At 47.4% G+C, this 286,566-nt stretch overlaps 4 protein-coding genes across 7 annotated transcripts; 3 read left to right on the top strand and 1 right to left on the bottom strand.

Annotated features, from left to right (window-relative positions):
- The first annotated feature begins 83,197 nt into the window (after positions 1-83,197).
- Positions 83,198-142,500, top strand: TAF1B (TATA-box binding protein associated factor, RNA polymerase I subunit B). 3 transcript variants are annotated; one of them, XM_029232605.1, is made up of 15 exons: positions 83,198-83,270; positions 84,645-84,743; positions 88,258-88,345; positions 90,757-90,854; positions 92,563-92,658; positions 95,460-95,613; positions 101,401-101,557; positions 111,335-111,434; positions 123,898-124,045; positions 128,676-128,853; positions 129,422-129,468; positions 131,971-132,061; positions 136,046-136,116; positions 136,671-136,893; positions 141,748-142,112. In XM_029232605.1, exons 1-15 carry the CDS (start codon positions 83,253-83,255, stop codon positions 141,950-141,952), a joined length of 1,773 nt encoding a protein of 590 aa, XP_029088438.1. In that variant the 5' UTR covers positions 83,198-83,252; the 3' UTR covers positions 141,953-142,112. The 3 variants fall into 3 exon arrangements, 2 of the variants coding, with proteins under 2 accessions (XP_029088438.1, XP_029088439.1); XR_003794991.1 differs by lacking the exon at positions 136,046-136,116 and having other exon boundaries at positions 83,210-83,270; positions 141,748-142,500; XM_029232606.1 differs by lacking the exons at positions 136,046-136,116; positions 141,748-142,112 and having other exon boundaries at positions 83,210-83,270; positions 136,671-136,914.
- Positions 142,501-157,502: 15,002 nt separating this feature from the next.
- GRHL1 (grainyhead like transcription factor 1) lies at positions 157,503-203,605 on the top strand. Its single transcript, XM_029232172.1, has 16 exons — positions 157,503-157,626; positions 160,859-161,045; positions 163,554-163,624; positions 165,534-165,924; positions 166,973-167,049; positions 168,496-168,652; positions 168,838-168,949; positions 169,924-170,018; positions 188,593-188,751; positions 193,001-193,052; positions 194,327-194,466; positions 195,545-195,582; positions 197,677-197,768; positions 198,106-198,191; positions 200,737-200,801; positions 201,980-203,605. The coding sequence occupies exons 1-16, from the start codon at positions 157,607-157,609 to the stop codon at positions 202,092-202,094; spliced, it is 1,857 nt and encodes a 618-aa protein (XP_029088005.1). The 5' UTR covers positions 157,503-157,606; the 3' UTR covers positions 202,095-203,605.
- Positions 203,606-239,512: 35,907 nt separating this feature from the next.
- On the top strand, positions 239,513-251,182 carry KLF11 (Kruppel like factor 11). 2 transcript variants are annotated; one of them, XM_029232721.1, is made up of 5 exons: positions 239,513-239,654; positions 241,255-241,524; positions 242,805-243,765; positions 246,790-247,073; positions 249,511-251,182. In XM_029232721.1, the coding sequence occupies exons 1-4, from the start codon at positions 239,613-239,615 to the stop codon at positions 247,068-247,070; spliced, it is 1,554 nt and encodes a 517-aa protein (XP_029088554.1). In that variant the 5' UTR covers positions 239,513-239,612; the 3' UTR covers positions 247,071-247,073; positions 249,511-251,182. The 2 variants fall into 2 exon arrangements, with proteins under 2 accessions (XP_029088554.1, XP_029088553.1); XM_029232720.1 differs by having other exon boundaries at positions 246,790-251,182.
- A 2,207-nt stretch (positions 251,183-253,389) lies between these two features.
- On the bottom strand, positions 253,390-278,999 carry CYS1 (cystin 1). Its single transcript, XM_029232197.1, has 3 exons — positions 278,676-278,999; positions 260,707-260,759; positions 253,390-256,161 (listed from the first exon to the last, which is right to left on the bottom strand). The coding sequence occupies exons 1-3, from the start codon at positions 278,997-278,999 to the stop codon at positions 256,056-256,058; spliced, it is 483 nt and encodes a 160-aa protein (XP_029088030.1). The 3' UTR covers positions 253,390-256,055.
- Positions 279,000-286,566: the final 7,567 nt, after the last annotated feature.

Below are 286,566 nucleotides of genomic sequence, written 5' to 3'. Positions count from 1 at the left end.
TCTTGGAAAGCCTGAAGTCACACTGGATCTGACTGTATCCCCGTCACTACACCAGGGTCCCACGCTCCCTTCTGGATCCCACCCTTCCCCCTGCTGTGATTTTTATTTTTTCACAAAGCAATAGTTACTTTTGTTATATGCTGTGCATCCTATTTCCTTAAAAATAAATGATGGTCATGAAGCAGGGCAATTAATAGGTTGCACATTTTCAGTAGGTTAAAATTAGGTATATACCACATTTGAACGTGCAACATTGCTTTTTAAGTTTTAAATTAAAATGCATGACACCTCGATTTTAGCCAATAAGATCTGTGTCAGACTTCCAACCTACAGAACTAAAAGGTAATAAATTTATGTGTTTTTTTGTTTTGTTTTGTTTTGTTTTTTTGCAGTACACAGGCCTCTCGCTGTTGTGGCCTCTCCCGTTGCGGAGCATAGGCTCCGGATGCGCAGGCTTAGCGGCCATGGCTCACGGGCCCAGCCGCTCCGCGGCATGTGGGATCCTCCCGGACCGGGGCACGAACCCATGTCCCCTGCATCGGCAGGCAGACTCTCAACCACTGCGCCACCAGGGAAGCCCAATTTGTGTTATTTTGAGCCACTAAACGTGTGGCAATTTGTTACAGCAGCAAGAGGACACTAATACAAGTACCCAAGAAACCTTGGGTTTCTTAGTTGCCTCTGGGAAAGGGGAATAGTTAGTTGAAGGACAGGAGTGGAAAAGGTATACAGTATGAATTTTTGAACTATGTGAATGTATTATTTTAACATAAATAAAAATGTTTTGAACGTTTGGGGATCCCCTGCTGTGATCTCCAGGGCCACTCCCTCAGCCCACCGTGGACGGGCCTCCACGCACCTGTGAGTTTCCTGTCTTCTTTCCTGCAGCAGAAGAGAGGATTCAAGAGGGAGCCAGTAGAGATCCTGATGAATCCAGAACCGCGGCCTCCTCCCCGCACCTTGGGGAGGGCTGTGCTACGTCCCCACCCTCTCTCTGACCCCTCCTGCCCTGCGGGAAGCAGTGTGGTACGGTGGAAAGGCCACTTAGAATCCAAAGACTTTGGGTTTGAATTCCTTTTCTATCACTCACTAGCTTTGAAACTGGGCAAATTCCTTTACCTCTGACCCTCAGTTTCTTCATCCAAAAGTGAGATGAACAGCCACCCCTCACAGGGCTGTTGTAAGGATTAGGTACATGGTACTTAGTAAGTGCTCCATAAATATTAGATAAACCTGGATCCTATTAAAAGTTCTTAATATTTACCTTTGGGAGAATTTACACTGAGAAGTGCACTTAGCAGATGTGAGATTCGTATTCTCCCTGGCCAGAGAGCACCTGGCGAAAATGATCACAAGCACCGTTCTGTAGCAAATCGTATTCACCTGGAGGCCCCCGAGCATCCCTCAAAGACGCCCGTCCTCGGTTACTTCCAGAGGTCCTTAGCAATGTCTGCCTGTGCCTGGATGTGCTGGGTGCACACAGGGATGGTGGCCCGGCACTCCTGAGTGCCCGGGGCTTCTGCGGGAGGGGTAGTGAGAAATCAGAGGCTGATGTATTATCTACCGATCCACAGTTTATTCTCTCCCACCGTTTCGAGGGTCAGGAATCCAGCAGTGGCTGAGCTGGGTAGTTCTGGCTCAGGGTCTCTCGCGAGGCTGCAGTCAAGCTATGGGCCAGACCGGCATCATCGAAAGTCTTGAAAGGGTTCAAGGACCCACCTCCAGAGGGTCACTAAAGTGGCTACTGGCTGGAGTCCTCAGTTCCTTCCTGAGCACCTCCAGACTCCACGTAGAGTCTCTCAGGACAACTGGCTCCCCCAGAGTGAGATATCTGTGTGCGTATAGGTGCACGAGATGGGGAGAGAGAACAGAACAGAGGCCATAGTATTTTCTATAACCTTACTCAGAAAAAATGCATCTGGGGGCTTCCCTGGTGGCACAGTGGTTGGGGGTCCGCCTGCCGATGCAGGGGACACGGGTTCATGCCCCGGTCCGGGAAGATCCCACATGCCGTGGAGCGGCTGGGCCCGTGAGCCATGGCCGCTGAGCCTGCACGTCCGGAGCCTGTGCTCTGCAACGGGAGAGGCCACGGCAGTGAGAGGCCCGTGTACTGCAAAAAACAAAACAAAACAAAAAAAGCATCTGCAATTTCCCTAATCTCAAACTGAAATTTGGCATTTATTTCAATCGTACATGTGGGCAACAAACCAAAGCACTTAATAGTGCATTATTCGTGTCTTTATCACCGTGCAGTCACAGATATGTTCAGATAGCATGACAGTTGTTATGGGCGGCTCCAAATCTAGGGTACGTGCATCATCACACAGTCAAACCAAGGCTGACGTCTGCTGCTATCCTGTTATCTGATGTTTCCCTAATGACACTCCTATGCTACCATACTGCGCATTCTCTGTCAAGTGTCTTTCAATATAATTGGTTTCCTTTTAAATCCTATGTATTTTATTTCATTCATTCAAAAATAATATTGGCAGTAACCAGACTACTAAAGGGGCCCGTGGCACAAAAAGGGCAGGACTGCTGAGGCCAGGGGATCTGCACTGGCTCCTCCATGATTCATGTCTTACTGGGCAAATCAGCCCTTCCATCTCTACTGCCAAGGTGGGATAGGAACAGGCTGTGCTCCCTGCCCCCATTAATTCTGTAAATGGCCTTCTCGTGGATTTGATGCTGTTTGCTTTTCCTCATGGTGCCGGTTGTGTCTGGGCCGGGCTGGTGACTCAGCGCCTGCGGCCTTGATGGACTGGAGGTGTGTCCCCACCACCCCATACTCTCTGTTCTTGGAGAAACACCTGCTGGGAGTTCCCTGAATATGTGTCAGGATCTAATTTCACTGCGGAAAAAAAATCTATGAAATTCTTTATGTAGATATGAAAGCGCAGAGGGGAACTCATCTCCCCTGGCCAAATCCACCTGCTTTGTCCTCACCCTGCTTCCGAGGCAGCTCAGCCAATGGACACCTCTCTACAGAGGGAAGGAGGGGACATTTGCTGAGCACTTACATGCATCTCCCCATTTACTCCTCCTAGCAAGTCTGGGAGGTTGTTTCCTATCTCCCCTTAACAGATGAGGAAAGTGAGGCTCCAAGACTTTACGGGACTTACTCCAGGTAACCCTGTTTGCAAGTGCTGGAGCTAGGACTTGACCCCTAAGCCTGCAGTACACTGTTCTCACTTACTCTGTGCCGGTGAAGGCTGGTGGCCTGGGATGGATGCGTGCCAGCTTGACTGCCAAGTTGAGCAGTTAATGCTTATTTCAGTAGGTTACTGGGGAGCCCCCAAAGGCTCTTGAGGTGGGGAAGCAATACAGTGAGTTTCACTTTAAGAAGTGAATTGGGAGCTGGAAGATGACTTAGGGGGTCGCAGGCCTGGAGACAGGAAAATTGATTAGGAAGTTATTGCTGTTCAGGTAAGACATGCTGAGGGCCTCAGGTGATGGGGTGGGAGCCAGAAGGTTAGCATGCAGGGGGCACGGCAGAAGCATGTGTGGGGTTAGGGCTGGGAGGACCCCGTGGAGCATCTGGGCCAGGGAGAGGTCACGGGAGGCTGACATGACCAGCTACACTCATGTTAGGGTGGCCGTGGGGAGTCTCGGTTCCTTCATCCCTTGGGTCCTGCAGGTCCCTCAGGGGAAGTCAAGCTGGCCTGTGCTAGAGGCCTTTCTGGAGCCCAAGCTCCCCGGGCGGCTCCTGGTGCCTAGGGAGAGACCAGCCCTTCCTTGCCCCACGCCTGCTGTATGGTTTTTCCCTCTTCTGACAATTTAGCCCCATGAGTGGTGGGAGCAGATGCTCTGACCGCAGGCTGGAGCCTTGAAGCTAATTGTGGCTGCGCAGAAGAAGCTGCCTCAGACACGGGGAAGTATTGAGTCAGTTTATGGGAGACCATCCGAATAGTGGTGGCACATTTTCTCCCCCTTTCCAAATGGCCAGTCACCCTGAGTTTTCTATTAAAGAAAGGGCAACAGAGGGTGATGGTCCAGCTTTTTGACTCAGGGGCCCAACTACTTGGGCCCAAATCCCAGATCTGCCAGTTACTCACCAGGAGCCTTGAGCAATTAATCTCTGTGTCCCTGAGCTTCCTCATCTGTAAAATGGGAGTAATACTGGTACCCACTTGGAAGGATTGTCGAGGTTAAGTGGGTTGAACCATGAAGCGCTACTAGTGCCTGGTATGTAGTTGGTGCTTAATAAATAGGCGTTGAACGGATGAGTGTTTTAGAAGAAAGCTCCCCAAGGAGGAAAATTAGAGGTGATGTGTTTTTTTTTTCACGTGAAATGGTAAAATCTAGATAAGGAAAGGCCCCACTTTGTTCGAGCTCCTTCCCAATACAGTCCATTAAAGGGGGATGAGGGGAGAGTTACTGGAAGAAGTAAATTAAAAACCCATGAAAGGATTTTCCTGGTGGCACAGTAGTTAAGAATCCGCCTGCCAGGCCTTCCCTGGTGGTGCAGTGGTTGAGAATCTGCCTGCCAATGCAGGGGACACGGGTTCGAGCCCTGGTCTGGGAAGATCCCACATGCCACAGAGCAACTAGGCCTGTGAACCACAATTACTGAGCCTGCGTGTCTGGAGCCTGTGCTCTGCAACAAGAGAGGCCGTGATAGTGAGAGGCCCACGCACCGCCATGAAGAGGGGCCCCAACTTGCTGCAACTAGAGAAAGCTCTCGCACAGAAACGAACACCCAACAGAGCCATAAATAAATAAATAAATAAAAAAGAATCCGCCTGCCAATGCAGGGGACACGGGTTCGATCCCTGGTCCGGGAAGATTCCCACATGCTGTGGAGCAACTAAGCCCGTGCACCACAAATACTGAGCCTGTGCTCTAGAGCCCGCAAGCCACAACTACTGAGCCCGTGTGCTGCAACTACTGAAGCCCGTGCACCTAGAGCTTGCGCTCCACAACAGGTGAAGCCACAGCAATAAGAAGCGCACACACCGCAACGAAGAGTAGCCCCTGCTCGCCGCAACTAGAGAAAGCCCGTGCACAGCAACAAAGACCCAACGCAGGCAAAACTCAATCCATCAATCAACAAAAAATTTTTTTAAAACCCAAGAAAACTTATTTCCTTTCTCTGCTTATTGACATTCTCCCTTCCAGGCCCAGTGTAGACGCCACCTCCTCAGGGGAGCCTTCCCTGGTTTCTACTCTTCCCCAGCACCCTCAGACATGGCTTCCTCTTCTATTCTCGGGCAGCTTCCATCTTGTGGGTTTTATGGTAGCACTTACTTAATCCTACTTCATTTTAGCTGCATTCATGGCCTTCTCCTCTTACCGGACAGGAAGCTTCCCTCTGAGGCAGACACACGTGGGAGCTTTGAGTTGGACAGGTCTGGGTCACATCCTTCCACCACTTACCAGCCAGGCTAGTCGCACAGGTAAGAGACCAAGGCACACCTGTCAGGAGCTCTTCGATTGGCCTCGTTTCTTCAGACCAAAGCAGACCAACACGCCGCATGAGCTGGACTCGTGGGACGAAACCACCAGGCAGCGTCTCCTCCCTCTGTCCCCTCTGAACACTCCAGTCCTGTGGCCTTTCTGGTGGCTCTTCGTTGATAAAATGGGCTCAGTCCAGGAATTTCAAAGGTCCAGGCCTGAATTTGATTTAAAATGGGCACCTCTCGCCTTTCGTCTTGAGCCCTTTCCGCAGGTAGGAGGCCGCTGGCTGGGGAGAGGCGCCGTGCGCTTTCTCCTCCCACCTCCCCGACCCACTGTCTGCATCTCCCTCAGACCTTCAGGGGCCTTTGGCCCAGCTGACCGCGGTTCCTCCTCCGCCACCAGCCGGGTCTGAGGTGGCCCGCCGGCTGAGGAGGCCTGTCTACACCCCGAGGACACCTGGGCCGCGCGCGCCTGCGGACCCGCGGCCTCCGGAGACGTCCCAGCGGCCTGAGCTCCAGGAGGCCTGGCTCGCGAGCCCGGAGGCGGAGTGTACGGAAACGCAGCGGCGAGGGAGCCCTTCTCCGCGGAGGGAGGCAGCCGGCCGGGCTCGGTGCTAAGTGCTGACGTGTGTGTTGCTCCTGCAGACGGAGCCGCGGGGGGCCTGGCTGACTCGTCCCCGCAGACGGATCCCTTCCAGAAGCTCGCGTGCTCCGGCCCTGACTGGAGGCCCAGCCGCGGCTCAGAGTTCACGGGGTCACGGAGGACGCGCCGGCGCAGGAGGCAGGAGCTGAGCGGGAGGGACGAAGGGGGCTCTGACGCGCAGCCGCTGGCTACCACGGGCGCTGAGCCGGAGCTGCCTCCGTGCCTGACGGGGTCAGCCTGCCCAGTCCCCAGGCCAGCCGCGGGGTCAAGCCGGACAGTGACGGCGGAGCATCTTCCCCGACCCCCGGGTCACCGGGGAAATGCGGCCGGTGCACCTCATGCCCGTTGCGGGGGCGACGAGATGGACAAGACTGATGCACCTCGAGGGCTGACGGAGACGTGGAGCCCCTGGAAGCCTCCCACACCGCAGGCGGGAAATGAAAATGGTGCCGCCACTTTGGAAAACGGCTTGGCGGCTCCTTAAAAAGTCAGACATCACCTGGCCGGCGTCAGAGAAGAGCACATGCTGCACGATTCCATTTGTCTGAAATTCTGGAAAATGCAAACTAATGTATAGTGGCAGAAAGAAGTCCAGTGGCCGCCTGGAAATGGAGGGGTGGGGAGGGACGAGAGGGACCGGTGATGGAGAGGCACGGGGACATTTTGGTGCTCATGGTTTCATGGGTGTTTATAGGTCAAACTCGTCAAATTGTGCACTCTGAATGTGTGCAGGTCAGTGAATGTCAGTTATACCTCCACAAAGACGTATCGGAAAAAAAGTCTTAGAGACAACGAAGTGCATATTTCACAGTGAAAAAAGCAGACAGACAAAAAAGGGAAGCATCTGGGATACGCGGTTGTTTAGTGAATGCTGATTCGTTGGCACAAGCCTGGATTCTCACTAAGTCTGTTCATTCACTCGTCGTGGTTCTCACAGGTCCAACCCCAGACGGAGCGATGGCAGCATGGAATCTGCACACCATGGTGGGCTCCCCTTCAGGACGGAGGGGCCTTGCTTCTAAGCCTGGCCCAGCTTACACTCCAGACCCTGAGAGATGACCTCTCTCCTCTCCGAGTGCTGCCTCTCTGACTGTCTGCCTGCTCGTCGGCCTTGCCTCGGACGGTTTATTCAAGAATTTCTTCTTCCTGTTTTGTAAATAAGTTCATTTGTACCATTTTTTTTAGATTCCACGTATAAGCAACATCGTATGGTATTTGTCTTTCTCTGTCTGACTTACTTCACTCAGTATGACAGTCTCTGGGTCCATCCATCTCACTACAGATAACTCAATTTCGCTTCTTTTTATGGCTGAGTAGTATTCCATTGTATATATGTACCACATCTTCTTTATCCATTCATCTGTTGATGGACGTTTAGGTGGCTTCCACGTCCTGGCTATTGTAAATAGTGCTGCAGTGAACATTGGGATGCATGTATCTTTTTGAATTACGGTTTTCTCCTGATATATGCCCAGGAGTGGGATTGCTGGAGTCACTGATGTAGAAAACAAACTTATGGTTACGAGGGGGGAAAATGGGGGAAGGGATAAACTGGGAGATTGGGACTGACATATACACACTACTCTATAGAAAATACATAACTAATAAGGACCTACTGTATAGCACAGGGAACTCAATACTCTGTAATGACCTATATGGGAAAAGAATCTAAAAACAGAGTGGATATGTGTATGTGTATAACTGAAGCACTTTGCTGTACAGCAGAAACTAATACAACACTGTAAATCAACTATACACCAATTAAAAAAAAAAAGAATTTCCTCTTTCTCTTTAAGCCTCCAAATGGTTCAAATCCCAGCTTGCCCACCTGTCAGACCAGTGACCTTGTACAGGTGACCGAGCCTCTCCCAGCCTTAGTGGAAGGGAAGATGCCCATGTCCTGGGTCTGCTGTGGAAATGAGCCAGCTTGCAGTTGGGCCAGGCCCCGCATGCTAAACCACAGCTGCCTGACACTTGGTAAGAGTCCCCGCACCCTACACCTTTCAAGACCCTTGAGGAGATCTGTCAGCGCCCACTCGGGCTGCCCGCAGTGATGTTTGGTGCCCAGTCTTCCTCTGTCTCCCAGCCCTGGTATCTGAGGCTCACATTCGGACCCTTTTCTCCTCTCCCCCTCCCCCAGAGGCTCCTTCCCCTCTGGACACCATCTGGGGCTGCTGGTGGGAGGTCCCAGTGCCAAGGCCGACGGCGCCTCATCCTCTGGGGTGGTCGGCACACTGTGGCCAGTGCCCCTGCCCTCTGTGGCATTCTACTGGGGACCAAAGCAATATGGGCTCTGGCCCTGAAGAACTGTTAGTGACCATGGCACATATGGGTCTTCCTCAAGGTCACTACATCCAGGGGGTTCATACCTGAGCCCCCAAAGCCTGGGCTGGAGGCCACACTGTGCAGCTGTACTGCACCCCCGGCTTGGAGTCAGTCCTTCCCAAAGACCGGGTTCTGTTCCGGGCCAAGCCTGCCCGCCTAGTTGGGGTTCCCTCAGGATCCAGGGGTTCCTCAATCCCTCCTGCCAAACAGGTGCGTCTTGGAGCTGCCTCTCTAAGTCTCTGAAGTGTGCTCTGAGTAGCAAGGGCACTCTTTTGGCTCAGGCTAGAACCTGCCCCCATGTACACACATGCATGGAGGAAAGGGCTTAGCACGGCACCTGGTACACAGTAGGTGCTCAGTGAACATCAATACTCTACCGCTCACATGTGCACACACACACAGAGCATGGCGCTCTTTGAGCGCATGAATCTAACAGGACTGCGGTGAGTCTCACCTGAGATGTATGAACTCTAGAGCACGTGCCTACGTGAGGCGTAATTACCACAAATACTAACCCCTTTCCTTTGCTAGATCCAGTTATACGCTGGAGGATAGGGGAGGACGGGCTGGGGAGTGACGAAGATACGTGGGTGCAGGATGGAAGAACGGATCCCAGGAAAGATAAGATGGGAGCATGTCCAGCTAGAGGGACTGGGAGCCAGGGCGGGAGGTACTCTGTCATGCCGGGCACCCCCTGCTCAGAGAAAGACGGTGTGGGCATGGAGACCAGAGCAGACTCCTGCAGGGAGAGAAGCAACCTTCTGAGCCAGAAGAGACGCTTTAGCCAGGAGAACCTGTCGGAGGTGCCGTCCAGGCTGACGGGGTCACAGCAGCCGCAGCTCTGGGCCATGCTGCCCTGCCAGGAGGACTGCGGGAGCTCAGGGCAGGCGGGAGGGGCTCCTGCAGGAGTGCCGGGCGGGGAAGAAGGAAAGCTGAGTGTGGATGGTCACACAGGAGCCTGAAAAGGCCCCAGAGAAAGGCCTTTGACCCACAATTTAGAAACAACAGCGAGGAAGCAGCTGTGAGTCAGAGTGGTAGCTGAGGCCAGCCCAAGGCCATGAGCACACAGAGTGGCACTGTCTCGGGAGAGAGGCATTCCCCCTCCCCTCCTGATTCCCTGCCCTTACCGCTGGTCTTAAATGAATCCGGGTGGAGAATAAGGCTGTGTAGGTAGCACAGCGTAGAGGGCCGCCTGTAGGGTCCCATCCGTGTGGTTTCATATTTCGGCCCTGCCTGCTCCTAGCACGGTGACTTTGGGCACAGTACTTAATCTTCCTGGCCTCTGGGAGACTGGCTGTTGTTTTCATTTGTTCTGAATCATCTATAATGTCTAGCATGGTCTGTGAGCCTAATGGATTCATTTCTTTATTCATCTGTTCATTCACTCATTCAAACAAACACTCTGATCACCTGTCAAATCAGACCAGCTCACTCCCAGGCCTACGGTCACCCATTAAACCCCAACAGCTGGACCTGCTTGGACTCCTCTCCCCACGCTCCCTCCCTGTGCTCTATCATGTCACCACCTGCAGTTTCCGGAATGCACCAGGCTCCCTGGTGCTTCAGAGCATGTGCAGGCACAGCCCTGACTCCCAGCCAGCCCTTCCCTGACCCAGGTAGAGCTAGCTTGGTCCTCTGGGCTCTCATAGCCCCTTACATTTGGGCCTGTAGTTTGGGGTCATCAGCCGTGCCACAATCATGACCGGTCTGCCTCCCCCTGCAAACTGGGGGCTCCTGAAGGACAGCACTTTGGCTCTTGGCTTCTCTCTGTGTATCCCCAGCATCTAGCACAGGACCTGGCACAGAATGGGAGCTGAGAAAATGTTTGAGGCTCGAAGGAAAAAAGAGACCGTGCTACATGATATATGTCATGGGTTGAACTGTGTCCCTCCCAAAAGATACGTTAAAGCCTGATATGAGCTGAATTGTGCCCCAAAATTCATGTTGAAGCTCTAATCCTGGTACCCCAGAATGTGACTGTATTTGGAGACAGGGCCTTTAAAGAGGTGATTCAGTTAAAATGAGGCTGTTTCTGTGGGTCCTTATCCAATCCAGTGTCCTTATAAGAAGAGGAGATTAGGACACACAGAGGCACCAGGAATGCAAAGACAGAAGCAAGTCCACTTGAGGACACAGAGAGAAGACGGCTGTCTGCAAGCCAAGGAGAGAGGCCTCTGGAGAAACCGGACCTGCCGACACCCTGATCTTAGATTTCCAGCCTCAGGTACTGTGAGAAAATTAATGTCTGTTGTTTTAGTTGTGGTATTTTGTTATGGCAGCTCTGGAAAACTAATACGAAGTCCTAACCCCTAGCGCCTCAGGATGTGACCTTATTTGGAGACAGGGTCATTACAGTTGTAATTAGTTAAGATGAGGTCAGTAGGATGGGCCCTATTCCAATATGACTGGTGTCCTTATGAGAAGGGGAAATGAGACGGTAAATTTCTGTTGTTTTAATCCATCCAGTTTGTGGTACTTTGTTACGGCAGAGTTAGAAAACTAATACAGGATGGGAGACAAAAAAAATATTACTTTATGACAAGTTCATCAAAGCGAGAGGTTTTCTGCCCATGGCAACACAAGGCTATGGTGTCGAAGCCAGATGACTGGAGATGAGCTTCCAGGGCTCTCTTCTCTTCCATTCCTGGTTATTGTCCGCTACCGCCCCTCAAGCACAGACAGCTGAGTTACATTTCTCAGGGCTGGCCCGAGCCCCATCCACCCCCAGAACTGCCTGCCACGTTATCAGTCCAGGATCACACCTGCTCCCAGAAGTTCCATCTTCAGGAAATCTGGACCCAGGCCACGCCCAGCCCTCAGCAGGTCCCCGTGCAGACCCCGGACACCACGTTTTCTAACCTTCCTCGTTTTTCCCAACTTGCCCACACACAGCTGGCTTTTATTTTTTACCTTTGCTGTTACCTGTGCCACTACACACCTGTCCACACCCCAGCTCCCAACAAGGAGTGAGGGAAGGAAGGCAGAGGCGGGGAACTTGACCCCACGCGGGCGCTCAGACCCCTCTGAACCCAGCCTGCCTGGCCCTGAATGCGCCGAGGAACCCGCCCTTGTTTAGGGTGAGTCTGGGCACAGAGCCCTCCCCACAGACAGTGGCAGCGCTGAAGGGCAGGTGGAGGCCAGGGCAACCCTCCTGTGGAAATTCGGGAGCTGCCACCGTTCACAGACACGAGAGATCTCAGGCAGCAGTGGGAGCGAAGCTCAGATGCGACAGCAGATCTGCTGTGTCTGCATCGCTCAAGCCCTTCCCACTCTGGCCCACCGCTTCCCTGATCAGTTCCCCTGTGACTCCCGTTACTGGGCTTATTCACTGCCCCGCACAGGCCTTTCTCAGGCCTTTCTCGTGCATTTGTCCGCTTCTCCCTGTACCTCATTTATCCCTGACCGCTGAAATCCTACACAGCCTTCAAGGCCTGTCCCACATGCCTCTTTCTCTAGCAAGCTTTCCCTGATAACCTCAACCAGAAGAGGTTTCCACTCCTGTCTTTGCCAAGTGCGGCATCGGGCATGGGGAGTCAGGAGCTGTGTTTTCCCCAGCCTCTGGGGGCAGTGCTGTGCTAAGGGTGTAAGTGGACAAATCCCAGCTCTGCTCCTTACTGGGTAGGCGACCTTGAGCAGGTTCCTCTTCTGTCTGGGCTTTAGTCCCGCATCACAGTCCTCTGTGAAATGGAGATTGTACTTTTTATTTTATTGATTTTACTTTTTAAAATTAATTTTTTGGAGTATAGTCGATTTACAATGTTGTATTCATTTCTGCTGTACAGCAAAGTGCTTCAGTTATACGTACACAGATATCCACTCTTTTTTTAGATTCTTTTCCCATATAGGTCATTACAGAGTATTGAGCAGAGTCCCCTGTGCTACACAGTAGGTCCTTATTAGTTATCTCTTTTCTAAAGAGTAGTGTGTATTTGTCAGTCCCAATCTCCCAATTTATCCCTTCTGCCGCTTCCCCCTTGGTATGGAGGTTTCAACAGGGTCTCAGGTTTAATGAGATAATACATGTTAAGTCCTCAGCAGTCAGGGAGGAAAGGGCAGCCCTTCCACGAGGCCATTCCCAGGGACTTGGCCTCATCAAAGACAGTCGTTCCTGTCTCTGTCCCCACTCCCTCCGGCCATCACTCAGCTGTCGCTTCCTAACTCAGCCTTCCCTCACAGCTCTACTGAAGATTTCACCCCCGCCCACGTTCCCTGGCCAGCCCGCCCTATTTACTTTCTTGGTACAATAGCATTAAGTCAGTATCTGGTCCTGAATGAACGCGTGAAAAGGGAGACTGGGAGGCCTGGGGAGGAGTGTTCAGCAAGTGGGTCCGCACCGGGCTGGCTGGAGGGGCTGCATCAGCGTCCCCGGGTTTGGCAGTGGGTTCGATAGCTCTTCCAGCCGTCCCGCCGAAGACACGAGGCTGCCTCTGAGGTCGGCCAGCTCCTCCGTGCTTCAAGCACTGGCTCCTCTTCCTACTTTTTCTCTCCCTGGGACATAATTGAAAGAACTCTTCCTAAGCCGGGTTAATTTGTTCTCTGTCAAGAGAAAATAAAGAAACCATAGCGACCGATTAGCAGCATCTCCTAAATCAGTCCAATGAGAAATAGGTTTGGAGCATCCACCTGGGAGGGCAGCTGAAATCTCCAAGGCCATAAGCACAGATTCTGTTTCAACGGGCTGTGAGAAGCAGAGCTGTGATTAAAGTGCCCACCTCAGCCGTGGCTGCCCTTCCAGTGCCCTCCCCGGCCCTCATCTCTTAGGGACCAGACAGAAAGACTGGACCTTTGACGTGGTCCCGCAGAGAGGCCAGCCTCCACGCCATTCTCTTGTTTCCTGTCGAGGTAGCCCCAGGAAGTAGGCGGTATTCGTCTCTCCTATCACAGGTGAGGAAAGGGCGGCCCAGTCCCAACGGCTTGCTCATGGCCACGGAGCTGGTCCGTGACGGAGGGATGGAGCTGGGGCTCACGCTCAGGTTGGCCTCGTCCGCACAACTGTGCCTTGTCCATCGTGACCACATTTGAGGCTCTCCAGCCAGACACAGACGGAGACCTGAAGCACTTCCCTCGGTGGCCCGCCTTTGACGTCCTGTGTCCCTTCAGCAGCCTCTGTGACACCAGCTGGGCCACTGGGCTCCTATCCCTCTTGACCTCTAGATACTAGTTTGGGTAAATAATCCTCGATTTACCTCTCACGGACATTGTGTCACTGCGACCTGATCAGAATTCTTTGAGGTCAGGCCCACCGGCTGCAGAGGTGGGGTGTAGCTGCAAGTGGCAGAACCTGGGGTTGGGTGACTTAGCCAGCGGGTTAGGGCAACGGGTGTTCCTGGCCGTGAGCAATTCCTAAGATCAAACATGGGTAATTACGCAAAAGAGGTGTGCTTACTTATTTGCTTTAGGATTGCATTTCACGAATGACATTTGTTTAGTGCCCATGGTTTACAAACTGCTCCCACATACATGGTAACCTCGTGTCACGGACTGTATAAAGGGACTGTCTGGCTCCTATTCTAGGGGGTTCTTTACATCAACAGGGCTTTGAAACCAGGGAGCAAGGCTTCTGAAATATTTACATTGGATTTGATTTTTAATAACTCTATTTACTTATCATAAATATGACTTGTAGTAATATGAGATCCAAGACACAAATATTACTAGAGTATTATTGGGTTGGCCAAAAAGTTCATTCGGGTTTTTCCAGCCCAATACTTCTACTCCCTTCTGTTATGTTAAGTTCACATCTTGGTTAAGAGCTTGTCAGGGTTCAACTATAGCATTCCTGTTAGAGGCAGAGGGAGCCAGGAGACTCCCAATCTCCAGAACTTCAGTAAAGTCTCAAAGATAGATAGATAAATACATAAATAAATAAATAAACAAAATTTCCCCCTTTCCTTAGAATTTTCTCAGTGTTCCCGCTAATCAGATACTGTTAGCTTTATTCTGCATTCATTCATTCACTGAATGTATTTCAGGCCCTGTGCTAGGAGCACAGTTAAAAGACTGTCCTGTTCTGGGGCACTCCCAGTCTAATGGTGGTTCAGGGGCCCTGGCAGATACATAACACATAACAGACCTCTACAATGTGATAGGGAAAGTGTAAGGACAATGGAAGGCAGAAGCAGGTCTGGAAGCACAGAGTAAGGACAACTAATCCATGCTGGGCATATCAGGGAAGTCTTCCTGGAGGAGGTGACATCTGAGTTGGACGAGAGAAGTGGAGGAAAGAAATCCAGGCAGCAGAGAGAGGCTCAGGCACGAGAGCATTGTATACTCAGAGAAGGGGCTGTTTGGTGAGACGGCCCTTAAGTAGCACAGTAAGAATGGGAACAGCTGAGCTTTAACCCTCAGCCAGGAGTCTTGTATGTGAGCTGCTGGGAGATTTTAAGCAGGGAAAACATTCTCATATTACCCCTTACTTCTTCCAGGTATGAACCACAGTTTATTTTTATCTTTTGACATCTTTATTGGAGTATAATTGCTTTACAATGGTGTGTTAGTTTCTGCTTTATAACAACACAGTTGTTATTAAACAACTACTGGGAATTCCCTGGCCGTCCAGTGGTTAGGACACGGTGCTTTCACTGCCGTGGCCCAGGTTCGATCCCTGGTCCAGGAACTAAGATCCTGCAAGCTGTGCAGCGCAGCAAAAATAAACAAAAACAAAAACAAAAAACCTACTGATATAGTTTGATGTTTAGCATTTCCTCCGAGCAAATATTAATATAATCTCTAAGAAAGCAGAGACTAAGATGTCTTTTTGTTCCACCCTATAATTCTCTAGACCTAGAAGAGGTCCTGGTTATAGTGGATGGTTAGAAAATGGGGGGAAGGTAGGGAGGGAGAGAAAGGCAGTGACCAGATCTGTTGTGCACTGGAGAAAAATCATTCTGGCGGCAAATAGAGGAGAGATGGCAGAGAGGTGAGACTTGGGGTTGGGAGGGACTGATTAGAATACTATTGTCATAATTCAGGTGAAAAGTGCAAACTGTCTACAGTAACGGCAGAGGCAGAGGCGGGAGGGAGGGGACGTAGAGAGGAGAAAAGCCCAGGAGGTAAGGTCTACGTGACCTGGTGCCCAGGTGGGCAAGTAAAGAGAAGTAGAGAGTCACCTGGAGGGGTTTTGACGCCTGGGCCCGGCAATCAGTCTCAGTGAATTGGTGTGGGTGGTGTAGGAGACGCGGGTAATTCCTAAAAGGACCCAGGTGACCCTCCCGTGCAGGCAGGATGGATAAGCACTGACCGAGTGAGGGGTTTATGAGGGCTCCGAGGGTTCCGGCTTTGGAAGAGAGAACACAGGAGGGAGAGCGAGTTTGGGAGAGTCGGGAGAGAGAAGCAGTTCAGAAGGTACTGAGTTGACTGAGTTTGAGGCATATGAATTAAGAAAGAAAGATGTCAGGTGGTTCTTGTTTGTTGCTTAAAGAGTGAAGGTGAGGATAAACAATTGGACATTTTGGTTGGGAGTTGCTTCATAATTAGGATGGTTTTGTGCAATGGGGGTCAGAGAGGGCTCTTTGGAAACTGTCTGAGGAAGTCTGTGTTCTGGCTGAGCACCACGTGGTGAGAGACATGAACATGAGCTTGCAGAAAATCACAGAGCGAGCCGTGTAACTGGGTTTCCACCCTTGTTTTTACCTTCTCTGCTTCCAAGTTTCTTCTCTGCACAGCTGAACAATGCACCAACTTTGTTTCATAGCAAATTTCTTATGGTCTCTGGCAGCGCCGATGCAGCCTTCATATTCCATTTGTTCCTTGGATAATGAGCTTAGCCTCAGAGCCAAAGGAAAAAGCCCCAGTGCTTGTTAAATCTACTGGCACGGGCTGTTGGCTCCCCACAACCTCCATCAGACGTTGCGCTAAAATCATCCAGCTCGGTCAGGCCGTTTGCATCTAGGCAAATGGCCCTTGGTGACTAATAGAAATCCAACTTTATATTGATGAGGAAGGGCCTTGATAAGCAGCATTAATTTTGTCTGCACAGTGGAATGGAGCTCATCTCTACTTCCTTCTGGGGAGCCTGGTTTATGCTTCCCCCAGACAGCACTTCCCCGGGGCTCCCAGACATTGCATTCACTAGGTGTAATTAATCTCAGAGGCTCCCTGGTCCGGCTTTTGCACACGGCACACAACCTGCCTTATTTTTTCCCAGCCTCCCAGCTCAGAGAGAATTGTGATGATGGGGCAACCTGAATTCTAATAGCGCTTCAAGTAGTCATTTGGGCTTGATGCATGTGGCCTGGTGCAGACAGAACCGTAACAGCTGGGAGGACTCTGTCCGGCTTTTCCTCCCCCCAGGGGTCTGGGAATTAAGGCTGTTATTGTCCAGTTGGAGTCCTGGGAATTGGGTTGTTGTTGCCAAAGACAAAGGAATGCGTTTCCAGAATTATCACTTAGAAGAAGAGTGCACCGGAGAGAAACTCTAGATGCTTCCAGAAAGGTGGGCCGTGGGTATCTCGGCAGGGTAATCTAAATGTGAAACATCTCTGCCAACTACTTGGAAACATCTTGCAGTGGGTGGAAGACTCCTGGACACATCTCTACCTCGCATTCAGTCCATCTGGAAAGGCAGAAGGACCACTTCGCCTTCAGGATTTTACTGCACCCTTTGGGAAAAAAATCCCATAACCTTCCGGGGCTTCCAAGACACCCATTCAGTGAGGATGTGTGGTCTCAAGCTTCCAGAATATATTCAGTTCGATGCAAACAAAATTGTTTAGGACCTACCTGTGCCAGGAGGGAAGTGGGGGGTGAAGACGAGAAAGGATGCCCTTGGTCATGCAGCCACCGACTCGCCGACAGTCCTTGATCAAGCATTGGCTTCGTACCAGGCTTTTTTTGCCATGAGGGATGCAAAAATGAAGGAGGGGGTCCCTGCTTGCCGGGAGCGCTTCTATTTGGGCAGATTGACATGGGCTACCATTAGAGCCACAGAGTGACGGACACTGTCCTGGGAGCTTTGATAGAGACACTAGAAAAAATGTAAAACGAACCCAGAAGACACTGGAATTGATTCTGAGTGTGGAAACCGGAGGAGGCTGGAGAGAGGCGGAATCAGGATTTCAACAAGGCATTTGACCACTTTCTCCTCTTGGTCTGGTCACCAGAGCAAGAGCTAACACGCCCACAGCATTGACCATGTTCCTGGAGTGGTTTCAAGAGCTTTACGTATATTCACTTTGTCCCCAAAACAAGCCTTTGAAGTAGGTACTATTATTATCCCCATTTTATGGATGAGGAAACTGAGGCACCGAGAGGTTAAATGACTTCTCCAAGATGACCGCTAGTAAGTGGCAGAGTAGGATTTGGTCCCAGGCAGTCTGGCTCTAGACAACTCTGGTGCAGTTAGGTAGATCTCTTCTGGTTAAACAACCCTACCCCAAAAGGGTATTTCTTTATGTTTTGTTTGGCTTAGTCAAAATAATTCAGGTTGGAAAAGCTATATGGCATTATAGAAAGTTTGGAGAAAAGAATAAAGGTTTCCCTTTGTGGCTGGCATGATGTTGGCATGAGGTGCAGAGTAACCCTTCTGTGTTACAATAGGCAGTCACAGCCTTGTACAACAGAATAATGCCATTTCGGTGTAGACCCCCCATAAGAATCATTGGTCCAGCCCGAAGCAATTTTAAACAACCGTCTTGGGGAGATAATACCGTCAACAAAGAAAATGAGGACTCGGGGCCCTCACCCCAAAGAGCAGCCCAGGGAGCTGCAACAATAGGTAGCCTTTCCCTGAGTTAAAGCCTAAAGCCAGCAGATGCAGGGTGCAGAGAATAACAAGGGGAAACCTAGGCCCAGAAGAAATCACCCGAAGAAAGAACCTGGGATAAAGGGCTGAGCTTGATGCCCAGATAAAGCATTTTCTACAGTTAAAGAATTTTCTTCAGTGTCCGTTTCCTGAACAGCTTGTGTGGTCCGTATGCAGAGACGGCACATACAGCTGTGCAGGTTGTCCACTGCACAAGGGCGCCCACCTGAGGGACAAGTGGGGACTAGAATCCAGTCTGCCTTCTACTCACCACCCTATGTGCCCATGGGGCTGTATCTGTCCAGAGGGGACACCCTTCCCTAATTCACACAAAAGGCCCCTGTGGGCTAGCTGGGGCCCAAGACTTACAGAGAATGAAACACCCCCAGGACAGGACCAACAAAATGTGGGACATAAGAACAGGACTGCATGTAGAAGAGAAAACACCTGTTTCACCACACTGGCTACAGTTGCCTTCAATTCTTTTGAAGGGAAAAAGCAGGAATTGCTAACAAAATTCACTCTGTTGTACTCTTTTTTTAAAATTTAATTAATTAATTTAGGCTGCGTTGGGTCTCTGTTGCTGCATGCGGGCTTTCTCTAGTTGCGGCGAGCGGGGGCTACACTTGCTTGCGGTGCTTGGGCTTCTTACTGCGGTGGCTTCTCTTGTTGTGGAGCACGGGCTCTAGGTGCGCAGACTTCAGTAGTTATGGCACGCGAGCTCAGTAATTGTGGCTCACGGGCTCTAGAGCGCAGGCTCAGTAGTTGTGGCGCACGGGCTCAGTTGCTCCGTGGCATGTGGGATCTTCCCAGACCAGGGCTCGAACCCATGTCCCCTGCATTGGCAGGTGGATTCTCAACCACTGAGCCACCAGGGAAGGCCCACTCTGTTATACTCTTGATGTGTGTACATATTCATACCCACATGCACAAACTCTTATGTTTCCTTTTGGAGTTTGGTTCAGTCATTCCCTACGAATCCCCCGAACGTGTTGTTACAGATAGCTCTCTGCACAGGGGGGTTCTTCTCCGTAGCTGGAGTCAAGGTTACGGTGTCCAGACTGGCTGAAACAAGCAGGCAGGCCTCTTTCAGAATTCTGCCTGCTGTGCTCCCAAATAATACAAATACAGTCAGCTGGGCCGGGCTGAGGAGTGGAAGCGGTGAGCGGACACAGCAGAACCCAAGGACCGCAACGCCAACTACCAGGCCCTCCCAGGCCACCTCCACTTAGATCTGCCTCGGAAGTGTCCGTCCTTCCTGCCCCTTCTCTCTTTCCGTCCCTCCCATCCACCATTTCCAGACTCCGTTTCCTCTCTCACCCACACCCCTCCTGAGACAGCCTCACACAGCTCCCCCAGGCCCGGCCACCACCTCCAGCTCAACTCCCAGCAGCGCCCAGAGGAAGTCTTTCCAGTGAGACTTTGGTCACGTCACTCCCCACTTAACACTTAACAGCGACCCACTCTCCACAGCAGAAAAGCACATATTCTCCCGCCCGGCATTGTAGAATAATAACACACTTACCAAGCACCATCTACGGGCTTTGACACAGATTAACAAAGATGAACTTCTGAACCCTCACCACCGCTTCCCTGAAGCAGGTACTATTATGATCCCCACTTTATAGGTGAGGAAACGGAGGCCTGCTGAGTTGGGAACTCACATGCCCACTCATACAACGAATTAGGGCCAGATCCAAGTTCAAACCCGGCTCATGTGACCTCTCAGCCCACACTCAGGCACTCAAAAGGCGGTCCCAGACCATGGGTAGCAGCAGCAGCATTACCTGGGACCTCGTTAGAAATGCAGAAACTCAGACCCCACCCCAGACGGGCTGGACCAGGACGCGCAGTTAAACAAGTGTCCGGTGACCGCTTTGCCCTACTGCCCTGCACGGAGCCCGGGGCCTTCTTCCACCACCTGACCCAGTGCCCGCCAGCCCTTCCCACCTGCCGGCTCCAGCTCTGAGGCTCATCCCCACACGGCCCTGGAGCCGAGCCCTGCCTGTTGATCTCGGAACTCCATGCATCACTACTCACCAGCGCCGGGCAGCCTGATGGCTTTGTCTTTTTCCTTTGCCTTCCCACACTCCCCTCTTTGATATCTGGCCCTGTCCACGGTGAGGGTGAGGAGGGGTCTCCCAGCAGGGCCGGTGGGTGCCCTTTGTCAGTGGCAGCCCCCTGCCCTGGTGCCCGTGGGGGGCTGGCTGTGCTGTGGCAGGTGGCACAGAGGGCCCATCCTGGCCCTGGAACCTGCGGGCAGAGCACGGGGGGCAGTGGGTGAGAGAAAGAGCAAAGGCTCTGGTCAGGGTGATGCGGCTGGGCCCCCATCCCACCAGCATCCTCTGTGCTTAGTTTCCTCCTTATCGTCCAGGGATAATAACAGGCGACCCACAGGGCTGTCGTGAAGACGAGAGGAAGATGTATTGGGACAGTTGCCATTGGATGGAATTCTGGATGGTACGGATAGAAAGTCCACAAGAAATCATTAACAGGCAGGGAAACGGAGGCCCAGAGGCACGGTGTCCTGCGCAAGGTCACAGGGCCAGCTGTCAACAGAACCAAGACTACGTGTTCCTTCTCCCAATGTCCAGCCCGGGCCCCTCTCCACAGCTTCTGTGTTTTGCACAGGAAAATGGAATCAGGTGGTGCCCCAAGAGATTATGTGGATTCCAAGGGCCAAAGTCCAGTGTAACTGTTGGCCCCAGGGGAGAGCCCAGCAAAGATGGTAAGTGGGTCGCCCCCATCAGCCACTGCTGGGTCCTGAACGTCCTCGGAGAATGGGCCAGAGGAGAGGGCGTCCTTCTCCAGCGGCTGGAGAAATGTAGTGAAAGGAGTTGTTGTCCAGAATCTCTGACACATTCCCTTCCCCTCCCTGGCCTCTGCTGAGACACAAACACAGACAGACAGACACGCAAAGGTGATGAGGTGCAGGCACACAGACAGAGACTCCCCCCAGAGGACCCATGACACACAATTAGGCGTTGCCGGCAGCCCCCGAGTCCCACAGACCAGAGTCGGATGAGCTGTCAGTGTTTTCCACACCTGCGCCTATACGTGTGCACACGTATGCCTGTGCACACCCACGCACACCGTCACTCTGGCCTGTGGGGGGAGGCAGGAACACGAGTGAGCTCCGAGTCTTGGCCTGAGCGGGTGTGTGGGTGTCTCCCGACCCAAATGGGTGGCCAGTGGCAGGAGACAGGCCACGGGTTAGCTGAGCACAGTGGTCCCGCACGGGGGTGGTGAGTGTTGCCATGGTGATGAGAGCTGGACATGTCAGGCTGGGAGGCCAGCTCCGTGTGGGTGGTGGAACACCATAGGCCCAAGCACAGATCCATCGACTACAGGAGGGAGGGAGGGCGGGCGTCTGAGGGTCTGGGCTGGGAGGCAGACTCCTGGGGTCCAGTGGGGGTCTGAGGTGATCCGGGATGGCAGGACCAGCTGCCCCCGTGGCAGGCCTGGGCACGAAACGATGAGCTTGTTAGCTGGTCTCCGGCTGGCTGCACAAAGCCAGACCATGGGGCCTCTGTCCCTGCCTCAGGGCCATGCACCCCTGGCCCTCTTCCCTCACCAGCAGTTGTGCTGAGCCCACAGATGAGGCAAAGCCCACAGGGAGAGCAGAGCAGGTACCTGGCAGTGAGAGGTAATAACTGGCTTTGGGAAAACAGCCGTGCAGGGGGGACGTGGACAGACGGAAGTGGTCAGAGTCTGACAGGTCCCATATCCGTCCCCTGGGCCACCACTTGTGAGCTTGGGCGAACTCACTTCACCTCTCTGATGGTCTCAAGGGCCAAGCGAGCTCTCAGTCCTCGGGCTGGACCCTCCACTGACCAGCCAGTGCCCCACATGCACACCAGGCGCTCTGCCCGTGCTTCCAGAAGGGGCCATCCACCCCGTATCTAGGTGGGGAAAGTGGGTTCCCGCCTGGCCGGAGAGTGGGTAGAGGCTGGCCTTGTCACCAGAGAGACCAGAGCTCGGATCCTGCCTCTGCCACTCTGCCACGTGTCTTTAGGAAAGCCACGGACCTCTCTGAGCTTCTACCACCAAGTGTCTTTCCATCCTTCCTCACCACCCCCAGAGGCTCAACCGGGATCGCAGGGCAGTGGGTCCGGTGCTCGGCAGGGTCTGAGGCCGGATACCTTGTAATTCTCGGGCCTCTCAGCTTCTGCCAGGTGAGCCCTGTGAGGCCCCCTGACCCCAGGGCCCTGGGGGAGGGGGAGGTGCGGGCGCCCATGTCTGAGGGGAGGAGGGGCTTGCAGATGGCAGCGCAAAGCCAGAGCAGGGGGTGGGAGCCCTCTGCTTCCCCAACCTGGGCCGAGGTTTCCCGTCTGAGGATGGTGGGGCTGGACTCCCTAATGCCGACAGCCTGGGGCCAGGGCTCCCCTTCATCACCCAGAGAGGGTGTGGGGCGAAGCTGGCATGGCGGCAAGCAGCTTCAAATAGGGCAGTTGTGAGAAACCCAGTGGAAACCCACAGAAGAAGGGCTGGCTCTGGGCTCAGAGCCCTGCGGAGGCAGGAGGGGTGCAGGTTGTGGGAGGAGGGGCAGTGCCCACTGCACCCACTGGCATCTATTGGGATTTCTGTGGAAATGTTTGCTCGGGCAGACATGGAAACCCAATGTCTTCTCCGCCAAGCTGAGTCTCTTGGTGGGAGAACAATCTCAGGGATGCCAGGGATGGCAAACTTAGGGGTCTTCCCAGGGCCAGGCCATAAGGCAACCCGCAACCCTCCCCCACGGGCAAGGGAGTCACATCCCTTCAAACACTCACTCGCTCGTTCATTCAACAAACACCAGCCGGTCTACATCAGGCACCGTGCTGGGGTTGTGGAAATTCATCCAACACGGTACCTGAACTCAAGAAGGCCACAGTCTGGTGGGGAGACAAGCGTGTAAATGAGGACGATTCGGCGGGTAAGGGCTTTCACAGGGAAGTGGGAGAATGCTGTGGAAGCACAGAGGGAGGATGGGAGGGCTTCCTGGAGGAGGTGACATTTTTGCTGTCCTGGGGCAGGGAGGGCACCCCAGGCAGAGGGAAGAGCAAGTGCAAAGGCAGAGAGAACAGGCACGGCACCTGCAAGAAGAGTCATCTCGGGAGGTTCCTGAGGGCCTCACTCACACCCAAGGCGAGGCCGTGTGCTGCAGTAGTCAGTGCGGGAACCAGGCTGCCTGCCCTTGAACTCCAGCTGTGCCACTTCCAAGCTGGGTGATATCCGGCAAGGCACTTCTCTACTCGGTGCCCAATTTCCTCATCTGTAACCTGGAGATGGTAACATTATCCACCTTAGAGGGTTGTTGTAGGATAAATAAGTTGGATGTATAAACCACTGTGCAGGGCTGGCCCGTACTATTATTATTAATAATAGCTCTTCCCCTTCCCACCCACCTGAGCTGCTCAGGGAAGGTCTGATCGTGAAGGCCAAGGATACAGGATGAAGAGAGATGAAGGGAACAGACAGGCCTGCTCTGGCCGGTCTTGGGCTCCCCCCGGCAGGCTCCTCCAGCACCTGGGAAGCCCAGCCCCCTGCCGGCCCCTGGCCCATCCTACAGAAGAGAACGCCGAGGTCCTTGGAGGGTAAATGACTTGCCAGGACACTCAGCAAATTCGTGACAGTGTGCTGGTGGGGTTAATGTGCGTGAAATGAAAGGCTGACCTGAATAAATAATTTATTTCTGGATTTTAATAATTTAAAAGCCTTCATTTCGTTGGTGTCTCATCAAAAATAGAAACTTTCTTCTTTTTCATTCTAGATTTTTTTTTTAAAGTAGCACACGGTAGCAGGAGCCAGAGCAAGGGCCTTTGAAGGGTTCTGTGGGAGCCGCCCCCCGGACAGGCCACAAACCCCGAGCATCCCCACCTGTCCTCAGATCTGCTGCATGAGGGGACAGGACCTGCTGGGAGAGCTGGGCCAGAGCCCCAGGGCCATGGGCGACATGGAGAGGGGGAGACGGCCAGATCCCCATCCCCCAAGTCCTCTCCTGCCTCGTGGGCACACGGGGGTCATGACACCTCCTCTTGGAGCTGTTGAGAGAATTCAGCGAGTCTGCGTCCTCGGTGGTCCTGTGTCCGTGTCCAGACCTGACACACAGTGGGCCCACAACCTACAGAAATGTTTGTCCCTCTGGGACAGGCCTTAGAGAAAAGGCAGGAACCAGGTGGCTGAGAGGCACAGAGGGAGGGAGCACAGGGTGAGGGGAGGCCTACTCTCCTCCTGGGGGATCTCGGGGCTACTCGAGTCTCCACCTGTGCCCTAAAACTCGAGCATTCGGGGGCTCTCCCCGCCCCACGACAGCCCCCACCTTGTTCCTCTGTTACCTCACAAAGCACAGCTCCCCCAGGACCAGCGTCTTGCAGGGAAGCCAGCCAAGGTGATGTCTCAGAATACAGCCCTCCGCACAGGCCCAGGCAGCCTTGCAGAGGCTCTCAGCTACTGGCACTGTGCATTTTCCCTGCTCATCCAACGACCGTTCATGTCTGGTCCCCTCCCTGGAGCTCACCCAAAAGGGTCCCCACAGCTCAAGGTCTCCTCCCAAACCAGAACCCACCCCCATCTGGCCCTGGCTCCTTCTGCCACCCGACAACCCAGAGCCCGTCCTTAGCATCTACATCTCCTAAGGGCTTCATGCCCTGAGCCTTTGTCCGGCCCTGAACCATCGCGCTGTTCAGAGCCTTAATCCCTCTGCTTGTTCCGCTGCTGGGACCTTGTCACAATAACCCCTAACACAGCAGCCCCCTGGGGAGCTCAGCAGCCTTCAAAGTGCTTTCTATCAAATTAACCCCCCTGACCCCAAACAATCCTAGCAGGTGAATAGTATTTATTATTAAGTAACCTGCACGAGGCCACTAGGCTAGTAAGTGGCAAAACCAGGGCGGAAATCTAGGTCTACGTCGCCACCTAGAACCCCGCACCCTTCCCCCCTCTCCCTGCCTCGTCTGTCCTGTTGGATCTGGACAGCCCGGGGAAGGGTGATTACCGCGCTTTGTAGGCAGGGAGGCCTAGCAAAGGGAAGTAATGAGCCCAGAGTTCTAGAACAAAGGCTTTGGCCTCCACGAGGGCTTGCTGTTTGTCCACCAGGGGCCAGAGTTGTGGTCCCCCTGCATCTACCCTGAGAATCCGCTGCTGGTACAGTCAGCCTGGCCCCAAGAAGTTGCTGTCCCCACCTGAGAACGGCCCCATGCCCAGCGCCAGCTAGGCTTAGCTTCTCTGGGTTAAAGAAATCTCTCCCGGAAATGAGGTCAGGTTGTAAGTTCACCCGAGCTTTCCTCCCTGGAATGGGCAGTGTGGGAACCGCAGGACGGCCCCAATGACAGGGCAGTTTAGAAGCCTCCAGTGTGGTGGCCCAAACGCGGATGTGGGGTTTAGATCAGAGGAGGGGAGTCATTTCTGGTGTATTTAGGGGGGCCCTTTGCCTCTTCCCTGGGGGTGGGCAGAGGGTGGCATGACCGGAGAACTCAAAAAGGGACACCCTGGCCAGGGACCCCAGCGGAATCAGAACATGACACCATTCTGACTGCAGTCTCCGGCCTCGTGGCCGCAGAGGGATGAGCTGGGATTCCAGACCAGGACACGCCACTCACTGACTCAGCGACTTTGGGCCGACGACTTTCTCTCGCTCAAACCTCAGTTCCTTCATCTGAGAAAATGGAGATAATTGATCCCGCCCTGCCTCTTTCACGGGGTTATTGATGATCAAAGGAGGGGTCCAATGTGAAAAGATACCTCACCTGCAGCGAGATACACAGGAGAGTCAGCTTTGGGTGAGGTCACCGGCACCACAGGTGACAAAGGGCTGCAGTAACCATTTCGATTACAGATGGGGATGCTGAGGTCCAGGGCGGGGAAGGTGTTGTCCAGCAGGTAGGGAGAGTGTAACCAGGGCTCCCAGGCCGGCCGGCTGTCTGCCCAGGCCTGGCTAAGCTGACCCTTTTCCTGGACCCAGGGGGAGCCCACGTTGCACGGCAGAGGTGCCCCTGAGCCCACAACCTGGGAGAAAGGCCCTTTCAGCGAGGTGTTTGGGGACATGTCTTGCTGTGAGTTGATTGACAAGGACAGGCCAGACTCAGCACCGATGTCCTAATGAGAGTACCACCAGCAGGGATGGAGGATTGCTTCTAGCTCCCGAGAAGTCTGGCATGCTTTTGGCTGGATCTTGTAAGGCCTCCCTCCTCACCCCAGAGGCCGGTTCCACACTCCTATCCCCCAGGCCTTGGCCAAAGAAGTCTCCTCAGCTGGCTGTCCTTACGTACTCCCCTGCCTGGGGATGTCCCACCCACCCTCCATTGCCCACGGCCCCCTGCTCCAGGAAGCCTCCCTCGATTGCCCAGTGAGAACTAATTGTGCCCTTCTCTCCCTCCTCACGAAGCATGGAGCAGTATGAAAGGTTAGACCCAGCTCTGGAAACCTGGCTTCATCTCCCAGGTCACGACTTACTAATAATGAAACCGTGGGCAAGTCACTTGGCTTCTCTGGGCCTGCTTCCTTATCTATAAATGAAGGCTAATAACACCTATTCCCGGGGTTGCTGCAGGAGGGGGTTAGATTCATACATTGAAGAAACGCTTTCAAGCACCTCTTAAGTGCCAGGCTTGATTTTAGAAGTGTGGATGCAGTGGTGAATAAGACAAAGTTCTCATGGAATTAAAATTCTAGTGGGGGAGAAAGACAGCGAACAGATGAACAAAGGCATAAATAATAGCACAGCAGGATACGGGCATAGAGAGTCATCTACGGGGATGGGGTGCACTCTTTCAGACATGGTAGGCACTTAATAAATTGTGGATGGATGGATGGATGGATGGATAGATGGATGGATGGATGCATGTGTACATGCATGCTGGATCATGTCTCCCCCACTTTTCATAACCAACAGTGACCATGGTTGTGGCCCATTTCATCTCCAACTCAGAGCAGCTCCCAAAACCCCAAGGCTGACCAAGGAGGGACCAGGAGGGCCATGTGGATCAGAGGCAGGCCTGGCTTCCCTCCCACACCGCCTCCTTCTCTTGATACCATCTCAGAGCAGCCTCCACTTGCAGGGAGACTCGTGCACACGGAGGGCCAGGGAGGCCTGGCCGGCAGAGACGGCCACGCACGGCCCTGAAAAGAGCCACTAGAAACTGATAGCAAGAGTCCCAGACGCGGTGCCAACAGCTTTCCCTGTTTCCCTGACTGGGCCTCACAGCAACCTGGCACGCGGGGCCTCATCTCCTGGATTTGATGCCGAGAGGCTGGCTGAGGGGGAGAAGAATAAAGACCAGCTCATGGCACTGAGGGCCCTGCGGGCCAGCAGGCCTATCCAAGTCCCCGATCCAGGCTTCTCGTTTCTGTGGCCCTGCCACTAGCACCCCTCACCTGTCCCCCATAATCCCTGTCACCCAAATCCACAGGCCACTCTGCTTGTCTCCCATGTCCTCAGGCCTCCTGTCAACTCCAGTGGTTATGGACGCCAATGGGTGACTCCAGCTCGTGGCTTAAGACAAGGTGCAACCCCACCCCAGGTGCTTGTCTCTGGAGGGCTCTTCAGGGAGACCACAGCCCTGGGGGTGCTGCTCCAGCAGGTGGGCGTGAGCAGAGTGGGTGACGGGCCCTGGGTCACGAGCACCTCTCAGTTCCCCCTGAAGGTTGGGCTCTGCTCCCGCCTCAGCACTCGGGCACCTGGGGCACACGGGCGTCACACACTCCGCATTATTCCAGCTGCCTCCGGGATCTTCCCCACCTGCACGATCCCCATCTCAGCCACCTCAGAGGAAGGTAGAGGCCCCCCAGCGACACCTGTCTGAATAGAAAAGACAGAAACAAACAGCCTTTCCTCAATTCCCAGGAGAAGCCATGGGCCAGGGGTTGGCAGGAACTGTTCAGCAGAGCATATGAATCAGAGAATTTTAGAGTTGCCGGGTAAGAGGTTCTGTGAATCACCAGATCACACAACTGGAGAAACACGGGCGTTTCACGTCGTGGGATCGAGGAATCATGAATTCTCAGAATCACTGAATCGGGGACTTCAGGAATCACTAAGATGAAGGATTTCAGGCTAAGAGAATGGCTGAGCCCGTCACTGCTCAGGGAAGAGGTGCCTCCTTCCTGGCTCTTCCGCAGACGTGTCCCCAGATCTCCAGTGGCCCCACCTGGCTTCCTGGCCCTTGCTGCCCCGGCCCCGTGACCTTCCCACTCAGAGCCACAGGGATCACTCCCAACCCGCCGCTCAGAAACTGCTCAGGCTCATTCTTGTCAATAGGATAAGTCCCCAGGCCTGAGCCTGGCTTCTGAGGCCCTTTGTGACACCTGACACACCCCATCCTATCTCCCCCTGCTCCCCCAGAGGGGCCAACAAACACACTTAGTGCGACATAAACAAAAACAGAAGACGCAGCCCTGAGCCATATCTACTGTTTATTTTGACCACAGCCACGCCGACCCAAGACGACTGGTCTTCTCATGGGGCGGTCAGGGCTCCCGGAGAGAGGGCACCACGAGGGCCATACGGAAGCCACTGGTTTCTCCAGGCTCGGCGCAGACACCTGGGCAGCTTTCCTCCTGCTGTGATCCATAGCCAAGCAGTCCCAGCACGTTCCCAGATTCAAGGAAGGGGATGCAGACTTCACTCCTCGATGGAAGAAATGCCAAAGGATGCCTGGCCACTGCTTCGGCACCACAGATGCAGGCTGCCCTGGGGACAGGACCTGACCTCCTGGCCGCTAGGGACTGAGCACTCTCGCCCTGGGACTCAGATGGGGGGATCTAGGCACCCAGGCAGCGCGTCACTACACACTGTCATGCTGGGAAATCCTCCAGTAATTCTGGTCCGTTTCCACTTGCTCCATCAGAGCCCACGGACATCACTGTAGATCTTAGGCCTCCGATAACTGATGCGAGAACTCTTGTCAAGGTCCCAATTCCCAGAAAGGGCTCGAGGAATCAGCCATTATTACTGTTGAAGCATTGCATGTATGAACCACCTCAGAGAAGCACACGGGATCCCAGAGTTCCGGGCAGGATTCTCCATCCATCAGGGCTCTTGGCTGCAAAAACAGAGATCAATTCTGACCGCCTGCAGCAAACAAGGGCTTTTGTTTTGGTTTTGCTTTTTGTTTTGTTGGTGTTACTTTTTGAAGGACGTTGCAGGCTCACAGAATAGATAGGAAGCTAAAAGGCAGAGGCAGAAATCACCCCCAGTGAGATCAGCCAAAGGCAGTGGTGACCACCTAGGCAGACCCGCTGCTGTCACACCACCTAGGCAGACCCGCTGCTGTCACACCACCTAGGCACACCTGCTGCCGTCAGACCACCTAGGCACACCTGCTGCTGTCACAGCCTGCATCTCCGGATCTGGGCCCCAGCACGGTTACCTCCACCACTGATGACACAGTCACGGTCTGGACCACAACACAAGCCCTGCAGCCAGGGGCAGAAGAGGGGGAACTCTGTCTCCCTGCTCCCATAGCAGGAGGCAGGCAGGAAGTGGGGACCACTCTACATGAAAGGGGGACTCATGACGGAAAGCCAAAACAGGACCTCTGTCTAGTACTGGAACCCAACTCAACTTCATGGAAATGGCTCCTCAGCTACTGGTTCTGGAAGAAAGAGCAGAATTTTTCCAGGACAAGCAGGGGGAAGGTGTTCTGAGCAGGACAGCCCTTGGATACTGGTGTGAGTGAGCCCCTCCAAACAGTCCAAATGAAGGGTTTGATGGGATCTGAAGTGTGACTTTGGAGTAACCTCAGCCCGACTCTCTGCACCCATCCCTCCCCTGTAGCACATCTTGTCTTAGCTCAGAGCAAGGCTGCCTGCAGGGGGGATGCTGCCTGAGTTGCATCCTGAAAGTCATGGAAAAGTCAACCACGCACATAAGGTCACTCTGGAGGGGGGGCGGGGAGGCAGTACAGCGAACAGGTGAGCGTTTTAGTAAAACGAGGAACCCAGCTGGTAACCTGGGTGACCAGGAGCAAGCGCCCGTCCTTGGTCCACAGCGGGGTCCACAGCGCTCCCCAGGGGTGCAGACCATGATGGCGGTTGGAAATCTACTTTCCTGCCTATTTTAATATGTGTCCCCCAGGAAGGGGTCTTTGTGGGTCGTCACATGTCCCCAACCACAGAAAGCATCCCTGCTGCCGGCAGATCAAAATGGGGTCCCTGTTTCAGGAGGAAGAAACGCTCCTCATCAGAGACAGGGAGTCAAGCCAGGGAGGATGGCGCACAGACGGACCTTGTTGAACTAACTCTCCTCCTGTAGCCTCCCCAGATGTTTTCGTTCCTTTTCCACAGTTCCCTTTCTTCATCCAACCTAGTATATAAGCACTTAGGTTCTGCCACATCTCTGGGCCTTCGTTTTCCTGTAGGGCCCCCATGTACAGGGAAAAATCTGCATGCTTTTCTCCTGCTAATCTGTCTTAGGTCAGTTGAACCCTCAGGCCCAGCTGGAGACCTAAGAGGGGAGAGGTCAAGCCTCCCCCCTCCCACCTGGGGGTGCAGCCAGATGCCAGGGGCGCATATGGAGCCTGTGGAAGTCCAGGAGGGGCCTTGGGAGCAGAACGGACCTCGGATCCTGACTGAGGGGAGAAGGAACAGACACAAAGCTCCAGCCCCAGGTGTCGTGCAGGCCGAGTGGGGACAGATGACCAGTTCACCAGCCCCACCCTGCCCACCTCACTCAGTCCGTCCCCTGCCCAAACCCTAGAGATTCCAGGTCTCCAGCCCGTGGTGGACAGTTGGGAGACAAGGGAAGGGAGAGTTGGGAGCAAGAGAATGGGGTTCCCAGAAGATGACTCAGGATCTAGCCCCCAGAATGTGCCTCCATCTCTAATAAAGGCCACGAACAAGCCTGTGCCCATCCCGTGGGATGACAGTACCTACACAGCGTTGCTGTCAGCAAGCCAGACCTGCAGTAATGCCAAACCCCTAAAAGGCAACCAGGACTCCAGCCAAGTTCAAGTCCTGCATTGCCAATAAATTACACAGACTTTGGGCAATCAGCTCTCCTGGAGAGGCTTTCCTTTTCTCCTCTGGACAGTGAGATCCGGTGGGATTTCCTACTGATCTGTAACATCCCATTTTTAGGATGTCAGGCTAATACTGCTGTTAAAAATAACCTCTTCAAATGGCAAGGTTCTCCCCATTAAGTCCTTATAGAGTATAAAAAGAAAACTAGCCAAGCGAGCACGGAAATCCTGTTTTTAGGACAAATATCCTTTGGGTTATAAGTAAGCAGATCTTAGCGGAAAGGAGCCCCAAGGCCGGGTCTACGAGGCCCAACTGCTTTGCCCCTTCACCTGGGCACACACATATCTGGTATAAAGGACGTGACAGGCCCGAGGGGAGGCAATATTTCTGTTGACAGCTGTTGCCAAGGTAACATCAGGCCAGGCTGCAAACACGTAGAAAGAGCTGGCTCTTTTTGTAAAGCAGCAGGAAGCTGATTAAATTTTCTTAGAATTACAGGTGGGGGCCGAGAAGCCTATTCTTCTCGAGCAACTCGCGGCTCAAAGCTGGACTGGAAACAAACAGACATGGCGCTCGTACCTGTGCTGTCGTGAATTTCCCAGGGTTACCCAGGGAAATCGCTTCTCTGTTTCCCCACCTGCAACGTGAAGGGTTAAATCCGTGGAAAAGCTCCGGGGCTTCAGGGCGCCCCTCAGTAGACACCCTGGGCAGGAGCCCACTCTCATCGTTTTTTTCCCCAGAATATAGAAATGGATTTATTTTTCACGCGTCTCCATCTCGGCGTGTCCAAGTTCAATTACAGGTTAAGTAATAGTGGACCTTGTGTTTCAATCAAAATGCAGTACTTATCCCACCTAGCTCTAGAGGGTCCAATGAAGTGGAACTAATGTATTCGTAATGTTTATATCAAAATCATCCATCTTTGAAGAATACTGTATACTGAAGAATACTGTCTTAGGAAACACAATTCTATTAAACTTCAATAAGAGCAGGTGCGGTTCAATTAAACTAAAAACTATTGATCAAAATTGCTTTCAGGAGAGAAAACGGGTAAAGGTCTCTGGGCCCGTGGGGCTGCTGCTGCGAATGTGGCATCACCCCCGCAAGTGAGCCGGGTCCCTCAGTCCTGGAGGCTCAGCGGCCTCCTGCCCCGGGGACCTGCTGATCCACGGCCCCGGGCCTCTGCCTCCACGACCGGTGTCCGCATCCCCCCCGCTTCTCACTAGCTGGGCTTCCCCTCAGTGGGAAGAGCTGGCGCCCACTTTTCTCTAGCTTCCTTCTCAGAAGAGATAAGACGTTTCTGTTGCAGGGAAGGAGGTTGTTCTCTCCTGTCCCCTCTCCCGTCTCCTCCTGCAGGAGGTCACTCCAGTGACTGTGAGGCTGATGTTTCCACGCACGTCGGGGAGCTTCTTCTCTACCTCCGCGCGGTAAATTCCCCCCTCCGCGACCTTTCTGCGAAGTTCCAGCACTCGCTCTGGGTGAGGTGCAGGCAGGATGTGAGGTCTCGGCGGCAGCCCCGGCACCTCACCGTCCAGCTGTGGGATTTCAGGCTGCAGCTGTGCCCACTCACGTTGGAGGCTTCTCATCTGAACTGTAAGTGCTTTGTTCATCTGCTTTTCTTCACAGAACGTCTCCTATATTCCTTGTTTTCCCCCTTCAAGCCTTTGGAAGGAGGGGAGCGTGGTGGGCCCTCTATGTGGAGGACAAAATCATCACATCTCCTGACTTAAAGCCTCCTTCTGCAGCTGGATGCCCTCCTGCCCACCAGGGACACAGGGTCCTCCTCTCTCCTCCCTCCCTCCCTCCATCCCCGAAGGGCCCTCCTTGTTCACGCTGTGCCTCCCGCCGCTGGGCAGGGGCAGAGGACCGCAAGCCCTCATCCAAGGGGTTCACTCGTGACCCGCTTTTCACTCAGAAGAAATGCATCCAGACGGGCAGTGTGCCAACACCTCACGGACGGAGCCAATGTGTCCCTTCCAGTCCAAGCGCGCCTGATGGGGCTCCTGGGGGCTGGCCCATGGCCAGGCTCCTTCCTCCATGGGCCTGTGTCTTGAGCGCACAGCCCCACGGTTGCCCAGTCATCTTAGAACTGTGCCTCTGTGGGCGGCTCTGCCAGCCAGCGGGTCCTTCCTGGCACTGAATGGGCACCCTTAGTGCTTTAGACAGCATCTCGCCGTCCTGGTCCCTATCTGGTAGGCTCAGGCCCAGCATCCCCTCGTCCATCACCCAGACCTGCCATAAGCCACTGTCCACAGTGCCTTGACCTGTGGCTGGAAGTCCCAGTGGGCACTGGGGAGCAGGCCACGAGTCCCCGAGTGGACGGGGTGTTCACGGGTCAGACCAGGCCTGGAGGGCGAGGACGAGGGGGCCAAATGCCTGATGGAGAGCAGGGGCGGTGGCGGGAACGACGGCCAGGGCCGCCTCTGTCCTCCGTGCCCTGCACTTTGCTCCCTCCCAGCTCCTGCAGGGGCTGTGGAGGCCCAGCCCTTCACGGGCCACAAAACGTGGACAGTTTTATATCAGGCTTCTGCTGAGAATTTCATTTGAATGAATGTTTCCTCAGCTATAAAAATCAGTCACCACTGAACGGTACACTTACACATGGTTAAAATGGTACATCACGGTTATATTTGACTACAATAAAAATGATTTTCTGATCAAGGGCTGGATCAGATCATCTCTGAGGCCCTTTTTGGCACCAGACTCTGTCCACTGTCATCTGAGGTGTGACCGACGCACCACAGTGAGAAGACGGACTCCACGCAGGGGTTGCCTGTGCTGCTCGGGGAGACGCGCTCACCAGGGAGAAGCGCAGAGAAGGTCTGAGGTTTTCGCGTGAGGAACAGGAACCCCGAGGCGCTTGGGAACCGGGCACACCTGGGCAGGACCATGTGCCTCCACAGGCCTCAGAACCAGGAGAGCCCAGAGGAGGTGACCCGTGCATCCAGGGACCAGGAGGCCCACCTGGCATCTGGCTCACCCCTAGGAAAAGGTGGGGTCACGGGCCCTTGGCTTCAGGAGGAGGGCAAAACTTATGCTGCCTCCCCAGCCCCGCCCGACACTTGAACCTTGGCCGTGATACGCAAGCCGAGGAAGTGGGGGTCTGTCACAAGAGGGGAAATCCTGCCCCACCCTGACACCCCCTGGATGGCTCTGCTGTCTCCAGAGGGGAGAAGAGGGGACCAGTGGGAAATAGGGGGTTTTCCCAGGCGCTTCCGTGCTGGGTCCTGATTCTTCCTCAGAAATAAGCCACCAGATCAGCACAGCTGCGGCCAGGCCCCTAATGACCTCCAGGCCGGGGCTGGCACAGCCTCCCTGCTAACAGTAGCTGTTAGCCGCTGTGTCAAGACAGGGTACTCTCAGTTCACCCCTGCAACAGCCCTGAGGTGCAACCACTTATCATCATTTTACAAAAGAAGTGGCATAGGCACAGAGAGGGTTATCTAGCAGCCCAAGGTTACACAGCTGGGGAGTGGCAGAGCCAGGACTCAAAACTCCAAAAGTCTGGTCAAATCTGCTGCCCCAGATGTTGCCTTTTCCTCCCTCAGAGCCAGGAAAGCAGTGAGCGCTTGATAGTTTTACTTGGGCAAGTCACCTCTCAGCCTCATATTCTCCTCACCTGAAAAGTCAGGTAAGAGGCCCAAGACATGGAGGGGGGAGCTGCCAATCCTCGTGGGTCTAGATCCCGAGCTGGTGCAGCGTCCCTTCTGCTGTACCCTGCTGGTCAGAGCAGTCACAGGCCAGTCCAGGCTCAAGAAGAGGAGAAACAGATCCCGTCTCTCAAGGTAGGTATACCTGTCTCCATTTCACAGATTCATCAACTGAGGGTCAGAGAGGTCAAGCACCCAGGGTCACAGAACTTGTGACATGGAACCAAGATCCACACCCGGGACTGTAGCCTGGTCTGTCTGATCTAAAGTCTGGACTCTTCTGCTGGCCTCAGTGTGTGCTGGGGCAGAGCTGATGGGTCAGGACTGACGGCCAACTTCACCACCTGACCCGGCGGTTCCCCGCCTGAGCTGCAGCCTCACCTGAGTTACTTTAAGATCACGGATTCCCTGGCCCTGCTCCCAGGGTTCGGCTTTAATTGGTCTGAGGTGGAGCCTGGACGCTGGGAACTTTTTAAGCGCCCAGGTGGTTTTCATGGAAGCCAAGGGCTGGGGACACTGTTTCAACCAAACAGGTTCCCTCCCTGCCTGTAGCCTGTGTGTGGGACCCTCCCCTGGACCCTCCTTCCCTGACCCTGAGCATCTCATGCCAGTCCTGCCCCTGTCCCTCCCTCCAACCCCCCCTCCAAGTCAGAGGGACTGTCACCAGGTCAGCAGGTTTCCCAGACAGAGGAGAGATGTTCGGTCCCTATGCAGTTAGGGGCTGGAACGAGCGGCCCCCAGCAGAGCAAGTCTAGGCCCAGCTCTGCTGGCGGGCCAGGGATTTAAATCCCAGCTCTGTCACTTACTAGTTGAGGCATCTTTGATGTACAGAGTGTGATCTCTACTTCACAGAGGGTTTTCAAGGCTCTGAAGAGGGAATAACTGTAAAAAGGCTTTGTAAATAAGTGCAAGGCTTTTACACAGAAAACTACAAAACACCATTTGAAGAAATGAAAGCCCTAAATAAATGGAAAGATATCCCTTGTTTGTAGATTAGAAGATTTAACATCATTAAGGTTTAAAATTGTCAATATTGCTAATACTATGTAAATTGACCTATAGATTCAGTGCAACATTAGGCTTAAAAACACTCTCACAGCCAGGGAATCAGAAGGCTGCTGGACATCCAATGTAAGATGCACATTTTTTTTTGTTGTTGTTGGTGGGAATGTAAGTTGGTGCAGCCATTATGGAAAACAGTATGGAGGTTCCTCAAGAAAACTAAAAATAGAGTTGCCATATGGTCCAGCAATCCCACTCCTGGGCATGTATCCAGAGAAAACTATAATTCAGAAGGATACGGGGCTTCCCTGGTGGCGCAGTGGTTAAGGATCTGCCAATGCAGGGGACACGGGTTTGATCCCTGGTCCAGGAAGATCCCACATGCTGCAGAGCAACTAAGCCTGTGCACCACAACTATTGAGCCTGCGCTCTAGAGCCCAAGAGCCACAACTACTGAAGCCCACGTGCCACAAGTACTGAAGCCCGCACACCTACAGCCTGTGCTCCGCAACGAGAAGCCACCGCAATGAGAAGCCCTCGCACCACAACAAAGAGTAGCCCCCCGCTCACCGCAACTAGAGAAAGCCCACGTGCAGCAATGAAGACCCAACGCAGCCAATAAATAAATAAATAAGTAAAATCTATTAGAAAAAAAAAAAAGATACATGCACCCAATGTTCATAGCAGCACTATCCACAATAGCCAAGACATGGAAGCAACCTAAATGTCCACTGACAGATGAATGGGTAAAGAAGATATGGCACATATATACAATGGAATATTACCCAGCCACAAAAAAGAATGAAATAATGCCATTTGCAGCAATATGGATGGATTTAGAGATTATCATACTAAGTGAAGTATGTCAGAAAAAGACAAATACCATACGATATCACTTATATGTGAAATTTAAAATATGACACAAATGAATATATTTACGAAACAGAAACAGACTTACATAGAAAACAAACTTATGGTTACCAGAGAGGAAAGGGAGTGGGGGAGGGATAAATTAGGAGTTTGGGATTAGCAAATACAAACTGCTATATATAAAATAGATATACAACATGGTCCTACTGTATAGCACAGGGAACTATATTCAGTATCCTGTAACAAACCATAATGGAAAAGAATATGAAAAAAATATATATATATCAGTTATATACACATAACTGAATCACTTTGCTGTACACCAGAAACTAACACAACGTTGTAAATCAATTATTCTTCAATAAAAAATTAAATTTAAAAAAATGCACATTTTGTTGACATTTTAACATCCCTGAAATTAGAGTGTATCTTATAGAGGGTATCATAGTTTCGTTGTCACAGAGCCTCTCCAGCTGGCGTGCCCCCGATGGGGTCAAGGAGACGCCCTCCCAGGGTCACCCTCCTCCAATTCCAGGAACTCCGAGGGCTTGCTCCTGGGGTCTGTCCTCCTGGAGACCACCTGAGGCAGCTGTTTGTGGGGCAAGGGGTGTGAGGATGGGCAGCCTGGACCGATTGCATGCGTGTGCCCGTATGCATGTGTCCTCGTGGTGCAGGGTGGGTGGGATCAGAAGGGGCGGGCAAAGCTGGCTCCCCCGCACCATCACGTTTTGGTGTGTAACTCCAAGGAGGCCCAAAATTCTAAATTTGAACCTGGCTTTGCAGGCCCTCGTGAAGGCATATTTGTCAAAGTAAGAGTCCGGAACATACTTTATTTAATAGTTTATGAGCTTGATTTATAGCTTTAAAATATTTAGCCACAGAGGATGTGGGCCTCCGATTGCCCCAGGGCTTGACGGTGTTAGGATGAGGTCTGCGAAGTCCTCTCCTCTGAAAACGCCAGCCCTGGAATCGGTACAGGTTGTCCCCTTTCCTGGAATGCCCTCTGCCACTCGTCTGCCTGGCCAACTGCAATTTTCCCCTCAAGTCTCAGCTCGGATTCCTGACTCCCCCTGGGCAGACTTGGGCTCACAGGGGCCTGTGTGCCTCTGTCCCTCTCAGCACTTGCTGGTCAGCGCTGCCCGGGCTATGTGGAGGCCAGGACGCTCTGAACCTGGCCAACATCCCTGGAATTTCTGGGCCCTGGCAGGGGTGCTGCCCACGGAAGGCCCAGTGGGCACGTGCATCACCCTGCAATTCCTTTGCCCCCTTAGCCCCGTTGCTTAAGACACTCTTGCTCCTCAAGGTGTAATGAGCACGTGAGTCACCTGGGCTCTGGTTAAAATGCAGGTTTGGATTCTGTAGGTCAGGAGCGGGGCCTGAGAGTCTGCACTTCCAACCAGCTCCCACGTGATGCCGATGTTGCTGGTTAGCATGACACCACACTTTGAGCGGTGAGGCTTGAGAGCTTGCCCCCAGAAAGACAAGTTCAATAGATGTGTGGCTTGTAGCCAATGCTTTCATGCAAACTGGACGATGCAGCTCAGAAATAAGCCTGCAGCTGCCCACAGGACCCGTGGGAGAATCCAGAGCAGCCCACCCAGAGGAGAGCAGTTCCGGGCCTCGGGGAATCACACGAGGTCGCTTGGAATCAGGGCACAGTCTCTGCAGCACCCAGGCCTGTGCCCGGCTCTTGGTTCTAGGCTCAGCAGAGCCAGCGTCCTCGGGCGGGACACCTCTTTTGGGGTCTCTGCCCCATGGGCACTGTCTGGCATCAGAGCGAGAGAGGGGACACTTTTATTAGTTATTTTTAAAACTTCTGGCCGCACCGCGCAGCATGTGGGATCTTAGTTCCCTGACCAGGGATCAAACACGCGCCCCCTGCATTGGAAGGTGGGGTCTTAACCACTGGACTGCCAGGGAAGTCCCGAGAGGGGACACTTTTAAAAGAAAGAAGGACCGGTGTAAACAGCACTTACCACGTGCCACATACCGTTCCATGTGCTTTTCCTGTGCCAGTGTCTTTAACTCCCATGGCCACCCTCTGAGGTGGGCACTTGCCTTCTTACTACCATCTTACAAATGGGGAAACTGAAGTTCGGAGAGAAGGATTGCCCAAGGTCACATGGTGCCGTGAGGCCCCAGACAGTCTGGCTCCGAAGCCCAGGTACTTAACTAACTGGCCCCGAGGCCTCTCTAGTGTGAGGCTGGGCTCAGACAGGGAGAAGGGCTGGGATCCTCTCCACCACTCACGCCACAGCCCCAAGGCTCCTCTGCAGACATGGTCACAAACCTCTTCCAGGCGTCCCTTCTGGCTCCGGGGCTCTGGCCGCAGACAGACCAGTACTGGAGAGTACCCCTGGCGCCCTCCCACCCCTCCTGGGAAGCCTAGGGCCTCCGGAGTGGAGGCTGGCAAAATCTTCCCGGACCTGGTGGTGCCTCCTGCTGGGAAAGGCTCCTACTCTCAGACACTCTTGCTCCTCAAGGTGTAATGAGCACGTGAGTCACCTGGGCTCTGGTTAAAATGCAGGTTTGGATTCTGTAGGTCAGGAGCGGGGCCTGAGAGTCTGTAACACCCCAAACTTCCCCAGTGTAAGTCCCTTCCTCGTTGTATTATCATGGCCTGTTTTCTCCTCTGTCTTCCACCCTAATCCATGCGCTCTCAGAGCTGGGGCCATTTTCCTTTTTCTCTGACTACCAGCTCTGCGCCTGGTGCACAGTAGGTGCTGAATGGACTTGCATCCTACAGTGGTGGTGCACTTGCAGATCTTGCCACCAGAGGGCAGGCGCACACAGCAGCGGGAACACAGGCCTAGCCACTGGGAGAAGGTGGGGCTGTGTGGGTCCCTGAGCGCCCAGCGACTGGACCTCTGGACAGGAGAAGGCCAGGCGAGCCGGCTTGGGGCTTAGGACATCTCTGCAGTTCCCCTGCTAATTCCAGCCTCAGCTCCAGAGCCTCCCTTTTCTCTTCCTTCCCCTCCTCTTTCCCCTCCTTCTTTCCTCTCCTCCCTCCCCTTCCAGGTTCCTGGGTCAACCTTGACTCTGAGTGACTCTGGGCCAGGCACTTTTTTCCCTCTACGTCTTGGTTTCCTCATCTCAGCTTTTGCGCGTTTCTCCTACCTAGGGACTTGGGATCCTCGATGTAAGGCTATACTTCCCTCAGCCTGGCCCTTCCCTGCTCTCAGGGCGGAGGTCCAGGCTGTGCTGAGGCAGAATCGTGTCCCCCTTGCTGTAAGTTGTGTCCTCATCAGGCCTCCTGCTCCATCCCTGGTGGACAGTATCTCAAGGTCTGAGTCTGTGGTGCTGCCTGGGGCTGGCTGAAGTGGCTGGACTGGCAGGACCACTCCTTTTCCAGCCCAGGAGCTGCCGCAGCCACATCTGCGCTAGGATGCTCGCCAGACATCAGCTGGGCCAGACGAGCAGGTGGGGATGGATGGATGGATGAGAGAAATTCATGACTTGCTTCAGAGCATTTGTAGCAAAGGGCTTTTCATACCCACTGCCAGCAGAACCCTAAAGCCTTCTTAAGCCTCTTGGAGCCTGGCTCCAAATGAAGTCAGTTGCGAGCCTGTCCCCCTTTTGAAGCTCCCTGTCCTTTTGGGATTTCCCACTGGTGGTGGCCCTAGGGCACCAATAGCCCTGGTCTAGGCTGTCCTGGGGACAGGGCGGCGGGGGTGGTGGTGGTAAGGATTCTACTAACTGTGAGGGTTTTACTCCTTTGTCCCGGGCTGGTTACAGCGCGAGTCAGCCAGCTTCCGAGGAAGTCCCTGGCCAGAGGGTCAGCCAGGGGGACCCCGAGATGCTCCAGCCCAAACCCCAGGGAACCGAGGGCTCTGTGACAACCCACAGCGAGCCTTCCAAGCTCCGGCCCTTCCCTTACACCATGCTGCCTCCAGAGAAAGGGTTTCTGGGCGGGCCCGGAAACGAGATGTGTCATGACAGTGGGTTCTCGGTCCCCAGCTGAGCTCATGCTTTCTTAAGTCTCTCCTGGCACTGGGGCCACTTGTCGGGATTTGCCCGTTGCTGACCCAGGTTTCCAGGCCACTCTGTCAACACCTCCAAGGCAGGGCAAAGCGCAGCTTCTCAGAGGCCCAAACAGAATCCATGACCAATATCGCAGAAACTTGACCGGCCGTGGGAGGACACCTGCCTATCCACCCGTGGGCTTCCTGGTGTCAGCCTGGCTCTGTCCCTCCCTGCAAGGCTGTCCTCAGGGCAGTGAGTGAAGATCCGTGTTAGGTAGTGGGTAAGGGGTAGGAGGTGGGCAGCACCCAACGGAGGCATGCAATTTACGTGCCTGGAAGGAGGGGCTCTGCGTGTGTCTGGGGCCGGTTTCTTCTTTATGGCTCTTGCACAGTCCCTGCTGCCCTGGGGATCACTCAGAGCCTCCCAACTTCTGCTGCAAGCCCCGCCCCCAACCTTGGCACACCCAGTTCTCTCAGGATGGCTGATCTTGTTGCCACACAGCCTAGAAAATTCTGCCTCTGGCTTGGCTCCAGTTACTGAGCCAAGATGAGGCATGAATCACAGGGCTGTGTCAGAGGAGCTGCACGCCCTGGAGCTGCCGGGGGCTGGCGGGGGCTGGTGGGAACCGCAGACCTCAGACCTGCAGAGCCGTAGGCCTGGCTCCTCTTTGGGGCTGACCGCCTTTCCCTCCCTGCTGCCCACCCTCCCCAGCCGGAGGCCATGACATCATCCAGCTTCTCGGGGTCCTTCTCTCACCAGCCTGCAGTAGTTCAAAGAGCCCCCACGTGATCTGGGCCCCAGACAGCGCATGGCTGTCCCCCACTTATTAGAGGTTTGTCAGGATGAGCCAGAATATGCAAATCGTATTCCTTTTAGATTTTTCTTAGGTTACAAACACCCAATTAAAAGTCTTTGTAAAGAATTCCTAGACTCCCAAGCAGACCCAGGGGACCCCAGTTTGAGGAACTCTCAGAGAGCAGAAGTTTGAAGGTCAGGAACCAGCCCAGCGTCTGGTTTGTCCAGTTGTCCAAGTACCGCCTTTCTCGGAGCCTTATTTCCTAGCTGAAGGCTCCTGTAGCTTGGACATCCTTCTCTCTGTGATTCCTCAAAGACATCCCAGTCCCTGTGGCTGTTCAGACACCGGGCTTCAAGTTTGTGGCTGCACCCAGAGGTGGCAAGCTGGCTGCCAGCCGAGGGCCCTCCGGGCAGAGGTGGGAACGCACCCAGGGCTGGGGGGTGGCGGTCTCTACCCCACCTCCGCTGCAAGGTCATCTCTCACTCCCCAACGCCATCTGCATGTTGGTAGCTCGCCACTCAGAAGAGTTTGGCCCAGGCCTCCCATCAGTGACCGCATGGGGGTCCGGGCCGCACGGGATGCTGACCTTGCCGGGAGGCCTGGCCTGAGCCAGCGGGTGGAAGGTCCGTGTACTCAGGAGGGATGCCCACTGGTTCCTCTCGGGCCCTGCGGGGAAGTCCCAACAGATAATGATACCGAGCAGGGCCCTGTGGGGCTCCTGGACATGATGTCTGTGTTCCCCATTTCTTTGATTACAGGAAACAGGCTTCATTCAGCCTCCATAACCTTCCCTGAGTTCCAAGGGGCAGATTCAAGCAGTTGTTAGTTAGGGAAGGGAGGGAATGCAAGACAAGGGAGAAACGAAGTCAAGAGAGCAATAGTTCAGCCTTTGGGCAAATTGCTGGTGCCCCATCAGTGGACACGCGCGACAGCATCTCTGAGCTGTTCTGCAGATGCCGCAACACCCTCCAGGTGGGAGAAGTTATGCTGCCTACAAGCGCCGTGGGCCCCAGACCGGCTGGAACCAGAAGGTTGATGATGCCGACTCCCACTTACCTCCCCGCCAACCAATCAGAAAAATGTCCATGAGCTGATCACGCCCTCTTTGAACTATTGCTATAAAACTTCTCACTACCCTCTAGAAGGGTGGGGGGCACAGCCTTCGGAGGCGCTAGGCTGCAGTGTTCCCTCTTTGCCTGGCAAAGAGTAAAGTTACCCTTTCTCTTTCCTCCTAAATTCCGTCTTCGTATTTCTATTCGGCACCAGTGTACAGAAGCCGAGATTTTGGCAAAAATAGCCTGGCACGTTCCCCTGGCCAGCCCTTCTGGAAATATGGCCCCAGCTCCCTCCCTGATGCTGGGAGGCTGCTGCCTCAGTTTCTTAGGAGGAGATGAGGACGAGAGGACGCAGGGGCTGTAGAAACTGCTCCACACACACTACCCGTGCAGACATTTGGGCTGTAAGGTGTTTAGAGCTCACCTGGCCCAAATGCTCCCCATGAAAGAGGGCTGGCCCAGGGCTCCCCGGTGGAGTCAGGGGCACCTGGGTCTCCAGGCTCCTGGCCAGACCTCTGAGCTTCAGAGTCCACATCTGTGAACCTTCTCTGAGAATTAGGCTGTGACATCAATGCACACAGATCACAGCAGAGGTGTGAAAGCCACTTAAAAGAGGCAGGGCTGGAAGGCCCCTTCCCTCTTCCCTGCCGCTCCCCCAGTACACGCTGGAGTGACTCCTCCACGTGGGACACGGTCTGGAGGGCCCACCTCGGAGGGCCCTGTCCTCAGCTCCCCACTGTCTCCTGCCGCCCCCTTGCAGGCTAAGGGGTCAGGCTCTTGGCTCAACTAGAGCCACAACTACTGAGCCTATGCTCTAGAACCCAAGAGCCACAACTACTGAGCCCATGCGCCACAACTACTGAAGCCCGCGTGCCTAGAGCCCGTGCTCCACAACAAGAGAAGCCACTGCAATGAGAAGCCCACGCACCACAACGAAGAGTAGCCCCCCTTCGCCGCAACTAGAGAAAAGCCTGTGTGCAGCAACGAAGACCCAACACAGCCAAAAAAAAAGGTTGGTCCGTATGACATTCATTATTGATAAATCGACATTTTATCAATCAGTCACGTGAGCTTGGTCAACGTGAGCCCTTCCTCCAGAGATGGATCCATCTTGCCGAGTTGGCAAATCCGGTTCCGAGCCTGCAAGGCTGACATCCAGAGGCCTGGTGGGTAAATAAATCCTTTAGGGTTCGGAGGCCCAGGCCCTGCAGCAACCTTTCTGGGACAGAGGGGCCTGCTGGGCACTGCCCCGCCCTGACCTACCTGCGATGGCGTTGGCTGAAGGCTCCTTCACCACAGGCTGCCTCTCCCCACGTGGCGCCCTCAGAGATGAGGATTAATGGCACTCTGACTCAGTTAGCCCTCCTCTGAGAGCCTCCCCTGAGTCCCCTTGTCTCTGGGCTCCTCCAGGAATGTGTTTTTTATCCACTTGCTACTGGGCGGCTTCCTCCAGAGTGATGCTCTCGCCAGCCCTCGGAGGGTCTGTCTCGTTTTCTCTCCATTCTGTGACTCTGGGCCCACTAGCCTCTCCACCCTAACCCAGGGCCCTTGCCTAGCCTCCCCCCCCAGGCCACGGTGCTGCGGCCCATCCTGACCGGGGGCCACGGACAGAGAGCTTCTGGTCCAGAGCGGGGCCCACCCTCAGCCCGGACCACAGTGGGAGGCGCCACTTGCCCTGCCCTGGTGCCTGGACACTGCCTGCCATGCCCACCGGCCTCACCAGCCCATCTCTCCGGTCTTCTCTGATGCCCTGCCTTCCGCTCCGGGGCCCTTGGAGCTCTGCTGCTTACCATCTACTTCCGGGCCTCCTGACCCTCTGAGGCCAGCCCCGCCCGGTCACCCAGCTGTAGTCAAAGCCCCAGCTTATGTGTGCCCTGCCCTGGCCAGCCTGCACAGCCACTTCGCAAGCGGGCCTGGCAGTCCCCTGGAGCCTCCGCCCTCCACCCTGACTTCTTACTGAAGCCCTGTCTCTGCTTGAGTCAGAACCTTGGCTCCAAGCCCCAACACCAGTCCTGCCTCTGACCCCGGGGCTGGCATCTGTCCCAGGCAAGCTGACGGGTGAACAGTTAGAGCCTGGTTCCCGGTGCAATGGCAGATTGGCCCGTGTGTTTATCACCTGTGGTTCTCCCAGCCCCATAGAGTGATGGGGGCTCAAAGACAAAGGGGCAACAGCAGTGAGAGTTCACGGACTGTCTGGAAGCACATGGAGCTAAGGTAACGGAGGTAGCAGCACTGAAGTTACACATAAGGGCCTGCAGAGCAGGTCAGCGGCGGTAAGGGTCAAGTTTGCCTTGCAGAATCGCAGACCCTTGAAGCTCTTGAAGTCGATGGAACCACAGGAGGCCTGGCGTTGGTAAGAGGGGAGTGATGGAAAGTCTTTATTCAGAGACCTGGACCCGCAGTGGGTATCACTCTCCATGCAGCCAGGAGACCATCGTCTCCCATCTCTGGGGGCCGCAGACAGAGTGTCTGGGGGACCTGAGCCTGGAGACAGGCTGGGAGGGAAAGAGGATGAAGACAGAGTGGAAGCAAGTCAACGGACGCCCGCAGAGCAGTCCGGGCGGCCCTTGGGCCTCCCTCGCCTCCGCTCGCCGCGCTGGACACTGTCTGGCTCCACCCAGACACCCAGGTCCCTGGGACTCCTTCCGGGCACCCCTCTTGGGCGTCAGCTGCCGGCGCTCCCTGTGGCTTTGCCCGCAGCTCTCCTGGGAGCACCGACCTCAGGCTCCTGAAGCCACTTGGCCAGCACTTGCCCCCCTGGGGTGGCCCTCGGCCAGTGACTGATTGGTGGCTGTTCCAACAGAGTTTTCTATCTAGAAGCTTCCCTTTGAGCCCTCCGAGCTGGACGTAGCACGGCCCTGTCACTGTGGCTTGGATCTCGAGGGGCTGGAGTGGCCGCCTGCTCCCTACTGGCTCAGGAGCTGTGGCCGCCGAGGCCATCGTCCCTGACCTCGCGTCCTTATCTCTTTACACACGTCACCTTCTCTTCTCAGAGGTTCGCTCTCTCTTTAAAACTTGGGTTGCTTCTGACGGCAGCTAGGAGCCCAGCAACACGATGATGTACACCAGCCCTGCTCCAGTGCTGCAGCCCTTCCCCAGCCCTTTCGGTGTTGGAGCTCTTCTTTCTATGGCTTCTCTTCTCCACAAGACCATCTCTTTGCTCTCCCCCTGTGCGTGCAGCTTGGTGCCGCCTCCTGTAAAGCCCCAGTGGACGCCCTGCTCCATGCCCTTCACCCCAGCCCGGCTCCCCCTCGAGAGGCTCACAGAGCCCGGGGGCCACCGTGCTTGCGCACGCAGCTGTTCTAGGAGGAGCTGCTGAGCGGATGGGTCCACAGAAGTTTGAAGACGCATTTGGGGCCTCAGTTTCCCTGCTCCTCTGGGAGCCTTTGACCCCAGTGCCCCCCAGGCTCCGAGCATTGCCCAGACTGGCCCGAGGTACACTCACCTTACCCAGAGGGCACGCCTCCTCACTGCCACCCTCCACCCCAGAGGCCCACTGCCTGGGCCTCTCCTTGTCCATCTGCCCCCGAGCCTCTGTCGACCCCTCTCCCTCCTCATTCACAAAGGCTGGCGCAGCCCCCGTCGGGGTTTTTGGTGGAAGGACTGGCCTGCTGAGCGGCAAGCCTGAGGGAGAGGTAGGACCGTATCAGGAGGCGGGAGGACCCACATCCGTTCCCAGCCGGGCACCCGACTGCTGCCCCCTGCAGCACCCCACGCTCACCTGGTGTGGACAAAACCTCTTCCCTTGGTTCAGCCTAGCATCTGGTATAAGGGCAGATACAAATAATCATGTTTGCAAAGGACGTTCCTAATCATGTAGCGAAACTTCTAGAAAACGAGTGGGTGCAACTGAAAAGCCCTGGGGTCAGGACCAGACCCTCCCCACACCAATGGATGGTCTCGGTCAGATCAATAACTTCTCTGCCGCCATCACATCCTCAACTGGGAAATGAGAATGCCTGTCTGCAGGGTTGTCTGAAGATCACACATAATCACTATGCACTAAGTGCTTGGGGTCACCACTGTGCCGAGAGGGCCCTTGGAGGCGGCAGTGAGTGTGATTACTGCTGTATTCCTCTTGCCATAAAGAGTTGCTACCAGCCTGCAGGTGGCATCTCACGAGAATTTGTTCCCAGAAGATTAGCCTCGGCGCTGGTGTGCCAGGAGCGTATCAATTTCAAACACTTACAAATGTCCTTGTCATCACCGCACGTTAAAGAGTTGAACATCAATTCTTTACTTGTGGGGTGACCTTGGGCAACTCTGGGAGCCCCTCTGGGCCTCAGTTTCCTACCCTGGAACCTCAGACTCACAATAGAGATGAGGACTGAGAGAGATCCTGGACCCGGGATGCCGTTCCCACCCAGGACCAGCCTGGACATCTACACCAGGTTTTGTTTGTACCGTTGCTGGTGGCGGTGTGGGTTGCTTCTCCAAGGATGCTGACACAGTTAACTCCACACAGAGGAAAGGTGCTCAAGTGGAGAAGTTTCAGGCACCCAGACAAGGCAGCTGGGAGATGTGGGCACTGTAGCCAGTCCAGTTTCTCTCACTGACACGCAGCGCTGGCTGGTTCCATGAGAAACATCTGCTCTGCGTCCCGGGATCCTCCCCCAGGCCAGGACCAAGGGGCCGGAAACACCGAGACGCCACAGGGTACGGCAGGCAGTACTGCTCCACCCCTTCCTGGCTGGAAGACACTGGGCAAGTCACCTAACCTCTCTGGGGAGGGAAACAAGCAATCCCTGTAGAGAGGATTACAACAGTGTCCATGGTGAGGCAGCACGGCGCTCTGCGCCATGACACTCAGAAGTAGTAGCTGGTGTTCCCTCAGCCAACGGGGTGGCAGAACTAAGAACCGAAAGCCTCCCAAGCAGACCTCAGACTCACCCTGCATGGGTGTCGCCTAAATTATCTCCTTCCTCTAGCAGATCCTCCTGAGAACCCTTGGGATCTGTGGGTGAAAACAAGGAGATGCTCACACAGCCCCAGACCAGGGCCACGGCCTCTGGGAGCAAACAGGGGAGGGGGGGCCAGGACCAGGCTGCCCAATGCCTGGGCAGGGCAGGGGTGTCAGGGGTCCCAGCCTGGCGTCCGGGGCTGGCTTGGGCAGGTGCTCACGTCTGCAACGGGTGTCCTGGCTTCACCCACCCCCGGAGGCGAGGAGGCGGATTCAGGGCGGGGCCATGGATGCCAGGTGAGACCGAGCCGATGGGCAGCTCTGGGGCTGCCACCTGCCCACTCGCACGCACGTGCACACGCACATGCACACTCGCCCGCCTGGCACGCGGACGGAGCTGTTCTCCCAGCCCCCGAGGCTCCCCCTTGCTCCTTCCCGGGTACGAGGAAGTCTCGTGTCAGGGGCCCCTGTGCTCCAGCGCACGAGCTCCTTGCGGGCAGAGGCGTGTGTCACCCAGTGATACCCAGCAGAGGTCTGCTGCGTGGAGGGAGGGTGGGCGACCGGGTAAACGGGCGGGGCTGGGTGAAGCCGGGTGGGCACCCACCTAACACGAGTACTTTCACTCAGAGCCGCTCACAGCAGCTGCCGGAAGCAGCTCTCTCCGTGCGAAGAGTCCACTAACTACCTTCTAAGTGACCACCAAATAACCAGCAGAGCTGGCGAAGAACGCCGCCCCTTCTCACAAGCGGACGCTGAAGGGCGTTTCTAACAGGAGTATTTGCGAATATAACGTTTGAATGCGGGGTGGGTAGATTTTCTTTTCTATCTTAATGAAAAATTTATGGTTTTATGTAGCAAACTATGTTTATGTTCCAGAATTCATGTAACTGAACTTCACAACAGGTACAAAAGTCCCTCCCTGCACATGTGGGCGTGTGGGGAAGGGCACACGCCTATTTCTGCCCCCCCCCCCCCCCGCCCCGGGTCACACGCTTACAGCAGAAGAGCCGATCAAGGAGCCAGAAGAACCGAATTCCATTATGGTGTGATTTTAGCAGATCATGAACCTCTAGGAGCCTCAGTTTCCTCTTTGTTTAAATATATCTGCCTCTCTGGGTTTTTAAGGGAATTAAATGAATTTCTGCTGGTTGATACTTTTCCAACTGGGATATAAATTCCCCTGAGGAAATTTAGAAATGTCCTGAAGGCTCATGAAGCCATAGGATATACATGTTCCTCCTCACCAAAGTGTCAGAGCTTTGAAGAAATAATATTTCCTATGAAAACAAACATGAATTTAAAATAGAGAATAATGTATGAAATGCAAGAATTTTTAAGATGAAACTTGAGACTCTAAAGAAATTTCAAACCTGGAACTCATGGCTTCAGGCTCTGCCCCTGATCTGTTTCTTTTCGATTGTGGGTTGAGTTGTCCCCCTTTCCCCCAAAGATATGTTCTTGTCCAAAACCCCTCGTACCTGCGAATGTGACCTTATTTGGAAGAGGGTCTTTGCAGGTGAGGCCATGGGGGTGGGCCCTAATCCAGTATGACTGATGTCCTTCTAGGAAGAGGAGATGCCACGTGAAGATGGAGACACAGAGGGAGAGGTGACGGAGGCAGAGACTGAGGTGACACAGGGCAAGCCAAGGAGCACCAAGCGTCGGCCACACCAGAAGCTGGAAAAGTCTCAGAGGAAGCACAGCCCTGGTACTCTTGATCTCGGACTTGCGGCCCCCAGAGCTGGGAGGGAATAAACTTCTATTGTTTCAAGCCCTCTATTACAGCAGCTCTAGGAAACTGACACACTCCCTGACTTAGAAAAGTGTGGGAAGCCCTAAGGCTGGCAGACCTGTGACCACACCAGGCCCTGCCCCATCAGCTGTGCAGCCATGGGCAAGTCACTTCGCCACTCGGAGCCTCAGTTTCCATCTCATGTGGGTCCAGCCCATTCCTGGCAGATGTCGCCTGTGTCGTGATTAATGCCCACTGCTGCTGTCCTGCTATTACGTGTGGGTAACTGTACCAGCACTATCCACATCCTGGCCACCGTCTGAGGGGAGCTGGGCCTCCGGGTGGCAGGCCCGATTGGGCCCAGGAGGAGGGACGCAGCTCAGGCCATGCCCCGGGGCGCCAGCCGGGGAGGCCACAGGGATCACGCAGCCTGAGAGCTCAGAGAAGGTGCTGACCAGACTCGCAGCTCCCTCCGCCCGCCTCGGACCCAAGGACTGAAGCCAGTGAGGGGCGAGAGACCAGGCCCCAGAGAAGTCTCTTGTGCCCCCCGGCCCTGGGAGGCGGCAGTGAGATTCTACCCCAGCCCGAGGTGCCTTCCTGCTCTCAAACCAACCGACCTCGCACGGGTGCACGGGCAGGTTTCCTGGAGAAAGTGGGCTCAGACCAAGCCAGGAGGGGGCTGCACTGCAGGACCTGCCCGCCCGTCTGCACTCTGCCATCACGGGAGCCCTCGGGGCAGCACAGGGCCAAGCGCAGAGCAGGTGATGGTAAGTATTTGTTGAGGTGAATCAAAGCAGGAGGAAGGAAGGGAAGGCGATTTCCTTCCTGGCTAACCGAGGTCTCCCCTTTGCTCTGTGGAGAGTTCTGGGAACCGTCCAGCACATTTGGGGTTCAGGACAGGGGTATCTGAGCTGCCTGCTAGAGCTCTGCCCTCATCTCCTCCCGGGACCAGGCGGCTGGCCGGAGAGGGCTGTATGGCCGGGCAGCATCCACAGGGAGGCCAGCCAAGTGTGGCTCTCCAGCTGCCCCGAGAATGCATCCGGAGCCCCAGCCCCGCAGCCTGCCCGGCCCGGGGAACGTCTGGGCACCGTGGCAAAGGCACCATGCAGAAGGTGGGGCTGCGGCCTCACCCAGCTCGGTGCTCCTGCTAGGAGGCCCGGCCGGCTCAGCCCGCCCAGCTACCCCCGGGGTCAACCCGCTCGGTGACCTGAGGCCCGAGAGCCCTGCAGCCCAGCCGGTGTCCGCCCTCCACCCCACGGTCTCTCCTCTACCCTGTGGACTCAGAAGGCTCTGCACAGGAGGGAGTGCAGTCCCCTTTTCCAGAAAGCTCTGGAAACAGCCCCAGCTCGAGGCTCCTCTCTCCTGGAGCCAGCGCAGACCCACGCACTCGTCCCGCCAGGCCTCACCTCACGCAGCCCGTGGGCGCCGCGGGGGCAGCTCCGTCTTCTCTAGCTCCCTTCCTGCGATGGAGTGGGTGCCCCGCTGCTCTGACTGGGTGGGGCAGAGCTCTGGTCTCTTGGTTGGCATCTTGGCACTCAAGTCCTCCTGAGAGAAACTCAGGCAGTGCTTTCCCCCCAAATTCATTCGCTGACCATCTCTTAGAAGACTTGAGGGCAACCTTCTCGTCCATTTTACGCTGGTCTCACAGCCCCCACGTCAGGAGTCACATCTGACCCACGTGTCCATCTGAGCACGTACCAGGTGCCTGGCACTGTGGCAGACGATCTTGCACCTGCCTGCCATGGACCATCTCCCAGCTGGTGGGCGTGCCAGCAAGTAAGTGATGCCCAACAGGGGCTTGAGGGTAGCGATGAGGGCACCCAGGGGCCACTGAGGGGGGATGTCCCCCAGACAGGGCAGGGAGTGCGTTCCTGGAGAAGGTGCCGGCCGCCACTCAAGTTCACAAGCTGCCATTTTTAGCACCTATTAAGTGCCAAGAGTCTATGTCCTTATCTCCAACTCTCAGGAACGTCCATGCTGTAAATCATTACCCTCTTTACGAAGAGGAAATCTGAGGCCCCAAGAGATCAAGTGGTGTGCCTGTGACGGCAGGCTGTTCAACGCGGGCCTCTCTGCACGCCAAGCTCATCCTCAGCTCCTACGCCGCACGGCACCCCAACAGGGCAGCATCCTGCTGCAGCCCCACTTGGCAGCCTCAAGAATTGGTGAGACCTGGGGGGCGGGGAGGGAGAAACATAAGCACCTGTAGGAATGAGACCAGTGGGACCTTCCCCTTCCAAGCGCTAAAAGCAACTTCCCTGTCAGGAGGCCCGGGGCACCCCGGTGACCCGTCTTAGCGGGGTTGGGGTGTCAGGACAGGCAGGCTGGGAGCATGCGGTCTTCCCACCCACGGTCTTGGGCCCTCAAGCTTTGGGATCCACAGCAGTTCTCCCGTCCAGGGGCAGCTTTCAGTGCCATAAACGCTTGGGGCCACAAGGTGGCGCCTGCACCCCTCCCTCAGGGCCAAGAGCTCAGACAGCTTGAACTCAGCAAGGCAGCTGGGGCACTTGCTGCGGGGGACCAGAGACAGCTTCTGCCAGAGGGGCATCCTGGAGCCTTTCAGAATGCGGGGCCTCGGTGATGCCAGGGATGGGGAAAGGACCCCCAAGACGGAGGGAGGACCTGGAGGTCTGAAAGTGTGTTTGAGACAGTTCCCACCTTGGCTGCGCCTGAACCCAGATTTACGAGCAAGGTCCTAGTTTTACATCACAGTTCCCCAGTTGTCATGAATACTCTGTCCTTGTCACCTTGCACATTCCAATGTTTTTGTTCAGAGAAGACTCATAGGGTCTGTGGGCAAAGTTGGAGGGACAGGAACCTGGAGAGATGGGCCTTGAATGCCAGGGTAAGGGGTTTGTTTAGGACTCAGAAGGTGACAGGGAGCCTCTGGAAGGCTCTAGATCACTCTGGCTGCATGTGAGGGTCACTAGGGAATAAGCCACATCCTGCATTGGGGACCTGGGCAAGGAAGTGGAGCAGAGATGGACCGTTCCCAGAGATGGTACCCCTTGTCCTGACACTTCTGCCCCGTGTCTGCACCCTCAGCTCCACATCCTTCTCTGCATGGTCACACGAGGGCACGTCCTCCCACCTCAATGCCCTCTGCCGCCCTTGGTCCCAGGCTCAGTCTTCCTATCAAAGCATGACCTTCCTATGTCCCATTCTTTCCAAGCTCTGCTAAGAAGGAGCTGATAAGCTTATGACCACTTTGTGCCTCTGGACTAGCAGGTATGTATACGCACATAATCCTTCTGTTTCAATGTCTTAGCCCAAAGGGGGGACCCGTAGTGAAATTTCAGGCAGAATGGCAGGCCCATATTTGGAGATGACCAAATATGGAAGGTAGGAGCCTTCTGAAGTGCCTCAAATCATATGAGAGAAATAGGTCCCCATCATAACCAGTAAAATTAGCTCTCTTGGACCCTAGGACTCTTCTCTGGTTCCCAAGGCCATCTCCTGCTTAATTCACAGTGACAATACGTCGACCAGCTGGTCCACCGTTAGCGTCTGGCTCTGCCCCAGGCCCCCTTTACTGTAGCTAGAAGGTGGTTACAGTTTAAACTCGGAGCAAGGGACAATTTGCGGCCCAGCAAGATGAAGTAAGAGGAAGTCCTGGGACTTCCCTGGTGGTCCAGTGGTTAAGACTCCACTTTCCCAATGCAGGGGGCCCGGGGTTCAATCCCTGGTCAGGGAACTAGTCCCACATGCATGCCGCAACTAAAAGATTCCACACGCCACAACGAAGACCCCGCGTGCCGCAACTAAGACCCTGCGCAGCCAAATAAATAAGTTAAGGAAAATAAGAGGAAGTCTTATTTTAATTATTTGCCATAATAGTTTCAGAAAGAGGGGTAGATTAGCTCAGCCCAGTATGATTGGCATTTGGCAAAATCTAGAGAAGCAAGTGCTCTGATAGCTTAGGATTTAACAGGGATGCTATATTACTGTTTAGCCATTAACATTTCAAATGTGATCCAGATGCAGTTTTAAAAGTGGATAAATCCACCAGAAACTAACACAACATTGTAAATCAACCATACTTCAATTAAAAAAATGGATAAATCCAAGTTTAATAAATGGATAAATCCAAGGAAAGGTTTTTAAGAAAAGACACTTTTACATGGCAAAAAGCACTGTAATAAGCATACTTATTACAGTGCTTGTATAAGCAAAGTCAAAATGACATACTGAAGGAAAGTACTTGTGATGCATGTATCAAAGATAAAACACGAATATGATTAATATTTAAAGAACTCTTTAAAATGTGAGGGAAAAGACCAAAGTTCCAACAGAAAACTGGGCAAAAAACATGGATATACAATTCACTAAAAATGAAATAAACGGCCCTTAAACATAGTAAAAAAATGTTCAACTTCACTCATAATAAGAGAAATACAAATTGTAGCTATACTGAAATGCCATTTTCACCCATCAGGTTGGCAAAAATTCAAAAGCTTGACAACACACCACATGGAGAGGCTGTGGAGAAATTGGCGTTCTCTGGCATTGCTGGTGGAAATCAGAGGGGTAAAGCCCTATGGGGTGATGTGACAGTACCGAATGAAACTAGACGTGTATTTAACCCTTGCCCCAGCAACCCCATTTCCAGGAATTTACCCTGAAGATTTATTTCCAACTTTATGAAAATACTTATGTGCATGGTTAGTCACTGCAACATTATATGTAATAGCAAAATAGTGGAACTGCCTCGATACCCATAATCAGAGAGAGCATAAATTAAACGTGGCACACCCACAAAACGGACCACTAGGCAGCTGTAAAAAGGAATGAGAAAGACTTCTAAAAGTTCTTATGGAACACGATTCCCAGAATATACCGTTAAGTAGAAAAATAGAGTGATACATTGTATGTTATCTTTTGTGTAAAAAGAGGAATAAGAAAATACATACAAATCTGCTTATTTTTGCCAAATCACAAGAAGGGTAAACTAGAAACGAATGAAACCACATTTAATTACCCACAGGGGTGGGGAGGAATGGAGTGAAAGGGAAAGGAAAGAGAATGATATTTCTCTGAATATACTTGTTCTGCATAGTTTTGACAAACTTTTGGAACTTTGTTAATGTGTCACATGTTGAGTAAATAAAATTCCATCAGTATGGATAGGGAGCTCACCACCCCTAAAACTGAATAAAACCAAAACAAATAAACTGAACTATATATCAAATCGATAACATAACCGCATAAGAAAAAGGAGGGAAAAAAAGAACTAATCCAAGTAGCTTTGAATGCAGTACTTAGACTTTATACCCTTCGTATAAACACAAAAAGAACTGCAAAGAATCTTTAACTTTACTTAATAATTTTGTGGTTGGTAGAGATAGGAGTGTAACAATTCTGAGACAATTTTTGTGTATCATAAGACTGAGAAAATGAGATACTGTTAGGAGCCAGGGTTTTCATTGTGGGAGAAAGGAGGCATAAGTAAGAAACAGAGAAAGGTGAGTGTATTAGTTTCCTAAGGCTGCTGTAAAAAGTACCACAAACTGGGTGGCTTAAAACAACAGAACTGTTTTGCTTCCCAGTTCTGGAGGCTGGAAGTCCCAGATCAAGGTGTCAGCAAGGTTGGTGCCCTCTGAGGCTGTGAGGGAGATGACTTCTCCCCTAGCTTTTGGTGGTTTGCTAGCAACTCTGGCATTCCTTGGCTTATAGAAGCATTGCCCTCATTTCTGTCTTTGTCTTCATGTGCTGTTCTCCCTGTATGTGTCTCAGTTCCCCCTTTTTAAGAGCGGATAAATCCAGGCTTCCCTGGTGGCGCAGTGGTTGAGAGTCTGCCTGCCGATGCAGGGGACACGGGTTTGTGTCCCGGTCCGGGAAGATCCCACATGCCGCGGAGCGGCTGGGCCCATGAGCCATGGCTGCTGAGCCTGCGTGTCCGCAGCCTGTGCTCCGTAACGGGAGAGGCCACAGCAGTGAGAGGCCCCCGTACCGCAAAAAAAAAAAAAAAAAAATGATGACAATAATGGATTATAACATATTGAATCAAAAAGAATGCAGGAGTCCACAGTGATCCTAAAAATGAAACCAACATACAAATAAACTGGGGGAGATGGGAAAGCTCTTCTTTATAGTAGAAAGATGACAAATGTGGAAGGGATGAGAGTTAGAAAACAAACCTTCTGCAACCATCACTGAGTAACTGATTCAAACAAGAATTTTCAAACCATTGAGTAAAAGATCGTTGGGTAAACAGACATTTACAGTCTCAAAGTAGCTCCCCAGAGATTATTTAGTAATTACAAAGAGAAAAGATAGATATCTTTATGGTAGAGAAACACAGTGGAGAAGGTAGAGCGCACTGCCTCTGCCTTTACCAGCGGTTAAGTAAACATCAACAGTGATGACACACTCTGACATCAGGTACCTCCTGGTGTAACCCACTGAGAAGAACACAGTGGCACTTACGCACGGGTCCTGCCAAAACTGAGACATCCAAATCAAATCTTGAGGAAACAATCCAACAAATGCAAACTGAGGGAGGCTCTCAAAACAGTGGGTTTGTATTCTTCAAATACATCAGTCATGAAAGACAAAGAAAGGCAGAGAAATTTCCAGGTTAAAAGAATGGGATTTTTTTTTTTTTTACAGGAGCTTAGACATTTACCCTAAAATTTACATAGAAGTAAAAAAGATCCTTGACTAGGTAAGTCATCTTTAAAAAAGGAAAGCAAAGAGGGAGGATTTACCCCACCAGAAGTTAAGACCTACTACAAAGCCATTGTAATAAAAATAGCCCTAAAAGAGACCAATGGACCAATGCAATACAGCAGAGCACTTAGACAGACTCATGCATATTTGCAAAGTTAATATAAGATAACTTGGCATCACTAATCAATAGGGGAAAGATAGATTTTTTTTAAAGGTAAATGGTATTGGGAAAACTGGCTCACTCTAAGGAGAAAGATAAAACTGTTCCTTACCTAACACAACATAACCTATCCCAAAGATCCACTGACATTTTACACAAGAGATATCTGAAAGGCAAGCAAACATATGCTGTTAAACTCATCAATAACCACAGAAAAGGAAACCAGAATAACAAAAGGCTGGGTTCCCACAGCAAAGGGCTCAATGAGCCAAGAGCCAGGGAGGGGAGAGGCAGGAAGCAGGGAGAGGCCCCTGAAGTGCGCAGTGGGAGCAGGAACTCCTCCAGCAATTAACCAATTAGGTTAATCTAATTTAATCTAATCTAATACATGACTCAGCAATTCCAACCCTGGACACCCACAGGGACTTTCTTTTTTTTTTTTAATTTTTAAAAATTTATTTTTTTTTACATCTTTATTGGAGTATAACTGCTTTACAATGGTGTGTTAGCTTCTGCTTTATAACAAAGTGAATCAGTTATACACATACATGTTCCCATGTCTCTTCCCTCTTGCATCTCCCTCCTCCCCCCCCACCCCCCCCTTCCCTATCCCACCACAGGGACTTTCTTTGTGGAGGCATCTCTGGGGAACATCATGATTGATTGATTCCAGGTCTAAATAGGTCAGACCAGATTCTCAAGGAACCAGATGAGGACACTAAAGTCATGTTAAAAGAACTCAGTGTCCAACCTGAAGACGCTCCCACTGGCCAAAGATGGGATGCTTCAAGCACCAATAATGATAATAACCACAGTGGAAACCAACTGAACGTGTTTATATTCATGAGTTCATAATGATGCCAAAAAACAAGCAAACAAAAAAGGATTGAATGCTTTTAGACAATACTAGGAAACTGCTTCATTATTTTGAAAGCAGATAAATAAGGGGAAAGAATCAAGTAATTATCGTGCTTTTCTGAAATGAACTGTACTTCAGAGTTAAACCAAATAGGTGATGAAGGAACATTTCTCTTTATATATATATTCCTACAAATACACAAAGAATGATAGAAATTAAAATATCACTGTTATGGACTGAATTTTGTCCTCCTGAAATTCATACATTGAAGCCCTAACTTCCAGTGTGACAGTATTTGGAGATGGGGCCTTTAAGGAGGTAATTAAGGTTAAATGAGGTCATAAGGGTGGGGCCCTAATTCAATAGACTGGTGTCCTTATACGAAGAGGAAGGGATGCCAGAGATCTCTTTTTCATCAGGCTTACAGAGGAAAGGCCATGTGAGGACATGGCATGAAGACAGCCATCTGCAACCACGTAGAGAGGTCTCACCAGAAACCAACCCTGCTGGCACCTTGATCTTGGACTTCCAGACTGTGAGGAAATAACCTTCTGTGGTATAAGGCCCCCAGTCTGTGTTAATCTTTTATGGCAGCCCAGGCAGACTAATACAAGCACCAGTTTGCAACTCCTAATGAATTATGGATCTGGGCAATGATCTCAATGGCTGACACCACCAAAGAGAGAGAACCAGACAAACACACCTCCTGATGGTACCACCTAGGAAGTTGTCCAGACAAAACAAACAAAAAAACCCACAAAACAACTGGAGTCTGTTAGATGTAACTAGTAATTTACAGGAAATACCAGGGACAGAGGACCATGTTAACCAACGCCAGAAGGACGTAATCAGCAAAACCCACAGTGCAGGAAATTTGACAAGATTGTTTCCTTGAAAAAAATTGCAAGGAAAATAAAATAGAGGAAACCCCTCTAGATTAGAAGAGATTGAAGAGTCATAGCAAGCAATCACAATGTATGGACCTCATTGATCTCAATTCAAACAAACAAATTTTAACCCCCCAAAAATTTTAAGACAAAAACTATGAATACTGACTAGGTTTTTAATAATATTAAGGAGTTATTTTTAATTCTGTTCATGTGCGATAATAGTTTTATATTTTCTAAAGAGCATTTATCTTTTAAATATATAGACTAAAATATTTGCAGGTGAAATAATATGTGGGGGATCTGATTTGAAATAACCCAAAGAGTTAAGAAATGGGAGGAGGTGTAGATAAATAAGACTGGCCACGCACTGGCGATAGCCAAAGCTGGGTGATGGATATACATGGGAGGAGGTATAGATAAATAAGACTGGCCACGCACTGGCGATAGTCAAAGCTGGGTAATGGATATACAAGGTGCTATATTATCCTCTCAACTGTTAAAAGCTGGACATTTTCTGGAATAAAAAATTGTTTTCTTGAGTACTGAGTATTTTTAAAAGTGATAAACAAAATGAGATTTTCTCTTAGGTAAATTAAATATATAATACACAAAACAAAACACATTTTACAAGAGTACTAACAAAGCAATACACATCTAACACATAGAGGAGTTGTTGTCTGGAGGAGCGGGAGTAGGGTCTGGGGATAAAGGGAATTGGTTCATCATTTAAATAAACCTGCAGGGCTTTCCTGGTGGCACTTAGGAGTCTGCCTGCCAGTGCAGGGGACATGGGTTCGAGCCCTGGCCTGGGAAGATCCCACATGCCGTGGAGCAACTAAGCCCGTGCACCACAACTACCGAGCCCATGTGCCACAACTACTGAGCCCTGCAAGCCACAACTACCGAGCCCACATGCCACATCTACTGAGCCTGCGCTCTAGAGCCTGTGAGCCACAACTACTGAGCCCACGTGCCACAACTACTGAAGCCTGCATGCCTAGAGCCTGTGCTCTAGGGCCTGTGTTCCACAACTACCGAGCCCAAGTGCTGCAACTACTGAAGCCCGTGTGCCTAGAGCCCGTGATCCACAACAAGAGACGCCACCACAATGAGAAGCCCGAGCACCGCAACGAAGAGTAGCCCCCCTTCGCCGCAACTAGAGAAAGCCTGCGTGCAGCAACAAAGACCGAACGCAGCCAAAAATAAATAAAATTTTTTAAAAATTATACATAAATAAATAAAGCTAGAGAGGGACTGAGGAGTACGTTTAGTGCCATCCTCTGCACCTCAGGTCCAAGGACAGAGAAAAACTGGAAGATGGAAAAAGCACAAGGATACACAAAAAATGATTGTAGCCCTACTACCAGAAAGAAGCATTGCTCACATTTCCGTGTTTCCTTCTAGTGTTTTTTCTATATCTATAGAAAACTACCCTCTCCTTTCCACTCATTCTCAGGCTTTGGAGACACATAGAAATGGGTTAAAGTTCTGGATTAACCATTTTATGAATGGTGTTATCTTGGACAAGTCGTTTTCTCTTGTCCAACTTTCGTTTTCTCATTCTGAAAAGTCGGAACCATCACAAGCACCTAAGATTAGGTGATGATGGGACGAAAAAGCATCTAGAGGCTCCCTGGGGTGGTTCCCACTGGTATTTTGCACAGCTCTGTGCAGAGGCAGTGATAAATATTTGTCAAACTGAACGGGATGAAATTACGAGACAGCCAGATCTCACGTGTGTGTTTTCATCTCAAAGCCTTGTGTTGAGGCACATAATGTTTTTTCCTGTGATTCACTCTCAGTTCCACGTGCAGGGAGAAGAAACTCCCTCTTTGGGGTCACCCAGTTTACATGGTGAGAGACCCCAGAAATGTCTTCTCATCATTTGCAGTGTCTCCCAGGGAAGAGTGCAAAGATGTTGAAGTTGACAGAAGTATTGCAAAAGGCTTCCTGGCTGCTAGCAGTGAGGATGTTCAGTCTCTGGGGCCCAAAGGTTCCCAGGTGGTTTCTGGCCTTCAGAGTCTGGCTTACATGAGCCACCCTGGAAGCCACCACACGTGGTAACGTGTCCTTTTTCTGAAACATCATTGGGTGGCTGGGCACAGAGCTGGGGGTCTCCCAGGGGGCTCCTGTGCAGCATCACTGTGTCCCTAAAGGTCCAAGCGGTCCCGGGAATGTTTTCAGTTCTAGTGTTCAGCATTTGTTGTTAGGAGAAATCGTGTGCTCTACTGGCATTTGTGAATTCTGGGACTTTTAGAAGTTTCTAGAATGCAGGCCTCATGGGGCTCAAGGGCCTACTTGACTCCTAGCCAGTCTGGATCCTTGTTCTTCCTTAATCCTTCCAATGATACTTCAGAAGCAGAGCAGGGATTTGGGGTTGTGTTTTTCACACAGGTTTTGGTCTTAGGGGGACACACCAACACACACAGGAGCACAGGGCCCTCAGCAGGCATCTCGTGCCTCTCCTCTGCCTTCTCAGACCAGGAAGCCCCGTCCAGAGAGGTCAAGGAACCTGTCCAGGGTCATGCAGAGGAGAGTCAGTTCATGCCACGTGGTTCCGGCTTTGGGGTTAGGAGAGAAAAGGTGAGATCATGAGAGCAAACCTAAGAGGGCTCGTCCTCCAGAAGCCCAGACTGAAATCTCATGAAGTCACAGAACCAGAAACCTGGCTCCTGGACAGACCTTCCTGCTCTTCCAGGCACTGGGGGGTGGGGGCAGGGTAGAGGGGTTAAGAGCTCAGACTCGACTTACATGGACCCAGGTTCCAGCCCTTAGATGCATTTACTAGCTGCATGAATTTAGGGAAGTTACTCCACTGCTCCATTTTGGTTTCCTCCTTAGTGAAACCTATCCCCCTGCAGAGTTGTTGTAAAGATTGAATGACTCAAGGCAAAAAGTGCCTGCCCGATGGTAGGCCCAATGTGAACGCATGATCACTATGGCCCACAGTACTGCGGGGAGAGGCAGGGGTGCAGGCCCTGACTCCCCACAGGTGACTCTGTCTTTGGGGAAATCTCGCAGCCTGTCTCCCAACCTGTAGCCTCAGAGTAAGGAGACTCATTGCACAACGAGGCAATGTGTGTGGAAGCACTTTGTGGACTGCCAAGCACAGGCCAGGGCCCAATACAACGACTGCTGTTACAAAAAATCTGGTCCAACACCATCAATTCAAGGAGGAGGTCAGAACACACCACCCCAAAATATGCCACTCTGGCATATCGCCCATTTTGAGTTAAAGGCACTTAAAAAAAAACAGCAGATACAAGAAGAACACCCTGACTTTCCTTTTTTTTTTCTTAAAAGAGATGAAACTCCCATGTGAAAGATGTCCTCCCTACACCAGAGAGACAGTAACATGCATATCATCAAGAATGGTCAGGTGAGACCACAGAATTCTGTGCCTTGTTAAAATAACTCTTATCTTCCTTTAGCCTATCCACTTATTTTAGTTTCTTTTCCACCATTGCTTCTCTCTGTTTTACCTCGTATAAAAGCACAGAGATTTTGCCACTTCTTTGGGTCTTCATGTCCTTTTGAGGGCTCCTATGTCACACAAAACTTCTGTTAAATAAATGTGTATGCTTTTCTCCTGCTGATCTGTCTTATGTCAATTTAATTCTCAGGCCAGCTGAAAAACCCTAGGAAGGTAGAAGGAAGACCCTGCTCCCCTACAAAAGCGAAGTCTCAGAAGGTCCTGGGTCTACTTTCCATGGAGCCTCCATCTGGCTGGTATTTATCTGCCTCCCCCGTCTGTCTGATTTTAGTCGGAGAAGTCAATTCAAGCCCGAAGTCAGCCCATCCTTCTCACTGAGCTTCCATCAGAGTTTCAGCCCGCCTGGGTCACGTGTGCCTGGGGACAAGGCAGAGGCCCTGGCTAGGATGTGACAGCACCAGGTCACACAGGCAGGGTCCCCATAGCAGGGCACAAGCTGGGGCACTGGGAAGCTAAGCTGATAGGGATGCTAACATCTGAGAACTCCGGAGCTGGAAGCAGGCTGGTCCAGATGCTCACGTTGTTGATAGAGAAACTGAGGCCCAGAGCAAAGAAAGAACTTACTCAGGGACACATGGCCCTGGTGACAACACTGGGACTAGAATTCTGGTTTGCAGTTCTATACTCTTTCTCCCACACCTTGCCCTTGGAATGAATATTCTAGTAAGTGCAGGCTTCGATCTGGACATGTTCATTCTGAGCTCACAAATACAAATGCTTAATCCTCTGTAACATTCTTGGTCACGGTCTTGTTTTTTTTCTTTATTTTTTTTTGGCCATATTGCAGCATGCAGGATCTTAGTTCCCTGACCAGGGATGGAACCCATGTCCTGTGCAGTGTGTGGAAGCACGGAGTCTTAATCACTGGACCGCCAGGGAAGCCCCTTGGTTAGGGTCTTGAATGCAGTTCAAGGAGTTAACTCCTGGGGGTAGGTGTCATAAACCCAGAGCCATGTTCAGTGTAAGTATTGCTCTGGCCTGTAATTTCTTATTTTTAGTAACACTGAATAGCACCCCCAGGCTGTGCTGGAGCCCACTGATTACTGGATGGCTTATTAAGGCCACAGGTCCTGGGAACAGCAAAGGGAAATCAAAACGCAAATCACAGTCTCTCCGAAGCACAGGCCTTTATTAAATCCCAGTCTACTGGTAACATTTCAGGATACAAAGAGATTTTTGCTCTCTTTTGGAACTGTGGGAAGATTTAAATCAACAGTCTTTTGTTGAGTGTCGCCTATGGTGGATAGTTTGGGATGACTGAACTTCAGCCTCGTGGGAGAATCAGACAGCATACATTTGAAAATCACTTTACAGTTTACAGAGCCTATTCATGTTGTCTCAGTTAATCCTTACTACCGCCCTGGGAGGCATCAGACACTCAGAGAGGTAAGGCAATTTGCCAAGTATAGGCCAGCAAGTGGAGAGGCCAGGATTAACCCCAGGTCTTCTGCCTACAGATTCAGGTCACTTCATACTATACCATGCAACACACAGATACAGTGAAATTGTTAGGAGACACAGGCCGGAGAATCTAAAAAATTTATTATTATTATTCTGTGAAAAGCTCTTGGAGGAATTAGCATTTGATATAGGTCTTTAAATGGCTATGATTATTTTCCTTTTTTCCTATTTTAATAGGTCACTGTAGATGATGTGGAAAGTGTAATAAAATGCAACAAACAAAAGACTGATAATCCTGATACAGAGGTGCTGCCTCTATAAATCATTTACATTGCTCCTTCCAGTTTTTTCTTTGTGTTTTTTAAACTAGTTGAAATCATACTCTCTCTATGGCTTTGAATTGTCTTTTTCTCCCCTTTAATGTACATTTTATCACATTCTCTTTGAATGGGTTAAACACCAGTGGGTCTGTGATTAGGGAATTCTGGACTAAGAACATAGCTGGAGGGACTTTCCTGGTGGCGCAGTGGTTAAGACTCCGCGCTCCCAATGCTGGGGGCTTGGGTTCAATCCCTGGTCAGGGAACTGGATCCCACGTGCATGCCACAACTAAGGAGCTGGCGAGCCGCAACTAAGGAGCCTGCCGGCCGCACCTAAGACCCAGCATAGCCAAATAAAAAAAGAAAGAAAAAAGAAAGAACATAGCTGGAGAAAAGGTGTGGGGACAGGGAAACGAAGGGCGTATTCAGGAAACGGTGAGTAATTCTTCGAGACTAAACTTGTAACTCTATGATGAGCTGAGGTTTACCAAGGAATCTAGAAAGACCTTTAATATCACATGGTGGAGAGCCTTGAATGACACACTAAGGAATTTGTAGTTTACTCTATTCTCATTAAACAACAATACACTTTACACTGTACATATTTAGAAAAATACATATGAGAACATTCAGAAATAAGTCACAATCTGTGCAGATGTAATTGCTATTAATATTTTGAAACATGTATAACCTACCAATTTTTTTCTGTACACATATTTCTTTTTTCCCCAAACAGGGACATAAAACACATATTCTTTTCTAATCTGATTATAATTCCATTAACATCTTTCTTGGTCATTAAAAATTCTTTTGCAATAATGGTTTTTAAACACTGTATGCACCGGAACTCTGTTTTTAAACAAAATCCTACCAGGAACCTCAAAGGCCAAAAGGGATATAAGTAGAACTACTGTGATCAGAACATGGGTGGGAGCCCTGATGCCCGCCTGACCCTGTAAGACACCCTGACCCCGTTCTGAAAAACACTGTTGCCTAATGTCATTTTTATGGCTGCAAGGTAAGAGAATAGCATCACTTAATCAGCTTGCTCAGTTGTTTCCAATTTTTCCCTTTGTAAATTGATACTACATTCTTTGAGCACATCCCATAATTATTTCCCAGTGAAGGTTTCTGAACATGGGGTGTGACATAATCAGAGCTATTAGCATGAATGCCAAATACAGTAAAATCTTACTTAACTGGAATTCAGCTGACCACAACCCTTAATTAACCAATTTTCTTTTGCTCAACTTTGGGAACATAAAGGAAACTCTCTACCTCCCTCCCTTTTCTTCTCTCTCTCTCAAACACATACACAAGCACACATGCACAGAACTATGAAATAGGGATACAGTTAACAAATCTATGCGATCACTGTACTCTGAGAACTATGAAACATTACTGAGAGAAATTAAAGGTGAGTGCAAATGGTGAGACATACCATACTCATGGACTGGAAGATTCAGTATTGTTAAAATGCCAATTCTCCCCCAGATTAATCTATAGAGTCAACACAATGACATTCAAAATATTAGCAGGGTTATTTTGGAAAATTTAGTAAGCAAATTTTAAAATTTATGTGGAAATGCAAAGCATGTAGAATAGCCAAAACAACATGGAAAAAGAGCAAAGTTGGAGGGCTCATCCAATCCGGTTTCAAGACCTACTATAAAGCTGACAGAAATCAAGATAGAATGGTATTCAAGTAAAGTTGACATATAGACCAATGGAACAAAATAGAAAGTCCAGAAATAGATCCACACATATATGTGGTCAATTGGTTTTCTAGCAAAGGTGCCAAGACAATTAAATGGAAGAAAGGATAATCTTTTTAACGAAAGGTGCTAAAATAATTGGTGGCTATACGTACAAAAATGAGCTAAAACTATAAACCTTTAAAAAAATAGGAGAAAACCTTAGTGATCTTGGGTTAGGCAAAGATTTAAAAAATAGGACACATAAAATTTTAAAAATCAATAACTTGGACTTCATCAAAATTGAAAATGTCTGCTCTTTGAAAGCACAATTAGTTAAAAGAAAAGGCGGGACTTCCTTGGTGGTGCAGTGGTTACGAATCCACCTGCCAATGCAGGGGACACGGGTTTGAGCCCTGGTCCAGGAAGATCCCACATGCTGCAGAGAAACTAAGCCCATGCGCCACAACTACTGAGCCCGTGTGCCACAACTACTGAAGCCCACGCACCCTAGAGCCGACGCTCTGCAACAAGAGAAGCCCACACAATGAGAAGCCCGTGCACTGCAACGAAGAGTAGCCCCCACTCGCTGCAACTAGAGAAAGCCCACGCGCAGCAACGAAGACCCAACACAGCCAAAATAAATAAATAAAATAAATTTTTTAAAAAAAGAAAGAAAAGGCAAGCCACAGACTGGGAGACTATGTCTGCAAACATACACAAAATAAAGGACTTATGTCCACAATATGTAATGAATTCTCAATATTAAGACAAGACAATTAAAATTAGGCAAAAGTTCTGAACATTTTATCAGAAACACTGATGCCAAATAAGCGCATGAAAAGATGTTCAACATCATTAGTTGTTAGGGAAATGCAAATTTAAACCAAATGGAGATACCACTACATATCCACTGTAGTGGATAGAATTTAAAAGACAATGCCAAGTTTGGCTAGAAGGTGGAGCAATGGGTTAGCATTTATTTACAAAGTTAAACATTCACTTACCATATGACTCAGGAATTCCACTCTTGTGTATTTTTCAAGTGAAGTGAAAATATTTAATATATGTCTACACAAAGATCTGTACGTGAATATTTATAAGAGCCTTGTTCAGAGTAGCCAAAAACTGGAAACAGTCCAGATGTCCATTGATTGGTAAATGGATAAAGAAAAATCTATACCTAAATGGAATACTACTCAGCAATTAATAGGTATAAACTACTTATACATGCAACAACATGATGAATCACAAAAGCATTACTAAGTGAAAAAAGTCAGATACAAAAGACTACATACTATATGCATTTATATGAAGTTCTAGAAAAGGAGAATCTGAAGTGGTGATAGCAGATCAGCCGTTGCTAGGGGTTCAGGGATTGGGGATGGTGATTGACTGCAATGTTCTAAATCATATTTTTGACAGCAGTTGCACTACTAAAGACATATGTCAAAATTCATCATGTAGACTTAAAATTGGTGAATTCTATTATAAATAAATTATACTTCTAGTGGCATTTGGATTCATCTTCGTTCACTTTTTTGTCATTCTTCTAGCCACTTAGTGGTTCACATTTAATGGTTCAGATTTGCAATGTCTGCTAAGTGTCAAGAATAGAGTTTGTGTTTCTTGTTATTTTCCTTGGTTGTTTTTGAGCAAAAAAAGAGGTGGGAACACCTTTCCTTCACCATTTTAAACTTGGAAGTCTTACAGATGATATTAAAAACCATGGACTGGAGCTATCCCTATTTCTTAATTATTAATTTACATTTTGAGACACTACTACTGAGTCCCTACAATGATAAATAAGGACTCAGATCTCCCTCACCTTCCCATTTCCACTTCCCTATCCCCCCAATGTAGTTATAGTCAGGACATATTTAATTATGATTGTGCAAATGTCATTCACTAGAGCATCACTCGAGCTCTCTGCCCACCCCGTAACACCTTAGTTATTCAGTCCTTCACTTTTACTGGAGTTACTCATTTTCCCATGTGCCTGATTTTCTACACATTTAATTTTTCCTAATATCCCAAAAAAGCCTGCTTCAGTTCTATTAATAATGTTTTCCGTAATCTCAAATATATCATGTTCATCTTATTCCTAGAGACCTTCTTCTCAGAGCCTTCCTTCCAAGTTCTCCAATTTAAACTGTATGCAGTACCAATGTCAACCATAAATTTCCATTCACCATCATCGTGGGGATTCATGTTGCCTCTTGCGCTTCGGATCCCTTGCTTCCTGGATTCCATGTATTCCTTTCTTGGTTTACTCCCTCGTTTTATTGGATCACTATCTCCAGTAGTTCACTAAAGGTACAAGGGAAGTAAATGATTTTTGTTCTTGCGTGTCTGAAAGTATCTTATTCTATCTTCATTTGATGAACAGTTTGGCTGAATATAGAAGTGTAGGATATAAATCAGAATATTGAAGGCATTGGCCCATTGTCCACTAGATCCCAAAGTGTTGTTGAGAGGTCCATTGATTCTGATCCTCTTCTTTTTCTCTCTAGAAGTTTATAATATCTTCTCTGTATCCCTGATAGTCAAAAACTTCACCGTGGTGTACCTGACCATGGGTCTTTTTCATTCTCTGTGCTAGGCCCATCCCTTGAGCTAGCTCTTTTGAGTTGGAAAATCATGCTTTAGTTCTGAGAAGTTTCCTTCATAATTTTGTTCCCTTGGCTCTCTATCTGGCATTTCTAGTAGTTGGCTTTTAACCTCTTAGACTTATCCTCTTGCTTTATTTTTTTTAGATTTTAAAATTTTTATCTATTTTTGTCTGTGTTGGGTCTGCGTTGCTGCACGCGGGCTTTCTCTAGTTGTGGCGAGCGGGGGCTACTCTTTGTTGCGGTGCATGGGCTTCTCATTGCAGTGGCTTCTCTTGTTGCGGAGCAGGGGCTCTAGGCGCGCAGGTGCTCTAGGCGCGCAGGCTTCAGTAGTTGTGGCACACAGGCTCAGTAGTTGTGGCTCACGGGCTTAGTTGCTCTGCGGCATATGGGATCTTCCTGGACCAGGGCTCAAACCCGTGTTCCCTGCATTGGCAGGCAGATTCTTAACCACTGTGCCACCAGGGAAGCCCTACTTTTTATATTGAATTTTTATTTTGAGTCGTATATGTAACTTTCCAGAGGTTTTCCTTATTTAGTGGATTTTTTTTTTTCCCCCAAAGCTTTCTGGTTCTTCTTTCATGGATCATCCCTACTCTTTTCAGGGAGACTGTCAGTTTGAGGTTGTCTCTGATCCTCCCAATTCTTTTTCCCATTTTTGTTTTGTTTTGTTTTGTTTTCTGTCTTCAAGTTAGAAGATTTCCCCTGTGTCTGGAGGTACTTAGCCATCGGCTTTCACTTGGGAGCCTAGAAATCTCTTTGCACATAAGCCAGACTTGGGTCCTAGGGCTTCAGTCTAATAGGACGGAACTTCAAACCAGCTCATTGTAAAGAATCCCAAATGGTAGTCTCTGGGATTTACTCCAGAGAAGATTCTTATCTCCTGCCTTGGGTGGGGATATAAAACTTGCTACTGGCATTCTAGGAAGGGGGAGGGGCAGTATTCAGATTTTCACTCAATTCCCCCATTTCTGGTCTGTGCGTCCTCCTACCCCACATGCCCACTTTCAAATCCTCTTCAATTACCATTGCCTCTCCTCCCATTTCCTTGGTCCTTGTGGACTTAATACTTTTTAAAAAAAATTTTATTGAAATATAGTTGATTTAGTTTGATATAGTTGTGTTAGTTTCAGGTGTACAGCAAAGTGAATCAGTTATACATATACATATATCCACTCTTTTTTAGATTCTTTTCCTGTATACATCCTTACAGAGTATTGAGTAGAGTTCCTTGTGCTATACAGTAGGTCCTCATTAGTTATCTATTTTATATATAGTAGTGTGTATATGTCAATCCCAATCTCCCAGTTTATCCTCCTCCTTTCCCCCTTGGTAACCGTAAGTTCGTTTTCTACGTCTGTAACTCTATTTCTGTTTTGTAAATAAGTTCATTTGTGCTATATTTTTAGATTCCACAAATAAGTGATATCATATGATATTTGTCTTTACTAGATGAATTTTAACACTCTTTCTAGTCTGAAATTGTGTCTTTCAAGAAACTAGAACCTGATCTCCATGGTGAGTTTATTGATTTGTCCTATTTTGGGTGCTCCCAAGATGTCCCACCAATCTCCTTTTAAGACCTTTTCTTCCCTTCTCCGGAATCAACAGCCACAGGTAGGGCTGGCTTCGTGGGTGTGCAGCCTGTACAGTCACATGGGACCCCATACTCAGAAGGGCCCCAGCCTCGGTTTACTGCTCTGAGGCCACCGCCTTGAAGTTCTTATTAATTTTCAATCCACGGGCATAATATTTCCATTTTGTGCTGGGCCCCACGAGTTATGTCGCCAGTACTGGCCACGGGAGGGTCGTGAGCCAGGACTCATCTTTCAAGGACTTTAAGGCTCGTGGCCAGAGCTACAAACACCTGTGTTCTGTTAACTCTGCTTCCTGGAAGGGAGGGAGGAGCAAAACATGTTTGCCCCAAGATTAGAAATGGAGAAACCAGCCCCCAACAGGTTCTGCAACCTGCCTGTGATCTTATCACTCGAACTCCTGAGCTTTTCAGGCCACACTCTGAGACCTCACATGAATCTTACAAGGCGGTTTTGCTTCTGTGTAATCGGGGCTGTGCCTATGGCTGTTGATATCCTTTGACAAAAGGCAATTTTGCATCCAGAGGACTTTATTCATTCATCCACTCGCTCACTCACTACGAAAAACTTTATGAAGCACCTACTCTGTTAGCAGAACGAGTGGGCTTTGAAGCAGGGAGAAATGAGTTACCGTGTCCCCCTCTGGCTCTTGTTGGCCACGTGAGCCAGTGAACCTCAATTTCCCTCCCAGTTTGATGGGGAGAGAACGATTACCTCCCAACTCAGTGATGAGATAACCTGAGTAATGGGCCTTTTATTGCTCCGAACACTCTGTACCCAGCCCGTATTCGTTTCTTTACCTTTCTCCCTAGCGCTACGCAAAACACAGGGGGTTTCAGCTTCAGGTGTGGATAGGCCAGGCCGCTAGCAGGTCCTGCAGCACTCGGAGGGTCCATTCTTCGGGGACACACTTGATTCTCTCTTCCTCCAGCAGAAATGTTGATGGGCGCCCGGGGAGAAAGGAGGCTCATACATGTGATAGGTGTTTGCACTCTAGACTATCCCAGTGCTTTGTTATTAGCATTTAATAGGTTCCCAGAAAGCTTTGAAGATAATAATACGTCTCCCCTCCCTCTCAGCTGGTGATCTTGACGTGATATATTTATGTCTGTAGTGAAACTTGGAGGCTCTCACAAGGAGCCAAGCACTTGCTCTTATCTTTAAAAAAGCTTAAAAGTCTAGTTATGAAAATTAAACCCACAGAGAGGAGTGCCCAGGAATGTGTCCCAAGAAATGCTTCCTCTACAAGCTGTGCCTGTTTTGAGAGATGAATGGGGGAATGATAGAGTGAATGAAGTCTCATGACAATTTATGGCATTTGCACCTCACGTCCCAGCTTACAGAGCTCTGACGGAGCCTTGGCACACCCACTATCCCGTTTCTACCTCACAATCTCAGAAGGCGTCTTGGTAAAGTTATCATCTCCACATTGCAGATGAGAAACCTGAGACTCAGAGAAGTGATTTGTCCAGGTCACACAGCTGGCAGGGAAGTTTCAGGGCCAAGATTCAAATCCTCTCTCCTGATTGCAGAGTCTCTGCTCTGTCGCCTCCTAGAAATAGTATTTAGCTATTTCCACACTCAGCAGAACCTCTTAACTAAAATCTAGCTGAGTTGTCCTGGGCTCCAAGCCCTGGGATGTTGGCAACACCAGGGGAGGGGGGTAGGTCCTGAGGAGGCAGTGGAACCAGCTCCGATGCTCAGATGTGGCCACACCCGGCAGACAGGGGCCCCAGCCTGGCTGAGAGGTAGCCACATTCCAGGAATTTCCATGGCCTGGTCAGGTGAGAATAATGCAGCCCCTCAGGGTGGCCTCATCTGGGGTCAGATCTGTCCCTCTCATCCACTCAAGGACTTCGATCCTGTAATTCTATCCCCCACCCCAGTCAATGTTTCATTTCCATTCACATACAAACCCGCTGTAATAGTTCACATTTTTACCCTCTCTGTACCTCCCTGCTCTTCCTTACAGGCCTTTACTGACGGTCTACCCTTTTCCTCTGGCTCTGCCTTGAGCCCACTCCAATTCAACTGTCATCCTTAACACGTTACTAAAACCGTCTTGTCAGTGCCGTGCATCTTGCTAAGTCGGGTTCTTGTCGGGTTTTTTTATGCTTAACTCTTAATAGCATTTGATGTTTCTTCTTTCTTGACACTTTCTTCACGTGGTTCTGGTCACCATACTCCGCCCGTTTTCCTCATTCCCCTTAGCTGCTCCTCCTGTACTCCCTTTACTAGATTGTTCTGCCCTTCTGACTTCTAAAGGTCACAGAGCCCGCGTCTCAGCCTGGGGCTCTCGCCTCATTCACTCGCTACTCTCGCTCCCCAGGTGTTCTCATTTAGTCCTAGGGCTTTAAATCTCATTTTGACACTAGGACACCCAAATCCACGTCTCCAGCCAGAACATCTCTGAATTCCAGATTCATTTATCTGTAATGTCTCCTCTTGTATTTCTAAGAGACATATCAAACCTGAGGTGTCCCAAATCTTGATTTTCACCCCAAACCCGCTCATAACCATCTCTGCTCCACCATTCACCTCACAACGTTATCCTAGATCCCTAGGATTTTTCTCACAACTACACCCAATCCACTGTTGGCTCCACCTCCAAAGTATATCTATATCCCATTGCCCACGACGGTGCTCTTATCCAAGTACACCCATGTCTGGGTTGGATTCCTGTAACAGCCTCCTGTGGACAGAGAATGTCGCCTGCCATATCAGTAAACAAAGGATGTTGCGGTCATCAAGCCCTCAGCAACCACAGGCACCCCACGTCCCCATGGTGCACCCGGAGGGTGTTCAGGATGGAGCGAGCAGGATACTGGCCCCAGATGGCTAAGGTGCATATCAAAGAAATGATTTCAATGAGCATCCTGCACCTGTCCATACGTAGAAAAGTGCTAAATGCATTAACTTGAGATTCTGGTTTTTCTTTAATTAACAGTAATCTTTTGATGTTCCGACTACCTGGGGTTTTTTTGTTTTTTGTTTGTTTGTTGCAAAAAATTCCTATATATCCTGGCTCCTCCCTTACCTCTTTGGAGAAATCCCTCAGAGCTACATGAGAGGCTGTCTCCGGGCTTAAGTCCTCAGTATGTCCGCTGAATAAAACATAATTCCCAACTTTTAGGTTGTGCATTTTTTCAGTCGACACTCCCGATTAGCCATCTTCATTCCACCCTTGTGATCTGTGGCTGTTCCCCATACAGAGACCTGAATAACAACTAAAAGAATAAAATAGAGCATGTCATTCCTCTGTTCAAAATCCTTCAATGACTTCTCAACACATTTAGAATTAAATTGAAATACCTTCTGTGGCCTCAGAAGAAATATTCAAAATACTCATATTTAACAACTGGTAGGGAAATATATATTATGTATAAGTTTCTACGTAAATCACAATTTAAAAATACATTCCCTTCTATTTTCTAAATAAACCAAACTATATCTGTTTATATAATAAAACTGCTTACAGATGATGTAAGTTGAAACACAGAGCATTCATCAAATCAGTGTAATAATTTCTAAGTCATTTCTGGTTTTTGTGTGATCTTTGGTTTGATACAGTCTCACTAATTAAATAATGTCCCAATTGGGGCTAGGATTTGACAGAGTGAAACACATCAAACTCCTCCAATAACTTCCCCATTAAATCAGTAGCCACTAGGTCACTTGTGGTCTTGAAATACAGAATTTCTCTTAATAAAACAATATTGTTTGCAGTACTGAATTGTCCCTCAGCTTCTGCTGAACTAAGAGTAATTATATTCAAACATGTTCTGAGCCTTACAATATCATCTGAGGTTCTTAACGTAGTCAGTATCTTATTACTGGCTAAGCCACAGGGACCCACTGTGGAGGGCCGTATTTTGCCGTATTTCGTGAGGTTGACCTTCCAGAGAGGGCCATGTGGCCCAAACCATGTTCTCCACTAGGCTACTTGGTTTTGACTCCTGGCTCTGCCACTTACAGAAATTTAAAATCTCTTTGTTTTAGTTTTCTTGTCTGTAAAATGGGGCTGCTGCTGCTAATACTCAAAGGAGTTAACAGGTTTAGACTGGTGTTTGGCCCAGAAAACGTTACATATGCATTGGCTCTCACTCACCAAGGAAAGCAGCGCTGTTAGTGCCCTTCGCCGGAAGACTCGTGGAGGGTTTTAACAAATGCACACCCTTAGATGGAAGTGAATTTCAGTAAGAATGGTGAGAAGAAGAAGGGCTGCACCCTGGTGTCCTCAGGCCCTTCCTTCCTCCATTCCTGGGGTGGGAGTATCTGCCCTCCCAGTGAAGCCCCAACACCTGGCTTATGCCTATGTGGGGCCCCATTTTTCTGCTCCCCCAGGCTCTCCCTGCTCTCTCTGAGTCAGAATCTTGTGAAGCCTGTTATCCCCACACACAGGTCTGGGCTAAGTGGGCAGGACAAGGCAGCCGTAGCTGATCCACCAGGAGTCCCTTCCCGCCTCCCTGGTAGGAGCCTGTGATGGTGGCCAGGAGGCAGGACCCACCAGGGACGCCTGGTGTAACATGTAGAAGGGGCTGTAAGGGTGTACTGGCCTCGTATTAGCCCCGTGGGTCCAGGAGACCTTCAGCAATTGGGCCTTGCCCAGCATCTGACCCCAAGGCCAATGACTCTACTGTTCACCTGTTACCCTCCAGACACACAGGCTTCCTTTTGTTCCTCAAACACACCAAGCCCGGTTCCGTCTCCGGACTTGTCGCTCTCCCTGGGACATAGTCCCCCATAGTCCTGCACGGTTCTCACTGCATTCCCACCTTGGCTCACCTGGCCCTTCTTCAGAGAGGTTTCCCTGATGACCCCATAAAAATTCTGTGCACTTACCCCACCTAGTCATGGTATATACCTACCCAGCTGCGTTTTCTAAAGCATCTATCTACTCCCTAAAGATATATTTTATAGTTATCAGTTTTCTATTCTGTTGTAATAAATACGGCTGAAATAACAGACAACAAATAATGTTGGAAGACGTAGAAAGTGCTGAAAATTTAGAAGAAACAAGTATGAGAACAAATTACACAGGTTTGCAATTTGAAGGTTTGCTATATAGTTGGATAAAATACAGATGTTTCTAACAAGTCCCTGTTCATGGTAGTCACTAGATTGTTTCAAAAATGAAATATGGAAGGAATTACTTTCGAGGAGCTGCTAATGGGAAGATGCACCAGGGAGCATATATTCTCAACAGTAAATAATTTCTTTTATAAAAGCAATATTTCGGGTAAAATTGTGTCCATATAACCAATGAAAGAGTGGCTGCTTTGACTAGAATAATAAAAGGACTCTGAGATAAGGTTGCCTAGAATGCCGTGGGTGAAGTCCATCCATGGCCTCACGCACTAGCAGGAAGTGGCAGCAAAGGCTGAAGGCAGAAGTGTGCACATCGCTGCAGGATGCCACGGATCTGGCTAATTTTATAAACACAAGACCTTGCAGATGCCACAGGACTGTTACCCTAACCTGTAATGGGCTGAATACCCGTGAAAGTCCTTTTTCCACCTCGAAGGTTGTTGGTTGTCTTACGGCAAAATACTTAAAAGACCTGTCAGACTTGCAGGTGAGTTGTCTTTTTTTTCTTTTTACACAAAAGGAAAGTATCAGATTTGGACATGTGATAACAAGTGGCTGTCAGTGGCATACTGCCTGGCAGATATTTTTGGAATTGTGAATACACCTCACTTGTCCCTTTGGAGTAAATGGGATGTTTTAACCAAGCGAGCAGCTGAATGGCTGGATGTGTTGAGTGGCCTTATCTCTATATTTACGATCACAGACGCCCAGGGGACCCCTAATGCTGCCTGACAATTTATTAGATTTCTGGTTTAACTCCCCTATTTCCAAGAGCTATTACACCTCCCATCCCTCCTTAGACCTCGTACAAGCCCCCACCCCGCTCAGCTGATGACTTGCTTCCCATCTCACTGGAATACTCAGGAAAGCCTTTCCAGCCATTCCCACCGGTGCCTGAGCCTGCTCACACGCTCTCAGTTCACAGATGAATTGCCTACAAGGCCAGCCCTTCTGCTTGGGCCGCATATCCCGCGCCCCTCTCGCAGCTCAGGGAGAGCCCCCTGAAATCGTGCCCTGTCTCTTCTCATCAGCATTTTCCCTCTCTGACAGCTCGTTTCCATCAGCTTATAAACGTCTTAAGCAAGCAAAGAAACAAAAGCAGACCAAAGTCTCTCTGGACTTTACATCGCCTACCAGCTATGGCTCCCCTGCCTCTGTCTGCAACAGAATTCCTCACAGGTGAGGTCTACGCTCTTGAACACACTCTATTTGGCTTTCTTGTCAAGGTCGTTGATGGCACCATTGTCCAAATCTGCCGGTGGGCCCCCGGTCCCTGTCCTCCCGTAGTTCTCCGGAGCACTGGACACAGTTGAGGGCTTCTTCCTTTTGGCCACGCTCTCTTCACTTGGCATCCAGGACACCGCACGCTCCTGGCCACCTTCTACCCCCAGGCACTTGGCTCAGGCTCCTTTTCCGGGTCCTCCTTCTGGCCCCTCCTCGGGCACACGCTGCAGCGCCCAGTCTTAGATCTCACACCTTTTTCTCTGTCTACTCTCAGACCCTCGATGACCTTAGCCAGGCTCTGGACTCCCCACTTTATACCTCCGGTTCCTACGTTTCCCCTGAGCATCAAACATCTATGCGACAGCACGTTCAGCATCTCCACTTGGCTACCAAATAGGCATCACTAACTTAAACATCTTCTAAACTGAACTCTTGATTTTTTTCCCCAAACCCTACCATAAGCCCACACCTAAGTCTTCCCTGTCTCAGTAAAATGGCAACTGCATTCTTATGTAGGTTCAGACCCCAAACGTTGCTGTCATCCTTAACTCTTCTCTTTTCCTCACACCCCTTCCCGTAAGGAAAGACTTTTTACTTCTGCCTTCGAAATTTATGGAGAAGGTGACCACTTCTCATCAGCATCTCCACCCTCACCCTACCAGCAGCCCGCACCTGGGTCATTTCTGTAGCCTCCAAAGCAATCTCCCTGCCCCTCCACCAGCCCCTTCCAATCTACTCTCCAGACACCCAGTGCAATCCTTCTAAACTATGAGTCAGCTGCCGTCACTCTTCTGCTCTCCATCTCACTGAAAATAAACTCTAATGTCCTTACTATTATCCACAAGACCTTACTCATGACCTGGCCCGGCCACCTCTCTGACCTCCTGCCCTCTGCCACCTCCTCCTGGCTTATTAAGGACCACCTTACTGTCTCAAGGTCTTTGCACCGGGAGTGCTAACCCCCAACAAATCTAAATGGCTAGGTCCCCCAGTTCCTTTTTTTTTTTTTTTTAATACTTATTTATTTGGCTGGGCCAAGTCTTAGGTGCGGCACGCGGGATCTTTGCTGCGGCATGTGGGATCTAGTTTCCTATCCAGGGATCGAACCGGGGCCCCCTGCATTGGGAGCGGAGTCTTAACTACTGGACCACTGGGAAGTCCCAGTCCCCCAGTTCTTTTATGTCTTCTCTCAAATTTCACCTTTGAGAGGCCTTCCTAGGCCATTTTGTCTAAAATAGCAACTCCCACCCACCCCCAATCTTCACATTCTTTTTCACATTCTTTTTCCTCATGGCAGTGTTTTGCTATCTGACATATTTTATAATTATTTATTTATTTATTATGCGTCTCCCTCAGCTAGAATGTAAGCTTCATGAGGTAAAGATGTTTTTGTTTATTGCTTTATCTCCTCCTTGTATCTAAAAAGTGTCTGGTGACTTCTCTGGTGGCGCAGTGGTTAAGAATCTGCCTGCCAATGCAGAGGACACGGGTTCAATCTCTGGTCCAGGAAGATCCCACATGCTGTGGAGTAACTAAGCCCGTGCGCCGCAACTAGTGAGCTTGCACTCTAGAGCCAGCGAGCCACAACTACTGAGCCTGCAAGCCACAACTACTGAAGCCCACGCACCTAGAGCCCGTGCTCCGCACCAAAGACAAGCCACTGCAATGGGAAGCCCACGTACCGCAACGAAGAATAGTCCTTGCTCGCTACAGCTAGAGAAAGCCCGCGCACAGCAACGAAGACCCAACGCAGCCAAAAATAAAAAAAACAAAACAAAACAAAAAGTGTCTGGCACAAGCTAGGCACTCAGTTGTTTAATGCATAAAAAAGTAACTGCTTTGGGGCTTCCCTGGTGGTGCAGTGGTTGAGAGTCTGCCTGCCGATGCAGGGGACACGGGTTCGTGCCCCGATCTGGGAAGATCCCACATGCTGTGGAGCGGCTAGGCCCGTGAGCCATGGCCGCTGAGCCTGCGCGTCTGGAGCCTATGCTCCGCAACGGGAGAGGCCACAACAGTGAGAGGGCTGCGTACCGCAAAAAAAAAAGTTACTGCTTTTTTCGAAGTAACATGCTATGGAGAGAGCATTTTGAGACTAGATGTTTGCACATGTGTCCATTGTTATGAAAACACTTGGTTCTATGCATCTTTGTGAGGTATCTTTTTCTTTTATGACTGCCATTAAAAAGAAGTATTAAATTGAACTTAGGACAAAAACTACAAATCACTGTATTACAGTATTAAGCCAAGATTTAAAGACTAGTGAACTCTTTAATTACATAACTCTTACTAGTATTTTCACTGAAAGGAAAGTTATTTATTATGTTAATAAGTAAATTAAATTTTTATTTATCAATAAACATATAAACATTTATTTTATATGAGTGTTCTATAATATACATCACTAGAACAGTCCTGCATGTATATAATATATACAAAAATACATATCTGTATAATGGGTATGCATGCTCAAAATTTTTCTCTGGTATTTTGCTGTCTAAGGGGTATGTGTTAGGATAGGATTAGATCTGGGCACATGTTTTAGGTTTTTTTGGTTTTTAAAAAAATTTTATTTATTTATTTTTGGCTGCGTTGGGTCTTTGTTGCTGAGCGTGGGCTTTTCTCTAGTTGTGGTGAGTGAGGGCTATTCTTCGTTGCGGTGTATGGGCTTCTCATTGTGGTAGCTTCTCTTGTTGTGGAGCATGGGCTCTAGGTGCACAGGCCTCAGTAGTTGTGGCGTGCAGGATCAGTAGTTGTGGTTCGTGGGCTCTAGAGCGCAGGCTCAGTAGTTGTGGTGCATTGCTCCGTGGCATGCGGGATCAGGGCTCGAACCCATGTCCCCTGCATTGGCAGGTGGATTCTTAACCACTGAGCCACCAGGGAAGTCCCAGGTTTTTATTACATCATATTCTGCTTCAAGAACCAATGCGAGAAATGGCAAAAAAATTTAAGGCCATTTTAAATTCACCATAGGCTTCTTCTGCATGTCATTGTGTTTCATTCATGTTGTTTTATGTAGCAGTTGTTCATTCTTCTTCATTGCTGTACTGTATTCCATTGGATGACTAAATCACATTTGCTTGTCCATTCTCCTGTTGATGGACATTTGGTTGTTTGTAATTTTTGGCTATTATAAAGAAAGGTTTATGAAAATAATTGTACATATCTTTTGGTGAACATATGTACTAATTTACCTTGGGTATATATCTAGGCGTGGAATTGCCGGGTCATAATTAGCATAGATTTAGTATAACTTCCAAGACTTTTCCAAAATATTCAATTTATACTCCCATCAGGAAAGTAGAAGAGACCCAATTCATCCATATTCTTGGCGAACCTTGATACTTTCAATTTTTAAAAAATATTTAGTCGTTCTGGTAGATGTGTGGTGGTATCCCATTGTTGTTTTTTGTTTTTGTTTTTTTTTTTTTGCGGTACGAGGGTCTCTCACTGTTGTGGCCTCGCCCGTTGCAGAGCACAGGTTCCAGACGCGAAGGCTCAGCGGCCATGGCTCACGGGCCTAGCCACTCTGCAGCATGTGGGATCTTCCCGGAGCGGGGCACGAACCTGTGTTCCCTGTCATTGTTGTTTTAATTTTCGTTTTTCTGATGACTCATGATGTTAAGCACCTTTCCATATATTTATTGTTCTTTTAGCTGTCCTCTTTTGTGAACTAGTTGTTCAAGTCTAGCCTATTTTTAATTGTTTTTTAATTGATTTGTAAGAATTCTTTGTTATGGAGATAAGTCTTTTGTTGAATATATGAATTATGAATACCATCTCTCAGTCTTTTGTTTGCCTTAACAATGTTTTTTGATGAACTAAAATTTTAAATTTTAATGAAGTCCAATATAACAATCTTTCCTTTCATGGATAGTGCTGTTTTGTGATCTTTTAAGGAAATCTATCCTATCCTAAGCCATAAAGATATTTACCTACTTTTTTTTTTCTTAGAAGCTTTATGGTTTTACCTATCACATGTAGGTATGTGATTCATTTCCAATTAATTTTTGTGTGAGATAGGGGGTCAATAATTTTCATATGAATTCAATTCAAATGATCCAGAATCATTTATTGTAGAACAATCCTTTCCCCACTGAATTTTAGCAGCACCTTTGTTGAAAATCAGGTTATCTTATATGTATTTATGGGTCAGTTTCTGGACTTTGTATTCCATTCCATTGACCTTTTGTCTATCCTTGCACCACACTATCTGGATTACTATTTAAATTGTTGTTGTTATTGTTTTTCAATGTTAAACCAACCTTGCATTCTTAGAATAAACCCAATGTCCTTTTGATTTACTGTTCTATCTATATATTGCTGAATACAGCAGAGGACTTGCATTCAATTTGCTGATATTTCATTTGTTCTGAGGAGAGAATGGACTTTAATGTTTACTTTTCTTGAAATATCCTTGTCAGATTTGGGCGTCAAGTTTAAGGTAGCCTCACAAAATTTATTGGTAACTGCGCTCTCTTTTTTCATTATTTGGAATAGTCTGTGTAAGATGGGTGTTATTTCTTTCTCAAAATTTTGGTAGAATTTACCAGCTGTGCCATTTGAGATTGAGGTTTTCTTTATGAGAAATTTTTTTTTTTACTTATAGAGTCAGTTTCTTAAATAGGTATAAGATTGTTCAAATCTTGTATTTCTTCTTGCATAGCTCTTGATTATGTGTTTTTCTAGGAATCTGTCCATTCATCAACATTTTCAAATTTATTGTCTTAGAGCTGTATCCTCTTATGATCTTTTTAATGTTTATGGTATCTGTAGTGATGTCACTTTTATTGTTCTAATATTGGTTAATTTTGCTTTTCTTCTTGATTGGTCTTTCCAGGGTTTACTGAATTTATGATTCTTTTTAAAGAGCTAATATTAGTTTGTGGACCACCCCCACTGAATGTTTGCTTTTTCTTTTATTAATCTCTCTTCTTTTTAATTTCCTTCTTTCTATTATTATTATTATTATCTGGTTTAACCTTCTTTTTCTAACTTCTTGAGATGTATGTCTTTATCATTGATTTTCAGCCTTTCTTTTTTCTAATCCATGAATTTCAGGCTATAAATTGCCCTCCAGATTTAAGTGCATTTCATAATTTTGCTATGATACATTTCCATTTTTATTCAGTTCAAAATATTCTGTCAGTCCATTGTGACTGCTCAGTTGATTGGGCTGTTTAGAAGTTTATTGCTTAATTTCCAAACAATTGGGAATTTTCTAGTTACTTAGTATATAGTTGATAACATTTGTTGCTGACTTCTCAACAGAAACAATGAAAGTTAGAAGAAATGGAACCATGTCTTCAGAGAGCTGAAAGAACAACTGCTAATCCAGTAATCTACACCCAGAGAAAATATCCTTTATATTCAGTGTCCTCTCTCCCTACAGGCAGAACTGAGTAATAGTTTGTGTTGGATTCTGTGTCTGTCACTTAAGAGGTATGGTTCCCTGGGGACATTAACTGCGTGGGCATAAGAGTGGTGTGGGGGTCCTTGCTACGGTTAGGGCCTCCTTTTGTTAGGATTGAAGGGCTAAATACATCTCTTGCTGATTACACATTCTTTCTTTAGATATATTAATACCTTCAATCAGGCTTTGGTGTTATATCAAATCTTGGCCCAGGGACTCTTCAATCCCTGTAAGGGTTTATTATCTCCATTCTAATTTTATTTCCCTGTTTCCTCTTCTTGGCATTGCCTCAATATTGCTCCACCATATCACCTGTTATGCAGCTGAATTTTTCTCAAGAGATGTGCCCACATTCACTCACACCTGCAGTACAAGACAGAGTCCACCTCACTGAGCCCTTCTGCCACTGATTATTTCCATTGAGCAAAAATCATCTGTGCCAATCTGACAGGTCAGCAATGGCATGTGAACCAGTTTTAAGAAATGCATATTAAAGCTTCTCTGCTGAAATAGTCATCTAAGTCTTACAGTCGAAGAAGACATTTTCTTCCAAGGAGTCTGACTTTGCTCAAAACACTCAATTTTCTGTTAAGGAATGGCTGGGAAAATCTGTGACTCATTTCTGTGCAACCACACGTCCAAAGCCTCAAATCAAGATATGTCATCTCTTTAAACTATTTTGCATATATGTAAAATTCTTACAAAGTCATCTATCCATTTAACAAATATTTATTGATCACATCCTATAAGCTGAGTACTGTTCTAGGCCCTGGGTATACAGCAATAAACAAAAAGACAAAACTTCCTGATGCTATGGTGCTCGTATTTTAGTTCAACATACTAACTCCAGTTTAGTTGGGCATTCAGCAGTGCCCCCTTCCCATTGTAAAATTTCAACATTTGAAATCAGGGTTTGTCTAGAAAATTAGAGGCTTATAATCAAGCTGTTCATATGACAATACTTAATGCTTTGAAGATGGGTAAGGTTTTTTGGAAAGAGTTTGAAGTTTCAGAGCTAAGCCTGGTAAATGACCTGGGTGACACAGCTGGAGAAGAGCATTTATCTAATGCCATGATTAAAATAATAAGACTGAATGCTCCACTGGACTGGGTGCCTCTTGAAGGCAAGGACTCTGTCCTGTTTATCTCTCATTTCCCAATTGCTGGCACAGTGCCTGCCACTTAGTGGGTGTTTAACGACTTTGCAAAAGAAATGAATTGACAGGTGAATAAGGAGATTTTGGTGATCTCCTCTACTCTCATGACTTTAAATACCATCTAGACAGAGATAAATCCCAAATATATATCTCCAGGCCAGAACTTGCCTCTGAATGCTAGACTGCTATATCCAATTGCCTTCTCATCCTACCTAGAGGTCTTATAAGCATCTCTAACTTCACAGGTCCAAAGTCAAATTCCTGATTCCTCCTCTACCCCCCTCCCAAACTGGTCCACCCATAGACTGCCCCTACTCTGTCAAATACAGCTTCACCCTTCCAGGTGCTCAGGACAAAAATCTTGAAGTCATCCTTGACTCCCTTCATCCTCGACAGCTGATTTGATGGGCTTCTTATCCATCAAGATATTCTTATGGTTCTACCTTCAAAATATACATTTCCAGAATCTGTCTACTTCTCACTGTCTCTGCTGCTTTTACCTGGTTCAAGCTACCAGGATTATTGTAACAGACTCCTGACTTGCCTCCCAACTTCTACGTTTGCCCCCTAGCAGTCTAGTCTCCCCACAACAGCCAAAGTAATCTGTTAAACATGTAAGATTGTGTAACTCCCCCAACGGCGTCTCTAATTTCTCCAAGTCTAAGTCCTTAGAGCTGTAATTTGCCCCTGCCTCATTTTCTACTCTCCCTTTAGCTCACTGTTCCAGCCACTCACTCGCCTCCTTGCTGATCCTTAAATAGTCTGGCATGAGGTTCAGGACTAAGGCCTTGGTACTCACTGTTCCCTCTGCCGGGAATGAGGTTCCCAACATGGTTCTTGCTCCCTTGCCTCAAAGGTCACCATCTCAGGGAGACCTTTCTTGACCACTCCATTCAAAACTGAAACCACAGTATGGCTCCCATTCTCCTTTCCTGTTTTATTTTTCTCCTTGGCACTCATGCCTGTTTAACGTACCATATATTCTCCTTATGTATTTTTGTCTCTTCCCACCAGATTATAATCTCCATAAAGGCAGGAATTTTTGTTTACTTTGTTCACTGCTTAATCCCCAAGACCTAAAACAGCGCCTGTTTAATGAAATGAAAGTGCCCAATGAAGGGACAACAATAAAGCTAAATTTAATGAGCATTTACCATGTGAGGCTCCATCGCGAGGGACCCACAGGTGATACCTAATTTTTACAGAGGAGGAAATTGAGGCACAAAGAAGCAGAAAAGCCATGATTACATACCCAGGTCTAACTCAACCACGTGTTCTTTTCTCCAGAACCCGGTGCCTCTCCTGTGCCAGAACCAGGTGGAGAGCCCCGAGCGCTCTGAGTCCACGCCACCGCTCCCCCGAGAGCAGGAGAGCTGCCGGGCCGGAACGGCTGTCGGAACAGAGACTGAATCCTCTCAGCAGTAGGCACCGCCCACTTTTTTACTGATTGGTTTTAGTTACCTCGACTAGGAAAGGGATGCTGTCTGGGGATGCAGGATTAGTGGCGCTTCATCCCAGAGCTAGCGGATGCTTTCCCGCCGCCGCAAGAAACGGAAATCCAAAGTCAGGGGTCTCGGTTTCCGCCCGGAGGGCTCTTCCCGCCGCTCCCGGAAGCTGCTCTCGCTGCCGGGGTAACGGGCGGCGGCGGCGGCGGCGGCGGCGGCGTTATTATGGACCTGGAGGAGGCGGTGAGGGGGCCGAGTGCCGCGCAGCAGGGCGGCGGGGCGGGAGGGGAGGGAGGCTGAGGAGTAGGGGTGGAGGACGCCGGATGGCTGTGGGGGCTGCCACTGGCCGAAGGGGGACGGGGGGGAAGGCTGCGGCGTGGGGACAGGGATGGGGCTGGCGGGGCTGGCGGGCCGCGTGTGCCCGCGCTTTGGGGGAAGAGGCTGGAGTTTCTGGCTGGGTGAGGTTGTGGGTGAAGGGACAGTGGGGTGTTGGTCGATGTGGGTATGTTTCGGGAGGAGGCTGAAGTTGTGGGTTTTGTGGGGTGGCCACCCACGTGTCTTATCTCTAAACGGGACCACCCAGAAGTTCCTTTTGATGCTGGAGGTTAGGCGAGGGAGGCGGGGCTTGGAACCAGAATGCCCCCAAGTAACCCCTGCTGGTGTCTCTTCGAATCTTAGCCATGGCCTGTGCAGGAATTCCAAATTCAGGTTTGGAGACACTCCAAGATTACGATAGTTATCCACATGGAGTCACTGAAAACTTGACCAACTTGTTGAAATAGATTTGGCATGCATTTTGACCCACTTCATAAAATGCCACTCTTTGATGGTGTTAGAGGAACAGTCGGTAATTAGGTCAACAATAATAAGATTTCACCCACCAGGGAGTTGCGAATGGATAATTTGGTGCCAGTCTATGTATGTACAGAAGCATTATGGTGATAGAAGGCCTTACTCATTGTAGACGCTCAATAAATGTCTACTGAATGAGGGTTAACGTCTGTAGATGCTAGGTTAATGAAATTAGCAATTAGAACTCACCATTAGCGTCGTATATAGTTATGAGTAGGGATCTTGTCTGTTTTGCTCACCCTCAAATCCCCAGCACCTAGTTAAGTGCCTAGTACATACATTATACATTATACATTATATTGCTGCGTGAACAAATCGAAACTTGAAACAACCCTAATAAAACTGTGGCTCCTTTGTGGTGGGTATGTGTTCTTAGTGTCCTGGAGGAAGTTCCAAATGGTATGCTATTTCTATTTTTTAAGTCTTCTCTATTCTTGAATCTTATCATCTTTTTCCTCACAGCATGTTCAAGGAGTTTTATTTACTCATCTTTTTTTCCCACTTTACCCCTACCACCTTGTCTTCTTTGTCTTTTTTTTTTTCACCCTCACACACTGCATATTTTAGAAACATTTCTTTAATAGTTTAATTCAGTTTCAAATGGCTCAGACTGAACTGTTCTTCTTGTTTATAGATAATCCCTCTGGTATATTTTCTATTCTCAGTGATTCTTTATTTATAGAGTAAAATTGTAGGGAACCCTCTAAGTAGAACTGCAGCATTTAGGTACAATGTATTGAATGTGGTTTTCCTTTTCTCCTACAGAAAGAGTTCAAAGACCGTTGTTCTCAGTGTGCTGCTGTCTCTTGGGGTCTCACTGATGAAGGCAAATATTATTGCACTTCTTGCCACAATGTTACAGAAGTAAGTAACAGACCTCATTTATGAATTTGCTTGTGCTTTAAAAGTTGCAGTTTCAGCCTAACATGTGGCATAGGTCCCCCCAAAACTGATCTATTTTTATTACTCAGGCAATGTCCAAATATGAAAAATGTAAGCGGTCCTCAAATGCTTACACAAGGGTTGAAGACTTTGTAAGGTAGATTTAGGATGAGCTTTTGAAATTATGTTGGGCCACATATATAAATGTTTTCCTGATTCAGACTGTGTAGTATGTATATAAGGGGAAATAATTAAAATTGCACTTACAAGATGATGCATTTATTTTTATTAGTTACCACTTATTTAAGAGTTTTTAATGTATTGTGGTAGCTTAGAGGTTTGGAAGACAGAATGTTAGAAAGACTGTTGGGAGTATGAGAAATGTGCTTCATCGTCATTATATCTTTGTACAGTGCCTTACACATTACAGAGTGTTTTCTCATCCATTAATTCATCCCCTCATAACAACCTGTGAGATGTGTATACTATTACACCTATCTGTAGATGGGGCAAGCAAGGCTCATCAGTTGAGTGAGTTTGCCATAGTCACATGGATAGAGTGCTGAGCCAGGACTTGAACCTCAGCCTTCCGACGCCAGTGGTCATTTTATTGCACCACACCTGTCTCTTAAGGTAGAGGTTGGCCTACTGTCCTGTGGAACCTTGGTAAATGAGGCTACCTTCACACTGGGAGTGCTAGGTCCTCTGGGACAGGCTAAACATGCCAGGACTCTGCTCTCTGGAAAAGGATTTGCTCAAAGTTTACAGAGCCAGGAAGGAACAGATATACTACCTTTGCCGTATAGGCCTATATAAGAAAGGTAAATTTGGGACAAATATAAGTAACTGTGTGAACTTCTTCTGGCCAGGATGGAGTAACAGGAGCCCACCTTAAACAACTAAAAGCCTGGACAAAATGTATGAAGTAAAAAATAGTTTTCTTGAGAAAAGTGGTTAATTAATTTCACTTGCAACTCAATCACCCAAGAGCTTTTCCTTGAGACAGTCTTTGTTCTTCAGTCTGCTTCCCATTTGGTCACACAGAGCATTAAGAAGATATGTACTAAAAAAAAGAAGATATGTACTCAGTCGATGAAATTGTTGATATGATGGATATGTTCATTACCTTGTTTGTGGTGATGGTCTCGTGGATATACATACATACACACGCATCAACTTGTACACTTTAAATATGTGCAGTTTGCTTTGATGTATATTGAGACATTAATAGTTTTTGCTTTTGTACCAGCAGTGCAAATGTAAACATGGTGAAGGAAGATGTGTCTAAATGGACTGTTTATCATTAGCAGATGAAGTCAGCATATACTATTTTTGGAGAAATTAAACTACATTAACTAATTGCTTTCTTTTATTTCTGTCTTTGATAATGTTTCTGTTTGTTTCTATCTGATAAAATCTGCTGCAGTCGTTTTTTAACTTGAAAGCCCCTAATGCCACTGTTTCCACATTTGAAAGATATCAGCCTGTATGGAATGACTTGTCAAGAATGTAGCATTCTTGAGGGTGGGCACCATCTTTAAACAGGCACAGAACCTGTCTCAATGCCTCCCATGTGATAGGCAGAGCTCTGTGTTGCCCAACTTAAGTGGTTTCTCTTGGCTTTATTGTCTTCATATAGAGTGTGACACAATCAGTCCTTCCTGGAGAGCAGGGGTGTGGCGTGGCGGTGTGGAAATCCAGCGGGTGGGGAATGGCCGACGAGATGGTGGTTTGCACCTGCAAAGAGTGGAGGCTGTGGCACAACTTCCCCTGTTTTTCTGCTCCTTTCATTGCCCTTCAACTTACTCTGTATATAATTCTCATGTTTTAGATACTCCACTGTCTGGAAGAAGGCCTTCTGAATTGATAAAGGAATTAGAATGTTATCTTGATTGATTTTATACAGGAAAAAAATTTTCAGGTCTTAAATCCGGCCAATTTATATTATAGACATTCTCGGAAGTATTTTGTGGGTATTTAATAAAGGTGTATGCTAGAATTGTGATCATAAGAGCAGATTTATTGTAGAAAATTTAGAAATTATGAAGATGAAAGCTAAAATTATCAGTGATCTCAACATACAACATTTCTTTTCATAGCTTCCATTTAGTCTTTTTTTTTTTCTTTTTTCTGTGTATGAGAAGGGAAAGGGGATGTGGGTGAGTACCACTGAATCTTCTGTCTTAATAAATATTGTCCTGTGTTATTCTAAACATTTGTGGACGTGTTAATTGACTGTATAAATATTCCACAATATAACTATTCAGTAATTTAATTAGTTACAGCTTCAGTTTGTATATGTAGCTTTTTCTAGCTTTTAGTTATTTCACATTTTGTCTAATCCAGATTTTAAGCCCTTTTTTTTTTTTTTCTTGCCTACTGTTTATAGGTTTTACCTGTTTTTGCTGGGTAACTGCTTTGGTGTGTATTCTGACATGTCTTATTTTCTCAGTGTGGCCAACCCAGTCCACCAGAACTGCTTTGAATGTGGTTTCTTTAACAAGAGAGGATGTATTCCAAAAATCCTGTTAGAGACATTTCTTTTGTTCTTAATGAAAGTTGAAGATAAACTTCATTCCAAATCTCTAAATTTGGACAAATATATAAATGTTCCCTATTGGTTAAAAATCTTCACCTTTTCCCCATCATTTAGACCTAATTCTTTTATATTTTGGTTGTGAGAGAACCAGAATCTTAGGTACCAGCCTTTGAGAGAACTTAGAATTGAAGACTTTGGGATGAACTGTATTCAGCGTTCAGTCATTCTAAAATCCTGTAGGTTTGATTAAGAATAAAAGTAGCACTTTTATAATTTCATAAATAAAGCTGTTTTAGAGTATTATTCAAACACATAGAAAAGTAGGATGAAACTAATCTGTATGTAGCTTAGGCATTGCTGACCACAGTGAATACAGCAGTTATTTTAATTTCAAAGTATGTTTTGGATAGAGAAAAAAGTGAATAAATTTGACTTTACGATTGGTTTCAAACAATTAAAAATTGATTTAAAATAAAAGTTTATTCATTTGACATACATTTATTTAGTGTTTACTGTGTTCCTGGCACAGTTTTAGGTACTGAGAAATTTTGAATCAGAAAGCAATATAGGGCTTCCCTGGTGGCGCAGTGGTTGAGAGTCCGCCTGCCGATGCAGGGGACACGGGTTCGTGCCCCGGTCCGGGAAGATCCCACATGCCGTGAAGTGGCTCGGCCCGTGAGCCGTGGCCGCTGAGCCTGCGCGTCCGGAGCCTGTGCTCCGCAACGGGAGAGGCCACAACAGTGAGAGGCCCGCGTACTGCAAAAAAAAAAAAAAGCAATATAAAGGCTAACCAGAATGTTACACTTTGTCTAATTTCCCCAAAATATTACCATCATTGGTCCTGGCACTCACAATCTGGTTTATTATACATCCCAGAGCATGCTTGGCAGTACAGTTAAGGAGATGTAAAACTATATTTTTATGGTCTTTTTAATGGTCTGCTTCTATTTCCTGCAGAGATCTAGGGAAGTTATAAACACTGGGGCTATTCCTAATACTAAAATACAAGCCATCAACCGGGGACTTAAAAGAAAACGAAAACTTGGTAAGCTCTTTCTTCACATGTGCTTAGCATTTTTCAGTCATGTTTTCACTTTCATGATTTGGGGATGTGGAATGGAATTTTAAATAGATTCTAAAGAAGTTGCCAGAATTTTAAGCAGGCAATCCAAAGTAGAATTAGAGTGGATAATTGTTGATGGTAAAATGGGAAGCAGATGTCTTAAAACATGTCCATTTTTTATTCTGCTTATTGTTAATGACTTGATTTTCCAGTGGAGCAACTATTATGCCAAAAATAATCTTAGCAAATGTAGCATATTTCTTTTTGTGTGTTGGTATATGTTTTTCTGTTTTATATCTGTTATCTATTTTATGATTTTCTGTGCTTTTAAAGAAAAATGCTTATTTTCTGAAATGAATCAGCTGTGGAGTTGTCAGGTTAGGCAAGTTAAACATGATATTCAGCTTTCAGAAATCCATTTCTCACACTGAATTTTGAACACACCCTTTTAAAATAGGGAAAATTATTTTCCCTTAAAATAAGCTCAGCATGGGTGTGCTTTGAAAAGTACTCTATTTCATTAATCCAGTGAGTACATAATAATTAACCATTATTGAGAAGAATCTGGGGTTAAGTTTAGCTGATGCTTTTTATTTCTGTGACTAATTGCCTAGGGCCAGATTCTCAGGTTTGAAACTAGGCTAATGGTAATGGTGGACTCTTCTATCTGAGGTAGCTTTAAGGATACACACATGAAATGTATTATATATATAAATGTTAATGAAATATCTATATGAAATACATTGCTGTTCTTAGATGAATAACAGACTGCCAAAATGCCAACTCATGTTCCTGTTTAACCTTTAGTAGTGACTATTTTTATTAGGCTAAACCTGATTAATTTTAATTAAATTTTATTAGAGTAAAACCTGATTAATTTGGACTTGACCTATCTAATAGTTAAAATTGTATTTTTTTTTGTGTGTGTGTGTTTTTTTTTTTTTTGCGGTACGCGGGCCTCTCACTGTTGTGGCCTCTCGCGTTGCGGAGCACTGCCTCTGGATGTGCAGGCTCAGCGGCCATGGCTCACGGGCCCAGCCGCTCCGCGGCATGTGGGATCTTCCCAGACCGGGGCACGAACCCGCGTCCCCTGCATCAGCAGGCGGACTCTCAACCACTGCGCCACCAGGGAAGCTCTAAAATTGTATATTTTAAACTTAAATTGCTGAAGGAACGTCAGATGCTTCAAATTAAATGTTGAGTCTTATATTCAACCTCTTTGTCCTTAGCTGCTTCTTCATCTGTAAAGTGAGAATGTAATACTGTTTATTATATAGAATAGGAGCCCAGACTGAGAATTTAAAATACGACTTTATCAGTTTGTCAGAGCAGTGCGCAGGAAGGAGAGAGCACACATGGATAGAGCTTGGAGAGTTTAAACTCCCTCACCTTCGGAAAGCGTCAAAATTACAGGCTTCCAATTTTACTCCTATACAAGCTAAGACCCTTTCCAGAAAGTGCGTTAGTCAGCAGGGGTGGGGAGGCCTTGTGACATTTGAGGTAAGGGAGGGTCATAGGAGTCCTGTGACATTCTGAGGGGAGAGAACCTCTTGGAGTCATGGTAACAGACTTCAGAAGCTGTGTGCTCATAACATATTTTTCAAGGAGTTACAGTATTTGTCCAGTAGAGAGGGGTAAAACGTAAGGGTCTTAACAGATTTTAACATTCTCTTCAACTGGTAGTTTTATTTAAACATGTAGCTTTGTCCATTGCAGTGGCAGTTCTCGTCACAATCTCTTAAGGTTGTTTTGAGGTTGGAAGAAAATAACCTACTTAAAATACCTGGTAACTAGGCTGAGCTCAATAAATCTTAGTTTCCTTGCTTTCAGTTTCACCCAAGAACCTAGAACCATCTTGAGAAAAGGAGAATGCCGTTGAGCAGTTTATTTTCTTTGTATATTCTTATTGCCCTTTCCTGCGATCTTGGAGCTTCACATCTTCACTTTTGTTCGTTCATTCTCCAAATACTCATTGTTCCCTTTCCATGTGAGTTGGAACAGAGGAGTCATACAAGCAGTGGCTGAGTGTTGAGTATCCTTTCATTTAGGATTCTGCTGGGCATTGTTCAGTACAGTATACATTTATAAAACTTATTTCATTTTTTTAATGTGGTGACTGTTCATTTTTCTGTCTCTGAACATTAACATTTCAGAAAAACTATAGATAATTTAAAATATTTAAAATCTGATAAATTATAAAAATGTTGTTCAGCTTTAGCATTTATGTACAGATTTGCCAGATGGGAAGCAAGAGAGTATAAGAATGGAAACTCTACTCAGGGGTACGAAAAAATTCCAGTTGAAGTGTATAAAACACAATTGTAACTATGTAGCAGCACTACATTTAGTAAGTTAGGAATGCAAATATCTGAAACCTGTCATTTGTCATTTAGAGAAAGGCTGGGATTGGTATGTGTGCGAAGGTTTTCAGCACATACTTTATCAACAAGCAAAAGCCTTACAGACCCTTGGAGTAGGCCCAGAGTTAAAGGTAAGTCCATGTGTGCCTAGATGTTAGCTTTACATTTTGTTGTTTGAAGAACAGTAGACTTAGAGTGATACTAAGGAGGGCTACCAGTAATAACATTAGGCCTACTAGAAAGAATCATTTTTCTGATGATTTTGCTTTAATCCTTTTACTAGACCAGCAATTCCTAAAGTGTGTTCTACAGGATAGAAATAAGTAATACGTCCAAAGGAAAATAAGGTTTTAGTCTTCAGGTATTTAGGAAACACTGGGTTAAAGTAAAACAAATAACTTTGCCCACTTATTGGTGCCTTTTATGTGTTAGTGTGCTTTTTAATTTCCTAGGGGATGTAGTATGCAGTATTCACAATTTGAGAGCAAAATCCTTTGGCATGTATACGTGTGGGTAGCATCCATCGGGACTTGAGTTCCAGAGAATGCACTTTGTGGAGTGATACATTAAACCAGTGGTTTTTAAACTTGAGTGTGTGTGTATCAGAATCACCTAAAAGGCTTGTTAAAACACAGATCACTTGACCTCATTCCAGAGGTTCTGATTAAGTAGGTCTGGAGTAGCGCCCAAGAATTTGCAGTTCTAACAAGTTTCCAGATGACAGTGATGCTGCTGGATTCAGCTTAGCTGGAGAGAGGGTTTCATGCATATGTGGAGTGAGTAAACACGACAGTATATAGCAGTATGCTCATAAATGAAAATAAGAGCAAAAAGAAAAGGGAGAAAGCTCAGTGTCTCCTGAAGTCACCAAGAAGAGATTCGTAAAGTAGCCTTTGCTGTTCAAACCAGTGTCTGCAGCAGGCTGGCAGGATGACCCGTAGGCCAGTGCATGGCCTAAGTGGACTCTGAGCCTTACCCGTGACAGTCACTGCGTCAGGTAAGATTACTGGTAGTCTGGGCTTTGTGAATCTGGTTTCTCCTTGCAGTCATCCTGTGTATAAGTGTTTTTCAGTAAGTGGTTTCTATTAGTTACACCAACTAGCTTCAGTAGGGTTTATACCTGTGTAGCCTTCTACCTGCTTCATCGGGATTAATCCTGAAAACAGTTTCTCTGAAATTAACCCATGAGTATAACTGTTTAGACCTGACCAGTTAAATGGCACAGCCAGAACACAGGCTCTGGAATCAGGACTGACTCCAAATCCCATTCATGGCTTTTCTACTTATTGGCTAGGTCATTTTGGCAAAGTTACTCAGTTTCTTCAGTGGTAAAATAAGAGATAGTAGCTATCTTGCAGGATTGTGTTAAAGCTTATGGATGCCTTGTACCTAGCAGGTAGGTGATGAATAAATGGAAAAATTGTTTTGTTTGTTTGTTTTGTTTTACTTTCACTTGGACGAGGGTGGGGACAGTAAGAGGGAGGGGTGTCAATAGGTCACTGGACCCAGTAGCAGCTTTGCCCCTAACTGGAAGTGTAGTCACATGTAAATTACTTTCTTTCTCTGAATCTTAATTTGCTTAACTTGTCAAAGGAAGGGATTCGACTAGGTGACTATATGGAACTAAAATCTAAGATTAAGAAGAATTTATTCCATGCTTCCTGTATACCTGACATTGAAATGATCATTCTTCTTAAGGAAATTTAGGTAAGAAAGGTAAGAATACATATAGATGGAAGCAGTATGTAAAGTACAGGAGAGCAGCGATTCTGTGGTGTAGATGTGCCAGTATATTTTTCATCATAACCTGAAGCACCACTCATTTCCCTTCTACCTTAGAATGAAGTTTTACATAATTTTTGGAAGCGCTACCTTCAGAAGAGCAAGCAGGCATATTGTAAAAACCCAGTTTATACCAGTAGAAGGAAAACTACGGTAAGTCACAGATCTGAAAAGTGGGACCAGAAAACATGTCTAGTGAAAGGTAGAGATGAAGATGAGGTTCAGCCTTACCTGGGTTTATGATGCTTGTCAGAGGGTTTTCAGTGAAGAGGTTTCCTTTACAGTCCAGAAGGACAGGGTCACTGATCTAAACACTGACCCCAAATAAGACATTGATGTCTTATTTGACCAGTTGAAAACAAAGAAATTTGTGGTTAAGTTTCTAAATAGAAGCTTAAGGAATTTCTACCATTGTGCTATTAAAAGCTCTTTTGCATATATTATTCTTTCTGCTTGGAACACCTACTTCCTTTACTTGGTGTTTCAAGATTCAGCTCAGTTATCATCTGGGTGTTTCACCACCCACCCCCATCCGTCACAGCAGTTAGATTTTTAGCAGTTTGCTATTAGTGCTTTGTAAGTGTGCCATGGATCATTTTATCTGGGGTAGGGGAGGATTCCACTGCTGAGAAATGTGGGTTTGGTAAGCTTTGATGTGTTTTATGTGTGATACTTACTCTCCAGGGCTGGGAAGAGATTCTGAATCTATTTGACAGGCTTTTGTTAAGAGCTTAGAAACTTGGCCCAGTGTTTCCTTCTTTGGTTGGGGTCTCGTAGGTTCCACATGCAGAATTTAGTGACCCAGCAGTGAAAGAAATAGGTCCTAAGAACAAGAAGTTTAGAAATAGCAGGTGGGGGCTTCCCTGGTGGCGCAGTGGTTAAGAATCCGCCTGCCAGTGCAGGGGTCATGGGTTCAAGCCCTGGTCCGGGAATATCCCACATGCCGTGGAGCAGCTAAGCCCGTGTGCCACAGCTGCTGAGCCTGTGCTCTAGAGCCCACGAGCCACAACTACTGAGCCTGCGTGCCGCAACTGCTGGAGCCTGCCCGCCTAGGGCCCGTGCTCCGCAACGAGAGAGGTCACCACAACGAGAGGCCCACGCACTGCAACGAGGAGGGGCCCCCACTCGCTGCAACTAGAGAAAGCCCGCGCACAGCAACGAAGGCCCAATGCAGCCAAAAATAAAATAAATAAAAAAGAAAAGAAGTAGCAGGTGGAGCAGGAATAATGATAGTTCAGTTTTGGGCATAAATTTGAGACAGCTTTTGGACATCCAAGAGGAAATGTCACGTCCTCAGCTATACAGATCTTCAGCTCAGAGGAGAGGTCTGGGCTGGAGATGTAAATTTAGAAGCTGGCAGCTTACACTATAATCAAAACTAAAATGCCATTGTTTGTAAGATGCACCATTATTTTAAGTACTTCCAAGAAAAGATAATGCTGCAAATTAAATCATGACATGCCCCTGATTGTAAGACACATCCTGATTTCAGGGATGTTAGAATGCGGAGACATGGGAGTGCATTTTAGAGTTGAAAGCAATATATGTAGTGAATGGTATTTAAAACCACAAGACCAGATGACATCCCTGAGGAGTGAAGACAGAGAAGATGACCAAGAGCTGAGCTCTGGGCCACCCTAGGGTTAAGGTGTCTGGGATAAAAGAGGGAGGAATCAGCAAAGAAGCCTGAGGAGCCACTGGTGAGGCGGGAGGAAAGCCTAGGGAGTGAAGGGGGCATTCTAGAAACCAAGGGACAGAGTGTTTCAAGAGGAGGGGAGTGATCCACTGGGAGAAATGCTGCCTCCAGCTCAGGAAGGGAGAGGGCTGACAGTCGAAGAGCGGAGCAGTGGGATCAAAACTCCGCCTGGAATGGGGGACGGAGAGGAGAGGAATTGGAGCCAGCGAGTCTGGACAGCTCTCTCTGGGCACTTTGCTGCGAAGAAGTACAGAGAAATCGCCTTGTAGCTGGAGTCAAGGGGAATTTTTTTCTTCAAGTGGAATTCATGATGGTGCACTGATAGGAATGATACAGGAGAAAGAAGAAATTCTTGATGGAGAACGAATAGAAGTGAATGCTAACCTTTGAGTAGAAAGTGGGTGGGATCGAGTGCACAAAGGGAGACACTGGCTTTAGAGAGGAGCGTGGAGAGCACACCAGAAGAATCCGACGGAGGGCAGAGCGCGTGGTGGAGCTGCCGGCAGACGGTTGCCTGCGGGAGCCTGTGGACGTTTCCTCAGGATTGCTTCGGTTTTCTCAGTCTCCGCTTATCAGCCAGCTTTATGGTTGCCTGGCCCCTCGTGGGCTCTCCTGTCGGAGGGGATGTGCTTGACAGAACACACAAGCATTATCCTGTCCCTGATTTTTTTTGTCTCATTCTCTCGTGATTTTCTTTAACATGAGCTTTATCTCCTCATAATAAGATCGTTTCTTGGCCTGCGTGGTTGAGAGCATGGCTTTTTGACTGTGATCAGTTCCCCAAGGTAATGTCAGTCAGTGAGGCCTTTAGGTAGCCAGCCCGCTGAACTTTCTTAGGGACACTCTGACCACCATTCCAACAATACATGTGTGAAAAATTAAACAAGGGTAAGAGATAGTATATCCTTGTCAAGGCTTAGTGTGCCTGGAGTCATTATTGACACTTGATGTTTTTATTGGTGTTGATACTAGAGCTGCAAGAGAGGTGTTAGTTACAGAGAGAAGGAGGCCTGACATGTCTGCCTGTTTCCTTGCTCATGCTTGACTGAAGCCCTTCTCCAAGAAGCGTTGCCGGGAGGTGCTGGGGAGCACGTGTGGAAGTCGGGCTCTTCCGGTCGCGGGGACTGGGCGGACGGCTGCAGGTCTCTAGAGGGGTCCTTTTCTGGTGTTTGTGATGCTCAGGAATTGGTGATGTTTGTGGAAATTAATTATGTTGTAAATTCCTGTAAAATCATAATTTATACATTTTACAAAATAGGTATTAGAAGATAATCCAAGTCATTCAGACTGGGACAGTGAGCCTGAGCTGCTGAGTGACCTGAGCTGTCCTTCTTTTGTTGAAAGTGGAGCAGAATCTCAGCCTGATGTCCACACTCAAAAGCCTTTCCCCATCATCAAAGCATCACAATCAGGTAAAATGAGAATCAAACTAGCTGGCAATGCATCTTAAAAATAGTCTAATCTCTTCATATTCCAAGGAGGGAAACTTGGCCTAGCGAGGAAGAATGACTTGTTGAATCATATGGCAAGGAGAAAGGTAAACTAAATGAAATCTTAGTGCAATTTTTAAAAAGGTACATCGTCTCTACATGAGTTTTTTGGTGTGATTTTTAAAGGGAGCTAAACAGTAAGTAGATCCACAAAGGATGCTAGCTCTGTAAAGATAGGTATGGGCTCAGAATTTTCAGAGAAAAGTTGCAGCAGAGAAATGGCAGAACTTAGCCATAAGGTAAGATAGACAAGAGTCAGAGATAAGTCGTCCAATTTCTCAGCATAGCAGGCTGAATAAAACGTACCATATTACGTGTGTGTATACATGTGTCTTACCTGCTGATTTAATTCCATAATTTAAAGTAGATAAGAAATATATTTAAGGTTACAGATATAGACCTCCTGAAAGCATTTATTCATGATATTAGTTTCCACACTCCTTTAAAAAAAAAAAAGTGGAAAACAGAGCTCAAAGAACAGACCAAGAATTTATTATAGATTGCTAGAATCTTGATGTGTGCTGATAGAATTCTTTGAGAGATAGCTTCCAAAACCTCTGGTGTTAGGGATTGTTGAAATCTGCATTAAGCATGGTTATATAAAATTTTCAACAAAACACTTCAGAAGTATGGAGTGCTTATTTGCAAGCCCCTTGCCCTCCAAAGATTAAAAATTCCTATTATCAGCATATCCTCATTTCTTTTGTTTTGTTTTGTTTTGTCTGGTTTTTTCAGCATATCTACACTTCTTGTTGGGCTGCACAATGACACAGATATCAGTTAAGTTACATTTTGTGTCCAAAGAAGTTAGAATCCTAGGACAATTGGGCAGCATGGAGTCTCTGGAGTTTCCTTCTCCATGCTTTCAGGCAAGCCTCGCTCAGATAGTCCCAGAGGACTACAACTCTAAACCATCCAAGCCTTTTATTTATTTTTAAAAATATATTTATTTATTTGGTTTCTTTGTTTATTTTGGCTGTGCTGGGTCTTAGTTGCAGCACGCAGAATCTTCGTTGCGGCATGCAGACTCTCAGTTGTGGCATGCATGCAGGATCTGGTTCCCTGACCGGGGATCAAACCCAGGCCCCCTGCATTGGGCGTGCAGAGTCTTACCCACTGGACCACCAGGAAAGTACCCCCATCCAAGCCTTTTAAAGAAAGCATCGTGATTATTTACCTATGTTAGGGGGTTTTGCTTGCATGTTTGTTTTTTAGTAAATGGTGATCCTTAGAGCCTTATTTTCATTTTTACATTAAGTGTAACTATTCAGACAACTCTTATTACAAAACTATAAAATGGAGGTATTCATGGGAATTCCCTGGTGGTCCAGTGGTTAGGATTTCACTGCCGGGGCCCGGGTTCAATTCCTGGTCGGGGCACTAAGATCCCACAAGCTGTGCGGTGCAGCCAAAGAAATGCAGATATTCATAAAGAAAATAAAATCACCAGTTATTTTATCACCCCAGAATAACCACTGCCACTGTATGCTACTATACTCCAAAAGGTTTTTTGTTTTTGTTTTTTTAAATTGGAGTATAATTGCTTTACAATGTTGTGTTAGTTTCTGTTGTACAACAAAGTGAATCAGCCATATGCATACATATGTCCCCATATCCCCTCCCTCTTGAGCCTCCCTCCCACCCTCCCTATCTCACCCCTCTAGGTGGTCACAAAGCACTGAGCTGATCTCCCTGTGCTATGCAGCTGCTTCCCACTAGCTATCTATTTTACATTTGGTAGTGTATATATGTCCATGCCACTCTCTCACTTCGTCCCAGCTCAGGTTTTTTATTCATGTATATATAGAGAGAAAGGGAAAGAGTTTTATTATTTTGTTTCGCAAAAATGTGAGCTATTTCATCATTCTTTAAATTTTTTAAATCAGAATTCTACATGCATGTTAATTCAAATAAATTTATGACTTGTTATAATAAATTACAAAAATAACAAATAAAAATAAATTGCAGTCCATTGTCTCCCTGAAATGTCCTGTTTCCAAGAGGCATTCATTTTCAACTCTCTTGCAACCTGCGTATCCCTATCGCATGCTTCTAGTACTACATCTTGATTTCCGGTTTTGGACATTAGCGATTAAATTCCCACTATGGAAGATGAAGCCTTAGCTCTTTCACTCATCCTTCACTGCCCCCCTCCCCATGTAGTTACCAACACACAATTATGAATTTATCATTCTCTGTCTTTCCAATATAATTTTTTACTGGATCAATTTTTGGTGCTTAAATTGTAAGTGTATAAATGCTAGTCAGAACTGAACCACATAGCTTACTATGATTACTTTTTCTGTATATCTTTTGGTTTTTCCAGAGTTGATAATTGTCTTGTTATTTGTTTAGTTTTCTATTTATTTATTACTAATCCATAATTTATTACTAATGTATCTCCACACTTGCCCTCAGTTCTGAAAATCTCTCAATTCCTTAGATATTCTGTCAATTTCATCTTCTGTAATAGACTTTCTGGAGCTTCTGAGCTGCTCTGATCTAGAATGACGTATTTCTAGACCTGTGTCCCAGCTGTCTCTGGGATCTCTTTACCACCATTCCAAGGATTCTGTCGCCTCTCTCTTGTTAAATTTCTTATTTCCTTGATCTCGCTTCATCTTCCCTCTTGGTTCACGCCCTCATTTTCGTGGAGCATCTTTTCTTATTTTGCTGAGGATAGTAATATTATTTCCCACAGATTTGAAAATTTGTTTTGGCCTTTTGCCTGTTTATATTAGAGGATTTCTTCAAGTGTTTAGCAAGCCTAATAGTCCTGTTTAAGAATGGAGATTGAAAAGTTGATTGAAACTTTCTACCCATGATTAATCTTGTCAGCTCTGCTCCGGTTTATTTTCTTAGTGAACCTTCAGCATTGTTATCTTTAATTTATCTCCCCCCTAGCTGATCAGATTTTCCATTTGGAGGTTGTAAACCTGACTGTTCTGGGAACTGGGTGGGAAAAAGGCCTCAGGGGAGGAAGGAGTTGTCTCAATACTCAATATGTAAACGTTCACTTAATCCCCGTTTTCGGTAAGATACCCCTACTTCAACTGTGTATGTGACTGACGCCCTATCCCAGAGAGCCCTTTGTTTTACTGTCTCTAGAGGAGAAACTTCCAATTTTCTGGCAAGATTGGGGAGCAGTCATTTGGCCGCATGGAGTTTGGGGAGAAGTCTGGGTGCCTAACTTCTTCTTAATCGGACTTTCAAGCTCTCCTCCCAGTATTAGTCCTACTTCACTCAGTTTCCAGGGGTACCTGGTTTAATCGATTCCTGAGCTTTCCTTAGAGGTCCCCAGGAGAAAATTAGATTGCTTTCTGGCTTTCCCTACTGCTGGCTGTGAATCCAGCTTTCTCAGCACTGCTAAGGCAATAATCATCCATCCATTTGCTTTCCGGCTTTTAAAATTTTATTACCGTTGTCTCCTTTTCCATGTTATTTGTTCTTGTATTTATATCTTTTGAAAATTTCTTTATAATTGAAGTGCGACAGAACAGAGCCTAATGTATGTTTTCAATCTGCCATCTTAACTGGAAGTCCCTACATGTTATTATATATATAATATATAGAGAAGGTTTTAACATAATATTTTATGGAAATTTGTGTCCTTGTATATTCCTTTAAAACTGTAGTCTTCAAACTTTAGCATCCACCAGAATCACCTGGAGGGCTTGTTAAGCCACAGACTGGTAGGTTCGGTAATTTGCGGCTCTAGTAGGTTCTCAGGTGATGCTAATATACCTGCTCCAGGGTCTGTACCTTGAAAACCACTGATCTAAAGCATTGTGTAAATTGTTACGCACTGCTCCCTTGCATGGAGTTATTTAATTACATTTCTATTCCAGTCATTTGGTTGTTTGAAATTTTTGCCTTATTATAAACAGTGTTGCCACAACATGCCTTGACCCTGAATCTTTGCATGTTTTTTTTTTTTTTTTTTTTGCGGTACATGGGCATCTCACTGTTGTGGCCTCTCCCGTCGTGGAGCACAGGCTCCAGACGCGCAGGCTCAGCGGCCATGGCTCACGGGCCCAGCCTCTCCGCGGCATGTGGGATCCTCCCGGACCGGGGCACGAACCCGTGTCCCCTGCATCGGCAGGTGGACTCTCAACCACTGCGCCACCAGGGAAGCCCGGAAAAGGGGATTTTGAGGGATAATTTGGAGAGTTTTTGCCTGAGAAAACTTGGAGTTTCTCAGGGTCATTCCTCATCCTGCTTTTTAAATCTACCCTCACTCCTTACTTTAAACACCAGTTATATCCTGACAACCCTAAAATTCCTATCTCTTGCCCATCCTCTCAACTATAGGATTTTTTATATTCAGCTACCCTCAACATTTCTGTTTGTATGCTTAATAAAATCTTACACTTGTGCAGTTCTGATATCTTGATTTCTCGTCAAACCTGATCTTTTGCCATCTTCCTTGTCTCAGTAACTGGCATCTCCATTCTTCTTGTCGCTCAGTCCAAAATCCTTAGAATCCTACTTGTCTTCTCTTTTTTTCTCATTCTTCACATCCAGTCCACCAGTAAATCCTCTTGACTCTGCTTTCAAAATATGTCCAGAATCCAGCCACGTCTCACCATCTGTAGGGTTGCCGCTCCAGTACAAGTGCCCGTCGTTGTCGACCTGGAATCGTGGTCTCCCGTGTGCCCGCCCCAGCTCCACTCTTCATAGCAGCCAGGGGAACCTTTTAAAACCATAAATGAGATCATGTAGCTCTTCTGTTTAAAACTCTCCAGAAACTTCTTACATACTTAGAAGAAAATCTAAAGTACAAATCATGACCAACAAAGCCCTTTAGCAATGTGGTTTCTTACTCTCTCCTGTCATGTCTTAACACTTGCCCCTCACCCGTGGTGCTCTCGCCACACTGGCTTCCTTGATGTTCCTTCAGGTTGACTCTGCTAATGTACTTGGTGTTCCTCTCCAGATCCTTAAGACTTATTCTCTGATTTCATTCAGGTCTCTGCTCAGATGTCACTTCCCCAAAGCGGCTTCTCTGACCACCTGTGTAAAATAGCACATGTCTCTTCCCTTCCCATCATTTTGTATGCCGCTCCAGTGCTATTCATCTGTGTTGTGCTTAACCACTGTCTGCAAATTTTTGTGTGTGTGGGGGGGCATTTATTTCCTGTCTCTCACTACTAGTATGTAGGTTTTAGGAGAGATGAGAGACTGTACACTGTCATTTCCCCAGAGCTAGAAGAGTGGCACAAAGAATGAGGTGGATAAGTATTTGTGGAATGAATGAGTTGAGGATGGAATTAATGCCCCGTGGGGAAGGATGCCTGGAGGATGGGAGTGGGAGGGGGTGCTGCCTTATCTAGTGTTTGGAGAGCCTCTCAGAGAAGGGCACATGTGAGTTGAGGCGTGACTCAAAGGAATTACACATTTTTTGCTTTGTAATTGTTTTTCCTTTTATTTATTTGAAAAATTGTTCCTGTTAACTATACAAAAATTCAAACAAGACAAATCCATCCTTGGAATCTCAGCTCATTCGACTCCCAACAAAGAACCAGCAGTTACCTTTTTGGCCAATTTTCTTCTGAATCGTTATTGCTCTTTATTGCCAAATTGTTCTTTGTAAAGATCATATCAGTAACCTAAAGATATTTAAAATACCTCTTTGGATTTTGCTGGTTTTCTTCTTTGTTGTCCAGAATAGTTGCTTGTGCTTTTAAAAATCTCCCTTTGTCCTTTTAGAAACAGCATCTGTCTGTTCTGGATCTCTTGACGGAGTTGAGTATTCACTGCGAAAGGAGAAGGGAATTGTGAAGATGACTGTGCCACGGACGCTAGCTTTCTGCTACCTGTCGTTGCTTTGGCAGAGGGAGACACTCACTCTTGCGGATCTTCTGAGGTAAGCTGGGCCTCTCGTCTAATGATGCTTCTACTGACTGTGTGCACTAGGAGACAACCTTGGGTATTTTGGATTTTACAAGGAGGCTTAAATTAAGGAAGGGAAAGATTGGGCAGTCTGAATTCTAACTCTGAAATTTAATTCTCCTTGGGCTAATAATTCATCTCCGTGGTTTCCTTATTTATGTAGTGGAAATAATACTATTTATCTTACAATGGGGTATTAGAAAATTAATTATCTAATGTGAGTAAAGTGCTTTGAAGATGAAAAGTGACATTTAATTACCTGAGTAGTATTATTAAGTGTTTTTCATTTTTCACAGAGAAGATGAACAGATGACCTTTACATTGGCAAATGTTATTAGTAGTTACACAAAAGCATACATTGGTATTGTTAAGAGCTAAAATATAGGTTGTGTTTATAAGCCAAAATTAAAAACAAAGCTATTAAAAGAACCTGTTATGTAGATAGTCAGCATTTACGTTTTTCAAGGTAATCTGCCGCGTTTTATAGTTAATGAATAAATTATGGCGTTCTGTGTAAGAATTTCTCATTAAATAGAAGATGTGCCAAAATCGTTAATGCGTTAATTTTCCCTTGCTTAATATGTGTTCTAAATAATAACATTTGAGTTTTTTTTAGTGTGTAGAGTGATTTTAAGAGCACAGATTTAGAACCAGACTCCTGGGTTCAAATCCTGGCTCTGCCACTTATGTGTTATAGGACCTTGAGTAAGTTATTTAATTTCTCTCTGCCTCTGTTTCTTCATTGGTAAAATGAGGCTAATAAGAATATCTACCTCAGAGGGTTTGAGACTACTTTCAATAATTAGTACTACATGAAAAGCACACAGTGCCTGGCACGTAATGAGAACTCAATGCTGGTTGTTGTTGTTTCTGTTTTCTTCATCATCATCATCGTTATAGGCACTAGGCCCTTTGGTTAAATAAAATGCCTCTGGTAAATGAGGATGGTGCCTTTGAATTTGGCCACATCAACCAAATAACAAGGCTTTTCTCAGATGTGATTAACAGTACATGCAAGTTGAAAACTTCCCTAATACGGAAAAGGAAATAGTCAGTCATGTCCAGGAAGCGCAGAGAGTCCCATACAGGATAAATCCAAGGAGAAACACGCCAAGACACATTAATCAAACTGTCAAAAATTAAATACAGAGAAAAAATACTAAAAGCAGCGAGGGAAAAGCAATAAATTACATACAAGGGAATCCCCATAAGGTTAACAGCTGATCTTTCAGCAGAAACTCTGCAAGCCAGAAGGGAGTGGCAGGACATATTTAAAGTGACGAAAGGGAGAAACCTGTAACCAAGGTTACTCTACCCAGCAAGGATCTCATTCAGATTCGACAGAGAAATTAAAACCTTTAAAGACGGGCTTCCCTGGTGGCGCAGTGGTTGAGAGTCCGCCTGCCGATGCAGGGGATGCGGGTTCGTGCCCCAGTCCGGGAAGATCCCACATGCCGTGGAGCAGCTAGGCCCATGAGCCATGGCCGATGAGCCTATACGTCCGGAGCCTGTGCGCCACAACAGTGAGAGGCCCGCATACTGTAAAAAAAAAAAAAAAAAACAAACTTTACAGACAAGCAAAAGCTAAGAGAATTCAGCACCACCAAACCAGCTTTACAACAAATGCTAAAGGAACGTCTCTAGGCAGGAAACACAAGGGAAAGACTTACAATAACAAACCCAAAACAATTAAGAGAATGGTAATATGAACATACATATCGATAACTACCTTAAATGTAAATATGCTCCAACCAAAAGACATAGGCTGGCTGAATGGATACAAAAACAAGACCCGTATATATGCTGTCTGCGAGAAACCCACTTCAGACCTAGGGACACATACAGACTGAAAGTGAGGGGATGGAAAAAGATATTCCATGCAAATGGAAATCAGAAGGAAGCTGGAGTAGCAATTCTCATATCAGACAAAATAGACTTTAAAATAAAGACTATTACAAGACGCAAAGAAGGACACTACATAATGATAAAGGGATCAATCCAAGAAGAAGTATAACAGTTTGTAAACACTTATGTACCCAACATAGGAGGACCTCAATGCATAAGGCAAATGCTAACAGCCATAAAAGGGGAAATTGACAGTAACACAGTCATAGTAGGGGACTTTAACCAATGGACAGATCATCCACAATGAAAATAAATAAGGAAACACAAGCTTTAAATGATACATTAAACAAGATGGACTTAATTGATATTTACAGGGCATTCAATCCAAAAACAACAGAATACACTTTCTTCTCAAATGCTCATGGAACATTCTCCAGGATAGATCATGTCTTGGGTTGCAAATCAAGCCTTGGTAAATTTAAGAAAACTGAAGTTGTATCAAGTATCTTTTCTGACCACAGCACTCTGAGACTAGATATCAATTACAGGAAAAAAACTGTAAAAAATACAAACACATGGAGGCCAAACAGTATGCTACTAAATAACCAAGAGATCAGTGAAGAAATCAAAGAGGAAATCAAAAAATACCTAGAAACAAATGACAATGAAAACACAACGACCCAAAACCTATGAGATGCAGCAAAAGCAGTTCTAAGAGGGAAGTTTATAGCAGTACAATCCTACCTCAAGAAACAAGAAAAATCTCAAACAACCTAACCTTACACCTAAAGCAATTAGAGAAAGAAGAACAAACAAAACCCAAAGTTAGCAGAAGGAAAGAAATCATAAAGCTCAGATCAGAAATAACTGAAAAAGAAGTGAAGGAAATGATAGCAAAGATCAATAAAACTAAAAGCTGGTTCTTTGAGAAGATAAACAAAATTGATAAACCATTAGCCAGACTCAAGAAAAAGGGAGAAGACTCAAATCAACAGAATTAGAAATGAAAAAGGAGAAGTAACAACTGACACTGCAGAAATACAAAGGACCGTGAGAGATTACTACAGGCAACTATATGCCAATGAAATGGACAACCTGGAAGAAATGGACACATTCGTAGAAAAAAACAACCTTCTGAGACTGAACCAGGAAGAAATAGAAAATATAAACAGACCAGTCACAAGCACTGAAATTGAAACTGTGATTAAAAGTCTTCCAACAAACAAAAGCCCAGGACCAGATGGCTTCACAGGCGAATTCTATCAAACATTTAGAGAAGAGCTAACACCTATCTTTCTCAAACTCTTCCAAAATATAGCAGAGGGAGGAACACTCCCAAACTCATTCTACGGGGCCATCGTCACCCTGATACCACACCCAGACAAAGATGTTACAAAAAAGGAAAACTACAGGCCAATATCACTGATGACCATAGATGCAAAAATCCTCAACAAAATACTAGCAAACAATCCAGCAGCTCATTAAAGGATCATACACCATGATCAAGTGGGGTTTATCCCAGGAATGCAAGGATTCTTCATTATATGCAAATCAATCAATGTGATACACCATATTAACAAATTGAAGGATATAAACCATGTGATAATCTCAATAGATGCAGAAAAAGCTTTTGACAGAATTCAACACTGATTTATGATAAAAACACTCCAGAAAGTAGGCATAGAGGGAACTTTCCTCAACATAATAAAGGCCATATATGACAAACCCACAGCCAGCAGCGTTCTCAGGGGTGAAAAACTGAAACCATTTCCACTAAGATCAGGAACAAGACAAGGTTGACCACTCTCACCACTGTTATTCAACATAGTTTTGGAAGTTTTAGCCACAGCAGTCAGAGAAGAAAAAGAAATAAAAGGAATCCAAATCAGAAAAGAAGAAGTAAGACTGTCACTGTTGGCAGATGACATGATACTACACATAGAGAATCCTAAAGATGCTACCAGAAAACTGCTGGAGCTCATCAATGAATTTGATAAAGTAGCAGGATACAAAATTAATGCACAGAAATCTCTTGCATTCCTATACACAAATGATGAAAAGTCTGAAAGAGAAATTAAGGAAACACTCCCATTTACCACTGCAACAAAAAGAATAAAATACCTAGGAATAAACCTACCTAAGGAGACAAAATACCTGTATGCAGAAAACTATAAGACACTGATGAAAGAAATTAAAGATGATACAAACAGATGGAGAGATATACCATGTTCTTGGATTGGAAGAATCAACATTGTGGAAATGATTATACTACCCAAAGCAATCTACAGATTCAGTGCAATCCCTATCAAACTACCAATAGCATTTTTCCCAGAACTAGAACAAAAAAATTCACAATTTGCATGGAAACACAAAAGACCCCAAATAGCCAAAGCAGTCTTGAGAAAGAAAAATGGAGCTGAAGGAATCAGGCTCCCAGACTTCAGACTATACTACAAAGCTACAGTAATCAAGACAGTGTGACAGGCACAAAAACAGAAATATAGATCAATGGAACAGGATAGGAAGCTCAGAAATAAACCCACACACATATGGTCACCTTATCTTTGATAAAGGAGGGAAGAATATACAATGGAGAAAAGACAGCCTCTTCAATAAGTGGTGCTGGGAAAACTGGACAGCTACATGTAAAAGAATGAAATTAGCACACTCCCTAACACCATACACAAAAGTAAACTCAAAATGGATTAAAGACCTAAATGTAAGGCCAGACACTATAAAACTCTTAGAGGAAAACATAAGCAGAACACTCTTTGACATACATCACAGCAAGATCCTTTTTGACCCAACCCCTAGAGAAATGGAAATAAAAACAAAAATAAACAAATGGGACCTAATGAAACATAAAAGCTTTTGCACAGCAAAGGAAACCATAAACAAGACGAAAAGACAGCCCTCAGAATGAGAGAAAATATTTGCAAATGAAGCAACTGACAAAGGATTAATCTCCAAAATATACAAGCAGCTCAATATCAAAAAAACAAACAACCCAATCCAAAAATGGGCAGAAGACCTAAACAGACATTTCTCCAAAGAAGACATACAGATAGCCAACAAACACATGAAAGGATGCTCAACATCACTAATCATTAGAGAAACGCAAATCAAAACTACAATGAGGTATCACCTCACACCAGTCAGAATGGCCATCATCAAAAAATCTACAAACAATAAATGCTGGATAGGGTATGGAGAAATGGGAACCCTCCTGCATTGTTGGTGGGAAAGTAAATTGATACAGCCACTATGGAGAGCCGTATGGAGGTTCCTTAAAAAAGTAAGAACAGAACTACCGTGTGACTCAGCAGTCCCACTACTGGTCTTACACCCTGAGAAAACCATAATTCAAAGAGAGTCATGTACCACAGTGCTCATTGCTGCACTGTTTACAATAGCCAGGACATGGAATCAACCTAAGTGTCCATCGACAGATGAATGGATAAGGAAGATGTGGCACATATATACAATGGAATATTACTCAGCCATAAAAACAAACGAAATTGAGTTATTTGTAGTGAGGTGGATGGACCTAGAGTCTGTCATACAGAGTGAAGTAAGTCAGAAAGAAAAAGACAAATACCGTATGCTAACACATATATATGGAATATATTAAAAAAAAAAGGTTCTGAAGAACCTAGGGGCTGGAGAGGAATAAAGACACAGACGTAGAGAATGGACTTGAAGACATGGGGAAGGGGAAGGGTAAGCTGGGACGAAGTGAGAGAGTGGCATGGACATATATATATATACACTACCAAATGTAAAATAGATAGCTAGTGGGAAGCAGCCGCATAGCACAGGGAGATCAGCTCATGCTTTGTGACCACCTAGAGGGGCAAGATAGGGAGGGTGGGAGGAAAATGCAAGAGGGAGGGGGTATGGGGTTATATGTGTAAGTATAGCTGATTCACTTTGTTATACAGCAGAAACTAACACACCATTGTAAAGCAATTATACTCCAATAAAGATGTTTAAAAGAAAACACAAAAAGCAGTACATGCAGAGAGTCCATGATTCAGTGAATTCTACTGTTAAGCTAAAAACCTCGGGGCTTCCCTGGTGGCGCAGTGGTTAAGAATCTGCCTGCCAGTGCAAGGGACATGGGTTGAAGCCCTGGCCCAGGAAGATCCCACATGCCATGGAGCAGCTAAGCCCACGTGCCACAACTACTGAGCCTGAGCTCTAAAGCCTGCAAGCCACAACTACTGAGCCCACGTGCCACAACTCCTGAAGCCTGCGTGCCTAGAGCCCGTGCTCTGCAACAAGAGAAGCCGCGACAATGAGAAACCTGCACACTGCAACGAAGAGTAGCCGCCGCTCACCTCAACTAGAGAAAGCCCATGCACAGCAGTGAAGACCCAACACAGCCAAAAATAAAATAAATAACTATAAACCTCATCTTGTTCTGTATGCCCTCATTGGGTGATCTCATCCTTTCCCAAGGCTTTAATTACCTTCTATACGATGATGATTCCCAAATCTGGATTTCCAGCCCAGACTTGTCTACTGAGGGCCAGACCCATATGTTCATATATTCACCTGCCTTCTGGGCACTCCTTCATCATCTCTCTCCTCACTCCAGCTCCTCCTCTAGTGTTTCCTTTCTTCGTAAATACCTGCGCCATGTTGCATCCCATACAGCCACCTGAGGCTCGTCCTTGACTCCTTCCTCTCTCTACATATAGTTAATAGAGTTAATCATTATGTCCTCTCAATTATACTTCCAAAATAACTCTCAAACGATTTTTCCCCGATTCCCTCTATCTTCACCTGGCTTACTTAGCAGCCTTCCAAGTGAGTCTTGTGCCACTCCTGTCCATTTCCTCCTGAAAACCAGAGGGATCTTAATAGAAACAGCAGTCTAATCATGTCACTGGAGCTGGATAACAGGGTTAGCCATCCTACGCAGGGCCGTCTGTAAGGGGGTAACGCAACTCTCCTAGAAATCTCACAAGATGGATAAAGTAATATTTGCCCGAAAATTCTTCTCAGGGAGAATATTGTATGTGGTTGGAAGGATGGGGTAAGATCCTGCACCTTTGTCTATCTGTCTCTCTCTCTCTCCCCCCTCTCCTTCTGCCTCTCTCCCCACCCCTCTGTCTCCCTCTTTCCTTTCCTCCCTCTTTCCTCCCTTCCCCCTCCAAGGGGAATTCCCTTCGAGGAGATTAGATCTAGATAGCTGGAGGGCTTTTATTTTGCCCTGTGGGACATACAAATTTGGGACCCAGTTTAACTGCTTGGAACAGTAGGAAAAGAGACTTCACCACTGATCCCCTTTCTCTGCTTTTCTTGGAAAAGAGCTCTAAGTCACAGGTTCTTCTCAAAGTGTTGTCCCCCGAACAACAGCGTCAGCATCACCCGGTGATTTGTTAGAAATGTAAATTCTTGGACCCATTCTAACCTTCTGAATCAGAAACTCTGGGGACAGGGCCTGGTAGTCTCTGTTTTAATAAGCCCTCAAGGAGATTCTAATGGATGCTAAAGTTTGAGAACTACTATTGAAAAACTACTTAAAGAACATTGATTTGAAGGGAATACATTATTAGCCTGACCCCAATACCCATACATTTTATACTGATCCTGCATGTCACTTCCCTGTTTAAATCCTTTAGCAGCATCTGTAGTCTATAGGATAAATTCATAACCCTTAGATAGCCTTTAAAGAACCCTACCTACCTAACAATAACAATAATAATAAATAAAAATAGCCAACATGTATTTGTTCCACAAATATTCATTGAATACCTACTATACACAGGTGTTGTTCTAGAGTCTAGACGCCTGAAATACAGTTGTGAACCATATATAGATCAAGTCCCGGCTCTCGTGAAGTTTAAGACTAGATGAGCAAATACACAAATAAATTAAAAAACGATCAGACAGTGAAGTGCTGTTCAGGAGATTTAAATAGGATGATGGGGCTTCCCTGGTGGCGCAGTGGTTGGGAGTCTGCCTGCCGATGCAGGGCACGCGGGTTTGTGCCCCGGTCCGGGAAGATCCCACATGCCGCGGAGCGGCTGGACCCGTGAGCCATGGCCGCTGAGCCTGCGCGTCCGGAGCCTGTGCTCCGCAGCGGGAGAGGCCAGAACAGTGAGAGGCCCGCGTACCGCAAAAAACAAAAAAAGAAAGAAATAGGATGATGTGATAGAGAATGACCAGATGGCTACTTTAGATGGGTTATTAGGGAAGGCCTCACTGAGAAGGTGGAGTTTAAGCCGCACTCTGACTGAAAATAGAGCCAGCAGCTGAATATCTGAAGTACTTGCATTCCAGGTAGAGGGAGGCTGCTAGTGCCAGGCTCTAACGCAGTTTCAAGCTCTGTGTGATCAAGGAGCAGAGGAGGCTGAAGTGATGGGAGTAAGAACTTGAAGGAGGAGTAGGAAGATGCGGACAGGGAGATAATTAACAGGGGCCAGATGTAGGTCTTTGTAAGCCAAGTTAGGAGTTTGGATTTTTTTTTTTTTTTTGGAGGTATAGTTCATATACAATACAACTCACCCTTTTAAAGTGTACAAGTCAGTGGTTTTCAGTATATTCACAAGGTTGTGCAACCATCACCTCTATTTCCAGGATACATTCATCACTCCAAAAGGAAACCCCATTCCCACTGGGAGTTTGGCTTTAAGTGTGATAGTAAGCCACTGGAAGATTTTAGCAGGAGACACATAATCTGATTAATGTTTTCAAGATCAGTCAGGCAACTGTGAGGAAAGTGGATTCTAGGTAGGCACAGGTGGAAGCAGGGAGACCGGGTGATCTTTTCTATACTTGAAGCAAGAGGGTAGTGGCTTGGGTTAGGTTGGTGGTAATAGAAATGGAATGAGGTGAAGGGGTTCAGGATATGTTTTACAGGTAGAGACAACTTTCCTCTAATGCAGTGCTTCTTAACTTACCTGTAATGAAGAACCAATTTGTTAAATTTCCAGTCTGTCACAGATTGAAACTTTTGAAAAGTATAATAATATTATAAGCAGAGACAGTGTTTCCAGGGGACGTGCCTGGAGTAGTGGTTTGTTGGTTCGGAGGGTATATGGGATGCTGTTAGTCTGTGCCCATCCCTCTTTCTCTATTCTTCTCTACTTTATTTTTCTTCTTACCGTTTTTTCCTATCTGACATACTATAAATTTCACTTATTTGTTTTGTCATCTTTCTCTTTTCATTAGAATGTAAACTCCATGGGAACAAGAATATTTTACTGTTTTGTTCCCTGCTGTATCCCCCAGCCTAGAATAGTGTTGGGTATATAGTACTCAATAAATTTCTGTTGAACGAATGAATGAATTGTAAGTATGTATGAGTGTTTATTTATATATATGTGCTAGTTTCTTTAAACTCAATAATTTACTCAAAATATTTGATCAGCTACTATGTACCAGACATTGAGATGGAGTGGTGAACAAATGTTCCTTTGTTTAATTGTTCTTCCAGTGACAGGCACCTACCGTGCACTGTCATAGGTACTGGAGACTGAATGGTGGGCAAGGAGGTATTCTAACAAGGAAAACAGGGATCAAGGAAGGTCCTGCTGAAGAAGTGATTTAAGAGATGAATAGGAGCTAATCATTGTGAGAGGAACTAGGGATAGGAGGAAGGAATGCCATGTCTGCAAGCCTGGTGGTAAATTGACAAATAAGATAAACACACCTTTTAGAAATATTTTGTCTATTTGGGCAGAAACTTAAGAGATTATTAATCAACTAAATGTTTTCTCCACACAGGGGTACAGAGAATAATAGATATTTTCAGATTAATTATCCTTACATATATGTAGGATATACGGTATACTCAACTGATTCTTACCTTGTCTTTGAAATACATTTTTACCTCTTTTGTTTACTTTGCCAAATCAGTACATATCTTTTATTGAAACTCTTTTTAAAAATATAGATTCGTTGAAGAGGAACATATTCCTTATATAAATGCTTTTCAGCATTTTCCAGAAGAGATGAAATTATATGGGCGTGACAAAGGAATCTTTGCTATAGAGGTATGTTATTTTCTTTTTTACTTTGTAGTCACTTATAAGACACAAGAGTAATTTGGTGATTTATATTCCTCTCCTGACTTACTTGGTGTTGGAGTTTTAAAAAATGTCATCGAGTTTTTGTTCTATTCAAATATGGACATTAGTCATAATTTAATGAAGAGTAGAATTATTATTTTTTGTTTTCCTTATGCGGCTACATCTAATCCTTTAGGTTACGCAATCCTCAAAATACAGCTATAATGTTAGGTGTGTGCATTGCAAATAGGTGTATTGTTGAGACTAAAAGTTTTATATAGAGACCTTTAGGTAATTTCAAATTTAAAAAACAGTATTTTTTGTTGTTATTTGCACACTATGTTGCTTTGGAGAGAAGAGATGAAAGTTATTATGTTGTTTCAAGAGGCATATATTTTTAAAATATATTTATTTGTTTATTTTTAAATTTTTGGCTGCGTCAGGTCTTAGTTGTGGCACGTAGGATCTTCATTGAGGCATGTGGGATCTTTTGTTGGGGCGCGCAGGCTTCTCTCTAATTGTGGCGTGTGGGTTTTCTCTCTCTAGTTGTGGCGCAGGCTCCAGGGTGCGTGGGCTGTGTAGTTTGTGGCACGTGGGCTCTCTAGTTGAGGCGCATGAGCTCAGTAGTTGCAGTGCATGGGCTTAGTCGCCCCGCAGCATGTGGGATCTTAGTTCACTGAACAGGGATCAGACCCGCATCCCCTGCATTGGAAGGTGGATTCTTTACCACTGGTCCACCAGGGAAGTCCCTCAAGAGGCACTATTTTAAGTCCTTTGCTTGTGTTAGTCTTCTTCTAGATCTCTTTTCAGCTGTCTCCAATGGCAGCGCTTCTGTCCTTTTAATTATGAGTCTTTATCACTATTTATAGTACTCAAAGGTTATTTTCCCTGTGCTCTTCATCAGAAGGTTTTCAATGTACTAAATATTAAATATTATCCTCCATTTACCCACTTAAGGAATTATTTTCATAGGCTTTCCTAACCTTCACAACCTTCACATTGTTTTCAGTTTAATTCAAGAGACATTTATGATCCTTACTAAACCCCTGCATGAGTATGGTTCACCATCTTCCCAATTTTACATGTGAGTAAACACCTCAGACAGGTAGAATGATTTGCCAAGGTCATGCAGATGGTAGTCTCAGACTTGGAACTACAGTGCTTTAGGCCTTTTACTCATTGTATGGTCTTTTGTTCTGTTTTTGTACCATCTTACTATTATTTGTCCCATCTAGTCTTAATTTCTTGTTTCTTCTTTTTCTGCCTTTTTTGAATTAAGATTTTTTTTATGATTCCATTTTATCTCTACTATTGATTTATTAACCATACCTCTATTTTTTTAAGAGGTTGTTCTAGAGTTTATAAAATTCATCTGTAACTTACCACAGTCTGCCTCAATAATATACCAGTACATGTATAGTGTAAGACCCTTACAAGACTATATATACTTCCACTTCCCTCCTCCCATCCCTTAGTGTTAAACATTTTATCTTTACCTGTTAGATATTCCACAATGCGTTGGAATTATTTTTGCTTTAAAAAGTTGTTTATCTTTTTAAGAAATTAAAATGAGAAGAACTACTTCATATTTACCCACCTTTTGCCATTTCTGGCACTCTTCCTGTCTGAAAATGTCCTGTAACATTTCTTATAGTACAGATCTGTTGGCAGTGAATTCTTTTGGCACTTTTTGGTCTAAAAATGTCTTTGTTTTGCCTTCATTTTTGAAAAAACATTTTGACTAGTATTGAATTCTGGGTTTGTACTTTTCCTTCAGCACTTTAAAAATGTTTCTTTCTACAGGACTGTCTGATTTCTCTTCTCTTCTCTTCTCTTCCCTTTCCTTCCCTTCGCTTCCCTTCCCTTCCTTTCTCTTCCCTTCCCTTCCCTTCCTTTCTGTTCCCTTCTCTTCCTTCCTTCTCCCCTTCCTTCCTTCCAACTACATGTTAGACCACAGCTCACTAAGGTTTCTGTTCTTTTTCTTTTCCTCAGTGTGTTTTGTTTTGGATAGTTTCTACGATGATATCTTCAGATTCACTGATCTTTGCTTCTTGAATGTCTAATTTGCAGTTAAACCCATCTAGTAATTTTTTCATTTCAGATTCTGTATTTTTCATTTCTAGAAATTCCATGTTAGTCTTACCTTTTTCGTTTCCTTCATTATGTTTATGTTTTCTTTTACATCCTCCAGTTTATTGACAATATTTACAGTAGTTGCTCTAAGGCTATCGTCTACTAATTCTGTTATCTCGGTTATTTCTGGGTCTGTTTCTATTGATTGATTTGTCTCCTGATTATGTGCCATATTTTCCTGCTTTGCATTCCTGGTAATTTTGATTGGATGCAGACAGTGTGAATTTTGTGTTGCTGAATACTGGATTTTTGTTCTGGTGTATGATTAGGTAACTTAGATATCAGTTTGATCATTTAGAAGCTTGTTTTTTAATGGCTGTTCCAGAGCCTATATTGTGAGACTGAGGAAGCCCCACTACTAAGGCATGTCCCTTTGGAAGACTCTACCCAGAGCCCCCAGTATTGTGAAGTCTCTCCACTCCAGCTGGGGCCTTATGCAAACTCTGAGAATTGTTTGCATTCATTGGAAAAATCCAGTGATTTTTTTTTCTCCCCTGGCCTCAGGTTTTTTCTCACACATGCACAGATTGGTACTCAGCCAAAGACTTGAGAGGACCCCTTTGCAGACCTCCAGAGTTCTCTCTCTGCAGTTTTATCCTCATTGGTACTCTGCCTGCAAATTATAGCCACCTCAGCTAACAGGAACTCTAATCTCTTTCTGCTTAACTCAGCAAGACCACTGGGCCCTGTTTCACTCCCTGCTCCCTGCACTACAGCTTGGAGACTGCCTCCAGGCAGTAATCTGGGGCCATTTGTTTCTCTTCTCTCAGCGATTATATAGTCCTGTGCTTCCTGTTACCCGATGCCTAAAACTGTTGTTTCATATATTTTTTCCAGTTCTCTGTTTATCATAGGAAGTAAATTCCCGTAGTAGTTTCCCATTGTAGTTAATCCTTTAAGGGCAGAAACAGAATTGTTCTAAATACTCATTTTTAGACATTTAGAAATAGAGTCAATATTCAGATGCTTTTTAGCTGAGTATTATGAAATACCTGCCTAGTAATAATCTCTTTTGTTGACTATTTTTAAATTAATCTTGAGTTGAGGGGACAGGGCTATGTAAAATAGGGGAGTGATTTCTTGTAGAGATTTTGATAGAAAGTATAAGCATAAAAATATATGAGGTTATGTCTTGGTAACAGTAACTATTGTACTTTACCTTTTTCACTTGTATCTTAGCTTTTTTTTAAATAAACTTTTTATTTTGGAATAATTTTAGATTTATAGAAAAGCTGCAAAAATAAAAATATATCCTTTACCCAGATTCAACTATTGTTAATATTTTATTTTATCCTCTGTGCTGTTCTTCCCTATCTATGTATCTATCTATGTAATTCTATTTCTGAATCATTGAGGGTAAGTTACATTTATCATGGCCCATCATCCCTAAATATTTTAGTGTATATTTTCTAAGAGTAGGGATATTCTCTAATATAACTGCAATTTACTTATTAACTTTTTATTTTTCTAGGAGCTGCACAGTATAGATATGCCACAGTTTACCTGACTAGTTTTCTATTGATGGAGTTTTGTGTTTGGGGATTAAAGGCTAAAGAAGGCAGCTAGGTAATGAAAAAACAAAACAAACAAAACTGAAAACAATCTGAATGTCTATCAAGGAAAATGGATAAAATGTGACATAATCAGACATGGTATATTAAACAACTATGAAAATGAATCAACTACAGCCACAAGCAACAGGAATGACTCTAAGAAATATTCTGTTTAGTGTAAAAGGCAAGACTTAGGAAGCTACATACATATGAAATCACTTTTGTTAAGCTCACAAAAGAAGTTAAGCTAAATATATTTATATAAATATATTTATGTGCGTGATAAAACTATTTTTAAAAAAATAAGTTTATGGTAAGCATAATTCAGGATACTGGTTACCTCTGGAGGGGGAGGCACAGAGGGGGGACTAGAGAAGGAGTACACTGGTAGATGTAACAGTCGGGTTTGTTTGTATATTTCTTGCATCCCTAACTACTCTTTGAGAGTAGGAATCATGTGTAATGCTTCTATTTTATCACACATAAGACCTAATATATAATCATTATGTATACATGGTAAGAACTCTGTTTATTGGTTAAATGATTTGAACTAGCTGAAAAACAGAATTAGTTTAAATGCTTTGTTTAGAGAAGATTTCAAATAGATTTGTTGGGGATTTTTTTCCACCTAAGTAGTAAATATCCAGACTGCTTCTTTTGTATTTATTACATAATATACCCAGAGGCTATTCAGTAGTGGCATTTGACTGAGAAAATTAAAAAACATTCCACTGATATTTTAGTGGTAAATGTGTAAGGGATATAACTTCTGCTTATAAGCAAGGACATTTAAAAAACTGAGTTATGGGTGTGTCAGTATCACTCATGAAAACCAGTGTGTGAGATAAATAATCTTATCAGTTATTTGTACTGTTCACCAATATACTGAAACCAATAGTAAATTACTCTAGTCAGAAAATGTATGTTTGAGGCTACATTGATGATATTTGTTTTAGGAGAATCATACCTCATGTTTGCTGAGTGAAACCAGTGATTTCATGTGAATTATCTGTGATTTAGTTTGATCCCTTGCCAGTGCCCACCCCTAGTACCCAGCATGCTCAGTCCAGTTCTCCCCCTACCTCTGCTTCCCAAGAGAAGGAATGAGAACCAAGGTTTATACTCATCTAAGGAAAACTGAATAATGACAAAGGTTAGCCTGCTACAAAAATAATCACGTAACCCTGCCAAAATCAAATCAGAATTGTTTGGGGATTGTCTACTCTTTGGATACCAGCTTTTAACCTCCTTTAGTACAGATATGTGAAATTTGAACATAGGTATTCCACAGTCAGCAGAATATTTGGAGGACAGGCACATCTTAAGAAGGAGGACTCAGATAGGTTTTTCCCAGCTCTGATCCTGGAGCCAAAACGAATAAGTGCCTCCTGTTCAGCTGGTCATCAGTTCATAAATTCGTATTTATTCATAAGGTTTACCTTGGTCTGTGCAAGTCGACAGCATGTTTCTGAAATGACCTCATCCCCAGGACCAAGACTGTATTTCACATAAAATAATGTATTCACCACAAACTTCCAGAAGATTAGACTTTGAACATAAAAGAGTATTTTTTGCTACTGCTGATAGATTTACAACCATTAAGATAATTCCAGCAGACTAAAAATGCGAATTGAGCTGTTTTGTGAATCATAGTGCATGTGGAGCTCATTTTATCCTTCCTCCATGGATAATATATTACAGTGCTTTGTCATTTCTTCTGACGTTTTTATCCCTTGTTAATTTTCCTTTGCAATAGGAAGTCTTATTTTAAGTTTGGGTTAACAGGTGCATGTAGCATTAGCTTTTTCTCAGCTGAACCTTTGCTTCAAAACAACACTACGAATAAGTAAGGGTGAGGCACTGTCCTTTTTTTAATAGCAAAGCAGGAAGTTCACCTCTGACAGGGTATTGTAATCAGGTTTATCACAAGAGCCTGCTGTTGTGTAACAGAAACTCTAGCTTGTCCTTACCTGTCTTAAGGCATTGCTTCATGAAGGAAAATAAACTCACTGGAATATTTGTGAAATTCAATAAAATGCTTTCCCAAGCACTCCGTTTTTAATGCATGCTAGAACAATTTATTATAGCCTTGTGGTCTTTTTAAAAACATATTAGCCTTGTGATTTCTTAGTGCACTCTAGAAGCCCTATGTGTCATATTTACTATACTTTTTAGACACATCCTCAGCCATGTCTAGTATTCCCATGTCCATATTCCCTTCCTCCCCTCCCCCACTTTTTCAAGAAAAATGGAGGCGGTTTGGGATGTCTTCAAATGACTGTTTACTTAATTGACAGGCAGCTTTTCTTCATTGTATGCTTTGCCTTTGCTTACAAAAGTGCATTCACTATTCCATAGTATGTTGAAACTTTTAAGTGGAAACAGCTTTTCATTAACAAAGGAAGCATTTTCTTTCCTCCTTCCATGTCTTAGCTTTCTCTACTAAGTCTTGGCTTCTTCAGCAGCTGTACCTCCACCAGAAATGAAAAAAGGTGCAATTGTTCTAGGAGATGGTGATGAAGATAATGCCAGTGGGGTTTTGTGTGTGTGGGCTGCTGGGGACTGTTTTTCTTCTGTGTTTGGTTTGGTTTTGTTTTTGTTATTCCAGAAAGTTGAGCACACCTTAAAAACAAATCAAAGGGAAGGGGGGGAAAAAAGCTTTAAAGACCCTTAAACCATTATCCTGTGTGAACTGTTTCTTTCCATTAAATTGTTCTGTTAATATTTAAGTGGGCCCCTCTGTCCCACTAACAACAAGTCTGACAAAACTCACCTTAAAACATAGGGTAATGGAATACAGAGTACGGAGTATTGATGTGGTTTGTTTCTTCTAACAAGCGGGCCATAAGAGTTTGAGTCTTCCTGCCATTACCCTGACTTAAGAGCAAAGTTCAGGAGAGGAGACAGGTGTGCAAATTAAGTTTTAGTATTTCCAACCTTCTCCTTTTTCTGAGTTGTGATTCCCAACTCCCGGTAGGTAGTTGTTTCATTTTCCGTATTTATTTAATTTATTTTTTATTTTTAAAAATAAATTTATTTATTTATTTAATTCATTTATTTGGCTGCGTTGGGTCTTGGTTGCTGCATGTGGGCTTTCTCTGGTTGCAGAGAGCGGGGGCTGCTCTTCGTTGCAGTGCGCGGGCTCAGTAGTTGTGGCTCCTGGGCTCTAGAGCACAGGCTCAGTAGTTGTGGCACATGGGTTTAGTTGCTCCGTGGCATGTGGGACCTTCCTGGACCAGGGCTCGAACCCATGTCCCCTGCACTGGCAGGAGGATTCTTAACCACTGCACCACGAGGGAGGTCCGTGTTTTAATTTAAAGATAACCTCCTCCTCCTTTTTCTGCCTCTGCCTCTTCTGCTGCTTTATTTTTGAGTCAAGTTTCTGAAGTGTGGTGCTGATTTGAAGCATCAGTTACTTCTAGCAAAAATCTTTCAGTTCATCTGGTAGAATAAACTAAAAATCTATTCTTTTTCAGGGATACCATCTCCATATGGAGTACCAAATAGTCAAAATTGCTGCTTGAACCAAGGTTGGGCCTAGACACACTTATCTCTATTACAGATAGAATTTATTCTGCCAATGACTTAACACACAGTAGGGATACTTCTATCTTTTCAGCCTTGATTTTCTTTATTTTTATGTATTTTAAAACCCACAGACCAATTTCTTAACAGTTAATATGTAACATACATGTTATTCTGCCATGGTCCTTGACAGTAATTCTAAATCCTCTCAAGAATTAGTCATTTCATCATCCCTCACTAGACTCAGCAAGAAGTAATAAAGAGGAAACTGGAAATTCATTCCAAAGTCCATCTCCAGTATTTTGAATGTTGATCAACAGCATCCTCTCTGAATGAGTAAAAAGAAAAGATGTAATGCTGGTTCAGCCAGACCCACTGAGTGGCACTTTGCCATGATGATTCACTTTGCCTTGGAGCAATCTTACACCCTTTGTGAAACTAGGTCCCTTCGGTTGAAGGAAGAAAAAGACTCCTCCAGAGCTGTCAGTCCCTCTTTCAGCCTCTCCAAATGACTGTCTTGTTGGATCAAGGTTTGATAACACTCTGAGTCTTCAAACTCTAGATTTTTTCACCATCTTACTCTGTAGGCCGTGTGTAGCTCTTGGGATTGTTTGTGCAATCTTTGTTAGAGTAATAATCTAACAGGTTTGAAATCTACCTGAGGGAAATTAAGGCGAGTGTAATGATAACAGGTGTTCTCAGTTTCCCTCACTCCCACTCCCTTCCAGAATTACTACTGCCAGACAGCATGAATAGAAACCAGCTGATGTGTTCTTTTGTTCCTGGCTTCCCACAGCATCTTAACCATCACTGGAATTTGTGGGTGTGCTTCTCTTGTCAAGCTTGTGAAGTAAAACCATCTGAGGGTCTCTTCCAGGCTACAAGAAAAATGAGGTTGAGAGCCACTTCATTTTATTTTATTATTATTTTTTTTTGCACAAGAATATTGTGGAGAGCTTGTTTAAACTATAGACTCTTAGTCCTAGTGTTAGGGATGGATTTATTAAGTCTGGTGTGGGATCTAGGAATATTTTATGCAAGCACCTTGCAAGTGGTACTGATAGAAAATGGTGCTTTGAGCAGTACAGATTAGTTTTCTTGTCTCTGCCTCTGTCATTCTTTTGTTATTACATCTTATTCCACAAAAAACTTGAGGTAAAAAGTAGACTAATTAGGGCTTCCCTGGTGGCGCAGTGGTTGAGAGTCCGCCTGCCGATGCAGGGGACACGGGTTTGTGCCCCGGTCCGGGAAGATCCCACGTGCCGCAGAGCGGCTGGGCCTGTGAGCCATGGCCGCTGAGCCTGTGCGTCCAGAGCCTGTGCTCCGCAACGGGAGAGGCCACAACAGTGAGAGGCCCGCATACCAGAAAAAAAAAAAGTAGACTAATTAGCAGATAACCAAAAACCAGTATAAAACAAAGTGCTATTATACCTTAACTAAATATGCAAAGTTTTAAACAGGATTCTGGTAGTCCTCTTATTCTACTTAATACATCAGAGATTCCCCACGCCAAATGAAAATACAAAGACCCAGCAGCTTCTATGAGACCCTTTCCTTGGGTGTGTTCTGTACATGCATGCATTTTCTAAAAGTCAAAGTAAGACTATTCTAACACAGTCATTAAATGTTCACTGTAATTATTATATATCCATGTTTTGGAATCTTGTCAAAATTAGAGCCTGATTCACCTCTCCAGGCTAAGGACAATGGGACAGAAAGAAAAATGTGATCATATTCTCTAAAACAATGCTGTGTAACAGTACTCCCAGCCTTCTGCCCAAGGTTGGATACTTTGCTGAGCTAGTGGTTCAAGAGTGGCCTGCCTTGGTTGGAATAGGAGCAGATGTCTAGGGAGATTAGTCCATAGCCAGCCCTGTAGGGACAACTGGGCCACCACTTCAAGCGATGTCGGAGGCGGAAGGGAGCGGATGTTATTGTGGGTGTTTTAGCTTACCAGATTCCTTTTCATTAATGACCTTGCAATTACTTGTCATGAATTTATCATCCATTAAATTGGTTTTTTGAGATGGTTATTTTTCAGAGGGGAACATGCACTGCTCTAGTGTTTGTTTTGTTTGCAGATAAAAGTACTTAATTTCATCTCCTGCCTTCATTATTTGAAAGGCTTAGGGTTGCCATAAATCTTGTCAGTAATGTTAATTGTTTTAACTTGAAAAGATGCTTCAGATTTTGTGCGAAATGCAGCAGATGTCTAAATAAGTTAATTTTATAAAGAAAAAAGAGCTTTTGCCAAAAGTCACTGAGAATATATGTTTTCCTTTTTTCTCTTTTAAATTCACAGATTAGAATACAATTAATAGTATTTTAGCATACAAGTAGAATTACTGTATCTCAACATTTAAAAAAAGACTTGAAAGGCCACATTGCTATTTTGGATTGACAGAAATTTACTTTGTATTCTTCAGCTACAGATTAATCATGTTAATAATATAGCTAATTGAAAGCCTTTTTTTTCCTGATAAAACTCGAGTTTAGACATTGAAATAGTGGTATCAAAATAAATACAATACAAAGAAGGTTGTAACCCCAGGCAAAGTAAAATCAGGCATAGTTAACACTTTGATTGTTTTCTATAAGCATACTCTTTTTAAAAAATATTTATTTATTTATTGGCTGCATCGGGTCTTAGTTGCGGCCCGCGGGATCTTTTGTTGCAGTGCACAGGCTCATTAGTTGCGGTGTGCGGGCTCTCTATTTGTGGCACGTGGACTTAGTTGCCCTGCGGCGTGCTGGATCTTAGTCCCCAGACTAGGGATCAAACCAGCTTCCCCTGCATTGCAGGGCAGATTCTTAAGCACTGAACCACCAGGGAAGTCCCTATAAGCATAGTCTTGTACCATTATAAAGCATTTCCTTGTGCTTTATAATTGCATATGAGCTGAATGTACCAAAGAAACATTTAACAGAGAAATATTCATTCCTTCAGTTGGCTTCCAAACACCTTCACACATTTAGAAAATGGGCAAGACATGACATAATGGTATTATTGGCACAGATTGTTGGGAAACAGATTTTTCCTTAGAATAAGGAAGAACTTTTTAATGATTAAACCCATTAAAAATGGAATAGACTACCTTCAGGGAAGGTATTGAGTTCCCATCACTGGAGATTTACAAGAAGGGCTAGACTTATACCTGCTGGGGATTTTGTAAAGTTAGACCATATACTTTTAAAGGTCTTTCCAACTCTGAATTTGCCAATTAGATTATTTCTCCTACAAGGTGATGTATGAAGTGATTCTGTTACACAAAATAGTCTATTGAGCTGATATTATCTTTCTCTCTTACCACTTTTTTTTTTAAATAGGCATACATACAGAAAAGTGAACATATCACAAATGTACCCAACCTGATGAATTTTCATAACCTGAACCAGCCCCGAGAAAAGGAAACAACCTTAGCACCCTAGGAGCTCCACCCTTATGCTCACTTGCAGTCATTACCTCCACGACTCCAAGAGTAATCAATCACTCTCCTGACTTCTAACCGTGTAGACTAGAAGCTCGGTGCTGAGTTTTGTACTTTACATACATGGAGTCATTCTCTTTTGCATCTGGCTTCTTTTAACATTATGTTTTGAAGATTCATTCATACTGTTGCATGTAGAGCATTCATTTCTCTGCTGTATAATGTTCCACTGTGAGACTGTATCAAAATTTACTAGATAGTTATTCTTGTACTTACTCTATTGGTGATGGCATTTGGGTAGTTTCTAGCTTGGGACTTTCACAAATAGTGTTATGAACATTCTAGTGCATGTCTTTTCATGGACATGCATGCACATTTCTGTTGGGTATATGTAGCTAGAGCTGCTTTGCTGTAGAATATGTCCACACTCAACTTTAACAGATACTGCCAAACAGGTTTCCAGAATGTTTGTATTCAGGCCTAGTTTTAATGGGGTCCTGCCATATCAGAAATGTTAGATTTTCTGAAATCCCATAAGCCTTAAAAAAAAAATCTTGCTTGTAGTACTCGATAACTTTTCTATCTTATCCTATAGTTATTTTTGTACACTGATCTCTTTTCTAGAGTATAAACTCCTTGAAGAGATCACTTTATTCATCTTTATATTTCCCAAAGTATCTTGCATAGAATAGACTCTAAATTTAATATTTTTATGTGAGTGGATGAGTAAATGAAGAAAAATTATATGTAGTATTAATAAGAAGAATGTTTGGAAATTGCAGAAATATAAGTAGCATACCCAATAAACTACAAGGGTGATCTTCAAGTGAACAGAATTAATTTATTAATATTAGCTCATAGATTTTCCTGAATTCTGTAAGACACTCTTATAGGCTATTAATGTGGGAAAATAGAAGTTTGAATTGCACATTTTTATCTATTAGACTTAAAGCCTGGTGTCATCTCTCACATAGAAGCATGTGAATATTATGTAACACTGAGCTAAATCTGTTAGCTGTGAATTTGAAGATTGGCGAGAGGGTGCTGGTGAAGGAGGGTGAGAGGGAAGTCGTGCTTTGGAGTGATTATGACGACATTGTAACTCCAGTTGGGTTGCAGCTGTATACCAGATTCTTCCATGATTGGCAAGAAGGAATGATTTCACTATACCATGGGTAAGGCCAGTGAGAGTTTTATGAGCCAGATAGAATTTTAATTGACCACTATTACTGTTGAAAACTGCTTAGTGAGGGTATTTGGGATTTATGGGCGTTTCCCCTTAATGCTTTTCTCTACATTCCAAATTTTATTCAATGAATACATATTACTTTTATTTTTTTTGTTTTTTATTTTAAAAACATTTTTTTTAATTTATTTTCTTTTTTGGCTGCGTTGGGTCGTTGTTGCTGCGCCTGGGCTTTCTCTAGTTGTGAGCGGGGGCTACTCTTCGTTGCGGTGCATGGGCTTCTTATTGCGGTGGCTTCTCTTGTTGCAGAGCATGGGCTCTGGGCACACGGGCTCAGTAGCTGTGGCACTCGGGCTCAGTAGTTGTGGCTCATGGGTTCTAGAGCTCAGGCTCAGTCGTTGTGGCTCGCAGGCTCAGTTGTTGTGGCACACGGGCTTAGTTGCTCCGCGGCATGTGGGATCTTCCCAGACCAGGGCTCGAACCCATGTCCCCTTCATTGGCAGGCAGATTCTTAACTACTGCACCACCAGGGAAGTCCCCATATTACTTTTAAAATCAGAAAGTAGTTTTTAAAATAATTTGTGTTGTAAAAATTGCTACCTTGACTATCTCTTTCATTCCAGTCTTGGCCTAACTATGAAGATATCTATAAAAAAATAATTGAAGTTGCCACATTTTTAGATTTGCCCCGTTTTCCAGACATAACTGAAGACTGCTATCTTCATCCAAACATCTTGTGTATGAAATACTTGATGGAAGTCAATCTCCCTGGTAAGTGTGTGGTGTAGATAATGAGCAAGCTTTGACTTACTAAATTGTCATGAACAATATAGTGCATCTTCTCAAATCAGAAACTATTAGAGTCACCTGACAGGGTCCATAGTAACATGAAGCTTAATTTTAAAATCCTTTCTTAAAATATTTTGGACCATTTAAAATGGGTAAAAGGACACTGTTCAGAAATAATGAGTTCTATTTTGGTGTGAGGGATAAGTTTGAGAGAATATGTTCGGTTTTTACAGTAAGTTTGCTGAGTACAAGTAAAGTAACACGTGTTTCAGTATGTGTTATTAATTACCTAGGCACCCACTCCCCCCAGAAAAGCAGCACTTCTTCATTGCATGAAGCATGATTATTACATAAAGAATTCTAATTTTAAAAATCCCAGAAGTTAATCTATGGTAACATTTTTGTTGTTCGCTAATATATTGCTATTTCCAGTCCCTAAAAGAAATGGAGTTCCAAGTCTGGTAGGATGAAACACAGAATGTGAAGACAGCCTTACTAGCTGTTGTTCACAATATACCAAGACACAGGTAACCCGAATGGAATCTGCCCATGGAATCCATTCTTGAATTTCTTGCTAAACTAGAAATGTGAGAAATGCAGGATTTCTATTCTTAACAGAAAATACAAACATGGTGTGACTATATTATTGCTTAAGCAATATAAGAAATGTGATTGAATGTATTTTTAATAGGGGAGGAAAATACATATGTTATATGAAAAAAGCAATATGTAAAACTGTATGTATGGTATAATTTTAACTATAAACATAAATTGGAGTAACATATATACGCAAATGTAAATATTAAGTCTATACTTTTAAAATATTTTTTTAAAAAGGAAAAAAAATTTAAACTTTTCAAATACATCATTTATTTATTTATTTATTTATTTTGTGGTACACGGGCCTCTCACTGCTGTGGCCTCTCCCGTTGCGGAGCACAGGCTCCGGACGCGCAGGCTCAGCGGCCATGGCTCACGGGCCTAGCCGTTCCACGGCACGTGGGATCTTCCCGGACCGGGGCACGAACCCGTGTCCCCTGCATCGGCAGGCGGACTCTCAACCACTGCGCCACCAGGGAAGCCCCAAATACATCGTTTATTAAGCTAAGGAATGTACGTCTCTGGTTAAGATTTCAGAAGTCACTAGCTATTTGATTAAGATTCCAGAATTTGGGGGCTTCCCTGGTGGCGCAGTGGTTAAGAATCCCCCTGCCAATGCAGGGGACACGGGTTCGAGCCCTGGTCCGGGAAGATCCCACATGCCGCGGCGCAGCTGGGCCCTTGCTCCACAACTACTGAGCCTGTGCTCTAGAGCCCATGCGCCACAACTACTGAGCCTGCGTGCCACAACTACTGAGCCCGTGTGCCTATAGAGCCCGTGCTCCACAACAGAGAAGCCACCGCAATGAGGAGCCTGCACATTGCAACCAAAAGTAGCCCCCGCTCACTGCAGCTAGAGAAGTGCCGTGCGCAGCAACGAAGACCCAATGCAGCAGCCAAAAATAAATCAATTTTTTTAAAAAAGACTCCAGAATTTGTAAAGTCTGATTTCTGCGCTTTGGCATGTTACATAGATCAGATTATTGTTTTGGATTTTGGTTTTTTTCATTTACTTTTTTGATGGTTCTTTCAAAATATGGAAGGCTCCTGTGTTCTCTCATATACTCCAAAATCCTGAGCTTATAATGGGAATGCTAAGATATGGAAGGAATACAAGGAATTACCAACACGTAACTGACACGGGCTGGGTTATGGAAAGTGTCTAGCTCACGTAGTTGCTGTTGGACAGAGATGAGGGTGGCAGTATTTTCTGACCAGTGTGTGTGATTTAATACTGTTTCTTACCTAACTCTTCCTGAGAGTAACAAGTAGAATTAAAACCATTATAATAGGCAGAGAGACACTACTAGCATCTGATATGTTTAAGTGCCTTTTTGGAGACTGTATTAAAAAGAACCAGGATAGAGAAATTTTACTTCTCACAAATTGTTCAATAGAAATAATTTGAAATATAGAAAAAAAAAGTATACACAAATGTTATTGACCTCTTTATTTATACTGAAAAATTAGAAATAAATATCCAACAGAAAGGTAATGTTTAAGTAAACAATGTTATTTTACATTGTGGAACATTATGCAGCTCTTAACATCATGTTTGTGAAGAGTTAAAACATGGCAAATGTTTATGTTATAATAAAAACGAAATGGGCCAAATTATAAAATTATATATAAGCATAGCTACATAAAATTAAAATATTCATTAAAATATTAGAAATAAATATACCAAAATATTGAAGTGCTATTTCTAAGCTATGGCAATGCCTTTTTTCCTTTCTTCTACCTTTATGTATCTTGTAAATGTCCTGTACTGAGTTTGTATTACTTAATTGTGGGGGGGAAACAACACACAAAATAGATCGACAGACTAACATGTAATAGTCCCTGCACCTTAGGATTTTGTTTTTTTCATTAATTTATTTATTTTGGCTGCGTTGGGTCCTTGTTGCTGCTCGCGGGCTTTCTCTAGTTGCGGCAAGTAGGGACTATTCTTCATTGCTGTGCGTGGGCTTTTCATTGCTGTGCGTGGGCTTCTCATTGCAGTGGCTTCTCTTGTTGTGGAGCATGGGCTCTAGGCACACGGGCTTCAGTATTTGTGGCTCTCAGGCTCAGTAGTTGTGGCTCACGGACTCTAGAGCGCAGGCTCAGTAGTTGTGGCGCACGGGCTTAGTTGCTCCGTGGCATGTGGGATCTTCCCAGACCAGGGCTCGAACCCGTATCCCCTGCATTGGCAGGCGGATTCTTAACCACTGCACCACCAGGGAAGTCCCTGCACCTTAAGATTTATATTGTAAAATGTGTCATTGATTGACAAGGCACCCATAAGATTATAAGAAGACCTCTAGAATATTGCCATTTTCAAAATTTAAAGTTTGCTCTCTACAGTACTATCAGCTCTATGGTGCTGTTGATCAAAAAGAAGAAACCCATGTATTTGGCCCTTTCCCAGAAAGCTAAAAGTGGTTTTAAGCATACTGGGGCAACAAATGCCCCTCCTCAGTGCCCTTATGTATGACAGTGTCGTCTCTGGAACTCGGTAGAAAGGTTTTAGCAAGCATGTCACACACACACCCTTACTGAGTAAGCACTGCCTCTTTGATGGCTTTGAGTGAACTCCAAACACATTTCTTAGTATTGTCCCTCATACTGGGACTGAGGAGCCTGCCAGAGAGAATTTCTGGCAGTTTTCACAATCAGTATATAATTTGTGGGGAACTTTATTACAGAGTTTCCAAAGTGCCTCCATCTATATTACCTCATTTGTGAAGGTGGGAAGGGTGGGCAGGTGAGTATTCTCATTTATAGATGAAACATAGGCAAACTGAGTGACACCTGGCTGGTAGATGGCTGAGTACATACTTAAATGCAGCCGTCCCATTCCAAAGCTAGTGTTCTTTCCACATAATGCTCCAGTTCAGAATCCTGTACTGCTTAGTTTTTCTCTGCTGTCCTGGCTTCCTTCCTCATAATTTCTTCCACTTGCTTTTTTATTACTCTGTACTTTTGGCGTAAGAGAAAGTTTCAAGGTAATTAATTTTAAATAAATAGGGGAGACAGTTTTCAAGAAATGCCGTTCTTTATAGTAATAATTCTATATGTAATAATATACACTATATATAATACTATATACTATATATAGTAATATATATGCTGTGTGTAATATTGTATATACTACTATAAAATTGAAGTATTGTATACTACATTAAGAGAATAGAATCAATAGGATATAATGACTGAATGCATGTAGGAGATTCAATACAATACAATTTATTATGCTCTTATAAATAATAGCCATTCTACTTGAATTTAATTAAAATAGAATATGGTACATCCTAGGTACTTAAATTAGTGAGTAAAGAAATTTGCTTAGTAATTTAGAGTTTTCAAAGTATATTCACTTGTGCTATCTTATTTAATGTTTATCCTCACCATAACCCATTTTACAAATTAAGAAACTGAGGTTAGGTGACTCTAATTTGGAGTTACAAAGCTAATGATTAGAAAGCCTAAATACATAGGCCGTAGATTTTCTGACTCCGAGTCCCACATTATTCAGCCTTGAATAATAGATGCGGTCTGTGCTGAGCATGTAGTTTCTTTGGGAAAGCAGTGCAGCTGGTAAGATGCACATCAGGCTTCCAGTGTGCTAGCCAGGCTTCCTGCTGGTGAGTGAGTGCATTTTTAGAGAAGCTCTTGGTCTTACAGGAGAGTTAGTTTCAGGTAAATGCAAATTGCTATAGAAACACAGACAAGAAACATGGATGAAACAATAGAAAAACGATGTGTGGCTGTGCATTAGGTGGCAAGATGTGTCCTATAAATAGCAGATGTTTGGGGAAGTCAAAATAGGAGAAGATACTCCTTGCTAGCGTTCAACCATTAATTTTTCTATACAAATATCATTTCTCGGTTGATTTCATTTACAAAATGTATGTCTCAGAGTTCTAGCATAGTATCGTATTTTAAGATAAACTTATCTCATAGATATACACATTAGTATAGTCTAGTTAGCCAAAGAATTTAATTCACATTTTACTCTTTTATTCTTCAACAGATGAAATGCATGATTTAACCTGCCACGTGGTAAAAGTGACTGGAATGGGAGAAGTGGATTTTCTAACATTTGATCCTATAGCTAAAAAGGGAAAAACTGTTAAATATGATGTACAAGCTGTAGCTGTCATTGTAGTGGTATTGAAACTGCTCTTTTTATTGGATGACAATTTAGAATGGTAAGTGTATGTCAATCTTATGAGGAGAAAATTGTATTGCTTTTACCTAATTATTCAGAGTAAAGGAATCCATATGCTATATCTCAGTAGAAAATAGAGACTCTCAGGTGTTAATAGAACATTGACTAGTAGCAACAGTTACTTCGTATATAATATTTTGACTCAGCTAGTTGTGAGAGATTTCATTTTCCCTTAGTAGGTTGTTTGGATCATGTTTTCTTCCTATTTTTAGGTAGATACACATGTTTCTCATTGCTCTACTGATTCCTGAGTTTTAAATCATCATACAAAATCCTAAAGAGTCACTTAGCACTTCATCTGTATACCTTTAGGCTTCTGGCACTATGTGTCTTCAAAGATTATTTTGAAAAGTAAAAGAATCTTAAAGTGCCAACAGAGTGGCAGTATTTATAGTGTCTCCTTCCCTGTTTCAGTGATAGCTTCTCCATTAAAAGTTGGCATCAGTTTCAAGTACTGTTCTATACGTTTCCTTCAGAAGAATTCCAAATTTAACTGTCTTCCAATAAATGATTTCTAAATAAATTGATTTGTTTATTTGTATCTCCAGGTCTTTGTCTAATATTGCTGAGAAATATAATGAAAAGAATGAAGAAGGTACTTACTTTTTTTATGAATCAAACTCAAAATGATTGTAAATGGTGGATTAAAAGATACAATAAACACAGGGAAGAAACTTTGAGAAATATACACATACACGTACACATATATACAAATTGTACCTTGTACCGGAATGTTTTATATGTATAATTATTTAATTATATCTCAAGGCTACTAAAAAACCTCACTGACTTCCTACTGTGTGTAAAGGCCAGCCTGCTTTTTAGTTCCCAGCTCCTACTCACTAGCCATACTAGACCATGAACCTACTGGCAGCTTTGTGAGTGTACCGTCTATTCCAGTGCCTTCAACCTTTGCTCACATTGGTCCTTCTACCTGAAGTGTTCCTTCCTTCTTCCCCCCAACTCCTTCTATCCCTGGCAAGTCCATCTTCATGCTTCAAGACGCAACGTAAATGCCCTCTTTGGCCTCTCTTCACACCTACTCCCCAGCTCACCTCTTCCCAAACCAGAACCGATGACCCTGCCACAGCCACTCCTGTCCAGACTTCTCTTAGTTGTTTAAAACACTGAATTGTAACTAGCGGACTGAGCATTTCTATCCCTGTTAGGCTGCCAGTATTTGTACAGTGCCTGGAGTATCTGCCACATAGTGACTGCTGTGTAAGTGACAGGCAGGCAGACAAGTAGGTAGATTGCAAGCTTCTAGAGGGAGGGGCCATATCTTTTTTACTTTCTTTTTTTTAATGTGTCTTTAATATCTAGCAGAGTGACTGGCCTAATATCCACTTAATAAAGTGTGGTAAATGCATGACTTCTTACATTCAATTCCAGTTTCTTAATGTTCTCACTAGGATTTATGTTCATTGTTTTATTTTTAATTTCAGCTTTTTTGAGGTATAATTGACATATAAAATTGTAAGATATTTAAAGTGTACATTGTAGCAATTTGATGTGTTTGCATTGTGACTTCCCATGAAGTCAATTAACACATCCATCACCTCTCATATTTACCTTTTTGTATGTGTGAGAATACTTACGTTCTCTCTTAGTGCATTTCAGGTGTACAATACAGTATTACCTACTATAGTCACCATGTTTTACATTAGAGCTTATTCATCTCACAGCTGAAAGTTTGTCTCCTTGTACCAATCTCGCCCTCTTTCCCGCACCCCTCAGCCCCTGGCAGCCACTTTTTTACTCTATTTCTATGAGTTTGACTTTCTTTTTAAGATGCCACACATATGTTCATTGGTTTTAGGAGCTTAGATTTAATGGTGGCAATTAGTTTGTGTGTTCTTTCCAGAACATATGCAGCATGCTTCTTTCTGCACATTGCTTCATGTTGGCTCCTACATAGAGTAAAAGGTTGGACAAGATGTTTTCTGACGTTAAAGGGCCTTCATAGACTGTGTAGACATTTAGAGTAAAGGGTGCTTTGACATATTGTCTTCCCGTGACCCTCAAAATAAACCTACAGTGTCAGCAGGGCAGGGATTGTGGTCCCCATTCTCTCTGCTCCCTAGCTGTCCACTGTCCCCCTGCCTTCCCACATTACTAATGAGGAGTTTCAGAAGTTATGACTCACTTAAGGTCAAAGAACCTTGTGTTCTATTAATTGTTATAGTTTTCCTCCTTCCTTATAGCTTTTCTGGTAGTTGCCTGTCCTCTGTGGCTCTGTTGCTCTGTGGCCTACAAGGCCATAAGTAATGATTATATTGGCCAGTTGAAAGATTTTTAACTAGACATTGAAGGTAGACTATCTTCATTAGAGAATATATAAGAAATTCAGCCTCTCACTCAGCCATCCTCCTCCTGCCAGCCTTCCTTCCTTCAGACTTCCTTGCTCTCTAAGCCGCTTTCCTGCTTTACCTTGAATTTCAATTTTCTCCTCCCTACTCTTCCCATCTCCCCACATGGACTGAGTAAAAGAGTGAGGAGTGTAGTTTTATGCTTGACTATATATTCAATTCTGTTGTCTGTCTCACCCTGACATCACTCCACCTGTCCAATGCAATCCACTTTCCTACTTATCTCTAGAGTCTTTGGATTTGGATTAGGATTAGGAAGAACAGAAATAGGAGCTGATGAAACTAGAAGTCTGGTGCCGTTGCACACATATAGCCATCGTTTGTCCCTTAATTCATGTATTCCTAGACGTATTGGAGCACCACCCTGTGCCAGGCACTGTGCTGGGATTTGGGTCAGGAGGAAGAGGCCTGATTGTGTAGTCTTCTACATAAACAAAATATGTCTTCTGTTCTCAGGGGGGTGATAGTCAAATCTAGGAGAAACAGACATTTTTGGTTTTGGTATAATTTAGTTAGGGCCACAGTACAGGTAGGAACTCAGAGAAGGGGGTGACGGCAGGTTGCTCAGCAGTGGTGTTAGCATGGATACAGCAGCACCTCCCTCCGTAGTCTCCGAGGGCTGGTATATAAATGCTGAGTCACATCAGTGAGTGAAGACTCAGAGGAACAGTGTGTGTTATAATAATGTGACATATTTGGTTAATAATCATGGATTTCATTTCTTTCAGATAAGCCATGGTTTGATTTCAGAAAATGGTACCAAGTTATGAAGACAGCTGTTGATGAAAAAAAACAAAAGTGGGAGGAAGCCAGGGCAAAGTATGTTATCTCTTCTAGTTTTAGATTTACCTACTTTATTTTCAAGTCTGTTACTTTACATTTGAAAGCTGAAGTTTCATCAGTTTAGACTCACCAGCATTGTGACATTTTTTCTAGAACTTTTGACCCATCTATCCAAATTAACTTTTCTCTTCTTTCTATTACTATTAACTAAACTAATAATGTCCTTTTTTATTAATGTCCTTCTTCTGATCCGGGATCCAATCCAGGGTACCATATTGTACTTAGTCTTCAGCTGTTTATGATTGACTCTCTCCTGCATTTCTGATATTCCTCCCTCTTTCCTTTCTCAAAGTGGATCGTCTCCCATCTATGCTTCCCAATATTACAAAGATTACAAATGTCAGCCTGTGACATATGTAATTGGAATGTTCCCCCCAAATAAAGTTCCCTGTAAAAATCAAAACAAAGGAAAGCAGAAAGAAAGTAGTATACTTAATTCAGTCAGTCTCACTGTTTGACTTTGAGCTCTCGTTCTGATGTAGGTCCATTGTGCTAGAGTGGAAAGAGCGTAGCGTTAGAGACAGTGCAGGGCTTGAACCCTGATTGTATTACAGCCAGCTGTTTGACTGTGGGCAAAGGACTTAAGTTCTTAGCCTCAGTGCACTAAAACATAGTTAGCTCATAAATTTTCAGAGACACTATCTTATGTAATATAGGGTACATTGCTATAGATCTCTGATTTGAACGGTTTTATATCTATTCTTAGAACTTGGAGTCTCTGTGAGACTTTGAAGAAAAAGTTAACATCTCTCTAGTTTATGTAAATTGACAGTAGTACGCACTTGATCAAGTAATTTTATATCCCTTGAGAAAAGTCAGTGTTCCTCAAATTAGTTAAAATGATAATTCATTCAGCTCCAGTTTCCTCATCAATAAAATAGGGCTAGTAATGCCTGCTTTATACTCTAACAACTAAATTTCAGTTTTTGCAGGCAGAATTAGATTATTTTTCCTCTAAATTTAAGAGAGCATTTAAACAGAGAAACAGACTTACAGGGATGAATAAAGTGCTGTGGGAGAGAGGATCCTTGCCGAAAAGGGGAGAAGATGAGCAGTTTCTTCCTGTTCAGGTTGGATAATGATGAGGGAGAAGGGGTGGGAGGTGAACTTCTGAAAGCCGCGGGCCCCCGGAGAACTGGGTGGGCCCTTCCTCTTCCTTGTTGGAGAAGTCATTGGATCTCAGCAGGTATAAGAGTAGCAGCAAGAACAGAAGGTTATCCTGTGTTTTTAGGTTGTCCTGGAGAATCAGCCATTGGACCTTCATTTTGGGGGCCAGCTGGGATTGTCTTGACCGATACTGCGAGGCTAGGTATTCAGGGGCCATGCCACTTGGGCGTCTCAGTAGTGAATAGGCATTCACGAACTCAAACTGGGCAACAGCTTACACTTCAGACATAGCTATTAGAGCCCAAACTCATGTTGCAGTGCTACAATCAGTTGCACATCTAAGACTTCCTGACTTTTAGCTACTTTATGGGAGAATTTAGTGACCAAAGAAAGTACGTCTAGTATCAAAATGGCATTTTCCAGACAGACACCAGGCCCCAGGGAGGAGCTTGTCCAGGGGATCCATTACCAAGATCCTTCATAGAGTATGTGCTTTGGGCCGAGTGAGGTAACTTATGTAAGTCACTACTGACTGATGTGTGGGCACAGAGCCCCAGTGCGTGCTGATTACCTGTTTTACCCTACCCCACCTCCATTGTTGACGTAAATTTCTAATTTTCCTCTCTGTTCTTCTGGACATCATCTTCCGTATTGTCAGATAGAAGTTACTAAGCATGGGTCCCTATGCATGGGATTATGAAAAACACTAATAAACAGTAGTTGAAAGCCTAAAAACCCCTTTAGAGACTGCTTTGATGACTTCCAGTTTCCATGGAGATGTTGAGAAGAACACGGAGGAAAATTTCAAAGCACTTGCCGAAAATCTTTGCAGCCTTTTAGGTTAGGCAAAAATTTTCTTAGACACGATACCAAAAGCATGATTCATAAAAGAAAAAAAAAGATAAATCAGACTTCATCAGAAGAAAGAATTTCTGTTCTTCAAAAGACCCTGTTAAGAGAAGCTACAGGTTGGGAGAAAATATGTGTGAATCACATATCTGATAAAAGATTTGCATCTAGAATATATGAAGAATTCTCATACAGTAAGAAAACAAACAATTCAGGTTTTTAAATGGGCAAAAGATGAAGTTCACACAAAAATCTATATATGAGTATATGTAGATATATATACTTCATTCACAGTGGCCAAAAACTGGCAACAACCCAGATGCCCTTCAGCTGGTAAACAGATAAACAGTAGCATATCTGTAAAATGGAATACTATTCAGCAGTAAAAAGGAACAAACTTCTGATACATCCAGAAATATGAGTGACTCATAAATACAGTATGCTAATGAAAGACTCAAAAGGTTACATCTGGTCTAATTTCATTTATATGACATTCTGGAAAAGGCTAAACTATAGGGATAGAAAAACAGATCAGTGGTTGTCTGAGATCAAGTTCAGCTGTGGGTATGGAGAGGGGTTGACTGACTGTCAAGAGGCATGAGAGATTTTTGGAGTGTGGAACTGTTCTGTAGATTAATTGTGGTGGTTACACAACTGTATGTGTTTATCCAAACTAGTGGAACTGTGCACTGAACAGGGTCAGTTTTACTACATGTAAATTATACCTTAATTTCTAACAGTGGGGAAACAAGTCACGTGGGGAGACTGGACGAACAAAGCATACAGGGCTTTGTGGCATCCTGGAGAAAATGTTAGGGCTTTGTAGTGGACCTCTGTTTTTTGTAGCTTTTGTAGTTTTGGGAAGAGGTAAACAAAGTAAAGTAAATTTTTAAAGAAGGACTATCTAAACAGTATTATTATTTTAGATCGCCCACTTATCCCATCTTCTGGGCATATGACCCCAAGGAAGTAAGAGTGCCTCCTTGACTATAGCATAATTGCCACCTGTATGGGCGTTTGTTATAAATACATAAGAAAATCTATCTAGATTAGGTATTCACAAGGAATTTTTAACAGTGGGTTTATCTAGGGAGTGGGATTAGACTGTTTAGGGAACTTCTTTATTATTAAGAGATTTTTTACCTTGAGTATGTTGTCACTTATTATTTGATAAAATAAATAACAAAAAGATATTTGAAAGAATCACAAGTGAGAAGCTCTCTGAATATTTTAAATGTGGTATGGTTCATTAAAATTTAGTTCACCCGTAATTTTCAGGAAGACCATCACCTATTAACCATGATTACACCTCTACATCAGAAGGTGGGCACTTACAGTTAACTTTGTACAGGTTATCAGAATCAGAAGTACCACTACCTTCATCCCCAGCAGAAGGGCATTTGGCCAAAGACAGGGAGGAACAGTTATTTCTTAGGTGGCTCCACTTTATGAGAACAGACAGCAAGGGAATTTTATGGTAAAGGAAGCTGTTTCTGCATTTTATTTATTTATTTATTTTTTTTTTGCGGTACGCGGGCCTCTCACTGCTGTGGCCTCTCCCGTTGCGGAGCACAGGCTCCGGACGCGCAGGCTCAGCGGCCATGGCTCACGGGCCCAGCCGCTCCACGGCATGTGGGATCTTTCTGGACTGGGACACGAACCCGCGTCCCCTGCATCGGCAGGCGGACTCTCAACCACTGTGCCACCAGGGAAGCCCCTGTTTCTGCATTTTGATGTAATTAATCATTTCTTTGGGATCTTATGGCATCTGGGAGACTTTGGGGAGGAGCATATCTTTCTGTGACCTTGCTGCCTCCTTCAGTGCTACTTGCCTACTCCTAGGTCATAAGCTCTATACAGACATGTGTCAGTAGGTCATTCTAAGTCACAGCTATTACACGGGGTATCACGAATTTCAGACACTGCTTTAGAGAAACTTCTCTGAAATGTGTTGAGGTCCATTTATTCTCCATTCTGCTCCAAATGTTTTTCTACCTTGTACAGGTATCTATGGAAAAGTGAAAAGCCACTCTACCACTCAGCGATTGACAGATCAGTGGTATATAAAAGAAGGGGTGAGCTGCATTTCCTCTTGTTAATGCCAAGTAACAATACAGTTGTAGAAAAGCTAAGTATCTTAACTTGAAAAGTAAATGCATATGTACTTTCTTCACTTCTTTAGGAAGTGTTCCAATGCACATCCAAAGAGACATCATCCTCTGCAAGAAATGTCCATAGGAATCTTATCTATTTATTTCAGGAACATTGCATTATTCAAAACAGAACTTAAGTTTCCACCAAAATCTAAAATGCCATATATCTATGACTTTCAGAACTCTTTATCTGGAGAACTGCCTTTAGGTGGTTTTGTTCATTCTTTTTTTTTTTTTCAATTGTGATAAAATGTTCGTAACGTAAAATTCACCTTTTTAAAGCCTTTTTAAGTAGTTCCTTGACATCCTCATCCACTGTCAGTTTCCCCTAGTGTCATGCTCTTATATCGCCGTGGTGCATTTGTCAAAACTAAGAAACTAACGTTGGTACATTACTATCAAGTAAACTACAGACTTTATTCGTGATTTAACATTAGTTTTTATTTTATTCCTTTTCTTTTTTCCTTCATTTCCAGAAATGGTCGTGAGTCTACAAAAACAATTTAGCACACTGGTTGGTTCAACACCAACTGTTGAAAAACAAAGCCCTTCAAGTTTTCAGTTCAGCTGGACCGAAGAGGGCAGTGATAGAACTTGTTTCCATGGGCATAGCCTCCAGGGAGTCCTGAAGCAGAAAGGCCAGTCACTGATGACCAAGAATTCCCTCTATTGGCTGAGTACTCAGAAATTCTGTAAAAGGTATGTGATGCTCTTAGAAATGACAGGATAAAAAGCATGATGAAACTTCTAGTTTGGCCTGAAGGAGTTGGCTGTAGTAAGAGCCAGATAGGTGATTTGTTGGAATTAGAAGGTGGTGAACTTAGAATCAAGACACTCAGAATTACACACTGAGTGTTGTTTAAGGGATGGGCGTGTTGACTGACCTCACGGTGATAATCATTTCACAGTATACACATGTGTCAAACCATCATGTCGGACTCCTTAAACTCACATACGTTGTATGTCAGTAATATATCAATAAAGCTGGAAGAAGTTTTAGATTATAAAGACTTTTCTGATTGTAACCTTATATTTTTATACTAATCTCATTCCCATATTGACATAGGAATTGTCTGTAAGGCACATTCCCATAGTTAAGAGGACGTGCTCGTGAATCCAGCTGTTCATATCCCAGCCCTGCCGCTCGCTCGTGTGGGCAGGTAATCTACCATCTCTACAGCTCTGTTGCCCTGATTGTAAACGCAGGGTATGGTACTGACCTTCCTCCCCTTCTCAAAACCTCTAGCAGCTCCCATCTCCTTCCGAGTGAAGTCAGGAGAGCCTGTGGGGCCGCCAGCCCCGCTCCTCTCTGCCCTCCCGCTCCTCCGCATGCCCACGCTCGCCGCGCAGGTTCACAGCAGCCTCCTGGCCGCTCCTGGAGCTTGCCAGCCACACTCCCCGCGCAGGCCTTGGCACGTGTCGTACCTTCAGCCTGGAATGCTCTTCCGCCGTGTGTCTACAGAGGCTCACTTCCTTCAGGTTTTTGTTCAAATTTCACTTCCTCGGAGAGGCCTTTCTTAGCCATCCTGTCTAAAGTATCACAGCTCTGCCCTCACACCCACACACACCTCATCACTCTCTAACCCCCCTGCCTATCTTTTTTGCTTATAGCTTTTGTCACTATTGAATGTATTATATTATTACATATATAACGTATTGTTATATATTTATTACATATTATTATATATTTATTTATATTATTATACATACACTAGAATGTCAGGTCCTTGAGTGCAGGGACTCTGTCTTATTTAATGAAAAATCTCAGAGACTAGGACAGTGCGTAGCACATAGTAGGTGCTCACCAAGTATTTGTTGAATGAATGAATGGAAAATAGAAGCTGCCTCATAGGGTTTTCATGAGAATTAAATGAGATGTATGGTGTCTGTCACATAGTAAATACTCGATAAATGATAACTATGATCATTTTTTTAAACAAAACTAATTTTCTGTTGAAGAGTTTAACTTCCTGAGTTGAGTATCAATCAAGATAAATAAAATGTAGAAAATACAGTAGAAGATACTAAAAGGAAGTTATCTGTATTGAAATTTGCTGCTCAAAAAGACTTTAGCTGAGTCTAGAATGGTTAAGGAGTATAACTGTCTTAACAGCAACCACGAAAGGCCAGAATCCCAACCTTCGGTCAGCTCCGCATCTGGGGTGATACAGGCCTTTGGGCAGTCAGTGCAATGGCTTTTGTATAACTGATTCACTTTGTTATACAGCAGAAACTAACACACCATTGTAAAGCAATTATACTCCAATAAAGATGTAAAAAAAAAAAGATTTAAGTTTTCCTTGAGAAGAGGAGAAAAGGCTGTAGCCCTGTCCCGCGAGGGGCCCACACACAGGACCGGGCCTGTTAGGACGTGGTGTGCTGGTGCTGTTGTGTCTGCAGAGTCAGCCTGGGGAAGTTAGAGGGGAGCCTGTACCCTACACTTTTCACGTCGAACGATCAGTGGACTTTTGGATGTTCCTCATGAGTTTAATACTGTAATAAAAGATAGTTAGTTACAAATAAATACACCTTGGTATAGTCGGAGATGAAACAACCAAGATATTTTTCTCTGCAGGAATTACAAGGCTAAACACCAAACCATGTAGACGCATAATTTTATGATCCCATGATTTTATGCACCAAAATCATCCGTCGAATCACTTGCCTATTTAGACCATAGCCTAGAACCACAGAGTAAGCAAAAAAGGGTTCAGCTAACCTATCAAAAGGTCACTGAGTCCGTGACTAAAGCTTATACACTTTTCTCAGAAAGCTCACTCGGAGCCTGCTCACTCTGCCTGGAGGTGTGTTTCTGTCAGGCTGAGTTGTCTGATTTCCAAATTCCTCATCATCAGAAGAAACAGAGTAGGCAGGAGACTGAGAGGTGTCTGCTGATACGCATCTTGACAGCAAATATAAATGATATTCATTTGACAAACAATAGAGGAACCAGCATCAGAAGCAGAAGCAGACAAAATAACTCAAATTACAGTGGGCTGAAGTTCATTCATGACACACAATAGCTCCACAGAGCTAAATAAACCAGACCACGTCTCGGCTTCAACACAGAGCATGTCCCCAAATTGTGCATCCTCTCTACCTGTATTTTCTAATATTTCCACAATAACAGTGGACAGGTTGTCACAATATAATTTTAAAGGCTTTAACGAATATGCTGAATATGCTTTGCTTAATAATAACCAAGTAATGTATAACTGAGTTTTAAAAGATTTCCATCCAAAATGGTCACAATGAAATGTTTTGATGTTTAAGAGAGCAGATCTTCAGCTACATGGAGAATTTTGTTACACAGAAGGACTCATTTTTGTGGGTTCAGAAGAGACAAACATTGTACTATGAAATAATTTAGAGAACACTCAGGCCTTGAGAACTAAGCAGAGAGAGGCTGCAAGAGCACTTCAGATACTCGAAGGTGTTTATCCTTCTTCTCTGAGGCGGAGCCAACAATCTTGATGAATTTAAATGATTATACATTATATTTGGTTTCATCACTTAAAACTTTAGGAAAATTTAAACTTTCTGAGTTTATGATAAGGAATGTAATCCTTAAAAGATATTGTTATTGATTCAACTTAGAAATAAAAAGTCTTACTGTAGCAGATACTCCGTATACCTTTTCTTAGCTTTCTGTTGTAAAAATAAAGTTTTCCTTATGGTCCCTAGGCAAGAGAACAACATTTTTACCCTTTTTGTTGGTAATATTTTGTCTGAAAGAATCTCTCTTAATATAGCTAAAATTAAAACTTAGAAAAGAAGAAAAGCAAGAGGGCACCATCAATGACTTATATTTGATTTTTCCATTAAATCAGTCAATGCACAAACAGTTGAGGCTTTTAAATTTCCTACTAGTGAACATAGTAGGGTATTAGCTTTTTTGTGTTTTATTCAAATAGGCTTAAGATTTTAAGTGAAAATTTAAAAATCAATTTTAAAGGAATGTAGGGAAAGTGAACAATTTTGAGCCCTTACTGTGTGCCAACCATTGGTTGAGTGCTTCATATATATTCTCATGCAATCCTCTTTTCCATCCTATGAGGTGGTACTGTTATTTTTTCCTGTTTTACAGATGAAAGAACTAAGAGTAGTTACCCATAGTCACAACTGATGTGTGGCAGACTTTGTGGTGCAAATAGAAACATTCCTTCAGGAATTTAGGGCCATATATGTTATATATATCATAATATCTATACGTTTATATCCTCTGTGTACTGTTCACTTGTTTTTTAAAACTTTTTATTATGGAAATTTTCAGTTGCACTCAAAAGCAGAGAGCATGGTATCATGAACTCCCCTGTACCCGTAGCCACCCCACTTCAGCAGTTGTCTACATGGCTAGACTTGCTTCCCCCATGCCCCAACTCCTTCACCCCTCTACTCCCAGTTTATATGGAAGAAAATCCCATACACTGTAATTTTCTTAAATAAAACCATGATACCATTAATCAGACATAAAAACTAATAGTAATTCCTTAATCTCGTCAAACATGCAGCCAATGTCTAGATTTTCCTGACTGTCACGTAATTTTTTTTTTTAATTTATTTTTTTGCGGTACGCGGGCCTCTCACCGTTGTGGCCTCTCCCGTCGCGGAGCACAGGCTCCAGATGCGCAGGCTCAACGGCCATGGCTCACGGACCCAGCCACTCCGCGGCATGTGGGATCTTCCCGGACCAGGGCACGAACCCGTGTCCCCTGCATCGGCAGGCGGACTCTCAACCACTGTGCCACCAGGGAAGCCCACGTAATTTTTTAAATAACTCAGAATCCAAGTAAAGTCCATACACTGCAGGTGGTAGAGATATCCCTTAAGTGCTTTAATTCATAAATTCCCCCTTTATCTCTTTTTTTTCCCCCTTGCAGTTTACTTATTGAGTAATCCAGGTCATGTGTCCTGTACAATTTCCCATAGTCTAGATATTACTGATTACAGCCCATGATACCACTTAAGGTGATCTCCTGTCCCCCTGCTTATACCTTGATATAGTTAGAGATTGATAGAGTTAGCAGTTTTAATTAGTGTTTTAGAGATTTTATGGTAGTGAGAGATTTGATCAGATTCAGGTTCTACTACTTTAAAATAAGCAAAATTGCTTTGTAAACTCTTCTTTCTATAATACATACAGAATTGCAACATACATTATTAAGCCTGGTGTCTTATTTTGGATGGGAGTTGGGGATGATTTTTTTTTCTTTCGTTTGTTTTAAAATATGTCCAGAATCTCTCCCTGTCTGCTTTTGTTTGTCTTGACCATGGTAAGAAGAGGGGGGCCCATCTGGAGTGGAAGAAGTCATGAGACCTGGCTCTGTACCACCTGTGTCCCATGGCATGGTGGCCAGGGACAGTGCTGAAATCTTTTTCCTTTATAAAATTTAGGATTCCTTCCAAATTGTTCTGTTTTCTTCCAGCTCAGAGTACTATTTTAAGCCTAACCATATATATTTTTTAAGTTACTTGGGGGATGTTCAAGGGATGGATGCATACGTTTCTAAAAGACCTTTAAATGTAGTGTCTTCCTTTTTCTTCCCCTTCTAGCTATTGTAAGCATGTGACAACCTACGAAGAATCGAATTTTTCTCTGAGTTATCAGTTTATACTAAATCTCTTCTCCTTCTTGCTAAGAATAAAGACCTCCCTTCTCCATGAAGAAGTGAGCTTAATAGAAAAGAGACTTTTTAAAGCAAAATACAGTACAACAAAAAAGAAATCTTCAAGATCCAGGAAAGCAAGAAAATGTTGAGAAAAATGAAATGGAAACTTTCTGGGGAAAATATTTTAATAGTGACAGTAATGTCAAATTGTAATATGACATTACAGAGAATGGTGAGAAATAGAATTTTGTTGCAAGCATGTACATACATACAAATATATGTATCAAACCGCTTATTAAAATGTATATTAGAAAACAGGTGGGCTTCCCTGGTGGCGCAGCGGTTGAGAGTCCGCCTGCCGATGCAGGGGACATGGGTTCATGTCCCGGTCTGGGAAGATCCCACATGCCGCGGAGCAGCTGGGCCCGTGAGCCATGGCCGCTGAGCCTGCGCGTCCGGAGCCTGTGCTCCGCAACGGGGGAGGCCACAACAGTGAGAGGCTCGCATACTGGAAAAAAAAAAAAAAAGAAAACAGGTGAAATTTGTTTGAATTTATTTTTTAAATTATGAATGTTCTCATTGTTAAAATAATAATGTTGTATAAATGGTATCCAGGAGTTTGTATTCATTGTATTTTAAAGCTAAATTTTCTTTTTAAACTAGATCACTTCCTTAACTCTTTATATCCCAGAATAAATCCCAGATGGATCAAAGATCTAAACATTATAATCTTTTATATATACATATATAAAGTATTAGAAGAAAACAAGTGTGAATGCTATGATGATCTTGGATTGGGGAAGGACTTTCTAAGATGTCTCAAAACCAGAAACCAAAAGGAAAAGATTGATAATGTGACTACAAAGTCAAAGGCAAATGACAAACTGGGAAAATATATTTGTAGTATATGATGGACAAAGGAATAATTCCTTTAATGTATCAATGCCACTTGCAAAGCAATAGGAAAAAGATAAGCCGAACAAGGGATATGAAAAGATAGCTTTCTGAAAAAAAAACAACAACAAAGGCCAAGCTAAAAAACGTGATAGGATACTCAACCTCACTCATATTAAATACAAATTATGGAGATATTATTTCCCACATGTTAGATTGGCAAAGATTATAAAGGTTTATAATACCTGGTGAGGATATTGGAAAATGAGGCATTCTGATTCATAGTTCATTTATTCATGCAATAAACACTTACTGAGCAACTTCTCTATGTTCCAGGCACATGCCAGACCCTGGAGGTACAGAACTGAACAGGGCCTTTAAAGATCATCTATTCTAATTGGGCAGGGACAAATAGTCTACAAATAAATAATATTTGGGGTCATGAAGTGCAATGAAGAAAAAGTAAAGGGTAAGTGATCAGGTGGGCGATTTTGTAAAAAGTAATTGAAGGAGGACCCTCTGGGGAGGTGACATTTGAGTCGAGACCCACCCGTATGAAGTACAGTCAAGGGAGCAAGCCCTGTAGCCATCCAGAGGAAGATCATTCCAGGCAGAGGAAACACGCAAAGGCTCTGAGGCAGGAGTACGCTTGATGGATTCAGGGAATAGCAAATCGTTTGGGTCAGCTGGAGATTTGGGGTTGAAGGGGAGAGAGGTAACAGATGGCTTGGAAGAGGTTGCCATCAAGGCCATGATCAGGGCTTTGGCTTTTGTCCCAAGTGTGTCACAGGAAGCCTTTGGACATTTTTGAGCAAAAGAAAGATGTGATCCAACCTATGTCAAAAGGATCAGCTTCGGGCTTCCCTGGTGGCGCAGTGGTTGAGAGTCCGCCTGCCGAGGCAGGGGACACGGGTTCGTGCCCCGGTCCGGGAAGATCCCACATGCCGCGGAGCGGCTGGGCCCGTGAGCCATGGCCGCTGAGCCTGCGCGTCCGGAGCCTGTGCTCCGCAACGGGAGAGGCCACAGCAGTGAGAGGCCCGCGTACCGCAAAAAAAAAAAAAAAAAAAAAAAAAAAGGATCAGCTTCAGTTCTTAAATGTAGGAATCATCAGCATATAAGTAATATTTTAAAACAGTGAGACTAGATGGGATCTCCTAGGGAGTTAGTATAGAGAGAAAAGGTTTTCATAGATGCTCTTTATGAAGTTGAGCAAGTTCCCATCTACCTTAGTTTGCTGAGAGGTTTTGGTCAGGAATTGATGTTGATTTTTTTTTCAAATGCTTTTCCTGCATCTATGAGATGCAGGTTTTTCTTTTTTAGCCAGTTAATATGGTAGTTTACACTGAGTTACAAATGTTAAACCAACCTTAGATTCCTAGGATAAACCCCACTTAGTCATGATCTATTATCCTTTTAAAGTACTGTTGAATTTAATTTGCTGAAATTTTGTTAAGAAATTTTGCATCCATGTTCATAAGGAATGTTGTTCTGTAGCTTTCTTTTCTTGTGATTTCTTTATCCAGTTTTGGTATCAGAATAATGCTATAATCACAGAGTTGCGTTATGAGCTATGAAGCATCCCCTTCTCTTCTTGTTTGTTTTCCAGAAGCATTTGTGTTGGGTTCTTCCTCTTATATAGGAGGTGCTCAATGCATGCTATTACTGTTGCAGTAATCCCTCTCTTCCCTTTCCGGCAGTAGGTGGATAAGCTTTTCCTGTGGTTGAATAGTTTTTAGATGTGAGCACACTCAGAGAAGTAACACTTCTTTATCAGGCTTAAATGTAACTCATAAGTTTGAAATGCATGCAAAACCTTATTTTTTTTCAGTTTGTGGGTGCTGAAAACTTTTTATACCTTTGAGCCATCTGTCTCAATATTTTTAAGTGTATGGAACTTGTTAGCAGGTAGTGAAGTGAAGCCCATCTGGGTCTGGATTGGGAAAGTTTTCTTTGTGGGAAGGTTTTCAACTATAAATTCAGTTTGTTTAATATCTATAGGGTTATTCAGGTTATCTATCTCTTTTTGAGAAAGCTTTGCTCTTCAAAGGACACTTATGAAAATGAAAATTTAAACCACTGGCTGGGGGAAAATATTTGCCAAAAAAAGTTTGCAAAAACAAGCCCTGACAAAGGGCTTGTATCTGTATAAATAATTCTTACAATTCAATAATAAGAAAGCAAACAATCCAATTAAAAATGAGCAGAAGATTTGAGCCGACACTTCACCAAAGAAAATACACAGAGAACAAATAAGCCCTTGAAAGGTGCTCAACATCATTAGTTATTAGGAAAAAGTAAGTTAAAACCAGAAGGAGATACCACTACACACCCAGTGGAATGGCTTAAATTTTAGAAGACTGCCCATAGTAAGTGTTGGCAAGAATTGGGAGCAACTGGTGCTCCGAACTGCTGGCGGGAATGTAAAATGGTACAACCATTTTAGAAAACAGGTTGGTAGTTTCTGAAAAGTGAAAAATATATCTACTATATGATCCAGCCCTTCCACTACTAGGTGTTTACGCAGGAAAAATAAAAGCATTTTCCACACAAAGACTTGTACACAGATATTCTTACTTGAGATCACAAAAAAAGGTAAACAATCCAAATGGCCATCAACAGGTGAATGGATGTGGTGTATATCCATACAAGGGAATACTTAGCTATAAAAAGAGACGAACTATTGAAACAAGTGACAACACTCTGCTCAGGGGTGGGACTGGGGGGAGTATATAAGAAGCATGTCTTTCTATAACTTAAAACATTGCTTTCCAAAGATCTGAACTGGAAAATTATTTGAATATGAATTTTATGGAATCAGCACCATGATTTGAAGTGCTATGGTACTTCAGTTGAGTGAAGAGTTGAATTTGCTAACAAGCCCTCCAGGTGATTCTCATACACCTGGAGGGCTAAGCTCATGGCCATGCAAAGATAGCACGCATGTGCTGAAATTGGGTTAAATTTCGTATTAGAGTGTGAGAACCACTGGCCTCAGGGCCGTCCACAGGCAGGGGCACTCAGCTCCACTCAGCTCCAACAGCCACCTTCCGTATCCTCGCTGGGAGCTACTTCTGGGTCCTTTCCACCCTCAGGGCACCTTAGTAGGCTGGGCAGCCATTCCTTCTGCGCTGCCATCACCCCACCCGTGTTGGCACAGGGCACCCTGTAGGTGGTCTCCGCAAGCCTTCTCTGCCTAAATACTTGCCTCAGCTATTCCTAAGCTGCGCGATTATGAAATAAGGCAGAAGCAGGCAAAGTGCCATAATGGATGTACAAATAGAGCCCAAAAGGAGCATTGACGGGGAAGAGGCCTACACCCCTGGAAGGCTCGGGCGTGGAGGAACTGGATTCCTGGGCAGGCTGCCCCTGCCAGAAGCAGGAATCAAATCTTTTCAAATTGATTCCCCTTTCAGGGGAACTAATAAATTATCTTGCCACTAGAGTGACTTGTGATACTTGTTCATTTGGATGGAATCTCTTTTATGAATAAATCTCATTTAGTTTTGTTTTTTTTTTTCGTTAAATTGCTTACCACTGCAGTGAAACATAATTTTACAATTTAGGGGACCACCCTAAAGGGAAGTAGAACCAAGTAGGATTTCACATGGTCTCAGATCCAGTAACCATTGTAATAGTGTGAAATCAGATACTTCTAGGGAGTGAAAATAGAATACAGCAGATACTTCTGGGAAAAAAGTCTTCAAATTGTTTTATGTCTCTCAGTGATCAGTCTAAGATCATGGCCATGCAAAGATAGCATGCATGTGCTGAAACTGAGTTAAATTTCGTATTTTTAGTTGTCTTAGATCATCAAAACATCTCGGAAAGCACAGCTATGAAACGCACTCATTAAGCACCTATCTACTTATTGAACATTTTACACATTTTCTCACTTGATGTATTTAGATAAATCTATCCATCTACAGCTACAGCAATTAAAGGTTTCATCACAGTAGATTAAAGCAAAAACTTTAAACGTGTTAAAATTTTTCTTTAAAAATTTAAATCCGGTGAAAATACAATGAGCATCTTTTCCCACGAGAATACAGAACATTGTCCCAAACAGTTCATTAGTCTACAGGAATAGCTCATACATGTTGAACATAGTTCTGTTGCTTTGGGGTTTTTTGTGTTTTAATCCTTAAAAAAATGCAGGTTTCTTTAGGCAGCGTGAGATTCTGTGTTAGACTTAAAAGGAATGGGAGTGTCTCCTACCTGCCAGGTTTGGCTTCTCTAGCATGGGATCAATCAACATTGTTATGGGAACATAATGATTGTTCGCAGGGCGAGGAGCCTTATCTCACCTGAAGGGTAGCATTTTCCTCTGGCCGGGAAGCAGCAGACCTGTCACTGCCACTCAGAAGTGGCACTTCTATAGCCCAAAGGAAGGAGGCCGAACACTGACCTGCAGAGTGTCTATAGTCCTTTGTTATCTCTTTGGGATTTTTCCCCCCTCCATTGGCACAAAGCCACCTAGGGGGGAAAAAAAAAGAAGTACTAATTCCACCGTATGTTGACACAGAAAGCTATACTGCTTAGAAGGAAAGAAGCAGCATTACTTCCGAGTCTCAAGGAAAACCTTGAATAGAATTTCCAAAGTATGGTGGCTATAAAATTCTGTTGAGTTATTAAATATTGCAGATAGCTAAAAGTGTTTAAAAGTGTGTATTTTTATCTTGAGTATTTAGCCGGTGACTTTTTAAAATTTAAAATGCCTTTGCATTCTTGAAAGCCGAGTAAATTCACACAGTATTGTCTCACAAAATGTTTTCAAGAAGCCCTTAGTGTATGTTCCCTTGTAAAGTATTTAAGTATAAAGTGATGGTAGTGCCGAACTTACCTGATAATACACTGCGACTTGAGAAGAACTTACAAAAGAGTCCTTTATTGACTATAAATTAAGAACCTGCTATTTCAGCTGACTTGGTCTTTTGCCCTCTGCAACAATGAGTTCCTTCTGGAAAATTATCAAATATCAAATATCCATAAAACATGTAAGGTACATGCTTTATGGATATTTGAGTTGAACAGGGTGACTCACACAGATATTCCCAAAGGAAATTTTAAGTTAGAATACCACTTAAATGTAATTATCTTTTGTCACCACTGTTGTCCACGTTAATTCAGATTAAGTGATTTTGTTAAACATTACCTAAAATGAAAAAAATGGTCTCTGAATTTTAAAACTCCCAAAGTTAAAGTAGCAAAAATATGTTCTTTACCATGTTAGAGGATAAGAAAATGTTATAAAACATGTTTACTGACTTTCACCTTTCTCATCTTGGAAATTCACACCAGAAATAAAAGTCTCCCTGGGAAGGTCTCTGTTTGGGGTCCCTGGCACCCTAAGCAGTCAGCCTGCTGGGACCCTCGGGCAGGGGCCAGCACCTCGCCACGCCCATCTAGCCACAATGTCTTTCTCAAAGTGCAGCCCAGGGATCTGCGTCTGGTCAAGACGGGGCTCCCCTGCCTGCCCCCTTCTCACCACTGCCTGCCCCCTTCTCACCACTGCCTGAGGATCAGAGTGGGTGGATTGGCCTCAGAGTCTGCATTTTATCCCCTGGCACCCCACCGCCCATCCCCAGGCGCAGAGGATAGGGACTACCCCCCACCACCTGCCTCCACCTCCCCAACCCCAGCCTACTTCAGTCCCCCCTCTGTCTGAAAAGGCATCAAAAGGAGCTCCGTTCTTTCAGTTCCTCTGCACCCACAGCGCCTCCTGTTTTTGGCATTTAGTATAGCCTGATTTCAGCGTGTGTCCTGTTGTCCTAACTAGGCAGGAAGTTGGAGACTGGGGGCCATTTCTCATGGCTCCATATAGAGCCCTACATCCAGTATTTGTTTAATAAATGTCTTTGATGAAAGTAATGATGATAAAAAAAGGAAAATTACAAAAAGCTTCCTACTTTCTTATCAGTTACCACAGTGCAATGATCACTACTTAATGAATGAACTTAGTTGTCTGCCTTCCAAATGTTGGTTTGGAATCAAACTGAAGTACTTTTAAGGCAGAAGGGGGAAGGAAATGGACATAACTTTTGCCCACGGTCTACCTGTGGCCTCATCCACTAACTATATAGTACTCAGAATGTGCCAGGCACCGTCCTAAGCACTTGACCCAAATCGCCTCTTTTAATCCTTGCGTCATCACAGATGATGTTGTGCTGTATTATTTTACAAATAAGGACATTGAGACATTCTGATCCCAGGTAGCCTAGCTCCAGAATCCGTGGGCTTTACCAACTTACAGAGCTATGTCTGGAAGACCTCAGCCCCTGGTGACGTCAGTTTGGAATCTAAGGAACCGCAATGCTACTCCAAAGAAGAAAACATTAGCATATGTGAGGAGAGTGTATCCTCGCCAAACCCCTCCTCCAAGCCTCCTCCCCAAGCCTGTTTGTCCTTTGTGCTCCGGTCTCAATCACAGCTCCGTTGGCTAACCACCCAAGCTATATGTCGCCAGCCCTCGCTACCTGTCACCGCCAACGTCTCATCCGTCACTCAGCCCTGGTAGTTCCACCACCGAGTTTCTCTCTGGCTAGTGTCCAATCTTCCGTCGACACAGTTACCGCCCACCTCAGGCCCTCATCTCCTCCCCCGTGGTAGGTTGCAAAACCTCTCACCTTTCCAAACATTTCTCATTCCTCTGCCAGTTATTTTCCAAAACTAGATCTAATAGCACTTTGAGGCTCAAAACCCTTTGATGGCTCCCTGCTGCCTGCAACCCGATGGGGTGGCCTGGGGTCCATTACAATGTGGCTCCCACACAACTTTCCCTGTCTCACGCCCTGCGCCTTCTCCCTCCATCTTGGGCAAGGGGCTTCTGAACACTCGCGCTTGGCACCTTTCTCGTGCTGTATTCTCTGTCAGGAGTGTCCTCCCTTATCTCAGGAGAACCTTTATTCCTCCTTGATGACCCTGCTCAAATGCCATCTCCTCCACTTTCCCCACCTCAGCTCCCAGGCAGAATCCATCCTTCCCAATGCAAAGAGCACACGTCTCATTAGGGCATTTACAACATTCGTGCTAACATGCCTTTGTCTCCAGATGGAGCAATTTGATTGCCAGACAGTGAGTTGAGTATGTACCTATACACCTGGGGCTGGGTGGGAGATTTTGAGGTTAAGACACCTGAGACCTTATATGAAAAATAGAGTTCACAAAGGTAAAATGATATATGTAACATGTCATAGAAGAAGCATATTTAGGAGATTTTACACATCTAATTGGTGATAATGAGGTTTATACAATTAATTTCCACTTACCACCATAGCTCGTCAGAAACTTTGCAGGACTTCTCTTCTACACATTTTCAGTGGGACGCCAGTACATCAGTTTTGCTTCACTAAGGATCACATGTATACTAAGAAGCACGTTTTGTGCTTTGCCTGGTCCTCCATCTACTTGTTAGAGCCTCTGATTTCTTTTCTCAGAGCTGCTGTCCTCATCTGCTGATCCCCACAGTGGCCCCAGGGTAGCGTCCCACGGAGTTTTGTGATGCTTTGAGGCACTTTTATTAAAAGGATTGAAGGATACCTATGTAAGTAATGCTCAACTGTCTCCCAACTCCCAAGTAATACAGCCATAGTGATGCCCACGATCATTTCAGACCAAACACACACCAGTCCCTTTCCCCTCATGGAAAGCAATCCTGATTTCTACTTCTTCTTTCTCTTTTTTTTTTTTTTTTTTTGCGGTACGCGGGCCTCTCACTGTTGTGGCCTCTCCCGTTGCGGAGCACAGGCTCTGGACGCGCAGGCTCAGCGGCCATGGCTCACGGGCCCAGCCGCTCCACGGCATGTGGGATCTTCCCGGACCGGGGCACGAACCCGTGTCCCCTGCATTGGCAGGTGGACTCTCAACCACTGCGCCACCAGGGAAGCCCTCTACTTCTTCTCTCTTGATGCTTGTCTCAAAGTTCTCCTGATTTTTCCCTTCTCCTTTTTTCAATCTCTAAATCTTCCTTTCTCTAATTACCACCAATAGATGTAATTCAAAATTCCAGATACTGGAATTGATAGTCTCATGGTGTAGAAAAGATACACAAAAGTGAGTGTATCTACACATTAAAACCGAGTTCATGAAATGTCAACTTTGGGCAAGTGACAATCCCTTTCCCTGTTTCCTACCTATGAGATTAATATCTCTTGTACTAAAATTTGATGAGATGCTACAGCTTTAAATGGATATAATTTTATAGCTGAAGATGTTTTACCACTAGACACCTTTTCTTTGAAGAGTAAAATACGCAAATGTGAGCCAGCAAGCAGAGCCAGGGCCTCGCAGCCCCCCTGCCTGTGGCGTTTCCTTGAACTGGCAGGAAGCATCATGGCTCCTCCTCACTCCGCGTTAGTCACAGGCAAGAGAGGTTTCCTGTTGCAGCTGTTGAGCCTTCACTGGAATGACTGCTCTACAGTGAAGCCATAAGAAAAGAATGTGAGATATCTGGGTTCTAGTTGCCAGAAGGAGGGTGACACCCAACTTGACATGGCTCCTTCTGCCTCCATTCAGAAACGGAGAGAGTCTGGATGGAGGGCCAGGTATTGGACGAGACTCACCTGAGACCACAGTCATCCTGGCCCAACAGGTGGCCAAGGTGGGGCAGGGGCAGAGTCTCCAAGAGCAAGCACGTTTGCAGCAATGCCACTGAAGACATTTGAAAAGAGAGTGTGTGGCAAACGCAACGTGGAGAGCCAGTGCTTGGGAATCAACTTAGAGAACGATCAAACGCCATCTCCCAAGCCAGATGTTGTCACAAGGAGCCCCGGCCGTGGCCCTGCCACATTTAAAGTGTCCAGGCTGCTTTATGATGGGGCGACAGGCGAAACCCCGGAATATCAGGCGGAAATACTCACATATTAGCAGCACCACCACCTAGAGGGAAAGTGTGGGATTTGGAAATGAGATGCCTGGGTTCATGTCCCGAATTTACTGGCTATGAGACTTTGAAAATATTGTTTGATCTCTCTGGACCTCGTTTCTCCATCTACAAGATGGGCGTAACCCTCTCTACCTCATAGGGTTGCTTTAAGGATCAGGTGACTCAGGTACGTGATTGCTTTGAGCACCGGCTACCTCCAGGAGGTTGCTGTCATTACCATCCTGAATAACAACAATCGTTGATCCTCTGTAATGTGCTTATCCCCATGCTAGATGATGAGGGATTTTTTAAAAATATGATATATAGTTTCTGTTCCTTAAGCAGCTTATAATACAGTGAGGAAAATGGGGAGATGGAACATTTAATGTTTATTGAGTTCTAATAGGTCTGGCATTGTTTGAAACACTTTTCATGAAACAAAACAAACCTATCAGCCCTTGGTGACAGGGATCTCTCATATTCCCCAGTTGAGGAAATTGAGGCTCAGAGGTTCCAGAATGTCCTAAATCACAGAGCTGGGAGGCAAGGGTGGAGATTCCACACCCTCCCTTCCACACCCCATTTGTCCAGAGTGGATGACTTTCATCTCACAAGAGGCACTGGCAAACGGGGTGAGACACAATGGCTCTGATGAACTGGCTGGTACAGATTCTTGGATGTCAGGCATGGAGGCTGTGCCCTCATCTTGCTACTACTTCAGCTCTCTCTTCAATATGGGCTGTTTCAGGGTGAGATCCCTGCCTGTGACAAGCCCTGCACATGGCTGGTCAGGCTACAGTTAGTTTGCATGGCCAACAAACAAGTGCTTGGACGGATGGGACAGGGTTCCTGCCCTGCTGGTCTCTAAAGAAGATGGAAGCAAACCATTCAGGGTCTTTGAGCCAGGCATTGCGTGAGATTCTTTAACTGCATTATCCTTTGTAACTCTGCAAAACTTGATACTGTTTTCCTCATTTTACAGTTGAGAAAACTGGGGACTGGCAGTGAAGTAGACTGCTTAAAGTAAAAACAGGAGGTAGATCTGAGGTTTGAATCCAGATCTTATGCACTGAAAGTCATCCCCTCAAACTCATGCAAAACTGAATTAACTAAAAGGCACAGATGCTCGTGATGAGTGGTTATTCAGGGGTAGCTGAGGAGCTGGGGGAGGAATTTGTATGGGATGGGAAGGGTTCCTGGAGGAGATGGCATTGGAGGTCGGCCTTGAAAGAAGATGCATGACAGGGGTGGTGAGGTGGAGAGAAGGAACAGCACAGGAAACCAGGGGCCTGAAATTGCAGGATGTATTCAGGGAACTCTGTGATGGGGTCCAGGGCATTGGGGGCTTTTAACTGGGACATAAATTTGGAACTGTAGGTTGGGGCCAAATTGGGAAGGAACTTGAATGCCAGGCTTAGGAGCTTGGACTGCAGTCTGTAAACTGTGGGTAGCCAAGATCAGAACTATTCTTAGCAACCATTCTTAGAGTTGGGGGACACTGGAGCTGGAAGGGACCAGATGACCTGTCCAACCTCATCCTTTTCCGGAAGCCCAAAGAGAAGTGACTCTACTGAGGTCACCAGCAGGTCAGTAGAACTTGGACTAGAACACAGGTCTGTGACTCTCCCAATCCACCTCCCGGTCCGCCTCTTTACTTCCACAAGTCTGTTAAAACCAGGTGGTCTCCTACGGGAGAGGGGCCCAAAATTCATTTCCTATTCTGAAGCCCACGACTTGGGAAGTTACCGCAAAGATCCTCCTTCTCTTAAAAAAAAAAAGGACCCAGGGACTTCCCTGGTGGCACAGTGGTTAAGAATTCACCTGTCAATGCAGGGGACACGGGTTCAATCCCTGGTCCGGGAAGATCCCACGTGCCGTGGAGCAACCAAGCCCATACGCCACAACTACTGAACCTGTGCACTAAAGCTCGAGAGCCACAACTACTGAGCCTGTGTGCCACAACTACTGAAGCCCGCGCATCTAGAGCCCGCGCTCTGCAACAAGCCACCACAATGAGAAGCCCGCGCACCGCGACGAAGAGTAGCCCCTGCTCGCCACAACTAGAGAAAGTCTGCATGCAGCAACGAAGACCCAACGCAGCCAAAAATAAATAAAATTTAAAAAAGAATTGTTAATTAAAAAAAATCACTGATTGCTTACTCATAGTGTCTAGTTATCATACATCCATACGAAGAAATAATATGCAGCCATTTTTAAGGTGCAGTAGATGTATAGGTGCTGACATGGAAAATGTGCAAGACCCTAAAGTAAGTGAAAGCAAGCAAGCTGAGGAGGGCTGGGCACAGTATGCATCCCACTGTATAAGAAAATAAAACATATGTATGTTTGTGGATGCATATGAAATATCTGGAAAGTTATACGAAAACTGGTAACAGTGGTTATCTCTGGGGAGAGGGACAGGAGGGAAGAGGGAGCAACTCTGTGCTCTAAACCCTCTGTATTGCTTACATTTCCTTCTTCTTTTTTTACTATAAGCATGTATTATTTTTATAATTTTAAGAATAGTAAAAAATTTTTTTAAATAAGGTATGGCCAACAGCTCATAGATATGGATTTTAACTTCTATTTTAGAGAGCTCTTGGAGACAAACTAAATAAGCCAATACTCAGATTTACAGAATAGACCCAATTTTTTTATTAGTACATCTAAGTTCTAATAACCTCAGGCCTTTACTGTTCTTGTTTTTGGATTTATGGTTTGATATTTATTCATTCATCCCATATTTATTTTGTGCCTATCGTGTACCAGGCAGTGGGACTGAAGCATGAGGTCGTGCGTCTTCTGCAATAGGAAAGTAATTTAAGCCGATCCCCGATGTGGTCCAGATGGGAGGAGGCTGAGGGCCAGAAGAGATGCCTGCAGAGGAAGGTACCCATCCAGTGAACACTTCCTGGACAGCTTCTATGTGAATACCAGGAGGCTAGGGACCATAAAATGAAAGCGGTACAATCCCTGCCCTCTCTTGAAAAGCTCCCACTTATGGTGGAGACAGAAACAAACAGAAAATCGAGTATTACAAACAGAATGTGGTAAGTGTGGTGATGGGGTGTTGCACAAGTACCGTGGGTGCACGTGGGCCACTTAACCCAGCCTAGAAGGCCGGGGAGGACAGCTGGAGGAAGAGGAGGGGGTCCTAGCCCAGCCTGGACGCTTGAGTGGAGTTTGCCAAGCAGGAAGAGGAGGAGCAGGGGCTGGGGGGCAGGGCGTGTTCTTAGCAGAGCAGAGCAGGGCCAGGAGCAGAATTGCAAAAGGGCGGGCGGAGCTGTTCAGTCACACTCGTGCTAAGGTGTCTGGACTTTATCCAGAGTGTAAAAGGTGACAAGATCTAAAATTTGTGCTTGATAAAGGTCACTCTGGCCACATCTGGAGACAGATTAGAGGAAGAAGAGGGAAGGATGAGGTAAAGAGACATTGTTTCCCAACTTGAGTCACGTCTGCGGCACAGCTCTGCTGATTTGCACCATATCTGGGGACCACGTGTACTATTATTTACTTAATTATTTTTAAGTTAGCCCACTTTAAAAATATAATTTATTTAAACAAGATAGTGAAGAATAAAAAAGAACAGCCTCCCTGGCTCCAGCGTGGTACCCAGGGCTAGAGGACAGAAACTGGAAATGGCAGAAGGGCATGATGGCGTCTGTGGTTGCCTGTTTAGGTCCCAAGAGGCCTAGAGAACAGGGAGCAGGAAGTTGGTGGGAGTGGATGAGGGATCAGCTGGTACTGAATGAAGGCCCTAATGGCCTCCATGTTGCTAAATGCCCATCTTTCTTAACCTCCTGGCAGCATGTGACCTGGCTGACCACCTTTCCTCCTTGCTTCCTTTTCCTCCAGTGTTGGTCCCATTCTTTCCTGTCTCTCTGCCACTGAGGTTCATCCCATCTCCAGGCTCTCAATACCATCTCTCTGCTGATGATTCCCAGATGTCATTTCAAACCTGACTTCTCCCAGGACTCCAGGCTCATATCAAACCATCTGCTGATACATCTACTTGGATCTCTAATAAAAACCTTGAAATTAACATGACCAAAATGAAACCCCGACCTCCTCCAGACCTTCTCTGCCTGCAGTCTTCCCCATCTCAATGATGGCCAAGCATTCTTTTCAGTTTTCAGCTGAAAACCTTGTAGTCTTTGACTCTCTGTTTTTCCTCTCACACCCTATATCCGATTTTCAGGAAATTCTGTTGGTTTTACCTCCAGAATAGATCCAGAATTTGACCACTTCTCACCACTCCAACCTACCACCCTAAGCCAAGCGACTAGTATCTTTGGCTTGGTCTCCCTGCTCCCACATTTGTCCCCTACCACCCAACAGCCAGCTTATTTACTTTCAAACAGGAGTGAGGTCATGTCACTGCCCTATTCCAAACCTTCCAATGCTTCCTCATCTCACTCAGTAGATGCCAAAGACTGTACAAGGGCACCCAAGCCCCACAAGGAGTGTTCCCTGCCCCCGTTACCTCCCTGAATGCATCTCCCTTGTCCTTCTGTCCTCCAGCCCTTCTGGGCTCCTGCGGTTCACCGAACGCACCGGGCGTCCCCACCGTCCCCAAGGCTGAGCCTCTGCCTTTATTTTGTCTGTTACCGCAAGAAGGATGCTGGAAGAAGGCAGGAAATTTCGTCCCCTCTTTTCACTGCAGTATCCCCAGCATCTAGAACAGTGCCTGGCATAGAATTGTTGAATGAAGGGCAGACCCTGGAGAAGGGAGCTTCGGCTCAGGAAGGACAACTGCGGCCAGGAATAAGTAGGGGTGGAAATGAATGGAAGTTGGCTGGTGAGAGGAGTGAGACGGCTTTAGGGGTGCCGGGAGGGGCGGCAGTCGGGGAGGAGAGTGCGGGGTGGCGGGTGAAGTCGGGATGTGGTTCCCAGAGGGCTAAGACGTAGGCAGAGATGGAAATTCGAGACTGGTGGGGTCGTCCAGAGAGGTGGGGCCCAGGAGAGGGGAGGGGCAGGCACTTGGGACGGAGGCGGCTCCCGCGAGGCTGGGGCGACCACGCCACGGGCACCCACGCTGGCCGCACCGGGGGCGGGGGAAACAACGGGTTAGGAGACTGTGGTAGTCTTCCAGTGACTGTCACATAGTGGACAATCTGAAGTGGATGAACAGGGGGTTCTAAAGCCAGAGAGTGTCGGTGGGCAAGACGAGCAGGGAGACATCTGAGCTTCCTCGGGTAAAAGCCAGAGCCTCGTAAGTAAGTGCACGCGGAATAAGAGGTGAGCGGGGGCACAAGAAGGGCGGGGCGCTCCACAGACCCCAGGCGGGAAGGTGCCCGAGGCAGCCGAGAGGCGTACCGCGGGCACCGGTGAGGGGCACAGCCGCCGGGTGGGGAAGCTCCATCACTGGAGCAGCGGGTGGCTTGGGTGGGCGGGCGGGCGGGCGAGGAAGGAAGAGCGCCCAGCGCCCGGGAAGGCGGCGCCAGGGCACGGCCCGTCCCGCGGGTGGGCTGCCGAGGCCCGTGACCGTGGGGCAGAGCTGGGACGCAGCGCCTGGCCGCCCTGCCGTGGGAGCGCGGAAGACCGCCGAGGAGCTGCAGGTGCGCACTGGGAGCCTCGCGGCTTTGCCACTCCGGACAGGTGGGAGGCGCGAGCGCCGGGCGCGCCACACAGACGCGGCCACGCGGAGCGGCCCCCAGCCCGCGCCGCTCGGCCCCGTCGCCTCCCTTCGGCCCCGCCCCGGCGCCCCGGCGCCCCGGCGCGCCGGCCAATCAGGCAGCGCCGCCAGGCTCCCGGCCCCGAGGCCCAGCCCTGTGCTTGAGCGCCGCCAGCCAATGGGAGGCTGAGCCCGGGCGCCCTGTGCTCGCTGCCCGCGCGGAGCCGGCTCAAAGCGAGGAAAGCGAACCCAGCCCGTCGGGGCCGCCGCTCTGGACCCGCCGCCGCCGCCGCCGCCGCCGCCGCCGCCGCCGCCGCCGCCGCCGCCGCCGCCTCCTCCTCCTCCTCCTCCTCCTCCTCCTCCCCCCCCCGGATCGGGTGTACTGTCCCAACCCGAAAGTCCAGTTCTGCGGCCCGGCAGCGGCGAGCGAGCACGATGACACAGGAGTACGACAAGTGAGTGAGGGCGCCGGCAGGCGAGTCCGGCCGTGCGGCCGGGCTCCTGTTGCCCGGCCGGCCGGCCGGCCGCACCTGCCGCGAGGCAGGGCGGGCGGACGGGCGAGGCGAGGGCCGGGGCGGGTGCGAGGTCTGGCGGGCGGGCGGGCGGGCGGGGGGCGCCGGTGCGAGGCCGGGCGAGGAGGCGGGGGTGCCAGGCTGGGAGGGCGGGCGGCTCGCGTCTCGCCGTCCGCCTTCTTCTCCGCCGCGGCCTCTGCCTGTCCGCACCCCCGGCCGCCTTTGTTCCCCCGAAGACCCCTGAGGGGACCCCTGCCTTGGGGGCCTTGACTCCTGAGAGGAACCGCCACTCCCGGCCTCAGCGTCCTGGTCTGGGGGACCACCCCACGGGCGCGCCCCGCTGCTGCTCTCCGGTGGCCCGGGTGCGCGGCGGGAGCTTCGGGGCGCCCCGCTCGCGGGCTGGGGCTCTGCCCGCCGGCGGCCCCGTGTCCCCACCGGGGCGTTTTCGCTCAGGGGGGACAGTGGAGCTCTTTGGGACGCGCTCCGCGGCTGGAAAGGGAGAGCTTCTCAGGTAATCTCTGTCGCTCAGCCGTATCATTCGGCCAGGCTGCTAGAACTTCCGAAAGGAGAAATTGAGGGGAAAGTGGAAGTGCTCCGGTGTCCTGGCATTTTCTTTTCCCTGGCTGAGAAAATTGTTGCAGGAGTTTTTTTTCCCACTTGGCTCACTGATGGTAATTACAGATTATTGCAACTAGCAGTGCTCAGAAATATCAAGAGGATGGAACTTTGAAATCAGGATGGTAGACTAGAGAGCACTGTGCTTACTAACGTGTTTTTTTGGCGATCGTGATTAAAGAAATATTTTCACAAATGTAAGGCGATAATGTAACTGGGCGAGGGACAGTTCTGTATTTTCTTTGCAGCCTTTCTGTAAATATAAAATTGCTCCAAAAAAGAGAAGAAATAGAAACCCCCCCAAAAAAACCCCAAGTAAATCGCACCAGACCAGTCAGTGTATTTGAGATCAGTAAATCCAGGGCAGAGGGGTAACTCTCCCAGCTTTATAATTATTTGCTGAGGATCGCTTTGTTTAAGGGTGCTCTTCTTGTGGATGAGAGGTTTAGATATTATTATGTATGGATAACTTAAATTTCAATTAATCTTGTGGTGTAGAATATGCAGATAAATTATTGCTTGAACTGTATTTCAGAAGTCTTCCAGAGATCATTGATGAAGGGTGTTAAGACTCAGGGAGAGGGCAGTGATGAGGCTTTAGGGACTAACAACAGCCTGACTGTCATGAGGAAGTAGACTAAAAAAGGCAGCTGGTTTCGTGTTTATTTCTTGACTTATAGTTTAGATAAGGCATATTTCCAGAGCTCCAATTTTGGCCTTAGGCATAGTTTGGAAATCTAAGACACCTTCAGGGTAATCACAAACAAAACCATTGGCAAAAAAATATTTATTTTCTGTTGCTTGTGCAGATTTGGGATGGGGGTGGGAGAAGAAGGGAAGCTGAAAAACTAGCATTATGGGAATTGAATGAGCCAAGTGCTGTCATAATCTTCTGGAAGTAGGTATTACACTATTAATAATAGCGCAGGACACCAAATCACCCCCAAAGTACCACTGGTTCAGTGGCTGTTGTTCTGTCCTCCTGATGGCGCGGGGAATGCCCCTTTGTATATTACATATTTTTTTTTAAATTTGGGATTTGTGGGAAGTCTTCATTTTTAAACCAACCATGTGCTTTGAACAACCCATCGTGTTTATTTTGTGTTAAAATAGTATACCACCTCAAAACTTTTCCTACCAAATGTGAGCTCCTAGGACTTTAGGAGTAAAAACATTGGCTTTGAAATAAGACAGTTTTGACTGAGGATAATTAAGTTGTAGGATTTTTTTTCCCCCTTTTTTTCAAAGATGTTCTCCTTTTTCTGAATCTGTATCTGTTTTTAAAGGGCCTGGGTGACTGCCAAACCCTAACCTTGTTGATTACTTGAGAAGATAATCAATCTTTCTACATTCACTTTTAGAGTAGGTAGGTCACCTTTAGGCAATTTACATATTTCATTTGTGTGTTGCAATGAGAACTGATCCTTTAATTTGCTTTGTTAGGATGGTGATAATTCAGAGTAGTTCTGAATATTTAAAAAGCTTTTCTTAAAAAAAAAAAACTGCTTGATTTTGCTGGAGGTAGTGTTCCACTTTTTCTCTTTATTGACTTACTAAACAGAACCACTGAACAGTTACTGAGGCTGTTTACATTTCAAATTTTTGGAATCAGTCATGTTTGCTTTAATCTTTTAAGTTAAATCTTCTATAAGACTCTACTAAGTTCTCCGTTGATTTTTCTGGATTTTTCCCACCGAACTACAGTGTTAAAGTGGAACAGTTCTTGCCCAGTATGAAAAACCAGTAAAGATTTTTAAAAACTGATTTCCCCACTTATTTCCTTAAAAACCTCTTTTTGTTCAGTGGCTGCATTTATTGTTGTAGATTCTTAAGTGTTTATCTCTACGATAAACAGTTAACTCCCATGCCAGAGAATTGTACCTCCTTATTGATTTACAGTCCCCTTTGGCCACATTCCATGCTCAGTCTGCTGGTAATCAGTAGAATATTCTAACTCTCTCATATACCCCCGAGGATTAAACCAAGTCGCCCTTTTTCTTTCCGTCTTCTCCTCCTCTCCCCTTTGTTTGTAGTTTTTAAGGCATGGCATCACCGGGAGAAAGAGGGAGATATCATATACCAGCATGGTGATTGAACCATATATACTCTGTGTAAGAGGGTACAGTCCTGAATGTATATGTCTGAAGAGAGTGAATGTTCTGTTTTGCCTTACTTTGTCCTTGTGTTTGTTTTTGTAAAGTGTTTGCATAGCCTGACATTTTCTTGGAGTGGGTTTTTGACTTCTGGTTTTGGGGTTTTTTTGTGCCAGGTAGTGTGTCCTGGGTTCCATGTGCAGGTTAACTGCAGGTTCCCTGTGCTGCCTAAATACCTTATAGCTTACTGGGTGACCCATTGGGCTGCATTTAAGCGGGTTGTCTTCTGATCTTGTCTTAATTTAGCTTTACTAGGGTCATTGATGAAACAATGGACTATTTTATTGGAACATCAAGGAATTGGTTGTTTGCCTTTTAAAAAATTAGTTTATGATGACCTGCAGTAGAAAAAGATGTGAGATAGAGATATATATATTTTTTTTCTTCTTAAATAAATTTCTCCTAAGCAAACGGCCAGTGTTGGTTCTTCAGAATGAAGCACTTTATCCACAGCGTCGTTCCTACACTAGTGAGGATGAAGCCTGGAAATCTTTCCTGGAAAACCCTCTCACTGCAGCAACCAAAGCGATGATGAGCATCAATGGAGATGAAGACAGTGCAGCTGCGCTGGGCTTGCTCTATGACTACTACAAGGTGGGTTTGCCTGCTCTTTAAAAACCCTAACAACAGCCCAAGGCACACTTGATTCAACAGCATATAAAACAGTAATTTGCTGGTAGAATGTAATGCAGGTTGCTTCTGTAGTGACTATAAATAGTTTAATGAGTACTTTGACTTACTGTGGTTCAAAAGCTGAAAATCTACAATCGTAGAATCAACGGGTCGTTTTTAAAATGTGTAAAGTAGCCAGCTGTTCTGGCTCTATCTGAAAGGTGAAGCTCCCATAAAAGAAGATGTTACCTGTGCCTTAATGAGATTGGTCATTTTTCCAAAGGTAGTTCTTAGTGCCATCAAGAGTGGACATTGGTTCATTTACCTGTGCTCTAACCTTTATTCCTCTGTAGTCAGAGTGGTTTCCTTTTCCCTAAATGATATTACAGAGCATTTGATTTGATTTGATTGTGGGATTCATGAAAAAAACAAAACCTGTATTCTCTAGCCTTGGACTTTCTAGTTCTAAGGTCAGGATATATTTTGTTGCCTGTTCCTAGAGATTTGGATTAGTCTTAATTAAACACAGCCTGTTCTCCGCCTGGAGTTTTACATGGTGTTCATATCTGGACACCCCTGATCTGTACCATCATCATTATCCTAGTAATACTGGCTACCGCTTACGGATTACCTGTATTGTGCTAGCCATGCTACCAGAATGAACGTGATTCCTGATCCCTCCAGCAACCCTGGAAAATATGTGCTATCATCCCTGTTTTGCAGATGACAAAAATAAGATTCTCAGGTCACACAACTAGTATGTGTTGCAGCCAGGGTTTCAGGTTGTGCCCAAGCCCCCGCCGCAGTGTGCCTTGCTGCCCTGTGGGGGACAGGCTCTGCTTGCTGGGTTCACTTTGGCGTTCTTCCCTCTGACCCATAGCCCACATATATATAAACTGTAAGATACAGCCCAGGAATGGCTATATATTACAGCTTATTTTTACCATCTCTTTGTTTTTGAAACGTTCAAACCTATAGAAAACTTAGAATAACAAGACAATTAACTCCCAGATACTCTCACCCAGATTCACCAGTTGCCTGCCCTCTGTTACATTCTGACACTGTATTCTTCTCTGAATACAAGAAATGCAGAGGGTAAAAAGCAAAGAAGATAGTTTGATTATCAGAATGGGGGGGGGATGACCTAAACAAAAGGTTTAATTGTTTTCTGGTATGAGGCCATGTGTCCAGCTTGTGTTTGAGGTCCGAGGTCAGTTTTTTTCCCTTAAATATGAATGGAAACTTGCACAGTAACCAAGGATGCTAGAAGAAACCCTTGCCTGGGACGTGTGCCACAAATAGAACTTATATTATCTGTTCTTCTTATGGCTTGTTTTATTGACTCAGTGTAAAACCATAAGTTTCTAAGTATTAAGTATGAAGTTTGAAGTTACATATTTTTAATTGAAACTTTGAGAATGGGAGAAACCCAACAAGTTTAGTGCCAGAAAGGCCTATGTAATACCACTAATTGCAGTGGGTTGTATGTGTGTGTATTTTAAATAAAGGGTCATCCTAAAAGTATTTTACATCTTAGGAGATAAATCCTCATATCTGTCCATTAAGGGTGGCAATCTTAGTAGTACTGCATGTCAGCCTTCTTGCAATAGCTGTAGGGTTATTTATTTTCCTTCTTAAATAAACTGACTTATTTGTTTCAATTCTTTGGGTGTAACCATCAGTCATTTTTATATAATAACTTTGGTAAAGCTTTAAAAGCGTGTTGTTAATACGTGAAACAATAATTTATTTTGTCTTTAAGGGTAGAATAAGAATGTAGGAATAGAATTTCTACGTTCACATTGAAAACCAGTTTCAAACGTCTTAGTGGTTTTGGAGTACATGTTGGGAATAAGTCTCAGCTGGGTTGATGTCTGCAGTACACCCAGTAATGTTCGCCTGCTGTCACCTCCTATGCAAAGAGGAGCAGAATCAAAAAAGGAATAGACCCAACAGAGTTTGATTTGTCCTTTGGGTAACAGACAGTGTGAATCCCAACGTATCTAAAGAAATTTATCATTTGGAGCCAACATTTGGATCTTGGAGTGAACCGTTAATATGGCTGATCCTTTTGGTTTTGCGTTTGATCTGAAAGGAAGGGTAGCAGAGAAGAGCAGGGAGAATGTTGAAAGAGCCCAGTTGTGTTTTCAGTAGCTTCTTCTCTATTACATTATGTAGATAAATGGGTAGAACCAGACCAGAGGTATTTCTTTTAACAGATAAAACCCAAACTCAATGACAAAGTAAATGTTGGATATTCTGAATTTATTTGGCAACTAAATAAAAGTTGGTTTTTAACATATCAACCCGGTGACCAGATTGTAAACTCCTTGAGGGCAGATACTGTCTTATTCGTCGCGTGTCCTCAGAGCCTGGGGTTCGGTAGGCAGTCAGTAGGCATGTGAATGGTCGAGCTTACTGAAAAGTAAGGACTGTATCTCTACTTCATGAGTAAGAACTAAGTTGTTGTCATGTGTGTTAATATCTAAGGTTCCACGAGAGAGAAGGTCATCAACAGCAAAGCCAGATGTTGAGCACCCAGAGCCAGATCATAGCAAAAGGTAATGTTTAATACAGAGCATAAAACAGTACACTTGAAAATGCCAGGTTTCTGTGAAAATAAAGCAAAAGTTTGTTTAAATGAACAGGCACTAGTGGAAGAGATGAGTAAGTTGGCCTCTTAATATCTGAATTCAGATTTCATTACTGATTTGTCTCACTAATAATTACGATTCTATTGCTGAGAAGTCACCCGTTTCTTTAGGTGTAGTTGCCTTTTCTAGAAAACAAAAGCAATAACTTTCTCCGCACCCAAAGGGATGTTTTTAGTAACCACGTGAGTGCACTGTTTGCTTATTTGTCTTTTAGGTTCTCTTAAGAAGGATGTGTCTAAGGCAATGGTGGGGGTCCATTAAAAAAAATAAGTATCAATGATCTTGAATAACTGCCTAACTGAGTAAAATTTAATAAAGTATGTTCAGCTGTATTCCAAACTCCTGTTGAGGTTATTTTTGAAATCTTTTAGGTTAAAACTTTCAGAAATTCAAATTAAGCCTTGACTTTATAGCCATGAAGAAAAAAAGTTAAATGTGCCTTTTAAATTGCCCTGTGTTCTATTAGTAATAAAAGAATAAAACATTTTTGAAGAAAGAATGATCACTCAGAATCCCACTGTGCTCACAGTTTAGTTGTTTGCCGTTTGGGCATGCAGGCGCATTTTATGGGGCTGTGATTATATTCACAGATAGGATTTTCTTCTACTCAGTATATTTCATAAATATTTTCCATATTGCTGTTTTAATCTTCATAATTTGGAAAAGGGCTTATGGCTTTTATTTTTTAATTTTTGTTATAGGCACTTTCAAACATAACAAAAGTAGAGAAATAGTATAAGCCAGTAGCTACTCAGCTTCAACTGTTATCAACTTACTTCCTCCTTTTTGATCTACTCTCCCCTCTTCTCCAACTTTCTAATTAATTAATTTTTAAATTTTATTTTTGCTAGAATATTTTAAGGCAGACCCTAGCTATCCTTAACATTAAGGCTGTATCTGATTTTTGCTATTACAAAGCCTTAATGAACAGCTTTCTAAATAGCTTTTTCCTTTTTCTCTAAAGAAATTTCTTTAAGACAGTCTTGGGAGTGAACTTATGGTTTAAGGTTTGAATATTTTATTGATCTTGAAATGTGCAAAGTTGCCGAATAGCTTTTTTCCCTTAAAGGTATCAGCCTATATGGTTTGAGGGGGCTTTGAAAATGTATCAATTTTACTCTAAACTAAAAATCATCTTATATTGCCCAGGATATTTATTAAGCCAAAAGTAATTTGTGCAAATATATCTGCTGGTACAATGTAATCATAGGGTGGTTTTGTTTTTTTTTTGGTGGACGGGAAAGCGAGTGAGTCTAAGTACTGGGAGAAGTGGTGGTTGAGGACCAAGTACCTCACACTTCCTGAGCTCCTGTGTGCCGGGCATCATTATACGCATTTCACCTCATCACCACTTTGTGAGGATAGGTACCATCATTATCCCCATTTTATAGATGAGCACGTAGTTACTGAAGGATTTTGAATCTACATTGTCTGACTGTAGAGTCTGTACTTTAACCACCAGCCTATACTGCTCCAGTTAATCACGTTTGTAGCTTCAGGCTTCTAGTAAAATATGATCATTTTATAGGATTGTTGGAAATAAAATATAGTAGAGGAACGCTCTGAGTTCTCAGCGTTTCAAATGAAATTTTACTCAATACTTCTGGATTTTACTTGCCCTGTAACTATAAAGCATTTTTTTCCCTTTCTCTGGTAACGGGTTGTTGTGCCATTTCCTATTTATTTTGTTTCTACCAAGTATATTATTATTATTGCGCGGGACCCAATAGCCCAATGCCATTAGGAAGATAAAAATTGTCAGGGAACTGTATCAGCACTGAGTTTGAAAACACAATTTTCTTTTCTTTTCTTAAAGAAATAGCATATCAAACGTGACTGAGCAGCCCCTCATTTCTGCTGGAGAAAACAGAGTGCAAGTGCTGAAAAATGTGCCATTTAACATTGTCCTTCCCCATGGCAACCAGCTGGGCATCGACAAGAGGGGCCATCTGACAGCTCCTGACACCACGGTCACTGTCTCCATAGCAGCGATGCCTACCCACTCCATCAAGACGGAGACCCAGCACCACGGCTTTGCTGTGGGGATCCCCCCAGCAGTGTATCATCCTGAGCCCACAGAGCGTGTAGTGGTTTTCGACCGGAACCCGAATGCTGACCATTTCAGCTCTGGTGCTCAACCCCCAAATGCTCAAAGGCGTACTCCAGACTCTACCTTCTCAGAGACCTTCAAGGAAGGCGTTCAGGAGGTACAGGAAATGAAAGCATCTTCCTAAGACGCTGTGTGTTTGTATAAGTATTGGGTTCCACCTCTTCCTTGTTATGTAAGCTTGAAACTCAGCCTGAAGTCAGTGGATTGGGAACAAAAGAGTTGTTTTTCTTTTTTTCTTAAAGAGAAAAGGTCCATGGGTATAATTTGTAAACTAAACGTATAAAACCAGAAATTATTATCAAGGGCACATGGCTAATCTTACAAGCAGCTGAGTTAACAATTATGATTTCAGCAAAGTGATTTGCTGGAGAATGAGAAGGAGAGCTGCATACTCAATCTTCCGTGGACAGCAGACATAGACACACAGTCTGTTTTCGGCTTTTGTCCTAGACCAAAACAAGCTCCCCGCAACTGGTCTTAATATAAAATGATTTATCATATATTTGCTTAGTGTTTCTTGCTTGGTACATTGTCGGGGAGGCGGGTAGAGCTTGATGACAAGTGCATTGTGTGACATTTACCAATTAATTCCAAGTACTTCTGAGGGCTCCGTGGTGATGAACACGTCACTCGGGTAAAAGTTAGGGGCTGAGGATGTTTGGAACTGTATTTAATGACTTATGGGGGAAAGGAGCATCCGTCTCCACTTACAGAGTGAGTAGAATAGTAACCTTTCCTGGGAAAGTGCACCGATCCATCCAGCCATGGTGCCGACTTGATACTGTATCTTAACTTGGTGCAGCGATAGAGCTGACTTCTAAAAGTCGTGAGATTTTGGTTGCACATTCCAGAGTTTGGACAGAATTGGGATGTGTGGGAAAGATGGGAAGAGAGAAGAAGGAAGCGCTTTGTGGGAGCACTTATGTAAATTGTCTTAATTTAATCAAGGGATGTATAAATGGATATTTTTTTCTTTTTAATTTTCTTTTAAAATTTTTTGTAGCGTCAAAATTTTTGTTTCAGACAAACTTTGGAAGAGTGGTGGGTTGCTGTAAGCCACATGCTCTGATGCTGTACCAGACGTTGGTCTTTAGTGAGCCTGATAACCAGTTACATCGTTGTGGCTTATCACGTTGATATTTCAGGTTTTCTTCCCCTCGGATCTCAGTCTGCGGATGCCTGGCATGAATTCAGAGGACTATGTTTTTGACAGTGTTTCTGGGTAATAGTTGTCTTTTAATTTGATTTTTAACTTTCAGCTTGTACGACTTACTTCCTTTTTGTTAATTTGATCTCGGAAAATCAGAGGTGGCTTTCGCAGCTTTCAACTTTACTTTCTTGCAGTTAGTGTGGTGACGTCTTTGCTGGAGGACATTTGCTTTAGTGCATTCAGTTTTGCACTCTGAACTGTGTTTCATGTTTCCCTAATTCTTGGTGTTGGTGCTTTTTCTTGCCTTCGGTTTCTTTATGTGATGGTAGTAGTAGTGGTAGTAGAATGGAATCTCAGAGAAGAGGTGAAGGGATTAAATTAGATCTGAGGTCCCTTCTGTTTGCAAAAGTGTATAATTCTGTGAGAATTTAGGAATAACATGAGGTGGATAAAGGCTTTTATATTTTTATTAGTCTCACTAATGATAAAATAAATGAAGTCAACTGTTTACTGGGCTGACAACCTCTTTTATACGTCACAAAATTGCATCTCACTCTGGAAATATCAATATTTTCCAAGTTATATATAAACATCTTTAGTTTTTTTAGGAGTGTAATTTCGTTTTATGCATTTTTATGTGTGTTGTATTTTTAAATAAAAGTTTTATTTAAAATCTAGGATTTTATGGGAATTGAGACTGCCTTATAGACCTACCTCAAGGCACAGGAGCCACAAACTCAAATGCCTTCAGGATCTAGAATAGGGGTCAACAAACTTTTTCTGTAAAGGATCAGATAGTAAATATTTTAGGCTTTGTGGGCCATACAGCCTCTGTCGCAACTGCCCAGCTTTGCCCAGCTCTGTCGCTGAAGCACAGAAGCAGCCGTAATGTGTAAACAAAGGGCGTGGCTACATTCCAATAAAACTTTATGTATAAAAATAGGAGTAATTTGCCAACCCCTGGCCCGACAAGTTTATTAAACAACTTCAGGGGAATATAGATGTGGTGCTATAAGATAAAGGAAAATGTAGACAACCGTGGAGTGCCATCTGAGTACATTTAAATTATAAGCAAAAACAACAAAAAAGTGCTGTCAGGCCAAATCACGTTTAGTCAGAGGCCTCCCGGCCTCCTGTCTGCAGCCTTTGCTGGGTAAATACCAGGTTGGTAGCATGTCTTGTGAGAGTTCCTTCCGGAGTGCTTTTCACTCATTCATATCATTAATATCCTTTGCCTCCAGACTTCTGATTTGTTAACGTCACTTCACAGATTTTCTGGTAGGCATTTAGCAGTCCCACAGCTGAGAGATTTGAGAATTTCTGGGTTGCTTAAGATTATATATACTTTGGAAAAAGCAGCAACTGCTATCTATTTATAGCACGACATGGTCAGTTGGATGTTTCTAGCCATCTGCTCTCTGCATACATCCACACTAAAGCATGTCAAGTTTGAGCTCAGGCATTTAAGAAGCTTCCAAGAGAGTGAATTAGAGATCTGTGAGTTTTTTTGTTTTCTAGGAACAACTTTGAATATACCCTAGAAGCCTCAAAATCGCTCCGACAGAAGCCGGGAGATAGCACCATGACGTACCTGAACAAAGGCCAATTCTATCCTGTCACCTTGAAGGAAGTGAGCAGCAACGAGGGCATCCACCACCCCATCAGCAAAGTCCGAGTAAGTCCTGCTGTCAGTTCCCGTCTCTGGGAAAGCTGGTCAGAGCTTACTAGTTCCAGGTCCGAGGCAGATCTAAATTAAGATCTGAAATTGCAGTTTTAGTTCACCGCAAAATCGAGAACTAAGTTTTCCAAAAGATACTCACGCCTTCGTGTCTTTACGTCGTGACGCATCCTCTTTCACAGAGTGTGATCATGGTGGTTTTTGCCGAGGACAAAAGCAGGGAAGATCAGTTAAGGCACTGGAAATACTGGCACTCGCGGCAGCACACGGCTAAACAAAGATGCATTGACATAGGTAAGTAGCTCCGGAGCCTGCTTTCATTCCCAGAGGTGCAAGCATCCAGTTTTCTAAATCCAGTTATTTTTGGCAGTGATCAGCTTCCTGCCGAATGCATTTGAATTTTTATGCCAGCTACTGATCTGTTCCAAACATTGTCCTTGGCCTCCTGGAATTGGTGCTCTTAACATTACTTCCTTCATGAGGACGTATGCCCCATGTGGTGGCTTTCCATGTGACCCTGGGGCCAGGAGCTGTAGCGCCAGCTCGTGTAAGAGTGTCCTGCTTTTCAGTCTACAAATTGTTTGAGGGGTAGTGTCTTCCTTAAGAGATTCTGATTATTTGGACATGATAATAGGTGGAGGAAAAAAAAATCACCAAGTTAAAGAAAATACTGCTGCTGTGCAGCAACACACACAGTCTTCCCTAGTTACATGCTGAACTGCATCGAAAGTCTCTTCTGTCTGTAAATAGACCCAGAGATTCATCACTTGGAGTAAGAGCAGCAGACCTGTGCAAATCCATATTTAGTCAGGTAGCTTTGTGAAAACCCGTGTTCTTGCCATGTATATAATTTTCGTGTAAGACCATTGTCTGTATCGCAAGATGGCTCTTAATCTTTGTGTTACTTCTTTTCTTTGCCTGTGGTAATATTCATGTTCTCTTTCAGAAGAATGAAAAGAACTGAGTTCCAGTCTTGATTCTCTGGACTTAGTTTTGTGGCCTTGGGACAGTTATTTAAACTTTTTAGACCTAAGTGTCCTAATTTTGACAAAATGGGATAAATTTAAAAATGTCTAAGCTTGCCTCCATTACAAAAATTCTGTGATTCTATTTCTTCCTTTTTTGAACTTCTTTCAACCCAACAAAATGTTAATTTAAAGTATCTAGCAGTGATAATATTAAGAGCTGAATCTTACATTGAACTGCTATAACCTCATGTTGGAAACTAGAAACCACGACTTTCTTTTTCTTTCTCGTCCCTCATACAGCTGACTACAAAGAAAGCTTCAACACCATCAGTAACATTGAGGAGATTGCTTATAATGCCATTTCTTTCACTTGGGACATTAATGATGAAGCAAAGGTAGGTAACGAAGTCCAGGGACTCCTGTGTTAACCAGCTCTTTGAGGAGTGGGAGGAGCTTAGTGATTGGACAACCGATTTTTTTGTTGTTTTTTTACAGTTTTACTTGTTTTCCCTCCTTTGCTAAGGAGGAGGGAGAACAAGCGAGGCTAGGAAGGCAGGTCACGGCCATGGTCATGAGGGGCTTGAAGCAGGACAGGACGAAACAGGCCCCCTGCTCAGCCTGTCCGTGTGTCCTGTTCCTCAGCCAGCTGGTTCTCACTTTCTATCTTTTCACTGGTTCACATTTTCTGGACATATGGCACTCTCCCAGATGTTACAGAACCGTCCCTCTCCCCTGTCTGTTCTCTTCTCCCGGAGCAGGGCCGGCAGCCACTGTCTGGCCTGGAGTCTGACTCCTCACTCTGGGCTCCGTTTCCTCCTTTGCAGAGTGGGATCGGTTCCCGTCTCTTCCCTCCTCCGGGTGTGTAGTAAGGGTGGTTGGAACAGGGCCTGTGAAGCTGGTGGCGTTTCTTCAGAAAGGCCCTCGAGTACAGGTTGTAATTAGTGCTCCGTCTTGTGTCGCTACCCTGGGAATACAACTTGCTTACGGTTCTTCTCTCTTGGGCTTTGACAAGTGAAGAGTTGCCTCCAATTCAGATGGTCATTCGGATAATTGTATTTGGAAGTTTTAGTACCTTTTAAGAAAAATTAAGCAGATTTTTCAGTCATTGCTGCCCTTCCTACAGCCTTCTTCCCTTTTAGTAGAACCCGTCTCTTCACTAAATTATTAGCACTCTGGTATTTTTTTTTGCCTTAGTTTAAAATTTGGAGCTCAGGCAACACAATAGAAACACATTAATTTCGGGCAGTTGCTCAAGTCAGACTGATCTTTACTGTTGGTTGCAGTCTTAGGAACACTTTTGTATATCAAGGACCAGGTACAAAGTTACCATCACCTTCCTGTCCTTTCTCAACCTTTCTTCTATTTTCTCTTTTATTTATTCAAAAAGAATTTTAGCAATTATGGAATAAGACACTGAGTTAGGCGCTAACTATTGTAGAATTTAATTTTTTCCTGCCTAGCCTTGCTATTAAAAATCGTATGACTGGATTCTTGAGACCCGTGTTAACTTTGTACTATAATTACTTTCCTTTCGTACTATGGTTGTGGTGTCTAAGGCAAAAGTGTGTCTTAAGAGTGCAGGATATAGTAAGTGGGGTCTGCCAGTCTGTTAGGAAGCTTAAGTTGCTGTAATTGCCGTAAAGTTACCCTGCTGACCACCTCCATCCTACGCAAACGTCTTCAGGCCGCTTAGTCCAGAGTTTGGTGCTTGATTAAAGAGTGAATTCACTCCAGAGAAGCTAGTAGAAGGAAAAGTAAACATTTCGTTTTATACAAATGTTGTTAGAGTTATTCTGAAATTAAATATCATAATAGGACTCAACGTGCAAGCAGCCTATAAGAAGAGTTGGCCGTGTGCCCCCCGGGTGCTTCTGTTCTTAAATCAAGCTAGGGAAATTTGTCCTATTTGCCATTAGGGGCTGATGGAGAAATTGTGGAGGAGCTGATCAAGCGCATCCAAGTCCTGAGTTCATTTTTCTGTGACCTTGGACTGGTCCCTTGATTCACTGGCTCAGTTTTCCCCCTCTTTTCCGCCTAGGAGAATAAAAAGGCCACAGTGGTCAACCCTCTTCTTTGCTGGGGTGTCGTCAGGACTAATAAGCACTTGTCAGGGTACATGGAGATCTTGGCGGAAAGGCCCTGCGTGTGGGCAGGGTGCTTTGTTTGTTTGATGTGTCACTCTTCAGGGTGGGAGTAATGAAAGTCCAGATGACGGGTAGGGATAATGGCTGGTTTTACTTTGAAGGCCTTCAGCTTGTTTGTATTAAGAAGTATTGTCGGAGGCATGTCCTAAGTAGCCTTAATAGCATTGTTAATTGATGTAGGGAAATTCAGTTTCATTCTCCTTTCCAGACCCCCAGCACTGACTTGATTTTTTAAGGCTTTGCCAGCCCCCAGATGGGGCTCATGTCATTGCTTAATGAGGCTGCTGCCTTTTGAAGCTGATATCAGGCATCAGCTTCAAGTGTGTGTTGAAATTAAGTCCGTAGATGTTTTGCTTTCTCTGGCCAAGTTGATGTTTTCTGTTTTCACACTGAAAGTACTTGATGCCCCGGGGCAACTAGAGTGAATAGATACACATGCAGAATCCTGTATAGATTTTTTTCACTTCTTTTTTTGAAAGCAACCCACTTTCTTGTTCTAATTTAGGACACATTTGTTGATTCTTAATTCCATTTCATTCTCCCCCACAAACATAGGGTTTCTTGGAGACATGTGGCATTCCCTTCTCCCCCCACTTTTTAAAGATATCTAATATACCCTTTTGGCCAAGCCAGGAGGAGTAAAACCAGAATTCCAGCCCAGGGTCAACATGAGAATCTTCTCTGTAGCTTCTGCTGCTCTTTGGAGGTGATTGTTTTTAGGACGTGTCAGGTTGAATCTTGAACACCTTGGCTTAGGTTCTAGGTTGGGAAAAGCACTGTCCAAGCTAGACTCATCCTGTCCCTGTACACACTCCATCACCGGCATAATCATATACTTGCTGTTACCATGGAAACTTGAAGACGTTATGAAACTTGTTTAAAAAAAAGTTATTAGACTTCAAAGCAGCAGGGGAGAAGGAAGTTGCTTTGAAAAGCAGAAATATCTTAGAAGCAATCCCCCCTGGTGGCCCTGATCTCTCTACTGTATATACCTATTCATTTTTCTGTACTCCACACAAAATTAGATTTGTTTGGGTGGTCGGGCATCTTTTTAAGAGTCAGGAATATCTACACAAATTATAGTTTATCTGACATTCACATTTCATTGAGAAATAACTTAATCAGATTTCTTCCCTCCTGATATATGGCTGAGATCAGCTGCCTGAGGTAATTTTGGCAGGGAGAAGAAGCGGTTCCCTTTGGAACATTAAAGTATGGCGCTCTGGTGAGATGCTGAAGTTTACAATTTGTAAGATAGGAGGGCACTGGTCACTTGGGGAAGAGAGGATTAGGAAATTGTTGGGCATGAGGAGACATCAGGAAGGTGGGAGGAAGATAAACACAGACTGAGACTATATAAAGATTTCATCCAAAGCCAGCTGTGCACCTTGCCCCCAGTTGCAGGACTTCATAACTTTACCCAATAAATATCCAAGTGCCTGCTATGTCCATGGTACTGTGCTCCATCCCGGCAGAAACGCTGGTATTGTAGTTCAGATGTATTGTGTGTTAAATAGGTGTTTGTGGCCTGAGATCCTAAATATAACATCATGTTTCTAAGGAAAAGAAACTTTACAAATGAACTTTGGAGCCGCAAATAATTTAGAAGTTGGGGTTATCTGTTCTGCACCAGTTTCAGCATTTCCACAACCAAGTGAGTAACTCTACATAGGCTGCACATCGTGGACTAGGGTATAATTTTTTGCTTGGATTGTAAATCTAAGAGTTTACAAGAGCTTTGAGATTTGGATAGTGATATGAAGCCTGAAGATCTAAAATAAACAGAGGAAAAAGAAGTTAGGGAGAGAGAATTAACTTTTTTGAATGCCGGTTTTATGCCAGGCACTGTGCTGAGGTGCCTTCTCTGTGTTCGCACTTAACGGGTCAGTGCTGCCTGCTCAGTACCCGTGAGAAAGTGCTTATTAGTCCTCCAGGTGGGAAGATGTTTGCTGCTTGGTCATCCAAATGAGATCACCTGAGGAGGTAAGAATCTACACCTTGTAATGGACAGAAGGTGTTCCTGACAGGGGGGAATATTTAAAAGTGTCAGCATTCATATTAATAGAGCAGCATTATGGATTCACTAATATAAATTCCCGTGGTAAGTAGACCACTCTTGCTACAGGGAAACAGTTTATGTTGATTGTTGGATGAGTGATGTTTACCTACAAAGGAGAGGAAATTATAAACCAAAAAACCTCTGTATGGAATCAAGTGAACATTGAGCCAGCCAGCTCCGAGGGATCCCTGGCCTCCAGGGGAGCATTCACAGGAAGGGATATCTCTTGGTGGTATAGGACATGGTTATACTTAACTAGACAGTATGGGAAATGGGAAAACAGGTGCAGTTGAAAGCAGAGCTCAAGATTGCTTTGATCATCTGTATGTGGCTATGATCTCCATGAGTATGAAGCAGACCTTTTAAAGATGTAATGAAACCCCAGGGATACAAAATATCTAACATGTTTTTCCCAGAGGTGACTTCTAATCCTTACTAGAAGGTGGATTGGGGTGCAGCTACCATTCATACATTTCGTTTTTTAAATAGTAGCAGAAAAGAGCTTGCCGTCAGACACGCACTAAAGCTCCACCTGGAGTGAGCAGTGTCAGACAAGGAATAGGTGTGGAGTCTGAGTTTCTTTATACTGGATTTTGCACCCGTGGCTTAAAACAACCCGAAGACTCGTGAGTTGTCCCGCCATGCCGTGCTGGAAGCCGGTGCTTCCCGATGTCTTCATCAGACCCACAGAAGGAGGCACTCCGGATCAGGTGTGATGAGCCTTCTCGCGGACAGAGGGAACTGCACCTTGTCCTTGTGGCAGGATCGTATCTCTGGCGGGACAGAGCCCATCTCAACAGGCTGTTCATGTCTTCATGGTTCACTTCCTTCGCATGTTTCACCCTCAGGGTGGTGCCTTGGCCTGCAGAGAAGGGATAGGACAAAATCAGAGCATCCCCTTCCCCAGAGGGAGAAAACCCTCAGTGAGAGAGCACTTTGTGCTTTTACTTTTAATTATGAATCTGTCAGCTCTAAGGAGGAACTCCAAGGCATTCTGCAGGATTGTCCTTTGGAACCAAATGTTTTCTGTCGTGGAGAGGCTCGTGTTACAAAAGAAAGAGGATTAAAGTAGAATGCAGAGCCTGTCTGGAGCACTGAGAGGCTTGAGCACGGGGGGCCTGGGTCCGGCTGGAGCCCTGGTATCTTTCCCTTTTGTCTCCTGTCTCAGCCAAAGTGTATGGGGTTCCTGCCGAGGATTATTGAGGCTCCCGGAGTTCATTCTGTCAGAGGGGTGGAACCATGTTGGTAACTTGAACTTAAGACTTTTTTTTTTTTTTGCGGTACGCGGGCTTCTCACTGTTGTGGCCTCTCCCATTGCGGAGCACAGTCTCCGGACGCGCAGGCTCAGTGGCCCAGCCGCTCCATGGCATGTGGGATCTTCCTGGACCAGGGCACGAAACCGCGTCCCCTGCATTGGCAGGCGGACTGTCAACCACTGCGCCACCAGGGAAGCCCGAACTTAAGACTTTTTGTGTGTGCTGTGGGATGCAGGTTTATGAGTTTAATAACAGTTTGTTGTTTTGTCTAAGCGTAATATTTGGAATCCATCGTGAGAGTAATTTTTAATTTGTTTGGACTGAGCGTATCGCTTGCATTTATAGGGATTCCATTCTGGTGAAGCATCCATCAAGTGCTCCAGTAAAATAAGGTGTTGCCAGTTTGGTTGCATTAAGCAGGGACAGGTTTGGTTTGTTTCTCAACTTTACATTTCCAGTGTGAATGGGAGGGAGGAGGGAGAGGTGAGTCAAACGTCTTACTTGCAATTGCAATTAAATATAGGCAGGAGATTTAAAACAAAAGTGTATCCTCCCTGACCTAACTAGAAAAGGAAGCCAGGAAGCACTGTTACTTTTAAAACAAAGATAAGGGACTTCCCTGGTGGCCCAGTAGGTAAGACTCTGAGCTCCCAATGCAGGGGGCCCGGGTTTGATCCCTCCGCAGGGAACTAGATCCCGCATGTGTGCCGCAACTAAGAGTCCGCATGTCACAACTAAAAAGTCTGCATGCCACAACTAAGAAGTCCGCATGCTGCAAATAAGAAGTTCACATGCCGCAACTAAGAAGTTCGCATGCCGCAACTAAAAAGTCTGCATGCCGCAACTAAAAGGTCCGCATGCCGCAAGACCCAGAGCAGCCAAAATAAATAAATAAACAAACAAAGGTAAGAGACTTTCAGAGTCCAGACAGATGCAGGCTAGACTCTCCTTGTGTCCTGCCCTTAGACCCTAGAGAAACTCAAGGTAGCCGAGGAGGCTTCTTAGCTGACGTTCTTTCTACTCCAGGGGTGTCCTTCCATGCAGTTGGAAAATACATATTTATTAAAGTAAAAAATAAAACTTTTGGTGCCAGAAAGATAGTCACATTCCTTTATGGGGAATGAATAGTCTTTAGAGTTGTGGTTTGATCAGTATTGGAAGTAACAAGAAATTTTTCTTGATTGGAAATGTGTGGAGAATGCTTTTCATTAGCTGATACAGAATAAACTCTTTACTTGGCAATTGGAAAGCTGACTTTGAAGACCCTGTTCTGGGTCTGATTATAAGGGAGGTTTCTCTTTTAAAGCGAGGGTTGTTGGGCTTTGGCTGCAAAGGGTTTCACGTGTTACCATAGTGTCTGGGCAAGAGGTCCGTCCTGAATCCGGTGGACCTTCAGAACCTGCGGGTAACAAAAGCACACATTTATCGCTGCACACACCTGAGGGTGAGGGCCAAGTCACGATGTTTCTGGTTGGACAAGGGGGACACGTGGCAGCTGAAGAAAGCCTCGGTTTAGTAGTGAAACTTGCGTCTTGTGAAACGGATTTGAGGCACCGTGTCTGGTCGGCCACTAGAAAAGTGCTGTCACTTGAACTTGTTTTTCAGTCTTTTTTTTGGTGGGGGAGAGTTCAGGTTTTTCCCCATCCTCCACCCTGCCCATGTCAAAACAATGAGCTCCTCTCTAGAGCTTTTTCTTTTTGACACTTTGTCACATTAACCCTCCTGTTCCTGGTCCTTCCTGGAAATTCCATCTCCAGTGGTTTTCTAAATCTGTCATTTCAACCAGTTTTGCTACTTGTAAGCTAAACCAGAGGGCTTTGACCCTGCCCAGACATTTTTAGTCATAACTGAATTTACCTGGAATAGAGATTTCAGGGCAATGCAGGGTCTGGGAGTTCAGGGGGTTTTTATATGGCAGATCTTCTTCATCCGAGACTCCAAATCTGGTAGTAAATATAAGTGAACTCTACGTTAATTACTCAGGGACTTTTTCTTTAGCTTTTTAAAGTTCACAGTATCTAATTAGAGACTTTGATTAGAAGTCAGCTTCCTGCCAAGTCTTCCCTTATGACCTGTCTGCTCCCCTGCCCTACTCTGTGCCTAGAGATGCTGGAATGTGGCCGGTGTTTGCCTTGTGTCACACCTGCATCCAGATTTTCGTATTTCAAACAAACGTTCTACTTATTTGGGACAACAGGTGCCCGATCACTGTATCTGGCAAGTGTTCTTAAGTTCACCAGGCCCTGCTTGTAGGATATGACAGAGGGAAGATGGGCCACAGGTGCCTCCGGAATGTTTTTCCCTCTCTCTTTTTCTGTCTTTGGGACTTTTCCCTGGCCCTCTGCAATCTTTGCAGGAACTAAGGCTGCGTGTGGGTGGCGTGGGAAGGCAACACTGTGGCAACTGTAAGGGTGATGACTGCGTCCTTGTTTTGTCTTTGGGGAAACGCCCCATGCCACGTCCATGTGAGAAGATTGCAAGTTAGTGCTTTGCTCTTCCCACACCCCTTTCCTCGCTGCCCCAGCCTTCCAGTTCTTTTCTCTTGATGGTTGTTGGACGGTCTGCGGAAGAACACAGATACTAGTTGCACGTTTGAAGGCTTTTCGTTTGTGCTGATGTTATTCCGTAGTGGGATTTTTTACTCACCTCACGTCATGAGAATAGTGGGGAAGCGTGACTTTCCTAGGATTAGCTGGTGAATCAGTAGTGGAACTGGATCCTGCTTCTGAGTTTATGACTCAGTCTCTGATACCTTCTGGGGCTTAATTAATTAATTAGACCTGCACATCGGGAGAAAGTAGGGGAGCAACAAGGCTCATACAGAACTAAGATAATCAGGCTTTGTTTGGTTTGGGGTTTTTTTGGTTGGGGGGGAGGGAATGTTGATTAAGATTGTGTCTGCTGGGGCTTCCCTGGTGGCGCAGAGGTTGAGAGTCCGCCTGCCGATGCAGGGGACGTGGGTTCGTACCCTGGTCCGGGAAGACCCCACATGCCGCGGAGCGGCTGGGCCCGTGAGCCATGGCCGCTGAGCCTGTGCGTCCGGAGCCTGTGCTCCGCAACGGGAGAGGCCACATCAGTGAGAGGCCCGCGTACCGCAAAAAAAAACAAAAAAGAAAAACAACAACAACAAAGATTGTGTCTGCTGTATAATGCTCAATAAGTGTTCCTGTCTGATGAGACTTTAGAATTGGACCTTGATTTCTTCCTTTAAACTGTTTCCCACTCCATTGGTTTCAGCCGGCATAACTTCATATACACATATTGGGAAAATAGTGATTGTATTCTAATTAGCACTGTTGGATTTGGTGAGAATAAACTATGTTATTGACCTCATTATAATTTCATTTATCAGAAGGTTTCTAAGAAAAGCTACTGAGAAATATTTTAAGAGTGATATTTTTGACTGATATGGAAGAGAGTTAAATTAAAACTTGTTCTAGGGCTTCTGCTTTCAACTTAGTAGATCAGTTACATCCCAGGAATGAGGTTAGGAATGTGATCTCTTTATTTGACTAAGTTGTATTTTAATACTAGAAATGGGTTAGAGCGATAAAGACTCCCAGAGGCAGCGGGGACGGTGCCCGTGACAGCTGTCACTGTCTGATGGGGCGAGCCATCTTTAACTCCCTTGCGCGTTAGGAAGTCACAGAGGGACTTGGTGTAGACTCCCCACGTGATCTGGGGTATAGGACCTTGACCTCATGCCTCCTGAGCAAAAAGGGACCTTCTGCTCACAGCCATTTGGGGGTCAGTTTTTCCCCTACTTCACTGAACAGTTTTTCCGTTAGGTTCTTCTTCAAGCCTTCTGTGCTTCATTGTGTCATTGTGGTTTCAAGAGCACAGATTTGGAGCAGGAAGCATGGGTCCTGGTTTTGTCTTTGTCATCTGTGTACCGTGTGTCTGTATCTTCAGAGCCTGAACCTCAGCCATAGTTGGACACTGTCTTTCTTGAATTGAAAGGTGTTGAGTAGCCAGATTCTGAACCATGTGATGCTCGTGTTAAAGGTAAATGTTTCCAGGGAACACAACAAGGATAAGTGCATTCTTGGGACATAAAACATTTTTCAGTTATCAGCTTTGTGAAGTGTCTCCCATAGTTAAATCAGCCCATTTTCCTTTTTTCTTTTCTTCCTTCTATTAGATCTTTTCTCTTTTCTTGCGTATATTTACCAAGCAATTAGAACTCACTTGAACTATCTGAATGTGCACCATAATACACGGTGCACACATGTAATTTTGACACAGGGTGATCAGGCATGCTTTCAGCTCTGTAGGCTGACACTTTTCCAAACGTCTGTTGTATATAATCTGACTTAAAAGAGCAAAACACCATTCTCCCCTGAAAATTTATTTCAGTCATTATTGATCAATTTAACTCATTTCTAACATCCTTCCAGGAAATCCTCTGCAGGCTAGTTATCAACTGCTCCTGTGTGAGAGGACCGGCTAGAAGTCATGCTGCAGAGGGTTGACTTTCTCAGCTGTACGTTCATTCATTCAACAAATTATTCACTGTGTTTCTTTTTGCAGGCAATAAGGGAGGGAAAAAAAGACGATGCAAGCAGAAAGCCTGTCCTCAAAAGAGGTGACACTGTGTGATGATACAGGTCTTAAGTGAGGTTTTAAAATGCTCTTTAGATTTCCAGGGCAAAGGGGTACTTTCAGCTAAGGGAGTCAAAGGCTTTATGGAAGAGATGGCACTGGGCACCATGCTTTGAGAGATTGCAGCCGCAGAATATTTTTGCAAAGGCTGTTTGATGGGACCTTTTTTCTTCCTTATTTTTCCCCCACAGAGTAGCTGTTGTGAATTTAAGTGGAAACGAGGCACCTGGAACAGCTTACTTAGTCTGCAGAGGTGCTGTGACACATTGAGGCCCAGACATTGCAGTGCAGGAAGCAACATTGGGATTTGTCTGCGGCAACACTCTAATCTTGCAAGAAAGTTGTAGATGTTACCACACCTGTCAATATGACACAAAGCTACAATGAAGGGATAACATGCTTAGTTATCAAATACAGACTGTTAGGTACCTGTAGTTTCTGTAATGGAAAGATGGTCACTGTAGATAATGTTTTAAAGTATAAACGTGAATAGATGCTGTAGAAAATTACCTCATGGCTCCCTATGTGAATTTATCTCTGCCCTAGAACTTACCTGTCTGTCTCTCTGTATACATCAGTGAGCCTCTAAATTCCATAACCTTTTCCAAATTGAGGGGGTATGTAGAGTCCATTTAATTATTCATTCAACAAATATTTATTTAATGTCCAGTATGTATAAAGAGCTGCTTGGTATCCTCAGTTCTACCAAGATGACCTAGGTGTTCACATCTGCTTGGAGGAAGGATGTGATCATAAATAACCTGTGAACTTGGGCAGCAAGTTACCTAACCTCTAAACTTCATCTGTGAAATGGGGTCAGAGTAGAACCAATTTCATAGGTTGTTTTGAGGGCCAAAGAGTCAGTACACTGCAAGAGTACAGTAAGTGGAACTCAAAGATCATAGCAGCATGTAGTTTTATTTGGCTGGAGTTTATGAATTTGGGGTCCTTCATTCAGTGAACACGTACTTCTTATTGGCCAGGCACTGCAAGGATGCCTTGGGAATGTAAAGGTGAGTGGGACGTGGCCCAGTTCTCAGGAAATTCGAAATTTCGTGGAGAAGATTGCCACTCTAGTACTTACAGTGATAAAAGTAAACACAGAGGAATAGAACTTACCTTGGAATAGGAAGATCAGAGAAGGTTCCTCAAGGGTGACACTTGAGTGGGTCCTAAAGGATAAGAACTAGCTGAGCATTCAGAGCCCAGAATGAGCCTATAAACTGGATGTGTGTGAGTACAGAGCTCAGATCGGGGCTGGACATCCAAGGCAAGTGGGCGACCAGATCCTGAAGGCCCTGTGGTGCCCTAGTGAGGACCTTGGACGTCTCCCTGTAAAGGATTCGTCTCAAACCCTTGGGGTCTGTGGACCAAGTATATTGGGGTTGGAATTTCTTTGCATTTTCAATTCAGTGATTAGACTTTTAAAATCACAAGTATATTCTGGTGCCAGTTGCTGCCAGGAGGCTTCAGTGCTAGTGTTTGTGCTTAGGTGTTAGGTTTGAGCTAGATAAAGTCCAGGTGAATCCTTAGGGTGCTGTGTGATCAACACAGCTGTTTGAATAGAGTCGTATTTCTCAGACTAGGATTGGATATGTTTTTAGGGGTTGAGGAACTTTTTTCTCTCTTTTAAAAAGGATACGTGTATTATTCACATTTGAGAAGTACTGCTCTAGGTGGTGGAAAATATGGCTGGAAAGGCGGATTGCATCACATACGGCATTTGACTGCTAAGGAATTTAGTCTATTACATAGGCAGTGGTGAGCAACTGAAAATTGTTGAGTAAGAATGAATGATTAAGATTCTGTGGTGATACTGGTGTTTGGTGATTGCCTAATGTCAGGGAAGCAGCCTCTCTTTTTTCATTTCTTTTCCTGATTTGTAGCCATTTTACTGTTTAAAGGGCGCTCTCCTAGAGGCCAGAAGAAAGAAGGGTTAATTTATGTAAATTTATATTAGCTCTTTTTTTTTTTTTGTCGAGTCTTTTCATTTGTTTTATTTTGCGGGGGGGGGGGGGCACTGTTGTGTGTATTTAAAGTTTTGTGAGGATTTGAAGCTTGTTAAACTAAGATTTGGAGATAATAGCTGGATTTTTATATACCTATCGTTTTTCTATCTCTCATTACCAGCTTTTAATTCAGTACCATTTAGTAGTAATAGGCATTAGGAGAATACAAAAAATATACTAAACACTGGAAGAAATTTTAAAAATGGGTCACACATAATTCCTGCCATCAAGGGGCTTAGAGCACTTATAATCACAGTGTGACAGAGTGACCAAGTGTTCAGTAGAGGTGACGGGGGTGTGGATACCAGGCCCTTGGCCTGAAATAGAAGCTCACAGTAGGGCCACAGGGTGCTGGGGGCAAGGCTACTTATTACAATGTGATAGATAGTAAAACAGGGCTGTAATTCTTTTGGGGTAGTTAGAGAACGCATCTCAGAGAAGTTCTATCAGCTGTTACTAGGTCTTTATTTATAAGAGAGATGTCAGTAGAGAATGGAATAAAATTTATTTTAAATTGAGGGGCAGAGAAAATAAAGATCCCCAAAGTGTGTGTAAAAATTCCTGTAAAGGAGGTGTGAAACTAGAATGGGACTTTGGAGCTGGGTTTTGGAGGGCCTTAAGAATTTGGGTCCCTTCCTTCAGACTCTGGAGAAGCACTGCAGGTTGTTTATGACTTAGTTGTCCCGGTCACTGAGGTGACATTATGCGGCTGAACGCCTGTGACCTCTCACTCTTATGAGCATTACGCTTTGTTACTCTATTGTAGTGTAAAAATCAGAGCCCTTAAAAAGAAAACTTTATCCCTTAAAAAAACTTAATTAAAAAGAAAACTTTATCCAAACTGTCATAAGAGTGGTTCATATAATGTTCTTAGTGAATCTAAAGGTTCACATTTTGAAATTTTTTATTCCACTCATTGAGAAAACCATATTATGGAAGTCAAAGGAAATGATTTTCACCATTTTAGGAGCAATGTTATAATAATGTGTAAAATTCCACCTAAATCTCTCAGTGGGAAAAAAAGTTAAAACTGTATTATTTGGCTGTCAGGTTCTTGTACAGGAATAATAATATAGAATGAGTATTACTGTTGTGGTAACTTTTTGAAAAGGAACAGCCTTTTTGTTTATGAAAATTATCCTAGTGTATTTAAGTTAGTCAGTTTCATCATTTAGCTTCTGACTCACCTGCTTATAATTTTTGTAACTTCTTCCTGATGAATTCCAAGTGCATTGTTAATGCTTTCTTTCTGTGAATTAGGTGGGTGAAAAATTATTTCTAGAATATCTCCCCACAAATGAAACTCACTTGTCAAAGCTCATACATCTGACTACTCCCTTTAGACTAGAGACTCCATACGTTTTCTGGAATTGTGCCTTGGTTTGTGGTATTGATGGTAAAGCCCCCAAAGAACAGGTGAGTTGGGGGTTTATAAAATTTGTTCTCAGTTGCTTTCACTCTACGACTGGGAAATGAACTGCTGATTGTGGCCTGTGTTTTGAGCAGACTAGTTCCCTGTGTCTTTCTTCTCCTTTTCTTTCCATTTGAGGAGTCACAGTGGACACAGCAGCTGGCTGGTGAACAGCATTGTGTGGCTGCCATAATGCTTCCTGGAAAGATCATCATAAATTAGTCCAGGATCTGATTTCTTGTTGGTTCTGTGCTTATAAACATTTGGAATGAAAAAATCTATACAAGTTACTCCTTTGATAATGTAAATCTTTATTCTGTTGTTTTTTTCTCATTTTCAAACTGAGGTTTGAAAACAAGATTAAATCTTTTGAAAAATTCTAAGTGCATGAAAACAAAATTAAATTTTTTGAGAAGTTCTAAGTGCATGAATTCTTGGCCAAGAATGAGGAACTGTCTTAGAAAAATGGGCTGGACATTTAAAGAGGAATCTTGCCGAGCATCTTTCCACCTGTTTAGCAGGGTTTTTTGTGGTTAGTTTTTTTTTCTCTCTAGTGATTTTAGGTGGGAACATTAGTTGCTCATCTTTTGAGATTTGTTCCAATTATTTGAATAAAATCAAACTTTTCCTCCAAATAAGTGGCAAGGAAGTATGAAAACAGAGAAAAGGTCATTACTTGAGTTCTTAAAGATCTTTATTTATGTCATTCTAGAGAAGGAAGGTTGTGTATCTTTCAGCCTACTCTCAGACTTCAGAAATAAGGCGTTTTAAGTGTGTATGTGTGTGTGGCTGTGTGTGTGCATGCACACACACGTGTATTGTATAGAAGAGGAGTTGGATGTGTAATAATCCATCTTCCTTTTCACCTCTTTCCCACCTTCTGTAGGTGATATTGGAGTTTTTCTGTAATCTCATTATAGAAAGTATTTCTCTGCACAATGAGTATGGTCTGAACATTTGTTTTATCCAGAGTTGGGTGACTTGGCCTGTTGTCCAAGGCCAAGTCACCCAAGGTAGAACCCAGTCCAGGTGTTAACATGGTGAGGAGCAGAACACATCTGCCACGTTGCTGCCCCAGGACCCAGAGCACAGCTCTGCCTTGTGTCCTACACTTGCTCTCTCCCTGTTTTGGGTGCTGCTGATTAAAGATTGTCACCTTCCTAAATAAAGATTCACAGACACTGACTGAGCTTCTCCAGCAGAACTTAGTGTAGTCCGTCCACGGGCGTGGGCTGCATCGATCAAGACTGTGGGTGTGTGGGTGAAGGTCACACTGATGGGAAGCCCATAGTGGGTATCTTCTCAGGAGGTCACCTGCGGGGAGAGTGGAAATACTGAACTACAAAAAGGGGGGGTAGTGCTGCCTCGCTGTTCTTACCACATTGTGATGTCGTAAGGATCAGTTACTATCCCGGCAGCTTAGAGAATGGTGTAGCTCGGGGGGTCAGCAAACTGCAACTCTCAGGCCCTGGCCAGCCAGGGGCCTGTTTATGTGAGTAAAGATTTTTCAAGATACCGCCACCCGCATCTGTTCACGTATCATCTGTGGCGGCTTTCGCACCGTTACTGCGGAGTTGGGTGGTTGCATGTGGCCCACAAAGGCGGAAACTCCATCAGGCCCTTTTGCAGAAAAAGGTGGCCCACTGCTGATGTAGATAAATACGAGAAAGCTGCTTTAGGTGTCTGCATTGTACTTCTTCTTGGTCGTGTTTGTTCACTGCTCCCTCGGCATCTTCCTCCTCTTGCTAAAAACCTGTGTGCTGAGCGTGTGCTGTGTACCAGGCCCCAGGAACAGGAATGGCTGCTTGAACGTTGTATCTGTCCTCTGTGGGCACGACGCCACTGGCCAGTCTCACACCCGAACACACAGTTCATCCATACACGTCAACCCCCATGAAAATCAAACGTCCCATGAGGGATAAACATAAGAAGTGAAGTCTGACAGGTTTTTAATAGGTTTTTTCAGGCCTCTGTCTTCTAAAGTAGGAGTTCTTGAGAATTCACACGACCTTATTGAATAGCAAAGTTGAACAGATGCTTTCATCTTTATCTTTCCTTTGATTAAATGAATATTATTCTTATTTGATAGGGCTGTACCTCTGTAAAAAAATTTTTTTTAATTAAAAACAACCTGATGGGATACATATAAATACATGTAAGCACATCGGAACTCTTTCAAGAAAGGAAACCATATATTGGGACTCGTTTTAATAACCTCAGAGTTTTGGAGCCAAAGGAGATCTTTGATCGCTCAAAGTGTGTAAGTACATAGAAGATTAATTACTTGACGGCAGTGGTTTCTATCCTGGCCGATCACGAGAATTACCCAGGGAGGACCTAAGACAGTTCTCGAGCCCGAAACCCACCCCAGGCGTGGGAGCAGGAACTGTAGACGTGGCCTCACCGTCACCGTCTCCGGTACAGGCTGACAGCCCGGGGATTCCAGGTGAGTCAGGGTGTGAAGCACTCGAGCTCCCAGGCAGGATTATGCTCCGGCCACATTTCGAGAACCACTGCTTTGTAAGATTCTTAATTTTATACAGGTAGCTAGTATGATAACTTTAAGCGGCAACTTCACATGGTACTCTTAAAAGAACATGATTTGTAAAAAGTTGATTGATCAACGTATTACACAAAATTATTGTCACTAGAAATACAGAGTAGGGATACAGGATTCATCATCTTTCAGTGTAAGTATGCTGGGACTGCAGTTAAAAGTCATCTAGAGATCGTCGTCTAATCCAGCCCTGTGTTTGACAGTGGGGGACCCTTGCCCGCATCACGGCACAGTTAGTGACAGAGCTGGGACCAAAACTTAGGCGTTTTGCTTCTCAGACCAAAGCCTTTCCTGCTGACCACGTTACCTCTTGCTAGAACATATATAAGGCATCTTGCACCCTTGCCAGCCTTTGGTGTCCCCCTCAGGGCCAGCTGTCCCTCTGACTGTCCGGCTTGTTCTTGTGCCGCCCCCATTTTTCTCCTGCAGGGCTTCAGCCCACTGTTCCTGTACCTCGTGTCCCTGGCCTAGATACCGCACAGCCCCGTTCACTGTTTACTGGTATGTTTGTGTGTTTAACTAGAGAAGGTGGCACTTTTTTAATGCTGAGTTAGGGACGCCGTACACTTTCTCTGACACATTTAGAACCCCGCCAGGTTTAGAAAGAGTTGATATGAAAATAGGAGAAGCATGTCCATAAGAAAGCAATTGTAAGTGATCATGAATAACAGTGAGAGTAATGCCTTTCTGAAGGCTCCGTGTTTATACTGATCCTGGGATCTGGCTCCTGCTTATTTTTCTGCTTTGAATAGAAACTTGACACTGGGAAGCAAGGGCAGGTTAGGTTTTAGGTTGGATTACCATGAAATCCTCTTGTAAAGGGAATACCACTTTGGGTCAGAGACTTCCTGGAATTGTTGAGGGTAAAGTGTAACTTTCCCAGGCAGCTGTTTTTGAGTTAGGAATCGAGCCGGGTGGCCTGGAATGATGGAGAACATTTCAGATTTTCCATTTAGTTGTAAAATGAAAAATGTGGTGGTTTGGTTACTTTATGTGCTCAGTTGTTTGCGTGAACTATTGTCTTTCTGTCTGCCTTTCTGTTTGTCCTTCTTTCATCTATTCCATAGACTCTTTTTAACTTTGGTTTATGGATTATATATGAAACGGTTTTAAAAAAACGTATAGGAAAAGATATAAAGTCAAAGCACGAAGTTTCTGTAGTGGATTTGAAATTCATGTGTGCCACTTTTGCCTACATATCTAGATTTATATATTTAAAAAATTAGAGCAATTTGCTTATTTGCTGAAAATTACTTAAATGAAAAGAAAAAATCATAGGTAAGATAAGGCAGTCCTAGATCAGGAACCATGTCAAGTGGAGAAATGGACCCAGCCTGCTGAGTATTTACGATCTAGTCAGGGACATAAAACATACACATATAAAAATGGCAAACCATTCCAGGTAGTAAAGAAAAGCCAAGTGATTTGTCTATAGGATAAAAAGTTGGTTTGGGAAACAGAGGCAGCCAGGAGTGAAGGGGGAAAGTCTTTTATATGAATCCCAGCCCTTTGCTTTCTGCCCTGGGGACAGTTTAAAAAGTCTCTCCAGGCCTCACCTGTAAACAGAGGATAACAGGCCCTCCAGGCTGTGCTGACGACACCAGGTCACGTGTGTAAGGTGCATGCCCAGCACGACAGCTCAGTGCTGTCGGCTCCGTGTCACAGTGCGGGCTGAATGCAGACAGCCTGGGAGCAGGGCCTTGAGTCGGACCTTTAGATGGAGAGCAGCAGAGAGGAGCTGTGGAGGGGACTGGACCGGGACAGGAGGGGACAGGAGCAGGAAGAGGGACAAGGACAGAGGGGAGGCAGGGCCACGCTGCCAGTGCGTCCTCGGCTTGAGAGGGCGGACGGGGCTGAGCGGGGGGGCCGAGTGAGGGATTTGGACAAGTTCTCAGTCTTTTTAGGATGTTTTGGTCTCTTCCTACTTAAAAACAGTATATAGACTAGAGCAAGAATAGAAACCCTGGTTCAGCATTTTGCATACCTTCTGGAGAACGTTCTTTGTCCTGTGGCTAGAATTTTTTTCTCCTTACCCTCTGTTCCCACTCCGTGCTCTCTTATCTTACCTTCTTACAGGGTTTCCCCCCTGTGCTGACTGAAACGTCTCCCTCCCTCTCTGGGTCTTGCTTCATCCAGCGGTACCCCGCACGACTGTGGCGGATCTGTTTTTGGTTGTTAGGGCTTCAGGGTTGTCACCTCATGCAGGTCTGGCAGGAATCCAGAGTAAGGGTCTAGGGTCTTTGAAATGTGCCAACCGGTTTTAAAAACTGTAATTCCAATAATACCCACTATGTGGTGCTCATGCATCAGAAATAAATTCTAAAACTAAAGCATTGACGGGGAGCTCAAAAACCTGTGACCAAGTGTGGAGAGCTTAAAATCCAGGATCACAAATACGGGGCGGGGGGGGGCGGGGGCGTGGGGAATGGAGCGTGTTCGTGATCTGTACAAGGTTCACCTGGGTCTCTCTAAGGAACAGTTACCTAAATTCCAGAATATTTGGACATAGATGTTACAGGTCATCCTAGGAGGTGGTATAGACATAAAGACAGGCGGATCCCCGAAGAGTTTGTTGCAAGCTCTAACACAGCTGCAAAGAGAATGTGTACCATTTGGAACATTCAAAAATGACATCAAGAAAGACAACCAGCCTCAGCCCCACCGTATGATACTAAATAAGTGTTCTGGCGGAGAATTGGCAGGGGGTCAAAGCTGCTGTCTGTTTTTTCCCTTTAAGGTCTGCATTCTTATGACCAAAGGTGGTTTTAAAATAAACCCTTTGTTACCTCTTTAAAAAATCTTTTAAACAAGAAGCTGAGCTCTCATTTAGAACATATTTGGATAGGTTCAGTGACATTACTGTTTTTACAAGCTGTGCAAAGGTTGACCATCAGTGCCTGGTGCTTACAGAACCTTTTCTTTGCTTTGCAGGTTTTCATCTCCGTGAACTGCTTAAGCACAGATTTCTCTTCTCAGAAAGGTGTGAAGGGGTTGCCTCTGAACATTCAGATCGACACCTATAGCTATAACAACCGCAGCAACAAGCCTGTGCATCGGGCGTACTGCCAGATAAAAGTCTTCTGTGACAAGGTAAGGCTGCCGACTCGGCAGGGACACTTAGAATACAGCGTGAAAGGGGCACCCTTCCTCACAGGAAAAGACCAGGAGCTGTTTAAGTTCAATAAGATTGTATTGCTGATAATATAAAATAGCTTATTTTAAATAAGCAATTCATGTTTTAGCCACGCAAAATCACATTATATAGGGGAGAAAAATAATCTCCTTTTGACTGAAAAACTGGAGGGGTCGATGAGCATATTTTGTCAGGCGTGTCCGATAGGGTGGCACACAGGGACTCATGCCAGCTGCACCCAATCCTTGGTGGCCCCTCAGCTTACGGGGACCTGCAGGCCACAGCTGCGGTGTTGGAGCTCTTCCTGAGCTCTGGGTCTGAGGACTCTGCGCATGTGTTATCACTGGCTCACCTCCCTCCAGGCTGTTTGGCAAGTTGTCAGCCAGCTCACTAAGGCAGGAGAAAGTGAGCTGCAGATTCTTCTTGACTGCAGCAGGTAGGCAGGAAGAGAGCACAGGCCCAAATGATGTCAGTGTCATCTCTGTTCTCTGGTATGACGCCCTTTTTTCTGGAGAGGAGATGTGCACTTTTGCCAGGTGCAGAGCGAGGGGCTCAGCTGGATTAAATCCAGAGAGGCTATAGGCCCATGCTGGTTTGGGGTTTGGAGACAGTGGTATCCTCAAGAACGGGGCAGAGCCGTCTGCTGAACTAAGATTGAAGAAGACTCTGACTTTTCCCACTCAGAAATATTGGACTGTATTGTTTTTGCCCGTCTCCTCTTTTCATCCTGTTAAAACCTCTCAGTTATTAAGATTTTTAGAAGGTACTAGGAAACTGGCAGTGTATTTGCCATCAGGGGTCTGGTATCCTGGCCTGTGTTCTGGGTGCACAGAGCAAGCATGCGGCCCTACGTGGATGAGCCTGAGGCCCTCCAGGCCCAGAGGACTCCCTCAAACACCCAGGCTCAGCGATGTTTACCGAGTACCGGCCATGTGCCTGATAATGTGCTAGGTGTATTAGTCCTCTACTGCTGTTAACAAATTACCACGAACTTAGTGGCTCAAAACTACACACATCCATCATCTTACAGTTCTGTAGGTCAGAAGTCTGACCCAAGCCTTACTGGGCTAAAATCAAGGTGTTGGAAGACTGATTCCTTTCTGGAGTCTCTAGGGGAGAACCTGTTTCCTTGCTTCTCTGCTTTCCAGAGGCTGCCCGCGTTCCTTGGCTCATGGCCCCTTCCATCTTCAGAGCCATCCTCACACGTGCTCCTCTGGCTCTCCTGCTGCTGTGGACCCTTGTGATTAGATTGGGCTCACGCAGGTGCCCCAGGAGACTCTTGCTGCCTTAAAGTCAGCTGGGGAGCAGCCTCCTTCTCCTTTGCTGTGTAAGCTGACAGAGTCACAGGTTCGAGGGTTCAGACGTGGACAGCTTTGAGGGGCATTAGTCTACCCACCGCAGTGCTTTAACATGTGCTGCATTTTACAAATGACAAGTTACATCTGCTGTAGAGCAGGGATTTCTGACCCTAAGTCACATCTCTTTCCTTCATACCACATTCTTCTTTTTAGCCAAAAGACAAACTATTGCGATGTCCATGTTCTTTTTTAAAAAATCTAGGGAGAAATTAAAGTTTTATCCGTTTAAAATGTTTTCTGACATCTGCTGTTTCTTTTATTTATTTATTTATGGCTGCATTGGGTCTTTGTTGCTGCGCCCGGGCTTTCTCTAGTTGCAGCAAGCGGGGGCTACTCTACTTTGCAGTGCGCGGGCTTCTCATTGCAGTGGCTTCTCTTGTTGTGGAGCACAGGCTCTAGGCACGTGGGCTTCAGTAGTTGCAGCACGCGGGCTCAGTAGTTGTGGCTTGCGGGCTCTGGAGCACAGGCTCAGCAGTTGTGGCGCACGGGCTTAGCTGCTCCGCGGCATGTGGGATCTTCCCGGGCCAGGGCTTGAAGCCGTGTCCCCTGCACCGGCAGGCGGACTCTCAGCCACTGCGCCACCAGGGAAGCCGTCCACTGGCTTTTGAACACATGGACTGAGGCCCCGGTTACCGGGTTCATGTCTGGTTTCTGTGTCAGTTCTGGGCTGTTTCAGTGCTTTGGTCACATCCTCCTCACTCTTGGTCTCCGGCCTCCCCGCATGCCTGGCATCTCACTGGACACCAGACGTGTGAGTTTTACCTTGTTGGGTGCTGGATGTTTCTGTCATCCTGTGCATCTTCTTGAGCCTTGTCCTGAGATCTAGTGAAGTTCCTTGGAAACAGGCTGACCCCCCCAGGTGTCCCGTTTGCCGGCTGCTGGGCGTGTCTGGAGCAGTGCTCAGTGTCAGGCCGTTCTTCCCCACGGCTGAGGCGAGCTCTTCCTGGCTCTTCTACCCAGTGCCCGTGAATTATCCGTTTTTCCAGTCTGATCGCTGGCATGGGGCGCTGCTTCTGGCCCTGGCCTAGTCTTTTCAGATGTTTTCTGCTCCCCGACTGTGGGTGGCTTCCTCACACCGTGTGCTCTTGGTGCTCTGCTGAGTGTGTGGGGCCCTCTGAAGACATCCAGGGTTCTTCCTCTCCCAGCTTTCCTCTTTGCCGCTTTGCCTGCCGCCTTGATCTCTCTGCTTCGCCTCTGCCTTCTCATTCCGAGGAATCTGGCTCGTGGAGAGCCCCGGACATCCCTTCCTGGGCCGCAGCCTGGAAACTCTGGAGGGTGCTCAGCACCTGGGGGTCTCGCCTCACTGGTTTCCCATTTCTAAGGAATTGCTCTTCTTTGTTGCCTGGTGGCTGGGGCCTTCAGAATCCTTGTTTCATGCACTTTGTCATTCTGCCAGTTGTTTCTGAGCAGAGGGTAAATCTTGAGTGGAAGCAAAAGCCCCTTCTCATTCTTTGTAGATGTAACTGATAAATAAGGAGGAAAGTGTCCTGTTTTGTAAAACTTCCTTTTAGGGAATATAACGTACCATCTACATGAAGTTATCGTTAGACTGTTAGAAGGACCTGAGAGATACCAACCAACTCCAGTCGGTAACTCGAGGAGACTGGTGATGTCTGCCTGTTCTCCTCCGTCAGGGAGGTGATGTTTGCGTCAGTATCACGTAGCAATGTTGATAAGCAGGTTGTATGTTTACTGGTACATTAGTGGAGCAACACCTTCTAAAAGGCAGAAGGGGGTTTTGTATTCCGTATTTTAAAATGTGGTTTTGTTGTACAATCGTGCCAGAATCAGTGGGATGATTTTTACTGCCTCTCTTTGTTATTAGGGAATTTATTTACAGAAAAGTAAGTCACCTTAAGTCAAGTAAGTTCATACCTGAATAACTTTGTAAAGAAATCTATGTCATTCAGAAAAAATGCCAGTAGGTCAAGCAAAATGACTAACGAATAGTTTTGTTTTTATTGCACTTGCTTGCTTACTTTCAGGTCGTGCTTGTTACTAACAGGCTTGTGGGTTCAGCTGTGTGGCAGTGCCGTTCTCTGTGTGGTTGGAGCACACTGTGTACATATGTCCTCTTTGTAGGCCTGGGAGCATACTTTTTCTCTCTTAGGTGACTGCAGATTTCTAGTTAAATGTTTGCTTTTGTGAGTCACAGGTGGTCCTATCTGTCACTTAGTAGATGCCAAGTCCTTGGACAAAATCACAGTTTTCAGTGACCACATTGCCCATACAGGAAAGTACACTCAAAGCAGGGTTAACTTGTGTTTTTTCTTTCATTTTCTTGTTAATAGACAACGAGAAAAGTCACTTGTCTTTGAAGCCAGTGTGTGGTACATTAATGGATTTTCTTAACTTTCCATTTAACCTGGCCACGTCCATTGTTGAGGGGAATTTTGCTCTATTTGTTTTGTTTTGTTTTGTTTTGTTGCGGTACGCGGGCCTCTCACTGTTGTGGCCTCTCCGGTTACGGAGCACAGTCTCCGGACACGCAGGCTCAGCGGCCATGGCTCACGGGCCCAGCCGCTCCGCGGCATGTGGGATCTTCCCGGACCGGGGCACGAACCCGTGTCCTCTGCATCGGCAGGCGGACTCTCAACGACTGCGCCACCAGGGAAGCCCTATTTGTTTGTTTTTTGAATAAGTGTTTTCCTGTGATTTTATATAGTTAAAAATAGTTTTAAGAATGGGCTTTTTAGAGGAAACTACTGTGATAAGCTTCATGAGTATAATAAGCAATGCAGCTCATGTCCAAAGAGGAGATATTTTCCCCCCATAGATCAGGATAAGAGTTAAATATTTTCAAGAGGATCAGATAAACAGCACCATGTCTTGTCTTCTCTTGACCTAGGGAGCTGAACGGAAAATCAGGGATGAAGAACGAAAACAAAGCAAAAGAAAAGGCAAGTGTACTGACCCCAGCTCCCAGTTGAATGCCTGTAAGTAGAAGTGTTTTCACCAAGCATTTTAGACCTTTTCCGTTCAGAACAGTGACTTGAAGGCTTCAAGCAGAAGATAGAGTAGTGGATATTCTTTACTGCTGTGAGGTGGTAGCTTTGCTTCCTTTAACCAGGTACAAGGACAGATGAGGGCTGAACTAAGTCATTTTCTGGGGAACTGCAGGAAGGATTCCTGAGTTTCTCCAGAGTTCAGACGATTTTGCCTGTCAGTTCTGGTTCAGGTTGCTGGCTCCAGTCCTGAAAAATAACACACAGTCCGCCCGAATAGCTCATGATGAAATTGGAACTTGTCTAGGTTTTTAAGAATAACACCCTTCGGAATTCAGGTTGTCTTCATTCCACATGAGTGTGGTGGTCTTATGTTGAGTATTCTGACATTTGCAGAATCTGTAGGGCTTCTGTTTGGACATGGCACTGGGAAAGCTTTTTTTCTTTTTCTTTTTTAATGTGACCAGCATTCATGTTCACAAAATCCTGTAGCTTTCAGCTAAAAGGGAAAAAAAAAAAAAGCAAGCTGCTCTGTGCGGGCAGCGCTTCATGCACAGTATGCGGGCGGCCGCGCCTGTCCTCTTCGTGGCTGGTGCCCAGCAGACGTGGCCTGAGTGCAACAGTCAGGGTTCTCTCGCTGGCATCACGCTGCAGCCTCACGACGTCACTTCAGAGAGCAGCTAACTGGCTAGGAAAGCTCGTCACTAAGCACCTCAGGGTGGGGGCTGATGGAGTCTGTAATTCAATTAATAAGAGTTAGATAGCCATGCTGACTCTCAACCTCCCTGAGGTTCGGTTCTGAAGATGAGGGTCTGAAGTTGAGGTTTGTGTTCTGAATTCAAGCGTACATCGCTGTCAGAACAAATTATCTAATGAGGAGAGTGAGGGTGAAATTACTTCCAAATTATGTTTATACAATCATAAGTTTTAGCCTTTCAGGCAGAAACTCAGCATGCTTTGCCTCTGTTCTGGATCTCTGGTTGTGTGTGTCTGTGTGTGCTTAAAGATGGCTTTTTCTCTCCTGAGATGTGCAGTTGATTTTAGTGCACATACAAACAACCTATTCCTTCACATAAGCTGTGATTTTTCTCAGTTCAGGCAGCATGACCTGTATTTGATATTCTTCTACAATTTAAGTTTCTTAAACAGTGAGGAAAATGCTCTGTGGCCTGCATCCAGTCTGCATATGTAAGCTGTTGACTGTGGTGTCCTCATTTTTTTTTTTTAAGTTTCTGATGTCAAAGTACCGCTGCTTCCCTCTCACAAACGAATGGATATCACGGTTTTCAAGCCCTTCATTGATCTCGACACGCAGCCTGTCCTCTTCATTCCTGACGTGCACTTCGCCAGCCTTCAGCGGGGTGCTCACGTAGGTAACCAGGATCCCAGGGTGGCTGCAAGGAAGTGAAGCTCCGCAGAAAGAAAGTCTTTGGCATTGTTCATGGCAAACAGAAGCTAAAACTTCGTGAGGTCTGGCCAGCGTTAGGTGTCAGCTCCTTGGAGTGTTCGGTTTGGGCAACATGATGTCCATGCGGTCAAGTGTGTGTAAGCATTGTTGGTGGAACCACAGTACAAGACCTGGCAAGCTAATTCTGTGTGGATTTATCTATTTGTATCTTATCTCATTTAAAGGATACTGGAATAGTAACAGAATTTGGAGTTTGAGTCAGTGATCCTGTGAATTTAACTTACATGGGTCTGGACAGGAGGGAAAAGCCAGAGGAATGCCTGGGGTGGGATCCTTAATGGAATAAAGAACATCTGAGGGCTCTCTCTTTGGTTTAAGTTAGGGGATCATCATTGGCACATGTTTGGCTGTGTTTGGGCGACTAATGTGAAATTTAACAAATACGCAGTCAGCTTTGCTTGGAGCAGAAACTCAGTGGAGGTAGGAACTGGGTGGCGTGGAGCGTGCCTGCCAAGCTGAGCTCAGAGAAATACCCCAAAGACATCTGCCATGCGCTTTGTACACAGATTCCTACAGACAGATGAGTTTTCAGAATTCTTCAGGAAAGTCACTGCCAGTGTCTTCAGTTTCTAATGAGAAGCTTTGGGGTGAGCAGGGGTCAGCAGTCTTGTGCTGTAAAGGGTCAAATAATAAACATTGTAGGCTTTTGGGGGTCAGACAGTCTCTGTTGTGACCACTCACTTGTGCCACTGTGGGGTCAGAAGCACCGTAAACGCGGCGCCATGAATGGAAGTGGCCGTGTGCCAATAGTAAGCAGGCGCGGGGCCAGGCTTGTCTCGTGGGCTGTAGTTTGCCAACCCCTGAGTTAGAGGAGTTCAAGACATCCCCAAGAATCTGGGCATTGAAAAATAAGGCTGGAAGATTTTGTATGAGATTGGTCACATTCAAAATTATTTTCATTTTAGGAATAATCCATTTAAGGTCTAAAGTATTTTAGCATATTCTTGAAAAGCAATCTTTTTTTTTTTTTTGGTCTTAGGTCCTTCCCATTGCCTCAGAAGAATTGGAGGGTGAAGGGTAAGATTTATGTTTTGTTTTAGCAAATTCTTTTTATTTTGAAACAATCTCAAACGTATAGAATAATTATAATACAAAGAACTCATTTTTTCCTGAGCCATTTGAGAGTAAGTTGCGGACCCAGTGACCCATGCATCATTCCTAAATACTTTGGTGTATGTTTCCACAAATGAGGATGTTCTCCTGCGTAAAGAAGTCAGGATATTGACATTGAGACCTTAGTACCATCCAGTCCATGTTCCCATCCAGGCTTTGCCAGTTGTTCCAGTGATATCCTTTATGGCAAGAAAAGGTCCAGTTCAGACTCCCACAGTGTATTTAGTTGTCCTGTCTCCTTAATCTCCTTCAATCTGGCACGGCCTCAGTCTCTCCTTGACTTTCCTGAGCTAATACTTCTGAAGGTTACAGACCCGTTGTTTTGCAGGACATCCCTCTGTCTGGGTCTGTCCTTCGTTTCTTCTTGGTTGGGGTAGATGATGCGTCTTGGCGGGAACGTCACAGACAAGGCCCTGCTCTCAGTGTGTCCTGTCGGGGGCACACACTTTCAGGGCACCCTGCGGCTGGTGACGTTCGCTCTGATTGCTTGATTCAGGCGGTGTCTACCAGGCTTCTCACTGTGGAGTTACTCTTCTCCTTTTGTAGTAAGTGTTTTGAGGGGAGGCGCTTTGTAGCTTTGTAAATGTCTCATTCCTTGCCCCACTTTGCATTTCTTCATTTACGTGTTTATATCAGTACGGACTCGCGGTTTCTGCTCACATTGTCCCGGGGCTACGGGGTCCCTCAAGCTTGCCCCTGGATCCCTTTGACACGACCCTCCTGTCCTCACTGCTTGAGCACTTCCTCACTTTCAGGCAGAGTGTGTTCCAGGCACTTGCGTTTTCCCTTCTCTGGCCCTCAGATCAGCCTCTTCTCCAAGAAACCCTGGTTCTTTGTGGAGACTGGGCTTTAGAAACCCAGAGGCGGCCTCTGGGTGTGCTTGTTGCTGTTGAGGTGTTGCCGCTCCCCGCACCTGGGGGCACCCTCCTTGGCCCACACCAGCAGCCCTCCCGCTCAGCACTCTACCATGTTGAGGGTCCAGTCCCCCTCTTTGGGCCATCCTGGCTCCCCGTGCCCACCTGAATTGGCCACAGGCCTTCTCTCTGCCTCTTTAACTCATTGTGTTCTCAGACATAAATCCTGCAGGTGCATTCGTCGGAGGCCTGTTACGTGCCGGAAGCTGAGACGGAGTATCTTAAGGGCCAGCCTCTATTCTTGAAGTGATGATTCTGCTCAGAAGCAAACACTTATTTCATTTTCAGTGTTTTTTTTACTATTTTCTTGCTCACCTACTCTGAACCTCACAACATTGAACACCGCATAACTTTGAAAGCCAATCACTCTGATCTTTTCACTTCTTTCTCCAAACGTACTGTAAACATTTCCCCTTTGCATTTCCGCTGACACTGCTGTATTTTAACCCTTTGGAGTTTTATGCTACGATTGTCTCCAAAGTCCTCCAACTGGTTCTTCTGCTTGTAGGTCCTGGAGTCCCCTCCGATCTCTACCACACACTGATTACAGCATTCTTGTCTCACAGAACTTTCAGATTCCCTGATAACTGCAACATAAAATCTAGAATTCCTCAGAGCTGAATGATCAAGATTTTCCAGATTAGATTTATCTTCTTCTGGAACATTCTGTTTCAGCCAGCCTGGCTTTGCATTTTCCCGCTCACACTTCCTCCCTTTTTTGACATGCCCTCTCCTCTGTTACCACCTTCATGTACGTCTCAGATCCCACCTCCTTCATAAGTGTTTTCCTGAAAAGAAACTGCGTTCCCACACCGGCAGCTTGAGCCGTGTAAGAGCAGCCAGGGTGTCTGGCAGGTGCCTGAGTGAGCATAGTCCCAGCTCTGCCATTCAGTAGTGCGAGCCTGGTTCACTTGGCATCTTTCCTTGGGCCTCACATTTTCATCCATAAAATAAGGAAGCTGGACCAGATAGAGAACGAAGGTCATTTTAAATCTAAGATTCAGCGATACACCCCCAAACTCCTTTTGTTTCTGCAAGTGATTTAAGGTGAAGTCACTAATTGCATACTTCGGATCACCTGCAGGTCTAACTTGAAAAGGGGACCTTATGGCTCGGAAGACGATTTTGTGATCCCTCCTCCTGCTAAGCTGAGCCGGGTAGAAGAACCAAAGAGAGGTGCGTTGGTTTACATTTCCTAGTGGGAGTTTTCAGTGGGAAGTGAGCTCTGAATTTGTCAAAAGCATACACTGCTCAAACAGATCTCATCAGTGTTGACTTCCTTGGGTGTTCCTCCGTCAGACCAGCTCCTGGCTTGAGCTGGGCCCTCCAGCAGAGTTATAAGAAGCTGAAAGCTGTGTTCCTTAAGACAGATTTTATATCGGTTCGTGTTTGCTGTCCTTGATGTGGACATCTCCTTTTATTTTAGCCAATACCCACGGTCTTTTCTCTTATTTTGCTCCTGTCAATGAAGTGCACTTTTCTTTTTCCCTCCTTATTCCCAATTGGGTGTCAGTGCTGCTCTATGTGCGAAAGGAGTCGGAAGAAGTCTTCGATGCCCTGATGCTCAAGACTCCGTCTTTGAAAGGCCTGATGGAAGCTGTAAGTAAGAGGAACTTTGTGGTCCTCTTTAAAAAGTAAAAAGAAACTTACATAGAATTTGATTGGAACAAACCTTACCAGAACATCCGGATTTGTGTGTGGTACTGAAGCCTTTCCTGAGTCCCAGCGCCCTGTCTGTGGCTGCAGCACGTGCCACGTTTTACCCCACGTCCCAAGGTCCTCAGCGGCTGCAGGGCTGTCCCCGCCTCAGACCGCTGCACCCAGCGCACTGGTTGGTAGATAGTAATCACTCAGCAATGTCTAATCCTCTGAATTGAGTGAATTTGTGATGACCTATGGAATAGTTTAATTTTCATAGACTTGGTTAAAGGGAGATTGCCACTTAAACGACTTAGAAGCCAGCAAAAGTTAATTCTAGCGAATAAAATCTTAAAAACTTCACGCGTAAAACAGTGGCTCCTCAGTCTGCCTTTGAAACTCCTGATCTGGGGCGTGTCCGAACTTGTGTCAAGATCTTACTCAGAGCCTATTCATGAAAATGTAGACGTGTGACCAGAGACAACCACAGCCCCTCCTGCAGGATCTCAGCAAAGGGCCCACAGCAAACTGACCCCAGCCTGCCCTTAAGACATCAGAGAGAGATGTGAGAAGGGTGCCATGCTGATTCTGGCTTTGCCCCAGGGTGAAAGTCTTGATATTTATCAACCTCGGCCCCTGTAAATCATCGGGATCTTTGAGCTCAAAGCACGCCCATAACTGGGCTGGAGATAGGTTTCTCCCGCCCGCCCCCCCACCCCTGACTACTGCAGTGTGTTGGATTCATTTAAGAAACATTCGTTAAGGGCCTGCTTTGTGCCAGGCACCGTTCTGGGGCCCTGGAGTTAGAAGGGTACGTGACAGTGCCAAATGGAGCTTAGATTCTAGTTAGGAAGATGGAGACAATAACGTAAACGAAGACATTACTGGGTAATTTGCCAGGCACTGATAAATGCGATGGAGAAAACTAAAGCAGGGCAGCGGGACAGAGGCTGGGGGCGCTATCGCTCAGCCCCTCAGGGAGCTCCGCGTTCACAGTGCCTCTTAGCCCGTTCCTGCCACCTGTAGCCCTCTGCTTCCTGCGATTTCTCCTGGGTCCCTCTGGCTTACCTTGTCTTCTGACGGCCCTTCTTAAGAATCACGCAAACTCTTGATTATGGGGAGAGGAGAATGTGAAAAAAAGACTCACTATGCCGAATATAACTTGTTCACAACTCATGAGGAATTCATTACAGTCTTCCATCTCCTGGGCGGGGATTACATAAATATACAAAGAATTACTATCCAGTGATACAGAAAAGAAATGAACTTGTTTGTATGATGGGAGCTTGGATTTGGTTTGAAATGTGTATTTTTGTTGGATTGAAAGTGATCTGAAGGTTGGTCTTCTGAGGCCCCGTTTTCAGGGCCCCCTGGAGCTGTGCTCTTCGGATTGAGGCTGGGTGGGCAGTGACCCCAGTGTGGGAGTGGTCTGGACAGCAGTGCAGATAAAGCGTTTGATCTGGACTGAATCAGCTGTTTGTCCTGTAGTAATCCATCCCCTTCCTATACAGATAGCGCCTGTGCCCTGAGAGGAAAACCTCCAAAGTTTGTACCGTACTGATTTCATCACACTCTGTGGACCACCCATTGGTCATGAAGGGAGGAGGGGCCACACGTTGGCCGGAGCCTCGCTGCCCTCTGGAGAGGCTCTGGGCAGCCCTGGCAGAGGTGCAGGCCTTGCTGTGATCGGGGCCTTGGTGTTCCTTCTGGGCTGTGGGATGTGAAATTGTTTCTTTCCTTCTCATAATTCTGTCCCCGAAATTAACTCCTGCTTTGTGCTGGACACGTTTTAATCCCACAGCAGCCCTGGGGTGGGCGAGGTGATATAAGAGGAGGCTGAGGGTTAGAAAGGTCACCTGCCAGTGGAGGGTGAGTCAGAACTGATCCCGCTTAGGTGTGTCTGACTCCAAAGCGAGGCCTTTGTGTGCTGACTAAAGTACCTGAGACAAGGTGGCTGTGTGTCATTGTACGCTTGTCAAAACCCGTGGACGTACAGCTCAGAGAGGGAACTAGAGTGGATGGTGGACTTCAGTTCCTAATGGCGACTGAGTTGCCACAGTGTCGGCTCAATCACACACAGCAAGTGCAGCACACTGGTATGGGGGGCAGTGAGCAGCTCTGTACTTCCCGCTCAGTTTCTCTAGAAACGTAAAACTGCTCTGTGAGGTATTAATTTAAAAAAAACTATGGCCATATAATAGACTTCTGACATCTGTAATCTCGCGAGAAATAACAAACACCCGATTCCAGCTTTCTCCAAAGGCAGGTAACAGACGGGCTCTCTCATCTGTGTCTTTGCATGTGCATTTGTGAGAAACAGACGGGCTCTCATCTGTGTCTCATGTGCATTTGTGAGAAACAGACGGGCTCTCATCTGTGTCTTGGCATGTGCATTTGTGAGAAATGGAAAGTCGAGTGTCTGAACCACTATATTAATATATATATTGTTTGTTTTTTCAAGCCATGAAAACAGCATTTTGTGATTATTTTTCTTTTACTCTTTCAGATCTCAGACAAATATGATGTTCCCCAAGACAAGATTGGGAAAATATTCAAGAAGTGTAAAAAAGGGTGAGCAGTGACTGGCATTCTTAGTGCCTCTAAATAGTGTTAATATTATATAACGTTCATGTTATTCACGTGCATTTGTGCCCAGTCAAGAACCAGTTATAGAAGCATCAATGCAAGAATGCATTTTTTCTTACTAAATTATCCCATAAAGTTGATTTACTTTTCTAGGACATTTTTATGTTTTTTTTTCAAGTAGAGTCTTTGTTCTTCCCATGCTTGGCTGCAGTGCAGTGGCTCCAAATCCCAGAACACGTGATGAAATTTACTAAGGATGACAATCGCTACCCCGTTTATTGAGCCCTGTCGTGAGTCAGGCACTGGGCTGGGCGCTTGGTGTGTTATTTAATTCTCATGTTACCCTAAGACAGGCGCTACTACTCATAGTTCTTAGACGAGGCAGCCGAGGCCCAGAGAGCCCGAGAGGCTTGTCCAAGAGCAGGTGGTGAGTTAGCGCTGAGGCCATGACTCAAGCTCTGTTTTGACGACTGCAAAACCTTTGCCCTTCCCACTCCATCCTCCTGCCCTGGATCATGTTTTCAATGGCAGAATGTTGCTTCTTTGTCCAGAAGTTAATATTTTTAGTACTGTTTTACTTAAGCGTCTGTGCTGTGTGGCATGGGTAAGCAGGGTATAGAATAAGAATTTTTTGGCTGAATTCTAAAGCAAATGGAATTTTCTAGATGGGCCTAGTAGGAACGGTGGGACTTGATAGTAGTAGTTCAGCTAAACCTTAAGGGTAATTAAATTAAAGGGAAGATAATTTGTCAGGGAGCCCTGGCTTCAGGTCATGTAGGTTCATCTTACTGATCTGCTTTCGAAAGCTGGACCAATGAAGTGCTCCTCTGTAGGCTTATTTTGTTCATTATAATAAATGCTGTTTATTGAATGATTACTACATGCTGAAATAATAACAATAGCTAAGCTAGTGTGTTTTCTTTATCACATGCCCTGCATGGCAAGCGTTTTACTTGAGTCCCTCATTTAATCCCGACAATAATCCTACAAGGTGGGCACTACTGTTAACAGCCGTTTCGTAGACGAGGAGGTGGAGGCATAGGGAGGTTTCAGCAGTCACCTCCCGCATCCTAGCGAGTAAGGGGCAGAGCTGACGGTGAAGGCTGGGCCTGCCGGCAGAGCGGGCAGCACTGAGTGGGTCTGTCTCGGCTCCCCTCTTGCAGGATCCTGGTGAACATGGACGACAACATCGTGAAGCATTACTCCAACGAAGACACCTTCCAGCTGCAGATCGAAGAGGCCGGGGGGCTGTACAAACTCACCCTCACCGAGATCTGAGGGCGCCCCGGCCCACGACTCCCAGTGAGCTCAGGGAAGCTGTCACGTGGGCCTTTGGGTTGGCAAGCCGCAGGTTCCCCGGTCGGCCACCTTCCAAACGTGGGTGGATGTCAGTGGAAGGGGGGGTTCCTTTCCAGTTGGAGATGGCACCGCGTTTGGCTTGGAGATAGCATTGACTGTATTGCATTGGCGTTTTTCAGATGACAGAGAAAGCATGTACCACGATGTTTGAATTTTCTGATATAAATACTTAGCATTAAAAGTGAAAACTTTGTTCCAAGATTTACTAGATCACCTGGGAACCTTAAGGTATCTGCTACGTTATTTATAAAAATATTGTCTCTTCAGTGCTAGTGGGCCCTGCTCACTCGTGCACCTCAGACTCGGTGTAACTGTGACCGCCTCAGGTTACGGGCGCGGCACCCCAAGAGGACCAGGTGCGCCCTTTCTCCCTCGGCCTCTCATTCCCCAGTAAATGTTTACTCCAATAGGGCAAGTTACCGAAGTCTTCCTTTGCAACTCTCTCCAACATATCAACTGCCTCTCTCATGAAGAACCTAAACGGTTACAGTGTGCGTCCGTGAAAGCTAAAGCTGCGTGTATGTAAGTGCAATACGTCTTGAAGGCCCGTGTCTGTAAATGTGTACATACCTGTCTTATATAAATAGATAATATATACATGTGGTGTCCGTGTACATATAGTGAAGAGATGTGATAAGGGCTACCTTAAAGACTTTCTTGAGACGAGAGGATAAGTTATTTTCGATCACCTACACCCAGCAGATAGCATACGGCGCTTAGTGGAACCCACTCCGACGCTTTCTTTGCGTTTTCCCAAACACAGCAGTCATTCGGTAGCATAGCAAAACCTTCTCAAACGACAGAGATTCTGTTTGCTCTTGCAAATGTTATTATGTGGATGTCAGCACTGATTAACAAATGAAGTAAAGGCAAAAACACTGCTGCAGCTCATGACTGCTGTGTCTGCTAGTATCAGTCAGGTGGACCCGACAGAGGGAATAAACACAGTAATTGTAACACGTACTGTGATTACTGTGAACCGGTGACACAACTCAAGACAGAGTTCTTCCTGATCTTCCTGTTATGAGAAATGACTTCTGTTTTATCATGTTCCGGAACCTTCAAGCTTTAGTTGTCTAGTGTGCTAACAATTCTAGAAAGGATTCATGAATTTATGAGACTGTGTTACTATGGCAGGGGAATGTTTTGTACACAAGTTGAAATACATAAAAAATCCTAAAAAGTGTAATTTTGTAGCGGAACTAAAACCGCAGGTACCTTTGGGCTCAGGGAGGTAGGTTATTCGTATAAGTAGGGTTGATAGTTACATTCTTACCTTAAAATATTCTAATGAAGTATGTGAACTAAATTGCTGGTTTTCTAAGATAAGGTATTATGGGACACGGGTCATATAAACAATATTTTATATTTTGTTTTATGGGATCGATTTTGTCTTGTTTTTAATTGTACAATTGAAGATGTATGTTAAACCAAAGGGATTAAATTTTATATGTCTATTTCGTAATATGTCATTTCCTGTTATTCAGTTTGACTTTTTCCTTTCATTAGTCAGTAAAGCAAAATCTGAGATCTTAAAATAGTAGAGCTGAAAAGAATCACCTTAGCATTTTCTCCTTATTTCCCAACATGTATATCTGGGTCTCTTCCTTCCTCTTAATTTTTCCTTAGACGGGTCTGAAATGATCCGAGTAATTGTTAACTGAGGGGGCCCTGAATTAGTCTTCAACTACTTCCAAAATTTAACCACAAAAGCTTAAGAGAAACGCTTTCAGACCTAAAACCTTAGTGTTCTTGGTTTTTAAAAGCTTAACAGAAAACGTCTATTCCCTGGTGGTCCAGTGGTTAGGACTTGGTGCTTTCACTGCTGAGGGCCGGGGTTCCATCCCTGGTCGGGGAACTAAGATCTCATAAGCTGTGCAGTGCAGCCACAAAAAAGGAATAAAAATCTACCAGTAATGTCTCAGTTCATCAGAATTTCTAAGTCAAAGGGCCATTGTAAGCATATGCAGGTAATCCAGGGCCTAAATGTGATAGACACTAAAATACATTTCTAGTGAACACATGGTCACGTGAAGGAAGTAAACTCCCGATAGATGTCCTGCAATATCTGTGCGCCTTGCACCCTAATCCTTGGGCCACGTGTCAGAACTTCTGAGGCGCGGACTCCGCTCCTGGTCGCCCAGCGGCTCCAGGGCCTGTGGGCTGAGGACCACATGTCCTCTTCCTGTGGGGCCTTCCTAGACTCCCCTGCCCGCTCCCCTCACACCCCCTGCCTTCCCGCCTCTGGGTTTCTTTCTCCCTTGGTCACTAGCTCTTTCTTTGGCCTCAGAGCTTGGCTTTGCCCTGGAGGCGAGGGCCTTCCCCAGTCTCCACAGTGGGCGTGCCCGGGTCGCCCAGCCCTGCACTCCTGCGGCACACTGTGACCCAAAACTGCCTCTCATCTCCCTGGATCGCTGGCACCCAGCCTGGTGCTGGTCACGTGGCAGGCGCTCAGTAACTGATTTTGCAACGATCAAGTGCCAAGCTGGTGCCCTTGACGAGCCCCATCCCTTGCAAGACACCATCAGGGAGATGGTTTAGAAGTTAGAAGCTCAGAGCTGAGCAAGGCTGGACCTGGACCTGTAGGGACAGAGTGGGGGTCATTCGCTTAACCTGGCGGCAGTCAGGAAGGCAGAGCCGCTGAGGCCATCGTGGGGAAGGGGTCGCAGGAGAAGGCGAACGCGGCCGCAGGTGTGGAGGGCCGGACCACGCCTGCTCGGGGCCGCCAAGCACGCCCTCATTCGACATGGCTGTCCTCTGCTCACCCTGTGGAGGTGGCACGTTAGTGTCGTCCGGTATCAGCCGTGTGGCATCTCACCCGCAGATGTTGGCCACCAGGATACAGCAAATATAGGCTGGTAGGGGGCATCGTCAGGCCTTGAACCCACGCCTCCCCTCCGCCTCCCCCTCGCCAAGGGCGTCATGGCAGGTGTGAGTAACAGGCCCGCAGACTGTTCCTTCTCTGTTCGGGTCGCTTCTGTCTGACACACACACCCTTGGCCCTGAACTCCTTTAGCCGTCACCCCCTTCAAATCTTTTAGCCAAATTTTTAAAAATTTTATAAATGTAACACATGGCTAAGAAAAAAACATAAGCCATTAGAATGAATGGAGCTCCATGAGAGGATCTCTCTGAGGGATGAATTTCCTGCCACCCCAATCCCACACCTCGGAGAGAACCACCGATCATTTTTCTAAGACCACACAAGAGTCCTCGAAGCAAACTCAGGCGTACTGTGCATACTGTTTTGCAGGTAGGGTCGTACTATTTTTTTTGCAGACGTTTTCACAAAAACACTATCACTGTTCTTTAGACGTGAGTTCTTTTTAATGACTGCCTTGTGTTCCACTATATAAATAACCATCATCTAATCAGTACCCGCTGATGGACATTTAGGCCAAGATTTTGCCATTACAAACACTGCTGCAGAAGAACCTGCGGGCAGGTCTGTCCTTACATACTTGTGAGGTAGAATTGCAGGATGAGTTCTTAGCAGAAGAATACTGAGTCAGAGGCTATGGTCTGTAAACATTCTGTAGAGACCGTAAAACTGTCACCCAGAGTAAACCGATTACATTCCTGCCCGCTGAGCGTGAGTCTGTTTTCTCAGCATCTCACTGCTTTAATTTGTGCGCCTCTGAGTGCAGGTGAGCGTAACTTGGTGTTCAGCGGCTGTTTGTTCTGTGAACTGTGTGTTTACTTCCTCGAAGGAGTAATCTGTTGTCCCGCTTCCTCACTTCTTACGCACTCAGCCCGGGGCAGCCCGACTTCGGTCCCTGCCACACTGTGGAGCTCTGTGCCGGGTGCTTGATGATCTCCTTTAATCCTCACAGGACCAGTGAGGGGGGATGGCGCCCCATTTCACAGAGGAGGCTCAGGAGACCACACTGCTAGGGAGTGACAGCGGTACATCCAACCCCAAGCCTCCGTTTCTTGCCACTGTCACATGCTGTGTCCACTGCAAATGCTCTTTTCAAGGTAACCGATGACCTAATTTCCCTTTTCTCTCTCTGTCTCGGACATTCAACGTTAAAGAAAACCTAGATTACTTTGGCTTTCGTGACGGGTATATCAGCTAGAAAGTTTGGGTTGCAAATATCAGAAACTCTCCAAGCTGGTTAAACAATAAAGGAAATGTGTTGCTTTCCAAGCTGAAAGGTGGCCCAGCTTGGTCCTGGACCTTGATGTCACCAGCAGCTTAATTTCTTTCCTCCTTTGGAGGCTGCATCCTAAATTTTACTCTCCTGGAGGAGTTCTTCCATACTCTCTTTCAGGGATAAAATGCTGAGGAAGGCTAGGTAGGCTTTTAGGAGGGTAACGCCTCTGGTGGGTGGGTGGGTTTTCTTGCAGAGATTAGGGAAGAAAATTGGACTTTCCCGAAAATGTTTCCAGCCAGCGCGCATGTGTGTTCAGGTTTCATTGTGTACTTAAAGGAAGATGATTTCAACGACCTGGGTGGAATTTTCCTTCTGGCCTCTACTCCTTTCCGTGTGTGGTCTCCTCTTTCTCTTTATAGAAAGTTAAGTCCAAAGCCTGCTCACACGAGTTCACACCAGCTCCTGGGATCAGTTGACTCTGAGGCCGGACAGCAAGTTACACAGTCACACCTGGTCACCTCTCCATGCGTTGCATAGCCCCGCTGAAAAAAAGCATGCTTAATTTTCAGGAAAATCATAGATGATAAAAACTAAAATAGTGCAACCTAATTGTTTTCTTACTCCCTATTTCTTTTGAGGCTTTCCTCCCTCCCTCCCTCCCTCCCTTCCTTCCTTCCCATATGTTAAGAACTCAACCGCTGACCAGCGGAATGATGGGAAGAGAAAATGCTTGAGGGTTCCAGGTGGCCGGCTTATCTAGGCCGGAGGAGAGGCCTCTCCCTGTAAACAGCCCTCTTCAGGGGTGAGGCATGATCCCTTCTGGTCCCAAAAGCTTAAAACTCACCAGGCTGTTTATCATGCAGACTGCTGTGCCTGGGCCACCTTAAAGGAGGGCAGCAAAGTGCCAAGAGTAGTTCACATGTTACCCCCAGAACGGGTACAGAAGCTCTCCCCCAAAATGGTCTAGACACAGACTTAAAGCCTTCACAAAAATTAGTTAAAAATGGACCACAGGGGCTTCCCTGGTGGCGCAGTGGTTGAGAGTCCGCCTGCCGATGCAGGGGACGCGGGTTCGTGCCCCGGTCCAGAAAGATCCCGCATGCCGCAGAGCGGCTGGGCCCGTGAGCCATGGCCGCTGAGCCTGCGCGTCCGGAGCCTGTGCTCCGCAACGGGAGAGGCCACAACAGTGAGAGGCCCACGCACCGCAAAAAATAAATAAATAAATACCACAAAAAAATGGATCACAGGCCTAAATGTAAAATATTATACAAAACTATAACATTCCTAGAAGATAACACAGGAGAAAACCTAGATGACCTTGAGTATGATGATGAATTTTCAGGTATGCTCCGTTAGAGAAATAATTGATAAGCTAGACTTCACTGAAGTTACAAACCTTGGCTCTGCAAAAGACAATGTCACGAGAATGAGAAGACAAGCCACAGGCTGCGAGAAAATATTTGCAAAAAACACATCTGATAAAGGACTGTTATCCAAAATACAGTTTCCAAAGAACTTTAGAAACTCAATAGTAAGAAAACAAACGACCCAATTAAAAAAAGAAGCCAAAGACCTTAACAGACATTTCACCGAAGAAGACGTACAGGTGGCAAATACGCAAATGAAAAGATGCTCCACATCATCAGTCATCAAGGAAATGCAAATTAAAACAACCAAGAAATACCGCCACACACCCACTGGAACGGCCCAAATCCAGAACACTGACGGCACCAGATGCCGGCGACGATGTAGAGCGACAGGAACGCCCAGACGTTGCTGGTGGGGATGCAGAACGGTGCAGCCGCTTTGGAAGACAGGTTGGCAGTCTCTCACAAAACCATATTCTTACCATATATATGATCCAGGAATCACGCTCCTTGGTATTTACCCGAAGGAATTGAAAATTTGTATGCACACAAAAACCTGCACATGGATGTTTATAGCGGCTTGATTCATTATTGCCCAAACTTGGAAGCTTGGAGCAACCCAGATGTGCTTCAGTAGGTGTGTGGATAAATCACCTGTGATGCATCCAGACAACAGAGTGTTATTCAGAGCTAAAAAGAAATGAGCTCCCAAGGCACGAAAAGACACGGAGGGAACTTAAATGCATATTACTAAGTGAAAGATGTCAATCTGAAAAGGCTACATACTGCATGATTTCACCTATATGACATTCTGGAAAGAACAAAACAATAGGGAACAGTAAAAATACCAGTGCTTGCCAGGGTTTATGGGGGAGGGGCAAATAAGCAGAACACAGAGGATGTTTAGGACGGTGAAAATATTCTGTATGATACAATAATGATGGATACACGTCGACATGTTATTATATGGTGTCCAAGCCCATGGAGTGAACCCTAATATAGACTGTGGGCTTTGGGTGGTGATGATGTAGCACAGAGGCTCATCAACTGTGACGAATGTCCCACTCTGGCGAGGGACGTTGATGATGGGGGAGGGAGGCTGTGCATGTGTGAAGGCAGGGGGGGTAATACATGGAATATCTCTGCACTTCCGATTTTGCTGTAAACCTAAAACTGTTCTAAAAAAATAAGGTCCTAATAAAGAAATGTTTTTCCCGCACAAATGCACAGACCTGCTCTCCTTCAGGCCTGAGGTGCCCGAGAATGCGCAGCCGGCCAGAACCCAGCACGCCCTCCCCTCCTGGCTGCATACCCAAAGCCAAGGCCAAAGAGTGATCCTTTGGGGGTGCACAGACCGCCTGTCCTGGCTCCCCATCCCTGGGCAGTGTTGGGGTGACCCTATCCCAAGGTGGCCTGTGTGCCCAGATCTTGGGCTCAGCCATGCAGGGAGGGTGGTCCAGGTGGACACAGCCCTCTCGGCCTCCTGGGACCCGAGGCCAGTCAGCTCTCTCTGCTGCGGTTCCCGGACTTGCAGCAAGCCAGATTGTCCCCCGGCCTCACCGTCCCATGTCCACGTCCTGCTGGACCACGTGGAGGCCATGGCCTCCTTGCCCCGTGGCCGCAGATGGAGCCCAAGGTGAGCCTGGCAGCCGGCACAGATGGCCCAGTTACCAGGCGCCCACACGGAGCTCCCCACCTCTGTTTGCATGCGGGCTGCGATAAGAGCAGGCAAACATCCTTCAGGCCACGCAGGCTGAGGGGTGTGGCTCCAGAAGGAGAAGGTGCCCCAGGGACAGTAGCTCCTCTCCAGGAGGGTCCTGGGGGAGAAGCCGAGAGAGAGGAGGAATCCGCCCTTACAGTCGGTCTGCCTTTGATTCTCAAGGCAACGCTGTGAGGTGGGAGGAGAGGGGTTCATGATCCACTTCACAGAGAAACAAACAGGCTCAGAGAGGCTCGGTGGCCTGTCCCACATCACACAGCAGCAGACAGAGCCGGCCATCCCTCAGCCCTCCCCAGAGCTGCATGGCGCCGGTGTCTGAAGACAGCCGTGTCCCTTTCAGTTTCCACCCTGCTCCCAATAGCTGACTCCCATTTCCCATTTTTATTCACGTGGAGTCTGTCCTCCAAGCCTGGTGTGCCCAGCTCAGTAGAAACAGGCAGGATGCCCCCTCAGGCTGAACCAGCTGCTTCCTCAGAGGCTGGCCTGCTACTTCCCTTCCCACTCCCTCTGGGTTGGGTGGGGGCCTTGAGGGGCGTCTAGTGCCCCCCAGCCCAGATTTCCAAGGGCAGCCATCTCCGGGCAGCCCTCAGAGGGCGCAGGTTGGGGGGCAGTGTGGGTGACCCTGAGCGAGCCCACAGCACGAGGGCTGCCGTCCAGTGAGGCATCATCCTCTCGCTTTTCGTTCTTTAGACATGGTTTCCTGTAGGTCTGTGAACACATTTAAAATAATTGATTGAATACCTCTGTCCAGTAAGTCCAATATCTGGGATTCCTCAGGGACAGTTTCTGTTGGTTGGGTCTTTTGCCTCTTTATGAGTCATACTTTCTTATTTCTTCTCACGTCTTGTAATTTGTTTTGTTGAAACTGAACATTTTAGATAAGGCAGCACAGCTACTCTGGAAATCAGATTCTCCTGCTTTCCCAGGGTTTGTTGTTGTTAGTTCGGCGACGTTTCTGAACTAATTCTGTAGAGCCTGCATTGCACGTTGAGCATGGACACTGAAATCTCTGCTCACTTAGTCTAGTGGTTGACCGACGGTCAGAGATTTCCTGAAACGGCTGGAACCAATGAATCGCCTAGTCTTTGCGGAGGGGCTCAGTGTGGATGCTGGGGTGCAGCGTCCCCGCTCAGTCCCGCTGCTCACAACTCTGCCTTAGCCCTCCAGCTCAGCCCGAGGCGAGGGCTCAGGGCCCCCTCAGGTCTCTTCTGGGTGTGCACACAGCCCTAGACTGTGCCTGGCCTTCCAGGCTCCCGGGAGCCTTTCAAAGCACCTATGCCTTGTCATGGCCCAGTTTTTCCCCGTAAGCCTTTTGGTTGGCCTTTCTCTGCCCCACTGTCATCCGGCTTCTCAGGCAGCTGTGAAATTGGACAATTCCATCCAGATATTCTCGACAAGTACCCTCGGGGAAGAAGTTTTTGCACTGGCTGGGCTCTGAGTTGGGTCAGATACAGACAGCTTTGCGAGCAGGTCTTCCAGAGAACCCCCAGGTAGGCCAGATGATAACCGTTCTCTGGGAAAGGGGTTCTGAAGGAGCTCCAGCTCCTCTCTGCCCCCTGCCGTGGCTGCTGGCTGTCATCGCGGCTGTGGGTTTTGGATTTTCAAGACTCCCTTAGAGCTGAAGAATACAACAGGATACTACTCTGCAGTAAAAAGAAAAAGCTATAGACACACCCAGAAACATGGGTAAATCTCAAAATAATTATGCCAAGTTAAAGAATATGACCCAAAAAAAAAGAAAAACCATATTATATGACTCCATTCACAGAAAACTAGAAAATGCCGACTAATCCAGAGCCAGAAAAGTCAGCGATGCTTGAGATTGGATGGGGGCAGGGAGCGATGGGTGAAGTACAAAGGGCACAAGGGAGCTTTGGGAGTGATGGAGACGTTTGTCCTCTTCATTGTGGCCATGGTTTCATGGGTGTATACATAGTCAAAACTTATCAAACTGTACCCTTTAAATGGGGGCAGTTTGTTATATGAATTATACCTCATTAAGTTTTTTTTTAATGTAACGACTATGTGGGTTACTAGTAGTAGATACTACCTGAAAACAATTTTCTCCCTTCTCCAGACGCCCCCACAGCTCCCGTCCACCTGCATCCAGAGCTGACGCCAAGGTGCGTCTCCCGAAGTCACAGGCCACCGGCCAGGTCCCCGTGGACGTGGGGCCCCCTCTCCCCTCCCGCTTCAGCCCCTGGGCCTCTGCCCCTGCTGCTCCCCTGGCCCGCATGCCTTCCCGCGACTGGCCCCTTCCCCTTTACCTGGTGGATGTCTACACGCCCTTCAGCTGAGCCGGAGCTCCCCAGGCCAGGGCCGGGTCCACCCGGGGCTCCCCCAGCAGCTCCACTGCTGCTCTCTGCCCAGGCGCTGCACCCCAGCCCCACCCCTTGATCCTGGAATCCTGTTCGTACAACTGCCTCTGTCAGGAGCAGGGAGGCTCTTGGACGGGCCCTGGGAAGCACTTAGCAGGAGCCGGGCTTCAACATCCGGTGCTTGAAACAAACTCAGCAAGAATCTGGAAACAACCTGAATGTTCAACCCTGGAGGCCCGCGAAGGTGGCTGGTGGCGCCCCTCGGTGGGATGCTCTGTGCTCGGACAGACAGTTCGGGGGCATCTCGGGTGAGGTAGGTGGATCCGAAAGGGCGGGTTGCCTGGACAGGTGCCCCCCGGGCCGCCTGTTTCCCAGCTATGGCCTGGCGTGGGCAGGCCTCGCCGAGGGAGGAAACTCCGAAGCTGACCCCCGTCCACCTCTCTCCTCTCTGTCCTCGTGTCTCCTCCGAGAGCCTCTGCCTCCGGTGCGGAGGGACAGACAGTTAGCTCTGCGGGGCCTCACACCCACCAGATCCCCTGGGCCGCCGCCCCGGCACCTGGCCCTCCGTTCCCAGGAACCCCTCCCTTTGGGAAGCCAGGCCCGAGGCTGCAGAAGCCCCGGTCAGGGGCAGGACGGGGAGGCGGCCGCAGCGGGGCCTCCGCCCACTGAGCGCGCCGGGCCTCCACGAGCTTTGTGTCGCCTTCCCGGGGCGGCCGGCAGCCAGGCAGGCGCCGGCCCGTGGGTGTCTCAGGCCCAGCTGGCCGCCGGCTGCCCTCCTCCCGCGGGCCCTGGCGCACTGCCGCCGCTGGAGCGACGCTCCGACCTTTCCCCCACTTCCCGCTCTGGCCTCCGGATGATTCCAGGCCCCTGCAGTTGACAGGAGTCACATGCGGCTGGCACAGGGCCTCCCAGGCCATCAGCCCCTCCCCTCTCATCGCTCGGGCCTGAAGGCCGCCCGACGGAGCAGGGGAAGACCTCTGGCCCCGCAGAGGGCCGGGCCTCTGGCTGCAAGGCTGGGGCCACGCCCAGTGCCCCGGCCCGGCCCAGGGCCGCCCCGCCACTGTCAGGCTCCTTCCCGCCCCCGCCCCAGACGTCCTGCTCCCGTGGGCATCCGCCCTGGGGGCGGGGCTCAGTGACCCACCTTCTCGCGCTGCCCACGCTGTGGGTGGTCCTCTGCCTGGGAGCCTCCCTGTGGCTCGAGCCTCTGTCGTCCGCTTTTAGTTCCCTGAACACTCCCCGAAGCCGGCTCTCGGCTCCCCCGCCCAGGGTCCCAGCCCCACTGGGCTCCCTCAGCCCTCACACTCCAGACACAGCCCGCAGGACAGAGGCAGACAGCTCTCTTCCCATCAGGCCCGTGACAACACGGGGACAAGGGGCTTTGTCACAGAGCCACCACGGGGCAGCAGGGCCCGGGTGTGAGCGCAGGTCTGCCCGAGCCACAGCTGGAGGCGCAGATGGGGAAACAGAGGCACCGAGAGGTAAGCAGGGGCCAGACAAACTGGGCCTGGTGACCCCAGCTCCACACCCTGCCTGGACCCTGGAGCACAGAGCGGGGCTGGGGGAGGCAGGAGGGATTCGGTCCCAACCCCGTCACGCCTGCACGAGGGGCGGAAGCCGCTTCCCGGAGGGCGCCGGGTCAGCCTCGACCCTGCACCCTGCACTGTGCAGCTCCCTGGTTGGGCGGGAATGTGGGAAGGTCACCTTGGCTACTCCCGGCGTCTGGAGAGGGCGGCAGCATCATGGGAGGGAACCCCGTCCACATGGAAGCCTGAGGACATCGGTGCTCCCCCTGCTCACCCTTGTTCTCTGCTCTGGGAAAGCGCCTCTCCCCCGCTGCTTGCTGACTGCTGGGCAGGGGCACCCAGAGTCGGGGACCTGCTCCTGGGAGAGTCGTGGGGACTTAGCGAACTGGGAAGTGGTATCCTCTGGGCCTGCGCCCTTCCTGCGTCTCCATCTCCGGGCAAGCTCTGGTCTGCCTGCAGCTGCCCCTGGGGGCTCCCAGGCTGCAGGGAGGTGACTGCAGTCCCTGAGCGAGCCCTTCTTATCTAGAGCTTGAAAGGACATGGTGAGAGGGGAGGAGGACCCCGCCCTGGGGGCCTGGGATAGGTGAGAAACGGAATCCAGTGGTACTTATAGAGGTGTCCCAGGCACACAGAAACACCCATGGGGCCGAGGCCTGGCTGCTGCACCTCTCTGCTGTTCGACGGCATAGCCACTGAACCTTTCCTGAGCTTCAGTTTCTGCAGTTTGAAAACAGGAGCCGTGATAAAACCAGCTTCACAGACCTGTGTGAAATGGAGAGGGTGCTGAGCTGGCTCAGAGTCTGTGAGCCAGGGATGCTGTTAGGACGTCCCACCCCGGCTCCAAGCGCCTGTCCCCCACCTCCTGTTAAGAAACCACAGCTCTTCCCCTCCCCTCCTCTCCTCTTCGCTCCCTTCCCTAACAATTTGGTCCAAAGCTTCGGGGAGGCAGGGCAAGGTAGACATTGGTACCTGGCTGGGGGACACAGCGGCCTAGAGTGGGTGTGGGGCGAAGAGGGCGTCCGCCCAGCCTGAGAGGGTGGGGGGGGGCAGTCCGTGGAGCACGGGTGGGGAGTGGTGCCCAGCGGAGGCCCAGAGCGGGCATCATCCGTCTCAGAGACACCTCAGAGAATTCCCCGGCCAGGCGTCTTCCTCAAGTAGTCTGACGTCGTCTGCTCAGGGGCTTCTCCATCCTGGGGGTACTCGTTTCACCTTGCCAGTGTGGACAAAGCCAGCGCGCTGGAGAGGGCGTCTGCAGAGAGCATCTCTCTAAGGATGCTGTCAGATTCTGGACAGAGAGCTGTGGGTGAGCCTGGGAGAGGGCCCTGTAGGGGGGAGGACAGAACTGTGACCAAATCAATGAAGGCCTCATGGGGGGGACAGGAGAGGTGTGTGACCCCAAGGGACAGAAGGGGTTGGAGGGATGAGAAGACTGGGAGAGAAATCTGGGTCCAGCGTAGTCAGAGAACCCCACTGAAGGCAGCCCTGAAACTGGGGGTGCTCGAGCACCCCTGCAATGAGAGTGCCGGGAGGGCAGGGTCTCAAGTGGCACCTACCGCCTTACGCAGATGAGGCGCGGCCGTGACAGATGTGCGCGCGTGCGTGTGCCTGTGGAGGGTGGGTGGCCTGGTGAATTTGCCAGTGGCCTGGCCTCTGACTCTGGGAAGAGGTGCCATGGGCCGGGCCGCCTGGGGCCGCTCAGGAATCCCTGAGGGAACTGTGCAAAGTCAGCCTGTTTCCCGGGACACTTTCAGCCGTTCTGTTCCTGCCCCAGGGAAGTTTGCCTGCAGGTGGGGTGCCAGTCTGGAGGCAGAGGGAGGAGGAGGCTAACTTTCTCGGGTTCTAACCTCACCCTGGGCACAGTGCTGGGTGCGGGGATTCTGGCTTCTCCGTTCATCTCAGCAGGCGTCCTGGTTGCAAGCAACGGAAAATACTCTTAGTCAGAAAGCTGGGAAACCAGCATGGGAAACAGGAAAGAACCACAGCTAAGGCCACACCCACAGCGTCCCAGGACAGGTCCTCCACCCACCCCGTCACTGGTGGCCGCAGGGCCCTGCACTGGCCCCCAGTTCCCCTCTGGGCCTCGCTCAGGGTGAAGGCTAAACCAAGGTCACTGCCAGGGCCTGGCCACTGTGCAAGAGCAGGGAGGGGAGCCTGGGCCTCCGCAACAGAAGACAAGCCGTCCCCCTCTGTGACTTCCTACCCAGGGTTTCCCGGAGGCAGGGATTCTGGAAGGATGGGATGCAGGGTGGCCCTACATGCCCACATCCCCCATGAGCCCATCCCAGGACTCTCAGAAAGGTGGGGAGTTAACCGGAGTCTAGAAGCTGTGTGGGGAGGTCTGGAGGCTGTGATCTGGGAGGCCTTCACAGAGGAGGTGACGGTGATTCTGGACCGTGCAGGCCGGGCAGGAGCTCCCTGGGAGGAGAACATGGAGAGTGTGGGCGGAGAGCCAGGCCTGCTTCGGAGTGGCCGAGCTTTGCTCTGAGTGCCTCAAGCAGGGGCTCAGGCTGCAGACCTGGAGGGACAGAGTGATGGAGCTGCCTGCCTCCCCCTTAAAGGGTGTCCTTCCACGGGAAGGGGTGGGCGCATGTCCACCCCTTGGCCCTGGGCCCCTCCCGCTGATGTGGGCACCTTCCCAGTGGCTCCCCAGGACACCCCGAGGGCGCAGACCCAGGCCCGGGACTTGAATTTCTCACTCTGCTGCCGTGTATGTTTGGAACTGGCCCGGAGGGAGGTGGAGCCACTGAGGGGCTTTGAGCAGGGGAGCTGCAAACCCGCTCTGGGCTACAGAGACAGGATTCTGGGTCCAGCTGGACCAGAGACAGGACATAGTAAGGCCAGAGGCAGGGCTGTGAAGGCTGTGATGAAATCCAGACACAGACAAGATGGTGGGGGACACCCATGAGAGGGGCTCCATGACTGGTAGCTGGTGGAACACAGCTTTACCTGAACAAACCTTCCCGTCGGAGGGAAGGCAGCAGGACAGTCCCTCCGGCCTGTCCAGGCAGCAGCCCTCGCACACGACATCCCCTCCCCCAGAGCAGGGCCCTGGGTGGCAGGCTCAGGGCCAGGTGGCCTTCTGGGAAGGTGGCTCTGATTTCCTGGAAGAACCAAAACAGCAAAGGCACAGCCTTTCTCTGCACTTCCCACTGTGCCCTGGCCTCTGCTCAGGGAGAAAGGGCTGTGTACGCAGCGGCCACACTGAGAGGGTTGGCTGGCTTCCCCAGCGGTCGCTGGGACCCAGGGGTTGCTGGAACCCAGGGGAGGGATGGCAAAAGGATATGAGGGCACAGGGACCCAGGAGCCTGGGCCGTTCCCCACGGAGCTGCACCTCACACAGGGCGGGAAGCACGGCCAAGGGCCTGGGCATCCATGAGCAGCAGGGCAGGGCCTGAAGACTGCACGAATCACGTGCGTGTGCGCATGCGTGCGTGTTTGCAATCATGTTGGGGGGGTGTGTGTGCACGTGTTGGGCTGCCTCACGCCTTTGCTCAACAGACGCTGAACAGGCCCAGCACATAAGAATGTAGCAGGGACCAAGGTGGTAGAACCTGCTTTCAGGCCTCTCAGGCTATGGGGGAGGCAAACAAGATGTTACCAGGGTGCACAGGGAGACACAGGAGCACGCTGATGGGTCCTGGCCCGGGGAGTCCCAACAGAAGCTGAAGGATGAGTAAGAGTATGTGTGTGGTGGGGGGAGGGTCAGCGTTCTGGGCAGAGGGGACGAGCATGGGACATTCTGGATCGTTCATGGAGCATAGAGTGGGGAGTGTATGCATGTGCACTGGTGAGAAATAAAACAGAAACCCAGGGCTTCCCTGGTGGCGCAGTGGTTGAGAGTCCGCCTGCCAACGCAGGGGACGCGGGTTCGTGCCCCGGTCCGGGAAGATCCCACATGCCGCGGAGCAGCTGGGCCCGTGAGCCATGGCCGCTGAGCCTGCGCGTCCGGAGCCTGTGCTCCGCAGCGGGAGAGGCCACGGCAGTGAGAGGCCCGCGTACCGCAAAAAACAAAACAAAACAAAACAAAAAACAGAAACCCAAATTCTAAATGTAAAGAGTACTACTCGGACTTCCCTGGTGGTGCAGTGGTTAAGAATCTGCCTGCCAAGGCAGGGCACACGGGTTCAAGCCCCGGTCCGGGAAGATCCCACATGCCACGGAGCAGCTAAGCCCGTGCGCCACAACTACTGAGCCTGCGCTCTAGAGCTCACGAGCCACAACTGCTGAGCCCGTGTGCCACGACTACTGAAGCCCATGCACTTAGAGCCCGTGCTCCGCAGCAAGAGAAGCCCGCGCAGCACAACGAAGAGCAGCCCCTGTTCGCCGCAACTAGAGAAAGCCCAGGTGCAGCAGTGAAGACCCAACGCGGCCAATAAATAAATAAATAAATAAATGAGTAACTTAAAAAAAAAAAAAAAAAAAGAGTACTACTCTTTTCCGGCTCCAGCCATAAGAGGGTAACAGGTATCAGACTTACCTTCCCATCATAAACAACTAGAAAACTGGGCAGACTATATGAAGCAACTGTTTTCATGCACTGGATGACACTGCAGGGCAGTGGTCCCCAGAGAAGGACACACATGAGGGCAGCTCCACATTCACTCTGGCACTCTGCCTGGGGCCAGCCCAGGCACTTTCTATACCACACACAGAAAGTGAGGCCCAGAGAGTGGTGGTCTCACCAGACAGAGACAACGGAGGCTGGAGTTCAGGGCAGCTGAGGTGGCTAGAATTTATGGGGTCTCAGAAGAACAGAGAAGAGACTTCAGCCAAGAATTATGCATAGGAGGAGCCCCAGAAAGTTTCATGGGAGTCCCCTTGAGTTTTTTGAGCAAATACTAAGCTGCACAGGTGCCAGGCAACTGTCAAAGAGCCTCCTGGGAGCGGTAAGTTGAGGGAGACTCCAGAAGACACCCTGTAATGGGGACATCAGAGTGATAACACCTTGCCAAACACACTAGGTATCCAGTTGTGACCTCAGAAAAGCGACCATCTTTTAAAATTTAGGTTAGTGCGGTATCATTTACATATAGTATAATTCACCACTTTTAGGTGTACAGTTCTGAGTCTTGACAAATGCATACAGGCATGTAATCACACTACAATCAAGATATAAAACACTTCTGTCACCCAAAAACATTCCCTGTGCCCTTTGACTGTCATTTTCTCACCCTCCTCCGGCTCCTGGTGAAAAAACAGCACTTTCAGTGTAGAAAGACACTAGCCCTGGAGTAAGGGCTGCTCTAGACTAAAAGCCTGCAAACAAGTCTTGACAGGATAAAACTAACTTGCAGAAAAATGTAACCAGCTGCTAAAACAAAGCTCGGTAACCTTTAAAGGAAGACAACGCAACTCAGACTCTCAGCAATGCAGTGCACAATGTCCAGCATCCAACCAAAAATGATTAGACATGTGATAAGGCAGGGAAACGTGAATCATAACCAGGAGAAAAGTCAGCCAGTAAGGAGCCCTGGTGAATTCATGGGGCAAGCAGGCAATACTTTTTGTCCTTATGTATTTTCCCACTGATAGATGATCCAGTTGCCATAAAAATGTTAATATTGAAAAGGAGTCCTCCGAAGCAAAAGAAGGAGGACCTCAGGCATTAGAGCCAGCCAGAACCCAAGTAGATCAAGATGGCCTGTAAGTACACAGTGTGGACAGGCCTGGAGCCAGGCACTGGGACCCAGAGATGTGGGCTACACAACCACATCCCTGAGAAGTTCAGCCTGGGTGAAGACAGACATGAGAACTGCACAGATGGTAGATGCCAGCAGAGAGGCACAACAAATTCTCGGGGGGTTAGAGAGATCACCTGTTCCTGGGGGAATTATGGAAGGCTTCATGGAGGAGATTCCTTTTGAATTGAGCTTTAAAAGATGGTTGGATGTCAACTGTATCTCAATAAAACTGGGGAAAAAATAAAGATAGTTGGGAAATAAAATAATTTTTTAAATCACCCATTAAATCATCCCATTACCCAAATGTGATCACTGTTAGTGTTCTGGTAAGTTTCTTCTTTTTGAATTCTCTTTTTCTCTTCTCCTAAACGTAGCTCAAACCCTGGCTCCTCAATTCTGTTTTGCATTTTCCAGTTGAGGTCATTTCAAAATAGCATTTTCTGAAAATTCTTTGTAACTTACTGTTTGTTTTTTTTTTGCGGTACGCAGGCCTCTCACAGTTGTGGCCTCTCCCATTGCGCAGCACAGGCTCCGGACGCGCAGGCTCAGCGGCCATGGCTCACGGGCCCAGCCTCCCCGCGGCATGTGGGATCCTCCCGGACTGGGGCACGAACCCGTGTCCCCTGCATCGGCAAGCGGACTCTCAACCACTGCGCCTCCATGGAAGCCCTGTAACATCCATTTTTGATGGCTGTGAAATATTTCGTTAAATGTCTATGACATGGTCCAATTAACCTGTTCTCTGTTGCTGAATATTTAGGTTATTTTCAATTTCTACTTAATGCTGCAATAAGCATTTTGTTCTCCCCTGTTGATGATTAGGTCCTCAAGTTAGATTCCCAGGAGTGGAATGATTGGCTCAAAAGATATAAACATTTTGAGGTTCCTGATACATATTGCCAAATGACTTTTCTACATTTGACTTTGTACAGACTTACAGTCCCTCCATACTTACTCTCTTATGTTGTAATATGTGCTTTCATGCCTTCTCCCCAACGAATCATGTCCTATCCACCTTCCTATCCTCAGTGCCCAGCACAGGGCAGGATTCCAGTGACATCTGTTGCACCAATTGTAACCACACTTTTGTAAAAAAAAAAAAAAAAAAAGGAAGGGTTATCCAGAGTCAGGGATAAAAGCCCTGAGAGATTCTCCAGGAGCCAAGACTCGGCCAAGTGTAGGTGGACACATGGGTCTCTGGAGCCTGGCTCGAACACCTGGTGTGGAGATGGGACAGCTCTGAGAGACCTGCAAGTTCAATATCTCATTTGAAAGCTGGGGAAACTGAGATCCAGGTGGGGCGGGTGGCTTTCAAGGGCACAATGCCTGTTCCTCTGCGTTATGGCCCCAGTGGTGTGGACGGGCAAGCCAGGATGTTGGGGCATCAGGCACCCATCGGGACCCGCACAGCCAGGGACCTCATGTCACAGCACTCACTTTGCTGTGCTGTGCATGTGAGGAGGTGGGACAAGAGGCAGAGGCCAACCCCCTCTGAGCCGACAGTCCAACGACAGGAGTCGGGAGAACGGTATTTGACTTGGGGGAAGCAGGGTTTGCTCTCTCTTCCGTGAGAGGTTCCTCTTCTTATCATCCAGGGAAGACCCTCTAAATGGCTGTCACCCCTTCAGAGACCCAGTGTGCCAGAATCACACCATCTAAGAGGCGTCTGGAGCAGGAATCTCTTCCTCAACCTCCCAGACCAGCTTCAGCCTCTGAGAAGCAGAGACCGGGAGCAAGTGTCTGAACCTTTCTGGACCTCAGCCTCTTGTCTGTAAATAGGGGCTGGTCCCGCCTGTCTCCAGGGCTACTGGGAGCACCCAGTGGGGTGGTGGCTGCAAAGCCCTCGGGCCTTGTGCTTGGTGCAACGTCATTCAGGACACAGGCGGGCGCTGCGAGATGTACTCTTTAGAAACCCTGATTCCCCATCATGGCTGAGTCCCACTTTTCTCATCCCCTCCGGTTGACACCCCAGGGATCCGCACCTCCCCGTGTTCATGACCTTCTGGGTCCGTCCCACACTGAATCTGGACAGGTCTGGGTGGCTCATTTGGCCAACAGAAGGTGCCAGAAGTGATGCTGGGCCAGTCGCAGGCCTAGACCTCGAGAGACCTGGCAGCCTCTGCTCTCCTGTACTCCTGCAACCCAGTCGCCATGCTGTAGGGAAGTCAGGCCGTCCTGCTGGAGAGGAGGGCCTGAATGCAGCTGCCAGAGTGAGGTTGGCCAACTCGGGAAGCGGGGTAGCCACGGCCTCAACCCGCAGAATCGTGAGAAAGAATAAATCACTGTCATTTTAAGCCACTACGGTTTTCGGCGGCGGGTGGAGGCGCTTTACTCGCTGACAGATAACTAACACCCCTGCCCTGCATCCCAGCCTTCCCTCTGGGTCTCTCCAGTGCTGTGCTGGTAAGTGTTTAACAAGCAGCTCTCTGGGCAAGGGTGGGGAGCTAATCTGTAGTGTTTTTCCAATCTCTGTGGTGTCGGTATTCTCATGACGGCTGATTTCAAGCTACAACGTGACACCACTAAACATGGGCTGGAGGGGACGTGCAGAGTCAGGGTGCAAGCCGGCTCAGGCCACCACAGCTCTCCTCCCTCCAGCACGTGACAACCCGCAGAGGTCGGTGGTGAGTGAGCTCAAGGCAGGTGACATGTGTGGCTAGAAGCATTTTTTTCACAGGCACTCAGAGTTCCGGGCTCAGCCTTACCTTCAGGGCAGCAGGTGGCAGAAAGAATTTGGAGTCACGCACACACCTGCCTCCTCTTCTCTGCCTTTGCCATGTGGAAGCAGGGCCCTCGGCAGGAGAACTGGGGCCCCTCGTCTCCGATGTGGGCAGGTGAAGGCCTGCGGAGGCGGCAGCCAGGCTGTGTGTGCCGGGCTAAGGCGTTGCCCTAAGGCCAGGGCAAGGGCTGGCCAGAGGAGATGGGTCCTGAGCACCAGCCCTTAGCTCAGCCCCTGGGGAGTCCTTCAGCCGAGTCCTGAGACCTGTAGGAGCGGAGGGCACGCATCTGAGTGAAGCCCTGGCGACTGGGGAGCCTGCCCTGCGGCTCCAGACGCCCCCGCCACCCCACCGGCCAACACGCACACACACGTGCACGCACACACACACAGCAGCCCAAAGGCGGAGAGGCAAGGACAGCAAGGGCTGAGACTTGCTCTTTGCCACCAGGACCTCAGCAGCTCTCGGCCCCTGGGTGTGATGGTTAGTTTCACGTGTCAGCTTGGCCCGGCTCTCATCACCAGTTATTGAGTCAACACTAACCTAGCGGGTAGCTGTGAAGGGGTTTTGTCCACATGGCTAATGTCTACAGTCAGGTGACTCTAAGTAAAGGAGGTCACCCTCGATAATGTGGGTGAGTCTCATCCAACCAGCGAAAGGCCTTAATAGCAAAGCTGAGGTCTCCTTGAAGAAGAAGAAATTCCACCCGTGGCTGCAGCGTCAGTCCTGCCCAGGAGGCTCCAGCCTGCTGCCTGCGCTACGGATTTCTGACCCGCCTAACTAGCCCTCACAAATGTGCAAGTCAGTTCCTTGTAATAAATCTCTCTCTCTCGCTCTCTCCCCAGATACACGTGTAATCTTATACAATATATATTATATAATACATATTATATTATATATGGAAATCATATATATACATACAGAGATTTATTGCAGGGAATTGGCTTCTGCAATATATATATACACACACATACACATCCATATATATACACATATACAAATACCTATGTACAGCTACACACACACACACACACATATCCTACTGGTTCTGCTTCTCTGGTGGAACGCTGCAGGATACACTAGGGGTGCTCAGAATCCTGTACCATGAGTGTGACCCTCAATAGCAGAAGACCCTAGTCTCAGCTCCTCAGCCGAGGCAGGGGTGCCCCTTCTTGCTGTGGGGTGAAACAGGCGAGCATAAGGCAGGGGCTGCCCCCAGGGTACCCGAGGGGATCAGCAGTCCCAGTGCTGTGGCTGCAGAACACTTTGAACTCCTGCATGAACACTTTGTGCCCTGAATCCTTTCTCCTCCCTCGAGAGAGGGCTCGGGATTTCTGAATCCAGAGCTTGGGAAAGGCTCCCGGGCTACATCTGGGTGCAGCCCGCCCCCCGGCGATGGGCCCAGAGCCGCCATCTTGAACCTCCTTGAGCTGGGAGGTGGGAGGACTGGAGGGAAGAAAGGGGACGCTGAGAGGGACGTACAGGTGCAAGGCTGACCCTGCACTACTCGTTGGGTGTGGACGGAGGCCAGCGGAGAAGGAGCCGGGTCCAGCCCTCCAAGCTGCAGGTGGGCAGAGGGCGACACTCAGAGGGCGTCTGGGAGGACTTGAACCTGGAGGGGGGAGGGGAAGGGGAGGGCTTGCAGCAAGTGCTGATGGGAAAGGCCTCTGCTGGGTGCTGAGATCAGAGGTAGAAAAGCAGCAAAGACGCCACCTGGGTAGTTTGGGGGCAGACAGAGACATTGGGGTGAAGAGGAGGGATGTGGGTCCCTCCTTCCACCCTGATGTCTCGTTAACATTGAGAGGAGTTGCAGGGCGTGGATTTGAATTTCAAGAACCTGGACGGTGGCAAGGCTTCTCTGAAGGAGGCCACAAAAGGTGTCTCAGAGGGTCATTGCCCTAAAGCTCAGAAACTCAGGTTTGTGTCACTGACGTTGTGACCTTGGTCTGTCTGGCTTCGGGTTCTCCAACCATAAAATGGAGGACATCTTACCTGCCCTTTGCGTGTCCTTTCACGGCACAGCCGAAATGAGGCTGAAATGGAAGTCAGTCTCCTCTCACACTGTTGAAAAGAATTGAGGTGTGTGTGTGCGTGTGTGTCCACACTTGAGGACACACATAGACACAATTGGTGCGTCAAGTCTCCTCAGCATGGAAACACACAGAAGGTGGCTTTGACATTGAAAATATGGTCCTGACAACCCAACAAACACAAACTGGCAAAAGATTCAACCAGACACCTCACGAAAGAAGCTGTACAAAGGGCCGATAAACACATGAAGAAATGCTCAGCATCACTAGTCACCAGGAAATACCAATGAAAACCACACTAGTACGTGACTTCAGTCCCTCTGGACAGCCAGAATTAAAAAGCCTGACAATATCACAGGTTGGTGAAGTTGTGGAGCAATTGAGGCTCTCACACGATACTGCTGGGAGTGTAAAAAGGTGGAACCATTTGGAAACACAGTTTGGCAGAATCCTATAAAGTTAAACACATTTACCATATGGCCCAGCGATTCCATTCCTAGGTTTTACCCAAGAGAAATGAAAGCATACATCCACACAATGACTTGAACGTGATATTCACAGCAGCTTTATTCCTAAACACCCAAAACTGGAAACAACCCAAATGTGAATGGATAAATAAAATGTGGTACGTCCATACAATGGCATACTATTCAGCAAAAACCAAAAAAGCCCAAATTACTAATATCAGTATATTCACCAACATGGATGAATATCAAAAACATTGTGATAAGCAAAAGGAACCAGATGTAAAAGAATACATGCTGTGTGTTTCCATTTACATGAATTTCTATCGTGACAAAAGGCAGACCACCGGTTGCCAGTGGCCCAGACAAAGGGAGAAATTCACTGCAAAGGTGGACAGGAAAGTTTGGGGGTGGTGAAATGTTGTGTCTTGAATACATACTCACTGAACTGTACACTTTAAATGGATGTAGCCCCTTGAGCAGAAATTACACCTTAAAGTTGTTTTTTTCAAAAAGATAGCTGAAGAGCATGGTCCCAGTCTCCACACACTTTCCTAAAGGGACTGACAGCCTTTCCCACAATGTATTAGAGGCTTCCCACGGTGAAACCACCCTCATGTCACTTTCCTGCTGCTGTCTTTTGGGAAGTCCTTCAGAGAAGTCTCCAAGCCCAACTCCCCCTGCCCCCAGCTGGACTGCAGCGAGGGATACTCATTGGGAAATTTAAGAGATTTAATTCTGGGACACTTTTTCATTTACAAGGGTCAGAAATCCCAACTCAACTAAAGGAAAAAAAAAAGAGGGGGAATTTACCTGCTTACACAGTTAGGAAGTCTGCTGACATCCAGGCCTCAAATGAGTCATCAGGGCACTAATTAGGTCATCTCTGCTTCTCCGTCTGTTTTGGCCCATCTCTCCTGCTGCTGACAGACTCCCTGCACAGGGGTAGTTCTATGGCCCCAGCACATCCTCATAGCCACCCTGGAGAGGAAGGGACGGTGATTCCTACCAGCCCCAGCCCAAGTCCCAGAAGAAGCCCTATTGGTCTGGCTTATGCCGCATACTACCCTTTAACCAATCACTGTGTCCTGAAGGATGCAGAATTATGATTGGCTGTTGTGGGCCACTTGGTGGGAGAGGGGCTGGTCAGATCTTGGTCACATTTTCCTGATGAGGCCTTTCAGCCCTCAGGTAAATTCCTGGAGAGGAGCAGATATGTGAGAGAAAGAACTTTGTGCAACTGCATCGCAGCCTCTAAACTCCCCAGGATATTTGTGGGGAGGGGGGTGAGCTCCAGGCCCCTGACCAGCCAAGAGGGCCAGCTAGGTGCGTGGGTTTGTATATAAAATCTTCTTTTTAGGTTTCCATAGGTGCTGAAGGGTGTGAATGCAAGTAAACAGAAGGAGGCCCCTGTGGCGGCAGAGTTCTAAGATGGCCCGCATGATCTCTCACACTGGCCTTATGCCCTGTTTAAGCCCCTCTCCTTGAGCATGGGTAGGACCCGTGGCTTGCTTCTAGCCAATGGGATATGCCAAAGATGAGGTCACTCTGATGACTACATTCCCGCCCCAGCCCCCATAGAAGACTCTGTCTTGGCTGACCAGAGAGAGTGTCTCTCCTGCCGGCGTGGAAGAAAGGGCTGCCATGCTGTGCTGCCTATGGCAGGGAAATGTAGGCGGCCTCCAGGACCTGAGCGTGGCCTCCAGGACCTGAGCGTGGCCTCCAGGACCTGAGCGCGGCCTCCAGGACCTGAGCATGGCCTCCAGGACCTAAGCTGACAGCCAGTAGGAAGTCTGGCCCTCAATCATGGAGCCGCAAGGGAAGGAATTCTGCCAACAACCTGAGAGACCATAGACGCAGGTTCTGCCCCAGTTGAGCCTCCACACGAGAACACAGCCCAAATGCTGCCTTGACTGCAGATTAACAAGACCCCGAAGAGCAGAAGCCCCAGCTAAGCTGTGTCCAGACTCCTCTTTTATTATCTCATGGAAACTGAGATTTAAAAAAAATGTGTGTTGCGCTTCCCTGGTGGCGCAGTGGTTGAGAGTTCGCCTGCCGATGCAGGGGACACGGGTTCGTGCCCCGGTCCGGGAGGATCCCACGTGCCGCGGAGCGGCTGGGCCCGTGGGCCATGGCCGCTGAGCCTGCGCGTCCGGAGCCTGTGCTCCGCAACGGGATAGGCCACAACAGTGAGAGGCCCGCGTACCGCAAAAAAAAAAAAAAAAAAAAATGTGTGTTGTTTTAAACCTCTAAGTTTGTGGTAATTTGTCACTCAGCATAGAAAACTAAAACACCCGCATTTTTTCTCTGCAGCAGGGAACGACTGCAGTGGCCACAGATGGGACCCCCAGCCCCCAGCCTTGCACCTGTCAGTCTGCTCTCCACACCATAGTGAGAGGCATGGTCCTAAAATGCAAATGGAATTGCCTGTTCCTGTAAGTCCTATCAACGCCTGCTCTCTGCTCTCAGGATAAAATGCAAACCCTTTAGCATAGCCTGCAAGGCCCTTGATAATCTGGTCTTTTAAATGAGTTCCCAACTGCCACCTGTCTGTGTGTGGGAACCGGAGACCAGTTCCCCCCCAGCCCCTCATGTTCCAGGCTTTCATGATACACACACACACACACACACACACACACACACTCCTTTACTTTTCCTTTTTTCTTTCCTCCTTGAAGCTCAGCTCAAATATGGCCATGAGGCAGGGTTCTGACCCTAGGATAAAGTGCCTATCTACCCTGGGCTCCCCCTTCCCCGTGCAGTTCCTCTGGCCCAGACCCCAGTGCCTGGTCACCTATGTGTCCCCCCAATCCCCATCGTGCCCCAGACTGTGGACTCTGGGAGGGCAGGAAAGGCTCACTGTCTCTGGAACCTGGGACCAGCTCAGGGCTGGCCATCAGGAAGGGTCTGCTGAAATGAATTAGTGAATAACACGTCCACTTTCTGGATGGGGGTGACGGTCATTTAACCCTTTCGTGCCCTCTAAATGAGGAGTGGGACCTACACAGGAACGGGGCGGTCTTGGGAACAAATGCGCCCCAACCCCAATCCCTGCTCTGAACTGCCATGGCATCTGCAGCCCAGCTGACATTTGCTGGAACCCAGAGAGCCTGGTTGGGCTCCTTGGTCTGTGCTTCTGCCGGTCTGTTACCACCATACCAGCAAGGTCCTCTCATACCCAAGAAGGGGAAACGGAGGCTGAGGCCAAAAGGAGCCTGCCTCACCATGACCACTGCCCCCCCTCCCCAGTGGCGGCCAACAGCCTGGGTGTGTCCCTCTGCAGGGGAAGCAGGCCAGGCCCACCCACAGGCTGGGGAGAGATCTTCCCCAGGGTGGGGCGTTTCCTGCTCTCGGGGTACCAGACAAAGCCCTCAGTGGGCCCTGTGGGACCAGGAGCGTCCAGCACCCCTTCCCACGTGCCTCCACCCCGAAGCATGTGCTGGGCCTGTGACACCCTCGTCCCTCCCTTCTTTCGCCGCCCAGAGCTCTGTGAACCAGGAAGCCAGAAGGTGGGGAGACTGAAGGGTCTCCAAGCCCCGCTCTGAAAAGGCTGAGCAGCGAAGTGTGTGTGTCCGAAAATGCTCCAGGGCCTGGCTGCGGGATGGGGTGCCCTCTGAGCGTGCCCTGGGACCACCCCAGCTGAGGCCGGCCCACCAGCCAGGCGGTGCAAACTCAGTGGCTTTGTTTCCTACACCAGCGTTCCGGAGGTGCTTCCCCCAGCCCTGTGGGACTCTAGCCCCTGTCCCTGCCAAGGTTCCTGGGGGTCCCACATCCGGGGTGATGGGTGCCATCCCAGTGTGAGGTTCCCAGCTGCCCCCTTCTCCCTCAGGCATAGAATAAGAAGCTCTCCCACCCCCAAACTCACACACAAGCTGGTTCTGACATGAGGGCAAGGTGGGCCCAGCCAAGCCAGAAAAATTACCTGCTCGGGATGTGGATAATTTGACTGCCCATAAGGGCCATGTTTTGTGGAATTATCACCTGCAATTCTTGTTTTTTTTTTTTTTTTTTTGCGGTACGCGGGCCTCTCACTGCTGGGGCCCCTCCCACCGCGGAGCACAGGCTCCGGATACGCAGGCTCAGCAGCCATGGCCCACGGGCCCAGCAGCTCCACGGCACGTGGGATCCTCCCGGACCGGGGCACGAACCCGTGTCCCCTGCATCGGCAGGCGAACTCTCAAACACTGCGCCACCAGGGAAGCCCCTCACCTCCAATTCTTAACACAACCCCGCTAAGGAGGTATGATTGCTCCCATTTTAGAGTTGAAGAAACTGACCTCCTGTGAAGGTAATGGTCGCCGCCCGGGTGACCACAGGAGAAAATGGAGGGAAAAGTGCTCTGTAAATGTGTGTGTAAGGGAGCATCATGACGGCTCATGTGTGCCGGCTCCTAACTCAGGTGGCCCGAGATCTGGGGTCAGGCCTTGAGATCAGACAAATCAGAGGTCAGAGGTTCCCACTGGGAGAGAGTCAAGCCTCCCTGGGTCCGTAATCGCTGCCCAGGCTGGGGGACCTGCCCCTGGGAAGCCGTCTTCCCACAGGAGGTGAGGTGCCTCGTCATCTGGCAGCTACCACGGCTCCTCAAGCCTCCTCCTGAGCCCAAGTGCCGGGGCGTCCAATCGCCTGCAGGGCCCGAGGCCCCAGGAAGCCCCGTTAAAGGAGCCCGGGAGGCAAAGAGCAGACCGGCGTGCTGCACGCAGTCCGGAAGTGGGAGTGCGAGGAAGGCGCTGGAGGGGGGCTGGTGTGATGAGTGAGGACTTCCTGCTGAGGCTCCCTTCCCTGGGGGTCAACCCCTGCCTGAGCCAGTCAAAGCGGCTTCCCAGCACCAGAGAGGATTGGGAAGCGATGCTGCTGCTGAATACGGGCAAGAGAAGACGGAGGGCATTTGCCAAAGAAGAGGAATTTGAGTCTTTCTCCCGGACCCTCGGCCAGCCTGTGGGGCTGCCATCTTGGTAGACGCCTGATGAGGGGCCATGAGCTTCAAAATGATTCCCTGGCAGGCTCTGCATTTATCGGGTTGGTATATATGCTGGAATGGGGGTACCAAGCTAAAACTGCCTCCCAGGGACTTGTGGTACCTAGCTAATGGCAGATAGCACGGCCAACTCAGGCAGGGGCTGAGGAGGGACTTCCTGGTGAGAAGGCTAATGCTCTACATGAGAATGGGCTGCCAAGTGCGGTCACACAGTCTGGAGGCCTGTGATACTGTGGGGTCCTGGGAGGAACTGCCCAAGCCCCCAGAATCTCAGGACTGGCCCTGGGGCCCCAGCAGCCAGCATACCCTCGGCAGGAATCACTCCACACCCGTGATGGATTTCTGTCCTTTCTGGCTTGGGCACGTCTCAGGTTGGGGAGCTCGTCCCTTGCAGGGCGTCCCTGCATTTATCACAACCCTAACACATATTCCCATTCACTATCGCTGTAGAGGGAGAGAACGCGGCCAGTCCCAGAGCTGGCTGCAGAGCTGTTCTTGGAGGAGAGCCACCTACGCGTGGGTCACTGGTTGTGGAGAGAGAGTCCCCAAGGCCTGACCACTCTGGGTTGGGGGTGGGACGGAGTTAACGGAGTAGGGTTGAGGGAGCCGGGGACGAGAGAAGAGGGGGGCACGGCACATGGAGAACAATCCCTGGAGGACAGAGGACTTGGGCTTTTGTAACAGGGATGTTCCATTTCATGTTGTCATTGTTTATCCCCCCTCCTTCAGCGTGACCTTCGCTCAAGGCATCCACACACTTGGCCATGATGGACAGGGGCTTGTCTGAGTGGAGTCCGTGCCCAAGAGATGAGAAGAGGAGGAGAAATTGGTACAAACAGGTCTGAGAGCCAGAGGTGCCTGGGAGAGATGGAGCCCTCGGGGGATCCCTGGTGATACTGGAAAGGATGCAGATTTCCAGCTGGATGAGGGCTGCACGTGAGCACTTGAAGCTATTCTAGCTGAGTCATAAGGAACAGCGGGGCTCAGGAGTGCTGAGGGTCTGGGAACAGCCATGGACAGTACTGTGGATGGAGATTGCTGTTGGGCAAACCAGGCGTCGGTCTCCCTAAGAATTGGGGTGTCAGCTCTGCGTGGTACATCCCCTTTCCTGGAAACCCAGGTTCCTCAGCGTGGTTGACAGAGGCCCCCCGCAGCGGCCCCCGCCTTCCTCCAGCCTCCCAGGACTCCCTCCCTCTCGGATCCAGCCACACTCACAGTTCCCCAAAACTCCATGCTTTCCCCTCCAGCCCGCTTGGCAGGTATGTACTGCTCCCTTACCTACATGTGCACAGGTGCACACACACCTGTGCTATCTGGAAAACCTGCTCTGATTCATCTCTTACAGTGAATTATTTAAAAAATTTTTCTTACTTTGCAATAATTTTAGATTTACTGAGAACCTGCAGATAGTACAGAGTTCCGGCGCGCCCTCCACCCAGCTTCCACTAATGTTAGCGTCTTACATAACCGTGGTTCATTTGTCAGAACTAAGAAATCAACGCTGGGACAACACGACAGACTAAACCGCAGACTTTATTCAGATTTCACCGGTTTTCCCACAAATGCCCTTTCATTACTTCCGGATCCCATCCTGGATTTCATGGTGCATTTAGTCCTCGTGTCCCCCTAGTCTCCTCCGATCTGTGATGGTCCCCCGTCTCTCCTTGACCCTTTTTGAAGGGTCCTGGTGAAGCATTTTGTAGAGCATCTTTCAATCTGGGTTTGTCTGAGGATGCTCATGGTTAGACTGGGGTTGTGGAATCAAGGAAAGAATGACACAGACGGGAAGTGGCCTCCTCGCCTCACCTCGGGGGCCTGTAATGTCAATACGACTTATCAGTGAGGTTAGCCCCCGTCACCTGATCATGTCTGCCCGCTCTCTCCACTGTGAAGTTTCTATTGCCCTTTCCATACTGTATGTGTTAGAAGTGAGTCACTACATCCAGTTCCTACTCTGGGGGAGAAGATTTAGGCTCCAGTCCCTGGAGGGGGTTATCTCTGCATGTCATTTGGGATTCTTCTTGGGGGAGAATTGTCTCTTCTCTGCCATTTGCTTACTTACAATGCATTTTAATGATCTCCGCTTTAAGATCTTCATCAGGTCTCCTCCTTCCAGTTGAGCTGAGTGGCTAAGACAGCTCCCCACCCCCCATATTTCCACAGCCTGCTGTGCTTTCCGCTCTCGTTGCACTTACCAAACTATACCGTTATCACTGCTTTCCTTGTGAGCCTCCCTATCACTGGACAGCTTTCTTAGTCATCATTTACGAGTAGTTATGTGGCAGGCACCTCTCAGTATTTGTGTGAGCATCATCTCATTTAATCCCCACAACATTCCCGTAAGTAGATGTTATTACCATCCCCATTTTACAGAAGAGGAAACTGGGGCTCAGAGAGGCTAAGCAGCCTGCCTAAGGTCACACAGGTAGTGAGCAGAGTCCGTGAGGCCAGGAACTGTGTCACACCTATCTCTCCCTGGTGGCTGGCAGAGTGCCGGGCTTCATCATCAACTTGCTTGCCTTGCAACAGAAAGAGCAAAAGCCGGAGCTGCTGTTGTCCACACCCACTTGGGGGAGCTAAGCACAGGGGCCAGGTCCTGCTGGCTTACTGCCCCAAGTCTCCGCGAGGCCCCCGGGGTGGCAGCACCAGCAGAGGCGTCGCTCCTGGCAAGGAGGTTCCCACCTCTCAGCGTCCTTGCCCGGCAGGAGGGAGAGAGAAGGGCAGTGAAGATGGCTCCCAAATCGTGAGCCCGAGCAAACTACCTCTCTCAGAGCCCACGATGGGGTGGCAGCCTAGCGAGTGACCCGAGGGACCCAGCGGGGATCCATGAGTGACACGGAGCCAGAAGGGTGTCCAGGCAGGGGCTCCGGACAAATCAGGGCATGAGGCATTTTCTAAACTCATCCTGGCTAAGCAGTTCACTCATTTCTTGGCCCAATCAACACGGGCCTGCTCTGAGGTCAGAGCTCCCAGTTGAGGGTAGTAGAGACAGAAGGGTAAATAAACAAATGGTAAATATAACAAATGTCACTGTAGAGATGCCGCACGGGGACACTGAGGAGGGAGGGGCACTGACTGCACCTGGGACGGGGGCTTCATGGGGAAGACGAGGGGCTTCAGGGCAGAGAGGGAGCCGGGGAGCAAGGGCCACCACCCAGGAGCCCCTGATACCCGGGAAGCAGCGGGCAGCGGGACTAGCCCACCCGAAGGAAGCGGGGTGATGCCCCCTGGTTCTGCTGTGCTCAGCTCTGAGCTGGGAGCTGGTACCTCCTTCGAGGGTTTAAAATCCATTCCTATGCTGAGTCAGGCCAGCTTGGGACCACCGGGGCAATGCAGCCCAACCAAGGCTCGGCCTGGCGCTCCCCAGAGGCCAGGCGTGAGGAGCTGGCGTCCCGGCAGGTCCCAGCTCAGGCCCTGCAGGGCCCATGCAAGTCCCCCTGTGAGACGCTTCTCCACCGGCCACTCTGCCAGCACCTCGAGCTGCCGCCCGCTGGCCCTGCTGCCCGCCTGGGCTGGTGCCAGCACCACACTGGGTCACTGGGGAAGCCGGGCTGGCAGCACATCCAGGTACAGGCCATTGGCCAGGCGGACAGCCTGGGCGGCCACGCAGACACTTGGAAGGCTGCCCGCCTAGGCCAGCAGGTACTTTGTGCTGTTGCCCAACACCGCACTGGCCTCTGAGGGCTTGCTTCTGGGGCTGTTCTCAGGACAGTGGCCCTGGAGTGTCCTCCACGGGGCCTCACAATGTGGTGGAGGGCACTGAGCCCGGAGGCGTGGGTTCTGGTTGTTTGAGAGTGATTTGGATGAGTCGTTCCCCTCCTCTGGGTCTGTTTCTCTTCTCACAAAAAGAGGAGGACGGACTAGATGAGTACTTCTCACAGCTTGCTCCCTGGACCAGTGGCAGCAACGCCGTCTGGGAACGTGTTAGAAATGAAAACTCTCTGACCCCCTTGGAGACCTGCTGTATCAGACGCGCCGGGCTGGACCTAGCAGTCTGTTTTGACGCAGCCTCCAGGGGGTTCTAATGCTGCTCAAGTGTGAGAACCGCTGGACTGGCTGCTCTCATCCCAGGTCTCTCCCCAGGCTTATTTCCACCTATCGGGCACCCGCTGCCTAGGCACAGGTGAATGAGGTGTGTCGTCAACACTGAAATGTCACCTCCGCTCCCTGGACGGCTACCTCCCACTTGTCCCTTAACACCAGCTCCAATGACATCTCCTGCAGAAATGGTCCCAGACGGCCCTCCCGCCAGCTCCGCAGGCAAAGGGAGTCAGGTCCCCTCTGCTCCCCCCGCACCTGCGCCTCCAGTGTGGCCGCTGTGGACAGTATATTCCCTCGTTTGTAGGTCAGTCTCTCCTGCCGAATGGTGGGACCAAAGGGGAGGGGCTGGGCTGGTCCCTCCATGGTCCCCTAGCAACAAGCACACAGCAGGGCTCTCCTTCCCCACAGCACCACAGGCTGTCCTGCCCAGGCTCTCAAGTCCCCACTGAGCACCCATCCCCTCCGAGAAGCCTCCAGGGGCCCACTATGCCCACGTCCGCATCCCAAGCTTTCCTTTGGCAAATGTTGCAAGTTGGAGGCCCCTCTACCCCGGGCCTGGGGACCTGACATACACACAGCCCGGTTCTCCCTCTTAGAAGGTCTGAAGATGCAATACACAGAGAGGTCGTGCCCTGGCCTGGGGACACACAGAGAGAAGGCAGAGCACAGCAGCCATGAGGCAGCCGCAGCCACCATGAAGTTGTGTGTGTGTGTGTGTGTGTGTGTGTGTGTGTGTGTGTAGAGGGAGGAGCTGACCTTCCCATTTGTGTCTCGTGGGAGCTGCCAAGGCCCCCGCCACCACCCAGGTCCACTCACAGGACTCACACGTGCTCTTAGTGCCTGTTTTCCAGGAGGAGATTGTTGGGAGAAAGACGCACTGGACGTGGGTCTGAGAGATGGAGCCTGGCTCCACCTGTGCCAGCCAGGGCTGCTTCATCTCTCTAGTCCTCAGTTACTACCCCATTTTACAGATGCAGAAACTGAGGGTGTTAGGAGTGACGGATGCCTGTTGTCAGGTTGGTGGATCAGTCATCCAACAGGGGGGTTGGTGGGTCGGTGATTCATTAATCCATCCACTAATCAATCATTGATTAGGTCGTTTAGTCAACCAGCCTGCTGGTCAAGCAGCTGGTCGGTTTACACCATGTTCCGGTCCTGGTGTGGCTTCCAGACAGTGAGCTCAGCCCAGCGAAAGAGAAAGGCAGGAAGGATGGGCCAGACCCAGGCCTTGCCAGCAGCCAGCTCTCCCCTCCCAAGTCAGCTCCCCCTGGCCCTCCCACCCACCCTGGCAGCAGTCGGGGCAGGGAAGGCAGCCTCTGGACTCGCTTTGTTCCTCTTAGCTCCACAGCTGGGCTCTGGCCAAAGGCTGAAATACTCAAGAGCTGGCAAAACCCAGGCTGGCCAGTGTGCAACCTGGAGAGGGGATGCTGAGGGTCAGAAGAAAGAGTCTGCCTGCCCGCTGTGGGTCCTTGCCTCTTGGCGGCTGCCAGGCCCAGGGCAGTGTGAAGTGGAGTCACGCCAACCATCTGTTTCTGACTAGGCCTTGAAATCAGCTCCTCCAAGTTCAACGTGGAAAGGGAACGACCCTTGTGGAACCACGGTTATCCAAGATGGAATGGACCTCCGAAAACATCTAGTACAGAGATTCCCAGATTTGGGCATTTCACTGACCATAAAATTTCAGGACAAGATTGAGGGGCTGCCATAGGGTTGCCAGTGTTTTGTTCTCACAACTTAGAGTATGATGTACCATCTGCTATCACCATCGCTTCCTAAAAGACGTGACACTGTAACAAGAAAAAATTAGGAGGATACAATCTCTGAGTAAGTGAGAGTCTGCAAACTGGGCTTAACTATAGGAAGAAATGTATTCTTTGCCCTTATTTTTCTCATTCATAACAAAACCTTGAAAGCTAACTTGATCACAATTCACGAATGATTATTTTGCAGGTCAGGAAACAGGCTCAAAGATGACAAAGAGACCTGCCCAGGTGATCCAGCACTTTAATACCAGGAGCTTGGACACCAACCCAATACTCTGTCCAGGGTCACTCCAGCATCCTAACTGGGTCCTCAGTGCAGTGGGCAACTGCTGTCGCTCTCCCTGGCCGAGTCCTTAACACGTTTCCCGCTGAGTCTCTTCCAAACCTTTCTCATCTCACTAGGGCCCCCTCCCCAGCAGATGGCTCCTAACGTCACCAAGAAGGTAGATCACAGGTCATCACCCTGGCCGTCTCTCCTCTGCATCCCAGAATCTTCCTGACTCCCCAGCCACCTTCTCTTCCTTCCCCTGTTCTCTGATGAAGCAGGTCCTTCCTCCCGCCCAGGGCCGGCCTCCCTGTTACGTGCTCTCCCAGCCCTCCCCTGACACCACTCCCCAACCTCCTTCCCTTCCCTCTCCCTCTTGCGTCACTCGTTTTCCTCCTCTGAGCCCTTCACTTCAGTGTACAAACACGCTCAAGTTCCTGTACTGTCATTTAAAATTCCTTCAAAGTTCACAGAAACCAAAATCACGATGGCTTTCAAATACATGAAAAACTCTCAAGGAAACCCCACCAAAGAAATGCAATCTACTGTTATGAGTTCTCATTTTTTCCACTGAGCTTGGTAGAGGTCAAAAATTCCAGATGGTTCAGTATTAGTGAAGGGAGAGGGGACTGGCTTTGCAGTTCACTGTTCATGGGGTAAATGGACACAAAAGCATGTTTGGAGGGCAATTTGACAATTTTCCTCAATTAAAAATGCACATACCCACGTATCAGAATTTTCGTAGCAGCTTTACTCATAATAGCCCCAGACTGGAAAGTCCTCATGTCCATCGACAGGAGAATGGATGGACACTGTGCTGTATTTTATATCAACAAGAATAAATGATCTTCAACTACATGCAACTCCATGGCAGACCCAACAGAGAACAAACCATATGATACTCTTTGTACAAGTTTCAATACATGCAAAAACATCCTATGGTGTTAGAAGTCATGATAGGGATTATCCTGGATGGGGTTAGGGAGGGGGCTTCTAGGATTCCGCTAATACTCTGTTTCTTGATCTCCATGCTGGTGACACAAGTGTGCTTGCCTTGTGAAAATTCACCGAGTTGTACACCTAAGTTTTTGCACTTCCCTATATCTATGCTATACTTCGATAAAATTTATCAAAAGGGAAAAGAAGGGAAAAGGAAAAGAAATGCAAGAGCATTTCCAGCAATTCCAATTCTAGGAAGTAATCTTGTAGTTATTTTTGCATGTGGGCAAACAATGAATGGACATGATGTCCTGGCAAACTGGAAATAGTCTAAATACCCCAGTGATTTAAGCAGGAGTGGTTAAATAAAGTACAGCACGTCCATATAACAGAATAGCATTTAGCCGTGATAATCACGAGGGCGACCTTTTTGTACTGATTTGCAACAGGCTCCAAGACATGTTGTGAAATCAGCAAGCAAGATGCGGAAGGTGCACAGAGCACTACCTTCTGTGTAAAAGTATTTTTTCCATATACACAGACTCTCTGGGAGGACCCATGAGAAAGTGGTGGCAGTCCAGCTGGGGGCATCATGCTCTAGTTCATCCAGGAGTTATCTGTGTCGGGGCCCAGTCTGCCTGCTGGACCGCGCTCTGCCTGAGGGTCTGTGGGGCCTGGTGCCAAGGAGGGCCTCGGTGATGGCTCTGCGTCAACGACTTGTAACTGTCTTCAGTTTATAAACATGTCAATATCCACTGACTATAGGCAGGACCAGCATCTGGGATTTGGCAGCAACCACAGGCTGGTGTGTGTGTGTGTGTGTGTGTGTGTGAGACAGAGCGAGAGAGCGAGAGAGCGAGAGAGCGAGAGAGAGAGAGAGAGAGGGGGGGGGGGGGCGGGGGAGAAGGCTTCATGGAGAAGCAGTATCTGGGTAGAGGTGGGGAAGAAGAGAGAAGAGACAAGCATAAGCGAAGACCTGTCTCTCTGTCACAGGGACCGATGCAGGAAGGGTAGGGCCTTACGCTTGAAGAGCCCCGAGCCAGCCTGCTGCCCAAGTTTCCAGGTATTCCTGCTGTCCAGGGAGCAGAAACTGAGCTGGAGGTGAGAGAAGCTTGTGCTCCAGACTCCTGGAGAGTCGATGCCACCTCCTATTCTGCAGAGACATAGCCGGCCACATGGCCTGGCCACATTGGCAGAGCTGGGATTTGCATCCGGGGGTGACTCCAAAACCCTGCACTTAGCACTTGGCTGAGTCGTCCTGCTGTTCGGGGGTCAGGAAGCGCTTTGCTGAGGAGTCACACTGCAGTCTTACAGAGTAAAAGTGGAGAAGGGTTGTGGTGGTCCACACAGAAGGAACGCCACGTACAAAGCAGAAGGCAGTGATCTGACCTGATGTGGGCGGCACAGGGTTCCGTACGGAGGCAATGGGGGCAGGAGGGAAAGGGATTTGGGGAACTGGCCAGAATGATACAGCAAGCACTGGCTGGGGCCTGGTTACGCAGACTCATGGATTCCCACCTAAGGAGTAAGTTTCAGTCCCACAGCTGTTTGGATTCCAAACTGAGGGTTTGATTATGGGTTCGGTACCATCTTTACTTCTGGAAGATCATTGTGGCAGTGAGATGAGGCACAGATTACAGGTGACGAAGCCAGAGGTAGGGGGACCCGTTGGGAAGCAGCGGAATAATTCAGGTGAGAGAAGATGGTGGCTTGGACCAGAGCAGGAGCAGGTGATGGAGAGAAGTTAAGAGTTTGAGAGAGATTTAGGAAGAAGAACACAAAGTAATTGGCAGAAGGAAGCAAGTGCAGGAAAAGGAAGGGTCAAAGGTGACTCTCAGATTTCTGGATGAAGGAATGAGGTATCTGGTGGTGCCCTTCCGGAGGCGAGAAACCCGGATTGGGGTAGAATGGAAGTTCAGTTTCAAGGACATTGAAGTAGAGGGGTCTGCAGCATGTCCAAGTGGGCAGGCCAGGTGGTGTTGGCCTTCATTCACTCATTCAACCAGTGGTTACTGCGTACTTGCAGCGAGCCAGGCACTGGGGGTTCACAGTGAATTAGACAAGGTCCCTAACCTTGGGAGGGTTCCTTCTGGTAGAGAGACAATTAACAAATAACTGAAGAAACAGGAGTTACAGGCCACGAAAGGTACTGCGAAGGATCTGAAGAAGATGAAATGGAGAGAAGCTGCAGGTCAGCCTGTGCTCCCTCTGCCCAGCAGAGCAGGCCTGTTGAGGAACAAGCTGGCCAGAGCCCTGGGTCCCACCTGCTTCCTTATCAGTTTAAGGGGGAGGGCCTGGTGCTCTGAGGGCCTGTTCCTTGGGCCCAGAGCTTCTCTTGCTCAGAGCCAATCCCCACAGTGCAGGGATCCTCTACTTTCACCTGCTCTTAGCTTTTAGGGTCAAGGCTTCCGCACTGTGGCCTCTGCACCGTGCGCTGTGCCGAGCCATATCGAAACCCAGCAAATGTGGGCCACGTGGATGGATGAAGGGCTGTGCAGGTTGTGAGGGTGCACATAAACACAGCCTGCACTTCAGGAACCCGGAGCTGCAGAACTGGATAAACCGCACCCTGAGAAACAGGCAACCGAAGTACTGGGGGAAAAAAAGGTGTCCTAGGCATCGCTCTCATTCAGGCCTGAGAACTTCCCATAGGGGGTGACGCTTACACCTGGTCTGGGAAGAATGGGTTTCACCAGGAGCCTCTCGGGTGGGCACCCGTCTTGCCCTCCACCCCCACTGAGCTAAGCGGAAACTGCAGCCCAGAACTGCCTGGGGACCAGGGTCAGCGGCAGACACAGGCCTAGAAGCTGCGGTAAGAAGCAGATGCAGGCGATGTCACCTGGGGCTAGCCAGCTTTCAAAACTCCTCCAGGCCAGGGATGCACTCCTAAGAGCAACGGTAGATTAATGCCAATTAAAAAACAAGAAAGCAAAATCTGGGTTGAGGTCTCCAGGTGAGCCGCCTCTTCTGGACGGATTCACTTCATGGGGACCTGCGCTCCGGGAGGCTGCGGGCGGTGGCCCCTTTAAGCGTAATCCTCCTCCCAGCCATCCCAACACGCTCGGGGAGTTCCCCGGCCGCAGCTGCGTGGTCCCCGCCGGCCGCGCCGCCGCCACCTTTCCCCTACTTTCCAGGGCCTCAAGCTCCGCCCCCTCGCCGCCACCAAAATACATGCAGCATCCCGCCCTGCCCGATCACGCCGCTGCCAGGCTCTGATCACGCGGCTCCCCGCGGCGCCCATTGGCCGGCGGCGCACGGGCTAGGTGCGCATTGGCTGGCGCCCTCCAGGCCCCGCCCCGTCGGGGCGCGGTGTATTTTGGTTTGCCTCCGCGCTCCGCCCCTGCGGCCGCTCCCTCCCCAGCCGCCCCGCCCCTCCCGCACCGCGAGGGCCGCGCCAGGGCAGAGCCGCGCGGGCGGGCGGAGGCGCACGCCGGCCGCTGGAGCTCCGGGTCGCCGCCGCCCGCCGTGCACGTGCGGCAGCTGCCGTACTGAACTCCCGCCGCGCGGCCGCTTTGTTGCCTCCCGGCCGCCGGCACCATGCACACGCCGGCCTCCGCGGGCTCGGGCGACGCACGCGCGGTGAGTGGCCTCCCATTGGAGCGAGGGGCGAGGCGGGGACGCGCTGCCAGTGCGGGCCCAGGGCGCGGAGGAGGCCAAGGCGCGCGGGGCATAACCGCGCGCGCACCGTTAGGAGCCCGGGCGGCTTCGGGAGTCGAGAGGGGCGGTGGCCGCACGAGGCCGCGCCGGGAGGGGCGGGAAGTGGGCGTGTGCATCGCGCTGCTCTCTGCGCAGCTTTGTCTACCGCTCCCGCAGCGGCCCCGCCCCGCCGGCTTCAGGTGCGGGGCTATTTCCAGCCATGACGTTACCAGGCCCTGAGGAGGTGGCCGTTGGGTGGGGCGCGGCTGGCGGGAACGCGGCACGCGGGCGGCGGGGGCGGGGCGCCGGCGAAGGGGCAAGGACTGTGGGAACGCGGCGCACGGGCGGTGGAAAGGGTGAGGGGGCGGGGCAACGGCTGGCGGGAAGGTGGGGGCGGGGCAAGGGCTGTGGGAACGTGGGGGCGGGGCAAGGGGCGGGGAAAAGGCCGGCGGGAAGGCTGCACGGGGCGGGGGGCGGGCCCCGGCGCCTCAACCCTGGCGGGCTCCAGTCGGGGCCTGAGGGCTACGAGGAGTTCGCTGGTTGGACCTGGGACCTAGTCGAGCCGCGCGGACCGCTGAGAGGCCGAGAGAGAGGTGTGGGAGCCCCGCGCCGCCCTTTCCCTGCCCGCCTGTGGGCTAAGCAGGCGGCAGCCCGCACGTCTGTGACTTCGCAGTTCGTTCCGAGGCCCGGGCTGCGGGCAGAAGTGGGGCTAGAGCGGCGTTTGTAAAGGCGGCGGCGTTGCCTGTGTGCTTTGGGGGACACCTGGGCAGGACAGGTTGGATGTTTAGGCAAACTGAGTGGAAGTGTGTATCTTAGTAGATGTAAAATTTCTCTGCGAAGAGATCAGTTAGTTTCAGTCGCTTCCCGCCCCGCTCTTGCTTGACAAGAGACGGTCTGCTGCGCTGGAAAGTCCTCGGGGCCCGGGCTTGTGGCACATCTTACACTTTCTTTCTCTCCCCGCGCTGGCCTTGTGGCGTGAATCGGTGCTCCTGGGTGTGGGGACCGGGGCTGAGCCAGTGCAGGCTCTCCCAACCAGGGCTCTGCTGAGTGACGGTCTCACTGGTGTGGAGCCTCCTGGGTTGTCGCAGATGCGTCTGTGGGGACGCTCTGGTGGCTTCGCTGACTCAGAAGGGCTGCGCTCTCATCTTACCCAACCTCAGCCATCAGTGTCTTTTTCTCCTCCCCCGGGGACAGTTTGGTACTAGCCACTGCAGCTCACACCTCTGGAAGTGTTATTAATCATTTCCCGAAGGAGAAGCTAGCTTAATAACGTTTGTTAACAGTCAGGATTTTCCGTGGAAGCCGCTGGCGGACCGAGTCCATTCCTCCTCCTCCCCCCACCGCCCCCCCACCCCCCGCTGCAGAACGCTGGCTCGGAGCGAGTGGTCCTCGGCGCTCGGCAGGCATCCTTCCCAGGAAGCCAGAGCGCGTGCGCGTGCTGCCGGGGGCGGGGCGGGCTTCTGGTGTGCGCGTCCCCGTGCTGTCCCGGTGCCCCCCTCCCTGTGTTTCCAGGGACTCAGCCGCTGTGTTGTGTCGACTTTAGGTTGACATCATGGACATATGCGAGTCAATCCTGGAGAGGAAGCGGCATGACAGCGAGAGGTCTACGTGCAGCATCTTGGAGCAGAACGACATGGAAGCTGTCGAGGCTCTTGTTTGTATGAGCTCCTGGGGTCAGAGATCCCAGAAAGGGGACTTGTTAAAGATAAGACCCCTCACACCTGTCTCTGACTCTGGGGATGTTTCCACCATTGTGCACGTGGACGCAGCCACACCCGAGTTACCAAAGGATTTCCATTCTTTATCAACTCTGGTAAGAGGAGGGGGAGAGGAGCGATTTGTGCAATGGCTGGAGTACCTTCAGTAAACATGCTGAAGAGCTCCTGGGGAGATTCACCCGATGCTGGCAAGCAAGTTCATACCCTCCCCTGTATGGGTCCTAGGGGTGAAAACTTCTTTTATCTCTTGAAAATATGCTTTCCATTGATTGATCATAGCTTGCAGCCACGGGGTGAAAATGTCCATAGGCTGAAACGTACAGATTAATGGGAGAAAGCAAAAGGTACTCATTTCCCTGGGGAACTGAGGGTGGAGGCTTAGGTTCCCCAGATACCCCAGGCCAGGGTCAGGATCCGCTGCCACAGCTGGGGAAAGCCTGTGCTTTGGCACCAGACAGCCTTTGTTAGCTGGGTTGAGACCCTGGCCTCTGCCACCCTGTGGCAGCCAGCTTCTTTCTTGGGTGAGTTGGGTGTAGTCAAGCACTGGTTTTGGTTTTTGTTTTCTTAACTTGCTACAGCTCTGAAGTTACTGGGGAAAACTGCTTCGCAACTTGGAGAAGTCAAGAGCTGTCAGTTGCTAACAAAACTGAAAATTATAATCTAATTGTCCTGGGCTGGAAGCCTGCCCTGGAAGAAGAGTGTGGAAAACCGACTTGGAGAGAGAGGGATGAGAAGGGACTTGGGGGTAGTGGAGGGGATTGTACAGGTAGTGGGCCTGGCTGCCCAGAGCATGTCACAGCGTTGGGATCGTCCACTGAGAGGCTGAAGATAAGTGGGAGTGGTGGGGGAGGTGTTACAGAGGGTCACTGTAGGCAGAACCCCTGGTTAGAGCAGGGCCTTTTATGGATCATTCTGACAGGTTTTACCTCTCATCCAGTAGGCACAGGATACGTGTGTGATTGATTGGATATGTGTGTGTTAAATGATTACCACCGAGATTTTAAAAAAATTTTGAGAATCTAAAATTATTGTGTAAAGCTTTCATCTTGAATATAAGTTTGATTTCTCATTTGCAGCCCTAATATGCAAATTGTTCATTTCAGTAGCTGTGCGAGGCCAGGAATGGCACTGGCGTCCTTATAACCGAGCAGATGGATGGGTTTGAGAGAGGTGGGGAAAGGGGGAGAAAGCTAGAAAGTAAAGTGTCTCGTGCAGCTTTTATATCCACTGGGTGTGATTGTGAGCAGACTTTGACCAGTCTTTTCTAGATACTTCTTTGTAAAGACCTTGGGGACAACATGATCAAAGTAAGTTCCTTAAAATTTAACCAAAACAACCTTTTCACACAGTACTTTTTTCTTTTTTTTTTTTAAAGTGCATGACTCCTCCTCAGAGCCCTGACCTCCTGGAGCCGTCAACAGGGACAGTTGTTCCTTCCCAAGTAACTGATTCCAAAGCACCCGTGGTTGTGGCTTTCCCCCCAGCCTCTACTGGGGCAGCCGGAGTGCTGAGCAGGAGGGCAGAGAGCGCCCTGCCTGGTTTGAAGGCAGAGCTGCTGGAGCCAGCTGTCAGCCCTCACTGCAGGGCCACGGTGACAAGTGTCATTTGCTACACTGGGGGGAGTCCTGCTTCTGCCCACGTTCCTACCACCCAGACTCAAGCACACCAACTTTCGGCCAATGCGGAAGGAGAAGCGCAGTTTTTGGGGCGTGTTGAAGCTGTGCAGGACACACACCTCACAGACAGTGTGCTCAGCGTTAACTCAGCGTCCTGTCAGCCTTGTTTGCACAAGTCCAGTGGCCTGAGCCCCACCAAAGACCAGCAGGCAGGGTGGCCCGTTGCAATTCAGACCTGCTCACCAAAGAATTATGAAAATGACTTGCCAAGGAAAGCCACCCCTCTGATTTCTGTCCCCATTCCTAGTCCCCCTGTCCTTTGCCAAATGATCCCTGTGACTGGACAAAGTGGCATGTTATCAGCTTTTTTGAAGCCACCTCCCCAAGTGTCTGCAGGGACTGTCAAACCCATCTTACCCCACGCTGCTCCAGTGCCCCAGCCTGTGTTCGTGGGACCGTCTGTGCCTCAGGGAACTGTGATGTTGGTTCTGCCCCAGGGGGCCCTCCCGCAGCCTGCCACGTGTTCGTCGAGTGGAATGGCTGTTGGGAATACCAAGTTACTGCCCCTTGCCCCTGCTCCAGTGTTCATTGCATCCAGTCAGAACTGCGCCCCTCAGGTAGACTTTTCCCGAAGGAGGAACTATGTTTGCAACTTCCCAGGCTGCCAGAAAACCTACTTCAAAAGTTCCCACCTCAAGGCTCATCTTCGCACTCACACAGGTGAGAACTGAAGCAGGTAGGGCATAGGGAATGTCGGATCCCGTGATCGGGAAACACACGTCCAGCCGCCTTTGAGTGGGAGCGAAGCTGAGAACCGCTGGAGAAGGTGGCCATCTTTCTTTGGTTCTGAAAAGCCTTCATAGTCTTGGGGTGAACGTTAGTACAGCTGTCAGTGGTTTTCCTGGAACATGGTATCTGGTCACCCCAGTAGCTAAAATGTAATATAGTTCTGTGATTGTGAACCTGTGATTGAGAGAGGCTTTTAGGGTGAGGCTCACATTCCCCCTTTCTCTTCACATTGCAGTAGATGTTCCTTCTTTGCATTTTAGAAAGTGTCCATTCACGTTCAATAAACATCAGTGTGACTGACTTAGGCTTACTATGGGGAAAGAGCTCTCCAAAGTATGGAAAAGTTTGAATTCTAGAATATTTGAACTTTAAAGGAATATTGTTTTTTTATTTTTGGAAATATGTGGTTTTAATTCAGAAGGACTCACAAAAGAAACTAACTAAAATGACTTAATGATTTCTCCATTGTCCCGTCAGATCCAGTAGAGTTTTCGGCAGTGATGGAAATGTTCTCTGTCCATTAGGAGGGTAGCCACTAGCCACACACACTTGAAATGTGAACAGTGTGTCTGAGGAACGGAAGTTTACGTTTTCATTAAGGTTGCATTTATATAGCTACATGGGGCTGGTGGCTACCATGTTTAGCGGAGGTGTGAGGTTGCCTGGTAGGTAGAACTTCTGCTGTAGTTGATTAGGGCAGAACGTCTCAGGTGTTCTGAGACACTCTTGTTCTTTGAGTTAGTGTCACTTGTTTTGTTTTCAAGGGTCCTGTGGTTAAATAGTCTGCTTGTTAAACTCACCTTTCAAAGGTTCACGCACATATGTACATATAATAAGCCCAGTTAACAGGTCGCAGGTTCTGCAGTAAAGATGTGCTTCGTAAGCTGTCTTGATCGTGGAACCCCAGATGTCGGCTAGTGGCCTGGAGGACAGCAGTGAATTGTGAAATACAGTTTAGGAAAGGCTGAATTGGAGGGAGTTGTCATAGTACTTTACTTTGAAATGCTTTCCTGGTAGAGTCGTTTCTAATTAACACATTAGAACTCCAATCGTGGCAGCTCCCGCTTGCAGAATGAAGCCGCATCTGGAAGGCGGGCCTTACGGAAGGAGCCCTGCTGTCCTCCACACTGCGGAAGGGGCTGTGTGCTTCCGGGCTAAGGCCCCAAACCTGGCCTGTGAAGAACTTGCCTCTCTCTGCCTTTACCATCTCTCTCCAGTTCCACATTTCTGCCCTTCACCCTCTGCCCTCTGCCTGTCTCTACTTACTGAAAACCCTTTAAGGGCTGTCCCAAAGTTAGTTCTTAGAACTCTCCTGATCTCTCCTTCTTTATTTGACCCTGGTGGTTTGTTGTGTGTTTCACCTTATTCTCCCTTTGTATTTTTAGTTACTTACATAGGTGTCTGATCTCACTGGATATAGACTCTTGGTGTCTGTCCCAAGAGCCTGACGCTAGTCATTGGTGATGCAGGGTCGCTGTCATGGCTGTATCGGTGTGAACGGGCACCCCTAAGGGGCTCATTGACTTGGCAAGCCCTGCTTTTCACTGAGACTGCTGAGGTGAACTTCAGATCACATCCAAACACAGATTCCACATGTGGGGAAGCGCAGTGGAATGAGGTTTTACTGTTTATTCAGTCAGCTTCCCTTGGTAGGAAGATAAGGTGATCATACAAGCTCTTTTCAGGTTTCCCAAAGTACTTACATTTAAGTAACCATAAAGGTTCTGAAGAATCAGATTCTTATGTTATTTCACAAACACTAAATTGGAGTTTTTATAAGAAATAGAAATCTTGGATAAGTTTACCTTAGATAAGATAGTTTTTCACTGTACCAACATGAAAATTTGTTTAATTAGGATACGGTCGAGTGAGCAAAGGCTACATTTTTGACATGCTGAAAACATAGGGCACTTTGTAAATCCCATGCCAAAGGGTGGTGGTTCTCTGTCCAACATCTGGCCATCTGGTATGCTGCCAGCACTGGTGGTAGTTTCCTGGGAACAGGTAACCTTATGCTTTCAACATGGGGTCTTTGAAATCCATCACAGCATCACTGTGATAATGAATTTTCCTTTTAAATCAGCTTTGAAAAACATCAGATACTTAGTTGATCTCTCTCCAACACTCATTCATTCAAAACCATTTATTCACCACCTGTCATACAAAGTGCTGTGCTGGGGGTTAAACTGTACATAGATGGATGAACTAGACAAGTCGTAAACCTTCGGGAAGGTAGGTCACATGACAGCACGCAACAGCATTTATCAAATCCCTTCACAAGGTTGCACAAGCGGTCTGTGGTGGTCACAACCTGGTCAAGATCAGGGCTTCAGGATGCAGGAGACGGAGCATTCCTGCTGGCTGGAAAGGCCCAGGATTCTGCGGACAAGGGCTTCCCACTCACCCCTGTACCTCCAGGAAGACACAGTACGGGCAGGACACCTGCCGGGTGCTCTGAAACTTTGAGTGAATGACAGATGCTTGAAGCTTGTAACAACAAGAAGGTAGCTGTTAGAATTCTAACCTGTTTTGCAATTAACCTCTTTGTCAGTGTCATAACAGATATGAAGATGGAATTAATGATTCTGAGAAGTCTTGCAGGTGCTAGGAGGGATTTTTTTTATATGTGCAGCTTCCAGAGAGGGAAGGAGTCATTCCTTTCAAGAATTTACCTCCTACCCCAAGTTCACAGTCAAAGATTTATTTAAAAATATCTTTAGAAGGATTAGATTAGTTTGATGTCTTTGGGCCCTGACATATTACATCTTAGGTGTGGCAGGAAGAAATGCATCTTGGACGATTTCTTGACTTCCAAACAACCTGATACCAGAATAATAGGATATTACTTGCTGCTTAGGTTTTGATGAATACAGTTTTAAAACGACATGAATTAACCTGTCCAATAAGGTGCTGAGCATTTATGTTTTCTTTACTTTGTGTTTTCTTATCTCTCAGGAGAGAAACCTTTCACCTGTAGCTGGGATGGCTGTGATAAAAAATTTGCTCGTTCAGATGAACTCTCTCGCCACCGCAGAACTCACACTGGGGAGAAGAAGTTTGTATGCCCAGTGTGTGATCGGCGTTTCATGCGCAGCGACCACTTGACAAAGCATGCCCGGCGCCATATGACCACCAAGAAGATCCCTGGCTGGCAGGCGGAGGTTGGCAAACTGAACAGAATTGCCTCAGCAGAGAATCCTGGGAGCCCGCTGGTGCACCTGCCGGCCTCTGCATGAAAGGTCCTCCAGGGAGTTGTGGATGGGAATTTTTCAAAGCCTTTTTTCAGGAATGGAAGTGATGGTTTTCTCTCCAAAAGAAATTGTCTTGAGGGCTAGGGGAGCTGGTTCTGATGAAAGTATGTTAACTTGTCTTTTTTGGTGGGGAACCCTGTTCAATATCTTTTGTAGTTTCAGAAGTTGTTTTAAGGAAAATGGAAGAAAATTTGATAATCTAAATCACCAGCATTCAAACATTTCGGCAATAAATTTTACAAAATCTGGATTGTTTTACAACCTTCCTACTCCTGTTTTGTAGAAATGAGACACGTTACTAATTTTTATACTGTTTTTTATTAAAAAAAATTTATATTGTTGGTTCCCAAATTACCAATTTCTATATAGATGATTTTACAATCTTCTTTTCAATGTTTAACAATGTTTTTATAATAACCCTACTTTTAGTAAAGTTGGCACATTATTCAGACAAACTTTACAACTTTGTAATCAGGCCTTTTAGATCTAAGAATTTTTTAGAATCAGAACTGGTTGAATAGGGGCCTCTTAAAGAAATGGGGGGAAAAAACTTTGCAGTCAGCTTCTTCATAACATTTTCAAGGGAAATTCCAGACAACTATTTCTTTAAGGCTGTAGCCCAAGGAATTAAAATTTTCATTAAGTAGACCTTAGTCACCTGTGTCCATGGTGTGACTTGTGAAGAATGTACCCCAGAGATTAACTTAAAATACTCGGTAGATACCTGGTGAGCAGAGAGCTGATGTAGGGTCTGAGTGTCTGTACTCTGCTGAGAGCAGACCGTTCAGAGTCTCCTGTTTGTACCTCAAACCCCCAAAAAAGAAAATGTAAGCACTTAAACCCAGCTGCTTTGTCAGTTGTCAGTTTTGACTTCTTTTGCTGTGGCCTTATCCAAGTGTTTTGTGGGTAGAGTAACTTCTTAGAGAAAAAGATGGCCTTAGTAGTTGGAGGAACTTTCCACCAAAGTAAAGCTTATGTAAGGTGAAGCGGACATGCGTATGGTCCAGCTCCAGTGTTCTGATTCCTTTATTTATTAAGTATTAAGAACGACGGGAAATGCAAGTTACACTAAGCGGCAGTAATACTACCAAGCTGTCCTTTCATTCATTTTGTTTGAAGGAAATTGTTTTGATCAAACAGAAAATTACTTGGAATGGGGTATTTTGCAGTCTGGCTAGAGAATAGACCATGGGCATCACTTTGAAGCTGTGAGCACAGGTCCTAGCATTACAGAGACTGCGCCCCAGTGTCCAGGTGTCCAGGAAGCTGCTGAGACTGCTTTGGTTGGGCAGCGTTGGGAATCCAGGCAAGAGAGTGCATGTAAGGAACACGGTGATATTGCTCTGCCCTTCGAGCCTGGGAATGGTTTTTATTGTGCCGTATGTATTTAGATTTTTGTCTTTGCCTCTTATTTATTTGCATTTACCTTTATTAAAATGACGGTAAGGTGAAATATTGAATAAATATCAGGTTTTGTGTTCAGGTCTTTTTAGTCTAATAACCCTTGCCTGGTCATTCATTGTATGTTACTTGATACCCATGAAGTACCAACCGCTAATTGACATACAGGTCTGTAAGCGCCGGCTGTGTGTTTAGTAGGCTTCCGTGTCTTTGGAGACTTCTGTAATTGAGTATTCCTACTGGTCATGAGACATGCTACAGTTGGAAGAGAACCAGAATTAAATGTCTATAGTTCGTGATTCCCCACCACCCAGTTCTTTCTTGCACTTATATCTTAAATCAGCATAAACATTTCTTTGTGTATGCTGTAAGTGGCATTAAATCTGGATATCTTTAATTATACAAAGTAATGTTAGTCCTGCTAAAGTTCTGGTAGATAATACAACGTCTTTGAGTATTTGGTTGCTTGTCACCTAGAACTTCATTCTCTGAGCAGTGTTGTTGCTAAAGGATAGATGTGTTAAAAAAAAAAAAGTTTTGATTTACACTTCCATTTCCTGATTAGACTTTGAAATACCTTCTGTAAACAACATTTTTGGCCCTCTGTTGATTGAAAGATTGTAAATTGGGAAACAGCTTCATCTGAAAAATGCAACGTGAGAACCAGAACCCCGCGGTGCGTGTTCAGCGTGGAGTCCCTCCGCTGCAGCCCGGGCATCGGAGGAGGGCGCGGGCGGCACGTCCCCCAGTGCACTTTACTGCCTGAGCAGTTTTGCTTGATCTTTTTTGACTTTGAGCCTTTCAAGTAGTTAATAAAATGTTAAATGTTTCAGAATTATGTTTTATGTAACAGACTTTGACTTATTATTTAAATGAATATGTGTGATGTAACTTTTTTCTTTGCATCATATAAAACTTTTTTGATTTGCAAACTGGACTTGTGTCCTGTGTCATTTAACTGCACTCCGGTGTACCCAGTGCCTGACCCTCCTCTTTGTTTTCTTGGGTTCTGTTCTGCTTTCAGGGCACCCTTTGGCTTCTTTGGAGGGTCCTTTGTGAAAGAAATGTGTGAAGGAGCAGCTTCTGTGTTGGCCAACTTGATGTCAGGACCGGTCTTGGCAGTAGAGGACTGTGGCTGCTGGGTAACCCGTGACCCTCATCCTCATGCCCTCCGTGTGTCAAGAGGGGAGTATGGGAGGCAGCCTCTTCCCTCCCTTCCCCCACCCCCAGCCCAGGCTTTAAAGGTACGTCAGGGAGCCACAGTCTCCGCTCCTGCCCCTGGAGTACGTTCTCTCTCGAGCCCGCCCTGCTGGGGCTGTGCATCCACGTCCCTCGAGGGGAGGCCCCGTGGGTGTGGCCAGGCACTCGCGTGGGCTCAGCTCCTGGTGCCCATCGTGCTTGTCTATGAACGGCACTGGACAGGGTTGGTGGGTTCCCCTGCAGGCCGCACCATGCTGCTCTCCTCTTACCTCGCTGCTCCTTCGCCAGTCCCCCTCCTCTCCCTGACCCCTCTTCTATTCCCCTCACAACCTTGGTGATCTTTTCCAGCCTTGGGACTTAGATAAAAATAACTTCTCTACCATGAAGAGCCCTGCATGTATGTCTCTCCTTTACACTCCACACCTGGCTTCAAATTCCTGTGTCCAGCTCTCTGCTTGACACCTGTCTAACCAGAATCCCAAACTTGAGACGACTGAACTCCCCTTCTCCTCCACACTTGCTTTTCTCACAGTGACCCCGCTGCCTTTAAAAAGGACAAGGAGTCCATCCTTCTAGCTGTTCAGGTGCAAAACCTTGGAGGCGCCCTGGGCTCCTTTCCCGTCCACAGCCAGTCTGTCACTACCCTGTTGACTGACTGCCTTCCCAAGCCAACCATTCTGGAATGTGATTCCATAAGCCACGCTAGTCCTGGTTATGCGTGTGTGCGTGTGTGTGTGCAGGTGTGTGGGGAGGCGGTAAAGGATCACAATGCGCTTTGCATTTAGCAATCCACTTAGAAAAGTCTCTCCAACTCCAAGCCCCTTTGTGCCTAGGTGCCGGCCACACACCTGTTAGCCTCAACTTTGTGACTCTGTACCTGCTCTCCTCCCTCTGTGCCACCAAGATTTTACTTTCTGGCTGTAACATCCACTGTTCCTTTGCTTTCAACCTGCCTCTTTGTTTAGGGACTTTTTAAATTAAGGACTTCAGACATGTTGCTAACACCCAGGCCCCATCCTGGGAGGAAGTTCGGGCACCAAGGACACCACACCCCAGGGGGGTGAGACACACTCAGTCCCTGCTAAGTTAGGGAGGCTCGTTCTCAAAAGCCTCTCACCACTCTGTAGGAAGCCTAGTTGTCCCAGAATTGCCCAGAGCTGGCTCTGCAAACAGGTTTCCTCTCCCCAGCGTGTTCTCATCTCAGCAGACAAACTGGTCAACAAGCAAAGATGATAAGGAAGAAACAAGTTATAAAATAAACGTCACAGGGATGTAAGGTACAGCATAAGGAATATAGTCAATAATACCGTAATAACTTTCTATGGTGACAGACGGTAATTAGACTTACTGGGGTCAGCATTACGCAATGTAGAAAAATATCAAATCACTATGTTGTACACCTGAAACTAATATAATATTGTAGACTATAATTTAATTTAAAAAAAGAAGACTGTGTTTTTTTAAAAAAAGAAACAGGTTGCTACAAGTCCAGTGGTGCTGGGGGAGCAGACGCACAGGCAGAGTGAGATGACGACAAGGTGGGGCAGTGGCAGCTAAGCTCTCACCGCCCAGCTCTGGTGGTAGCCTCTGGGAGCCTTCCCAGGGCTCCCCTTCTCTGGACTCCTTCAAGACTAGAGGTTCTAACCACTCGGAAGAACTTGCCAGTTTTATTGAATTTGATTTTAAGTCTTGTGGGTCCCACAAGACTTGTGGATGGGTGGGTAGGGGTATAGATGGATGGATGGATGGATGGATGGATGGATGTGATATGATTTCTATCACGGGGCAGCTTACATTTTAGCAGGTAGATTAGATTTGCAATGTTCAGTAAAATATGGCAAGTTCCTACTGGAGTGGTCAGAACCCCTAGTCTTGAAGGAGTCCAGGGAAGAGGGGCCCTGGGAAGGTCTACCAGACTCCTGGCAGGCTCCTTTGGTAGGTAGTGTTGATTTGGCCTGAGGCAGGCCTGGGTGCAGGTCTGACTCCATCTAGCTATGTGTTGCTGAGAAAGGTACTCTACCTTTAGGCTCCTTATTTATAGTGAAGACTAGGTAGAGACAGCAGGTAGTGTGCCTGTCTCAGGGTCTGGCACTTTTACTTTGTACGTGGAAGAAAACCTTAGTTTTCTATCAAAGGGAGCTAGGGCCCAGAAATAACAGAATGGGCTTAGAGTATGCTTGTATTGCCGGCTGCCATCAAGAGTGTCAGGGACTGTGCTAAACGGCACAGGGGCTCCCACTGGCCAAGTTGTGACAGTTTAAACATTAAAGTGATAGTAATATGAATTCTACTTCTGCCCATGATGGAGTAACAGGAAACAAATATACTCTCACACCCAAAAAGACTAGACAAAAGGTATCAAATGAGAGTTTTCCAGGAGCTGGACCTTAGGTCATGAAAGACAGTGACCCTGAGAGACAGGAAATAAGTGAATCTTGTGACTGCCCAGATTTGCTGCCTTGAGGAGGTTTCCAGATTGTGGTGCAGGGACAGGAACTCAGCAGGGACCCAGAGGAGTCCCTGAGTCGAGGAGATGGAGCTGAGGGTCCAGGGATGCCAAGGCATTGGGGGTGAGGGGCAGACTGCCAAGAAAGAGAGGACGGCCCAGAAAACCCTGGAGATCTCCAGACGGGGCGCCTGGGGGGAGGGGAACAGCATGAAACCGAGGCGAGTCCTGTGCGCGGGGGCGTGTGTCCATCTCTGGGCTGAGGAGCCCTCTCTTGTATCACTTCTCAGAGGGCCACCCGACGTGGTTAGAGGGCCGCCCTAGCGGATAAGGCGCTCGGAGAGAGCATAGAAGGCGCACGCGGTGGGTCAGGACGTTGGCGGGGCCTCGGGCTCAGTGTGCGCGCTCCCCGACCCCATGCCCACCTGGCTGGATGTTGGAACCCAGGGAGATGACTCTGTGTGTGGGAATTACGCGACCTGTGACAGGTGGTGCCCAGGCGGTTCTTCTGAGAGACACCCCTACCAAAAGGCCACAGCGGGGCAGCAAGTCCGCACACGCACCTCTGAGCCCCCGAAGAACCCAGGACCCCGGCTTCAGCAGCCGCGCGGCCCGCCCGCCGGGCCTGGGGTCCTGCGGGCCTCCAGTCGGCCTCGAGGGGGGCGCACCCGAGCTCGGCTCCCCGCGCGGGGGACCCAATCCGCAGAAACCGCTCCGGGGACCCTCAGAAGCGCTTCTGCCGGGGCTGCCGGGAAAATTCCTGCCGGCATGGGGCCGGGCTCGAAGCCAGGGTCCCCTTGAGTGTCTGCAGACCCGGGTGGGAGCCCCCCCGCCCCCCCCGCCCCCAGCTCCCTCCGCGCGACGCCCGCGGGCTCCGCACCCCCGCGACCCGCCCACCTCTCATCCGCGTGGCTCCGCGGGGGCACAGCGCACGGCCGTTTGTCCCTCAGGCTTCCCAGCGACCGGGGCGGAGGAAGAGGCGCCGTTGGGCAGGGAGAAGCTGCAGGGCCTCCCCGGGGAGCCCAGTCCCCGTCATCCAAGCTGCCCAAGGACGGGGAGCAGCGAGGATGCTGGAGCAGCGAGGATGCTGGAACCCCGACGGCAACGGCTCTTCCCACCTCACTCTGCTCACTCGCATCCCATCTTTATTTTATCCCCCAGGGCCCACCTGGCACAGGGCCTGGCCTGGAGCCCGCCCTCTTCAAGTAGATGTTGGATAAATTAAAAAAAAAAAAAAAAAAAGTAACGTGTCTGTAACCTGCGCTACTAAGGTCATGTTATTTTTATTTTTCACTCAAATCCTCTCCTCACTAGATTAGTAGAAAAGTCAGCCCCTCCCTCTACAGTTTCTCCCCTTCCCTGCAAATAGTCCTAAACCTCTCGGGCTTAGTTATCCCAGGCTGGGGTCTTTGTAGCCGCCACTTTCCAGGGACAGAGACACCCAGTCCAAGCGGACACCCTGCTGTGTGGACGCCTTGCTGCCACGTGGTGCCACTCTTGACAGCCGACCACAGGCCCCTGATTTTGGCGGAGGTTTGGACCTTGAAAGCGCAGCCGGGTGCCCTCGGTGTCACACGAAACCACATGCTTTTTCCGTCTCATGTGCACACCCCGGGGCACCAGCTCCACAGGGTGTCCATCGGATGTCATCCACCTCTTGAGGAGTTAAAATGTGTCACCGCTCCTTCCCAGGGTCCACACGTCACAGAAAAGGCAGCTTTTGTTTCCAGAGGGGTTTCATCACACCAGAAAATTGAGCCCCGCCCACCTGTTAAGGTCTGATTTGGTGCCAGGGGTCCAGATGTCACCACCCCAAAGGTCTGGTTTTACATCGTCTCCTTCCTGGGAGAGCGCAGGACTTCCGAGCCTCAAACGTTACTTGTTCTCTCAAAGGCAACCAAGAAGGCTTTTCTCCTGCCTATCGCCAGCCCAGAAAAAGAACCACATCCCCAATCCACAGAGGCTAGATCTTCAGAGGGCTTTTGGCTACAGTTCTTTGACAGCCGCGAGTCCATGTTTACAGGTGCGCCTCTAGAAACAGCATGTCCTTACTAGTGGAGACCAGATCTTGCTACACGAACCCTGGCATCCAGCAGAGGGCCGGGCTCACAGCAGCAGGGGCTCAGAAGGTGAGAACGAGTGGGGGGGGGGGGGAGGTTGAACAGAAATTCCCCAGGGGCGTCCACCCAGTGGTGCTATCTCACTGGATGGCAGCCCAGTGAGAAATGGCTCTGAGACTTCGGAACATCAAAGGGGAGTGTCTTGGAAAAGCTCACCTTAGGTGAGGAGAGAGGGAACCTGAGCCAGGCGGGGCCCCTTTGAGAACTCGTGCGAGGGGCAGAAGGAGGGCCGTGGCCTGGCTTCTTCCCCAGGAGGACGGACACAACATTTCTCAGAGCTGGGAACGGAGTGTGTTTTCTAAATTCCTGGGCTTTGTAGCATCTCAGAGGAACTCGCCACCACAGAAGCCAGGAGACACGTGTGTGGCACTGAGACTTTTCCAGACATCGATGTGTCATTGTCACCTTCGACATGGAGATGTTTTTCTTCCTGCCTCTATTTCAGCCACATTCCCCTGCCTCCCCTTCATGAGCAGGTTCCACACTCAGCTCCAGAGCAGAAGGCTGGGGCTCAGAAGCAACACCCAGCGACCAAGAGAAGGCCTGGGGCTGCGCTCGGCACCCAGCAGGCCCTCTGTGCAAGTCTAGTGCAAGAAGCACTCGCCTCCAGGCCCTGCCTGATTCACAGGGTGTCAGCTTTCTCATCAGTCAGCTGGGAATGTTCTAAGGCTCTCCTGGCCTCACTGCTGTGATTTTCTACCTTCTTCCAGGTGGGAAGAGCCGGCAGCCCAAAAGACCCTTTCCAGGTGTGGCCAGTGGTCACCCTCAGCAGGGAAGGCAGTCCCGTGCCCCCAGGAGACGGGGACGAGAGACCGAGGAAACCTGGGATTGTGTGATCCCTGATGGTCAGAGCTGGGGGACGGGGCGTGCCTCCAGGACTCACTGAGGACCAGAGGGGGGAAGTGACCGCAAGTTAGTGCAAGAGCGAGGATCAGAACCGGGGTCTCTGGCTCCTGTCCCACCGTACCCACTGCAGGGGCACAGGCCTCTCTTTGAGGAGATGGGTGGGTCATGGCTCTGGGCAGCCTCCAGCACCAGGGAAGGAAGAGTCAGCCAGGCCTAAAGCTCAGACAAGGTCCCTGCTACTCCAGGCATGGCTGGGATCCAGCAGCCTGGGTATCGCCTGGGAACTAGTTAGAAACAACGCAGACTCTCAGGCCCTGCTGGAGACCCACAGAATCAGAATCTGCATTTCAATAACATCTCCAGGCGACTCATTTGCAAAACAGAGGGTGACTCCCTCCAGCTCGCTAAGGCATACCTCCTGGGTGTGCCCTCCAGAGCGGAACCTCCTTGGGGCCCTCTGGGACGTGTGTTAGAGTTCGCAAAGTGTCCAGTCTGAGCCACGCTCAGTAAAGAGGCTTCTTCGGAGCAGGTGGCAAGTGGGCCTTCAGAAAGGGGAAGCATTTCAAGACCCAGGAGAACCTTGTAGACATCTCCCCAGAGACTGAGAGGAGGGGCAGGTATCTGGCAGGTCACCTGCCCACGCACCTGTGGGGCAGCACCTGTGCCTTCCTTGTGGCCTGGATCTGCACAGCCGATCACCTCTTGCCAGCAAGCATGATGGCCAGCTGCCGGCCACGTTCAGGACTGTCTGAATAGAGATTTGAAGAGGGCAGTTGTGAAAGGTCTGGGAGTAACTGCATGTTGGAGGTGGCTAAGCTCCAGCTAGAGCCCTGGGCAGGGCAGGGGGATGTGTGCGCCCAGCCTTAGGTTCCTAAGAGACCCAGTCGGCTGGGGCTGGGGCTGGGAGGAACGACGCACTGGCCGCTGGATGACCACGGGGCTGCTGTAGCACCAGCCTTAGCAGCAGTACTCCTGCTCGATGCTGGCCATCAGCTCCTCCTCAGAGTAGTCGTATGTGATGGCTGACTGCCTCTCAGGCCTCCTGTGGCAGCTGCCTGGGGCTCTGCGGGTGAGAAACACGGACATGGGAAACAAGATGTTACCTTCAAACTCCACATCTCTACTGGACAACCACGGTGGGCCCTGTATGGAATTCTGATCCATCCTAAAACTAAAACTGAAAACCTCTGCCCCGGGAACACCTCCTCAACCTCTTCCATCAGCAGGCCCCTGCCTGACTCTCTGGTTTCATCTCCCCGATGTTACCCAAGACCTTACGCTGTGAGGAAGCCAGTGCCTGTGATGCTTAAGGGTGAGGGCCCGGGGGTGGGAAGACCCAGCTTGAACCCCAGCTCTGCCAATTACTAGCTCAGTGATAATTTTCTCTAAAATGGAGCTGTATTCCTAAATTCATTCTGAGGCATAAATGAGATAATGCACGGACAGCTTGTGACACTGAATTTTGCACCCTGCCCAGCCCTCAGCAAAGGTGAGCTGTGTCTTGACTATCCATCGGCCTGACTCACTCCCTGTGCCTGCCCCTTGGGTGGATGGGGGTGTCTCACAGGAGCTGCCACGCTGGGACAGGATTGGGCGTCAGGATCCTGGCCACTCCCCCAACCTGCTGGGCAGTGTATTAAGTGACCAAATCCCGGATCCTCATCCTGCCGCCTGGGCCCCTGGAAGTGGTTCCCACCGGCCTGGACCCGGCTGCCCACCCCCTCTCTGGCTTTCTGGACTCTGTTGTGCCCCCGACTTCCCTGTCCTGCAGGCTGTCCCACGGCGGTGTCCACCTGTGCCTGGCCATGGCCTTGCCCCCTTCAGCACCTTTGACAGGTGGGAGGGTGTGAAACCTGGGCCGAACTGAGTGCTGCCAGCCTGAGGGGCTACCTCTGAAGGAGGAGTTAGGCCAGAGCTGCCCACTGCCAGGTATGGGACCTCGAGCTCCCACCTGCCAGCCAGAGACGTGCTGCCATGTGAGCTGGGGGGCTGGGCTGGATGATCTCTAAGGCCCACCTGATCACTGCCGTCGTGCTCCTGACATGTTCAGAGCAGCCTCCAGGGCCCTGTCTGCTGTCCCGGAATGCAGGGCAGGAGCTGGGCTCTGGGCCACTTGACTGTCACCTCAGGGTGTGTGCCGCCTAACAGGCCCCCCAGCGCTGAACAGCAAGGATGAGGGTCTAACGGCGGGACTCCACTTCCCCAAGCCCACAGATGACACGTGCCTCCCGCACAGCCCTCTGGGGTCACCCAGGCCAGCCCCCTCTCTGTGGATGGGGGAGAAATGCCTTGCCCACGGTCCCATGGTGACCTGGCTACAGACCGTCCTCACCCGGTCCCACAGCTCAGCAAGGCCTTTCTCTCTAGGCACCCGACGCTCCCTGCAGTTGGGACATGGGGGAGAAAGGGGGCGAGGAGGCAGGGCCGGCAGGGGAGGCTGAGGGGGGAGGCCGGCAGGGGAGGCTGACGGGGAGGCTGGCAGGGGAGGCTGATAGGGAGGCCGACAGGAGGTGTTGCAGCCCCAGCAGCCGGGGCTCCACTCGGCCTCACGCCATCCTAGCTTGTCTGGCGGGCAACACTGTCCACCAGCGGCCGTGGGGCTGCCAGCCCGGGGGCCTGAAGACCGAGGTGGGGTCTCCCCCTACTTGGGGGAGGGGAGCACAACATTAAAAGGGAGAGATGGTTCCTAGAGGGACTGAGGAGTCAAGAATTGAATCTTTGTTTAAATTATAATTCACTATGTCAGAGATTCCTAAAGTCATGCAAAACAAAAACCCATTACTCTTCCCCAGAGAGAGCAAATCAATTATAATTGGGCTACAGAGCCACATGCAAAATGAGGCGAGTCATTTGTACTGTCTGTTGGGTCTAGAACTTACTGGCCCTTTGACCATGGGCAAATCATACCTTGTACCTGTTTACTCATTAGGGAAACGGGGTGCCTGGCCTAGGCCTGGCTTATAGTAGGTATCCCACAAGCATTTACAGAATAAATAACGAGCAGTTTCAGCAGCTACTGCAGACAGAAGGCTCCTGAATCCCTGTTTCCCCTCCACAGGCCCTAGGCTTCTGTTACCGGATCCTCACAGGCTTCAGGTCAGGCCAGCCCAGCCCTGTCCTCAAAGCCAGCCCCGCTGGCTCAGCTCTGTTGCTTCCACACCCCAACCCTGGGAAAAGGGCGTGGCCGACATCGAGGACGGTCAGGACTGGGGGTCAAGGCCCACAGGCCCAGGTTCACACCGAACGTTCCCTTCGGCTGCATCTGTGAAGCACCTGCTCTGTGCCTGGTGCTGTGAGGGCCCAGAGATGTGGCTGAGAGTGAGAAGAAGAGGTAAGACAGGCTGTCACAGGTACCCGCTGCGTTACACGTACAGGTGTGGTGTGAACTGGAGCCGGCACTGCTGAAGGAGGGAGACTCACCAGGTCGACACGGAGGGAGGGGAGGGTGAGAGTCTCTGAGGAGGAGATATTTGAACTGAGTTTGGGAGGATTTTCCTCTTCAACCTTTTATTACGAAGACTTTCAAGCATACCAAAAAGTTGAAATCTGGATTCAACAATTAAGTAAATATTTTTCTGCTACATTTTGCTGGGTTTACTTTATCCCATGTCTATTACTTTATCTGATTTCTGGATGCATTTCAAAGTAAACTGCACGCATTAGGACACTTCTCCCTGAAGCGCTGCTTTGAGGGGTTCTGGTGGTGGAGAAGGGGACGGTGGGCTTGTCTGCGGCTGGAAGGGCGGGCGCTGCATGAACCAGGAGAGGAGGGTGCTGGGGGCTGCGCTCTGTGTGCGCCCAGTCTGGGGGGCGGGGAGGGAGGCGCACGCTGGCTGTGTGGAGGAGCCCAGGGCCGGCCGCTGGCAGTGAGAGGCCACAGTGGACGTGGTGGCAGGACACCCGCCGCTCCCTCCTCAGAGAGGTTCCCCTACAGGCAGGGGAGCCCAAGTTTGGGGAACAGAGGAGGGCGGCTACTGCCAGTCCAGACCCTGGGGCAGGCCTGTATGGCTTCAGAGTCTGCTCCCGGGAGGCACAGCCCTGATTTCACCTTCATGACGCTCTCCCCTCTGCCGCCACTGAGCCAGGACCAGCCTGGGACCCACCCAGCCTGGAGTCCAGGGCCTAGCGTGGCACTCAGGACGCTCCCACTAAAGTATATTGAGGGAGTGAAGGAATGAATGAAGGAAGTACTCCTGGTGAGGGATGTCCTGGAGTTTGCATGTGAGGTGAAGGGACCTATTCATTTAAAAATAAGAAGAAACAACTAATTTGTTCGAGGCAGAACTTAATCCTCCTAAAGTCCTTGGGGTGATGAAAACTTAAGAAAGTCACTGCCAGTTATCTTTACAATCAGTAGAAATATGCAGGCGGGACTGAGCTCCGTTGGCACCACGCCGGGCCCAGGTCCTCAGCTGCGCCATGTGCTCGGGCGTCCAGGTCAGTGGAGCAGAGGCGGCCCTGGCGCCCGGTCACTGCAGCGAGACACAGCGCCCGGTCCAGCACGGGAGTGCACGGGGGCGCTGAGCCTACCCGGAGGCAGCCGTGCTAAGCGGAGCCTGTGACGGTTTGCAAAACAAGTGAAGAGCAGGGCCTGTGAGGGGGGACCGGGAGGGATGCTCCTCTCTGCTGAGTGAAGCGCTGGCCTTGGCAAGGGGTGGAGCCCGTGTACATGTGCTCACTGCTTCACCTCCGCGGCCACGGTGGAGTCCCAGCGCCCAGAGCTGACCCCAGCGTCCTCTGACTGGACAGCAGTGGCCCACGGTTTCCACTTGGCCTTCAAGGCCCTCCTTCTCCCCCCAGACCCTGTGCTAAATGTCACCAGCCTGTGCGTGGTGTCCTGTTCAGACCTCTGTGTCTTGCTTGTGGATCTCACCACCTGGAACGCACCGCCCTCCTCTCTCCTTGGTGAAAATACGTGTCCTGTGAGCCACTTAAACATCAGCTCCTCCACAAGCCCTCGGCAGTTCTGTCCCCTTTCAGACCTCCCTTGAGCCCGTGTGAAGAGACCCCAATCTTCAGGAGAAGGTCTCCTCAAATGTTAAATAAGGGAAACCGGCAAAGTTCTGGCCCTGAGCCGTTTGGAACTGGTAATAAAAATAGCTGTTGAGCCAGAATTTTCACATCTCTGGTCTTGAGCATCACACTCACCTACCTCCCAGTGACCCAGGGCCGATCACCGTGAGCCAATTAGAGATGAGAAAGCCAAGGGCACAATGAGCCAGAGGCCCAAGGTCACCCCCGCACAGCTCCCCGGTGCTGGCTGCTCCTGGGGCCCTGGAATCCTCCCACAGCCCAGGGCCGTGCAGATAGAGAAGGCCTGGTCTCTGGGCCTGGGGTCCTCAGATGACACTTTCCAGGGGTTTTAAATGTGTTTTCCTGCTAACGCTGTAATGGGATTACGGCGGACCCACCTGCCATCCTTCTAGGCTGTAAACTCCTGAAGGCCAAGGACTGTGCCTCATTTACAGATGAGCCACTGCAAATAGCTTCTGAGTGAATGGGTGGGGCCAGGGCCGGGGATGCAGAGGCGTGGGGAGGGGGGCGGGTAGGGTGGCTGTGACTCTGGTGGAGATGTGCTTCCCCCCGCCCCCACCGCCCCTGTACTTACTCAGAGACACTGCTGCTCTCTGGGTGGTCTTCAGTGCTCCGTTTCGGGGACACCTTCAGAAAGACAAAAGGAAGAGGCATCAGAAGGTTGTCAGTGGTGCAGCCTGTCTTTGCCCTGGCTTTGTGCTGACAGACGGCCACCACATTCAACCCAGGGCTGAATAAACCAGAGCTGGAAAGTGGAAAGGCTCCCCTGCTGTCTAGTTCCATCCGCCTATTTTGCATGTGGGAAGCTGAGGCTGGGAGAGGGGAGTGACCTACACAGCTCACACCAAGAGACTCCCCACCTCCCCGGCAGCTAACGGCCAGCATGTCCCCATCTCTCACTCCAGGAGTCGAAGTCCTGACGTCCATCTAAGCACTGCCTGGCAGCCTGCCCTGCTGCTCGGCTGTGCCTTCTCTGTTCTCAGTCAAGGGTGCACAGACGTCGCACGTGTCTGTCTGCAAACTCTTCCAATGGTCCATGCCTGTCCTGTGCCAGCACCACCCTGTCTCAGTTACCACAGCTTTAGAATAAGCCTGGACTCTTCCCGGTTCTTTGCACCTCCTTATATGTGTACTGCAGTCAGTTTGTCCCCCTTGGGGATTTTGTTGGGGTTGAATTAATATACAGATCATTTTAGGCAGACTTGATATCTATAATAACAAGTCTTCCAGTTTAAAAACAGGGAACACCTCTCCATTCATTCAGGATTTCTTTAATGTCTTTTAAGAAGTCTTATTTTCCCTGTAGAGGTCATAGATATCTCTTTTTAGACCAATTTCTAGATACTTGATATTATCCTTTTTTAAATAAAATTTTATTTTCTTCCTGTTTGTTTCTGCAGATATATGATTGAAATATATACATTTTGTGTTCACCAGTCTTACTAAACTCTCTTATTAGTCCTAATAACTTATTTGTAGATTCTTTTGGACTTTCTTCCCGTTCACATTATCTGAGAAAAATGGCCATTTGATTTTTTCCCTTCTGGTCCCAGAAGGGAAACACACTTTTCACCTAGCCCTTCTGCACTGGCTAGGACCTCCAGTACTACCTTGAAAAGAAATGATAACAGGCATCTCTGTCTTGTTCCTTTATTGAAAAGGGAAAGTTTTCATTATTTCAAATGTAATATTAGGCTTGCTGTGGCTTTTTCTCAAGTTGTCCTTTATCAGTTCCTGGTCTCTCTGTGTAGGTCATTTCTTCAGTTCTGTCTTCCAGGGCACTGATCTTCTCTTCATCTCTGTCTAATTTCCTGTTAACCCAAACCATCAGAATCTTTAATTTTGTTTATTGTATTTTTCATTTCTTCAAGTTCTATCTGGTTCTTTTTAAAATATGCTAGGGCACTTTCTAGAGGTCCTGGTCCTTCAAAGGTATTTCCCTTAAATAAGATAAAATAAACATAGTTGATTATAAACTGTGTCTGGTAATCCAAATAAATAACTGAAGTCTTCATTGGTCTATTTTTGTTGTCTTTGTTTCTTCTAGTGTTCACTTGGTTCTCTGGCTGGTTGGTCATTTTTTCTTGTTTGATGCTCATTAGCCTTGAAAGCACTTTGTGGGTGGTCTCTGTCCTGAGAGGAACATGCCTTCCTCCAGAGAGGACATGAGCTTGCTCTGTCCGGGCACCAGGGGGCACTCCTGGTCTGGGGCCACTTGAAATTAAATCCATGCATTCAGGTATTTTGGACCACCTAGGTGATGGGAACTGGGGCTGCAAACCTTAAGAGGCAGCTAGATTGTGGCTTTTCTACCCTCCTTCGCTGTCCTGTGCTGTGACACTTTTCCTTGCAGTCCCCGAAGGTCCTGGATTTATGAGGGAAGGATCTACTATTACTTTCATTGGGCCCTAAATTCTGTTCCCTTTACTGCTGGACACCATCAGACCCAAAGCTCAAGTCCACCTGAGGCAAATGCAGCCCAACGTCTTATTTGCATCTCTGATTCTGCCTTTCTTGGATCTGGGCTGGTAATTCCTCACTATCTCACCAGCCACTTAATGTTTCAATGACACTCTTACTACGTTAATTATATCCAGTATATTAAGTTGTTTTCAGCAGCAGAGGGGTCTGAATAACTTTCCATACTGTGTTCCCAGCATAAGGCACTTGAGGGCACTGTGGACGCCAGCCTTTGATCCATGAAGCCGAGCAAGGCCATGGCCCAGCCAGACGGCAGCCTGCTTTGTGCACAAGATCCCCCACTGGCACAAGCAGTGCCCCCCAGGACAGGCCACGACTGTCAAGAACCCAGTCTTCAAGGAGCTCACAGTTCACGGGGAGAGTCTCATAAAAATGCAATGCGATGCTATGTGATAAATTCTGTAGCCGAGTTATAAAGGGCTGGGAGAGGAGGGGAAACCAACTCTGAATGGGAAAAACACCATGGGAGGTTTCCAAGAAGAGTGGCAAGAGTGACATTTTAGCTGGAGTTTTGAAAGAGTAGGGGTTTACCAGGTGGAAAAGAGGGGAAGGGCACTTCAGATAAGGAACATATTTGCATATGTAAATACACGGAGTCGTCAGAGGTCGTGAATAAGCATTCATCAAGTCCATGTGCCCTGTTGTGCGCCATGTTCTATTACCCATACAGCATATGGTCCTTGCCCAGAGCAGCTCACAGCTGGGCAGAAAAAAACTAGTGTGATGACACAACTAGAGAAAAATCCAATGCCAGACACCGAGGTGTGGACTACAAGTGCACGGGTCATCAGAAGTCGTGATTACAATGGTAAACCAAACATGCAGGCCCGCTTCCCACTTTCATCCCAAATCCTTAGAAGTGACAGAAAAGGCCATAAGCAAAAAACAAAACAAAACAAACAAAACAACTCACAAATCTCTAACAGTACTGCAAGACTAGAAAGTAGTAGAGCTTTTTTTTAATATAAATTTTTAACTTTTTATTTATTTTTGGCTGTGTTGGGTCTTTGTTGCTGCACACGGGCTTTCTCCAGTGGCAGCGAGCGGGGGCTACTCTTCATTGTGGTGCACAAGCTTCTCATTGCAGTGGCTTCTCTTGTTGCAGAGCACAGGCTCTAAGCGAGCAGGCTCAGTAGTTGTGGCTCACAGGCTCTAGAGCACAGGCTCAGTAGTTGTGGCACACAGGCTTAGTTGCTCTGTGGCATGTGGGATCTTCCCAGGCCAGGGCTCGAACCTGTGTCCCCTGCATAGCAGGCAGATTCTTTTTTTTTTTATATAAATTTATTTATTTTTTGGCTGCATTGGGTTTTCATTGCTGGACGCAGCCTTTCTCTAGTTGCGGCGATCAGGGCCTACTCTTCATTGCGGTGCACAGGCTTCTCATTGCAGTGGCTTCTCTTGTTGAGGAGCACGGGCTCTAGGCACACGGGCTTCAGTAGTTGTGGCTCATGGGCTCTAGAGTGCAGGCTCAGTAGTTGTGGTGCACAGGCTTAGTTGCTCTGTGGCATGTGGGATCTTCCTGGACCAGGGCTCAAACCTGTGTCCCCTGCATAGCAGGCAGATTCTTAACCACTGTGCCACCAGGGAAGCCCGGTAGTAGGGGTTGTTGGAAGACAGACTGGGTTAGATCGATGGAGGAAACCACAGCCCCCAGCACACACAGGAGGGGGCTGCTGGACAAAGCAGCAGCTTTGGGGGCTCCAAGTTCAGAGGAGACAGACACCAGAGCAGGAGAGGGTCTTGGGGCAAGGGTCAGAGAGGAGGGGCCTGCTTGTGCAAATGACAGGGCACAGAGGTGCATCCCCCAGACTGGGACAGGAGACGGGGGGTAGCATGGGCAGCCGCTGACACCAGGAAGCACAGGAAACTGTTCCCAGACCACTAACGATGGCCACACTCACCAGGAGCATATCCTGACCCTCCTCTGTGACACGTGGAGGCAGGAACCAAACTCATCAGTTCAAAGAATTAAACCTGAGAAAAAAGTTATTAGAGCAGACTGAAAGTGACTTTAAAAGGAGAATGATTCACAGTCTCAGCCAAACAAGAATAAGCTGTTGTGCAAGATAACCAGCTAGAGATTTTGGAAATGCCATCTATGATGGAAGAAAGTAAAATCTCAGTAGGTGTTCTGAAGAGTAAATTAGACACAGCTGAAGAGAAACTCAGTTACCTGGAAGGTCAAACTGAGAGATTCTCTCTGGAAGCAACACAAAAAGACAAACAAATGGGAGAGAGATACTAATCCTAAATAAATTATTAATCAAGAGTCTTATTCTGACGTATTCTGCAGACACTGGGGAGTTTTAAAGGTTTTGCTTTCTCCTTTTAATAGTAGAGCAGGATGAGCTTCCCACTGTGCTCCCTGTGCACATAATCCTACACCGCCAATAGGCAGAACTGGGCTTTTGCCCCCACAGGAAGCTGCTTACGTTCTCTCCAAATTCTTTTTTGAAGTCCCCTCCACCCTCCTATTCTGAGGCTTAATCCCAGGGATTATTAATCAATCATCAGTACCCCAGTGTGCCCAGTGCTCTGTCAGCTGCTGTGGAGACCCACACCCTATACTTTTGAGGTGCAATGTCACCAGAGAAGTTAAGTCTTAGACATGTTAACAATGAGCAAAATGATAAGAGCACAGACTGGGGGCTATAAACCTTTGTGCAATCAGTTTAACCCTCAGTTTACTCATTTGTGTAATAGGTACTTAGCCTTCAGGGCTGCAGAGATATGAAAGATTATCTCTCTCTCTCTCTTCTGTCTCATCCTTAGTATAATGCCTATCCTGTGAGTGACCAGTAGACACCATTACGAACATCTGACCCAACGTCCAGCCCAGAGTAGCCTCTGACACAGCCCTGCTAGAAGAGAACCTGAAGGCGTGAGGAGGAGAGCGCAGGGAAGACCTTGGTGTTCAAGGCCTGAGAGGTTCCAGGACAGCATTACGCTTCCCTGAGAAACTAGCTCTGATGTGTTTCTTGGGAAATGTTAGTTAGTGGTGGTAAACAGAAGCAAGCTGACCCTGGGTGTGTCCTGCCACACGGGCCCTGTGGCATGGGCCGTGGCAGCCGCCTGCCACTACAGGCACCCCCACTCATTGGCCAGAAGAGCCTGTCCTGCCTGCCTGGCGCTCTCTCCACGTGGAGGTGGGCTGCACAGCGAAGGTGCACAACTTCCTTCCAGGGGCACCTGCGGGGCCGGCTGGTGTCTGCTAGTGGCTAGTGATCTTGCCCCGGGGATTCAGTATTCCCTGCATATTCCTTTGAATATTCGTGCCTTTGGGGAGTGTAAAGATGAAGAGGAGATGACTCCCAAGTCAGCAAGGAATTCACAATGGGAAGAGAGAGTGTAGGGAGGGGCGACGAAGATGAGAGAGAGGAGGGGAAGTCACACAGGCACGCACACGTGTGCGTGCACACGTACACACACGCACTCACCTCCACCACCTCCTGAAGCAGCCCGTTCCTGCTCAGGCAGCTCAGACTAGCTGAAAATTTTTAATTTTTTTTATTCAAAAAACAATTAATTGTGGTAAAATACACACATCTTAAACCATCTTAACCTGAAATTTACCATCTTAACCATTTGTAAGCGTACAGTTCAGTAGAGTGAAGTACATTAACCAATCTCGCAAACTTCATCTTGCAGAACTGAACCCCTGTCCACATTAAACAACAACTCTCATCCCCCAAACCCCAGCAACCGCCACTGTACTTCCTGTCCGATAGAAATGAGTCCTTTAGCGCCTCACCTGAGTGGAATCATACAGTATTCGCCCTCTTCTGCCTGGCTTAGTTCACTCAGCGTAATGTCCTCGAGGTTCATCCATGTTGTAGCACGTGCCAGAACCTCGTTCCTTTTTAAGGCTGAATAATATACCACTGTACGTGTATACCATGCTGTGTTTATCCATTCATCCATCAAGGGACACTTGGGTGGCTTCCACTTTTTGGCTCTTGTGAACAATGCTCCTATGAACACGGGTGCACAGATATCTCTTTGAGACCCTCCTTTCAATTAATTCTCTTGGGCACATGAGAAAGTTCTCTCGTATAATATTGACACCAATCTTCCTCCCTGCAGTTTTCAACCACTGAGGCTGGTTATTTTCTCAGGGACAACAGAGAATTAAAGTAATACTTTTACTCAAACTACCCTTCAGCTATTTTTTATGAAGTCATCCAATAGGGACCCTAGTTCCCTCTTGTCCATTTCTGCTGGAACCAGCTTTTGCCATCACCTGCTGGGGCATTTCCTCTCATCACCAGGTTTTGTAAGAGTTGTTACAGATATGGTTTCTCCCATCAGGAGGGCAACTGAGTGAAAGAGCAAGAAATCGGAATCAAACATTTGCATCGTCAGCCAGTTTCCACTTCTCTGCGCTGCTCTACTCACTACTAACGGGGACACACTGCCAGCTGCAGGGCCGCGATGATGTGGTGCATCAAGTATTGTGGACTGGACGCCCCAAGGCTGCACTCACACAGAAGGCCATACTCTTTCTTTTCTAATTTCCCTGACAGCTCAGCTTTGTTGTATCTTTCATTTCTTTACCTGTGTTTCTCTCTGTGGTTTGAACGTGTGGTTCTTCCTCTCGTCGGTTTAAGCCTTTAACTTGACTTTCTCAGATGCAAAATGTGTTAGACAGGCCTCCCAGAAGATCCAACTTGCTGAAGCAGCTCGGGAGCTTGTGAAAAGCAAAGGCACAGCAGCCCCTGGCGGCTGCTCCAGGCCTAGTGCAGACACAAGCACCGAGCCAGCAGGAAGCCTGCCACTCCTGCTCGGTAGGACACATCTGGACCCCGGGGAGGCCATGGCGCCTGGACTGGGGCCGTGGGAACCCGGCTGGACTCAGGATGAGCGTGTGACGTGTCATCACTCGAGATCCTAGGGGGGCTTTGAAAAACTCACACCACAGCTGAACAAGAAGCAGAAAACATCTGAGGAAGAACTGAGTAAGATGATTTCTTAAAGTCTTCTCTGGGACTTCCCTGGTGGCGCAGTGGTTAAGAATCCGCCTGCCAATGCAGGGGACACAGGTTCGAGCCCTGGTCCAGGAAGATCCCACATGCCGCGGAGCAACTAAGCCCGTGCGCCGCAACTACTGAGCCTGCGCTCTAGAGCCCGCGAGCCACAACTACTGAAGCCTGCGCACCTAGAGCCCGTGCTCCACAACAAAGCCCGCACACCGCAGCTAGAGAAAGCCTGCGTGCACCAATGAGGACCAACGCAGACAAAAATCAATAAATAAATTAATTTAAAAAAAAGTCTCCTCTGACTCTTACAACTAGGGTTTTTTGAAAACAAGTGAAGCATCAGTGGTTAATCTTTAGAAAACCCACTGAATATTTTATTTAACAATATGTGTATCCTGCTTCTTCTGTTTAAAGAGTTCTCCCCTTAACTCTTAAAGTACCCATATCAATGATATATATGGTTGACCTGGAACAAGCTGCAGGCGTCTGCAGAATACGATCTGACAGGTTTGACAGGTGTGTCCACTGTTGAACCACATCCGTCACCCCCGGTGATGCTCCCTGCTTCCCTCCTCCGCCTTCCCATCTCCAGGCGGCCACTAGTCGGGCCCTGTCACCGCACACCCGTGTGCCCTCTCTAGAAGCCTAAAGACATGGGGTCAGACAGCATGCACCCTTTTTTGCCTGGCTTCTTTCACGCCGCGCGACGAGCCTGAGACCCATCCACCCTGTTGTGTTTTATCAGTAGACTTTCCCCTTCCTCTCTAAGAACTGTCCTTCTTTGGAGCCCAGGTTTGCTTATGCTTCATTATGGAAATGTTAACACATGCAGTGGAGAGAAGAGTGAACTCGGTCTCCCGGTACCGAATCTCCCCGCCTCGGCAGGTTTCAGCACTTTGCCAGTCGGGTTCAGTCCTCTCACCCCCGGGGCCGCTCCTGTCCCCACACGGCTCCACTTCATGGCTTCCCAGGCAGTACACGCTGCAGGCCCAGCGGACTCTGCTGTGAGGGCTGCTCTGCGTTCCGAAAGTGACAAAGGACTTTTGCAAAAGGAGGCTGACTCTGAAGCCACCAGTCCTAGGGCGCCCACCTCCCCTCCCCAGGCCTTGCTTCAGGAAAGTGCTTCCAGAGACAGAAGGCCGGGGAGACCCGGAGAAGGTAAAGGGTGGGACTGAAGGAAAATAACAATCAATTACGTATCTACAGCGTTATAACACCTCATGAAGCACCTGCAAACGCATTTTCACACGGGCAGCTGGATCCTCACCCCCGGAGGCAGATGACCTGGCATGGATCCTGGTCCTGCTGGGGATTTGGGCAATCACCCTGCTGGGACCCAAAGGCCTGGGATGTAAATGAGAAGGTAGCCTCGGTGGTCTCTAAGGTCCCTTCAGCTCCAGCAGTCTGTGATTCTCAAACTGCGAAGAAACCGAAGCGGCCGAGTCTGCTGGGAATCTGAATGGTAGCCTTGGGCTGGAGGCTGCCTTCTTAGCACTCAGGTGCTAAGAATCTCCGTCTGCACAAACCACTGCTGACCGTCCGCACCGGAGTCCAGCTAGGGCTCGTCCCAGGCGCTGGGGGAGCCCGAAGCTCCTGTGCAAGGAAGCCTTCGTCAGCACCTCACTGAGACGCTGCAGTGACGCCCAACCCACCTCACTCCCCCACCTCCCCGCACCGGCACTCAGCACCAGTCGCTGGGGCCCGGCCTCAGGCAAGGCGCTGGGAGACCCTGCTTCCAACCTTCACTACGGTCAGGCTTCCCACCACGGACGAAGCCCACATCCCGGAACCACGGAGGGAGGGAGCCCTCTGGGGTCACACCTCTGACCCCATCTCCAGGCAAGCGCTTCTAAACACTTTTAAATCTGGCTGTTTCCGTACATCTCCTGAGAGGAAGCGTCTTCCTCCGGTTCCTGGAGTTCTCCAGGGCTCCAGCTCAGGACTCTTCTCCTCCCACCCACATGCTCTCCCTCATCACCCCATTAGATGCTGAAGTTCACAGAGTTACATGCCAGCTCCAACCACCTTGTACAGTGGACCTGAGCTTCTGACGGCCCACGAACTTGTCTGCCTCACACCCCAAAGCCACTTGCACAACACTGAGCATGGCTGTCGACGCTACGACACCAGCAGGAAACCCGGGTGCCTCTGCGGCAGCCCGCCGTCCCTTGCTCTCACACCCAGTGTGCACCTCGCCTTCTTGCATCGCCTCTTACCTGGATTTCTGCAGAATCTCCCACCTGGGCACCCTGCTTCCCGCGCCATCGCCTCTCATCCTCCACCCTCCTGCCACCCCTTGTCTTTCTAAACACAGGCTGGGGAGGAGACACAAGGACTCGATAAGGTGGGCGTCTCTGGAGAAGTGAACTGGAGAGAGTGGGGGACAGGGTGGAGGGGAAACTTTCCTTTCAGTGTACCTGTTACATTTTCTCTCATGTGCATGTATATTACCTATTCTGATTTTTTAAATAATCATTTAAAAATAAAAAACACAAAATTCCCACTAGCTCCCTGTTGCCTACAGGATAAAGTTCAACCCTTTAGCCTAGAAGGTTGTGAAATCATGACCCAAACCGATCTCGTTGCCTTTTGCGCTCCGCCCAGCCATCATCACCTTGCTGTCCAGCCATTATGGACAACATGCTGTTCTCCCAAAGCACTTGGTCCCTCTGGGTTTTTCTACATGCTGCTCGCTCTTTATGGAATGCTCCTTCCTTTACTGACTGCTGGAAAATTCTACCGATCCTTCACAACCAACTCAGATGTCAGGTCTTCTTGGATGTGAAGACTTCTGCCTTGGATGGGATTATTCAACTCCTTGTATGTAATAATTCCTACTTACCTCCACTCCAGGGCTTCCATGAGGAATGCTCACTTCACAACCCTCCCTCAACACGGTGTGAGCCTTGGGGGTCAGCACTACGCTTTACTCTCCTATGACTCCTAGGCTGATCAAATACCACTTACTGCCACTTAAATTTGTGTTCTTTGCTAGAGATCTGAAAGCGGACAGGTGGTAACTGTCTTCAAAATAGTGGCTTTTTGCCAGAGGTCCATTAGAGTATCCATCACTTTCAAAGCCCTCTGGTGGATCTGCTTTCCGGCCACGTAATCATTTTGATGCCTCTTTTCACCTTCACATCCCACAGCAGCTGTGAGCCAGGATTACTGGGAAGCCCTGGCTGACGGTAAACGACAAGAAAGAGTTACCCTGGTCCTCCTTCGCTACAGCAAAATGGAACCTTTGCAAAAATGGTGGACAGTGGATTCATTCAGCCTAGAAGACAGACAATGATCTTCCCTAGATCTTGAGTGACTAAGATTTATTAGGCGGCGAGGGGGAGTATGAATTATCACCTGGTAGTAAAAAGACTGAATTTATATCTATTAGACTGAATCAGAATATCCTCTTTAAGGGTGCCCTTGAATTTCACTAGCACATTTAATCCCCCAAACTTCTTTTATCTAGCCCATTCTGGGACTGAGATTTTATGGTTAATTCAGTGTCCTAATGGAGCCATCTTTATGGCTACCCACCAACACTGCACTGTAAAAAGAACCTTCCTGAAAGCCTTGGCTACTCTCCAGTTCCTTGCCTCCCATTCTCCATGAAGGCCAGCCCATCAGGCTTCCCGCACCGCTCCACTGAAACGGCACTGGCCAAGGCACCAGGGACCTCCAAGCCGCCAGATTCAATGGTCAGCTTTCAGACTTCACCTCACTCGTCCCATCGAGCAGCATTTACAAGAGCTGGTCACTACCTCCTCCTTGACATACTTTCCTCCCTTGGCTTCCAGACCTGCATCCTCTTGGTTTTCTTCCCTTTAGGATGTCCCCTCATCTTCTCTACCTCTGAACACAGGTCACACACATAAACACCCAGAGCAGTACCTGGCACACACTCAGGTGTTAGCCGACCTCAGTATTACTGGTGGTCTGATCTAATCTCAACCCTTCTATGTTTTAATGGCTGCCAAATTTATAAGTCCAAACCCAGCCTCTCCCCTGAATGCCAAACTCTTACAAAGATCTTTTCAATTGATATCTCTATGTAGATGCCTAGCACACATCTCAAATTTAACATATTCTAAAACAACTTCCTGATTCACAACATTCAAACCCTACCCCTTCCACATTTCCCATGTCAGTTAATGGCAACTACGTCCTTCTAGCTGCTCAAGCCAAACACTTTGGGGTCCTCTGACTCCTTTCTCACACAACCCACAGCCAATCCATTAGAAAACTGGCTGTCTCTAGTTCTAATCTAGGTCCATATGCCAACCAGTCCTTCCCAGCTCACTCACTACCACTCTAGTCCAAACCAATCCCTCTTCTCACTTGGATTCCTGCAAAAGCTTCCCAGCTCTGCTCCCAGCTTTGGCCCCTCCATCCCATCCCAGGCTGTCTTCAACAGGGCAGCCAGGGTGAGCCTTAAAACAAACCAGATCATGTCATCCGCTGTTCAGAATTCCTCCAGCCTTCTCTACCTCATTCAAAGTAAAAGCCAAGGCCTTGGACTTCCCTGGTGGTCCAGTGGTTAAGATTCTGCGCTCCCAATGCAGGGGGCACCGGTATGATCCCACCCCCTACCCCCCAAAAAAAGCCAAGGCCTTCCGGTGGCCACAAGGCTCACTGTTCTCTACCCGGGCACCAGGCCACCACCCTGTCTCTCCCAGCTCTGACCTGCTCAGAGTATACCCACTCCTGCTCTCCCCAGCCACTACTGCTTTTTTGTTCTTTATACTTTATTTTGTTCACTGTTGGACTTCATGACTGAAGGTTAGTGAAGGTTTTGTCTGTTTAGTTCACTTATGTATAACCAGCACCTAGAACAGTACCTGGCACACGTAGGTGCTCAAAAAATAAACCTTGAATGGATAGACCAGTATTAGATGGTACATTTTTCTAACTAATAGACCACTGATTGAGAGAGATACTGCTGCATTTTTTTAAAAAAATCACAATTTGATTAAATAACTTAATACAAGACAAATCCAAACACTTAGATTTTCACACATAATCCTCCCACCGTAAATAGTTTTCAGTTTCAATATCTCACTAAACCCTTAGATTTTCACACAAAACCCTCCCACCGTAAATAGTTTTCAGTTTCAATATCTCACTAAAATACTGTTGATTCTGAAGTTCTTCTGACTTTGGGAAAGGAATTCTGCCTTGGGCACCTAAGACTGCCCAGGAACAAGTTGAAAGTTAGTCTAGAACAGTAATAGATGCTTTAGTGAATTAAAGTACGTGAACTTGATGAAATATTTTGCATTCATTAAAATAATAATGAAGAATATTACGCAACAGCGTGAAAAGCCGCTTATGAGATAGTTTACTTAAAAAAATTTAAGACTCTGTTATAATTCAATGATATATATCTTTAAAAGCTGTGACCAAGTGAGAGAGTGGCATGGACATATGTACACTACCAAACGTAAGGTAGATAGCTAGTGGGAAGCAGCTGCATAGCACAGGGAGATCAGCTCGGGGCTTTGTGACCACCTAGAGGGGTGGGATAGGGAGGGTGGGAGGGAGGGAGACACAAGAGGGAGGAGATATGGGAACATATGTGTATGTGTAACTGATTCACTTTGTTATAAAGCAGAAACTAACACACCATTGTAAAGCACTTATACTCCAATAAAGATGTCAAAAAAAGAAAAAGAACAAAAGAAATGAAAACAGGTGACAGCTGATAAGTTAAAGAGTATAGTGGGAAACATTTTAAATTGTTAATGATGCAATATGGTCTTTGCCTATACAATTTTCTTCAGATTCTCAACATTACGGGAATTCTCTGGTGGTCCAGTGGTTAGGACTACACGCTCCCATTGCAGGGGGCACGGTTCAATCTCTGATCGGGGAACTAAGGTCACGCAAGCCACGACACGGCATGGCCAAAAAAAAAAGGTTCTCAATATTGGCAAAAAATGAGCGAACAAAAAAACCTACCTGGAAACAGCCTGAATGTCTCACAATAAGAGATTAATTAAATAACACTACCTCTGGATGGTGGGCAAATTATGAAGACATTATGATGGGAGAAACGCTTATACTATAAGGCTAAATAAAAGGATGCTATAAATTGTATATCTATACTACGCTCTTTTTTTTTTTAAGGGAACTTTATTTTTTTATTTATTTTTGGCTGCGTTGGGTCTTCGTTGCTGCGCGTGGGCTTTCTCTAGTTGCGGTGAGCAGGGATTACTCTTCGCTGTGGTGCGTGGGCTTCTCATTGCGGTGGCTTCTCTTGTTGTGGAGCACGGGCTCTAGGCACGCGGGCTCAGTAGTTGCGGCTTGTGGGCTCTAGAGAGCAGGCTCAGTAGTTGTGGCGCACGGGCTTAGTTGCTCCGTGGCATGTGGGATCTTCCCAGACCAGGGATGGAACCCATGTCCCCTGTGTTGGCAGGTGGATTCTTAACCACAGCACCACCAGGGAAGCCCTATGAGCAATCTTTATTTCCTCTTCTATATATTTTTTATTATATATTTTTTCTGTTTTCCAATTTTTCTGCAATGAGCATATATTCCTTTACAATTGTAGAGTGAAGCTAATATAGGGCTTATCTTTTTATTTAAAACCTCTCATGTGGGACTTCCTTGGTGGTCCAGTAGGTAAGACTCTGCACTTCCAATGCAGGGGGCCCAGGTTTGATCTCTAGTCAGGGAACTAGATCCCGCATGCATGCCGCAACTAAGAAGCCCATGTGCCACAACTATGAGCCCACATGCCACAACTAAGACCTGGCGCAGCCTAAATAAATAAATGAATAAAATATTTTTTTAAAAAAACCCACATCTCTCATGAATAAGATCATTTTAAGTATTTTATTGCAGAGAACAACCAAGAACAATTTTTTTTCTCATGTGCATGTATATTACCTATTCTAACTTCAAAAACAAACACTTAAAAGTAAGCATAACCTTTTCTGGGCTGAACGCATCTTTAGAGACTGGAACACATCTTGTACACAATCACGGAAGCCGGGGTATGGAGACCTATCTCAGAGAAAAACTGAACACCAGAGGAATCAGGGAACAAGTGAGAATCCCTCCTGATGGCAAATTCACTCAGTTAAAATTCCAGTATACACAGTGCTCTACAGAGGTATAGTCAGAACGACTCCGACTGGCTCTTTCAAACTGCACGACACTGGCCAAGTGAACTACCTCTCTGGGCCTCGTACACTCCCCTCCGACATGAAGCTGGGGGGAGGCGACACCAATTTGGCAGGAACCTATTCTGACGAGGAGTAAGCAAAGCAGTGGATGTGAGGAGCCGGCTGTTAGAAGAGCCTGAATCAATAGCGGCTGTATTACAACATCTGGACAACTTCCGAGCGACTGTAAGTGAACTGCAAAGCCCTCTGTTTCACAGGAATCAAACCTGATACAGGATGGGGAAAGGACTCTTTCTGAGTCTTTTGCCTCTTTGTTCTTCTGCTTCTGCCCCCGTGCAACCAGCAACATGCTTACACGCAGGGGCTCATGAAAATGCTCAAGTAAAAGGATGCTGGTGACAGATGTACTAAGTGAATAATTGGGAGTCTCACAACTTTTAGTAAAAACTGTATGACCCCTAAGCAGCTAAACATCTGAATGAATAAGGAGGCTGCCGAAAATAACATTCAGGGGGTATTATGAGGGCAAGACGGGTGGTACTTTTATCAGACAAAATACAGGTTCTTGATGAGTTTGCTTGGGGAATGCTAGGGATTACTGAACGTTAAAAAAAAAAATTGTACAGTAAAGAAAAACGGGCCAGGCATTAGTGCCACTGTGAGCAGAGCACTGGAAGTGCGGGATCTGCCTTGTGACTTGGACATCTGGAAAATGGAAAAGGCATGGAACGTTCCAGGTTGTCTACAGAGGGGCTGGAGCCCGGCAGGCCTGCTACAAACTCTGCTACCCCGACTTACTGGCTGTGTGGCTTTGGGTATGTTATCAATCTCCTGGGACTGAGATGGCCTTGTTTGTAAAATAGAAAGCACTATTTATCTAAAAGGCTGTTTGAAGAGGGGAACGTGGGACAATGACCAGGAAGTACCTAATTCAGTCCTTAACACAGAACAGGTGCCCAACGGACGTAATCCTCCTTCCCCTTCTTTACTGTGCACGTCATCTGACAGGAAACCGAACATCTCATGCGCGTCTCTGCAGTGAACACGCACCCAAACTTAAAACTGCATGAAGTGAAAGACTTCTTTCTAGCTGACATGTACTGGTACCAAGAGTTTATGGAACTGGACTGGAAACTAGGAATATCATGGAAATGCTCTTTATTTGGGGAAGTGTCTCAGTAGTTATATTTCAGTGAATGTAAATCCACACACAGACTGTCACGGGTTCCCCAGTGGCCTTGGCCTCATTCATCCCATTTTCTCCCTGAGATCCTGTTTCTTGGACATGGGGATTTGTAACACAGCCCCAGTGCAGAGAGACTGCTGTATCCTTCACATTTGTGTCTTACCTCAAATTTGCCCATAATTTTTCCTAAATTTACAATCCAGAGTGAAAATCCTCTTACCTAGTGTTTCATTACAAAGTATTACGGTTCACAGACAAAAAAAAAAATATTTAACTGAAAGGTGCTTCTACCAAAATGTAAGAGAAAAATTTACCTTGATTCGGAACACATACACAATAAGAGCTGAAAAACTCCATGGTTAGGGGCTTCCCTGGTGGCGCAGTGGTTGGGAGTCCGCCTGCTGATGCAGGGGATGCGGGTTCGTGCCCCGGTCCGCAAAGATCCCACATGCCGCGGAGCGGCTGGGCCCGTGAGCCATGGCCGCTGAGCCTGCGCGTCCGGAGCCTGTGCTCCGCAACGGGAGAGGCCACAGCAGTGAGAGGCCCGCGTACCGCCAAAAAAAAAAAAACACCAAAAAAACATCTACGGTACAGAAGCTACAAACAATCCGCACCCAAAAGAGCAGCCCCAGCTGGCTGACTTCACCTCCTAGTCTCTCTCGACTCCATCCCCTGCAGCCCTCGCACTGCGCTGCTGCCCTCAGCACCTGCCCGTCTGGACCGCTGAAGCAGCCCCAGTTGGACATCCTGCCCCTAGTCCTTACTCTGCCCGGTTCATCCTCCCCATGGCTGTTGGTCCAACCTTCCTAAGACACAAAATGTCACTCCCCTTAGTCCTTCAAAGATACCCACGGCTTTTATGGTAAAGTCCAAACTCCTCAGCAGGGAATACTCCTAGCGTAACATGTCCGTAGCCTGGCATTCACCCTTCCCAACCTCTTCAACTCCCATGCTCCCACCCACACCCTGGGTACCCTATGCCCCGGCCGCCACTGCCTTTGCTCGCAGGTTTCTCTCTGCCCAAATGCACTTTGCTGCTTGTTCGCCTGGCTAGGGCCACAGACCCTTCCAGGTCCAGCTCAAGTGCTGTCCTGCTGGTATGCCGACCTGACTTCTCCAGAGGACCAGTTGCTCCTCCTGTGGACTCTCTCTACAGGCTGCCCACAGGTATTCTACTTTTTGTTTGCAGATCCCTCTCCCCCATTACACTGTCAACTTCTTGAGGGCAAGGACTGCGTGCCATCAGTGTTCATCTCTAGCACCCAGAGCGATGCCCGGCACACAGTAAGTGCTCAAGCAATACCTGAGAAATGACTGAAAGAATGAGTAAGGCAGCCCATGCACCCTAGGAGTTGCTGTGATACTCAGTGAATGGGGGTGGGGACGGGGGAGGGAAATCCATTCTCTCTGTTTTCTTTCCATTTTCGCTTCTGAAGTTTCCAAAGCACTTGACAACTGATCCCTAAAAGATTGCTTCCATGCCGTCTCAGAATTTCCCCCAAAATTTCTCAACTGTTTATCCATTTTGAGGGTTATATAATGGAACTCTGATGTAATCTTAAAGGAATCTTGTTATATAATTGGGTCCCACTTGCTGCAGCTCACTTTGGGAGGGCAGCAGGGGCTGGGCAGGAGGACAGGGGAGGAAGACCCTGCAGTGTCCGGGTTGGCCCAGTCCTTTCCACCCACCCCTCCCCACCTCACTGAGGAGCTTCCAGGATTCCACTGCTTGGTGGCTGCCCCGGAAGACACCTCCCTCTGGTCCCAGCAGTCGTTAAGCAAAGCCTGCAGGACTCCGGGGAAGGGGGGGAACTGCCTTGGACATCCTCCTCAAGCCCAGGAGCTGATATCACAGATCTTGTTCATTCAGCTCTGCTGGAGTGAAGGCTGTTGCCATACAAGAGTGCTCACTTTTATTGTTTTTCTAGAACAGCGGGGATGTTATTACAAGTGTTCTGGAAGAGAGAATTGGGAAGCCAAAAAGAAATTGCACAGCATCTCAAAAATAGCCAGTAGTATGCAAACTGCTTGACCACAAGGCAAAGATCCTGACGTGTCTGACGCGAGGGGCCTTTGTAAACAGTTTGGCTACCGGTCCCACCTCTTAGCATCCTCCTCCGACAGTGCCCGGGGAATGGCCAAGGGGGAGGTACCTGAGAAGAAAGCAGCCCCGCTGGCCAGCCCCTACCTAGGCTGGAAGGAGCCGCAGTTCCAAAAGGAAAAAAAAGGCAAGCTCTGGCCAGAAGCAAGCCTGGGAGATGCATTTCTGCTAAGGGATGTCTGTCTCCCTGCCTTTTAAGGCTGCTGCCAGGGGCTTCCCTGGTGGCACAGTGGTTGAGAGTCCGCCTGACGATGCAGGGGACGCAGGTTCATACCCCGGTCCGGGAAGATCCCACATGCCGCCGAGCGGCTGGGCCCGTGAGCCATGGCTGCTGAGCCTGCGCGTCCGGAGCCTGTGCTCTGCAACTGGAGAGGCCACAGCAGTGAGAGGCCCGCGTACCGCAAAAAAAAAAAAAAAAAAAAAAAGGCTGCTGCCAGCACAGCACTGTCACCCCCCCAAATTGGAGGCAGTGAGACCAGCACCCAGAGGAGGCAGAGAGGGGAGGGGGGCGAGCAGGGAGCGCGCGGCGGGACGGCCGCGGGGGCTGGGGGACAGGGCAACAGGGCAGGGGCCCCGGAGGGACAGGGCGCGGCGTGTGGGCCGGCGGGGAGGGGGCTCGGGGGCAGGAACCGGCGCAGCTGCCCCACCGACTCGGCGGGCTCCGACACTCACCGGGCTCCCGGCGCCGGCTGCGGGTCGGGGCCGCGCCGGGCCCCGAGGGGCCAGCTCCCCGGGGCCCCAGGCCGCCGACTCGGCCAGCAGTTGGTCCAGCAGGCGAAGCGTCTCGTCCCCGCCGTCGGGGGGCGCCGCGGGGCCGGGACCGGCCGCCCCCTCCGCCGCCGCCTCCCAGGCCTGCTCCCTGGCCGCCGCCACCGTCGCCGAGACTGGCGGCCGCGTCCCGCCCTCCGGGGTTGCCCCGCCGGGCCCCGCCGGCCGGCTGTCGGGGCTGCGCAGCCGCCTCAGGGCGCGGCCGCTCCGGCTGCTGCCGCTGCCCATGGCGCGCCCGCCTAGCAGGCCTGTGGCGCCGCCGGAACGCGGCCCGGGGGCGGGGACGCGGGACGGGGCGCGGCCGGGACGGGGGTGCGGACCCGGGCCGGGCGTGAGCGGGGGGAGGGGGAGATCCCGGGTCTGGGACGCGACTGGGGGCGGGGGGACGCGAGCCGGGCCTGGGGGAGGGGCGAAGCCACCGGTGTGCGGAACGTGGGGCGTGGTGTCGCGGTGGGGGCACTAGATCCCGGGACAGGGGAACGTGGGAGGGGGCGCGACCGGGGCTGGGGTGCTGAGCCCGGCCTGGAGGTGGGGGCCGAGAGCCGCTGGTGAGGGCTCTTGGGGAGCCGGCGGCCGGGGGCGGGGAACGAGGGCCGGGTATCCGGGCACTGGATGGCGAGGGCACTGGGGCGCGGCGTCCCCTCCTCCTCCGACTCCTTCCTCCTCCCTCCGGCCCGCCTCGGGCCCCGCCTCTCCTTGCGGGGTCAGCCCTCCAGGCTCTGGCTCCCCGACCCTCCAGGTCCCCGCCGCCTGGAAGAACTGAAAGCACTGGGGCTCCTGCAACAACCCCAGACCGGCCTGCGTGGGGTGGTGATGAGTGCGGAGGTGACTCCACAGCCCGGCACCTGCCGAGCTTAGAGCGCGATGGGGACTTCACCTCTCCCAGCCTCCTGTTCCTCACATGTTAAGTTGGGGGAAGGGGCCGGACGGTAAAAATACCTCTGAGGATGGAGTAAGATGATGAAGGTGCCGGGCATCCCACCCTTCAATTTCTGCCCTGCTCCCTCGTGCGACCTAAGACGGGACAGAAGGAGGGAAGGGGGCGATTCTCCCGGACCGGACTCCCAGCTGCAGCCTTTCCGCAAGGGAGCCGGCAGCAGGCAGTGGTGGGCCCTGGGTTTCCCGTCCCTCTCCTCCTGCCCCAAAGGAGATCTGGTGCTTGAATGCCGAGCCTCATTAAAAAAGTAACTACTTTGGGGAAAGAAAAAATTTGAAAGGAGACAGAGAAAGCGTTCTCTCCCCAAGGAAAAAGCCAGTAGGTACTGATCGTAATTAATTCTAGCTTTTGGTCATTGGATAGTAAAAAAGAAAGAAAGAAAAACGTTTATTATTTTTAAGTGAACCAAGCCCCAAATAAGAAAAAGGCCGAAGCTGTCTAATTCAAACACGGTGGTGTTATTGTTGGTTGTGCTTTTGCATTTTAAGACTTGACTTCTTTCTCTCCCTTCCTCACTTACTTAAAAAAATCTAACCTTTCCAAAGCAAGACAACTCAAACATCCTGGGTTTAACTCACATCTTGACATTAACCTGAATCCAGATGGGACTGCAGAATAATTGTTAAAATCAAATTTTGGCTAAACTTTCCCTACCATAGACTTGAAATTTTACTATTTTATCACTTCAGGAGTAGGCATTGAAAGCTTTATGCCCAAGACAATGGAATAAACATGGGATTCAAGTCTATATCCATTTGTTTTATTATCAAGAGACTAAGGAAGTATTTGTAACTCCTCTTTATTTTTGTTTTTACATTTTTTTGATGTGCTGTCTTAACCATCCAGATGCAGGAGATGGGCCAAATACATTATTTGGTGTCATTTGGGTGTTCTGATTCCATAGATGTGTCTAGTTTGGAAGCTATTGATATAAGTTTTCTTTTTAAGAAAACAAATCTCATCTTGAAACTCTTTAAACCTGGTAGAAAAACATTCACAGCGAAAAGAAATCTTTCTTGTACTAAGTTCAACTAAGTTTAATCATTTAAAGGAAAACATGTTTTACTACTGCATAAGTAGAGTCTAGTCATGTGACTCACAGTTTAAATATATCCAGAGCTCCCTGTGTTCACCTCCCAGGGCAACTGATTTTTCTGACCGCTCTTGATTCCAACCCTGTTTTCCCCAGACGTGTCTGGCTCACTCAGCTTCAGTGAGTGTAACTGCCAAAGCCTCTGTTCTTTCCACTCTGAGAGTGCATTTAAAATCAGCTACATTTGGGGACCTGGCTTCCATCTACTTGTGCTAAAAACCCAGACTACTTTTATTAGAAGCTTCCCATGACAAGCAAACAACCTGAGTTTTCCCACGTGACCAATGCCACCTAAGACCATCTCTAGAAATAAACAAGAATCTCTCTGTCCCAAAGGGTTGGCAAAGTCCCGGGAATATTGGGACCTCGAAAACGGGGTCTGATCCCTCTTAAGGAAGCAGCCATACTGGCAGCCACACTTCTCCAGCTAGAGGACTTCTTTATGCAGTGACTGGGGTGGTGGCTGGTGAGGGCGGTGGAAGATGAGGCCCAGGGTGGGAGCTGTCTGCTTAAACTCCTGGAAAAGAACATCCTGCAATGAATAAATTAAACTTTGCGAGAGAACTACAGTTGTTGATACTTTTGGCAGGAGATGTGTCCTGAGTGATGTTTCCCTTGGCAACAGGACTAGCCTGGCATCTGGAGATGAAGCAGGTCCTTTCCTTACCGCAGCCTGAGGACCACCCTCATTGCAGTGGGCGGGCAACCACTGCCCCCCTTGCAAAGCCCCACTCAAGTGCCCTTCTTCAGGAACCCTCTAGATCTCGCTGCTCAGAACCTCTATGATTTCCCACCATCCCTGACCCATCACTAGCTATTACATAGGAGAGAGATATTGTGTAGGTGCCCGTCATTATGAATATGCAGAAGGATAGTGTTTGTATTCAGATGAGAAATGAGATAGCATTTGAAATGTAGGCAAGCCATGTTTCTATTTTTAATGCTTAATCAGTAACTTGAGAGAGCCACAGTGCTATCAATTATTGCTGATACCTTCATACCTTTTGAGAGCAGTATCTCATATAATTGCTATTGTCTTCTTGTAAAGTTCCAAGCTTTTGCATTTGGTTTCATGGCTTCACCACTGAGAGGGGTGGGAGAAGTTGTAAAGGAGAGTCAACACCATTCATTAAGGACTATTAATGAGTTACAGAACTCCTTTGCAAGATTTATTCAGAAATAACATACCTTGGACTTCCCTGGTGGCGCAGTGGTTAAGAATCCGCCTGCCAATGCAGGGGACATGGGTTCGATCCCCGGTCCAGGAAGATCCCACATGCTGTGGAGCAACTAAGCCCGTGCACCACAATTACTGAGCCTGCATGCCGCAACTACTGAGCCTAGAGCCCATGCTCCACAACAAGAGAAGCCACCGCAATGAGATGCCCCCGCTCGCCACTACTAGAGGAAGCCCGCATGCAGCAACAAAGACCCAATGCAGCCAAAAATAAAAAAATTTTAAAAAAAGAAAAGAAATAACGTATCTTAAGTCCTCAGAGTTGGCATGTTTACATCATGATTGATTTGGCCCATTCTATAACACTGTAAAAGATTCTCACCCTATGCGGTAAACATGGATGACTTATACCCCGTTTGAACAAAGGATGGAAAGTGGGATTTGTGATGCAGACTTTCCATTAGCTGACCAGTTCTCACTGCTTAGAGAAACATCTACGGGCTTCTGGTTCAAAATGACAGATCAGGCAGAGTTTGTTTCTCTTGTTACTTGAGACCCCCCTAAAATTAAGATATTGAAGTTTAAAAAAGGAAGTTCAGAAAAGAAAAAAGGGACGGGGAAGGAGCTGTAAAGGGGAGAGAAAATCACAAATGAGAGATTTCAACACACTTCTGGAAGATGGAAAGCTGACAGTAGAGAGCTGCCAGATGAAACAGGAAGAGAAATTACAACCTAAGCTATGATGTCAGGGGCTGGAGAGGAAACGGGAGTCAGCCTTCTGACAGATGAGGCTCTGGGACTCTTCCTACGGACAGTGCGTCATCCCCCACCCTGTTCACGCGTAAGGAGAAAGGACCAGGTCGCTGGTGTGGCTTACTCTGCTACTGTGTGAATAAGACTTTTCCTGCTGAGTTTTTACTTGGAGTGGGGAGCTGTGTGTGGACGGGGTGTTTGCTGGCCGCTCTGGAGTTGCGTTCCTCCAGGTTCAGGTGCTCACACCTGCCCACTGAGCCGTGGTGATGGCTTGTGTGGAAAGACTGTCCTTCCCAGGGGCTGTGGACAGGGCAGGCGTCGTGACTGTGCAGTACAGTATCCATGGCTGCTGGCCTTGAAGAACCCGTTCTCTTCTCCTTGCAGAGCCGCTGCACAGAAGCCATAGGCTGAGTGTTCTTTCCATGAACACAGTTTTGAGTTGGAGATTTGGAGGCTACTCAAAGCATACTCAGATTCCAGGCTTTGTTAGGGTTATTTATCACCCTGAGGAAATTGTGTAGCAGGGGGGGAGAGGGGAGAGGGCAATGGTGAGGAGGGGGCAATGAAGGCTGTGCGCATGTGGCCATTAACATGCTCTGTTTATCACAGAAGTTAACCTTTGCAATACCACTGGCTAAAAAAGAGTGTGTAACATACATGAAATGTCGAACTTTAAGCTCAAACATCCTCACCATGAATGGCAACTCTGCAATGTGGAAACTGCCCTGTTTGGATGGTCAGTTCTGCACAGAAGCAGCCTATGGTTCCAGAGAGCTGGGAAGATGCTCACAGCCCCACTTCTCGCTGGAGACCTAAGAATTAACTAGTGAGATAATCAGCTGAAGGTACAGAGGTCTCCGCTTAAAGCTCAGGTTAAACGTTAAGTCTCTTGACTCTTTTGTTCACAGCTCTTTAACTTGTAAAGTGGAGTTAAAGTCCTAGCCTGCTCACAGCTGTTCCTGATGAATGCCTGTGAGCTGTTTGCACAAGTCCTCCTGCTGGGAAGGATCTCTTGTCCTCTGGAATGTACCTTCTTCCTCTGTGCCATCAACTACCGTTTCCTGAGAAGCTGCCCTGTTTCCCTTACAGGCTGTAACTCATTGAAGGAGCCGCTCAACACATCCTTCTGATGTGGATATCAACTTCCTCCATTTTACGGATGCAAAGCTGAGGCTCGGGAGAGCGGGGGAACTACCGAAGATCTCAAAGCTAGTAAGTAGCAGAGCTGGGACTCAAACCCAGGGTCTTTTCATTATGCTAGCTATGCCCAGATAAATGAGAAACCTAGTAGAATAGACAAACTGACCTCTGAGTATAAGGAACTACTGCCCTGGTACCCAGGGCTACCATGCAGGTAGGGTGACCAACCATTCCTGCTTGCCTGGGTCTGGGGGTATTCCCAGGTCATGGGACTTTCAACTGGATGAGTAGGTCGCCCTACATGTAGGGTTGTACAGGTTGCTCACTGCACAAAAGTATCTGACCAAACAGCAAGTCGAGGCTGCAGTCTACCCACGCTCCATTCACCAAGCTGCCCCTGTAGAGCAGAGCTGTATCCCCCTAGACGAAGGGCAGCATGGGCTCACCAAGGCCCCGCTGGTTCCTCTGACACTATTACCCAGAACTTTAAGTAGTTCAGTGATTAAGGTAACGGCTTCATTCTAAACTAACCTTTTTACACTCTCTCGCCAGAGAATTTCTCCCAATCCCTGTACACACACACACACACACACACACACACACACACACACACACACACAGAGGATCAAAACACAAAGTCCTAATCATGTTCTTACAAACTAGTCCTGTCACAGATGGGAAAAGAAGCTGGAGAAATACCATGACAGATCTAGAACACCGCGTCTGACGGTCGTGAGCGCTGCTTTGTGAACATTTCTTCCCGGATGTGTGGGAGGGATGTACTTCCCCCCTGGGGATTGGGTGGTCCTGGAGCAATCTCTGGCCAATAACTCATGAGCAAAAGTGAGTGCGTCTCTTCTGAACTAGAGCAATCAGTCTTGCTGAAAGAGCCCCTCAGTGACTGGCTGTGTTAAAGATGGTGGCAGCACTGTTAGCCAGGGTCCTGGAGGGGCCATCTCATGACGGACGTGGAGCCTGGGTAAGAACTAAACCTTGGCTGTCCCAAGCGAGTTCTGCTGGGTGCGTTTCCTACTGTGGCATAATCCAGCCTACCCTCGCTGATACTCCACGGTAAAGACAGTGACACTCGATTCTGTGAACCATGCGGGGCCCTGGAGAGTAAGAGAGTCAGGTTTGCAGTTTTCAAAGACCACCCTACTCTATCTCACTGGGTATTTTAAACATGAACACGTTTAATAATAAGGTGAGTCTTAAATATATTCATATTTTTTTTTTTTTAGTAAAAGTTACTTTAATGGTAGATGTGCGGTTAGTTTTATGTGTCAACTTGACAGAGCTAAGGGTGCCCAGATTGCTGGTACAACATTATTTCTGGGTGTGTCTGGGAGGGTGTTTCCAGAAGAGATTAGCACTTGATTCTGGACTCAGTAAAGCAGAGGCCCTCACCAACGCGGTTAAGGGCCTGAAGAGAACAAAAAGGTGGGGAAGGGAGAATTCTCGCTCTCTGCTTGAGCTGCAACATAGTCTTCTCCTGCCCGTGGATGTCAGCCATCCTCATTCTCAGGCCTGATACTCAGACTGGATTACATCACCGGCTTCCCTGGGTCTCCAGCCTGCAGACGGCAGACTGTGGGACTTCTCAGCCTCTCTAACCCCGTCAGCCAATTCCTGGAATAAGTCTCCTCTTATATACATCTCTATATGTATCCTATTGGTTCTATTTCTCTGAGAACCCTTACCAATACAATAAGCCACATAAAATCTCTGAGTAATAAAAGAAGCAAATTTACTTTCCTACATTTCTCAGAAAGTTAACACTTCTAGTGTATGAAGGTTTGAGTAGTTGCTTCAGAGCCCATTTGTCAAAAAAAAAAAAGGGAGTTCCCTGGAGGTCCAGTGGTTACACTTTCACTGCCAAGGGTGAGGGTTCAATCCCTGGAGACCATTTGTCCTATGAAGCCTAAAACATGTACCATCTGGCCCTTTACAGAAAGTGTGTGGAGCCCTGGTTTAATTGAAATTGCTCTGAGTTTCACCCATTAGTCCTGGATGACAGGGTTTATTCATGAAAGAAAAGGAAGTTAATATTAACCACCTTCAATTTTTAGTAACTTATTCCTGCCTTCACACATAACTCAGTATGCTCACCTGGGCCCCCAGGTGAGATTGCTGAGTTACGAAACCCAAAGTAAAAAGGTTCTTGTAGACAAATCAGCCTTCCCAATGTTTAAATTCCTTCTTGTGTATGAACCAGAAACTAGATCTGAAAGTCAACTTTACTTTTCTACTTCTAGATTGTGTTTTTTCCTTACAGATAAAATATGAAGAGCATTTCCCTTCCTTCTTCGCTCTCTTATTTGGCTACAAATAAAAATCTTTTTTTAAATTTTTTTTCGGTATGCGGGCGTCTCACTGTTGTGGCCTCTCCCGTTGCGGAGCACAGGCTCCGGACGCGCAGGCTCAGCGGCCATGGCTCACGGGCCCAGCCGCTGCGTGGCATGTGGGATCTTCCCGGACCGGGGCACAAACCCGTGTCCCCTGCATCGGCAGGCGGACTCTCAACCACTGTGCCACCAGGGAAGCCCCAAATAAAAATTTTTATACAAATAAAAATCTTTTCGATTTTTTGCAAGTATCAACACTAGGAATATATTAAAAGTTATTTTTGATCCACTCAAGAATACTTATCCAAATATGTTTTGATTATTTAAACTGAAAGCAAACTTATACCAAA

Source organism: Monodon monoceros, unplaced genomic scaffold (assembly GCF_005190385.1).
Source record: "Monodon monoceros isolate NGI ecotype Baffin Bay Population unplaced genomic scaffold, NGI_Narwhal_1 Super_Scaffold_19, whole genome shotgun sequence".
Taxonomy (NCBI): Eukaryota; Metazoa; Chordata; class Mammalia; order Artiodactyla; family Monodontidae; genus Monodon; species Monodon monoceros.
The sequence above is the reverse complement of the archived record's forward strand: the minus strand, read 5'-3'. Positions and strand labels throughout refer to the sequence as shown.

What these genes read in the sequence shown, in the direction of transcription:
- TAF1B (XM_029232605.1), top strand. An exon ending in TTGGATGACAATTTAGAATG is followed by an intron (nt 128,854 to 129,421) that starts GTAAGTGTATGT and finishes TTGTATCTCCAG; the next exon opens with GTCTTTGTCTAATATTGCTG. An exon ending in TAATGAAAAGAATGAAGAAG is followed by an intron (nt 129,469 to 131,970) that starts GTACTTACTTTT and finishes CATTTCTTTCAG; the next exon opens with ATAAGCCATGGTTTGATTTC.
- GRHL1 (XM_029232172.1), top strand. Translation starts at nt 157,607, where the DNA reads ATGACACAGGAGTACGACAA. An exon ending in GAGCCAGATCATAGCAAAAG is followed by an intron (nt 163,625 to 165,533) that starts GTAATGTTTAAT and finishes CTTTTCTTAAAG; the next exon opens with AAATAGCATATCAAACGTGA. An exon ending in TTCAAGAAGTGTAAAAAAGG is followed by an intron (nt 200,802 to 201,979) that starts GTGAGCAGTGAC and finishes CCCCTCTTGCAG; the next exon opens with GATCCTGGTGAACATGGACG.
- KLF11 (XM_029232721.1), top strand. Translation starts at nt 239,613, where the DNA reads ATGCACACGCCGGCCTCCGCGGGCTCGGGCGACGCACGCGCG. An exon ending in GCTCGGGCGACGCACGCGCG is followed by an intron (nt 239,655 to 241,254) that starts GTGAGTGGCCTC and finishes TGTCGACTTTAG; the next exon opens with GTTGACATCATGGACATATG. An exon ending in TCATCTTCGCACTCACACAG is followed by an intron (nt 243,766 to 246,789) that starts GTGAGAACTGAA and finishes CTTATCTCTCAG; the next exon opens with GAGAGAAACCTTTCACCTGT.
- CYS1 (XM_029232197.1), bottom strand. Translation starts at nt 278,999, where the DNA reads ATGGGCAGCGGCAGCAGCCGGAGCGGCCGCGCCCTGAGGCGGCTGCGC. An exon ending in CAGCCGGCGCCGGGAGCCCG is followed by an intron (nt 260,760 to 278,675) that starts GTGAGTGTCGGA and finishes GTCTTTCTGAAG; the next exon opens with GTGTCCCCGAAACGGAGCAC. An exon ending in GAGAGCAGCAGTGTCTCTGA is followed by an intron (nt 256,162 to 260,706) that starts GTAAGTACAGGG and finishes TCTCACCCGCAG; the next exon opens with AGCCCCAGGCAGCTGCCACA.